This window comes from Macaca nemestrina, chromosome 4 (genome assembly GCF_043159975.1).
Source record: "Macaca nemestrina isolate mMacNem1 chromosome 4, mMacNem.hap1, whole genome shotgun sequence".
NCBI lineage: Eukaryota > Metazoa > Chordata > Mammalia > Primates > Cercopithecidae > Macaca > Macaca nemestrina.
Window position 1 is genome coordinate 59,028,161 of NC_092128.1, and position 239,540 is coordinate 59,267,700.

The following is a 239,540-nucleotide window of genomic DNA, read 5'->3' on the forward strand; positions in this document are numbered from 1 at the left end:
AGTATTTTGGGAATAAAATAAAGCATGCATTATATATAGATTTATAACTTATGATGGCCAATAAATTACTAGTTATTTTCACTTGACAACTTCAAAGTAAGCAAAAACTTAAAAAAAATGAAATGCATTTATAACAGTAGGTACATCTGATGAAATTCAAAAAGAATCTCTAGTAAAAGTGAATGGAAAATACTACCAAAAAATCTATATATCACTATAAATTCAATGGTATAAATATATAGACCTTGATATGTACCCATCTTTTTCTCTCTTATGTGTACCTATCTAATACTTGATCCTGGAATGTCATAAAGGAAGATATTTTGAAGGGATTCTAGACGTGACAGTCCTTTGAAAATACTATTTTGACTTTCCTGATATAGAAATTAGTAAACTGTCAGAAAGACTTAACCCGAAAAAAAAACAAACAAACCAAAAACAAAAGTAATTGCCTAGAAGAAAACAATTGTTTTATACAAATAGATCCTGACTTACATGGAATCATACCATACTTATTCAAAGTATTCTTAGACATTGTTTAGCTTTCCACTTTGATAAATCTGGTATGTATCTGTTGAAATGATTTTATATTTTCTCCTTTAATAATTTTGTGGTTTATTACTTTGTTGATGCTTTTGCATCCCTAGGAAAGGCCTGAAGAGTTATGATGTATTATCTATTTCATACAGAGTTGCTTCAATCTCATATTTTATTTTATATGAATGGTTAAGAAAGCAGATAAAAGTCCATGAGCACATGACTTGGCTAGTTATGGGCAACTTTTCAAATTTGCAAAAAATTACTGAGTAATTTTCAAATCTTATTCTCTTACAGAGGTATATGCACCTTGGTTATTTTTAGCAACTTTTTCTTTTATTTGTTTGTTGTTGTTGTTTGTTTGTTTTGTTTTAGTATTCCTAATTGGTAGTTTGAGATTAAGTGTTATTTGTTTAAAGGTTTTGCATCTATATTAGTCTATAATTTCCATTCTTTCATTTGTTCTCACTGAATTTGAGTACGACCAGTATGATAGTACCATAAGCAACATTACTGAGTATTCTTTCTTTTCTCTTTTCTATAATAGTTTAAATTATATTTGCTTTGATTGTTTGGTAGAGCAACCAAATGAATCCCATTTGAGCCTCAGTTTTCACTGTAGGAAAATATTTAACCACTACTTTGATTACTTTAATGGTTATAGAACTATTCATATGAGGTCTTACTATGTTGCCCAGCCTGGTCTCAAACCTCTGGGCTCAGCCTTTTTACAAAAAATTTTTAAGGGTTTTTTTTTTTCCTGGAAACAGGTGTCTTGCTATGTTGCCCAGGCTGATCTTGAATTCCTAGCCTCACAAAATCCTTGTGTTTCAGCCTCCCAAATTGCTGGGATTATAGGTGTGATTCACTGCACCTGGCTGAATTTTTCTATTTCTTAAATTTGGTCTGATAGGTTTTATTTTCTTAGGAATTTGCCCATTTCCCCCAAAATGTTCAAATTTATGGGCATATAATAATTTATATTATTCCATAATTATCCTTACAATATTTGACTGCAGTTCTAGCTTTCTTTGTATTACCAATATTATTTGTGCCTTTGTTATTTCTTGTTCGATTTCACTAGAAATCTGTCAGGTGTATTAGTGTGTTTAAAGAACCAACCAACATTTGGTTTTTTTATTCTCTCTATTGAAGTTTTGCTTTCTATTTTATTAGTTGTTACTCTTTTTTTTTTTAATTCATTCTACTTTTTTGAATTTTTCTGTTATTTTTGGTTTTCCCCTTAACTTCTTTCATTTTTTTTTTCTAATTTAAGATTCAAAACTATAGATGTTATCTGTAGTCTTTGGATTACTTAGAAACCTATTTCTTAATTTCCACAGATATAAGAATTCTCTATTGCTATGTTTACATTTTTGATTTATGATTTACCTGCACTTCTAGCCAGAGAACATATTCCATATGAATTCCGTTTTTTAAATTTGTTGTGACTTGTTACATGGTCCAGCATATGGTCGGTTTTTATATGCATCTCACGTATGTTTGAGAAGAATGTGCTCTGCATCTCATCAATGCAATAAGTTGTATATATTTATCGGATCAAGAATGTCAATTTTGCTTTTGAGAATTTTCTTATATTTACAGACTTATCTTGGTTTTTGGTTCTATTGAGAGGTATATTAAAGTCCACATTATAATTGAGGATTTTCAAATTGTTCTTGTAGGTTTGTCAGCTTTTGCTCATTATACCTGAGGCCCTCTTACTAGAAGTACACACATTTATATGCAGATTAAAAATTGTGATTTTTTTATTTCTTTAACTATGTTATTAGTTAAAGAGATTAACTAAATTAACTCACCCTGTTTATTTGAAGTAATGCTTTTTTCCTTAAGAATAATTCTCTATGATATCAAAATTGACATAAAAATTGATATGAGAAGTTATGCCAGCTTTTGTTTAGTAAAAATATGTCTGATATACTTTTTCATTATTTACTTTCAATATTTATTTATTTTTATGTTTTAACTGTGTCCCTTGCAATTAGCATGGAAGTTTTAAAACTATTTTTAATTCCTTCTAACAAGTTTGCATTAACTGAAGTATTTAATCCATTTGTGTTTCTTGTAATGACTTATATATGAATTTTTATCTAAAATTTTTTATTTTGTGCTTTTTTATTATCCTGCATTTATTTTCTCTTTTTCTTTATATCTGTTGGGTTCTCTCTTTCCTATTTTATATCATTTTTTCCCCCACCATTCAGTTTTTTCCTTTGACAAGATTGGAAGATTCATATAGTAGTATAATTTTTCAGCAGTTCCTTGGATAATAACAAATTCAATTATTGCCAAGATATAGAGTTAATGTCTATACCCTCCTCTTGAGTAACACAGTAACAATACTTTAATTGCATTCATCCACTTCCATCTTATTTATATATATATATATATATATATATATATATTCTACTTTATTAAATATTCACACGGAATGGCTATTTTTGTTTTTTAAAATGTTTTTAAACTGTATTTTGTCAATTTAACCACTGGCTTTTCACTTTATTTTTCTTTTCTTCCCTTCATATCAGACCTTTCTTTTAGTAATTTCTCTTCTATTTGAAAAACATCATTTTATATTTGTCCTTAATAAAAGTCTGCAGTAGTAAGTCTTTTGAATTTTTGCTTTATTTGTTTTGCTCTGAAGATATTTTTATTTGACCTTTGTCTTTGAAAGTTATTTCATTGGATATAGTATTCTAAATTGACAGGCTTTTTTTTCTTTTTTACAATTTTAAAATATATCATTCCATTCTCTTGCTTTTGTGTTGCTGTTGTCTACTGTATACACATTTATTCTTTTAAAATACTCTGTCTTTTATTTGGGTTGTTTTGTTTTGTTTTTGAGATGGAGTCTCACTCTGTTGCTCAGGCTGGAGTGCAGTTGCACAATCCTACACCTACGCCTCCTAGGTTTAAGTGATTCTCCTGCCTCAACCTCCTGAGTAGCTGTGATTACGGGCATGTGCCACCATGCCCGGCTAATTTTTGTATTTTTAGTAGAGATGGAGTTTTGCCATGTTGGCCAGGCCGGTCTTGAATTCCTGACCTCAAGTGATCCTCCTGCCTCAGCTTCCCAACATGCTGGGATTACAGGTATGAGCCACTGTGCCTGGCCTTGGAATATTTTTAAAACTCCATTTGTCTTTCACATTTTTTTCATTTGAGTTGATACATCACAATGTAATTTCTGTGTATGTTTATTGAAACATTCAGGACTATCCTTGTTATATTTATATGTCAAACTGATTGGATTAAGGTATGCCCAGATAGTTGCTAAACATTATTTCTGGGTCTTTCTGGAAGAAATTAGGACATGAGTCAGTAAACTGAGTAAAGAAGATCAACCCTTACCTAAGAAGGCAGGCATCAACCAATCCATTGAGGTTCTGAATAGAACAAAAAGACAGAGGAAGGGCAAATTACTGCTTTCTTCTTGAATTGAACGTCCATGTTCTCCTGTCCTTAGACATCAGAGCTCCTGATTTTGGGGACTTCAGACTCTGGAACTTATGGCAATATCCTGCTCCCGACCCGGCAATCCCCCACTGCATTGGACATGCACTGAATTACGCCACCAGCTTTTCTGGTTCTCCGGCTTGCAGATGGCTTATTGTGGGACTTCAACCTCAATAATCACGTGAACCAATTTCCATAATAAACATCTTTTCTCTATCTTTCCTTCCTTCCTTCCTTCCTTCCTTCCTTCCTTCCTTCCTTCCTTCCTTCCTTCCTTCCTTTTTTTTCTCTAGAACATTGGTTCTGTTAGCCTGAAAAATCTTGACTAATCAAAAGACTTTTTAGTCTAGATTGGTAGTTTTATAGACTGAAAAATGTGGCCCTTGACCCTAATTCCGCCTCTCGCTTACTATTTCTTTCCTTTGTTTCTGACTCTCTGATTAGATATATATGTTTGGCCTTGTAGTGAATTTCTTAAAGTTTTTTTTTTTTATTATGTATTTTCCATCTCATTAATTTCAATATACCTTGTTATCTTCCATATATCTTAATTTATTGCATATACAATTATGTCTCTTTTTGTGGAAATTTAGCATATTTCTTCTCATCATTATCCAGTTGCTAAATCTCATCTAATTTGCTGTTTAAACCATTCAATATTTTAAAAATATTATTTTTAAAAGGTACAATTAACATACAGTAAAATTTACCCTTTTTGTGTAGTTTCATGAGATTTTAAAAAATGCATATAAACACAACCACCACATTAATCAAAATTTAAACAGCTCTATCATGAAAAAAAAGCTCTCATGACTTTTTGTGGATACTATTACCCATTCCCCACCCACTGACAACCATATAAATGAAATTATACAGTATTGTTTATTGATTTTTTCAATTCACATGTATTCATAGAGATACATTTGATTTTTTCACTTTATTAAAATATAATTGAACTTTTAGTTTTTTACTACATGAACATATTTAAGCTTTACTTTTGTCCTCAGGTATATTACACATATTTACTTTATTGTCTATCCATAATAATTTCATTATTTGGAGATTTCGTGAGTCTAATTTGTCTCTATTATTTCTACATATTCTTGTTTATGGTGTCTCGACATATTGTATGTTCAGTTTTACTATGCAATATTCATTTTCCTTGGAATTATATCTAATGAAACTGTTTGAGGCCTGAGACAGAAGGTGACACACTAAAGAGAATCTACATTTGCTTCTGCATATTTTTGGATTGAGATTTTCTTGAACTTCTCATTTCTTGGTAATTGGGTTGCAATATTGTATGGAGGTCGGCTGTGATTCCAAATTTTTAGTGATTATTATTTTCTCTTTTCTGTTAAGCAACAATATATAAAATGGCTGGCATAACGTCATTCTCCAGTTCGGAGAGCATGAGTTCATATATAATTCACTCTTACACTAGTTATATAGTCTTTTGAGTACAGAAATTGGCCTTCACCAAAGAGAGGTCTGATTTTGCATTAGACTTTTTAAGGTAGGAGCGGGTCACACCAGATGTTAAGGATGGGGTGAACCATACCCCATAGTCCTAGGATGTGGGCTGGCTATGACAGAAATACCAATAATGTGACTTAAAACTGGGCCATGTGTTATCATTGCAGTATCCCGGTCACGTGGTATCAGTTGACCTGAAAGCTAAGATCAGCCACACGGGCAATTAATCAGTGCTTCATACCTATGTAATGGGGCCCAAATAAAAGCTTTGAATATGGAAGCTGCAACGCATTGTTTTGTGTTCTCACTCCACAGAGACAGGACAGGAAAAACTCCATGTTTGGAACCCTATGAAAGTCTTCCTTTGCCAAATTTTAATCTGTATCTTTTCTCTGTAATAAACTCTAACTGTGAGTATAATAGCTTCTAGTGTGTTCTATGAATTCTAGCAAATTATCAAGACTGAGGGTGGTTTTGTAATCCCCTGACATTGCAGTTGATATTAGAAAGGGCTAGTCATCTGTGTAGGACTGTGTGCTCAAACCCAGGCAGGGCCCTAGGTTTATTGGATGGCTGCTGTATTGCAAGGCTCTCCGCTTTGGCCGTACACTGGGTTTAGACCATTTTTACCTTCTCCCAGCAGGTTTGTGTACCAAACCTTTTGCCTTTGGCAAATGCACCAGGGATGACAGGCTGCTCCAGTGCTCTGCTTTTCTCATGCCTGCCTTCACCTGGTCTCTGCCTGAATGAAGGTATATTATGTTTTTGATGGCTTAATGATGCTTATTAGAAGTTTTTGTTTGATTGATTTTACTCTTCCTTAGTCCAAATATCTAACCAACCACATTACTACAAAGAGATGCATATTTCATTTAAAATGTTAAAACGTTTTGTTTGAGGAACTTGTAGAATAAGCAGAAATTAATAATCAGCAAACAGCTGAAAATATAAGAAAATGTGCAACTGCAGGTGAAGAAAAATTTTAGGAATGGCAATATAGAATGCAAGTGGATTTTAGAAGTATATAGGCAGTTATGAAATGAAATGAGAAAGCATAAATATTTGGTACAAGAAAAAAGAGTATTTAAGGAAAAAATGCCCCAAGCAATGGGGAGGACCAATATTTATGATGCAATGAAAGTCAGAGAGTTTAAAGGAAAACAAAAAATGGAGCATAGCAAGAAAGCCAAGAAAAGATAAAATTAATTGATAGAATTCATAGAAATATCTCAAATAGTAATCTGAGCTGTCCTGTAGTTATGGAGATTTTCAGTTCCATATAAGAAAATTGTTTTTAAAGAAAGGTTAAATTTATCCTCCATACATATGTAAAAGAGTAGATCAATAATTAGAATGATTGATGGAATATTTAAATCATAGTTCCACAAGCATCTGGACTCAGTAGTAAACTATTGAGATTGGCATTATAAAGGGGTTAATTTATAACGGCGAAAATATAATCTATGACATACACGGCATGACTACATAGAGACACTTAACAGTATGATGCTGAATTGGTTTTCTCACGTTGCTAGAGCACCAGGTAAGAAAATGGGATTGATTTCTATAACATCATGTCTAGTTCTGAAATTTACCTCTCTGTTTATATAGAATACAACTTTTCATGAATTTCAAACAAAAATACAAAACAGCCATATCTCCTGTGCATACATAAAAAGAAACCATGTAAAAAGTAAAGGTACTTTTAAACAGATCTTCCTGTTTTAAAATAATTATCCTTTACTTGCTGAAGTCTAATTCACATACATGTAAGCCAAACCTATGTTTTGGCTTGATTTTTATATTGAAAGGCAAAAGGCAATTTTCAATAGTTCAGTGTGTATTCATCTGTTTACCTGGGGCTTAGGGATCATGTAAGACATGAGACACAGTCACCACCGTATTTTGTATTGTTGTTGACTTTTTTTTTCTTTGCTTTTTCCTGCTTTGGATGCACAGAAGCTTATGACAAGAATATGTCTAAGTCAATATGCTGAATATTGGCCTTTAACTTGTGCCAGCTTTTTGTCTGTCTTCATGACTTTCAGTTACACTGACTGTACAGTTTGGACTTGCATTCTCATAATTGATTTGAGGATGAAATTAATTGTTATGAAACTTTTGGCTTGAGTATTGCCATCCTAAACTAGATGCATTTTACTGATCACAATTTGTCATCTAACACACTCTTTTTGTTTTAAGTGAGGTACAGTCATTTTATTTTTTCCATCATAAATGGCCATGATATAAAGTGTATTCTACTTTGGAGAGAATGATTGAAGCTATCTCCATACATAAAGCACTTTGGCTGAAAGGTGTTGTATTCCTGAAATAGGTTTTCATTATTTATTGACTCACTACCCTATAATAATTTTTCTGAAGCACTTTTGATCTGTTTTCTAAATATTGTGTTTTCATTTTGAAAGTATTTAGCATGCTGGAAAACTTTCCACTTAAAAAATTATCATAATGGTTCTTCAAAAAGGGTTTTGTTTAAGTAGCCGGTAGTGAAACCTATTCTCTGGACTCAGGCAAACATTTGAGAACAAGTCATAGCTGTGAGCATTGTCAAAATGGTTAATAACGCCAACATCTTATACGCTAAGGGAAATGAGTGGTGACAAATTTGGGAGAAAAAAAGGCAAGAGCATTATCATTCTGAAATGTAACCTTTTGCTTTAAAATGTCAAGGATAGGATGTCAAAAACAGCTTTTTACATCATCAGGAAGAGTAGGTTCATTTAAAAATCCTGTTAATGCTAGCTAAGTACATGAAGTTCAATAAATCTCTGCTGAATATATCGGCCTATGAACAATTTAGTTTGTGATAAGTCAGTCCTAGAACAGTATTTTGCACATAATAGGCACTACTAAATATTTGTGTTATGATTGGAGGAATTAAAAAACTAATCATCTACCCCATAGTCACTATTTTCAGGGTTGAACTTCCTGGATCATGTGTAAGTCCTTGAGGCCTTGGTTCTGACCTTCAATCCTCATCTGGTTCAGAGCCCTGCTAGCTGCAAAGCATACACATTTTAAGAAGGTGGAGATTTTAAGAACAGTTCAGACTTGGCTATTCAGCTTGTTCCTGCCATTCGGGTTTTTTTGTTTTGTTTTGTTATTTAGTTTTACATTTATTTATTCAAATGTCAGCTTCTTTGAGCTGACTTCCCTGACTGCTCTGAGGTAGCCAATGATATTTCAGCACTTTATCATATGTATTTTTATTTCCTTAGGGTTTAGTGTCAACTGAAAATTGTCATGCTCATTTATTTGTCTGCTTTTGTATGGTCTCTCTTCCCCATGAGAGTGTAAGTTTGCCTATCTTATCATTAACTCTCCAGAAGTGCGTTGGCGTATTGTAGGCAATGAATCAATATATATTAAATATCTGCCTAAGTCTTTAAAATGTGTGATCACCTCTGAAGTTGCCGGGAAAATGTAAGTCATTTCTCCAGGGAAGGCACCGATTGGTATTCCTTTTTCTTCTATACAATTTGTAACTCTTGTGAGGGAGGTTCTGACAACAAAGGTAATGACATTTATTTGTTTATGTGTTTCGGTATTCCTCATGTTAATTCTAGCAATTTACTGTAGGGAGATACTACTTGTGGACTCTATTTAAAGTGTCTTTGAGGAGTATCTAAGATTGTATCAGTTAGCGATGAGGTGGGGCTGCCCTCCCAGGCCAGAGACATGACACGCAGTTTAAATATGGAAAATATTTTGGGGTCAAAAATAATTGGTTCATTAATATGACAGTAGCAATGAGTTTAGAAATGGGGGAAATTATTTTTGACAACTATAAGTTGTGACTTAGAAAACTAGAAACAGACTACTCAATATAAAGAGAAGCTGAATAATTAAGGATAAATACAATTGGGCATTTAATAAGTATTTGTCAGAATGAATGGACACTGAACTATTCCTTTTAAAAATAGCATTTCTATGTTATTCCATGTTCAAAACACTTACCACTTGAACATAGCATCACTGAGACAGACTTGCTGATTTAATTCACTCTTTAAAAATGTACTTTATATACATTTCTGTGTGATTTGTAAGAAGTATTCATCAGATTTATACTACTGCGGAGAAATATTAAATAATGATCGATCTTGAGTGAAATATTGAGAGGCCAATATTCCAAGTGTTATTGCCTTTGCTAATAATAAATGGGGTTAGAGAAGACAAACTGATTAGATGAGAGTTTACTGACATTTTAAAAAATCATTTAAATTATGTGGTGGTAATAAAGCTCTATTTTGTGTTGGCTAATGGCATATACAATAAACTGCCTAAGATGATTTTGGGTTGGTTGTAATGTAGGGTGAGTGAGATTAATATGTTTTAAAATGACAAGTCATGGGTCATAAAAATCCCCTTGAGTTTTAACAGATTTGTTTCTTGTTAATAAATTCATATAATTGCATTTAAAAGGTTAATGGGGAGAATAATCTCACACGAGGGAGAAATTGTTAGGCTCCCAGAACATTTTCCTTGGGATCATAGTAAGTGACCTTTTTCTGAAGGTTCCACCAAAGCTATTAAAAACAAGTCAACTGTAGAGAGTGATTATCTTTTAAATTAGCCACTGATTACTAGCTAGTTTCAGGAAATGTCAGTTTTAGGAAAATAAATAGTAATTTGTTTCAATGTCTCCTAGATTTTTAGGTATGTAAATGGCCTAGGGCTGTGAATATCAGCAATGTAGAACTTCTTACATACTCTACTTATTCCTCAAGAGACTGGACTCAGTTCTCAGTTTGGAAATAAGGTCATTTTTGAAATGTCATTTCTGAACAAATAGCTTATAGTGAATACTTAAAATTACGATTACTGTACTTTTTGCCCTTTTAGTCATATGTGAAGAAATAAAATTAAAATCTTCAAAAATAAAAGTATTTTTGATGATAGAAATATGAAGAGTATTAAATAGTATAACAATATTTATGGTAATAAACAATAGCTCCAAAAATAGTAAAGCAGTACAATATTGTTTCCAACATGTTTAATGCCTCTGTTGGCCAGGTTCATCCATACATAATCTCTTAATAATAATCTTGTAAGATAATTACCCCAATTATTGGAGTAGGAATTCTAATGACAAAGATATGCAATAGCTTGTCTTTTGTTTCACAGTTCAGATGTAGCAGAGCTAGATTTTTGCCCCAGATCTCTCTCTATGCTGAGAATCTTATTTATAAAGACCGTAGTACATTCATTGACGATGAGCCTTAGTTTGTCATCTATAAAATGTTGATAGTATCTACTTCCTAAAATATTTATACTAATGAAATAACTCAAATGTATATAAATTACTAGCACAGTGTTTTCCCATAGAAAGTGTTAAATAGATATTAGTTATCTTTACTATTATTATAATTATGATAATTTTCTAATGTTTTATTTTGAAATGATCAGCTACTTAGGTTTCAAGGCTATCTCTATTTAACTTTTGCACCACTCCTTTTGAGGGGCAACTTGCTGTTATTTATTTGAAAATAAAAACTTGCCTAAATAGAGAAAAAGTATTAGAGCGTTGGTGCTTCATGTTTTGTTTCTTGAGAAGTTTATATTTTCATGAAGTATATTGTAAGTTAATATATTTTTGTTGGTTTCACATTAAATATGGATTATAATTAGAGATTACTATAGGCCCAATGTTTGCCTTAAGAATATATGACATTTAGCCACAGGAAGCAATAACCAGTTCAGGTGCAAAACAGAAACTAGGAAGAGATGACACTCATCATTTTAAACAATTTTACTATCTCAGTAGGCTCTTGCTTGTTACTGACAAAATCTGTTCCACATGGTTTCATTTTCCTTATTTTTCCCCCACTTCTTTAATATGTACTTTCTGTTTACAGACACACTTGCAAATTTACATAATTGGTCTTTGCTTATATAAAACAAGTCAGAGTTTATAACATAGGGAAGTTATTGTGTGATTTTTATATGGTCAATAAAATTCTTTGATTTACAAAGATTAATTTAAGATATTTTGGAAACTGAGAGCTCCACTAGTTTGTTTACATAATTCAACTTATGTAACACTTTAACACTGAACTATCAATCAAGCCAAGGCATAGTTATATAATCAAAATGGAAAAATAAAAGTAAAATTGTTTAATAGATTTTCTAGGAAAGTTCAGTGTACCATTAATAATGTAAATGGCACATAATTGGACTCAAGTTACTTAAAACACCAGTTCTGCTACTAATTGACTGTTCTACTTAAGAAAATCATTTAACTTCAGCTTTCTCATCTACACCATGAAGTAGTTGAATTAAATGTGTGGTATCTAAACTATGAAGAAGCCCTAATATGCTTTCCAGAATTATTCAGATACCTTCCAAAGGTGCTGAGTGATGTCAAATTTGGGGATTTCCAACCATTCTTGTTAAATTCATTTAATGCAGTTCTGCTCTCATCTGATTTACTGGTGCTCTCAGAACAGTTTCATTTGTTAAGAAAGGCTTACATTGCTAGTAACATTTGAAAAAACAACTTGATTCCTAAGGTCATTTCTAACACTAAGTTTTATTTTCCATTATTCCAAATGGGAGGACTGAATCTAAAGTGCATATTAACTTTGGAAAAGTGCTTTTCGCTTTCAGAAAAGGAATATATTAGGAACATAAAATTTATATAACTATTTTGCAAAGTAGTTGTGAACACTAAAGGATTTTGAGGATCAGAAAAAACTGCCTTTTTGCAATTGTTCCTTCATACATACAGTATGCTTTTTCCTGGCCCTGCTTCTACCATTTGTCCACCACTGTATCAACTCATTTTCACTTACATTATGTCTCCAATATTTAGCAATTGAAAGTAAAAGAGAAAGAAAAGGAAATTAGGAAGTGACAGTGAGGTGCTAATTTGAAAGTCACAGAAATACACTGTGTGGCATTGTATGAAATTTTGAAGTTAACTATATTATTTAGCTAATATTTCTTTGTCTGCAGTGTGGCTAGGTAAAGACACTTTTAGATATTCAGTATCATTGATGAAAGACTTTAATTTTATATGATTTCAATGCACAATAATGCTACACTGAGGAATGAACATAATGCACACACTGTGAGACTTAAGAAAATTGCTTAGATATAAGGTGGAGTTTTAGATTAGAGCTCCTAGATTCCTAATAATTCCTAGACATTTTTTTCCTGAGATTCTGTATGTATTGTTACAAGACTAGCTAATGTTTATTCTTTCATTTACAGTAGCCATTTATATTTTCTATTTAGATATTATAGCCTAGTATTGGCCTATTTCTTTATTTCCTTAATTTAATTTATTTAGTTATCTATTTTGTTTTTTAAAACATTGTTTTTCTGCTATTGCTCATTTATCTAGCAACATTGTATATGTGTGTGTGCATGTAAAATAATGCACTGTTATAGAGTCATTTCCTGGAACCAAACCTGTCATTATAAAACATGTAATCTATCACTGCTAATGTTGATTTTATTTCCTTCACCAATTCTTGCTCTATCTATATATCTTGAGAATTTACTATACGATTTTGAAAATTTAATAAGAATTACTATATCTCTGCTGCATTTGGGGGAAATGTGGGTGCCAGGAGTAGTGTTTTCATCTCCCTGTATTTCCACATCCTGACTGGTGAGGCATAGTAACTCATTGTGGTTTTGATTTGCATTTCTCTAATGATTAGTGATGTGGAACAATTCTTCATATGCTTCTTGGCAATGTGTTTGTCTTCTTTTGAGAAGGGTTTGTTCATGTCCTTTGCCTTTTTTTTTTTTTTTTTTTTTTTGACGGAATCTCGCTCTGTCACCCAGGCTGCAGTGCAGTGGTACACTGCAACCTCTGCCTCCCGGGTTCAAGGGATTCTCTTGCCTCAGCATCTGGAGTAGCTGAGACTACAGGCGTGTGCCACCATGCCAGGCAAATTTTTGTATTTTTAGTAGAGACTGGGTTTCACCATGTTGGCCAGGCTGGTCTCGAACTTGTGACCTCAGGTGATCCATCTGCCTCGGCCTCTCAAAGTGCTGGGATTACAGGTGTGAGCCACTGTGCCCAGCCTCCCATTTTTTAATGTTTTGTTTTGTTTTTTGCTTGTTGATTTGTTTAAATCCTTATAGATTCTGGATGTTAGACCTTTGTTGAATTCAGTTTGGAAATATTTTTCTGTAATTTTTCAGGTTATTTGTTCACTCTGATGATAGTTTATTTTGCTGTGCAGAAGCTCTTTAGTTTCATTAAGCCCTTCTTGTCTGTTTTTGGTTTTGTTGCAATTCCTTTTGGAGTCTTTATCATGAAATTTCTTCCAGGGCCTATGTCCAGATGGTATTTCCTAGGTTTTCTTCTGGGGTTTTATAGTTTTAGGTTTTACATTTAAGTCTTTAATTCATCTGGAGTCTATTTTTGTATGTGGTGAAAGGTATGGGTACAGTTTCATTCTTCTGCACACCATTAGCCAGTTATCCCAGCACAGTTTATTGAACAGAAAGTCCTTTCCCCACTGCTTATTTTTGTCAGCTGTGTCAAAGATCAAATGCTTGTAGGTGTGCAGCTTTACTTCTGGGTTCTCTAAATTGTTTAATTGGTCTATGTGTTTGTTTTTGTACCAATGCCATAATGTTTTGGTTACTGTAGTCTGTATAGTTTGAAGTCAGGTAGTATGATGCCTCTGGCTTTGTTCTTCTTGCTTAGGATTGTGTTGGCTATTCAGTCTCTTTCTTCAGTTCCATATGAATTTTAGAATAGTTTTTTAATAATTATGTGAAAATGATTTTGGTAGTTTGATAGAAGTAGCATCGAATCTGTAAATTGCTTTGGGTAGTATGGCCATTTTAACAATTTTGATTCTTCTTATCCATGAGCATGGAATGTTTTTCCATATGTTGGTGTTGTCTCTGATTTCTTTTAGCAGCGTTTTGTAGTTCTCCTTGTACAGATCTTTTAGCTCCTTAGTTAGCTTTATTTCTAGAAGTTTTCCTTTTTTGGTGGCTACTGTGAATGGGATTGCTCCTTGATTTGGCTCTCAGCTGGACATTATTGGTGTGTAGAAATGCTACTGATTTTTTTCCATTTATTTTCTATTTCGAAGCTTTGTTTAAGTGGTTTATCAGATATAGGACTCTTTTTTCAGAGAGAGAGGGAGAGAGAGAGACTATGGGACTTTTTAGATATAAAATCATATGGTCTATGAAGAGAGAGAGTTTTACTTCCTCTTGTCCTATTTCGATGCCTTTTATTTCTTTCTCTTACCTGATTGCTCTTGTTAGAACTATTGTATTATACTGTGTTGAATAGGTGTTGCCATAGCGGGCATCCTGTCTTATTTGAGTTCTCAAGGGGGAATGATGTTAGCTATGAGTTTGTCATAGACGGCTCTTATTTTCAGTTATGTTCCTTCGATGCCTAGTTTGTTGAGGATTTTTAACATGAAAGGATGCTGAATTTTATTGAAAGCTTTTTCTATGTCTATTGAGATCATCATGTGTTTTTTGTTTTTAGTTCTCTTCATGTAATGAATAACAATTATTTGTTTGAGTATTTGAACCAACCTTTCATCCCAGGAATAAAGCCTACTTCAACCTGGTGGATTAGCTTTTTGATGTGCTACTGGGTTTCACTCGCTAGTATTTTGTTGAGAATGTTCACATCTGTGGTCATCAGGGATATTGACCTGAAACTTTCTTTTTTTGTTTTTTTTTTTGTTTTGTTTTTTGTCCTTCAGGTTTTGGTATCAGAATGATCTTGGCCTCATATAATGAGTTAAGGAGGAGTCTCTCCTCAATTTTTTGAAATATTTTCAGTAAAATTGGAACTAGCTCTTCTTTATACGTCTGGTAGAATTTGGCTGTTAATCTATCTGGTCCCAGGGCTTTTTCTGGTTGATGGGATTTTTATTATTGATTTGATTTCCATACTCGTTATTAGTCTCTTTAGGGTTTAATTTTATTCCTGGTTAACTCTTAGGAGGTTGTATATTTCTAGAAACTTATCAATTTCTTGTAGGTTTTTTACATTGGGTGCATAGAGGTGTACATAATAGTCTCTGAGGAATTTTCTGTATTTTTGAGGGGTTGGTAGTAATGTTCTTTTTGTCATTTTTGATTGCGTTTATTTGAATCTGCTCTTTTTTTTTTCCTTTATTACTTTAGCTAGCATTCTATTAATCTTATTCTTCAAAAGACAAAGTTTTGGTTTTGTTGATCCTTTGGATGGCTTTTTGTGTCTCCATTTTATTAAATTCAGCTGATTTTGGTTATTTTCTTCTGCTAGCTCTAGGATTTTTTTGGTTTTGTTGTTGTTGTTGTTGTTTTGTTTTCTTTTTTTTTCTGTTTCCTCTGGGTGTGATTTTAAGTTGTCAGTTTAAGATGTTTCTAACTTTCTGATGTAAGCATTTCACACTATAAACTTTCCTCTTACTGCTTTAGCTGTGCCCCAAAGACTCTGGTATGCTGTTTCTTTGTTCTAATAAGTTACAAAGTATTTCTTAGTTTCCGCCATAATTTTACTGTTTACCTAAAAGTCATTCAGTAGCAGGTTAGTTTTCAGGTAATTGTATGTTTTTGAGAGATCTTCTTAGTATTGACTACTATTTTTATTGTGCTGTGGTCTGTGAGTGTGGTTGGTATGATTTTGGATTTTTTAAATTTTTTGAGAATTGCTTTATGGCCAAGTGTGTGATCAATTTTAGCGTATGTGCCACATGCTGTTGAGAAGATCGAATATTCTTTTACTGTTCATTGGAGTGTTCTTTAGATGTCTGCTAGGTCAATTTAGTCAAATGTCAAATTAGATCCTGAACATCTTTGTTAGTTTTCTGTCTCAATGATCTGTCTAATAGTGTCAGTGGGGTGTCGAAGTTTCCTATTACTGTTCTGTGCTTATCTAAGTCCCTTCATAGGTCTCTAAGAACCTGTTTTATGAATCTGGGTGCTCTAGTGTTAAGGTCATATACAATTAAGATAGTTAAATCTTCCTGTTGAATTGAACATTTTATTACCATGTGGTACCCTTTCTTGTCCTCCATGATCATTGTTGGTTTAAAGTTTGTTTTGTCTGAAAGTAGAATAGTAACTACTGCTTTTTGTTTGTTTGTTTGTTTGTTTGACATTTGCTTGGTAGATTTTTCTCCATCTCTTTACTTTTATCCTATGGGTGTCATTGCATGTGAGATAAGTCTCTTGAAGATAGCATAAAATTGCTTCTTGCTTCTTCATCCAACTTGCTACTCTATGTCTTGTGGGGTGTTTAGCCTGTCTGCGTTCAAAGTTAATATAGATATGCACATATTTGATCTTGTCATTGTGTTGTTATGTAGACTTGATTACGTAGTTGCTTTGTACTGTGAATGGTCTATGTACTTAAGTGTGCTTTTGTGGTGGCTGGTAACAATCTTTCATTTCCATGTTTTGGACTTGCTTAAAGACCTCTTATAAGGCAGGTACGATGGTAATGAATCCCCTTAACATTTGCTTATCTGAAAAGGATTTTATTTCTCCTTCACTTATGAAGCTTAGTTTGAATGGATATGAAATTCTTATTTAGAATTTATTTTCTTTAATAATGCTAAATATAGGCCCTCAATCTCTTCTGGCTGGTGGAGTTTCTGCTGAAAGGTCCACTGTTAGCCTGATGGGGTTCTTTTGTAGGTGACCCACCCTTTCTCTCTAGCTGCCATTAATGTTTTTTACTTTTGCATTGACCATAAAGAGTCTGATGATTATGTGTCTTGAGCATAGTCATCTTGCATAGTATCTTGTGGAGTTCTCTGAATTTCCTAAGTTTGAATGTTGAAGCAACCTTCAACACCCAGAGGAAATAGGAAAAAAAAAAAAAAAAAAAAAGAAGCAACCTTCTCTCCAGTCTCCAGTGAGATTAGGGAAATTTTATTGGTCAATATCCTCAAAAAGTTTTTCCAAGTCGTTGGCTCTCTTTCCCCCATTTTCAGGGACACCAATAAATCATAGGTTTGGTCTCTTAATAAAATCCCGTAATTTTCAGAAGTTTTGTTCAATTCTTTTTTATTTATTTTTGTCTGATTGATTTGAAAAACTGGTCTTTGAGCTTTGAGATTCTTTCATCAGATTGGTTAATTCTGCTGTAAATACTTCCATTGGTAATTCTTATAGTGAGCTTTCAATCTCTATTAGATTACTTTGCTTCTTTCTTAAAATAGCTATTTTGAGTTTCATCTCTTGTATCATTTTACTGGATTTTCTAGATTCTTGGAGTGGTTTCAACTTTCTCCTGAATTTTGATGATCTTCGTTGCCATCTAGATTCTGAATTTTAAGTATGTAATTTCAGCCATTTCACCTGGTTAAGAACGATTCCTGGGGAGCTAGGTAGTTTTCTGGAGGTAAGAAGACATCCGGGCTTTTGAGTTGCCAGAGTTCTTGCACTGATTCTTTTTTATCTGCGTGATTTTCCTTTAATCTTTGAAGTTAATGTCCTTCTGATGGGGCTTTTTTAAAAAATATATTCTTGATGTCCTTGAGGGTTTGTGGTTTAAGTCAGTCAACTGACTTTGTTTCTGGACAATTTCAGGGGCTGGGGCTCAGGTCAGCACTCCTGGGCTATATGTTCTAACCTGGGGGGTTGGAATCAGGCCCACAGCTTTTTTCTCTGGTCCCTTGAGGTTAGGCACCTGCTGCACTGGAGGAGTCAAGGTGCTCCCAGTCTTCTGGAAACAACACATCAAGGGCGGGGGAGGTACCGGCAAAAGCACTTTGTTGGGTGGTGGCAGTAGGGTCTGCACTTACATGCACTTGCAATGGCAGCTGGTGGCCAGAGGGTCTATGCACGTGGATACACTGGTGAAGGCAGGGCTTGGGGGTGAGGTACACACATGCACTGGTGACAGTGAAGCAGGAGGTCTGTCCACACATGCACAACAGGTGAGTGTGTGGTGGTCAAGTGTTGGGGGGAGGCTGCTGGGGAGTGCATGTCAGTGGGGGCCCATTTGCTGAAGTTTTCTGACAGGTGGGGTCTACCAGCTAAGAAGCTATAATGGCAACTTCTGGAAAGCACCCTGACTGAGGATCCAAGGCAGCACTGCAAACAGGTATGACCAGGAAGGAGACCCGGAAGAGGCCAGCAGATATGGGAGTGCTGAAATCAGATTGACCCTCTCCCATGAGCAAGACAGTCCTGCTCTAACCTGGTAAGACAGTCAACAAGGGCCAAAGACACCTAGAGGAACATGACACACCTTGGGATGAGCGTCCCTGGCTGTGCTCCACTGCTGCTATTCCCACACCAAATCTTCTAGGCTCCTCACAGGCTGGAGTCTTGTCCCTACCACTTCTCCAAGCAGCTTTCCCTGTCAGCTCAAATGTCAATGGGATCATGGGGTCTCCTTCAGCCAGGATTCCAGAGGTCTGTGATGAGAGTGGGCCACTCATCACCTATTTAGCTCCTCCCTTCACCAGGAGCCACTGGGGGCTGCAAACAAGCCCTGGTGCTTGGCAGCCCCATGCACGGTTCCCAGATTCCTCCCCCTTCAGCCCAGTGTCTTCATCCTCCCTCTGTATACTCTCAATCCTCTCCTTCTGCAGATCTGCTCAGAGTTTGCAGGTCTTCTTCATCAGGATATATTGTTGTAAATGTACTGGACTTTAAAAAAGAAAGAAAATATATTGGACATCCAGACAAAAAAAAAAACAAACTGCAAAAAACGGTACAAATTGTAATCAGACCTTTTCAAAGCAACATGCTACGTTAGACAAAAATAGGACATTATTTAAGATACTCAGGAAAAGAAAAACGTGAATTGGGGATCATATGTTCAACCTCAAACACTTCAAACATAGAGGCCTCAGGCAACCTTTCAGAATATGCCATCTTCTATAGCTATTTTCTACAACTTTGTTCCTATTCATGAGTCATCTAATAATGAGTTTAGGCAACCTAAATGATTGAAGAGCCATAAGTAAATGAACCAGTGTTGATATGGAATATATTTACCTGTATATCAAAATTAAATAATGGATTATAAGAAAGTAAGTGTTGAATGGAATGGCTATACATTCTCATCATGTACGTTGTACAATTATTAACCTTTGAGGGAGAATGAGGAAATTATATGAAAAATAAGATGCTCAATAACTGACTGTCAGATATTATTTTGGATAAGATATTGCTTTAATTCAGATAATGATATGAGGGTGTCAAAGGATATAAAATGTTAGCATCTAATTTAAATATTTCTCATGGCACAAAGTATCAAATAAAATCAAAGGACAAATGAGTGTGAGGGAATAAGGGTAGTACTTAAAGGCACTGTATGTAGGTAAAAATTAGTATAGAATATATAAATAGCACTTTATGTATAATATATAGTTATATTTTAAAATTCAAAAGATAAACTTTTTTTTTCAAAAGATTACTAATAGTTTAAAGGTGTAAATAAACTGGAGGGAACACCATTTGAATCTAGACTTCTTTGAATATACTCTGGTAGATGTTAATTTGGATCTATTAAAATTATAAAAGTATAAAACAATATTGTTAAAAATGTCTCCCCAAAATTGAAAGTATAATGGAACAGATTAGGCTAAAAATGTATATAGTTAGTTTCATTTCTATGCAGAATGCAACTAATCTAAGGATATTAAAATGTAGTCCTGGACTACACATCTCTTGTGGGAAATGTATAAAGGAAAAAAATTAAGAATTGAACTCTTCATAAGCATATTAATGGTGATATGGGTAGTGTTATTCTGAGACTCTTTTGTATGCAGATTAGAAGATAAAGTGAGTTAGTAAATTTTGGTGTCACAAAACTGTAGAATTTTTGGCCGGGAGAAAAAGAGATACAGGTGTAAGATCAATGAAGTTGAATAAAACACTGTTAACTTGAATTTGAATTATAAGTATCAGTATAAACTCATATACTTTATAAATAACACGATATACATATTCTAGCTGTCTTCACTTCAGAAGCCAGAGAATAATAATGAACCCCATAACAATGAGCACTTTTGTCACTCAGACTATGGTCTCTAAATACATTTTCACACAAACAAACTTAAAAATAACTTTTTAAATTATTTAAAAAATAGTTGATCCAGGTCAAAGCAGGAAAGATACTACATGAGCCTGGAGTATACTGTTAGGCTATGAATAAATGCATCTATCAAAGGCTACTGGTGTCATGCTAAAAGGGCACAGAAGCCAAAGTTGTTCCCAATGGTCAAAAATGGGGTTATTGATTGTCAACATAAACAATACTGCAATGGATTGAAAAACATCAACCATGTTTAAATCCATGAATGCATAATAAAACCTTTATTGTACAAAATTCTCATCTTTGAATGATAAGAAGCAATTGACTCACAATAAACAGAGAGAAAACACCATTCATTGTGTTTTCTATGCCGTTTGCACTGCAGTTAACCAAAGAGGTGATAAAGTTTCTTCTTATAGAAGTATCCAAATAAAAATTAAGAAGAAATATTAGAATTATATCATCACTTTGCAATCTCTAATTAATTAGTGGACCCAGGAAATTATCATCAATGACTGATAATAGCACAAACAACAGAGGAAAGCAGGCAGTATATCCCTTCTAATGGGAATGACCATGACCAACTATGAAATAACCTTTCAAAGCAAAACACACAGAAAACTAAATCTTATCCTGGCTTCATAGCAACTACAGAAAATATGGGAGGCAGAAGAATGTATTAAGTAACACCACAGTAATGTAGTGAGCAAAATCTGTGGCTAACTACAGTATTTCTTCAATAAAAGATTGCCAGAAAAATAATATAATGGAAGGTGAAACTCTAGTAAAAGAAACTTACGAGATATATTAACTAAGTGTAATTCACAGATCTTTCTAGAATTGCAAATGGCAGACAAACAAGCAAAAGTTATGAAAGTTAGGAAATATAAACCCTGGATATTTGATGATAATGTGAACTTACTATTAATTTTCAGGTGTTGGTGGTGCTGTGTGTAGAAAACAAGGCATTATGTTTTAGAGATTTACACTGAAATATTTATTCATGAAAGGGTGTAATATTTTCAATTTGCTTTAAAATAATCAGAGGTATGAGAAAGTGAGTTGTGTACAGATAAAACCAGATGGCTCAAAAGTTGATAATTGCTGACACTGGAGAGTGGAGAAATAGAACGTCACTCTACTTCTAGAACGTCACTCTACCTCTATTGCTACATTTGTGTATTTGGAGGTTTTCTGTAAGAACATTTTTAAAAGATACTATTTGGAAAGAGTTTAGTTAATTCATTGCAAAAATTTTCATTATATAGCCAGGAGCAATTACTGACCCACTTATGCTTCAGTGAGCAGACTTGTTCCACAAAGTATTATGATACCTTATATGGCATTTTTTTCAGCCAAGTTATATTGTCTCTTGTGCTTCCACTGTCAACTCATAGATATGTACACAAAAAGATTTTAGGTAAAAGTTACCAGAATTACTGGTTGCCATCACCCCTACCCATTCCCCACCTAGACACGTAGACAGTAAGTAATGTAACAAATGGCTTATCAGTTTGGTTATGGCTTACCTATACATTAAAAACACAGTGTTCATAGTGTAAAACTACTCCTGGTACACTGTTAGACTCTGTTGTATTCTTAGACACTTAGAATTACTGTATAGTACACCTTCACTTGTGCCTCTGAAACATGAATTTTAAGTTTATTATGGCTCTGGTATAGAATATGATGCTCCTACTTGTACAATCACTAAATCAGTCTTCTATGAATTCAGAAATCTTGGGAAATTGAAACAATTTTGCCTTTACTTGTTAGCATTGCTTCGCTTCCTTTTCATTTTGCAACTGCTGTATTGTATGTCACTGTCTAATAGATGACCAGATGGTGCTATTTGAAAGCTTCAATTTGTCCTAAATTTAAATTCCAATGAAAAGAACATCAGGAAAATTCACATTAGTAAAAGTTATGTTTTCAAACCTTGCTGCTGCTACATTTAATTCATAATTATTTATAAATTCTCTTTATTATTTTAAAACGAATTGAGAGAAATCTTCTTCAGTGAATGCGTTTTCACTGTAAATTGGAACTAACGTGCAATAATATATTCTTATTCATTTAAAGAGAGTGATGCCTTTAAGTCATTAATTATAAATTAAGTTATTTTTGGATATTGATACTATGGTATTTGTAGGTTGAAATATTCATTAGTATAAAACTTAGGCTATTTTAATGTGTCCACACTGAGTTGAAGACATATTTTACTTGAATACTTGGGCACAAGGAAACAGACTGTCATCTCATCTGCCATTGTTACACCAGTGCATCTTCCTCAGCTCACACCTGTGGTTTTGTATCTCCCTCTAGACCTGCTGGCAGAAAAGGAGAAATGCTGTGCATGATTTATGGATAGGTCAGTTTGGTATATAAACTGAAGTCCTAAGTGGACTGCTACTACTATTGCAGGGTTAGTGCTGAAAGACGGTGAGGAGGGAAAATTATCCCAGTGAATAGAAGTTACGAGTTGTATGTGGTCATCCACTTTATTAGAAAAGTGGCCTGAGTTTAGAATTTAAAACATCTCATGGGAAATGTGTAAGGCCTTGGTTGATTGTTCATGGGCCTGGAAAGAGAAAGTTTGAAAGATTAGAGACAAGAAGCTCTAGGTAATAAGCTATAAATGAACTGATAAGACTGGAATGTGAAGCTCTGTGTATTATATACTAGGGCCTCCTATGTTGCATTGTCTATGTAAGAAGAACTCAACAATCAAATAGAAAGTGATTTGGCTACTAGTTCTTAGCCTGCCTCTGCTATCAGTCACTCAAATGCTGCCATGATGGACTTGTGACCAGAACAGTCATAGTAGCAGGAAATGGCCCAACATAATGGGTTTTCACTCACCAATCCTAATTTAACTACTTTTGCTACCAAATTTCTGACATGCCAGCAACAGAGATCAAAGTTGAAGCCATAATTCAGCACTGTCTCCCAAGACTCGAGAGCCATTTTGTGGCAAATTGGTCTCATTAAACCACTTCCACTCTGGAGGGGGTAGCAGTTCAGTTTGACTTGAATGAAAACATATTACTGTTATGAATGTATCTTTTCTGTCTGCAGGGAAGACAAGTTCATAATGGTAATGTGTTTTGATTCAAGTCAAATCACTATTCCAGGGCTAATAGAGTATTTGAGTCATCAGTATAGAATCCTATCTATTATCATATCACACAAAGAAGACACTTTACAGTAAAAGACAAGCAACCCTGGGCATCTGACTCTTGGCTACACTCATCCTATTTTATATATGAGGAAACAAAGTGTAGAAGTTGGAGTATTCCCTCTTAGCTTTACTTGCAATGACCCATGTGGGCACAAATGTGCTTTCCATCACCACAACTCTGAGCTGTAATGTTTATATGCATACAGAATACTAGGGAAAGAATATTTCTACCAGGGGACACTGCAAGAATCTCACTAAACTTAAAGCTGTAGTTGCCATTTGGTCAACAAGAAGCTAACGGAGTGGACTAATTATTCTGGCCAAGGCAAATAACACTAACCATCAGGACGAAGCAAGGCTGCTGTGATAAAGCAGGGGTAGGATGAAACGTTCATAGTATGCAGTCAAGCTACTGTGGCATCATTCGGTATTGTCCTGGCCAGTTTAGATATTAATTTACCAATGCATCAGTCACAGCCTGAGAAAGACAAAGTACCAGGACTCAGAGCCCTCAGGAATAAGGGCATGGATTACCCATCATGTACGTAACCTAGGCCAGCAGAAGTGCTAATAAAGAAGAGAATCTCCTACAGCCATAGCACCCTGAACACACCAAATCTCATTTGATCTCAGAAGCTAAGCAGGGGTGGGCCTAGTTAGTACTTGGATGGGAGAAGAGAATCCTGACTGGGCAGAAGAGACATAATGAGCACGTAAGGTGCAAGAGGCATTCTGCAATGGATGCTGTGTTGTCTGGCTCAGATCTTATTTCAGGATGGAGACACTCATTACCCCAATCTCTGGGAGTACTGGCAGTTGACGTCACAGCTATATCCTTCCCAGATAATTGCTCTCAGACAAGGAGCTCTTTTTTTAATCTAGAACATCTCTGACCGGCCAGGTTCAGAGCTACCACTGAGGCTCCGCTAAAGTCTCCTTTGTAACTGTAGCACAGTTCATCTTCTCTCTTTGCCCAACTCTCCTTCTTTCACTTCTTTGTGGGGAGTATTTTCCAGTAAGAAGCTTGCATGCAAATCTTTAGCTTGGAGTCTATTTTCTAAAAAATAAACTTACTGCATCAGGCTTAAACTATAAATTGGTTTTGATTTATTGGTTTAAAACAACTTAAAAATATTATTCTATTACAAGTCTTATTTTACACAGAGAGCTTCACAGTGTGTAACAGGAAGATACTGTGATTTTGTAACCTAATGTGTTTAACATTGACCTTTGAATGCAAGTGTGTGTGTGTGCGTGTGTGTGTGTGTGTAAATTAGCTTCCCATGCTCAGTAATTCAGCTAAGAAATTACAGGGAAATTGCAGTAGGTGTTTGTATGAACTCCAGAGGATTATATATTTTGCCTCAGAAGATGACTAAAGGACACTGAAGATAATTGCAAAGCACCAAACGGCCATAAATCAGACATAAAAATAACATGGTATAAAAAATTACTTTATTTACAGTGAGTCCCCCAGATGTTAAAGAAAAGCTATTTACATAGCATGAACTGCAATTGTTCAATTTTCTATCTTTAAGGTACTTGACATTTTACTTTAAAAAAGCCAAATTCTGATTATGCTCCATTCTGTTATCACTTGATTCATTCATCCAATACTCATTACATGGTGAATATTCTTCATGATTTGAGGCATGATGCCTCATGTGAATCTCCAAAATGTAAATCTTTCTTTAAAATACACGAGAACTTGTAACTGAAAGTGTAGTCTGTGCATCTGCATTAACAGCAGCACTTAGTAGCTTGCAGACATGTAAAATTCCCACTGTAGACCTCTGAAAACAGAATGTGCATTTTAGCAAGACTACCGCAAAAGATTATATACACATTAAAATTTGTTTGAGAATTCCTGCATTAGAGAAGAATTAATTCTAGAGCTTTATCAGAACAAAGTTTTCTAATTTCACTTGGAAAACAAATTTTACTTGACTGAAATCAGAGATTCTATTGTGAAAATCCAGGCTGATCACCAGCTAGGACATCTGCATGGCTACTTATTCTTGAAGGCTTAGGGGAAACATTACTTCGACAGGGAGGTGTGCACTTTTCCCTAAACAAAAATGAGGTCTCTTCTCTCTGCACTGGATATTTCTAATGACTCCATATTTTCCTTAACAAAGAACATAGCACACAAGAAAAGGTGTCTGTCTTTCCTGTATAATGGGCAGGTTTTGAATCCTGGGCCCAGAAGGATTGTCTGGTAAGTTCCCCTTTTTATTTGCACCTGCATGTCTGCGGCAGTAGCTGTGGTGGTACTAACTTGTGCCCTTTTCTCTGGCCATAGATGATTGGTCGAATGGTAAGCATCTTACTCAAATAGAGTCATAAGGTCTCTTCTCTGGGAATTTTCACCCTTGGAAATTGTGAAACTGTGTAGGTGCCTGGACTATCACATATAAACTGGCGAGCTGTATGTGGTAGCTGTTTTCTGCTACAAGATCTAAGGAACGGAAGTTGGTTTGCAATAGAAGATTAATAATACAACAGGTACTCACAAAGAGGAGAAGAAGTGAGGAAAATGGAAAATAATTTGAGTTTTTCTAATATCAGTGTAGGCTTTAGTTTCATTCTAAGGTTGCATCCTTTTCCTGAAACCTATGCAGAATCCCATTTTATTACCAAATTTTTCTTTCTCTTGAGTAGAAATTGGGTTTCTACCATTTGCAACCAAAACATTATTAATATACCTTGGAATATTGTAAGCTTTGTGGAAGTAAAATCCATTTTATGTGATTTGGGTTGCAATGAAAACATTATTAATATATCTTGCAACCAAAACATTATTAATATACCTTGGAATATTGTGAGCTTTGTGAAAGTAAAATCCATTTTATATGATTTGGGTTGCAATGACCCTTCTCTTTCTGCCAGATCGTATTGGACACATTACCCAGAGCTTGGATAGAGCATTCATTTTATACTGGACACAGTAGCACATTCAAGAGAAAAGCACCACTGCCATTTCAATATATACTAGAAAGGTATTTTTAAAATTTACATCTTATTCCTGATATAAATATTTGACATACAAGGAACAGAAAGAAATAATACCTGATTTAATGATTCTATCTAAAACCTTCAGTAAGCAAAATAAATTGCTATGAAGCATTAGAAGTATTTCCAGTAAATTCAGGACCATTTAAGAAAGTACCACAAAATAGAAGGATATAAGATTAAATAAATATATAAAACCCCCAAATTCTCCTATAAAAATAATTAATTTTAAAAATGCAAAAAGCAAAATCCCTTTAAGACAGCAACAAAAATCAATAAAGTATCTATGCATGTACTAAAACAGAAATGGACAAGACATATGTTGAGAAAACTGCAAAAGATACAATAAAGAAAAATAAATCTAGCCCATATTCATAAATAATAAACATGGTACACATTTAGTTTTCAAATCAACATATGTATGTACTACAATTTTAATCAAAGTTGTTCTGAAGATCCTTTATGGGACTTGCCAAGTTGATTCTATAATTAGTATGTCAACTTAGCAAAACCAACTTTGGAAATGAAGAAAGATGGGGACTTACTCTATCAAATGCTAAAATATCTTATAAATTTAGATGATTTAAAAAATCAAGTTTGAATTTTTCAAATACTGAAACCAGATCTCTGTCTCATATCTTTCAAAACTATAACTTCCACATTTACTGAATATTAAGGAAAAATATTGGCAGAATACAATAAAAAATGTTTATGATTTTAAGGCAGGGAAGGCCATCTTATGCTCCAAAAATGAAGCAAGATCTCTGAAATAAAATATTTTAATTGACAAAAGGAAACTTCTGGATGGTAAATAACATTATCAGCAAATTTAACAACACAAAAACCCTTAAAATGATTAACATTATGCCCCCAAAGCCCACAAAAAGAAAAAATTGCAAAAAGCTCCACACCCAACACATGAAGTACAAACTAGAAACTCAAGTATTATTAATCTTCCTAATACAGGGAAACAAAAACAACCATAATAAAGCACTAATTTTTATAATAACTAGCATATGTAAAGGTTTGGTGAAATTGATACCTTCTATATATTCCTATGGGTGTGCAAAAGCCGTTTTGGAGGAAAATGAGACGGAATATTATTACATTTTGTTTCCAAAAGCCCAGTGGAAAAATAAAAACACGGACACTAGGCTTCTATTAATAGGGAAAGTGGGCAATTGCTGAAGCTAATTCACTCAAGCCAGTGATAACAAGCTAATTCACGAAATAGCCAAAATGCAAAAGTCACTTCATAGAAAAATCGATTTGGCAAATTTAAATTAAAAATTGTATGTTTAAAGTTTACGATAATTTAAATTGCATGAAAAATCTTCAACAAATACTTTGTTTTGGATAGTTGACACATTTTTATTTTTATTTTATTGACAGAATTATAAGGAATGTCCATTTGTGCTTTAGCAACTTGAAGCTTCAGTGGAAAGAATCAGAACAGAAGCTTCAGTGGAAAGAATCAGAACACAGAGAAAACTTGGTGCTAGGACAAAAATGAAGGAAAGAATCAGCCCAGGATGGTGATACCAGGGTTACAGGTGAGCGAGGGGCACAAAGAAGGGAAGCCAGAAGGGCACATATTTAGAACATGATCACCACCTTCTGAAAAGTGAAATATTTTTCATTTCTAAACGACTCAACTTAAATTTTGCAGAAATCTGCAAAAGCTGACAAAATTATCTTACGTCCTCAAATTTGTGTTAAGTACTATAAGTAATTTTTAAATTATTAAATTTTATTTCATTGGAAATTGACAAATTATAACTGCATAAAGAATTATTGTATGATCCAGCAATTCCACAGTTGAGTGTACATTCAAAGGACATAAAATCATTATATAAAGCGGTATCTGCACCCCCATGTTCATTAAAGCATTGTTCAAAATACTTGAGTTGTGGAATCAGCCTGTATCTGTCAACAGATGAAAGAAAATGTGCTATCTATACACAATGAAATACTATTTAGCTTTTAAAAGAAGGAAATAAAGTCATTGTTACAACATAAATAGTTAAAATGCAAAACGTAAATATTGCAAAATGTTTATTTGGCAAATTGATAATTTGGCAAAATGCCTTTAGTGAATTAGCTTTGGTAAAATGGCCAAACAGATTGTGGCATAGTCAATGAAATAATGCATTATAGTTTAAAAGAATGAGGTAGCTCACACAATGTGATATGATACTTTATTTATTAAGTAAAAACCACACAAAACAAAAAGGCACATTTCTTTAGGTACAAAGAGTTAGGACATACTTTCAAATAATAATAGGCTGTCTTTGAGAGAGGAGAGACTTTTGCCCCAAATCTTTTAAGTAAAATTTAATATCTTATTCAGATGATTTAAATTAAATTTACATTTATATGTAGCAGGAAATTTAATTTATATCTTCCCCTTATCTTGGGATTTTTGCCAAAGGTCCCACGCTAAGGACCATGACTGCTGAGACCCCAAACATTCTAGAGTAAGGTGACAGACCACAGCACTGACTCAGTGGTAACATAACAGAACTTGTGGACTTTGGCTCATACTCAGCTGCATGCTGTGCCGAGTTGAAAAAAATCAAGGAAGCATTTAGGAGGGCAAGGTCAATAAGTAGACATTGACTTTTTGGCCCAAAACTGGGCCAAAAGAGTGTTGGACACCCTCCCACTTCTTCTCTGGGAAACTGCCAAGTGCTTTCCCTGCACATAAATTAAGCCAGGTAGGGGTGATGTGCCTTGGAATCTTCTGCTGCCTCAGGAGTATGATGGTCCAGAGAATTTGAGAATGTGAACAGTGTCCTTTGGTCTTGCGGAAGTACCAATTACTACTGTGCTTGACTGAAGAACCAATACAAGTTTTCGAGGGATGCTGCTGTTTAAGCAGAATAATGACCTCCCCCCTGAAAAATGTCTATGTTGTAATCCTCAGACCTTAAATGACAAAAGGAAAATTAAAGATATGATTAAGTTAAGAATCTTGAATGGTTAGATTGTCCTGGAATAATCATAAGGGTCTTTATAAGAGAGAGACAGGAGTATTAGAATGAGAGAAGTAAATACGACATTGGAAGCAAAGGTTGGAGTGATGTGCTTTGGAGATGGAGGAAAGGTCCACAGACCAGGGGTGCAGGCCACCTTTTGGGGCTGGAAAAGAAAACGGATTTTCCACGAGAGACTCCAGAACGAGTGTAGCCCTATTAACATCCCAATTTCAGTCCCATAAAATTAATTCTGAATGTCTGACTTCCAGAACTCTAAGATAAGTAATTTATTCTATTTTAAGCAAAAAAAAAAAAAAAAAAGAATGTGTAGTAATTTATCATAGCAACAACAACAGGAATACAGCTACTGACCTCAAGTGACAATCAGTGTTGAATAAGTCACGTATTTGTTCTTCCATCCTTCCTCCCTGTGTCATCTGATCCTGGATGCAATAGAAACAAAAGCAGGGCAAAAGACAGGGGGGAAAAGTAAAATGACCAAAACAACAAAGAAAATAAAGAAGAAAAGGGCCAAAAAGGAAGAAAACAGATGACACCCATTTCCCACTTCAGATTCTCCAGTCTGTGTCAGTCTTGAGTTGAGGAAAAGCAGATAACTTTTGAATTAAGATACAGAACATTTGATTTATATCAACCTGGAATTTTCTAGACCTAAAAAATAAATATTCTTTTAATGCCTGAAAATGACCATAAAGCTGTGAGTTTAAGATATTTTCCTTAAGAATTGGGAAATAAGAGCAGGTTGGAAGAGAAAAGGTGAGAGATAAAGATAGTTATTCCCTGATTTTTCCTAGAATAGCAAGTCCCTTCAATATTACATACACAACACTCCATCCTCCTAAAAACATATAGTCTGTTGGGGAATGACTTTGGAGATAAGGGATAAAAGATTTTCTCATTTTACTTTATAGAAGCATCTGTTTTCAAAACAGCTAAAATATATGTTCTACTTTTAGAAATTCCAATATTCAAAGAAATATCTATCTAACTTATTTAGTTATAGATGTAGGTATTGGTGACATGAAGAGGCTTTGTTTTCCATTTCAATCGCCATGAGACAGAGCAACCCACACATCTAGATGAGGTGAGAAGTGAGAAAGATCAATAATTCAGTTAAGCAGGAAATGAGTGATTTAGTTTTTTAAAAGATTGTAGCATCCCTTATATGTACCTGGTAATATTGGTGTGGGTATCAGTGGAAGTGACATGTTTCCCATCACTCCCAGATTTCAGATGGAAAAGGGGTGTGTGTGTGTGTGTGTGTGTTTGTGTGTGTGTGCAGTCATTTTATTCTCTTTCTCTCATGTTCCTTTGGACTTCTTCAGAATGTGCCAGATGTCCACAGATTATTCAGTTATCTAAATGATTAAATTGTGTAGTATAGACTACCAGAGAATAAGACAATTGTAGTAAATCATTAGTTCTATGGTGTCACCAGTAATTGCAAAAGAAGGAGACAGTGGAGATACGCAGAGGCTGCACATAAGAAGGAAACTTCTGCAGACAGGGGACTAGTATTTGCAAAGATATGGAGGTGGAATGATATAGCTGACAATGTGATGTGTGCTCATTGTAAGGTGAAGAAAGCAGTTGGGCTAACTCCTTAATGCTACCCTCCACACCACAGGATAAATGTTCTCTTCCAGATAAGTCATTAAGTTAACATGAATACTTTGTATCCATCTTTGCATTCACATTCAAGTTTATAGACTTCACACTTGGTTTGTTTGCTTTCACAAAAGATAAATTTCTCATGTTTGAAAAATTCTAAGTTACTGAGCTGGGACACTCATATATCCTCATAATGTTACTTGTTCCAGAAACTATTATTTGTGGTCACTGCCTGATTTCTGTGTTTCTTGGCTGTTACAGAGAGGCTGAAATTCCAACCATCATTCTGTTAGAACTGCTTAGTAATGCTTGGGTTGAATAGGCTACATTGGAAGCTTAGCTCAATGCCTATGTGCTGGTGTGAAATGTGTTGCTTCTGTGATATGCCTGGTATCTGCCAGCTAAAAGAACAGAAGACCTTCAGGGAACTAGAGATTCTGAGAGCAAGGTGAGAGGATTATGCATGAAGACACTGGGCTGTCATCCATGCTGCGGGTGGGTGAGAATTCTCTCCACATTATTATAAAATATAGCAACGGTAAATATAGAACAAGTTGTCATCTTACAAAATAAGTTTTTGCTACAAATTTTCCCCCAAGTTTTTTGCTATTTGGAGGCCTTGCATGACTTGCTTCTCTTCTAGCTGCTTTGGGCCCTAGAGTCTACATTTCATCCTCAGTGTCATGGTCTCTGCCACTTAGAGGCAGTTCATTTTCACAATTTAGTGACGTGTCTGTCAAAAGTAATGAACTAAATTGTTCAGCAGTTAATTTATATTAATTTTGAGAAATGTATTTCAGTTTTTGATTATGTTAATAAGACTTTTACTTTGAGGGTAGAATATCCTAGCAAATGAAAAAGATGTTACAATCTTTAGCCAAAAACAAACCACATATTTTGCAAAGGAACAGAAAGGATTTTGAAAGAGCCCCAGCTTCTAAAAATCTTTTTCGTTGAAATTATCTTAAATGTGGCCCATACTTTAATGGGCATTATATGGCAACATTGCTCCCAGATAATGGCCATTCCTAAATATCATGACATTAAAGCATAGAATAAAGAATGTTCTGTGACAACTTTACAATGTATTGCATACACAAATTGAGGTAATGATAGTTAGGTGTTTTGTGCTAATGGACTCATTATATTGATCCATGGTAAGACACAGATGCCAGCTCTCCCTTTGCTCAGTATTATAAACTACAACTGTAATTGTTAACGAAAGAATATATGGAAAGAGAAAGTTGGTGAGAACCTTGTTTACTTCCTATGTCAATATTTTCATTCCAATATACTCAACTGTGTCATAAAAATTCAACATCAGAATAGGTGTGTTGTTGTGATTTTAAATATGAGAGACTCAGTTCAAATTCAGGCTTGACTTGTAAACTTTCAGACCCTCAATTTCCTCACTGACACAAATTAAGATTACAGTATTCATCTTTCTGTTCCTATCTTTCTGCATTACTGTTAGAAAAACATATTTACATGACTTTGAAATGACATCAGCAAGGGACAAAGTGGCAAAGTAGGAAGTAGCAGTATCCATCCCCCCAACCCCCTCAAAAAAAGCAAAAACAACAACAACAAAAAAAAAAACCAAAAAGCACCACAAATTAAAACCAAACAAAACAACAACAAATGGATAATATACCCACAGAAAGAAATACTGGTGAGATCAGCATACTTGAAATGACAGTAAATGTCTAAGGACAAGGAAGAAAGGCGGAGGCTCTAGGTATCAGCCATGTGGCAGGAACCACTGTGGTTTCCAGTGGCCAGCTCTATTGAGAACACTGGTTCCTTTTGTAACTGAGGTAACAAACATCCATTTCCACCAGGGAACTCTAGAGAGGTTCACAACATTAATCCCATAAAGAGCAGCCATTGTTGAGCTGCTTTGGGAAAAGAAATGCCACCTCTCCAAATATTCTGTATGCCCCAACTCCAAAGCTATGGTTATATCCAAAGTGCCCATACTCCAGCCCTGGGCTCTGTGGTTGCACTGTAACTGCTTACATCTCAGAAGCTGCAGCACTGTCATAGAAAACTAGTTTGCATTCCAAATCCCAGAGCCAAAAATCTCTCTGAGCATGCCTGCATTCTGGACACCAGCTCAGCTGCCATAGAGAGCTTGGGATGAGACCAGGCTCAGAGGCCAAGCCCAGGACCATTGTAACTTTGCACACAACCATGTTCCTATAATAGACTCCCTGAATACTTCACAAGCATCCGTCCCTTGCATACTGTTACCAATGCAGCAGAAAGGTGCTAGTACTCCAGACACCGGTGCCATTACTGTCTGAGATCCCAGAGCTATCATCTCTCCATGTGTGTTCATGCTTTAGGCTTCAGCTCGGTGACAACTCAATGAGTGCCACTCATCAGATACCAGTGCCACTACTATGGTGAACAAGCTCACAAGTTGGACCTACTGCCAAGAGGGATCCCCTAAGCCACAAATTCCGCTTTGGAAGAAAAAGAGACCTTATCTGCCATCACTAGAGACCCCAGTAATATCATCACCACTGTGGATATCCACAGCATTAGCTACTGAGGATCCTTGTAATTTTTGTCAACATTGACCTCAGCTGACAGAGCTACACTACAAAGCTATATCCTCACTGGTGCCAGAACTTCAGCACCTCACCCAGCAAGCACTATCATACTCCACCAAAGAAGAAGGTCTTTCCACACTAAAACTAGTCAGTAAAGTCTGGAAAAGGTGACTGCTCCGCCAAAATGCATAGACATCAATGTAAGGCAACAAAAAACATGAAAAACAAACGAGACGTATTACTACCAAAATAACAAAATATTTTTTCAGTAGCTAACTCCGAAGATATGGCGATATATGAACTACCTGAAAAAAGAATGCAAAATAATTGTTTTAAGCACTATCAATAAAGCATACAGAAACAATTCAGTGGAATTAGGAAAACAATACATGAAAAAAATGAAAAATTTAAGAGAGAGATTAAGATTACTTTTAAAAGACCAGGACTTTAGAAGCTGAAAAATAAATTGAATAAAATGAAAGATGCAATAGAGAGTGTCAACAGCATAATTGATAAAACAGAGAAAAGAATCTGTGAACCTAAGACAGGTTATTTGAAAATTTATAGTCAGAGGAGAAAAGAAGGATAAAAAGAAATGAAAGTTTGTGTGATTTATGAGACACCAATAAAAAAATAAAAATTCTAATTTTAGCAGTCAAGGAGAAGAGAGAGAGAAAGAGGTAGAAAACTTTTTTAAAGAAATAAAAGCAGAAAACTTTTCAAATCTGGGGAAAGATAACCATCCAGGTACCAGAAAGTCAAAATTCTCCAATCAGATTCAATATGAACAACACTCTCCAAGACATATTATAATCAGACTGCAAAAATCAAAGGCAAACAGAAGATCCTGAAAGCAACAAGAGAAAAGAAGCCAATCATATAAAGGAGTTTTATTAAGGCTAGCATGGATCTCTCAGCTGAAACCTTACAGATCAAGAATAGTGGAATAATATATTGAAAAGACTGAAGGAAAAATACTGCCAATCAAGATTACTGTGCCCAGCAAAGTTGTCCTGGAGACATGAAAGAGAGATAAAGTCTTTCACAGATGAACATAAGCTGAGAACATTCATCACCACCAAATTTGTCTTACAAAAAATTGCTAAAAGTCCTTCAAGCTTGAAAGAAAAGGACACTAACGAGTAACACAAAAACAAATGAAAGTAAAACTCACTGGTAAAAGAAAGTACATAGTCAAATTCAGAATAGTACTGTAATGGTGGTGTGAAAACCACTTATATTTTTAGTATAAAGGTTAAAAGACAAAACTATTACAAATAATAGTAGCTATGATAATTTGTTAAGGATACATAAGGTAAAAGGATATAAATTGTGACCTCAAAAACACAAATGCTTGGCAGGGGTGTAAGTTAAAGTATAATGATTATTATGTGATCATATTTAAATTATTAGCAGATTATAACTATAGGATATTTTATGTAAGCTTCCTGGTAACCACAAAAGAAAGTCTATAGAAGATGTAAAAAAGATAAAAAGTAATGAATCAAATATATCTGTAGATAAAATCGTCTATTTCAAAAGCAGACAACATGAATAGATAAAGGAACAAAGGTTCAACAAAGCAACCAGAAAACTAGAAAACAATTAATCGAATGGAAGCATTCAGTCCTTACCTATTAATAATTATTTTGAATACAAATGGGCTTACATTCTCCAATGAAAAGATTGATTGGCAGAATATATTTTTTAAAAATAAATCCAACTATATATTGCCTAAAATATATTACTTATTAATACTTAGATAATACTTATATTGCCTAAAATAGGCAATACATAGCTGGATTTATTTTTAAAAATCTTTTCTGCCACTCGATCTTTCTATTGGAGAATTTAAGTCCACTTATATTTGAGATAATTATTAATAGGTAAGGACTGAATAATTCCATTACATTGTTTTCTGGTTTTTACATATATGATTTTACATATATATATATATGTAACTGAGGTAACAAACGTCCATTTCCACCAGGAAACTCTAGAGAGGAAGACTTGGGTACACAACACTAACCCCATATATATATATATGTGGGGTTATATATAAATATAAATATACACACACATATATTTATTTACTCATATATATAAATACTGCACAATAAATATATACATAAATACTCCACAATAAAACTGTTAGAACTTAGAAAACAAATTCAGTAAATTTCCATGATACAAAAATCAGCATATGAAAACCAGTAGTTTCTATATGGTAACAATGATCTATCTGAAAAATGAAATCAAGAAAACAATCCTATTTACAACAAATCTTTTTTTTTTTTTTTTTTTTTTTTTTTTTGAGACAGAGTCTCGCTCTGTCACCCAGGCTGGAGTGCAGTGACGCGATCTCCACTCACTGCAAGCTCCGCCTCCCGGGTTTACGCCATTCTCTTGCCTCAGCCTCCCGAGTAGCTGGGACTACAGGCGCCCGCCACAGCGTCCGGCTAATTTTTTGTATTTTTAGTAGAGACGGGGTTTCACCATGTTCGCCAGGATGGTCTCGATCTCCTGACCTCGTGATCCGCCCGCCTCGGCCTCCCAAAGTGCTGGGATTACAAGCATGAGCCACCGCACCCGGCCTACAACAAATCAAAAAAAAACTACTTAGGAATAAATTTAACCAAGAAGTTGATAGATCTGTACACTGAAGGAGGTAATAGAACTATACACTGAAAAGTATTAAAATACTAATGAAAGAATTTGATGACACAAACAAATGGGATATTTGTTCATGAATTGGAAGAATATTGTTAAAATGTCCATATTTTGCAAATCAGTTTTCAGATTCAGTGCAATCCTTATCACAAGTCCAATGAAATGTTTTCACAGAAATAGAAAAATATATTCTAAAAATAATATGGAACCGCAAAAGACCCTGAATTCCCAAAGCAATCTCCAACAAAAAGAGTAAAGCCAGAGTCATCACACCATGGGATTTGAAACCCAGTGCAAGTCCATAGTAATCAAAATAGCATGGTACCAGCATAAAAACAGACACATAGACCAACAGAACAGAATAGACAGCCCTTAAATAAATAAATACACACATTTATAGTCAACTGATTTTCCACAAAGATACCAAAAACACACAATGGGAAAGAGAGTCCCTTTAAGAAATGGTACTCAGAAAACTGTATGTCCAGATGCAGAAGAATGAAATTATACCCTTATCTCATAGAATATACAAAAAAAATCTCAAAATGGATTAAAGACTTAAATGTAAGACATTAAATTATAAAACTACTAAAAGAAAACATAAAAATCTTCATGGCATTGGTCTGGGCAAAGGTTTTTTTGGATATGACTCCAAAACCTAGGCAACAGAGGCAAAAACAGACAAATAGGATTACAACAAATTTAAAAAGCTTATGGACAAAGGAAACAATAAACAGAGTAGAAAGATAACCTATGGAATGGCATAATATATTTGAAAAGCATACATCTAATGAATGTTATTATGCATAATACATAAGGTGCTCAAAACAATTCCATAGCAATAAACAAGTAAGCTGATTAAAAAATGGGCAAAAAACCTGAATAGACATTTCCTGAAGACATACAAATGGCCAACAAGCATATGAAAAGAATGCTCAACATCAGTAATTAGGGAAATGCAAAATAGCACAATTAAAGACACAATAAAATATCTCACACCTGTCAGAATGTTAAAAGAGGAAAGATAACCAGTGTTGGCGAGATTATGGAAAAAAGGGAATCCTTGTACACTCTTGCAGGGAATATGAATTAGTATAACTGTTGTGGAAAACAGTATGAAATTTACTAAAACCTTAAAAATAGACCTATCATATGATCTAGCATTCCCAATGCTGAGTATATATTCTGAGTATAGAAATCAGTATGTCAAAGAGATATCTGCACTGTCATGTTCATTGCAACATTATTCACAAGAGCCAACATATAGGATCAATCTAAATGTCAACAATAGAATACTATTCAGTCATAAAAAAGAAACAAATCATGTTATTTGTGACAACATGGGTTCTGGAAGATATTATGTCAACTGAAATAAGTCAGACACTGAAAGACAACTACTACGTAATGTCACTTATATATGCAATCTTAAAAAGTAGAGCTCCTAGAAACAGAGAGTAAAATGGCAGTTACCAGAGACTGTGAATTTTGGGATGAGAGATTTTGGTCAAAGAACACAAAATTTTAGTTAGAAGCAATAATTTCAGGAAATCTATTGTACATTAGAGTGACTGTAGTTAATAACAACATATTATATACTTGAAAATTGTTAAGAAAGTGGATTTTAAATGATTTCACCACAAAAAATAAGTATGATAGTTAATATGTTAAACAGCTTGATTTAGCCATTTTTCAATATATACATGTATCAAAACCTCATATTGTATATCATAAATATATGTACAATTTTTGTCATTAAGAAAAATAAACCAATACATAAAATAAAATGAAGAATTTAGCATAGTGTTGGGAATATAATCACTATGCAATAATGATTGTTATTATTAGTAGTATCATTATTATTATCAGTATGCCAGTGGGGTTTAGACATTCATGCTGTATATTATTTTTCAACAGAAGCTTTTCCATGTATAGGTTACTATTGCTACATAACAAATCATTCCAAAGTTGAGCAGGTTAAAACACCAGTTATTTCTTATTGGTCATATATCGCATATAGGCTAAGATTTGGCTGATTTAGTCTGGCCCTGTCTGGTGGCTTTGTTTCTTATTGCCCATCTTTGGCTCCCCACTCCTCCTCCTTAGACTAGTGGGCTCTGCAAAGCACATTGTTGTCATGCTGAAGGAAGACTTGCAAAAAGGGCACTGAAGTCACACTATGCCTTCTGAAACCAAGGTTCAGAATTGGCACGATGTCACTTTTGCTATTGGTCAAAGTAAGCAACATGACAAACCCAACATCAAGGAGCAGTAAAGAAGACTACAAACAAATAAGGCCTTGTCAGGGTCAAGAGAGGGAAGATGATAAGAATTGGGGCCAAAAATTCAATCACCTCAGCATGTACTCTTCAAGAAAACATTCAGCAAACAACAAAACAAACAACTAGGATGAAAGTGCTTTTTTCTGTAAGTCATATTGAATTTTCTAAGGAGTCCAATGGACACAGGCCCAGAGTCATGTAGGGCTGTCTGACTTTGCCTGAAAGGAAGGACCTAAGCTTTGGTATTTACCCATGTTCCTCGCCTATAGACTTTGTTCATCCAGTTGTGATATGTAATAGGAAATACATCAGCATTTATTCAGATTACTAAGCCTCCGGAAATAAAAGAGCCCTCTTCTAAAACTATTTCTTGTCATTTTATTCATAGGTATTAGTTCCTGTCTCTTTCTTCATGCCACTATTCATCTACTTATCACAATGTTCTAGCTGTTTTTTGTCTGTTTTATTCTCTATTTACTGGTTTATTGATTACTTCATTCAGCAACAATTTATTGGATGTCTATTCCATAAGAACTTGTCTTATGCACAGTGAATAGACCCCAGCTCTCCTGAAGCTTGTGTTTTAGCAGGGAGTATAGACATTAAAAAAATTAAACCTTACATGAATATGTACTGAACTATGTTTGAGGTAAATGCTGTAACTAAAACTGAAAGAGGGCAATGACAGTGTCTAGCAGAAGGAAATGAACTAGTCTGGGAATTTTCAAAACCCTGTGGCAGGACTGATATTTGAATGAAGCTTTAAAACACTGTTCTCTCTAACAGAAATATAATTTGAACCACAAATAAAATTTTAAATCTTTAGTAGCTACATTACATAAAGAAGAAACAGCTGAAATTGATATTAGCAATATATTTTACTTAATGCAATACATCAAAAGTCTTATCATTTCAATATGCAATTGTTAGTGAATGGAAAGTCTTGACTGTGCCTTGTTCAGCTCCTTGGTATGTCGAAAAGTGAACTGAATGAAACACACAAAGGAACAAAAGAAGACAGAAGCAACGAAAGTGCAGATTTATTGAAGCTAAAGTACACTCCACAGAGTGGGAGCGGGCTTGAGCAAACAGCTCAAGAGCCCTGATGACAGTGTTCTTTGGGGTTTGTATTAAGCTAAAAGAATTTGGTAACACCCCTAAGTACCCTTTAGACTCCAATGGGTTACACCCTATGAAGTACTGGCCCACAACTAATTAGTGGCTGAAGTGGAGATTTGGCCTGCAGCCAAGCAGAGGCTGAAGTGGAAACTTGTTATCACAGGAGTGAGGATGTGGCCTGTATGCTGCTTAATCTTGCCTAGAACTGGATGCACCTGCTGTTTGTTTTGCTTACATTTTAAACCTTGGTTGTCCTAATTTCCTATTCTCCTGTCTCACAATCATATAGAAATTAGTGATGAACTATTTTACATTCTTTGTGTATGTGTGCATGTGTGTATTATAACCACTTTATTGTAGTGTGATTGGCATACAAAAAGCTGTACATGTTTAATGTACACAAAGTGATGTGTTTGGAGATAACTATACATATATGAACCATCACCACAGTCAATGCTGTAAGTGTATCCATTACCTCCAAAAGGTTTCTCCCATCCCCTTTGGGTTTTTTGCTGTTATAGCTCTGTTTTGGCTTTTCCTTTGGTGGTAAGAGTACTTAACAGAATATCTACTATTTTACATTTTCATTACTAAGTATTTGAAATCCAGTGTATAGTTCAGTGTATCTATGTAACACATCTCAATTCTAACCAGCCACATTTCAAGTCCCCAATAGCCATATGGCTAGTGGCTTCCATATCAGCCAATGTAGCTTTAAAGAACTAACCAGGCAAACTAGGGAAGAGAAATTTTACAGACAGAGAGAAGATTCCAGTAAGTGCAAAGTATCAAGGTGAAGTAGAGAAACTTAAATAGCCTGTCTTGCCGAGAGCACGGGTTTCACGTAAAGTAGCATAATACAGAGCTAAAATCACATGGAATTTTAGAGTTCATGTTAATGCCACATGTTGTGTTCTTTATTCTATGTGTTATGGGAAGTAATTTAAAAATTTAAGTAGAGTATACAGGTACTGATTCAGATTTCACAGGATTGCCCTTGCTGCTGTGGGAAGAATGGATTTTAGGGGCAAGAGTGGATATGAAGGAGAACACCCAGGAATTATAGTTAGCACTTGCCATCCTCTAGGCAAGAGCAGGTGATAACAAGGACTATGGAATGCAGTGAAGAGATTCAAGATGTTTAGTAGATAAAATCAATTAGAGTGTTTCTTAACCTTTAGAGACAGGGTCTGGCTCCGTTGCCTCGCTGGAGTGCAGTGGATAATAATGGCTCACTGTACCTTGAACTCCTGGCTTAAGCAATCCTTTCACTTCAGCTTTCCAAACTGCTGGGATTACAGATGTGAACCATCACACCTAGCCAGGCTTTTCCTTTTCTATTTGAGAAGGGAATTACCTAGAAGAGAGGTAAAAGCTATTTGCATTTGCTTTGTTTCCAGCTTTCCCAGAGAGGTGAATGTTACGCAAAAAGTCTGAGGGACAAAATTGGTCAATTCAGAGTTAGACAAGAACCAATTAAATTATTTAGTTGGATAACTAGAGATATATTTTGAGGACTGGATATATAGTAGTTGAGCTGAAATGAGTGATCTGGTCTGGTCTTTGAATTTCAGAGTGGACACCATTGATCCTTGCAGATTGTCAGGTTTCAGGGTTCAGTTGCCTGACATGTAACTGTCACTAAATAAATGTTTCTTGAATGTGCTTTGTTATGACCCCCTATCTTCTCATGATGAGGTGGTAGCTAAGACTGACAATCCAGGCAAATAGACCTTCAGCAGTATTCAATTTGTGCACCTATAATGTTTTCCCCCATTTTCACACTGATCCTTGCCTTAATTAATGATTGCAAGGCCTGGGTGTGGCCCATGCACAAGCATCCTTGAGTCCAAACATGGGTTAGTGAATTCATATGGTTATTTCTCATTATTAAAGTCATAAGCAAATTTAACAAATCACTTTGAACCTAAAAGGTAAAACGTTCAGATGAATATGACTAAAATGTAGTTATAAATTATATTATATAAATAAGAGAACAAAATCCATTGCAATTAATTCTATCAGTAAAATTGGATCAATACAAGGTTTTCATACAATGCTTTCATGGCTTTTATCTTGGTGACACACTTACATCTAGGATTTTGGAAAGAAAAGCCTGTTTAGACTTGACTTTTCCATCCTTCTGAATTTTTTTATGCCAGTCACAGCCACAGTTCCTTTCTTTTGCATGTAGCAATAATAAAATATGACATCTTAAATATTCAGAAAAACCTACAAAGTTTCAAACTTTCAAAGCTGTCTAGAGCACCTGTACATCACAGTGATATGAAAATCATCCCTCCTCAACTGTAATTGTATTTTAATGTAAAATAATATCAGTGACTTAAATATGCCTAAATTTAGGAACTAATAAACCAACATTATTTTAAAGTGTCTATCATGCTGCACCTTGTACAATTCTAGAAGTGTTGAGAAATTAAATCCTTACCCTCAATAAACTGACACTATGGCTGAGAAAGCAAAGTGAATTAAGAGAGAAACATTCATGACAACGTATGTACTATTAGCCAGGGAAATTGAGTAGCTTTGTATTTACTGAATAGGGAAAAGATTGAATGGGGATGTTTGGCTTGTTTTCTTTGACTGAAATAAGGAGTAAGTTAGATAGGTGAAAGAGGGCAGAATTTTCCTCTTTGAGTGTTTTTACCATAAGTATGGTGGAGCCACAATGAAGAGCATTCTGTATTGGATAGGTGGTTCATAACAAGTCTGCTAAGAGATTGGTTACAACAGTACTCTTAGAAACTGTGTTGGTCCATTTTGCATTGCTCTAAAAAATGCCTGAGATTGGGTAATTTATGAAGAAAAAAGGCTTACTTGGCTCATGGTTCTGCAAGTTGTACAGCAAGCATGGCACCACCATCTGCTCAGTTTCTGGTGAGGGTCTCAGGAAGCTTACATTTATGGTGGGAGGTGGGAGGTGGAAGATAAAGGGGACAGCCCACATATCACATGGAGAGAGGAGGAGCAAGAGAGAGAAGGAAGAAGTCCCAGACTGTTTTAACCAACCAGATCTCTCAATGAACTGAGCAAGAAATCACTCATCACCAAAGGGATGGCGCTAAGCCATTCATGAGGGATCCACTCCCATGATAGAATGCCTCCCACTATGGTCTACCTCCAACATTAGGGATCACATTTCATCATGAGATAGAGAGGGAACACACATCCAAACCATATCAGAGACAATTAATAACATTGTATTAAGTGAATAAACTATAAAATGTGACAGTAATTTATATTTTTGTCACATTTTGATACTAGTTACTTTTACTTACCTATAGAGTCATTTTGTAATTAAGGACAAATATGTGAAAAGCACTCTGCTAAGTGTTGTGGCAAAAAGAAAGTGATAAAAAATAATTCCTATCCTCAAATCATTCCCTTCCAGTATCATTTTCTTATTTGGGACCATCGTCATTTTTCATTTGGACTTGCAAACCGAACTCCCTAATCTCTCTCCCCATTCAATAAATCATCCACAGGCTGTCAAGGACAGTTTTCTTAAGTACAAATCTAATCAAGTTACTGTTCTGCTTAAAATTCTTCAATGAATTTGTGGTGTATGTTGCATAAAGTCTTGGTTCTTTAATATGACATAGACATTTCTTAACAGTTTGTTTATATTGAAGCTGCACAAGACTATTTAATGTTTCCCAAGTCTACCTTGTTCTTTCATGGCTCTGGTTCAAGGATAGTGCCTTCAGCATATTTTCACTGTTATATACCATTTTGATAAGGTTTGGCTCTGTGTCCCCACCCAAATCTCATCTTGAATTGTGCTGTCTTAATTCCCATTTGTTGTGGGAGGGACCCAATGGGAGATAATTGAATCATGGGGGTGGTTTCTCACATACTGTTCTCATGGTAGTGAATACATCTCACAGGATCTGATGGTTTTGCAAGGTGAAACCCCTTTCACTTGGCTCTCATTCTTTCTCTTGCTGCTGCCATGTAAGAAGTTCCTTTCACCTTCTGCCATGATTGTGAGGCCTCCCTAGCCATGTGAGACTGTAAGTCCATTAAACGTCTTCCTTTGTAAAATGCCCAGTCTTGGGGATGTCTTTATCAGCAGTGTGAAAATGGATTAATGCAGTAAACCGGTATTAGTAGAGTGAGGTGCTCCTGAAAAGATACCCAAAAATGTGGAAGCAACTTTAAAACTGGGTAACAGGCAGAGGTTGGAAGAATTTGGAGGGCTCAGAAGAAGACAGGCAATTGTGGGACACTTTGGAACTTCCTAGAGATGTGTTGAATGGCTTTGCCCAAAATGCTGATCATGGTATGAGCAATAAAGTCCAGGTTGAGGTGCTTTCAGATAGAAATGAGGAACTTGTTGGGAACTGAAGCAAAGGTGACTCTTGTTATGTTTTAGCAAACAGACTAGCGGCATTATGCTCCTGCCCTAGAGATTTGTGGAACTTTCAACTTGAGAGAGATGATTTAGGGGCTCTGGCCGAAGAAATTTCTAAGCAGCAAAGCATTGAATAAGTGACTTGGGTGCTGTTAAAGACATTCATTCAAAGACATTCATTCAGTTTTATAAGGGAAGGAGAGCATACAAGTTTGGAAAATTTGCAGCCTGACAGTGCAATAGAAAAGAAAATCCCATTTTCTGAGGAGAAAGTCAAGCTGGCTGCAGAAATTTGCATAAGTAATGATGAGCTGAATGTTAATCCCAAAGACAATGGGGAAAATGTCTCCAGGGCATGTCAGAGGTCTTCACAGCAGCCCCTCCCATTACAGGCTGAGAGACCTAGAAGGAAAAAGTGGTTTCATGGGCCAGGACCAGGGTTCCTGGGCTGTGTGCAGCCTAGGCTTCAGAGGGTGCAAGCCCCAAGCCTTGGCAGCTTCCACGAGGTGTTGAGCCTGTGAATGCACAGAAGTCAAAAACTAAGGTTTGGGAACCTCTGCCTAGATTTCAGAGCATATATGGAAACACCTGGATGCCCAGGCAGAAGTTTGCTATGGGGGGAGCCCTCATGGAGAACCTCTGCTAGGGCAGTGCAGAAGGAAAATACAGGGTCAGAGCCCCCACACAGAGTCCCTACTGGGGCACTACTTAATGGAGCTTTGAGAAGAGGGCCACCATCCTCCATACCCCAGAATGGTAGATCCATTGACAGCTTGCAGCATTTCCCTGGAAAAGCCACAGACACTCAATGCCAGCCCGTGAAACCAGCCAAGAAGAAGGTTGTACCCTGCAAAGCCACAGAGGTGGAGTGTCCAAGACCATGGGAACCAACCTCTTGCATCAGTATGACCTGGATGTGAGACACAGAGTCAAAGGAGATCATTTTGGAGCTTTAAGTTGTGACTACCCCACTGGATTTTGAATTTGCATGGGACTTGTAGCCCCTGTGTTTTGGCCAATTTATCCCATTTGGAATGGTTGTATTTACCCAATGCCTATATCCTCATAGTATCTAGGAAGTAACTAACTTGCTTTTGATTTTACAGGCTCACAGGCAGAAATAACTTGGCCTTTCTCAGATGAGACTTTGGACTGTGGACTTTAGAGATAATGCTGAAATGAGTTGACTTTGAGCTGTTGGGATGGCATGATTGGTTTTGAAATGTGATGACATGAGATTTTGGGAGGAGCCAGCTAGCGCTGATATGGTTTGACTCTGTGTACCCACCCAAATCTCATCTTGAATTGTACTCCCATAATTCCCATGTATTATGTGAGGGACGCAGTAAGAGATTATTATTTTAAAATAATTTAAATAAAATAAATTAAATTTTAAATTTTAACTCACCTCCTTGTTTATTCCCTTTTGTTTTGGAGATGATGCTTGGACTGAAGTGTCATAGGTTTAGATTTCAGACTGTGATTGCTAGTGTGGAGATGCAGGGTGTGATATATGATGGTATAGGGCTTCAACTATTGAACTGAGAATTTAGTAGCAATGTAGAGCTGATAAAGGTTAGATTTTCATTTTATGTTGTTTATTTCTAGTAATTTGCTTAAAAGAGTGTCTCAAGGCTATAGTATCAATTGCACCAATGTTAGATTGCTGGTGCCTCCTACAACATTTAGGAATGTATTGCAGTAATACAGATATAACATGATTATATCCTGTATTTGGGTAGGCTTAGAAAGAAAAGGTGAAAACAATCGTATTTATGGTAATTTATCTTTAAATCTAAACATAGAGAGTGCACAAATAAAATTATTCAAATTTTTTTTAAAAACCCAACAATTATAATAAAAATATAGTAATGTATGATTGTCCTATGGTAATAGTGTGATCTGAATGCCTCTACAAAAATTGGTTAAACTTCCAGAGATGACTGATTCCTGATGTATTGACCAGAGGTTCAAAACATAACAAATATTCCTCTGTGAAATTCTCTCTTGTTGTGAAAATCTAATAAAATTGATAGAACAAAGTTGTTTACTACTGAGCAAGTGATGCATAATATTTCCATTCTTCAAGAAACTAAAAATTCAGAAAGAACACACATCTAAGGAACATTCTCTCTACACATATGCCATTTTATTAATTAGTGGTCAGAGCACTATGGGACACTGAAAAATATAGTTATGTATGCTACATTGTTCTGGTATAGTTTTGCTAATAGCTGGGTAACTACATAAAATGGAAGTAGACAAATGGGAATACTTCCCACTAATTTTTAAGGATTGGGGCTTCATAATAGTTCAACTAAGTAAAAATTTAAAGAGGATTAAGTATGATTTTTATACAGCAAGAAAGAGGCAGTTTTTTGCTTTTCTCAGATAGTGTCATTGTAGTTGTCTGCAGCTTAAATTTGGAAGTAAAGCAATCACTGTGTGTTCCTAATCTTCTGGTTTCCTGCCCCCTTCCCCCAGTTGCCAGTATTTCTCAAATACATAATCCTATCCCCTAGCTAAGCATCAGTCTTTTCGATTTTATTTGTGAGTCTCTGGGAACCAGTACCTTGGCTTTATGATCCCGTGTTTTTGACATAGAAGCTTCAGGTGAGGAGAGAGGTTTATAGAGCAGGAGATAGTTTGAGGGTATAAAGATAAAGATGTGAAGAAAGAAATGGTAGATATGAGGAAGTATTTGATAAAAAAAACATTCACACATGAACTGTCAAGGGGGCTATGACAAGTTTATCTGTAATTGGCTTAGAGGCATCTCTTGAGAGTTCTTTTTTTCTTGATAACCTTTACTTCCTTTGACAAAAGTCCCATTATTACATTATGAAGTGCTGGTACTCCATCATATAAATGATGAACAGACAAAGTGGAAGGAAAATTTTTAGTGAATGACTCAGTATTCCATCAATCTCTATTAATATAGTGTCTACTACCTGAATAGATAGCAATGTCAAACCTGTCCTTGTTGTCACAAGTTTGTTATGGTGCCAGCCACTTTGTAAATCATGAGCACAGGGTCATCAAATGAAGGCTTATGTTCTCTGGCTGAAGAGTTGTGTAGTCATACTATTTATCATAAAGATCCATTTATTATTTCACTTTCAAAAATAAAATATAATCTGAAAATTTGATTTTTCTTTTCATGTAGTCTATCTTAAAAGAAAAATACCTGAAATAATAGAGATTTCTCAATTATTAAGAATTTATATGAAATTATTAATCTGACACATTTTACTCATATACATTTGATTTAATTTGCATTTATATTTTAATTCAGTGAAGAGAATGGTTTGCATACACAATACCCATCTCCATTAAATGAGTCTTTTATTAAATACTGTGTAAAACAATCCTTAATTAATGCTTACTATGTGCTGCACTGTGCAAAAATTAACTGTAATTATTGCGCTCCATTTTACAATTTAAGTAGGAACAGATTTCCATTTCAAATACTCAGCTTTCACACACAGGTGAATAGATGGCATACAGCAGATTTTACTGCTCATCAAAACTTGATAATCTTGTCAGCTGTGAGATCTTTTTGTATTGACATTTTGTTTCTGCAAAACGTTTTTCTGAATGGGAGTGAATTTCTATTTCCTGTTTGGGGGTTACTCACTACTTATGGTGGTGGGGAGCTCAAAATTGACAATAAGAATTCTACTACATAAATCAGATGATAATATAAATATCTTGTTTAATGTTCTGAATGTTTGCAATCAAAATTTTACATAATCTTTAACTGAATAGCTGTAGAGGGAAGCAGGAAAACTCAATTATGTGTGTAACAGAGTATAAAATGGAGCTATATATTGGAAGGATCGCTAGATGGGTTAAGAAAATCAAGTCTTTCTATCTTCTACAGGAACAGGAATTTTAGCTAGGCACATGGACATCAAGTTGAAGATTACTTTCTTGGACACTCTCATAGTTAGATGTGACCATGTGATTAGTTTCTGGCCAATCAGATGTGAAAGGAAGCAATATACGCTATTTCAGAGTTATGTAGTTTAAGAGAAAAGGGGCAGGTTCTTCCTGTTCTTTCCCTATTGTAATTTTGTTGGAATATGGATTTAATGGTGTGAGTTAGAACAGCCATGTCAGACATGAGATAAGACCTGCATGAGGAAGCTGGCAAAGCCATAAACTGGCAGGGCCCTGGATTACTTGATGTCATGAAACAGATTGCCTCCACTTGGAAAGGGTTATATATTTACCTTTTGCCTGAGCCACTGCTATTTTTTCAATTTATGTAACAGTCACACCACACCCTAAATAATACAACATCTAAATCATTTCAAGAAAATATCCAAATCTTAGTGAAAGAAAGATTTTTTGGGACCTAATTAGCCAAAGGAACTGTCTGACTTGAACATATTAATAGTAGATCAACACCATCCAACAGAACATTCTGAGATGATATAAATGTTTTCCATTATCCAATTCAGTAGCTATTAGGCACATATAGATACTGGGCATGTATATATGATAAGTTATGTTGGACTCTGCTATTGAGTTTTCCAAATTGTGCAAATTTGCCTCCCCATTTGCAGTTTACGGAATTTCCATTGTTCCTCCTGCACTCCAATTCTTAGTACTTTTAATTTTAGCCACTTTGGTAAGTGTGTTGTTTTATTTTAGTTTTAGCTTGTGAATTTCCCTTATCACTAATAGTCTCAGCATATTTTCTTATGTTTAAGTGGCTGTTTAGGTGTCTTTTTTTAAATTGCTTGTTAACACGTCTGTTCATTTTTCTATTGTTTTTCTTTTTCTCATTCCTTTATAGAATTAAAAAATGAATTCTGAATATAATTCCTTTTGTCATTTATATGTGTTACAAATTTACTGTTCTAGTCCAGGACTTTTCTGTTTGGTCTCTTGATGGTGTCTTAATAAACAGAAATTGTTAATTTTATTGTATTCTAATTTATAAATTTCCCCTTTATTCATGTGTCTTGCATTCTATTTAAGCAGACTGACCTTAACTTCAGCCCATAAATAAAGTCTCCTGTATTATCTTCTAGTAACTTTTGTTCGGTCTATCATAATTAGATTGAAATAATACAGATGTTACTTTTATGTATATGGTAAAAGATAGCATTCAAATATTGTTTTCTCATATGTATATCTAGTCAACCCTAGCACCGGGTATTAAAAAGACTGCTTCTACAAATTTGCTCTGCAGTGCCATCTTGTTGAAACTCTAGAGTTCATAATATGCCTGAGTCTAGACTCTTTTCTATCATTGTCTATTTTTACTGAGTTTTGTCTTCATGCTCTATCGGTAATTAAGAGCAATACTAAAATCTCTCAGTATCTTTATAGACTTACCTGCTTTGTCTTATACTTTTGTTAATTCTTGGAATTCTCATATTTCCTATATATGTCTACCTTATATTGTTAACTCTTGTAATTGTTTCTTCCCTACAGCTACCATATCATAGGCCAGCTTTTAAAAAGTTAGATGTGTATGTCGTATGTTCAGTTACTAATGTGTTAGATGTATTTTCTAACATTTACAATTTCAGTTTTGTTATTGTTCATAACTTAAAATCCTTTTTTCATATTATTATAACCTTTAGCCCACTTACATTTAATAAATAAATAACATTTAATTTATAACTACCACATTACAAAGGGCTATTTGACTCATCTGCCTGTGATACTTTACTTTCTATTTTCTTGACTTATTTTTATTTAAGTGTTTTAAAAATTGTTGTAATTACCTTAATTTGAAAGTTATGCATTCTTTTCCTATTCATTATTTACCATAGTGATTACTGCATGTCTCCTTAATTCATCAAATATAATGCTAAATTGTGATTTTGATATGTGTCCAGACCTTACATCATTTCAATTCTATCTTCTCTTCTTCTAACTTACATGCCATTGTTGTCACAAACGCTAATTTTCTCTTTTAAATATCCAAATCATTTTTTGCAGTAAACAGCCACTATTCTTTTAGATTTTTCCAACATATTTATCCTTTTCTTTAGTATTTAATTCCTTTTTTCTCTGAGATTTGATGTGGAATCGTTTTTCTTCTGATTCTAGAATACAGATTAGTCTATGTCTCTTTGTTTATATATATATAAACATATAAGTATAAAAAAATATATATATATAAATATATAGTACACACACATATAACTTTTAAATCTTACATCAAGTCCAGGCACCATCTAGACACTAGAAATACAACAGTGAATAAAACAAACAAAATTGCCATCTACATAAAGTTTACATTCTAATCAAGGGACACATATACATAAGTGAAATATAAAGTATATCTTATGAAATGTATCAGATAAGGCAGTAGGGAATATTCATGAGGAGGGGTTGGGTGTTCTGATCTATAGACTTTGAAAGCATAACATAGCCTAAGCATATTAAATACAAGGAAATCCATACTAGATATGTCATTGTGAAACCAGATTATCAATGGCAAATCTAATAACTCTTTGTTAAGAAGATTTTAAGAAATGTACTTCAGGAATCAAGAAACGCAAAAAACAACGGTAAACAAAGAAATATGTAAGCACTTAAGTTAAATATAAATAAGAGTGCTCTATCAAAAACAACTTTAAAAATCTACTTTGTGGAGTTAGAAAGGCCAACCCTGAAAAACAGTATTTATATATTAAGGCAGTGGTGATGACTTAAAATCTTATAAGACTATGACACTCTTATTTGGAAGAAGATATAAAATATTAATTTTGCACGTTGTAAAATTCCATAGGAAATTACGAAGTGTAAACAAAAGGATAGAGAAATAGAATTTGTAACATTAAAACATGTGGTTTCAAAATATGTAATAATGTAACAAAGAAACAATTTATAATCAAGAATAAGAGAAAAAAGAAGGGCAGAATTATAGAAAGTAGAAAGCTAAAAAATTCATGATACTATTTTAAATTTACAAGCAGCAAACAAAAATTATATCAATTACAGGTTTGGGAGAAGACAATGAATTAAATTTGGGGGGCAGGAATATACAGACAATTACAACAATATGGGTAATATTCTATTTCTTATATTTGATTGTGATTGATTGGAGGTTATTTTGTTATTTTTCCATATTTCCATATTTATACACCAAAATATAATATTTTAGAAATTTTAAAATTATATGAAGTGGCAATGTCTATGATTCAAATTAGAAAAAAATACAACTTGTATGTTTTCTCGTTTTTTCCTCCTCACGTGTATTTAACATGAAAATTCCACTCACTGACATTTTAACTTGCGGTACCTGTATTCACATTTTTTGAAGGTACAGATCATTTCCTTGTACTTTCTTTCTTATTTTGTCTGGCTCTGCCTGAAATGAACAGCCGGCATTTAAATCGATGGCAAATGTGCTTCACTCTACAAAGGCAAAAGCTATCAGTCTTCATGATATCCAATAGCCTCTACTGTCCTGTCTTCTGTCTTTTCCAAGTGGACATCAGTTAACCAAGACACAGATATACAGTAAAGTTATTGATAATATTTGTCATCAACTCAATTTATAATTTCAAATAAACTGAGTATATCTTAAAAACTAAGCATCAATTTAAATAAATCAGATTTGCCTGTGAGCATATAAAATAAAGCAAAGATTGACACATTAAATTCTGCACTACTGAGCCATTACAATGCTGTCTGGATGTACTATTCTTCTAAACTGAACAACTCAGGTCATACTCTTTAGTCCACCAAATTCGTTGTTAAAGATATTTTATTTTTAGTTCAAAAACCTGGAAATGGAAGCATATTTTTGCCTGAGGAAAATTTAATATTTAAACATATTCAGCTTGACTAAAATCCACATGCAACTGAGAGTTTACTCTTTAAAAAGTCATAGGTTTCCATGTAGAATTTTGGTAAGATGCCGTGGTTAGCAAACTTTTTTTTTTTTTTTTTTAGATGGAGTCTTACTCTGTCACCCAGCTGGAGTGCAGTGGCGTGATCTCGGCTCACTGCAACATCTGTTTCCTGGGTTGAAGCGATTCTCCTGCCTCAGCCTTCCAAGTAGCTGGGATCACAGGCACGCACACCCACGCCCAGCTAATTTTTGTGTTTTTAGTAGAGATGGGGTTTTGCCATGTTGGGCAGGCTGGTCTCAAACTCCTGACCTCAGGTGATCCAACCACCTCGTCCTCCCAAAGTGCTGGGATTACAGGCGTGAGTCACCATGCCCAACCAGCAAACTTTTCTTACATATGAAAAAACTACCGATTCACTTCTGGGCTTTCAGTGACAAGGAACACTGAACAGTTTAAGATGGTTTAATAAAGGTTCAAAACCAGATGCAAATATGATGAATTCACTCAGTGAGCTTTTTGGAAATATGCCAATCTTAACTCCAATAGGACACCAAGTTTGAATTAATTATTTTAGCTTGAATAAAGTTGTTATGCAAAGATAAGTATCACACTAGCTTGAAAGATTGCTCCTTATAATTATTTCTGTATATCGGGTTCCTTTTTATTATAATGAAATATTTTAAGCACACTAAAAGTGGAATACTATATGGATTCCCAAGTGCTTATCCTTTAGTTTAAGCAATACAACCTTATAAAATAACTAAAACCTCCTTTATAATATTTCTCAATTCCACACTCTCTCCTTTACTCCCTAGAGGTGTAAATCCCAGATTTCATGGTTATCACTGTAGTGCATATCAAATATTTTTATTAAATATGTTTACACCTCAAAATAATTTCATTTTGTATGTTATTAAATTTTATATGAAAGTGTGATTCTGTGTCGAATTTTTATCCCAGTGTATTTTTAAGATTTATTTAGTTGATAAAATTTTCTCTAGTTCATTTATTTTCATTATACATTCATTATTTACTTGATAGCTATTTTATATTTTCTCAATGTTATAAAAAATAAACAATAAACATGCTTGCACATGTCTTCTTAATATTTAAAAATTGAAACAGAATGGAATGGAATAAGAGAGAAAAGACAATGTCTGAATGTATCACACATAGTAAGGGTATTGCTTCACGGATCTTTTTTTTCCTTAAAAAAAAGTATGTTTGTATGAGATTGTACTATAAAAATTATTATTTTTTTTACTGGGAATGGTGGTTAATTTTTTTAAGTACTGCTTTAAAATATGTAACTAGAAATTGAATTCCTTGATAGTATGGTACAGCCATCTTAAAAGGATATTTCCACTTTCCTGTCTAGAATGTTGGTGCCAACTAAATCTCAAAAGCAGTGAGGGTGAATTCTTGCTTCTGTATAGCTTCACCAATGCTTCTGAGACACTGATTGTTTCTCATAGTTTTAACTTGCATTGCCCTCACTGGCAATGAAGTAGATTATCTGTTTTTCTTATTGGTCATTTTATTTCCCTTTTCAGTGAACTCCCTATTTATAGTCTTTGCCACTATCTCCTATTTTCTTAACTATTTGCTGTCTGTCTGATTTTTGTATTGTGAGAGACCTTTATCATCTCAGATCTGTGTCCCTTTGATGGCCACCTTATTCAAACCTTTTTTTTTTTTATATAGTCTGTGGTTTACCTTTTAAATCATTTTGTGATACACAGAGATTTATTTTTCAGTGTGCTTGAATAGAGTGTTACCATTTTGATTTTTATTTTTAAAATACATTATTAAAAATTATTGATTATCTTGCAGTCATGAAGTTACTATTTTCTGTTTTGTTCCAAAGTATTTTAATTGCTCACATTTAGTATTTTAATGCCAATAACATTTATTGTTAGTATAAAATGGAAATCAAATTTATTTTTTATCTTTGAATGAAAGTTTATCTTAGAACCATTTATTAGATAGGTCATTTTCCCCAATTATATTATTCCTAAAATAGAATTATATTATGAAAAATAATTACGAAAATTGCTGCATCATTAATTGCAGTCTTCTGACCTTGCTCTTGGATAATTCTTTGCTATTTTTTGAATGGTTGCTTTTTCATATAATTTTAAGAATTGGCTTGTCTATGTAAAAAACTCCTTTGATTAATTTTATCTGAATTGCTTTGAATGTACAGACTTATTTTGATGTGATTAATGTCATATATAATAATTTTTATTGATATATAACAGTTATAAATATATTTTGGAGTACAGGTGATATTTTGATAACTGGATATGTGTAATGATCAAATCAGTGTAATTGGGATATCCATCAACTCTACCATTTATCTTTTCTTTGTGTTGGGAACATTGCAATTGTTCTTTTCTAGCCATTTTGAAATATACAACAAATTATTACTAACCATAATTTCCCTACTTTACTCTTGAATGCTAGAATTTATTTTTTCTATCTAACTGTATATTTGTATGCCTTAACCAACTTCTCTTTATCCTCCTTCCCTTCCACTCTTCCCAAATTCTGGCATCCATCACCATATACTCTAGCTCCATTTGATCCACTTTCTTAGCTCACAGCTGAGTGAGAACATGTGCTACTTACCTACCCATGCCTGGCTTCTTTTGCTTAACATGATGACCTCCAGTTTCATCCATGTTGCTGCAAGTGGCAGGATTCCTTTTTTTTTTTTTTTAACAGCTGAATCATATTCCGTTGTGTAATAACATTTTTATTTGAGAGTAGTTTTGGATTTACTGAAAATTTCGAAGACAATACAGATAATTCCATTTATTTGTGATATAGTTTGGCTGGGTCCCCTCCCAGATTTTTTCTTGAATTGTAACTCCCACAATTTCCACGTGTTGTGGGAGGAAGGCAGTGGAAGGGAACTGGATTACGGGGCGAGTCTTTCCTGCGCTGTTCTCGTGATGGTGAGTAAATCTCACGAGATCCGATGGTTTTAAAAGGAGGCGTTCCGCAGCAAACGCTCTTTGTTTGCCTGCCGCCATCCACATAGGAACTCCGCTTTGCTTTCTGCCATGATTATGAGGCCTCCACAGCCAGGTGGAACTGTAAGTCCAATAAATCTCTCTATTTTGTAAATTACCAGTCTCGGGTATGTCTTTATCAGCAGCGTGAAAATGGAAGAATACAATTTAACATCCAGTTTCCCCTGTTATTAACAGTTTACATTAGTATGGTACATTTATCAAAAATAATGAACCAATATTGACACATTATCTACTGTAATTAATGTTTTATTCAGATTGCCTTAGTTTTTGCCTAATCTCCTTTGTTTTTTATTCTAGCATCTCGTTTAGGATTAGTGTTCTATTTATTAGTCATATCTCCTTAGTCTCTTCTTGGTATAACTTTTTCTCAGACTTTCCTTGTTGAAGTTTTTAGAGCTTTGAGGAGAATTGGTATTTGTTAGAATGGGTATTTTGTAAAATGTCTTTCATTTGAGATTCGTCGGATGTTTTACTCAGGCATAGACTAGAGGAGTGAGTTTTGGAGCAGAAGACCACAGAGCTAAAGCTAAGGCTAAAGCCATTCTTATTACATCATGCCAATACTCCGTGTTATCAACCTCCTGACTTATTTTTGACCTAATCTCCTCACTGAAGTAGTTTCTGTCAGATTTTTTTTTTTTTTTTCATGGCAGAGTTACTCTTCCTCCCGACCCACCTTGCGTACTGTATTCTTTAAAAAGAAGTCGCTCTGTGCAGCCCAAATTAAGGAAAGGGTAGTAAGGACAGAAAATCTACTTAATTTATTTGACATTTTTCTGCGTTGAAGACTTTTCTGTTCTGCTTCATTCATTTACTTATTCATTTATTTATGTCAGTATGGAATCATGGATATTCATTTTATATTTTTGATTATAATTAATCACTACTTTATCTTCTTGCTGAAATGTTTTTCAATTTTAGCCATTAGAAGCTTTTTTCCATTGGCTCTTTTTTTTCTTTGACATACCCCATCATTCTGTGTGTGTGTGTGTGTGTGTGTGTGTGTGTGTGTGGTGTGGGAAGAAGGGTGATTACTTTCTTACTTTATGACACTACACAGTGCTGTAGGCTCCTCAAGTATATTACCTGCCCTAGTCCTAGAACCAGCTTTTTTCCCAAGGAGTCCTGGTTCTTTTCATTGGATGATGTGTTCGATGTGCTTAGTGTAACTGAAGTCTTTGCTTCTCGGCCCTCCACTGGCAGAACAAGGAAATACCTGTATATATACTTACCTGTGTTACCTATCTATAAATATTTATCTATTTAGTCATCTGTATCTATATAAATATAAGCCTGAGTTTCTGTTGATCCCTTCAATGCTAATCCATGCCACGTGGGTCATTCAAGCTGCTTCTCCTTTCTTATCTGTAAACTCCCATGACACCAATGAGAAACCTAGCTGTTATCATTAACCACCCATTATTTGTTTAATTACACTATATATGTATAGTATATAATTATTAATTAGAATTATTAGAATTATTAAGTGAACCCCACGGGACACAACTGTATCAACTAGTGTGCAGTGTTTATATACTGCTACTTTTACCTTTTTTCTTAAAGACTTCACTCATTTTCAAAATTACTTAAGTCAGTGCCTTTTTCCCCCATCCCCTTCAGTGAGGTTGTTTCATACATTTGTAATACATTTAAATTCTCTTGTAATAGTCTACATTCCATTTTAGGTTATCCCCATATCTTAAATGCTTGTTTAAAACGTTGCATGAATTGAAGTTCACTCTTTGTTATGGGAATGGGTTTTGACAAATGCAAAATGTCACTTAGCATTACGTTTCAGTATCGTAGATACCATAGCATTTCTGTCATTACAATACTGTACAGAAGTTTCACCACTTGAACAATTCTCCCATATTTCATCAATTCACACAGAAAACCACAAACATGTATAAACACATACACACACACACACACATCCCTGGTAAATACTGGTATCATTCCTTTTATCACGAATAGTATCCCATTGTAAAAATGTAAAACATTTTGTTTATATATTCTACTATTTAAAGGATATCTGGGCTGCTCCATTTTTTCATGATTATGAATAAAGCTTCTATAAAAACTCATATGCAGATTTTTGCATGGAGATGTTTTAAATCGGTTGGATAAATACCGAGGAGTGAAATTGCTGAATTGCATATTAATACTCTTCAGCTTTGCAAGAAAGTGCTATACTCTCTTCCAAAGTGTCTGTACCATTTTGCATTCTCATCAGCAAAAATGAATGTTCCTCTTGCTATGCATCCTTACTAGCAATTGATATTGTCAGGTTTCTATGGATGTATGTCATTCTAATAGGTGTGTAGTGGTATCACATTGCCATTTTGATTTGTATTTCCCTAATTACAAATGATGTTGAGCACATTTTCATATGCTTATTTGTCTATTGTATATCTTCTTTGGTGAGGTATCTTTTATCTTTCAGATATTTTGCTTATTTTTCAGTTGGGTTGTTTTCTTACGGTTGAGTTTCAAGATCTTTTGTATATTTCGGATACACGACCTGTATAAAAAGATACGTGGTTTGCAAATGTTTTGCTCAGAGTCTGATTTGACTTTTTATTCTTAAATAACTCATTTTAATTTTAAAATTCATTTTAAGGTATTAATAAGATAAATGTGATATCTGCTTTTTATGCTATTGACTATTGTGCTCTCCATTTTGGCAAAGTGATGTTATTATTGGCAATGCATGCTAATACAGGGACAGTTGCTGTAATTTTTAAGTATCTTCCAGGTCTCTGGAAGACCTTTAATCAACTTAGTCTAGTATAATAGTAGCTAGCATTGGAAAACCTTAATAACAACCGTAAGTTCAAGCAATGTTTTCAGGACTTTTTTGTTTGTGCTAAGCACTTAGGATATATCAGTGATCAAAATAACATGGATATCATTCTCATAAAGTAGCAATGGAATAGGGAAGAAAGATAGAGAATAAGCAGTCACAGTGTGAACTAATGCAGATGCTCAGAGAAGATGAGAGGCGGCTTTTATTTACCCCACACTGTAGCTGTCAGCATCCAATGAAGTAAATAGAAACAAGAGGTAAAGAAAGATCTGAGAAGCAAAATGAAAAACTAAGTCCACCTAGAGCTTAGGAAGACCAAGAGGGATAAAAGGACAAGGGACGAAGTAGTGTTATTGGTTTATAGTCACCTGGGGAAAGCTTGATCTGTAATGGAACAGTTTGGTGGCAGCTGGAACTGTAGAAGAGATGCAGGTGCACACCAGTGATGTCACTAGAGGCAGGGAGAGAGAGGAGGAAGAAATACTCTAGCTTCTCTCTTCTTCCAGGCTCCAGTCTTCCGTGAGACATTTCTGCTAGTTGATCCCTGCCAAAGCCAGCAGACACAGTAGCTTAAGAGTGTATAGGGGTGAGCCTCCCTGAAATGCAAAGTGGAGCAGAAGCAGGGAGAATGAATGGGTCAAGGGTTTACCCCCATACTTAGTATTGTACAACTTAGATTTTAAAGAAGTGCAATGTTTAGTGATGACCAGTAGAAAAATAAAATTCTATAAACTTACCATTCTAATTTTATCCCTCCTCCATTATTTTCTCCTACATTCCCAAACTCTACTGGCCAACTAAACTCTCTTCTAGCATAATGGCAAGAGAGAGAATGACCAGTGGTTATTTAACAGTTACTATTTGTCAGGCATTGGGTAAGATGCTTTATATGAACCAACACAGTTACTCTGTGGAGTAACCTTAGATCTGAGTAAGTTGGTTTAGTTACATGCCAAGGTTTCATAGATGGTACGTGAAAAAGTTGAGCACAAACTGAATGTGTCCTATTTCAGAGCCCAGGCTTCACATGATACCTGCACACCCTATATGATTCAGGAAGCGTGAGATTTAACCATTACTTCAAAGTCATACAAAATATACTCAAATTCTAATAATGTCATTTAAAAACAGAGAGAGAGACCAGGCACGGTGGCTAATGCCTATAATCCCAGCACTTTGGGAGGCTGAGGCAGGAAGATCAGGAGATCGAGGTCAGGAGATGGAGACCATCCTGGCTAACACGGTGAAACCCCGTCTCTACTGAAAATACAAAAAATTAGCCAGGTATGGTGGCATATGCCTGTAGTCCCAGCTACTGGGGAGGCTGAGGCAGGAAAATCGCTTGAACCCAGGAGCTGGAGGTTGCAGTGAGTCAAGATCATGCCACTGCACTCCAGCCTGGGCAACTAAGCGATAATTGGTATCAAAAATGAAAGAAATAGAAAGTACAGTGTAGAGCATCTGATTAAAATAAGTACATGTACCCTAGAACTTAAAGTATAATAATAATAAAAAATTTTTAAAAAAGTACATTCAAAAATTCAAACAATATTTTTGGAAGTATTTACGTTACTGCAGCCAGGGCCATTTTTATTACCAGGTGCAGAGATCCTCATAGACTTGTTACGGACAGAAAATGTCCTTGAACCACAGACACCATGGGAGTGATACATTCTCTCTGTCTTTTTTTTCTGGACATCATGGTTTGACTTTAATTGTATTCTGGTTTGTGTGTATCTTCTCAATTGGCTTCTCCTACTGCCTCATAATTCCTAGACCTTATAAATGTGCTGTGACATCTCTTCCTTTTTATTTTCTGGCAAACTCAGCACATGTTCCTGAGATAGATATATTGTTATATCTTCACAGTTTTTCTAGGCCTTGGGTCCCTGGCCAATCTAGAAATTGACTGCATATGTTTCCTTTGCCCATTTCTGATCCCATAATCTCTGGAAAGATTTAGGGAGAAGTTAGAGATATAAGAGCCTGTGATAGAAAATATTTCTGCTGCCTCTTCATCAGTCAGGGTAGAACAGAACCTATTAGAAGTAGGGCAGTTCTTGAGACAACTTTAAGTAATATATGTTCAGCTTTTGCCAAGAAATTGTTCTGTTCCCTAAATGCAATGATATTTGAAACTGGAAGCCATTTCAAATATATACCATATTTTGTATTATTGTATTTCAAACATATACCATATCATTGTGTATACCATATTTTGTATTATTCCCAATGGTATTCTTCACTGGGAACATATTTCCCCGACACTTTCAGTATCTAGAGCTGTACTCCTTGCATCCCTTGGTTCACGGCCCCTTTCTCCATCTTCAGAGCCAGGAGCGTGGCATCTTAAAGTCTCTCTCCGCTTCTGTTATCACGTGGTCTGTTCTTCATTCTGTAGTTTAATCTGGCTTTGCTTCCCTCTTCTAAGGACACTTCTGATTGCATTTAGAGCCCTCCTACATTATCCGGGATAATCTCACCATCTCCATATCCTTATTTTAATCAAATCTGGAAAGTTTTATTTTTTTTTTTTCCCCGTAGAAGGTAACATTCACATGTCCGGGGATTAGGAGCTTGATATCCTTGGGGGCCATTATACAACCTGCAATGACTTTTGTTTTTGTGGGGGAGGTGGACAGAGCTTCACTCTTGTTGCCCAGGCTAGAGTGCAGGAGCGAGATCTGAGCTCTCTGAAACCTCCGCTTCCCAGGTTCAAGCGATTCTTCTGCCTCAGCCTCCCGAGTAGCTGGGATTATAGGCTTGCACCACCACTCCGGCTAATTTTGTATTTTTAGTAGAGATGGGGTTTCTCCATATTGGTCAGACTGGTCTCGAACTCCCAACCTCAGGTGATCTGCCCGCCTTAGCCTCCCAAAGTGCTGGGATTACAGGCATGAGTCAGCACGCCTGGCCCCTACCGTGAGTTTTGTGCCTCTGTGTGTGTGTGTGTGTGTGTGTGTGTGTGTGAGAGAGAGAGAGAGAGAGAGAGAGACTGTGGATTGTGAACTATATATTAAATGCAATGACAATAATACAAAATATGGTATATATTAAAAAGAGAGAGGCTGGGCGTGGTGGCTCATGCCGTAATGCCACCACTTTGGGAGGCTGGGGCAGATGGATCACCTGAGGTCAGGAGTTTGAGACCAGCCTGGCCAACATGGTGAAACTACATCTCTACTAAAAGTACAAAAATTAGCCAGGCATACTGGCGCATGTCTGTAATCCCAGCTACTCGGGAGACTGAGGAAGAATCACTTGAACCTGAGAGTCGGAGGCTGCAGTGAGCTGAGATTGTACCACTTTACTCCATCCTGGGCGCGAGACTCTGTCTCAAAAGTAAATAGAGAGCGAGAGAGAGAGAGAAAGAGAGAGAGAAAGAGCTACAGAGAGAACATCTTTTTGGTTTTTGGAAAATATGAAAGGTTTGTTCTTTTCTTTCAAATTGGATTAAGACCTTATAAAAGTTTCATATTGAACAAAAATCCCTGATGTATAATTAAGGACTTGTCTTAGTCCATTTTGTGTTACCATAACAGAATATCACAGACTGGGTAATTGAGAAAGAATACACACACACACACACACACACACACACACACATATATTACAGTGTTAGAGGCTACAGTTTTAGAGGCTAGTCAGGGAGCTGGCATCTGGTGAAGGTCTTGCAAACCAGGTGGATATCATTCCAAGTTCCTAACTCGAATTAAGTTGATAAAACTCTAGCTTTGGGTTAGGCTTTGAGCTAAGAGGTTTTGATGACGACTGCATTGCTTTGGGTGCACAATGGAGTTCTTCCTTCTATACTCTTTGCTTCATCTCCAGAATTCAGAATCTGTTACTCATTCCAGGAAGACTGTCTACAGTCTGAAAAACATTTGCTGTGGAATGAAACATCTATTACATTTTCATTTCTATTTCATCAAATTATTTTTCCCTCAGCAACTGGGCAACATCCTCAGCATGTGTGACCACTGGTTTAAGACAAATTACTGCAAGTGGTCACCTACTGGAAAACTGAAGGTTACCATGAAAGATGAGTGGGAAAGCTTGTGTATGGCATAATGTTAATTTATTTTATACATCACAGGATTCAGCTTCTGAGCAGTAATAGATTTTATTACTCTTATTTAGAAGCTGAAAGAAAAAAGCCGATGATGCCTACTAGTATTTTGTACTTTTTTTATATGTTGTAAAAGCTGTGAATCTAAATTACATATAATGATACTAATAATGTGTTGTCCATCATGAATATAGTTACACACCTGACTTTCAAAGTTGTTTTAGTAATCTAGATGGTGACTTTGCACTAACTTTGTACTATCTCTGGCCCAATAACGAATTCGCTTTGTGAACAATGGAGCATAGTTGTGGCATGGTGAATTAAGATTTTGCTACAGCCTGTCACTGATGCAAGAGCAAAGTTAGAGGTCACAAATGGAAATTGATAAAAATATATGATTTTAATAACACAAAATTACAGCAAATGAAGCAAATTAATCACAGATGCAGAGGCAAAATCATGATACAGTGATTCCCATTATTCCTAGAGGACATTCAGAAATAATAGAAATTGTTGTTTTCCTTGTTTTTTTTTTTTGATAGATGTTGTTAATAATAATCGCTGCAATATTCAAACTTTTTTGACTGTAACAGCAAGGATTAACCCTGAGATGTTAAAATATAGGGATACTCAAGGCATAAATTAAAGTTTAAAAATGGAAATACTTTTATGAAAGAGTTGTTCAACAATTTTGACTACATAAACTAGAGCATTACAGAGTAATATATGGAATTTTTTAAAATAGTAAATTAAGCAAACTGAAATACTCCATTATGAAAGCCTTGCTGGAAAAAACAAATAGTGGTGTTTGACTTGAATTTCAACTTTTTTCCAGTGGAATAAAATAGATTGTTCAGGAGGTTTTTTTTTTAATGGAAAAGATAATTACATCTTAAAAGTAAGAGAACATGTTTGCAACTCAAAAGACCTAAGGCAGTTGAAAAAGTAGAAGCTTAAATCTGACAAAATGGAAGATTAAGTAGAAGTTTAGAATGAAAGACGTACTTCTGTTTTCATTACAGTTATTTTTCTTACTTTATGGTACCCAGACTTAATTGATACAAATGCCAGGTTTTGTTTGTTTGTTTGCTTTCCCTTCAACATACATAATATATGGCTATCACTGGGTGAAGAGTTTTATTGTTCTCTTTGTTGTACTATCATGCCCAGTGTAGCTTTACTTTACTCAGAGAAACCTCAACTGATTTTTCAGGAATGCTTAGTCAGTGATAATATCACACGAAATTTTAATTCACTTTTGAAAACTTTCTCAAATGTTCTCATGACATTTTCCCTAGTCATTTTTGGTGATTGTAGAAGAATGACCGCAAGTCAGTTCTTACAGTAGTGCCCGTTAGCATCTTCTGCTTTTGTGGATCTCAGCATAATTATGACAAACTATGTTATTACAGATTTGTAACATGACTGTCATTTAGCAAGCCACAGGGAGGAAACTTAAAATACATTTTTATAAAATATATTGAACTAAATTTTTTTGGTTGATATTACACATAGGGTAATAGCACAAATTTTTATTGGTAAAATAGTCATGCAGGTATCACTTTTGCAATTACTACTGTATGTGTTTTCTTCTACATAGGAGACAGATAATTGCCGAAGTGAACTAGAAGTCTTGCTTTCATGACATCTTCATTATTTGGGCTTTATATTTAACTATCCAAGAGACATCTTGAATTAGTAAATCGTACATTATTTCAGAGTAAAAGTTCTCATTCTTTAAGATAACTGTATATTCACTTTTTTGTTCCATCAACACTGATTTGCAATAAATACAAAAATGCAATAGTTCTATGTATCTACAGGATGTTTCAGGAGACATAGAGACCACAAATGTTCTGTGAGAGAAACATACAGGACTCTCACCTAGTCATCCTTAGAGTGCTGGTTATAGTCAGCCTCTGTGGTATAGGATTATTGAGACATTCTGACCCTCAAAGCTCATTTAGGCCATATTTTCCAGCATAAACATGCAATCTAGAAACCACATACAAAATGCATTTTATTTAGTTGATTCACAAATAATATATAATTTTCTGTTCTTCTCACCTGACTCGTATGCAAGTTTAAAAATGGAAATACATGTATGCATGTACAGTTTTGAAGCAAATTGGCTATTAACAAATTGGAGTAATAAACCTTGTATAGTCAACAGTGTAGGGATGGGATATTTCTAGACACTGATGGCTATGTGAGACTATTTCTTCAGGTATTTTACATTGGCGATTACAGTAATAATAATAATAATAATGTAATAATAACAGTGATGTTTACTACTTTGTTGAGTGTACTCTGCAAAGGATGGCATGATATACACTTTTCCAAGAATTATCTTCTTGAATCACCAGGAGACAGGTAGTGCTTTCTCTACTCTACAAATAGAAAATGAAACACAGACAGCTTAAGTGAATTTCCCTATGCTAACCAGCCAGAAAGTAGCACAGGTAAACCTTGAATCCTGAATCTGGATTCAGACAATGGACTGCAACTGGAGTATACTGAATGACAGTACTGTCATTTTTTTTTTTTTCAGGTTACACTGCCATGTTTTCAAAGAATTGCTAATGTGTTTTAGATAGTTTTTAAAGTGCAAAATACAAAATATGTCACATTTGCTGGCTAAGTGGACTGTCAGTCATAAGTGGACTTTGCAAGTACTGATAAGGAATGAGATTGCAGAGGCAATAAATGCAAATCCCATGGACATCACACAGGATACGGTATGCAGTTGCATTTCCTTCTGCTGCTTTTTAAAGATTATTTTATGGTACCAAATACTGCAGAGATAATGAAGTCAAGATATGAAGACTGGCTGACTTCCTGGCAGATTTATCCTAAAGAAAAATTGAAACTGAGATGACAGTTGATGAAATATGCAATGTGTGATATATCGGTCTTACTCTAAATTCTAGAATTACTTTTTACATTTATTTTGTCAGCATTCAGAGCTCTCAACAAACTCAAAACTTAACCCAGGACTCTTAAAAAATAACAGAGATGAAATATAAGAGTACACACACGTGCTATCATGGGAACATCACAGCAAAGCTTCTGCATAGACATTAGAAGTAGAACACCCACCCAAAAGGCTCAAGCTGGTAGTAAGATAACAGCTTAGAGGCTTCTCTCTTATTTAACACACTGGGCTCCCAGTTTGTCCCTCCATTTCCTTTAAGTGAACTGATATGGTTTGGCTGTGTCCCCACTCAAATCTCACCTTGAACTGTAATAATTCCATGTGTCAAGGGCAGGTGGAGATAATTGAATCATGGAGGTGGTTTCCTCCATACTGTTCTCATGATAGTGAGTAAGTCTCATGAGATCTAATGGTTTTATAACTGGATGTTCCCCCGCACAAGCTCTCTTGCCTGCCACCATGTAACATATGACTTTGCTCCTCATTCGCCTTCCACCATGATTGTGAGGCCTCCCCAGCCATGTGGAACTGTGAGTCAATTAAACGTCTTTCCTTTATAAATTACCCAGTCTCGGGTATGTCCTTATTAGCAGTGTGAGAACGCTGACTAATACATGGATCACCGAGGCATTTGCCTGGGAGCTTAAAGTGTCTCACAGCCTATTCTCTTACATAGACTACTAGTTGCCACACTTGCACACACACACACACACACTCACTCTCACACTCTCTCTCTCTCTTTCTCTCTCTCTCGCTTCTTTTTTTTTTTTTTTTTTTTGAGACGGAGTCTCGCTCTGCCGCCCAGGCTGGAGTGCAGTGGCCAGATCTCGGCTCACTGCAAGCTCCGCCTCCCGAGTTCACGCCATTCTCCTGCCTCAGCCTCCCGAGTAGCTGGGACTACAGGCGCCTGCCACCTTGCCCGGCTAGTTTTTGTATTTTTTTTTAGTAGAGACGGGGTTTCACCGTATTAGCCAGGATGGTCTTGATCTCCTGACCTCGTGATCCACCCGCCTCGGCCTCCCAAAGTGCTGGGATTACAGGCTTGAGCCACCGCGCCCGGCCTCTCACTTCTTGACTCTTCATTCTTGCCTCATGTTACTCAGGGACAGTGGGCTGCCCTCCCAGCTCGTTGCACCCTGCCTGAAATCTGTAAGTAAAAATCTTTGAACCTGTTTCCTATTGTGGTGCTATATAACCAGTTTGTGTCTTCCCTCTGAAGAATCTGAGGCCAAGTTTTCCCTAGAATGCCAGAGAGAATGCAAGGTTCAGAGACAAGGTGATGGTTATGGCATAAAGCGGGCAGAGGTTAGACAATAGCCACAAGACAATACAGTTGTCTTCCAATATAAACTGTTTTCCTGTTGAGAGCCACCTGGTCATGGTCAGACAATTAGATGTCAGTCTGTCCAGCAGGTAAAAGAAGTATCCTGGGGAAGGCACACTGTATCCACCTATGTCCCACTCTTCTTGCTAGCCACTCAGGTGCTGGAACTTCAGTTAAGGTGGGAGCTCTTGAAACACACTATCAGTACATTTCTCAAGTACAGTAGCTAAAACGTAGGGAATTGGGGCTGTGTTTCTGTTTTTCTCATCTACTTTCTCTTCTTCTACATCTTTTTATCTTTTTTCAACTGTACTATTCTATTTTTCTTTATTCCTCTATTTACGTTCTTTTCCTTGGCTGCTAGAGCATAGATTGCAGATACTGAGAACTAAATTTTGATGCATTTGAGAGACATACAGGAGCAACTGAAATAGTTCCAGCTAGAGTTTAAATCAGAAAGAAAGAAGGTGTCTTAATAGTTTTGAAGGATCCTTTGTGGCTCTTTGAACTTGAGAAAGACCTATCAAATTAGCAGAATACAGGAAGGAAGGAGTATCAAAATTTTAATCTTGGGTGTTCCATTTAATAGCCATGTATCTTTCTCATGGACTGTTTCCTCAATACTCCATAGCAATGTCATAATTACTAAATTGAGTGATGTGTATCAATTGTCTGATTCAGTTCATGCTTCTTTAAAAACAAATCATATTTCGCCTTCCCTTACCATTAAAACAAATCCAGAAGTTAGCAAGTTGGGAGGTTTAAATTTAAGTAGGTCTAGTCATCTGTAATTGTTGTTATGAGAAGAAAATGTATGTTTCTTAAGTCACTTATACATGTTTTAATAATTAGGTTTATACATCCCTCAATTGATTTCTGTTATTTTTGTTTTGTAAGGAAGAGAGTCTTTCCAAAGGAGTTTCAAAATCTAGTTTCATTGCAGAATGGGGCAATTTTCACCACTTGTTGGATCCCATGCAGTCTTGTGGCTTGGGTTATATTAATCTTTCCTTACCAGCAGGGATTTTCCCACCAGAACAGTGCATGGTTTATTTCCCAGTATAAGGACTGGTTGATAATGTTTCTAGCCGCAACCAGAGCTGGAAATTTGGGCAGCAAAGTGTTTTATACACTTAGCCTATCCCAGTCAAGCAAGTGTGGTTAGTTACTTTTCTATATCTGAAATATCTTCTATTAAGCTAAAGTATTTCTAAATATTCTACAAATATGACTAACATGTCTTGCATATTGCATACTTTTCAGACTTAGTAAACAACAGATACATAAAATTAAAACCTTTCGAATAACTCTAGTCATACAGTATTACAATAAATCATCCAATAGCTATTGAGGAATATTGTATTGTTGTGTTAGAGTTTACATATTGGTATGGTTTGCTTCTGTGTCCCCATCCAAATCTCATCTCGAATTGTAAACCCCATAATACACATATTTTGAGGGACAGAATTGGTGGAAGGTGATTGGATCATGGGAACAGTTTCCCCCATGCTGTTCTTGTGATAGTGAGTGAATTCTTATGAAATCTGATGGCTTTATAAGCGTTCAACAGTTCCTCCTTCATGTGATCTCTCTCAATTTCCATTAGAAAGGCCATGCCTGCTTCCCTTTCTACAATGATTGTAAGTTTCCTGAGGCCTCTCCAGCCATGCAGAACTGTAAATCAATTAAATCTCTTTTTAAAATAAATTACCCAGTCTCAGACAGTTCTTTATAGCAGCATGAGAACAAACTGATATACATATCAACTTTAAATAATCACTAACCTCATCCCTGTAAGCTACAGTTCCATCTGCCATTGTTTGTTGCTATCTACGTATTTTAATTTATAGTTTTAATGGAATGAAATTAAAAAGTAGAATATTATTGAGACATTAAAATGGTTGTAATGGCCAATAAGTAATGGCATGGAAAATATCTTTGATTTAAAGTGGTAACCTAGAAAGAATGCATTTTTATAAATGTACAGCATTTACTATGAAAGATGTATACACAGGTAAAAACTCAGAATTTTAAAATGCTAATATAAGTTTTTAATGCGTGGAAATTTAATCTACTGGTACTATTCAGAATATATTTAGCATTTTCTTGTTTACTTTGTTTCAAAAATAGAATATACCAAATTTGAGGAATTTCTTACATTTCTGTGTATTTGATCTGAAAATAGTGAATTTTGCTTGTAGACGTGTCTATAAATTAGGGCATAGGCTTTGAATGAGAGCCCAAAGGATTTCCATTGAGGTGGGTGCATGGATTTAAGGTAATATATTTTAAGTCCAGAATTTTTGTTGTCAGAACATTTTAAATTTATATTTGGTTACCAAGCTGGAGTCTGGATAACTGAACTTTTAGGCAAATTGCATTCAATTTCTGTTCTTAGATGTTTCTTAACATGATGATTAGAATAACAGTAATATAAAAATAAGATGCATTAGGAAGTAATGACACAAATTCACTTGGGCTTATTAGGAGGGTCTCTCAGTACATGATTTTCCATTTATGTTTCCAAATAAAGTCATATCTGAGGCTCTGTGGGTCAGGATTCCAGTATATCTTCTTTGGGGACACAATTAAATCGATAATACTTTAGAAAGTAAGTGGAAATTTTAAAAATATTTATATTTTGTTTACTGCAAAATCGAGATGAACCAAAAATGAAGTGAGAGTTTCAACACGTATGGTTTAGATTATAGCAGACAACACTACCACCACCCTCATAAAGAAGTACCTTCCAGTGCTAATAATATAATGATGGAGGAAGTGGGGAACTACGTTCAAGGAAAAACAACACATTGTAGGAAGATCTGAGACAAGTGTAAAACGGTTTAGACCATAGGCAAAGAATGAAGACAGGAGGGGAAGAACTTTGTATGCCGCAAAGTATTAGACAGCCTGTGGGCATAAGATCATCTAGCCCATTGTTGTTCTAGTACTTTTCTGTGTGATATTGGAATTTTCTAGTTTTGTCAGCACTGTTTCCAGGAGACAGAAAAGTGGCCAAAACTCATTTTTCTGATGACTATGTAAGTTGTCTTGGGATCAGTGTGGTTGTAAACTTTGGCTTGGACTGGTCTTCCTGGCATTAATATTTCCGGTTTGCCAGGGTTTTCTAGGCCTATCCAAAGGGCATTAAGAGTATTCACTAGAACTATGATTCAGTAAACACAGTTCAGCGGAACTTCAATTGGTGTATCAGATAAAAATAAATTAAGATTTATAAAGATGTAAATATTTTTAACGTTTTTTATATAACATCTTATATTTCAACACTGGAGACACTGATTATGTTTATGAAGACTTTTTTTATTGTACTTTAAGTTTTAGGGTACATGTGCACAACGTGCAGGTTTGTTACATATGTATACATGTGCCATGTTGGTGTGCTGCACCCATTAACTAATCATTTACATTAGGTATATCTCCTAATGCTATCCCACCCCCCTCCCCCCCCACCCCCCAGACAGGCCCCTGTGTGTGATGTTCCTCTTTCTGTGTCCTAGTGTTCTCATTGTTCAGTTCCCACCTATGAGTGAGAACATGTGGTGTTCGGTTTTCTGTCCTTGCGATAGTTTGCTGAGAATGATGGTTTCCAGCTGCATCCATGTCCATACAAAGGACATGTACTCATCATTTTTTATGGCTGCCTAATATTCCATGGTGTATATGTGCCACATTTGCTTGATCCAGTCTGTCAGTGATGGACATTTGTGTTGGTTCCAAGTCTTTGCTACTGTGAGTAGTGCCACAATAAACATACACATGCACATGTCTTTATAGCAGCATGATTTATAATCCTTTGGGTGTATGCCCAGTAATGGGATGGCTGGGTCAAATGGTATTTCTACTTCTAGATCCTTGAGGAATCGCCACACTGTCTTCCAGAATGTTTGAACTAGTTTACAGTCCCACCAACAGTGTAAAAGTGTTCCTATTTCTCCACATCCTCTCCATCACCTGTTGTTTCCTGACTTTTCAATGATCACCATTCTAACTAGCATGAGATGGTATCTCTTTGCAGTTTTGATTTGCATTTCTCTAATAACCAGTGGTGATGAGCATTTTTTCATGTGTCTGTTGGCTGTATAAATGTCTTCTTTTGAGAAGTGTCTCTTCATATCCTTCGCCCATTGTTTGATGGGGTTGTTTGTATTTTTCTTGTAAGTTTTTGTTTGAGTTCTTTGTAGATTCTGGATATTAGCCCTTTGTCAGATGAGTAAATTGCAAACATTTTCTCCCATTCTGTAGGTTGCCTGTTGACTCTGATGGTAGTTTCTTTTGCTGTGCAGAAGTTCTTTAGTTTAATTAGATCCCATTTGTCAATTTTGGCTTTCATTGTCATTGCTTTTGGTGTCTTAGATGTGAAGTCCTTGCCCATGCCTATGTCCTGAATGGTATTGTCTAGGTTTTCTTCTAGGGTTTTTATGGTTTTAGGTCTAACATTTAAGTCTTTAATCCATCTTGAATTAATTTTTGTATAAGGTGTAGGAAAGGGATTCAGTTTCAGCTTTCTACATATGGCTAGCCAGTTTTCCCAGCAACATTTATTAAGTAGGGAATCCTTTCCCCATTTCTTGTTTTTGTCAGGTTTGTCAAAGATCAGATGGTTGTAGATGTGTGGCATTATTTCTGAGGGCTCTATTCTGTTCCATTGGTCTATATCTCTGTTTTGGTGCCAGTACCATGCTGTTTTGGTTACTGTAGCCTTGTAGTATAGTTTCAAGTCAGGTAGCCTGATGCTTCCAGCTTTGTTCTTTTGGCTTAGGATTGTCTTGGCAATGCGGGCTCTTTTTTGGTTCCATATGAACTTTAAAGTAGTTTTTTCCAATTCCATGAAGTCATTGGTAGCTTAGTGGGGATGGCATTGAATCTATAAATTACCTTGGGCAGTATGGCCATTTTCACGATACTGATTCTTCCTATCCATGGGCATGGAATGTTCTTCCCTTTGTTTGTGTCCTCTTTTATTTCGTTGGGCAGTGATTTGTAGTTCTCCTTGAAGAGGTCCTTCACGTCCCTTGTAAGTTGTATGCCTAGGTATTTTATTCTCTTTGTAGCAATTATGAATGGTAGTTCACTCATGATTTGGCTCTGTGTTTGTCTGTTATTGGTGTATAGGAATGCTTGTGATTTTTGCACATTGATTTTGTTTCCTGAGACTTCGCTGAAGTTGCTTATCGCTTAAGGAGATTTTTGGGCTGAGATGATGGGATTGTCTAAATATACAATCATGTCATCTATAAACAGGGACAATTTGACTCCCTCTTTTCCTAATTGAATACCCTTTGTTTCTTTCTCCTGCCTGATTTCCCTGGCCAGAACTTCCAACACTATGTTGAATAGGAGTGTTGAGAGAGGGCATCTCTGTCTTTTGCCAGTTTTCAAAGGGAATGCTTCCAGTTTTTGCCCATTCAGTATGATATTGGCTGTGGGTTTGTCATAAATAGCTCTTATTATTTTGAGATACATCCCATCAATACCTCATTTATTGAGAGTTTTTAGCATGAAGGGCTGTTGAATTTTATCAAAGACCTTTTCTGTATCTATTGAGATAATAATGTGGGTTTTGTCTTTGGTTCTGTTTATATGCTGGATTACGTTTATTGATTTGTGTATGTTGAACCAGCCGCGGCTCTGAAATTGAGGCAATAGCCTACCAACCAAAAAGAGTCCAGAACCAGACGGAGTCACAGCCAAATTCTACCAGAGGTACAAGGAGGAGCTAGTACCATTCCTTCTGAAACTATTCCAATCAATAGAACAAGAGGGAATCCTCCCTAACCCATTTTATGAGGCCAGCATCATCCTGATATGAAAGCCTGGCAGAGACACAACAAAAAAAAAGAGAATTTTAGACCAATATCCCTGATGAACATCAATGCAAAAGTCCTCAATAAAATACTGGCACACCAAATCCAACAGCACATCAAAAAGCTTATCCACCACGATCAAGTGGGCTTCATCCCTGGGATGCAAGGCTGGTTCAACATATGAAGACTTTAATCTGACTAAGAAGCATAAAAGTATCTGGTAGAATAATCGAATGTCACAGGCTAAATAAAAAGGTGCAAATACATCAGTAGGAAACTTCTTATAAATTTTATTTAATGTTTTATAGATGATCAACTCCTAAGCTCTAATATTTTTGCCTATATTATTGAGAAGTAAAAACATGGTAGTCTGCCATTCTAGAAAGAGTTTTAACATATAATGTGTGAATAATGTGGATATTATTAAACACAGAATTTTATAAGAAAATATTTATGTACCAAACTTAAAAGGTTATATAGCATTTTTACCTTAAAATAATGATTGCCACCTCTTTTTGTAGATCTTTCCTTTCTCTTCTGTCATCCCACAAACATATATTCTTAGTATTAACAGTTAAAGACACTGAATCAAAAATGTTTATTTTTTTCCAGCTTTTTTTTTTGAGAGAGAGAATTGCTCTGTCTCTCAGGGTAAAGTCTGGTGGTGTAACCAGAGCTCACCATAACCCTAAACTCCTGGAGTCAAGAGATCCTCCTGCCTCAGCCTCCCGAGCAGCTAGGACTACAGGAATGTGCCACCGTGCCTGGCTAATTTTAAAAATGTTTTGCGGAGACAGAGTCTTGCTGTGTTGCCCAGGTTGTTCTCAAACTCCTTGGGTCAAGCAGTCTTCTCACCTCAGCCTCCTGAATTGCTGGGATTACAAGTGCGAGCCACTGTGGATGGCCCTTTCCAGCTTTACTGAGGTATAATTGGTATATGAAAACTGCATATAACTAATGTATACAATTTGGTGAGTTTGGACACATATATATGTACAGTCGTGTTACAGTCACAATAGTTGAGGTAATAAACATACTTATTACCTCCAAAAGTTTCCTTTTATTCCTTTTTTGTGTTTTTTGGTGGTTGTTTTTTGTTTTGTGGCAAGAACATTTAGCATGAGATCTACCCTCTTAAAAAAACACTTTTTTTCAGTACTAGTTCAATTTATATAATACCTGATTAATAAGTATAGGCACTATGTGATACAGTAGGTCTCTGGAATTTTCTCTTGTATAGTGTGTCATTACACCAATTGAGCAACTCCCCGTATTTCCACCTAACGCCATCTCCTAGTGTCCACCATTCTGTTGTCTAACTTCTGTGTATTTGGCTAGATGCCTCATGTATCTATTTGGCTATTTGGCTAGATGCCTCATGCCTCAACATATTTTAATGAAGCCCTATGAATTATGAAAATAGCCTTCTAATAATACTAATAATATACCTGAATAAGACCTTGTAACTTGTTGCTTGCTAAACAACTTGTTTTCAGACGCTTCACAATTGATATTTGATATAGGTGAAGCAGGAATCATCTTGAGAAAATAGCACTGAGCAGTAATGCCCTGAAACACAGCATTTGTTGTCTCCAAGCCACTGTTAAACTCAGGACTGGAATAGAGAAAAACCCAGTGTATCATGAAAACTGAGGTTTAGTTCTATGTAATTTTCAGCCTGCTTTTGAGTTTATTTTGTTTCAGCTGAGCTTTCTGGCCCTCAGATCTGCCCCTGACCTTTACCACCTCCTCATCATCCACTCTAGTCTGCACCCTCTTGACCGCGTCTGAGGCTGCTTTGGGGCTGGATGTCTGCTTCAGGGTTAGGAAATGGACACATCTACAGAATCTCTCATGACAACACACTCAGCCTGACCAAGTAATTTTCTGGGCAATTTTATACTTTTATAAGCATGAAAGATGTTTTGATTCCAAAACATTCTGTCCTGTTCTCTAATCATTTTAGTCTTTTAAAGCTTATTGTCTTGGAATAGTTACAATGTTTTACTCATCAATTTCTTTGTAGTCCAACAATTTATAACAATATTTCTAAATTTCCAGAACAATGCTATTGCATTCTTTCTTTTCTGCAGTTCCTCATCATTGTCATAGAGCCTGTGTTAGGGAATTTAGTCAGAGACTGTCACATGGGATTTACTTTAGAATCACCTGGGAAACTTTCAAAAATTCCAGAGGCCTGGTATCACTCCCAGAAATATGATGTAATTGGTCAGCACGGACTTAGACATCAATAATTTTTAAAGATCCCAGGTGATTCTACCATGCAGACAGAGATGAGAAACACAGAATTAGATCATTTCCAGGAGCCACAGAAAAAATGTAAACTCTTCTTCCATTCTTTATCCTTTCAACAAGTTATATTACTAAAAATTGACAAACCAAACTTACTATGAATGTATACTTACAGAGTTGTGGCTCCTGATTCTATTTAAGGTATTTAACATTAAAAGCAGTTAGAATATGGAATTTTTTCCACTTGACTATGCTAAAGAAATATTGGTGAGAAATGTTTTGGCTCATTTTTTGTTCTTTCTACATTTTATTTTGTAAAAATTTAAGTATTTAGTCATGCTATTCAGTCCTTTACCCATTTTAAGTCTTTTAGTAAGATTTTATAACTTTACACATACAGATACTACATATTATGTATTAGGTTTATTTTAACATTTAACAGAGATTTGTGACTATTATGAGTATGAATATGTAATAAATTATTACAAATTCTAATCAGTTACACTGATGTAATATAGTTATTTTCAAGTGTTGATCTTGTACCCAGTTATCTTCTGCAATAATCTATACTTTCAGTGAGCTCTAGTTTATATCTTGTAAGATAATATTATAAAATGACAACTTTGTAACCCTTCCAGTCACTGATTTCCGATATTTAGATCTCCTTTTAATTTTAATTTTTATTTTTCTTCAAAACTGTCTGAGACTTGAAGTATATTTTAAATAAGTATGGTGATAATGAATGGAGAGGTTATTGTTTGTAACTATTCATCTGTTCCCTCTTTTATTTTATTTTATTTATTTACTTGTAATTTCTTTTGTTTTGTTTTGTTTTGTTTGAGACAAGGTCTCACTCTTTTGCCCAGACTAGAGTGTGGTGATGCAGTCATGGCTTAATGCAACCTCCACTTCCTGTGCTTAACTGCTCCTCCCAAGCATGCCCCATCACACTTGGCTAACTCTTTTTTTTTTTTTGGAAAGATGGGGTTTTGCCACATTGCTTAGGTTGGTCTCCAATTCCTGAGCCTGAACTCAAGCAATCCGCCCACCTCGGCCTCCCGAAGTGTTGAGATTATAGGCATGAGCCACTGAGCCTTGCGTTTCCTCTTTTAATCAATGACTTGATTTTTGAAATGAGCAATTCAAAATTCTCCAAATATCTCATCTACATTAAGGGCAGCTGACCTAAACTCCACTTTGAAGTTTTAAATTTTATTGTTCAAGAGTAATAATGACTGGATCAATGATACAGGCCTCAGCCAATCATCATACGGCATTACCCTTAGGCAAAATGAAGGATATAAATTGAATATATGAACTAAGATGAGGCTAAGAGACATGGACAATGACTTGCTGGAGGATTTTTGGAAATGAAGTTTCTTCTCTCTTAAAAGAAATCCACCAAAAGAGATAAGTTTCCTTCTTCCTGATGTGGGACTCAGATGTCTGACATTATACTATAACCACTTCTCCATCATGAAAAAAAATTGAGGCTGGCAGTGAAGCAAGCACAGAGTGAATTTGAATAAATTATATTGGACAGAATTACCAAAAAACAGAGATAGGGTGACTAGATTAAGTCAATCTTGAAGGCTGAGTTATATCTGGTCTTCTAGATTTGTGAGCCAAAAATTTTTCTTAACATATGAGAAAGTTTATAAAGTAGAATGTCAATGACAATGGAAGGTAAAAAGCCTAAAGTAATGGTCTTGCTTGTAGAAAAAATCTAGGCATTGGTAAGGTTTAGAAATTTATAAAGGACATCAAATAGGGGAATTGGTCTTAAGAATTTAGATATAATCACTCAAATAAAAAATTGCCTCACAATTCCAACTTTCAAGTTATCAGAAAAGCAATAATAACAAAAAGGTAACTAATGAAAGGCAGGGAGGGAGGGGGAAATAAACAGTAACAATATGCAGTAATAGAAAAATGCAAATTAACCTTCTTTCGCACGTTTGTAAAAATAAATTAGCTTAAAACTCAGTGGCTTGAACAGAGTCTGAAGAACTGAAAATATATCTACTACTACTTTGTAAAAATACAAAAGTTGTTTCTGGAGTAATTTTTCTTGAGATAGTGAGGGTTTATTGCTTGGCTTTCTTGCATGATGTATTAGTTTCATACTCACATTTTCATGCATACTTATCTAGTTACAATATATAATAACAAGAAATGCTATTTTTCATTTTGAGATGGGCATATTTTTAACTGTGTACTTTTTAGAGAAAAACCATTATTTTTTTCATACATTTTCATAGTCATTTCACACTCAATAACGAAAAGAAGTAAATAAAACACTTAACATTTTAAAGTACTTTTCGTATTATTCTGTGTCATTAGAAATGAAAAAAAGTCTTTTCCATTACACTGATCTTCATCTTCCTGTTCTGTATTCTGCTATGAGTGCTCTGTTTTTCAATAAAGTGCATGTGTTAAACAACAAATAAATGTTCCCCTGCCTTGTTATAGATTATATTACAGTTTAAATGTGTTACATGTTTAATATTTTATGTTTATTATATGTAATATATGATCTATTTAGACATATACTACACATATAATAATGATATTATGTGACTAAATAGAAAAGCAAATTGTATCATTCTTACTTAGGAATCTAAACATGCTGTCCTGGGAATGTCTTTTCAGAGTAGGTGACATTAGAGCAGAGAATTTAATGTATTGAGGACATGGGCAAGACTACCATCAATATATATGCTTAATTTGGTGCAAAGTCTCCCTTACTATAATTCAAGCTCTGCGAGGTCAGATTATATTTATCTTTTATGCTACTCAGTAGTCAGTGCCTAGCAAAGTGATTGGCTCTTTGTAAGTACCTATGATGGCTAATTTTATGCATAACTTGACCAGTCTAAGAAATGTCCAGGTAGCTGGCAAAACATCATTTCTGAATGTGTCTGTGAAGTGTTTCCAGAAATGATTAGCACGTTAAAAAATTTTCACTTTTATTTTAAATCCAGAGGGTACATGTGCAGGTCTATTACATGGGTATATTGCATGATGCTGAGGTTTGGAGTACAGATCCTGCCACCCAGGTAGTGAACATAGTATCCAATAGGTAGCATTTCAATCAACACACCTTCCTCCCCTCCCACCTCTAGTAGTCCAGAGTGTCTATTGTTCTCATCTTTATGTCCATGAGTACCTAATGTTTAGCTCCCACTTATAAGTGAAAATATATGATATTTCCTTTTCTGTTTCTGTATTAATTCACTTAGGATTGTGGCCTCTACCTGCATCTGTGTTGCTGCAAAAGATGTTGTGTCATTCTTTTTTATGACTGCATAATATTCCATGTTGTATATGTACCACATTTTCTTTATCTAATCTAGTGCTGATGGGCACCTAGGTTATGTCATGTCTTTGCCATTGTGAATAGTGCTGCAATGAACATTATGAGTGCCTGTGTCTTTATGGTGGAACTATTTATTTTCTTTTGGGTATAACCTAGTAATGGAATTGCTGGGTTCAATGGTAGCTCTGTTTTCTTTTAAGTTCTTTGAGAAATCTCCAAACTGCTTTCCACAGTTGTTGAACTAATTTACATTCCAACCAACTGTGTATAAATGTTGCCTTTTCTCTGCAGCTTCACCAGCATCTGCTGCTATTGGAGTTTGTAATAGCCATTCTGACTATGTGAGATGGTATGTCATTGTGGTTTTTATTTATGTTTTTCTGATGATTAGTGATGATGAGCATTTTTTCATTGGTTTGCTGGCCACTAGTATGTCATCTGTATTAGTCCATTCTCACACTGCTAATGAAGACATACCTGAGACTGGGTAATATATTAAAAAAAAAAAACAAAAAAAGAGATTTAATTGATGCACAGTTCCTCACATTGAGGCTTCACAATCATGGAGGAAGGTGAAGGAGGAGCAAAGCTGTGCCTTATCTGGTGGCAGGCAAGAGAGTATGCGCACTGGAACTCTCCTGTATAAAACCATCAGATCTTGTGAGACTTACTCACTACCCTGAGAACAGCATGGAAGAAAACCTGCTCCCACTATTCAGTTACCTCCCACTGCATGCCTCCCATATCACATGGGGATTGCTACAATTTATGGTGAGATTTGGGTGGCAATACAGAGCCAAACCATATCGTCTTCTCTCAATGTATAGAAATCAATAAATGTGATACACCACATAAACGGAATTAACAACAAAACAAATATGATCATTTCAATAGACCCGAGAAAAGCTCCTGATAAAATCCAACATGTCTTCATGATGAAAACCCTTAACAGATTAGAGGCATTGGAGGAACATACCTCAAAATAATGAGCCATCTGTGACAAATCCACAGCCAACATCATACTGAAGAGGCAAAGCTGGAACAATTCCCCTTGAGAACTGTAATAAGACAAGGATGCCCATTCTCATCACTCCTATTCAACATAGTATTGGAAGTCATAGCCAGAGCAATCAGGCAAGAGAAAAAAAATAAAAGACAACCAAACAGGAAAAGAAGTTATCAAACTATCTTCACTGACAATGTGATTATATAGCTGGAAAACCCTAAGACTTTGCCAAGAGACTCCTATAACTAATAAATGATTTTGTGAAGTTTCACAAAACAAAATCAATGTACAAAAGTCAGTCGCACTTCTGCAAGCAAATAGCGTTGAAGCTGAGAGCCAAATCAAGGACATAACTCCTTTTACAGTAGCCACATAAAAAACTGAAATATGTATGAATACAGCTAACCAAGGAGGGGAAATATCTCTTTGAAGAGAACTACAAAACACTGCTGAAATAAATCAGAAATGAGACAAGTAAATAAAAAAACAATCCATGTTCATGGATTGGAAAAACTAATGTTGTCACTGCCCAAAGCAACTTACAGATTCAGTGCTATTCCTATCAAACTACCAATATCATTATTGACAAAATTAGAAAAACTATTCTAAAATTAACAGGGAACCAAAAAAGGGCCCAAATAGCTAAAGCAATCCTCAGCAGAAAGAACAAAGCCAGAGACATCACATTACCTACCTCAAAGTTACTTTAAGGATGCAGTAACCAAATCAGCATGACACTTTGACCAACAGAACAGACACTTTGACCAACGGAACAGAATAGAGAACCCAGAAATAAAGGCCCATACCTACATCCATCTGACCATCAATAAAGCCAACGGTACCAAGCAATGGGGAAAGGACTTTCTATCTAATAAATGGTGCTGAGATAACTGGCTAACCACATGCAGAAGAATGAACTGGGCCCCTTTCTTACACCATATACAAAAATTAACTCAATGTTGATTAATGATTTAAGTGTAACATCTCAAACTATAAAAATCCTAGAAGAAAACCTAGGAAATACCCTTTTTGACATCAGCTGTGGCAAATAATTTTTGGCTAAGTCCCCTAAAGCAATTGCAATAAAAGCAAAATGGACAAGTGGGAATTTAATTAAATGAAAGACCTTCTGCACAGCAAAAGAAGCTATCAGCAGAGTAAACAGACAACCTACAGAAAATACTTGCAAACTATGCATTCAACAAATGTCTGATGTCCAGAATCTATAAAAAACTTAATAAGTAAAAGACAAATAACCCCATTAAAAAATGGGCAAAGGACATGCACAGACACTTCTCAAAGGATTAGCATTTGAATCAGTAGACTGAGTAGAGAAGATCTGCCCTCACCAGCATGGGTGGGCATCGTCCAGTCTGTAGAGGGACTCAGTAGAACAGAAAGGAAGATGAAGGGCACGTTCTCTCTTTGTCTTCTTGACTGGGACATCCGTCTTCTCCTCCCCTTAGACACTGGAGCTCTTTTTCTTGGGCCTTCAGACTAAAATTTACACCAGTGACTGTCCCCCTCAGGTTTCTCGCCTTGGACTGAATTATACCACCAATTTGCCTTGGGTCTCCAGTAAGAAAGTGCTATCCAAATGGCATAAAACGGGACTTCTCAGACTTCATAATCATGCAAGCCAATTATCATAAATTTTCATATATATATTCTGTTAGTGCTGTTGCTCTGGAGAACCCTGACTAATATGGCACTCCATAAATATATGTCAAATAAGTGAATGAATACCTGAAATAAATATAGTCTGGGTCTATCCTCAGTATAATTACAATATTCCATTTGGTCCAGATATGTAGATTTCTTTACAACAACAAAAAATGAAATGTTGAAAATGAACATTAACAATTTAGATGGTATTTCTTGGAGAAATTCTGAAGAATTCTATGCACAGAAATAATAAAGACTTACAGATATCACCGCAAATGATATCGCCACCTCTCTGACTCTGGAAGTGATCCCAGAGAGTGTGCTCTCCTCTGTGGCCTCCATAATACTCTATGGACTTGGAAGCCCCTATTGTGGCATGAATATGACAGTTACGGCCAAGGGATGCTTAGGGTTTGATTCAAGACTGTTAAGAGCAAGGAAGAAATGATAAAGTGTTGCTGTCTGTCTACCATGTCCCAGGGCAGCATAAGTGACACTAGAGAATGGAGAAAGTGAAATAATTATTACCCATAAAAACGTAGTCTTTCTTAGTTTGGAGAGAAACTTATAATTCTAATAAGATTTCCAGTAGAACAGTCATATTGCCAATTCCCAGTTTCTACTTTTTCTAAGAGGAATGAGGCTACAAGAGCCACACATAGGTAGAACAAAGCATCCTGAATTGTATTCTGTTAGCCTTTCCTAAACTTGATTATTTGTTTTTCTATGTTTACTCGTCATTTGTGACAAGTAAAAGTCAGCTTTTGCATGGTATCTAAATAACAACCCAATTCCTCACCCATCATATATGTTAGAATCCAGTTTCTCACAAAGGGAATTGGTCTGTGTGTTATTGAATCACTGTGTCTGTGGGGAAAAGGAGTGGTCAGAACTTCCTGATTCTCCACTTTTCTGATATCCAGCATTATTTTTTAAATAATACCAATAATGTCACTCATTATGTGACCCTGTAATGTGAGAAGCATACACTTATTTTCACACAGGACTGTTGTGGCTGTGAATTAATATTCTCTGTTTGTAAACAACAGAAGTGAACTCTTACTAATCACCAGGAAAAACAAGAACAAAGTAGCCCTTCAGATTTAGATTTTTTGAACTAGTAAACAATCTTTTTAAGTCACAGTCATTGTGGGAGAATCATTAGCTCCAATTGTGGTGCTTTGCACAAGATCCAAATTGAAGGGGAACTTCACTTTCTAGCTTAGGTTATTTTTCCTTCTTAATTGATAGTCTTACAAATTCTTAATTGACAGTTTTACTAAGACTGCTTATAATGGAAGAGGTAATTCTAAAAGAAAAAGAGAGTACTTTTAGCAAGAGAAGGAGAAACGCTTTGTGGGCAAAAATATTGGATTCCCACTAAAAATCTTATATGATCTTTTTTAAGTTTTCAAATGGTGATATCTTCACTTGATTGTTTCCAAACTTGTTCACCTTTCTTACTCCAAAATCTTTGGTGCATTTCAGTAGCTAATAGAATACATTTAAAGTTTATTAGCATTATATTTGAGGATTTTGTTAATCTGAATTCAACTTGTACTTTCCGCCTCTTATCTCTTTCCAGTTTGACTTCCCTCTTCACCAATGCACTCCTACCACTATCCATCCTGGTCACATAGGCTTATTCCAAATTTTCCAAATGTATAAGTCACTCGTAGAACTTTATACACGCTTGCCATTTGCTTGGAATGCATTTACATCTCTCTGTCTCTTTCTCTCTGTGTCTGTCTCTCTCTCTTTCTCTCTCTCTGTCTCTCTCTCTTTCTCTTCCACCCACTATCTCCTCACCCCAACAACTCGCCCAACTCAGACAGTTTAGAAGATTATCACTTCAAGGAAGAAGGAACCTAGAGAAGTAAAGTTATCTGACAAACACTCCAACATAGATGCTTAAGGGCCCACCACAACATTCTGTGTAAGCTTTGTCCAGCTTGTGTGCTATCATCTTCAGTAATGGAAAATTTACTGCTTCTTGATGTAGCCCATTTGACATTGTGATAAAGTTGACTCTTGGAAACCTCTGAATAGACAAGGCTGGAAAAACACAACTCATTCTATAAGGTCTACCTCATGTGTTAAGTCTTCTATGAAACCTATTCTGATATCCAGAATAAAAGTAGTCACCCATATGTGCTCCCAAAGTTCTAATATTATTATAGTATACTACTATAATATATAATATATAATATATATTCTGTATATAATATATATTATATACATATATAAATATAATATATAGCATTATGTATATAATATATATTATATATACATGTATAATATATATATTTATATATTTTTTTGAGATGGAATCTCTGTCTGCTGCCAGGCTGGAGTGCAGTGGCATGATCTCGGCTCACTGCAACCTCTGAATCCCTGGTTCAGGCAATTCTTCTGCCTCAGCCACCTGAGTAGCTGAGATTACAGGCATGCACCACCACATCCGGCTAATTTTTGTATTTTTAGTAGAGACGGAGTTTCACCATGTTGACCAGGATGGTCTCGATCTCCTGACCTCGTGATGAGCCTGCCTCAGCCTCCCAAAGTGCTGGAATTACAGGCGTGAGCCGTTGCACCCAGCCTTATATTATTATATTATACTAATGTCCATTAGTATTTATTCATACTAATAATATTCCACATATTAACATCTATTACAATTACTTTTGCTTGCCTTTACTTCCAAGTTTGATTTTGATTTTCTTATAGATAGGTACTATGTATATAATATATATTTTGATTTTCTAGTGCAAACCAGTGGAACCAATCCCGCCCAACCCTGGATACCAAGGGATGATTGTAAACTATCTGATTCATTTCCCTATTAGAGGAGAACGATAATCTTTTTGACTAATGATGTTTTCTCCTAAGAGCTTCTTAGAGTTTGAGGTTATACAAAGTCAGGAGTACTAACATCACTGATGTAGTGCCTTAGTTATTTGCAAGACATCATTCAGAAACAGTGCTAAAATATATATATGTATTTTAGATTTTTAATGTTAACATTTTTCATTCACTGATGTATAGTAACAAAAATAGAGTATACTTGTCTGCTTAAATATAGGCCTTTTACACTGCATTACTCTAAAATTCAAATTCCTTTCCTTGACCAGTACTCCTATTTCTTCTGTCTTGTTCCAACTTATTTCTATTACTACTTTTTCAACATGCATCTAGTAAATCAAATAGTGGTAGAGATTGTGGATGACATTTTAAAAAGGCAAAGGAAAACTTACTAATTAACAATAATTGTCATAATTTTATAATCAACAACTACCTTTCATATTTTCTTTGAAAAAAGTGAAATGTAAAAGTGTTCTCACAGAATCAAGTAGACAAGTAAAACGTTATTGGAGGGGACATTTGGGAGTACACAGGATAGTTTAAGAAAACTTGAAAATTGTGAAAAACAAAAGTATAGCAGGAAATAGGGGCTCCTAAACCCACCTATCCCTGTGAAATGAAATGCTTGCCTTAACTTTTTTCTCAGATTAAACAGCCCTCAAATAGACTTCCTTTAAAACCGTCTTTCTCCAGGATCACTACTTACCTACCCTATCTGTGACTAACTGGAAGGGTTGTTTATTTCCCCTGTTCCTACTACTCAGCAACAAACACAGACTATTCAACTACAAAACATAAGCTCATAAATAATGTAAGGATATAGCTACACATTAAGAAGATTGATTTTCCCAGGGGACATTAAGAAAACAGCTTATTAGTACATAGTCCCGACTCATTTGTATGTATTTATTTATCTCTATTTTTATAATAAGAATAATAAATCTTCAAGGTGAACAAAGTCAAACAGTACAAATATATCACAGAGTAAACATTCATTAATATTGATAATGATCTCTGAAAATTGCATTCTATTTTATCTTAATGATAACTTAGAATCTTTGAGAAAAGTTTATGCCCTTTGTAATAAGGCAGATAAATATACAGCAAATACATGCTCTTTAATAAATATGTACTAATACCTGGAAAAGTTACGTGTGTGTGTCTGTGTGTAAATTTGTTTCCTGAAATTGCCAGATAAATGAGTCATTCATTAATCAGGAAATATAGTCAAATAATCAAGAATGTGTATTTTTACATGAATTTACCATATGAAGATAATACCCAATCTTGATGAGGAAAATATGAAATAGGCATATTCATATTTTTTAAAAATGAGAATGTGTAAGGGTGACCTAGAAAATATACTATAGTAATTTGTCCTAAGAAAATAATTTATCTTAAATTTATCCCGAGAAAATGCTCAAACACTTATGTATAACCATTTCATTTAGTATTATTTTTACTAGCAAAAATTTGAAACTTGCTAAACTTCAAAAGTGGGCATTGATCAAAAACTATAGCTAATTCATTTAATAAACTACAGATTCATTAAAAATTATAACGCCTTAAGTTTATAATGGAAAATATTAAATTAAAAAAAACTACTTTTATAGTTTGTTTATTTCACTATTTTTCTGAATTTGCTAATTTTTATTTACAAATCATATATCAAAATGAACCGTTATCAAATAAAAATATCGATAATGTTTATGGCATGTACAGTTCCCCAGCATCTTGCCCATTCCCTTGAGTACTGTATTGAACTTATGTTGTAATAGCAAAGAGAGCACACTGGTATCTACAAAACAGAAATATAAAAGATTTTTGTAACTTGTATGCAAGGTTTAGTAGATTGGGCTCCCACAGGGAAGAAATCCAGGAGGCACCATTCCTATTGTAGTCAATGTGAAAAATTCCCATTGAGTTTAGACAGTACGCAATCTGCATGGCTAGATGAGGAAGCCTTGGTAGGAGGCAAAGGAATGATGAAAAAGAGAAGGATCCAGGGGATTTCTTGCTATCAGTAACAGAAGGGATGGTTGTTATTCCAAGTCAGAATTCAGTAAATGGCCTGGAGGCCATAAAAAAGGTTTTTCTGGAACACAGTCATACTCACTTGTTTTACTATTATCTATTGCTGATTTTATGCTATAACAAAAGAGCTGAGTATTTGTGAGGATATAGTCCACAAAGATGAAAATCTTTACTATACTACTATATACAGGAAAGGTTTGCCAACACCTGCTGAAGTACACTGCAATCGTGAAAAAAATCAAGTAATAAAACCAAACAAGTAAATAAAAAACCTCAGAGGGTATAGTGGGTATTACTGTTGTCCATAAATATTTCCGATTCTCTTTTCCTTTCAGGCATATAGGAGTATTGCTCTTTTTTGACTCCCTGAACTTTAAGCAATCCCATAGGTCTTCCTTTGGCAATAAAATGTGAGCAGAGGTACCATGAATCACTTCCTTATTGAAGTACTAAAGTGAATATGTGTGACTTTTCATGCTGTGCCTTATCTTGCTGCTGTGGTTATCGAAGCTCTGATGATATGGAGGTGTAACCTGGGATACTGACCTCCATCATGTAGTTCAGTTGTCCTGGAGAATTGCCTAAACCCAGCAGAAATTGTGTGAAAGAGAAATAAATCTTCAATAAGTATTGAGATTTGGGGGCTGTTTATTACCATAATATTTTCCTAACCTATCATGACTGACAAAGAGAACAACTTTTTTTTTTTTTAATAATGTGTTGGTAGTCAGTAGATTCACAGTGAAAAACAATATAGCAAGTTAAAAAATAACAGAAAGCCATTTTTTCAACTGCCTGGAGAGCATGAACACGATAGGTATAGGATTCCTCAAAAGACGTATTTATGACTGCTGTCTTAAATCGAATTTTAATAACTAGGAAAGCATATATATTCTTACTAATATGCCCATATCTACATATTTTAATTGGTAAATCACTATAGAATTCAAACAGTTTGTCAAAGAATTATAGTCATAAGAAGAACATTTTAATTAAATTAATAGAATAAGAAATAAAAATTGATGTAATGCAATGTTAATTATCAGGAATATATTACGACATTAGTTTTAAAAAGTCTTACATTTCATAAACCTATGATTTTATTTTTAAGCGTTACCATCTGTGGTACAGTGAAATAGCAAATTGACTGGAGCCAGTAGTCCATTATTTTAACAATTGTACAGATACGAATATAACATAATATGTTTGCCTTTTTAATTGTAGCACAAAAGAACATGGGCTTTAAAACTGAAGCTTGAATTTGATGGAACCTCTTGTTTTCAAAGGAAAATTAAAAACTAAAATACCTAGATTTTGTTTCCGTCCTGAATTTGCTGGTGTCAAAGCTGGGTTAAACAAAGCTCACAAGCTTGGTCTTTTCATGGCAGTCATGAATTTTCCATGAGGTTGAAATTGAGATAGCATGAAAGATTTCTCCATTGTGTCACACTGAATGTTTGAATTTGGTTTGGTCAGCATTCTCCAGCACATAATCTTTTTATTCTCCCCAAAACCCTAAAGCGCCATTTATGAATCTGGCAAATTTCTTAACCATTTACATTTGAGATTCATAGTTTATTATATCAACTAAGTTTCTAGACTCTCTTGGATAAATCAAAGTAGTAAGCTTTGAAAAATTGAAAAAAAAAAAGGCTTATCTGACACTTGATAAGTCTTGAGGAAATTCTGCTATTCTATTTATCCCTGTTAAAAACGAAGAAAATGGTATGCTTTCCAGTTAGAAATTATTAAAAGTCTAACTTATGTTTTTAAAATATCATAAAGAAGAAATTGTTATATATGTATACATAAACAGATACACATAACCTACAGATGATAATTGGGAATTATTTTATAATGAGTTTATACTAATTATATCTTAAAGAAAAATAGATAAGGAAAATAAATTTGGGCAGAACACACTTCAAAAGAAATAACTTAATCATAACATTTCAATTATATCTTCATTATTATTCTCCCTGAACTGTTGTGGCACATATTTTTTAAATTGAGTCACAAAGGATTTTTTTTTCAGACATAAATTGGTAAAACTTTTTGGAGCATGAAAGAAAAGATCAAACGGGCCAATTGGGAACAAAACATAGTGATCAGAATTCAAGATAAGCCACAACACATAATAATCCTAATTACCAATCTTTAATTAAACTACAGGGAGAATTTATGTCCCAAATAAACTCTTTCCACAGCTTTTTCTGACTTCAAGATTGAATGTTTCGATGTGTATAAATAACAACCAAAGAGGAAGCTTATTATTTAGTGTCTTATTATGTATAGAAATCTAAAGTCAGAAATAACATATGTTAAATACAAAGTTCAAAACAAAATATGATCTTCAGAGGTGTTGTTGCAAAATATTTGAAATTAACAAGCTTATTAATTCTGACAAAATTGACAAATTTATGAATGCCCAACTGATGAATTAAAGAACAGAGAATATCGGCATTGCGTTCAATGAATTAATTTAGAAATAATCTACTGCTGCAAAGTAGATTTTCTCTGGGGGAAAAAACAAAAAAGCCAAATGAGTTTTATGTGGTTGGGTATGGTATTAATGTGAGTTAGCCTCTACTTCCAAGAGTAGACCTACTCAAAGTGTACTGAATAAATTTCATGTTTCCCGTTGTCCTGGCTGTTGGACTGAGTTTTGCTTTTTTCTGACCCCAGTTTTGCTCTCTTCTTGGAGAGCCTTAGTCAAGGAGGTAATTGCATTGAGTGTGATTTTACCCAGTAAGGAAGCTCTAATGTTAATTTCCACGTGTGTTAAATCTAATCAACATCGCACAGTGTTATAGTTCACCCAGTAACTGAACGTTTCTTCTAAAAATTTTTTTTTGGTATGGGTCTAATTATTTATTGCGCTTCTTAGTTTTAGATTTTTTTTCCTTTGCTTGATTTTTTTCAGAAATTTCTAGAGATGTAACGTACTGTGGTGTAATATCTGACATTTGTTTGCTAGAATCTTACCTTCACTCTCACAGATGGACCCCCCTGTGGCTATGTTTACACACTATGATCCTAGATATTTTTCCTAGTGTTGGAATGTTGGTCTGAGATATGGAAATGGTGAGTAGCATTAGTAGGTTAGCCTTAGCAATAGTTGAGCTTTTAAGGTGGGGTAGTTAAACCCTGTCATTGAGACTAAGAGTTTTTCTTTGTAGAAAACTTGCAAGGAAATTTTCTCTTGGATTGGATTCTGTGAGACAAGATAGCCCAATGTTTCATATGAAATAGTTTTTATTTGTTGTTTACTTGTTGTGCTTAAGTCAATCTACATTGGTGTCTATTCTCTCAAAAATTCTAATACCCAAATAATACCAAAGCATTGGCATTGGCAATCCAGCATAACTATAATCAGTGTTGACACTGTCTTTCATCACTTCAGAACATAGTTTACTGTTAAACATGAGATACAGTGTCTTATCTGAGGAAGATATATATATTGCTTTTGATGACTTTGAACAGAGCCTTCTTACCAATGCCCCAAACTATCAAGCTATTTTAAGTAATGCAGTCTTGAGTGAACAACACATATTTTAATGAAAATTTTACAAGTAACATATGTAAATTCTAGTAACAGTTAATGACTTTCCTTGTTATTGTGATGACATTGTTCTCTATGTGATTGTAGGAAATTGGCTAAAACTGTGTGACAGCTGCTAGTGAACTCATTCAGACTGACAATATGCTTAAGTAGCTGTCTCTTTTAGCATAGAGAAAGTATCTGGAAAAGCAATCTTTCATTTTAATTCTGAGAACTTGGTGATTTTGTATGTCCTGATTTTTTAAAAATTAGATTCAAACCAGGTTACTGTATGTCATTCTTCCTTGTTACTTATTTACAAGAATAACAAAGAACCGAACCTTGATCTCCTAAAAATCATTAACTCATAGGATACAACAGTCTTGAAAATGACAGTTTAAGAGGAATAAGGCCTATGATGAGTGAATTCTGGGAGCATAAAGTGCTTTAAAACCGAAATATAGATTCAGTATGACAAAATTGACCTCCAGTAAAAGAAAAGTAAAATCTGCTTCTGGTCCTGAAATGCATTATACATTTTCTCCAATGAGAGTTGTTACTCTTTATTATTAGGAAACTTCTGCATTTTTTTTCCTTTCCCCAAACCTTAATAAGATCATGTTAAATATTGTGATTATTTATATAAATATTGCTTTTAAGGATGCCATGAACTCTTTTGAAATAAGATTGCGCAGTTCAGAAGCTCAAAGCAGCCACTGTTCATTCTAGTTTCATGTCTCTTTTTTGTTCCTCCTTAGAATATCCATTGGTGGTCCCCACTGTCCTGAGGGAGAGAGCTCTTAGAGACCAGCAACCACTTCTCATTTACCTTGTTAATGGTTATTTGAGTATACTTCCCAATGAATATTTCTTAATGATGAATAAAAAATTAGAAATTATTTATTTGATTGTGGGAGGGAGATATTTTTGGCATGTTGCCATGAGGAGAGACACATTAATATTAATGAATGTCCACACAAGCCTTTTCTATCTAAGTTTTAAACACATGAAAAAAACCTTCAAACAAGACTCTGTCTCAGACTTTAAGAGAATTACCAGAAAATAAGAAGACCAACACAAAGAAGGCAATTCAAAGAAAAAATGAATACGGAAAAATGAAGAGGAGTGGATCCAGTTTCTTTAAGTTTTTGGTTTTCAAAGTTACTTCATAGAGGGAATGAGGCACAATCACAGGTTTCAACAGCTCAAGCCAAATATAAGCACTTTAATAAATTATTTCCTCTATATTATGTTGGACTGAATATGCATTATATACAGATTACTTTTAGTGAGTCTAATGACTTTTGTGAAAAGATATAAGTAAGATAAATATTGTATAACAATGGAAAAAAATAATTCTTGGGGAAAATTAATGAGGATAATGTAAAGGTGATAAAAACAGTGATAATCCTCATTATATAGTCTTTGGAAACTATCTTTCACATACATGGAGGGTTCTATTAAAATAAGACCTGAATATTAAAACTGATAATAGAAATGTGTCTGAACTTGGAAGGTAATAAAGCACCATTTTTAAAGACAACTTTTGGAGGTTGGACAAAATGAAGACAACTCAAGGAAATACCGTTACTCTTATTACAACTGCTACTAAATGTTTTATAGCAAATAAATCAAGAAAACAATAATTCTATAAATGTGTTGAGGAACATATAGGAAGAGATAAATGTAGATATTAGCTCAATAAAGACAACTTCAGCAGAGGAACAGCGATAACAAAACACAGAGAGTTTTAAATAAAATGAAGCATTGCTTGCCAAGGCTGCTGAAAAACAATATCTGATAGGAGCGTATGTATGAGTATGTTATTGGTAAGGAAATTATATGTAAAAATATGTGTAAATATACATATACACATTCAAGGATATAATTGTAATATACAAACACATATATAACACAATTGTAAAATAGATACACATATATATTACAATTGTATCCTGTGCCTTAGATAGCAGTGGTAAAAGGATCACCAGATTACATGATTACATATCCACTGGAAAATTGTTTTTCCATAAATACCTTCTTAAACTTTTGGTCTCCAGTTGAATATGTTCTAAAGGAGACCTTATACTCCATACTATAATGACATTTTGACATGAAGAAGCAAAGAAGTCGTACCTTTCTTTGTTAACAACCATTATATCTAATTATTTTTCTAGTATTCATATCATTGCTAATTTATAACCATTAATACCAATGTGAATAACAATATAATTAAATGAAAACACTTTGAATTTCAATCATGTGATGTTTGAAAATATTCCATATTCAAAATGTTATTGACAGCATTTTATTGGCTATTTTCTAGACAGATCATTCATTGAGAAGTGCAGAAAAAAAAGGAAAGCTACACAATTTACCCAAGAGGTATTTATAATCATTGGGTAACATCAAAATTGGCAATTATGTAAATTGGAAACTATGGTTTTTATTCAGTGGAGCTGTATTAAATCTTCATTGGTACAGGAGAAAAGTGAGAGTTTAATATTATACATTCTTTCAAATTCAATTTATGATTACATAAATGTGCTTTTCCACATTAACTTTCTCATAAAGAGCACAATTTTCCCTTTGAGGAAAAAAAGTATTTCAGTGAACAAATTCAAGAGGCCTTTATATCTGGCTTCAATTATGGGAAAATAAATCTAGAAGTACTGACTGCGTTGATTAAATTCTTATAACTTACAAGATTAGAGCAAGAGTCTTTGAAAATAAAAAGCCTTGATTGATAATAATGTTGAAAATATTATTGTTAAAAACAAGGTCATCCATACGTATGATTAAAGGTAGAAAGATTAAAGAAAGAAAGTTTGAAATTCAACTCCAATTTCTCAGTGAAGTGTGATAGCCAGAGAGTTTGTTCATAATATTTGAAAGTAGATTTTTAAAAATTTAGACTTGATACATAATCTAAAACAAAATATTCTCAATCTTATGCTTAACCTCATGCCATAAAGTGAAAATGGTGCTTTGAACTACCCTGGATAAATTTTAGAATCATTTTATTGAATAAATTACTGGAATAGAAAATGTCCTATATTTACTACTGCTTGCTTTTTGACTGCACCCTGCCCCATTCCACTGTTGATATTCACGCATGCATTCATTCATTCATTCATTCATGTATTCATCCTTGTGCCTAATTTTCCCAAAGAATAAAAATTTTGCAAAATTCGCGTTGTCTGGTTTTTACTCCATGTATGTTCACTTTCTGGATATTTTCCTGGTTTTATATTTGGTGTTGATAGTCATTTGTACACACAAAAAATATTAATTCCTAACTCTTTTCATGTTTTTACCTATGATTTCCTAGCTTTCATCTAAGACTCTTGCCAATATTCCTATGATTTATCATGTAGTGTATGCTGGTTAGTGTTTAAAAACTGAGTCTCTAGAAGGAAAACAAAAAGAAACTCCCTTATTTGCAGCATTTGCTTTTTTTATGGTAGGATAGTCTCACCATGGATGATGCAACTCACTCATAAAACTCCTGAAAATATACAAGCAACTCTATTGAGGTGGTACTAGCTAGTTCCAGCACACCACTCTAAGTACACTAATTTTAAAGAGAAAACATATTTTTTTTGAGAATTTTCCAAGAAACTTCAAAAAGTTAAGAACACTTTCTGGCTCCAGAATGCAGAAAGCCTGTGAAGGGTGTCCCTTTAACCGTTACAGCAAAAAGGAATGAGATAAACTTCAGATTCGTAATTTTTTTCAAACCCAACTAAACCTACGTTTGCAGAGCCACCAACTGGCCCACAATATAAGGAGAGACAGGAGTCTGAAGAAAGAAAGGACAAGTGTTCACTCTTCTACTTGAGGGTAACACAGATGGACTCAGGTACAAAGAGCACTGCTAGAGTGTGTGATGAATTTTTAGAGGCTGAATGTGGGATGGAGAGTGTAGAGCCTGTGAGGACCCCTAAAACTGGGGAAATCCCCGCACAATGGCGGACTTTCTGTTTGTAAACTCTTACGGGAACTCACAGAAAAGAATGGGAAGATTCCTAAGAAAATGTTTTTGGTGGTACAGACTTGAAAAGGGGAACATCAGTGGTGTGGGAATGTCAAAAAACTTTATCTGGACCCTTCTCCCCTGTCTACCATATGAAATAAATGCCTTAATCTTTGAAGTGGAGGGCATAACACTGCCACCTTAGGAAAACAGGTATAAACTAATTGCTGCTGGAGGAAGGAAACAGGAGGGAAAATAAATACCCCTGGAAGAAGAGCAGGAGCAGGAATATGCACTGAGCCCAACAGATGAAGTCTGGGAACAGAGAGAACTGTGAATGCTACATCCCCAAGACGAGCACATCACATCTGCCTAGGATCAGCCTTAGGCAGGCAGCCCAGTTAGCATTTGCCAGTACTGTCGAGAGGTGTGGGAGGTAATGGTGCAAACAGGTGAGTAAAATCATTGTCAAAATTTTTTTGAGAATAAAAGCAGGAAAGAGTAAATGTTCTAAAGGTCTCGTATCATTGGGATGTCAGTGGCAGCAGTGGTAAAATAGATCTATTTGGTCTAGAAAAAATTCAAATAAAAATGAAAAGGAAGTATGAAGATCAATAATATAAGTATTAGCAATATAAAATATAATAAGAATTATATAATAAATAGAATATAAATATAAAATGTAAATCATGTATATTAGTCAAATCCCTGAATGAGAATGACCTGAAGTCTTACATAACAAGACACTATCAGATTAAGAATATAAATCAGCCATAGTCTTTCAATAAGTAATACAGCTAAGTCAGAATGAGAGTTTAAGAATTAAAAAATGGGGCCTGAGATGCTGACTTACACTTGTAATCCCAGCACTTTGGGAGGCTGAGACAGATTGCTTGAGCCCGGGAGTTCAAGACCAGCCAGGGCAACATAGCAAGACCCCTTTTCTACAAAAATATACAAAAATTAGCCAGGCATGGTAGTGAATGCCTATAATCCCAGCTACTTATGAGGCTGAGATGAGAAGTTAATGCTACAGGAAGCCATGTTTGTGCCACTGCCCTCCAGCCTGGGTGACAGAGCAAGACCCTGTCTCCAAAAAAAAAAAAAAAAAAAAAAGAATTAGTATGCCTAAAACTATATCAGACAAATGACAACAGAAACAAAACATGGTTAACATTAAAAATGAAGAAATTTAAGATTCAAATCTAAATCAAACTAAAGCAAGTCTCAATTTATAAAAGTATTGCATTAGTCTGTTTTTAAACTGCTATAAAGAATACCTGAGACTGGATAATTTATAAATAAAAGAGGTTTAATTAACTCACAGTTCCACATGGCTAGGGAGGCCTCAGGAAACTTACAATTGTGACAGAAGGGGAAGCAAGGCACATTTTACATAGTGGCAGGTGAGAGAGAGAGAGGACGGGGGAACTGCCACACACTTTTAAAGCATCAGAACTCGTGAGAACTCACTCACTATTATGAGAATAGCGTGAGAGAAACTGTCCTCATGATCTAATCACCTCTCACCAGGTCCTTCCGTTGACACATGGGGATTACAATCTGAGATGAGATTTGGATGTGGACACAGGGCTAAACCATAATATTCTGCCCGTGGTCCCTCCCAACTCTCATGTCTTTTCTACATTTCAAAACCAATCATGCCTTCCCAACAGTCTCCCGAAGTCTTATTTCTGCATTAACTCGAAAGTTCACAGTCCAAAGTCTCATCTGAGACCAGGCAAGTCCCTTATTCCTAGAAGCCTGTAAAATCAAAAGCAAGTTAGTTACTTCCATGATGCAGTGGAGGTATAGGCATTGGTAAATATTCCCATTCCAAATGGGAGAAATTGGCCAAAACAAAAGGGGCCACAGGCCCTATGCAAGTCCAAACCCAGCAGAGCATACATTAAATCTTAAAACTCCAGAATGATCTCCTTTAACTCCATTTCTCACACCCAAGGCACACTGATGGAAGGAATGGTCTCCCGCAGCCTTGGGCAGCTCCACTTCTGTGGCTTTACAGGGTACAGCCCCTGTGACTGCTTTCACAGGCTGGCATTGAATATCTACAGCTTTACCAGGTACATGGTGCAAGCTGTCGGTGGATCTAACATTCTGGGGCCTGAAGGACAGTGGCCATCTTTTCACAGCTCCACTAGGCAGTGCCCCAGAGGGGACTCTGTGGGGGGGGCTCTAAGCCCACATTTCCTTCCACACTGCCCTAGCAGAGGTTCTCCATTGGGGTTCTACTGCTGCAGCAGACTTCTGCCTGGACACCCAGGTGTTTCCCCACATCCTCTGAAATCTAGGCAGAGGCTCCCAAAATTCAACTCTTGTCTTCTATGCAGCTGCAGGAACAACACCTCATGGAATTCACCAAGGCTTGGGGCTTTCACCCTTTGGAGCAACAGCCCAAGCTGTTCCTTGGCCCCTTTTAGCCTTGGCTGGAGCTGGAGCAGCTGGGACACAGGGCACCAAGTCCCAAGTCTACACAGAGCAGCAGGGCCCTGGGCCTGGACCATGAAACCCTTTTCCCTCCTAGGCCTCTGGGCCTGTGATGGGAAGGACTGCCATCAAGATCTCTGACATTCCCTGGAGACATTTTCCCATTGTCTTAGTGATTAACATTCAGCTTCTCGTTACTTACTCGAATTTCTGCAGCTGGCTTGACTTCTCCTCAGAAAATGGGTTTTTCTTTTCTGCCACATGGTCAGCCTGCAAATTTTCTCCACTTTTTTGCTCTGTCACCTCTTGAATGCTTGGCTGCTAAGAAATTTCTTCTGCCACATACCCTAAATCATCTCTCTCAAGTTCAAGGTTCCATAGATCTCTAGGGCAGGGACAAAATGCCATCAGTCTCTTTGCTAAAGCATAGCAAGAGTGACCTTGCTCCAGTTCCCAATGAGTTTCTCATCTCCATGTGAGATCACCCTAGCCTGTACTTAATTGTCTATATCACTATCAGCATTTTGCTCAAAACCACTTAACAAGTCTCTAGGAAGTTCTAAACTTTCCCACATCTTCTTCTGAGCCCTCCAAACTGTTCCAACCTCAGCCCATTACACAGTTCCAAAGTTGCTTCCACATTGTCAAGTATCTTTAGAGCAGTGCCTCAAACTCCTGGTACCAATTTCCTGTATTAGTCTGTTTTTTTGTTTGTTTTTGTTTGCTTGTGTGAGACAGTGTGTCGATATATCACCCAGGCTGGAGTGCAGTGGCAGGAACATGGCTCTTGATCCTCCTACTTCAAGGTCTGGTGTGGCTGGGACCACAGGCACACGCCACCATTCCTGACTGACTTTTTTTCATTTTTTTTAGAGATGGGGTCTCACTTTATTGCCCAGGCTGGTCTGAAACGGTAGGGCTCAAGCCATACTCCAGCCTCAGCCTCCCAAAGTGCTGGGATTATGGGTGTGCACCACTTGAAACTATTGTTTTTCTTTTTTAGAAGCCTCAGTTTTTGCTCCTAATGCCTTCAACTGATTGAATGAGGTCCACTCACACTACAAAGGGTAATCTATTTATTTATTTATTTATTTTTACTCTATGGGAAATGTATAGCCTTCATTAAAAAAATTCATAGTACTTTCAAAAATGCAAAAACAAGAAAAGAGAAGAATTTAACAAAGATTATATGTGGTTAATAAAATAGAAAATGGAAAATTGTAGAAGCATAAGTGGATTCAAACATGGTTTCTTTGACTAATAATGCCAACAATATTCTTGACATTTTGATTCTGTAAATTAAAAAGAACAAAACTATACAAGATTTGGAATGACAAATAATAATCACAGGGAAAATTGGATAAAAGAATTATAAAATATTTCGAATAACAGTTAAATGACTTCACTCCAAAAGAAATGACACTATCTCTGATGCATATTTTAAAACTTTTATAACCATAATAACAAAATCTAAAAAGAAAACATGAATAGAAAAGCATAAGACAAATTATATTTTTAATATACAAATATTAAATAATTATATAGATTAAATATTAGTAAATTGGATAAATAAAATTCAGCATTGGATTACAAAAATAGACTACAACAAAACTGTTATTTTATATCAGAAAACTTGTCAATAAAACATTGAAAAAAATAAATATGTCTACCTTAGAGTAATACAAATAGTTTCTCAAGGCTATTTATGTTTATTCTGTGATGCTGAGTCTTCTCATTCTCCTAGATGAAATGCATAGACATTCTCATGACTTTTCAGGTCACTGAAGGTAATTAATATTCAGTACCCTTAAGTCCAGTCCAATGAAGTAATAAAAAGTTTAAATGTCATCAACTTCTTCCTCATCTCTCTTCTTTCCCATTTCTGGACCACTGCAAGATGGTCAACTGGTATTGAAAGAAGTGTGAGTGCATGGCTGCTTCTCCTTCCCCTATCATTTACTTTTTCCATTGCCCAAAGAAAGGATAATGGAATTAACAGTTTCTTTTCTTTACTGGACAAGAGGAGGTGGAGGGAGAGTAGGAAAGAGTCAGTAAGGATTTTACCTGACTAGTGCTATTGTCAGGTGGCAAAGCCATCCCCAGGTTTGGAAGCTGTTTAAGCTCTAATACTCTCTGGCCTTCTTTCATCTGGTTCAGCTCTAATCCATAGAAAATACTTACGAATCCTTTGTGCTCAAACTTAGGATATAAAAACCATCCAAAGCACCACTTCTGCTTTTCTCTATATTGAGAGTATATTTGAAACCAGTGCCCCTCAACTCCTTTATATTTCTCAGACATAAATAGAAGACAAAAGAAGCTACCCCAGTGATCCCACTGAAGCCCCTTTCCATGATCAGAGGTGATTTTGGGAGCCATACGCCCTCTCCCTTGGAGGCAGCACCGATTTTCCCTAAGGAACCACTTTAACCTCCCACAACCCAATAACTTTATGGGCCGTAAGTGGTTGTTAAAAATATTGAAAAATGGATTTTCATTTCCTTATGTAAATAGGTGATGTTAGTCTCACAATTCATTTTGCAATGTGAAAGCTGTTGTTTTGCAGACTTAGCAAAATCAGAGACAAAAATAGTTACACTTTTAACCTTATAAATCTAATAATAAACGCAGAAATAGAATTGTGAAAATGGTTCATTTATAGCAGCAATTTTAAAAGCTATAAAAATAATTTAAACAGACAAGAAGTAAGGAATAGAACAAAACACTCCAGATTTTTAACATGGGTTACTTGGTTAGAGAGGATGTGTGGAGAAATAAGTAAGTGGTGGAAGAAAGGGTATGCGAGAGACAAAAGAAAAACAAAGAGATAAATCAACAGAAAAAGATTGCTCCAAAAACAACAAAAACAACAAAATAATCTTCCATACAAAATTATATATTTGTGTGTGCATTTAAAAAAAAACAAGTTAATTAGAATTCTATGTACTGACCTGTAGGGTTTTTCTTGACATATTATTCAGTGAAAAAAATAAGTTGTTGGGTAGTATTTATATTATGATTCTATTTAGTAAACACACAAGGCTTAAAGATTTATATAAATACTTAAATGCAATATATATATATATAAAAATAAGATTTTAATACATTATATAACATACAATCGTTTGGAGTTGTTTGTATAAGTGAAGAGAAAGTTGCACAATGACCCCTGAGTTTATTAACATGGTTATTCTTTACAAGTGTAATTGGCAGGAGGCTGTTTACCTTTCTCTTTATACAACATTGCATTGTTAAATTTAATGCATACATTGTTTTATTTTTAATTTTTATCTTTTAATTTTGAAATAAATTCAAACTAGAAGAACATTTGCAAGAATGATACAAAGAACTCTGATCCATTATTTACCCAATTTGTCAAATATTTGTATTTAACCTTATTTGTTTTTTCTTTCTGGCTCTTGTTCTCATGCTCTTCTTGCTCTTTTCCCCTCTCTCCAGACATACACAAACATGCACACACGTATGCACACACACACACACACACACACACATACTGCTATTATTCTTTTTCTGGATCATTAGGGAGTAAGTTGGAGTCATCATGCCTCTATTTCCTAAATAACTTACTATTTTTTCTCTAAAAAGTAACATTTTCTTATATACCATGGTAAAATTATTAAAGTGTGAACAATTTAAGCACAATGTTACACTATTATGTATTTCATTGTCAAAAAATAAAAATTTTAAATTATCCAACAGTCTTTTAAAACTATTTTAATTTTGTGAGGTTCAGGATTCACTCCAGGGTCATCGTATGGAGTTTTTATGTCTCTTTCAGTCTCTCTTGTTCTAAAAAAGTCCTTAGCGCTTCTTTGTCTTTCTTCCCATTGACATTTTGACAAGTTATTTTGTTAAAAGTCCCTCAATTTTAATCTGTCTCATGTCTTCTCATGATTACATTTAGCTTATACAGTTTTGACAGAAACATTAAAAATGGTGTTTTATTCTTCTCGTTGCTTCATATTAGGATGCACATCAGGTCAGTTTGCCCCTGTGATGGAAACCCCCAAGAGAACCTCAGACATTTCCTTGAAAAATTCAAGAGACAAAGCATACAGTGATACAGTTAAAATTTATTACAGCAATGTAGTACAGACAAATGGTCGAATCAGAAGGGAAAAAGACAGTCAGAATGTGGAGGAATTCACATGAAGCCTGTCTTCCTTATGCTCTCTGCCTCCCACGTGGGGTCACCCAGAGTGCACTTTTCCTCAGCAACAAAAATGTAGTGTAGGGGAGAAAAAAAATTACATAATATTTTTTCCTCACCTTTTGAAAGTGCATAGCTGAGGCCCCATAACAGAAGATGAATTAACAAAAGAGAAGCATACAAATTTATTTAATATAAGTTTTACATGGTATTGCAGTCTCCAGAAATGAAGACCCCCAAGAAACAGAAGAATCTGTGTATTTTTATGGACAGTCGTAGAGAAGTATTATTGGAGGACAAAAGGGTATGATCTCTGGTAATAAACTAGGAGGAACTTAGCAAGGCGGACTTGTTCAAATGCTTCTTGGCATCCCTGCGTAACATTCCTTCCATCTGGGCAGGGGAGGATACCTGTCACGTGAAGGTCTTCAGAAGAGGAGGGAGGGTTGAAGGTTAAAGAATGACCTAGGTTTTATGGCCTACTTCAAAGAAGAAGGGAAAGGAGAAGGTGAGGGGACGTCCTGCTTCTGCTGTTTTCTCAAAGGCCGAGCTGCCATGTTTTGGTGTAGCATGTCCTGAACCCCATCTGCAGCAACATATGTGCAATACTTATGCCTAGGGGAGCCCATTAGAGACTAAGCAGCTAAGATTTTTGTTTTTAATTTAAGTAGCTAAGATTTTTATCTTTTTGTTCATAAACTTTTAATTTGTGAATGTGATAATTAGTATATTTTAATATTATAAAAAAGAAAAAAATCTTACTTTTTATTTAAGATTTTATTTATTTATTTTTAGTCACCCTCTGCCTAACATGTACACAAATTCTAGACTCTGAAGATAAAAGCAGGTGTTTAACATAACCATATTGTTTGCACGTGCAGTCTATGCACAGTGAACCCCACCCTTATTATCAGTTAACTGTTGCCCAGGGAACATTTATAGAGCCAAGTTCCCAGATGCCGGTGACTAACCTTGCAAGAAGCCTCTGTAAGAATAGCAGTCTCAGGCCATTATGTTAATTCCTTTCAGTACAGACCCAGTATTAATGATTTGAACTTTGGTCACTTGGTAAAGTGGATCTCCCAGGTTTCTCCATTACGATGAGACTCTTTCCTTGTCAACTGATAAGTAATTTGTGGAGAATACGGTGAGACAATGAAAATATCCTATTCTCTAAAAATCTTTACCTACTGACTTTAGAGTCTTGTGATTTTCTTACACCTTCATTGTGTCTATATGTATACTGGTTGACATTCTATTCTAAAGAAGAGCTTTTCCTTCATCCTCATATTTTAATTATACATTGATTTATTTGTGTTATTAGGGAGTCATGAATTTTTACATATTTTAGGATATGATTTACTGATTTCCACATATAATTTTATGAGAAATATTAATCCATAGTTTATTTTCTCGTAAAGATTTTCTCTGCTTTTGGCTTCCTAAAAACAGCTGGAAAATATTCCTTCCTCTTCTTTTATCTACATGATTTTATGTGAAGTTGATACTATTTCTTCTATAAACATTTGGTTGAATTAACTAGTGTGAAGCCACAAGGGCTTTTAATTACAAATTTATGTTCATTAATAGGCAGAGTACCATTCAGAGTATCTCTTCCTTCTTGAGTGAGCTTTAATAGTTGGACTCTTTCAAGGACTTTTTTTTTGTATAATCTGTCATCACATTTGTTGGTATAAAATTTTAAAAAGATTTTATTATCATCTTTATCATCTCTTTAGTGTCTGTAAAGTAGTATGCATTTTGTTCCTTTTTATTACCTTATTGCAGTGGTTAGTATCTCTGCCACAAATTTGAATACAAACGGTAGTAATAAGCAATAAGCATGCTTGTCTTAAACACCAGACTTTTGGTGGAGTTTAAAGGCAAACGTTAGGGCTCCTTTCTCTATCTCTTTCTCCTTTCCAAAATTTCTTCATTCACTTTTCAGTTGTTTGGCATCCTATAACTTTATCCTCTAATGCCTCAAGTCAGTAAAATTGCGGATTTCTGTTTGAATTTCAGCTATCTTCATCTTTTGAACTGGTAAGTGTCTTCAGGAAAAAAATTTACATAAGCACAAATTTCACTTAATGGAGTTTTTATCTATTTTATGCTGCTGTTTCTGCCTATTTTTAGTCACTCACCAGTGCTTCCAATAGTTGTTTATAGATATTTTGAATAAAATGTATAATTGTTATCTGTGGGAGTATATGCATTCATTACCAAAAATGGAACTGCAAATATTACTTTTAAAATATAGAATATATCACATTAAAAAAGGAAAATATAAAATTACATTTTATTGTATATTATGCTACTTAGTGCTGTAGCAGATTATGAGTTTAACTACTTAAAGTAAATACTTGGAAAGTTTTAAGTTTATGAATGTGATAATTAGTAGATATATTTTAATATTGTGAAAAAGAAGAAAATTAATTCAGATGCATTAATGTCTTCCTTTGTTTAAACAGTATAGTTGACTCTGAAAGGCAAGAAAAGACCATAAAATCAACCCAAATACAATGTACGCTAGATGTCATTGTACTTTGTCCCAAATATTGTTCTTTTGCATATAAAGTTACAAAAGATATTACTCTTTGTGAGGAAAATGTCAATCTTAAGAGAAAGATGAGCTCCCCAGCATTAGCTGAAATTTTAATATGAAAATAAATATGCTTGGTAAGGTTTCTTTATTTTTTTCACAAACTAAATTTTTGTTAGAGACAGATGTTTCCTAAGTAACTACGATTTCCAAGTGCTGAACTGTAACTAATTTATTTCACTTACTTAATAATAAATGGTTCCTTTGAGGGTTTTTATTTCTACTATTCAGATAGTAAACCAAAGGCACAGTGATAACAGTTTTCCCCAGTGGGAAGACAAAAGAGCAATCACAATACTTTATTCAGTGAGAACTCAATGGTATTCTTACTAGTGCCTGTTTGCAAATTGCATATGACCATTCTGTGTTATCTTTCAGCAGCTGGTAATTTAAATTTCTTAAGTATTTTCTAGGTGAACATAATCTTGGTGAAATCAAGGTCTAATAATAAGTACAGAACCTCCGAGATAATGTAAGGATTTATGAAAATTTTAAAAAGGACTTTTTTCTCCCAGAACCTGCAATGAAATAACTTGTTTGCCTTGATATCTATGGATATCTCAGTTGTTCACAGTGACTGGTCAGAGCAAATTTTTCAGCTCAAATGTTCCAGCAAAACCAATTAGTTCTATAGTTTTCTTTTATATCTATAAACTCTGTGTGTCTATATTCAGAACTTATTACAAGTTTCACAACCAGAGCTAAACTAAGTCATTATTTTAAAGCAGAATCCTGTAATAGCTCAGGTAAATATTATTATTTCTAGGTATTACCTCCCTTGAAGAAGCATACTTAACAAATTATCCTCTGAATACAAAGTATTTCACATAACCCAACTGACTGTAGTACAACTATGAGTACTCTCTTAATTCTAACATTATTATTAATCTGTTTTATTTTTCACATATGTGAATAAGACAAAGCTTGAAATCTTATTTATACTCATTGTAACAAGTTTTTTTCTGTGTGTTTTCTGTTTTTTTTTTTTAACTCAGCAAACTCCTAGTGATAATCAGAGTCTTTCTTAGAAATTAAGAGTAATAAGAACAAGGCCTTGGCAAAAAGATAAGTTTCCAATTATAAAAATTGTCTAGTACTGTGCTTAGAACATAGTAAGGGCTTTAAAATATACTGGGTGAATGTATAAGATGATATATTAGCTAACAAATGAGATCTTTGGGTTCAAGCAGGCTTAGATTTTAATAACAGTTATATTTAGTTACTAGTAGTTTAACATTGAAGAATATTGCAAATTTCCTCTAAGCCTAGATTTCTGAATCTGTGAAAGACAATAAGAACTCATTTCATAACACTGTATTATATTTAAATGAGATAATAATAATCAGGTACAGTCCTTGGTGCTTAGAAAATACTGATTTCTTTTATTTGTCTTGATGCTTGCGTTCTGGGTTTGTGTGTGTGTGTGTGTGTGTGTGTGTGTGTGTGTGTGTGTGTGATACCAGTGGTAAAAATTATGTACTTGTGATTCTTATGTTCCCAATAAAGAAACATGTAAATATCATAAATGAACTGTTTGTAGGGAATATATTGCAAAAATATATCCATAAAAATTCAAATTAATTTAGACAAAGTCATTTTCATACACACTAGGAAAATTGGAATAAATAACATATAAATAAGTTTCATATTTTGATATGTAATCATTTTATCAGGTAGATTCATGGAAAAGGTATTCAGTAAAAATTCTAATCCAGGCTGGGCAAGGTAACTCATATCTGTAATCCCAACACTTCAGGAGGCCAAGGTAGGAGGACTGCTTGAGGCCAGGAGTTCGACATCTGCCTGAGCAACATAGTGAGACCTCATCTCTACAGTTTTTTTTTTTTTTTTTTTTTTTTAAAGCCTAGCTGCTCGAGAGGCTGAGAAGGAAGGATCACTTGAGCCAAGAAATTTGAGGTTTCAGTGAACTATGCTCATGCCACTTCACTTCAGCCTGGGCAATGGAGCATGACCTTCTCAAAACAAAAAATCTAAATTTCGTTTTATTCATCCTTGTGTTATCATATCATAGATATGTTTCATATATGTATACACACACGAAGAAACTTTGAGGGAAATGAGAGAATATATGTATTTATTAACATTGTCATAATTAGAAGGATGAAGTCTGATAATCTGGAATAGGCTAGATACTCTTTATTATTCAGATAAGTCTCTGAAATTATTATTGTCCTGCTTAGTGTCTAAATATTACTGCATTGAAAAATAAAATTCTAAAAATCAATGCCAACAAGATTAACTGAAAAGATTTCTATATTTCCCCAGATCTACATGATAACAATTCCAAAGAGTAGTTGTGTTAAAGGAAGTTTCCTTAGAATACAGGAAACATCTTACTGACTCAAGTTTATTGTCCTTGAAGGCCAGGATTTTCTCTGCAGTAAAGAGTATTTTGGGAAGAGGGTAATGTTGCAAGATTGCAAAAAAGAAATCTTTAGTGATCATCCCATCATAGAAACATCAATTTGAACAACTATACACGCACAAAAATCTTCAAAAAGGTAAACAAGTGCAAGACTACGGTACCTGGTTATGCATAATAATAAAAAAAGATGCATGGGAGAGGATAGGAGAGCAGTTTTACATTACACACATCATCCTCCCAACCACAGGTAGCACCACACTGAGAGATACGCTTTCTGCTTGGGGGAAGGAGAGGCAAGTAAGCAGAGGACTTTTTCTTGGACCCTAAAACCAGGCCTGCCACAGAAAAACACATCATCAGGCAGACTCCAGTGGCCCCTGATTCTAGGCAAGTACCTGTGGAATGACCTCCAGACTTGCCCCAGTGCCAGGGGCTACCCATAGCTCTTGAAAGGCAGACACTATCTGGAGGTGACATCACTACCTACTGACTACAGCAGTGTTCGGCTCTGGACGAATCTCAATGGACAGTAGGCCTCAGAAGCCAGGAGTCTTTGGACTTGCTCAAGTACTGTGCCAGCCTCAGTGGCCACAAGGCTTCCAATCCTACCCCCAGCAGACATAGTGGTCTCAGGCTTAGGGTTCCCCCACTACTGCAATGGCTAAGCTGTCCTTGGCATAGGGACCATACCAGATGGCCTGCCAAGAACCTCTGGACAAGCTTAGTGTTAAAAGGTGCTCCCAGACAAAGCCAGTCAACAAAAACAGGAATAAGTACTACTTTTTCAAATGCGCAGACATCTGTGCATGGCCACAAAGATCAAGATCAAACAGGGAAAGATGACAGCACCAGAGACAAAATTCCAGTGACTGAGCCAATAGAGATGGAGATGCATGAAAGCCTGACAAAAATAACTGTTTTATAGAAGCTAAGAAATTTCCATAAAATACAGAGAAACAATTCAAACAAATAAGGAAAACAATAAGTGACTATAATGAGAAATACAAGGGAAGATTGAAATATTTTTTTAAAGCAAAAATCTTAGAGCTGAAAAATACAATGAGCAAAATGAAAAAGATACAATAGAGAACATCAACAGCACTTGATCAAACAGAAGAAGGAATCTGAAAACTCAAAGACAGGTTATTTGAAAATATACAGTTAGATTTTTTTAAAAGAAAAAAGTAATGAGAAAGAATAAAGCAGACATGCAGGATTTATGTGACAGAATCAAAAGAGCAATTTTTCTGAGTTATTGAAATTCAAGAGAGAGAAGAAAGATAAAGGCATAGAAACCTTATTTAAAGAAATAATAGGAAACTTTTCAAAACTGAAGAAAGATATAAATATCCAGGCACAGGAACGTTAGAGGTTTTCAGTCAAATTCAATCTAAATAACACTGCCCCAAGACATATTATAATAAAACTGTCAAAAATCAAAACAAAGAATCATGAAAGCAGAAAGAGAGAAGAAGCAAATAGCATATAAGGCAGTTTCAATACAACTACAAGCAGACTTCTTTATAGAAATCCTACAAGCCAGGAGATAATGGAGTGATATATACAACGTACTGAAAAATAAGGTGCCAATCAAGACTGTGGTATCTAGGAAAGCTTTCCTTCAGAAATGAAGCAGAGACAAAGACTTTCCCAGACAAACAAAATCTGAGGGAGTTCATCATCTCACCTGTCTTATAAGAAATGCTAATGAAAAATCACTTTACCAAAAAGGAAGAGGAAAATAACAAAGGCGCTACTGAGCAACTAGTAAGCAATTAACAAAAAGGCAGTAGTAAGTCCCTGCCTATCAATAATAACATTGAATATCGAGGGATTAAATTCTTCAAACCAAAAATATAGCCTGGCTGAAGAGATTGAAAACGAGAACCAACTATATGTTGCCTACAAGAGACTCACTTTATTTGTAATAGCATACGGACGTTGAAAGTGAAGGTGCTGAAAAAAATACACTCCATGTAAGTAGAAACCAAAAGGGAACAATGTTTATATCAGATAAACAAAACTTTATGTCCAAACTGTAAAAAGAAACAAATAAGTTTATTATATAATAAAGGAGTCAACACAGCAAGAGGATATAACAGTGGTAAGTATATACATGTATGTGTATATATATGTATACACATGTATGTGTATATATGTATAAAGTATCTTTTCTCACTACAAGAATTTGAAAGCAGAAATCTATACAGAAGGAATTCTGGAAAATGTACAAACACATAGAAATTAATGAATTGCTCTTAAAACACAAATGAGTCAAAGAAGAAATTAAAGGGGAAATGTAAAAATAAATGGAGACAAATGAACCTAGAAACATAACATACCCAAACCTATGTAACACAGCAAAATCAGCTCCAAGAGGAAAGCTTACAGCAATAAATACCTATATCAGAAGAGAAAAAAGTTCTCAAAGAAACAATTTAACATTTAACCTCAAGGAACTAAAAGAAAAAAAAAGAACAAACTAAGCCAAAAATTAATAGAAGGAAACCAATAATATAGGGTCAGAGCAGAATGTAAAAAAGTTGATCCCATATAAATAAAGAGTAAAATGGTTGTTGGTAGATGCTGGGGCATTTTGCAAGTGAGGGCTTGGGAAGATGTTGGTCAAAGGATACAAATTACAGTGAGATGAAAGGAATAAAGACATCTGTTGTACAGCATGGTTACTGTAGTTAGTGATAATATATTTTATTGTTAAAAAATACTAACAGAGTAAGTGTTCTCACCACAAAAATATGATTACTATATGAGGTAATGCATATATAATTAGGTAGATTTAACCAATTCATAATGTATATACTCTTCAAAACATCCCGTTGTTCATGATAAATACTTGCAATTTTATCTGACAACTTAAATAACAAAGCAATCAACAAAGTAAACAGGCATCCTATAGAATGGGAGAAAATATTTGCAAACTATGCATTTGACAAAGGTCTAGTATCCAGAATTTAAAAAAACTTAAAGAAATTGACAAGCAAAAAGCAAACAATCCCATTACAAAGCAGGCAAAGGACATGAAGAGACACTTCTCAAAAGAAAACATACGTGCAGCCAAAAAAAATGACTAAATGCTCAATATTACTAATCATTAGAGATATGCAAATCAAAACCACAATGAGATGCCATCAAAGAAATACCATAAAATATGAGTGAGATACCAATAAGAGGCTTTATTCCAGAGATATACACTCTCTGCCTTCACATACCATACCACCAGTTAGAATGGCTGTTATTAAAAAGTAAAAAAAAAAAAAAAAAAAAGATACTGGTGAGGTTGATGAGAAAAGGGAGCACTTAGACTCTGTTAGAGGGAATGTAAATTAGTTCAGCCATTGTAGAAAGCAGTATGGTGATTTGTCAAAGAACTTAAAACGGAATTACCATTCAACCCAGCAGTCTCATTATTGGGTATACTCAAAGGAATATGAATCATTCTACCATAAAGATACATGCACATATATGTTAATCACTATCCACCATATCAAAGACATGGAATCTATCTAAATGCCCATCAATAGTAGACTGGTTAAAGAAACTAGTACATATACATCATGGAATATTATGCAGCTATCAAAAGAATGAGATCATGTCTTCGCAGCAAGATGGATGGAGCTGGAGGCCTTTATACTAAGCAAATTAGTACAAGAACAGAAAACCAAATACCACATGTTCTCACTTACAAGTGGAAGCAAAACATTGAGTGCACATGAATACAAAGAAGGGAACAACAGATAGCAGGCCTACTTGAGGGTGGAGAGTGGCAGAGGGGAGAGGATCACAAAGCTACCAATCAGGTATTATGCTTATTACCTGAGTGATGAAATAATCTGTACGTCAACCCCTCGTGACGTACAATTTACCTATACAAAAAACCTGCACATGTACCCCCGAATCTAGAATAAAAGTTAAAACGAAAGAAATTTGAAGGAAAAATAAGTATTTGAAAAAATTTATCTAAAAACTATAGGTTTGCAAAACCTTCACTCTTTAATTATTCTTTGTGTTCCATAGATTAAATACCCATGACTTTTTTCTGATGTACTTTTGAATCATATGAAGAACATTACAGGATTATGTATTCAGAAATATGTTCATCAATTTCATACTTACTAAAAGGAAGACAGAAAACATACCAATGAGATATTTTCATAGGATTTAAAAAACATTCATGGAATAAAGATGAAATAAGAAATAATTTAAATTTCAGTTTAAAACTAAAAAAATTAAAATCTCTGTGTGGCCTGAAAATATATTTTAGTTTGTATATTTCTTTTCATTCTCTGATAGAGTTCAGGACATACTACTCCAAAATATGGCATTTTGGCATTTGAGGAAGCAGCAGCGGAAGTTTATTCTCACTTTCTTCTCACTGCTCTCCTGTAAAGCAGGCTATAAGAGAATTATCTGAATCTGAAGTAGATCATAGAACCTTTATTCCAGAGGTGTCCACCTTCTACCCACACATAAAAAATGTATGAAGAAACAGGCTAGCCAAATTCCCCTCAGTTTATTACCATATCCTCTTCTTTTCCAATCACACTTCTGCATTACAGTCCATAAAAATATTCAGGTTTCCCTCTTTCTCACCATCTTGATTTGTGAAGGCTCTCATGTCATGTAAATCTTGTGTTAAATACATCTGTATTCTTTTCACTTGTTAATCTGTTTTTTGACACAGATTCATGCCTTGAGCATGAATTTGTGATGGGTAAAAGATCTTTTTTCTCCTACATTTCAAAAATACATAAAAAATCAAACTGCAGGTCTTTGAGGAGCATCTTGTAGAACTGTAGGCACAAGGGCACTGGTGCCTAGAAAGATTTCAAGCGTGTGATTCTAGCCATTTCTATATTCAGTGTATGTTATATGGTAAAACTGTAGAATCTCTGTTTTTCTCTTTTGACTTATTCTTTCCTTCTTCCACAGTTTGCTGAATGTGCATTCCATGTATTGAGCAGCTCTCATGATCGAATTATCCTTGCTCCCATCTCCCACTATTTCTACCTGTTCTAGAGGAATATGTCCCTGTGGATACACAAGTGAGGCCAATTACTTCTTGAGTTGCTCTACTCACTTCTGATATAATTTATGAATATGTTGCTCTCTATACTATAATTCCTACATAAAGTCAAGAATAGTAATATAATGAAAGCATCTGAAATTATCTGAAGTGCATACTTAATTCTCCTACCATTTATGCATTAATTAAAATAGCATTTTTGCATATCATCAAGTTTATTTTAATATAGACATTTATCTCACATGCAACCTAAAGAATCTTAAAAATTCCATTTTATTCGCTGTATAAATATGGTGATATTTTATTCATTCAGCACTGTTAAGCATAGATAAATCCATATAAGGAAATTTTCAAACAACTGAATCTTACCCTCTGTTAAGCACAGACTTTCAGTACTTTGTCATTTTAAGTCTTTGCTTCTTAGAATGTCCCTTTTTTTTTTTTTTTTGGTGGAGCAGGGTGCTTTCTTCAGACTTCTTGACTGGATTATGAATATTTGAAGTTCCATATACTAACTTTAAGTGAGATTTTTCTAAAATTTATCTGAATTATCAAAAATCATCAATCTTATAGACAGCCTTTTTGACCTGATAGATTTATCTTACCCTCAAACATATTATTTTAATATCTCTTCTTACCTACATGACTCAAATTATTAAATTAAGAAATCCAATCTTAAACCAAAATAAATATGCATCACCCACCAAAAGTAATTCTAATAAATTGTACACTGTTTTAAAAAAAAAGGTTAAGAATTTAAGACAAAAGATAATTCAGCTCTATTAGTTTATTTTTTAAATTTTCTTATTTTAATTTTCTCTCTCTGTCTTTTTACATTTTTTTTCTCTATTTTTACATAGGATCTGAATGCGTGATCAGTGCATTGTTTTTAGGCAGTTGTTGTGATACATTAATATGGACCTTTACTGAATTATAATAAATATTTCATCCAAACTCCAAGGGATTCAAACACTTTGCAGCTATAATACTAATGTTGGTAAAAACAAAAAATTGATTTATTAGTCATTTATGTTGGTTTGCTTGGTGTTGACCTATTTGTTTCAATATAATAAGAGATGAACAAAGTCATTCCACAAATACCCAAAAGTAAAAAATAAAATAAAATATGATCTAAACCATTTTCAATAAAATACAAACTTTAATTTCTGTTGGACAATGTGAAATGATTTTTAATTGGGGAGAGAACCATTTAACAAAATACAGAAGACTTACTAGGGAGATTTCTAAATGTAATGAACCCTGTGTCAGACACCTCTGGGATTTTTACCTCTCATCATAACTCAACATGGCTGTGAACACCTTCAAGACAGAAACTATGTCTTATTCATAAGCTTATTCTCAGCATAATTTTTATATTAATTATAACAAATTAGAAAAAATATTATTAATTACTGTAGGTGCTTTATACATGTTGAATTAACATACCCAGAAATATCACTGTGGTCCGCTATCTCAATTTAAAAGGTGTAATTCATTATCCAGAATAATTCTTCAGCTTAAAATTAAAGGTGACTGAATGTGGTAGCTAAGTTGACATTTCCTCATGAATATTGTCTGCCATGAAGAAATCAAAATTTTAATGAAGAAAGGACAAAAATAAATTGCTCATCGAGAGAAATAAGATTGGAGCTTAATGGTTTACAGGAAAATGGCCCTGGAGAATGGAAAAATGTGAATTTTAAGAGAACCAGAGGCAGAATGAGAGACTATCCCTGAAAGGCCAGAAGAGGTAGATGTAGAACAAGAACATAACTTTTAAATGGTAAATGGTGATATTACTGCCAATAAGTATGTAAGTTTATAATGTAAACAGATTTAAAAAGAATTCACATTTATTATCATGTAAATTCCTAGGTGAGAAAATGTTCCCAAATGTATTATATAAAAACAAAACAATGTAATTGTAAAAGTCCTTGATGCCAATTTCAGAGATAAATTGTCATACTGTGTCTTCATCTCTCACCTGGCATTTTTTATGTTTCTATGCAAAGAATATTTAATGTTTCTTGAAGGTGTTATTTATAAAATTGATAATCACATCTCAGAATTAGGAGTAATCTTATTTTTTTAAAAAATATCATTTAATTAATCAGCACTACCATCTGAATGTCTGCTGGATACTTAATCCTGTGTAATCAAGAGTTCCAAGTGATGGTACCTGACTTTGGTCAACTTATTTTTCTTATGATTCTTGATAGAGTTATCTTTAACTTAAATATTTCTGGCTATTAACAGTTAACCTAGTAAATCAGTCTGGATCCCAATAAGATGGTATGTTCAAATAGAACTCGAAGAAGGCTTATTTAAAAGAACTAACTACAAAAGTAAGAGTAAGGGAATCAGCAGTTACCTGCAGCATAACAGTTCTTACAACTGTTCTCTAGGCCGGAAAGAATAGAGAAGGAAGGTGTCTGAAAAGCTTACAGAGGGAGAGTTGTGTAAAGCTGGCCATTTTGAAAGAGGTAGTGACATTTGACTAAGGGACTTGGCCAGCTCAATGTGACTTTGAGCAGCAGAAATCAGGGAAACAAATGTTTTCACCTCTTTCTCCTCTCTACCTGGTATCTTCTGTGTAGATTGGCTGAAACCAATGGAAAGCAGATTTCTTATTTTTCAGCCTCTTGGTGTAGAAAGCAGAATAGAGAAGAGTAAAGAGCACAGAGTACAGCTAACCCATTTTGCCCCTTACCATCTACTCATGTCCTTTGCCTGCTTGAGACAACTTCCCTTTCATAGCAGATGCACAAAATATCATCAGCTCATCAGCCTCACTATAATTGTGGATCTTGGAATAACTCTGGTCGTATTCCCACCTGAAACTTTAAGTTTCATTGGTCCTTTTTGTAAGGTGGGGAGGGAAAGAAGAGAAGTGCTTTGAAAACATTAAATATAGCCACTATAGTCTCTACATGTTTTCCTGTTCACAAGGTTCAATAAAATATTCATAAAATAATGATGAAATAAGAAATGTTGTATATTTTAAGTAAACACTGTTTCTTCCACGTTGCCTTTTTTTGCCAGAGGGATTTTTTTGCTAGTGAGATGGACACAATTTTTTTTTCCTTATGGGGTAACCCAAACTTTCTTCATTCCTGCAGAATCCAAGTCTTGGGAGCCAGTCTGTGTCAGTTTTCCACTGACAAGGACTTTTGCAAAAGTAAATACTGAGAGATTCCCCTGGTAACTACGATATATCACACCCTCCTAGTTTAACCACTTTCCTTCTCAAACTGTTATTTCATAGACATTCTGAAAGCAAACTGATCAGGGAGCAGATACATCTCCCTATCCGTTAGAAACCAGATTTTGTTGATTTGGAATATTACTCTTCCACTAGGACTGGTCCAGGTCCACCAGTTGTGGGAAGATGAAGAAATTTTTTTTCAATTACATATTAAGTTCAATAACAAGAGCACTCACATCACCATCTTGACTTCTATACCCTACTCATGGAGGGAGTGGCAATATATATTGGTTGCAGCTTCAAAGGATGTACCAAATCTGGCAAATTTATGCCCAAACTCATGGTGTATTGTCTCCCAGCTGAGATCATACATGAGTAGACTATTTCATTGCTCTATCGAGATGGCTGCTTCTACATGATAACTAATGAAGAAAGACAAGTTTCTGTAGATGTGAAATTACTACTACACTTACTTTGCCATGAACTGCATCTCCAGATGAAATACAGTATTGTGTAAAATATCCAGGATAAGCATTTTGTCAAGTGACTAATGGTGGTTCTTGCATAAGTCTTTTTTGTAGGAAAGGCTAATCTATACCTATGCTCTTGTATTTTCTTGATAGGACAAAATATTCTTCCATCTATGGAAGGGATATAGTGAAATGAGTGGACCCCCAGGTTGGTTCACCTAGGAGATGATATAGTTCGGGAGATGAACACTGGCCTCTGGCGTTACCGTTTGGACACAGCAGTAAAGGTAGCTGGATAAATAATTGTTTTAATTATCAATTGCTGTGTAACAAGTTACACCCAAAGTTTAGTGGCTACAACAACAATAAACACTTCATATCTCTTTCTATTTTTGTGGTTTCGAAATTCTGTCTCAGGGTCTCTAATGGAGTTGTCATCAAATGTTGGCCATCACTACAATCACCTAAAGGTTTGTTTGGAGATAGAGAATCCACTCCCAAGGTGACTTAGTCACATAGCTGTTGGCAGGAGCCTCATTTCTCCATGATTTTAGGGTGAGTTTAGAGTTGCTTTTAATTTAGGACTAGTTTAGCCTGACTAGAAAGACAGACCTTCTGTAGTCTGTACTGAATTTCCATGATGTCCAATGTTGTCTCTTTATTCTGGCTGTTCAGAATCTCAAGGTCTGTTAGCCCTGTGTATGATCAGGAATTTATTCAGTGTGTAGCCTCCTGGTAGTTTTTTACTCAGCATAGCGGAGAATCATTATACATGTGTCTTTTGTTGTTCATCAAGGGGAATCCCATGCAGGTTTCTGCAGCTCTTTTTTCATGTGACTCCTTCTTTGCTGATGTTATACACCAAAAATGTCATCTGCTGCAGTCTCCCTGCACTCTAATCTTTGATACCTCAACCAGCAAGAGATGTACATGTTCCTCTTGGGTTTCTCCCAATCCCCAGCCCATTCTACTATCCAAAAAGTTTCTCAGAAAACTAAGGCAAAGGGAAGAATAATTTCATTAGGTTTTTTTTTCTTTCAAGGATTGGAGTCCTGGATTACCCTTTTCCAGTGTCTATAGTATGGTTTAATATATTTTGCCATTTTTATTTGTTTATGTCAGCTGGCACATTTGATACTAGAAATTCCATCATTATCAAAATGGAATTAGAGATCTCATAGCCTTGTCGAAAAAGTTAGCACAGTTTTCCTCTTTTTCTTACTAGCAGAAATTTTTATTTTCTTTGAGATGTAATTGTTCCTATGGTATCTTTAAAATTCTAAAATACATTTTTTTCAAGGTAGTACATTCAAAGCATTTTATTTTTTATTTATTTTTAAAAAAATTATTCTATTTTACCTTGAGTCACTTTCAATTATTTCATTTTCTCAGAAATTATTGCATATGTTTGATGTTTTATTCAAATTTGTATGATTTTGAATAATATCCTTTGGTTTTTGTTAAAATTGTTTCTTTGCAGTTTAGTATACACTATTTCTACTTTTGTGTATTGGCATTTTCTTATTTTTGTTAATTTGATTGACACCACTTAGCAGGGTGTCTCAAATTTCACTAAGGAAATTGAAGTTTTTCACTTTTTAAACTGTCTTTGTAGGTTAGCATCTGTAAATTTCTCCATTTGCCTATATTATTACTATATTTGTTCTTTTTCTGTGTGATTATTTGATTGTTGGTTTTATATTTCCTTGTACTAAATTCTGAGTAAATTATTTTTGTTCTCTTTTTAACTATGGAACTTTCTTCCTGTCTAAAGATTCTGTCTATATTTTGGGCAAATATTTATTGATAATACCAATTTTTTTAATTTTGTATTACTAAATATTTTATTATTATTTATTATTATTTTTCTTTAAGACAGGGTCTTGCTCTGTCACCCAGGCTACCGTATAGTGACAAGAGTATGGTTCACTGCAGCCTTGACCTCATGGGCTCAAGCAATCCTCCTGCCTCAGCCTCACAAGTAACAAGGACTACAGGCACACGCCACCACGCCAACCTAATAATTTTTTAATTTTTTCTGTTTATATGGAGTTTCCCTATATTGCCTAGGCTGATCTCAAACTCCAGGGCTCAAGCGATTCACCTACCTTGGCCTCCCAAAATGCTGGGATCACAGGTGTGAGCCACGGTGCCTGGCCTGTTTTAATTTCTGCTTTATCTTTTTGGTGGGAGAGTGTCTGCTTTCTTGGGGTTTATTATCTTTCTATTCTACATTCATTAAGTGGTTAAATTGTTCATTTATATTTATTATTTTTTAAAGATATTTATTATTTATTTCTCTTTTCACCTGTATCTTTCAAGTTTTTATATACACTGACTTTAGTATTCATTTCTATGCTCTTATGTAGCTAACATTATGTTTCTTTCCATTTGGCAAAGCAGTGATATTCAGGTTGACCCAAGTAACTTTTCAGGAAACCACTGTGTAGACTCATCATGGTTTTCTAGAATCAATCCTAAAAAAAAGTCCTAGATTATCCTTAGTTTAATTACTTTGCAGGCAAATATTGATCTCAGATATCATTTGAAGTTCTATTTTTTATTCTTAATGTTAAGAAAATATCAGACTTAGACACTAGGCTGTCTTAATGTTATTCCAATTTAATATTTTTGCTTATGTCAGTCTTCACATCTATGGGGTTCCTAAATATCCCTTTATTTCTTTCATTATTGCCTCATCTCCATTTTCTCTGTTTGCTTTTTCTACAAAAAAAAGTTAATTGGTTCACTTGATCTTGTCATTCATCCTTTAATTGTTCAATATTTTTTTCTATTTATCCCTTTCCTCCTATTTCTTAAAATTTCTTCAGTTTGTCTCCTACTTTATTACACTTTACTAAGTATCTGATGCTCTATTCACTGCACATACATTGAAGATATTAGTATTATTCATTTTATCATCATCTCTTTCATTTGAAAGCCATGTAAATATATGTCTATTTCACCTCACATTGTTCCTTATCATTTCCTAATAGCTTGATTTCATCCAGTTTACTACCCTCTTGATGCACATTGAGAATGCAGACAAAAGATATTGTAACCTTTTTGTTTTTACAAAACAGATTTTATATTAAAAGGACCAAAGGGAAACATACAGATTAAACTAACATTTGTCATGTTTACAAATAAATATTATATAAATGTTTATTCTGATTTATTTAGTACTTGTGAGAAAATATTAATTTCCTCTTCAGGAAATTTGCAAATAAAAAGAGATTTGTGTCATAAAATATGGTTAGTGGTCAAAGTACAGTTATGAGTTTTAGAATAAATACAAAATAGTTCCACTTTCTATAATTGCTGTAAAATCCTCATCAAAATTCTTTAATTTTTCCAAACAGAAACTATTGCAGGAAACATTCAGAAGAACTTAATACTTTGATGAAAAAGTTATTTTCAGCACTATATTATATTATTTTGTTTCAGAATTTTAGCAGACCATTACAATGATTTTTATCTGATTACTACCATGGGTATTTTTCAGAAACTACCAGCTGAGGACATTTTTCTTGAGAGTGGCATTTACTGGAAGTAATTTGTAATTCAAAACGCTTATAAATGTGGTAGAAACTTTTCAGTTCCTAATTATAGTGGAATATCATAAAAGGCTGTTTCCAATAGCTTACATACTTCCTTTTACCTAAAATACTATAAATACTAATATATCTATTATTTAATTCTTATTTAGATATTACAATGTATCAGGCACTATTCAAAGAGTTTATACCTATTAGTTTATTTGATATTCTAACAGCCATATGAAGTGGTTACTATTAGTTTTCCTATTTTATAGATGAGGAATTTATAATTCCAGACAGATTAACTTGACAAAGTTCACATAGCTATGAAACTGATGTTCATATATAGAAAAGTATTTTAATTTGATCTTATTCCTTTCACCCTGCTAAATTCTGTTATTATTTCTAATAATTTATCCATAAATTTAACTGAATTTCCTATGTATACAATGAATCATACCATGTGAGAAAAGAACAACTTACTTCCTGTATTTGATTGAAAAATAAAAATTGTGTATCTTTATTGTGTACAATACATTGCTTTGAAACATGTATATATTATGGAATGGCTAGGTTGAGCTAATTAGCATATGCATTACCTTATTTACTTACCTTTTATTTTTGGTGAGAACACTTAAAATCTACTCAGGAATTTTAAAGAATATAATACATTTTATTTAACTTGATTCACCATATTGGAAAGTAGATCTCTTGAATTTACTCCTCCTAACTCATATTTTGTATCCTTTGACTAACATCTCCCTGCCTCCCTCACCATCACTAGTTCCTGGTAACCACCCTTCTCTCCATATCTATGAGTTCAATTCTTTTCATTTCCACATATAAGTGAAATTATATGGTGCTACTCTTTCTATGCCCGGCTTATTTCACTTTACATAATGTCCTCCAGGTTCATTCATGTTGTCACAAACGGCAGGATTTCCTTCTTTTTATAGTTGAATAATATTCTATTGTTTGTATATATTCCACATTTTCTTTATCCATTTATGTGTTGTTGGATACTTGATTTTCTTTCCTATCTTGTGTATTATAAACAGTGTTGAAATGAACACAAGACTGCAGATATTTCTTTGATATACTGATGTAATTTCCTTTAAACATCTAACCAGTAGTGGGATTGCTGGATCATATGGCAGTTATTTTTTTATTATTTGAGAAATCTTTATACAGTTTGCATAGTGGCTGTACTAATTTAAATGTTCTATCATTTTAAAATCTTATGTCTTTATACAGCCTTATAACGATAATTCTTTGAATTTATTGATAATTGATTTATGAGCTTAAATTGTGATCGTTTTTGTAAATGTGTGAGAGCAACTTATATTGTTTAATTGTGGGGCAGAAATCTTCATCTTTCCATTATATTGTGCTTATTATTTGTGATGTTCTCCTAACACCTCAGAAAAAAATTGACCTTTGTGTGTTTTTTTTTCTTTTCAAATCTCATACCTTATGTTTTCTACATAATAGAAATTCACTGGCATTTATTGATAATTGATTCACTGCCTATAATGTGCTTATTTAAAAACTGTTTTATATTTGGTTGAGAACAAATTGTATTCTCTTGTTTGGGGACAGAATTCCAGATCATACTACTAGGCCATGCTTGTTAACTATGTTGTTCATGTATTTTCTATCTTTACCAATTTTTTAACTGTTTTATTTATCAAGTTAAAAACATGAATTGAAATATTCTACTGTAGGAATAGATGTATAAAGTTTCTCCCTATTGTTTTATCAATATGTCTATTAATGTATTTTGAGGCTAGTTTATTAATATATGCTTGTTTTCTTCATGAGCATTTTGCGGGAAATTATCTAGTCGTTAGGATTCTTTTTGTCTTAAAGTTTATTCTCTCTTAAAAGACATATTTTTGCTGGGTAAAAACGTTTTGATTTCTAATCATTTTCTTATAATACTGTAGAGATATTATTTTAGTCTTTTGGTTTCATTTATTGCTGTGAGACGTCTTCCCTTTGTGTAATTTATGTTACTTTAAAATGATTGGTTTTTACACTCTAGTTTTTTTTTCTTTTCCTTCTTAATTTTTTTAATTTTGGTGCACTGCAACTGCCATATCATGTGTCTAAGTATGTAATATTTACTGCGCATATTAGCTTCTTATATCTGTGGATTCAAGTTTGGCATTACTTCTGAAATGTTGTCAGTCATTTTTCTTTAAATATTCCCTCCTCTTCATTTCCACTGTATTTTCCACTAAACTCGACTTGCATTATTTTATCTTCAATATTTTTAAACTTCTCATTTATATTTGTCTTCTGGCTTATCTATACTGCATATTTCTTCCAATTTTCTTTTCTTTTTTTTTCAGGCTTAATTCACTTGATTTTTCTTGTATAAAAACCGTATGTTGTAGCCACAGCTGGAGCCTGGGTCCGCTGCACAGAGACTGTGGTGTGGGTCTTGACAAGGTGGTCAGTGAATTCCTGATAGGGAGACTTGGTAAACACAGTCTGCTTCCAGAGGTCAGGGGTCAGGTAGCTGTAGGTCTTAGAGATGGCATCAAAGGTGGCCTTGGTGAAGTTGCCCAGGGTGGCAGTGCAGCCCGGGCTGAGGTGTAGCAGTCATCGATACCAGCCGTCATGAGCAGCTTCTTGGGCACAGGCGCTGAGACGATGCCAGTGCCCCTGGGTGCAGGGATGAGGCGCACCAACACAGAGCCACAGAGGCCTGTCACCTTGCAAGGGACGGTGTGGGGCTTACCAATCTTGTTCCCCTAGTAACCTCTGTGCACGGGGACGATGGAGAGTTTGGCCAGGATGATGGCCCCACGGATGACGGTGGCCACCTCCTTGGAGCACGTAACACCCAGGCCAACGTGGCCATTGTAGTCCCCAGTAGCAACAAACGCCTTGAACCTGGTGCGCTGGCCAGCACGGGTCTGCTTCTGCACTGGCATAATCTTCAAAACCTCGTCTTTGAGAGAGGCCCCCAAGAAAAAGTCAATGATCTCAGATTCCTTAATGGGCAGGGAGAAGAGGTAGATCTCCTGCAGGGACTTGATCTTCATGTCCTTGACCAAGCAGCCCAGCTTGGTGACGAGCATCCACTCCTTATCCTCGGCCTTGCCTCCGCGAGCTCTGCGGTCCCGGCCCTGTCCACGGCCGACCCCGGCCCCGGATGCCACTGCTGAAACCTCCGTGGAAGCCATCACGGTTCCCCATCCCAGGGCCACCAGGGCCTCCGGGCCCCCCCGCTGCACTGCACCGGCGTCATCCGCCATTTGCTGTTTTCTCAGAGAAGAAGCTTCCTCCAATTTTCAAATATCTGTTCAGCGTGGTGTGTGTTTTTGTTTTTTGTTTTTGAGACAGAGCCTTGCTCTGTCACCCAAGCTGGAGTGCCGTGGTGCAATCTTGGCTCAATGCAGCCTCCGCCTGCTGGGTTCAAGAGATTCTCGTACCTCAGCCTCCAGAGTAGCTGGAACTACAGGCACCTGCCTCCATGCCTGGCTAATTTTTGTAGTTTTAGTGGAGACGGGGTTTCACTATGTTGGCCAGGCTGGTCTCAAACTCCTAACCTCAATTGATCTACCCACATCAGCCTTCAGGATTTTGAATTTTTTTTTCCACACATGAAATATTTTCAGTTAAAGTTAAAATTATTATTTTCTTAGTAATTACATTTTTTTTTCATATTTTACTGAACATCCCTAATAGCCTCTATTAACAGCTTAGTGTTTTATTCCGTCCTCTTATTTTAGGGCTTGGCAAACTTTTCCATAAGTATCCAGATGTTAAATATTTTCAGGCCATGGACCATACAGTCTTTGTTATAAACACAACTATAGTAATGCAGAAACAAATGGAGTGGCTGTATTTCAATAAAATTTTATTTACAAAAACATGTGGCTGGAGTATGGACTATAGTTTGCCAACCCCTGTCTATTTGTTTATACATTATATATATAGCTATTTTATTTCTATGGATGGATGGATGGATGGATAGAGCTGATAGATGATGGAAAGAGAAAGAGAGATTCAGGAACTACAAAGAACACCACTAAGATATTTCACAAGAAGATCTTAATGAAAACTCCAAGGTCAAAATTAAGGAAAAAATGTTAAATGCAGCTAGAAAAAAAGGCCAGGTTGCCTACACAGGGAAGCCTATCAGACTAACAGTGGACCTCTCAGCAGAAACCCTACAAGCCAGGAGAGAGTGGAGGCCAATATTCAACATTCTCAAAAAAAGAATTTTCAACACAGAATTTCATATCCAGCCAAACTAAGCTTCATAAATGAAGGAGAAATAAAATTCTTTCCAGACAAGCAAATGGTGAGGGATTTCATCACCACCAGGCCTGCCTTGAAAGAGCTCTTGAAGGAAGCATTAAATATGAGAAGGAAAACCCAATACCAGCCCCTGCAAAAACACACCAAAATAAAAACACCAATGACACTATGAAGAAACTGCATCAACTAGTGTGCAAAGTAATCATATTGCATTATGATGACAGGATCAAATTCACACATAACAATATGAACCTTAATTTTAAATGGGCTAAATGCCCTCATTAAAAGACACAGATGAAGAGTCAAGACCCATTGGTGTGCTATATTCAGGAGTCTCATTTCATGTGCAAAGACACACATAAGCTCAAAATAAAAGGATGGAGGAAAATTTACCAAGCAAATGGAAAACAAAAGAAAAAAATGCAGAGGTTGCAATCCTAGCCTCTGACAAAACAGACTTTAAACCAACAAAGATGAAAAAAGACAAAGAAAGGCATTACATAATGGTAAGGAGATCAATTCAACCAGAAGAGTTAACTATTCTAAATATATATGTACCAAATGCAGGAGCACCCAGGTTTATAAAACAACTTCTGGGAGACCAACAAAGAGACTTAGACGCCCACCCAATAATACTGGGAGACTTTAACACCACACTGTCAATATTACACAGATCGGTGAGAGAGAAAATTAACAAGGCTATTCAGGACTTAAGCTAATCTCTGAATCAAGTGGATCTACTAGATATTGACAGAACTCTCCACCCTAAATCAACAGAATATACATTCTTCTCAATTCCACATGGCACTTATTCTAAAATCTACCACATAATTGGAAGTAAAACACTCCTCAGCAAACGCAAAAGAACTGAAATCATAACAGTCTCTCAGACCACAGTGAAATCAAATTATAACTCGAGTTTAAGAAAGTCACTCAAAACCACACATCTACATGGAAATTGAACAACCTGTTCTTGAGTGACTCCTGGGTAAATGAAATTAAGGCAGAAATAAAGCTTTGAAATCAATGAAAACAAAGAGACAACATACCAGAATCTCTGGGACACAGTTAAAACAGTGTTTAGAGGGAAATTTATAGCACTAAATGCCCACATCAGAGAGCTGGAAAGATCTCAAATCAATACCCTAATAACATCACAATTAAAAGAGCTAGAGAAGCAAGAGCAAACAAATCCAAAAGCTAGCAAAAGACAAGAAATAACTAAGATCAGAGCAGAACTGAAGGAGATAGAGACATGAAAAATGCTTCAAGAAAATCAATGAATCCAGGAGCTAGGCTTTTCTTTTCTTTTCTTTTTTTTTTTTTTGAAAAAAAAAAAATAACAGAATAGATAGACCACTAGCTAGAATAATAAAGAAGAAAAAAGAGAAGCATCAAATAGACACAATAAAAAGGGATAAAGGGGATATCACCGCTAACTCCACAGAAATACAAACTACCATGAGAGAATACTATAAACACCTCTATACAAATAAACTGGAAAATCTAGAAGAAATGGATAAATTGCTGCACACATACACCCTCCCAAGACTAAACAAGGAAGAAGTCAAATCCCTGAATGGACCAATAACAAGTTCTGAAATTGAGGCAGCAATTAATATACCACCTACGAAAAAAATCTCAGAATCAGATGGATTCACAGTTGAATTCTACCAGAGACACAAAAAGGAGCTGGTACCATTCCTTTTGAAACTATTCCAAACAATTGAAAAGAACGGACTCCTCCCTAACTCATTTTATGAGGCCAGCATCATCCTGATACCAAAACCTGGCAGAGACACAACAAAAAAAGAAAACTTCAGGCCAATATCCCTGATGAATATTGATGCAAAAAACCTCAATAAAATACTGGCAAACCGAATCCAGCAGCATTTCTAAAAGCTTATCCACCACAATCAGATTATTTTGTCCCATGGGGTGCTCACTTGATGTGGTGTTCTTCCCCTTCCCCTCGGAATGGGGCTTCCTGAGAACCAAACTCTAGTGATTGTTTTTGCTCTTCTGGATCTAGCTACTGGGCTTCGGGCTGGTGCTGGGGAGGGGAGTATCTGCAAAGAGTCCTGTGATGTTATCTGTCTTCAGTTCTTGCAGCCATGGACACCAGCATTTGCTCCGGTGGAGGTCGTAGGAGAGTGAATTGGACTCTGTGAAAGTCCTTGGTGGTGTTTTTGTTTAGTGCACTGGTTTTGTGTTGGTAGGCCTCCAGCCAGGGAGTGGAGGTTTCAAGAGTCCATCAGCTGCAGTCTTATAAGGAGGTTGCAAACTTGCCCTAGGGACACCTGGTTATGTACTCAGGTTTCTCAGGTGGTGGGCAGGGCCATAGAACTCCCAAGAGATTATGACCTGTGTCTTTGGCTACCAGGGTGGGTAAAGAAAGACCACCAGGTGGGGTCAGGGATAGACATCTGGTATATTCAGAAGCATTTTATTCTTTTTGATGCTCTTTTAAATGGAATTGCTTTCTTAATTTCACTTTGGACCACTAGTATATAAAAATAAAATTAATTTTTCTATATTGATCTTGTACCCCACAACTTTGCTAAATCTATATTAGTTCTAATAGTATTTTAGTGGATGCCTAGAATTCTTCATATATAAGTTCATGTTATTTGCAAATAAAGATAATTTTTTTTTCTTTCCAATCTTGATGTCTTCAGGATAATTTTGATGATGGAGAAGAACCAGGTACTGTCAGCTAGCTGAAAGCACACAGCAAAAGACATAAATTGATGGTTGAAGTTCTGATTAAATGAATATCAGATATGTGCACTGCAAATTCTGTTTGAAGCAAAGTTGCTGACCTTTTACCTAGGGTTCCTTAAACTCCCCCTGTTTAGAAATGTCATTAATCTAAGAGTTTGAAAAGAGACTGAACGAACCTTCAGTGGAAGCAGATCAAATTAGAAGGTTATAGGTTCACAGGGGCATTGAACTTACAGGACCATAATATATATTTTACTGGCATGGCGAGAAGATTAAAATAGATGGCATCATAGTATCATGCCGTATTGACAGCATGTACATATATGTGAGCATATAAGGATAATTAATTTTATAAAAAGTCATCAAAATTAGGATGACAAGCAACCATGACCAAAAAAATCATACAAGCTTTCCTTTTTTTTGCCAGATACTGTTGCTCAAAATCAGTTTCAGCAATGTATATATATCATAGTTTAAGTATAATGTAAATAACTACCATACATATAAAACCCATATTGCAATAGAGGTTCTAAGACATTACCCAAGAAATTGTAAAACTAACTTTTATGGTTGTCCTTTTTAGACAGACCTTTCAAGAATATCCTGTAAGTATAACATACTACTTTTTTTGCCAATAATTTCCAGTAATTTCTCTTCACTTTTACCTTTGGAGGCAGTATGAGGAAATATTTGAAGTTATACTACCACAAGGTGCCCTACGAATTATTTTTTTCTCTAGGTACTTCTTGGCAGCTATCTGCATGACATGTGATACGCTCTAATCCTAGGGTTTGATAAGTCCATTTCATGGTTATAACATAAAGCTTTCTTGAAATTGTATAAGGAGAAATGAATAAAACTCACCCAGAAGATAAATGTAGAAGTTTTGGTGGGGAATCTACATTTTCCTGTTGCTAATAGTTTTAATTTACCAGACTGACTTGCTTTTAAATTACAAAATTTTTAAAGTTTCATCCAAATCATCGAAATAGGACTGAATCCTAAACTTAAAAGAAGTTCAACTTTACATTATATTAGTCTTCCCCCAACCCCAGTCTAAAAAAGAATAGACTGCATTTAATATTAATAAAGAAAAAAATGCCTTCTATTTGCATATCACATGTTTAAAGCACTCTTCATACATTATCTTGATCTACTCAAAATTCTTGCACCTTAAATTAGTGGCAATTAATAATTTTTAATAGGTCCTAAATTCCTCAAAGCCTAGTAGTGTGTTTTTAATTTGCTTTTCTTTTCTTTTGAAGTTGTGTCTTTAAAAAATTATACTTCAATGTTTCATGAAATGTGTGGCAAAACATTATTACAGCATCCCTTACTGTACGTTCATATCTATCCATTTGACTAAGCATAGAGGTATCAATGTGTTAGATGATTATAACGTTTCTTCTTACTTGCTTATAAGACTCATCTCAGATTTATCCATTCTACATTAAGTAGGTTTTAATTAAGCTACTATGAATTTAAAGTTTAATTAGCTAGTGCTTCCGGTAAAAAATATAGCTGAGAAAAAGTCGTATAGCTGCTGATAGCTTGTTGCCAGCTTGGCAGCTCATGACTGCACTGTGGTGTGCTGGGCATCAACAATTTCAGAGAATGTTAGCATCAGATGAGATCACTCTGTCACCAGAATTGGACAAGACAATGCACTACAAATGGAAACATCACAGTGACAAATATCCTTCTCTCCTGGCAAATATGAATGACTACTGCTTCTTCTCCAGTGACAATTCCAGCCCAACTTAGCGTCTCCCACCGCCTAGACAAATTAATAGGATACTCAAATACAAATTGGTTCTACTACCTGATAGTACCTAATTCCAAACAAACCAATAGTTCCTTAAACTTTCCCTCAAATTACCCAGAATAAGATTGAATTTATAATAATCCTATCATAAGTCTCTTACTTCCTTCTCCACAATTTCTGTGGTGCATGATTTTCTTTACTGTAGCAAATTAATATACATAAATGTGTTTGACTATAATCAGTATGTTTCTGGCGGTCTTTAGGTAGTGGGATTCATATGTGCAAATATACACATACTTGGTCATGTGAATTTAGAGCTACATGCAATGACAGAGGGAGATACAGATACAGACAGAAAAAAACATATGCCAGTTTCCTGGAAAGAACTTATCAAATATTTAAGAAGTGCTAGATGAACAGCTGGACACTTGCACAAAATTAATGAAGAATAGCAATTTTCTGGCCAACACATTATAATATAACTAGGATTGGGTGATCCTGCTTGGTTTGAAAGAGACGGCAAAGCAAAGAACCCTATACGAGCTTTGAATTTTAAGAAAGTGAACGTCTATTCCAGGAAAGCATTACTCTTTAAATGCTACAAAATCTTGGAAAAGCACAAACAATTGTCAATCCCCACCACTCTGGTGTTTTATGAAGAGCTGATCCTGAGCCACTGGAGGCTCCCCTGGAAGTTTCTTCTTCACTTCTTATTCAGGTCTGTTAAAATTTTGCTGTTTTCAAACATGATGTTTCTTTGTTCCTAATGTTCCTGTGTAACTATAGTCTTTCGGGCACACAATGAGGAAATTGGCCTTCAGACCTTATTTTAACACTCAATATTTGTAGCCACTGTGCTCAAATAGTCTTTTCAGTCAGGTCTCATTTCTCATTAGTTCCAGGATAAGCCAAGGATTTCAGTCCAATTTGCTGTGAGCCGTGGTACCATTTTGAATTCTTCTCAGACCCTTTCTGCTTCCATCAGTTTGGTTTGTCACACTGACATCTGGTGGACGAGACGTTTGGTCCCAAACACTTCATCACGAGACTTCATTTCAAATCACTCACTGCTGTAGATCAAACAAATGGTTGCCAATAAAGTGTTTGGCTATTTGAACTCTTGTTTTTGTTTTTTTCTTGTTCTCCACCGCTTCACCAATCTCAACTAGTTTTCTTCAGCCTCCCAGGAGCTCTCAAATTTTCTCAAGACAGGAGTCACAAGAACAAATGCAGATTTATATGTCAGTAGTGATCAACCAACTTAGATTGTGCCTGTATGTAGGTATTAATTTTAATCCTTGATTAATTTTACTGGTTCAGCTAATCTAGATGGATTTTATGAACAGATACAGTCTTAAGTAGAGGCAAATCCAATATTTTTCTTTAAACTGTGAAGACAATTGAAACTGTTACAGGAATGGAGGTCATCTACTAATAGAAAGCTGTGAAATATACTTGTAGCACAGATTTTGTTTTTGAGTCCGCCTACATTTGTAGCAAAGATTTCAAAGGCATTCACTTTTTTTCTTCACAAATTAAATGGGCAACCCATTCTTGATTAATTAAATAATACATCGTAAATGAAAAGATTTAAATGATTTTTACATTATGAAGGATTCTGAATTAGTATTTATCTTTATAATTATCTGTCATGTTAAAGATTTAGGCATCAGTAAATGAAGCCCCGTAAGATGTGTACATGGAATGCTGACAGTGAAAAGTCTAGTGAAACGGTAGCTTCTCTAGGAAATGCATTGAATTTGATTCTATCAGAAATAATGTATCCTATAAGATTTATAATTATTAGATAAACCATTTAAAAGTAGATACCTTCATTGTTTGCTAGTATGCAGTAAAAATGGGAAAATACAAAACAAACAGCATAGTCAATAGTTTTTTAATGAAATAAAAGTTAAATAGAATCAGTTCTTGTGAAATAGAGAAAACTTAATTTTAGATATTCCCGTGACAGTAAAGATGGTATAACAATAAGCCAACTAAAGAGCTTCTGCACAGCAAAAGAAACTACCATCAGAGTGAACAGGCAACCTACAGAATGGGAGAAAATTTTTGCAATCTACTCATCTGACAAAGGGCTAATATCCAGAACCTACAAAGAACTCCAACAAATTTACAAGAAAAAAACAAACAACCCCATCAAAAAGTGGGCAAAGGATATGAACAGACATTTCTCAAAAGAAGACATTCATACAGCCAACAGACACATGAAAAAATGCTCATCATCACTGGCCATCAGAGAAATGCAAATCAAAACCACAATGAGATACCATCTCACACCAGTTAGAATGGCAATCATTAAAAAGTCAGGAAACAACAGGTGCTGGAGAGGATGTGGAGAAATAGGAACACTTTTACACTGTTGGTGGGATTGTAAACTAGTTCAACCATTATGGAAAACAGTATGGCGATTCCTCAGGGATCTAGAACTAGATGTACCATATGACCCAGCCATCCCATTACTGGGTATATACCCAAAGGATTACAAATCATGCTGCTATAAAGACACATGCACACGTATGTTTATTGCGGCACTATTCACAATAGCAAAGACTTGGAATCAACCCAAATGTCCATCAGTGACAGACTGGATTAAGAAAATGTGGCACATATACACCATGGAATACTATGCAGCCATAAAAAAGGATGAGTTTGTGTCCTTTGTAGGGACATGGATGCAGCTGGAAACCATCATTCTTAGCAAACTGTCACAAGAACAGAAAACCAAACACCGCATGTTCTCACTCATAGATGGGAACTGAACAATGAGATCACTTGGACTTGGGAAGGGGAACATCACACACTGGGGCCTATCATGGGGAGGGGGGAGGGGGGAGGGATTGCATTGGGAGTTATACCTGATGTAAATGACGAGTTGATGGGTGCTGACAAGTTGATGGGTGCAGCACAGCAACATGGCACAAGTATACATATGTAACAAACCTGCACATTATGCACATGTACCCTAGAACTTAAAGTATAATAATAATAAATAATAAATAAATAAATAAATAAAAATAAAAGAGCACTGAATGAGAAAAAAAAATAAATAACTGATGTTTACCACACTACTTATCCACAATGTCTACAAACACTCCCTAAGCTTCAAAAATGCAAAATAAAAAATTTACTTTGAATTGCAAAAAAAAAAAAAAAAAAAAAAACAATAAGCCAGAGGCATGAGACACTTTCTAGTTGATTTTAAATACTGCAGTTTTATTTTCTCAATCTACACTTTTAAGTAATACTACACAGAGAATGTAGTGGGCTCATTAACTACAGTAAATGTAAAACAGAAACATACTACTGAAATAGGCATTTTTTAAAAATCATCTTCCTAGTCAGGATAAATTTACTCTCTGCATCTCAAATTCTTATATGTACTGCAGACATACTAAGATTAGGAACGTATTAATAACAAAAGTAAACAGTAAGAGTGACACCTTTTATCTAATGAGTGCTTTGTGCCTTCAATTCTATCTTGCTAGGGCATCAAACCAGAGAGAGAAAAAAGACACCTGTTTTTTTTAGACAAAACTAAACAAAATTTCTCTGAGGTCAGGAGAAATAAGGGTGACCAGTCAAGAACTATCACCACCAATTTTTCCTTAGATAAGGGGATTCATCCTTCTGTTGTAACTTCATCTACACCATGGAATACAGTGCAGTCATAAAAAAGAATGAGTTCATATCCTTTGCAGGGACATGGATGAAGCTGGAAGCCATCATTCTCAGCAAACTAACACAGGAGCAGAAAACCAAACACTGCATGTTCGTACTCATAAGTGGGAGCTGAGCAATAAGAACACATGGACACGGAGCGGAACATCACACACCGGGGCCTGTCGCGAGGTGGCAGGGGGAGAGCATTAGGAGAAATACCTAATGCATGTGGGGCTTAAAACCTAGATGACCGATTGATAGGCATGTTTATAGATAGCAAATTGGAGAATAAAAAGCACAATGGATTTTTCTCTGGAGCAAATCGTCCTGCTACACAATGGTGGTTAAAATTGATACCATTCTTGGAAAGTAATCTCCTCAAATGTCTCTGTTAAAGACCCCAAGCAAATGCTGGCAATTAAATGAACAATTTTATAATTTTGTTCTAGAGTACAAATTAAAGTTTAAATGTAGTGTGCATCAATACATTTATTTAGAAAAAACTAGTTTTAATGTGAGTCAAGGTTGAGCTCCTATTTGAGAAGTTTTCCTAGTATAGTCAACAAAAGAGTTTTGATTAAATTATAATATTTTGGTAAACACTCATAGCCATTTAACATTTTTATTCTGATTGCATAAAATGAGTGTTGCAATAAAACCAGTTTGACACTTGTTTCATTGTCTCATGTTTATGATATTTGTAAGATATTTCAATAAATTTATATATATAAGAATATTTATATACTATGTGTACAAATAAGAAAAATATGAAAGCTCAGAACAAAAAGGAGATTAAATTATCCACTAAATTCTTGCTGGGTATGCAATCTTCCTGAAAATTATTACCTTGAGTCCTTTCTGCCTATTATATTCCTTGAAAACCCATCACCCAGGGTTTCTTAGCTAATTAAAGGTACAAAATAATTACCGATACCAATCATCTTTGTTCTACATAAATGTCTTTTGTCTTAATCTTAGCTCCTGGGGTTTACTGACCAGTGTAGTTGCTTTGTTTGCAACTTTTAAACGCCGGCATATTTAAAACTGATTCAGGAAGCATGTTTTAAAAAGCAGATTTCTAGGCACCACACTTAGAGATTCTAATACATTATGTCTGTTGAGGCCCTAGGAATCTGCATTTTAATTTGTATCTGCAGCTGATTGTGAGGTAGGCTCACAAGCAAAACTTAAAGAATCCTGTGGATACTTCATAAGAATGATAAAGAGCTGGGCAAATGAAGTAAGTTAAATAGTGTATTGTTTCATGCCCCAGTAGTTTCCGAAATTTTATAGTAGAGTTTTGTTCTTCAACAGGACCTTCGCAGTTAATATAAATTTGAAAGTTGAGAGCACCTACAATTCATGAGCAAAAAAGGGAGACCATACACCTTTTCTTCTTGGTTCACTGTTAATTTGATCAGAGAGACTTAGAGGGATGTCAAATGGCCAAAGGTTTAATAGCAATCATTGGCTTCTGATTGGCATGTTGGAACTGGTACCGTATGCCAGTAATCTTAGTTGAGTGAGCACTTTCCCAGACAGATCTCTTTGCCACTTTAGGCCATTAGTATCTGTGCACAGCCAGATCAGGAATTGCACATATAGCAGATTGGAACTGTGATAGGAAGTGACTGAAGTCACCCAGTAGGATACTAGAGGCATTAATAAATACTGTTGGCAGATCAAACTTGATATGCTAAAATTTGCTATTTCAGAACATTTTGAGGTTAAAAGAAAAATTAAAAAGCCACATCTTTGAAGGCAACTGAGTTTATGATTAAGTTATGATTTAAATTGATTGTGTGTGTGTGTTTTCTGTTACTAGCACTCTGACCAAGTCTGAATTCACCAATAAAAAAGGGATAATGATGCCTATTGTGTAAGACTGCTGTGAAGATTAAAAGAGGCCAAAAACTTAAAAATGCTTTGCAGAGTCCCAGGGAAAAAATGTGTACAAATGTATATGTATTTTTCTTACTCGTTCCAGTTTGTTTGTTATGAATACATTTTGAATCTCTTTCCTCAATTTCAGCTGATGTGTCTAAATCTCCTTTTTACTTTTATTGAAAAAAGATTATCAGTAGTTTTAAAAAAGTGTTAGGGAATAATCAGGATATAAAAGAAAATTGAATTGTAGCCTGTTGTAGACAGGAGGATTTTTGATACTTGTTTTCTGTCATATAAACAGCATTTATTTTCCCTTTGACAACTTTTGAAGAAAATATTCAAATAAACCCAGATATCTTTTATAACTATTGAGTGCTGTTAATTTTACTTGGATATTAGAAATAAATTTATACTATTTTATTTGAAAATCATAACATACACTTAAATATAATTTTACAGGTTTTTACTGAGAAACACATATTTACATTTTATTATGAAAATAGGATGTATAAGAAAGAAAATAAGTAACTTTCCAAATATACTTGTTTTCTATAAGATGAAGCCAACTTTCTCACTAATCATTTTTTATTTTAGATTTTTCGCTTACAACTTTCCTTGGTTTAAAATGACTTAGATCTCATTTTTTTAAAGACACAAATATGCTTTATGTAGGTGATGTTATAATATTTGCACAGAACCATTTAACAACCGCAATAAAGAATGATACAAAAAGTTTAGATTAAAGAAAGTTTAGATTAAAAATTAAATTCTTGGTAAAAGAATTCCGTAATAAGAAGTTGAATGTTGGCCGGGCGCGGTGGCTCACGCCTGTAATCCCAGCACTTTGGGAGGCCGAGACGGGCAGATCACGAGGTCAGCAGATCGAGACCATCCTGGCTAACACGGGGAAACCCCGTCTCTACTAAAAAAATACAAAAAAATTAGCCGGGCGAGGTGGCGGGCGCCTGTAGTCCCAGCTACTAAGGAGGCTGAGGCAGGAGAATGGCGTGAACCCGGGAGGCGGAGCTGATAGCCGAGATGGCGCCACTGCACTCCAGCCTGGGTGACAAAAAGAGACTCCGTGCCAAAAAAAGAAAAAAAAAAATTGAATGTTTATACAAATCTTACCCTAAGAACAACATTTGAAAGGTCGTCAGTTTATCTTAAATTGTTTTCAAGTGGATTTGGTTACTAACGTGAAAGAAAAGGCTTTCATCTGAAGACAGTTTCAGTTTCTGAAGTTGTCCCATACAATTGACTTCTCTACATTGTTGTCGTGATTAATTTCTAATATAGTCTTAATATTAGGTTGGTGCAAAAGTAATTGTGGTTTTTGCCATTTACAATGAAGACTTCAAAAATCATCCGATACGATGAAATATAAAACCCTTCAGGTATTAATACACAAGTATAATTATGAACTATCTTGGGGGTCTGAAATTACATTTTAACTCTTTGATGTAATTTAAATGCTCCCAACTTAAAGTACCTTTTAAAATTAAAACATTTGTTAGAATATTCTAAAATCAAGATCTATAATGACAAGAGCCAAACTACATGATTATTAAGACCTACAGTGTTTCATTGTAGAAATAAGGGAAAACTGCCTGGTGAATCTGCAGTTCACCTACCAGCTTTTGTACTAATTAGGAAATTAAACGCAGGGCTTGCCAGCAGTGTTGCTTCGTTGAAAACAAAATATGAAAAAAAAGTGCATATATGATAAACTTGGGTAGACCCAAGTTTGAGTAGAAAGCATTGTCTAAATAGTCACTGCTTTTCATCAGATAGGGATGCATTTATTATATTTGTATTCTCTACTCTCTAAATTTGAAAAATATTCCTAGTGAAGAGATTAACTTTAAAAACGTGACTAAGAATGATGTTCGTATTTTTTTTTCTTCTCAATTCATGTTGCCAGCTTCTAAAATGTCTAGGTACAATTAGGTTATTTATAAGAAGTGATGTATCCTTAGACCATGTTATGAATTATACTTATGTATAGAGAGAGAGTTGACCAAAAATGGCAGAAGGTTAGAATAATAAGTATAAATTTTGAAATATTTCATCATTAAATATTTTCTTTGAGTACCACGGTCTTTTTTTTTCTTCACTTCTTTTAGTCTGGAAATTGATAATTTCTTTTAAAACAAGTGTGGCTGTATGTAATATAATACTATAGTTCAACTATTTATAAATTTTTATCATGTGTTCCTTTCCAAAATGCATGCATGTAAGATTACAAATGTACATATTCTCAGCCAATTCTGCTATTTCCTACAAAATATTTATGAAAGACTTATTGGCAAATGTAAACTATAGTGTAGCTCACCTAATGTACAAAATGTAATACTTGTCTAAAAAATATTTTTAAAATAAAAATTTTGCTATTCTTTCATGAACTGAAATGTAATGTTATAAAATACTTGTATATGTTAACTATTAGAAAAGTATAGAATAAAGTTTGAAGAATGCAGGCGTTATTGAAAATAGTCAAATTTTCAATAAGCTTCCAAGAATATTGCAGATATCTACATTTTCTTCATTTTAAGAACAAGAATCTCATTTAACTTAGTTGAATGAACATAAGGCCTCGGGGATATCATTTCAGTGTCACTTCATATCAAACCAATACATTAAAACCAGTGTTCCAAATATTCTAACCTATTCAAGCAAAAAACATTCACCAAAGTAAAATGCAATGTAAAAGGCACTATAGAGTAGTTTCAAAGTAACAACTGTCCTATGGTTAGTCACATGAATATTTAGAATAAAGGAAAAAGTAATGAAATGGAAACGTAGAGAAAGAGAACTCTGAATATGCTTAAATGTGTACAAATAACAGTCAATTTGCAAATAACACAAACTCATATATCAGTCAACAACAAGGAGTTTTGGTTGATAAAAAAAGAAGGAGTCCTAATATAAAATTAATTTCCTCTGTTTCTTTTTCTTTTGTTTTGTTTTAAATTTGTTCCCTAGATCTGTTTTGTGGGAAAGGAAAGGAGTGACTCTACTGAACGTCTGTAATACCCAGCTGCACGTTGGCATTTGGGTAAGATTTGATTGATGGCGTACTTGAATGTAGATTTACAAATGTGGCCCAAGGCCAGTTTTCCCTTATTTCTACAATGAAGCACTGTAAGTCTTAATATTAAGTGTTTACTGGAAAGGAGAATAAGAAAGCAGTTTCTAGCAACACGCAGAGAATGAAAACAGGTAAATTAATCAGTATTACTACCTACCCATAGGTCCCACAGCTTATCATAGATATTCCAACCATGAAATGCTAGCTACTCAATAGTACAGAAAAATTGCCTTAAAATAGCCTGCCAGTGCTATTACCCTAGTGCTGTCAATTGGATACTCTCAAAACTTATGTTTTGTCTACTAATCCTTTTGTGGGGTTTTTTGTATGTTTATTTGTTTTACATTTGGGTTCTCTCTTTGTTAAAATTCAAAAGGTATAACATGGTTTGATTAGAGGCTTCTAAAACAGCACATCGAAAACCTTATGGTCTGGAAACTATTTATGGTCTTGAGAATTGTTACAGAGTAATAAACACATTTTTTTACCTTTGCCTAAAATTTGTATATCTGTCTATACAAAAAAGAAAATCTTGTAATTCTACTTTCAAACCTATTAAATTAATGGGAGAGATTGCAACTAATATTTAGTACTTTTCCACAAAAGTTTGAAAGGATGGCTAAACTTTACCATGAGGTAAATAACAACACATCACAGTTGAAATTGACAGATGTGGAAAGGTGAAGTTCATGTTATTAATTTCCTGGAATCACTTAAACTTTCAGAAATATGCCTTTACTTCCGTCAGTGAAAGACTTTCCCATCTATGAATCAAAATCTGATATTTTTAAAAGATCAGCTTACCAGAACTATTATTTATTTAACAAGAGAAAAAGATATTCCTAATGTGAAACTATGCTTAAGTTTAAAATGGCCCAAACTCTTCATCATGTTTTGATTTGTATCCCGATGATGTCAAGAATACCTCTTAGCCCTTATAAAGATATTACTCATGTTTTTTCTCCTTTGTGTTCCCCATGGAAGTTTACTTTATTGGACATACTATGCTCTTCTTATTTCTAGCTTACCTTGCTTTTTTAAAACACTATTTGATAATATAAATAGTAATAATAATATGACTACATATTAGCATAGCCCTTTTAAATTAGCAAAGCTTTCTTGTAGACGTAATTTAAAATTATAATCACATAAATTGTATAAAATATGTAGAATAGGAGTGTATATTCAAAAGCTCCATAAATGGATCAAATTTATTAGCTAGATAATAGATAAGAAAGAGCTGGAGTTGGAACTCTGAAAGCCTAACTCCAAACCTAGAGATTCTTCCTGGTTGACTCACCACGACTGGCTTCCAAAGCATGCTTCATATACCTTTTCTATTCACTTATGTAAGTATCTCATAATGTTACTGAATATAAATTAGAAAGTATATCATCAAATGTGATCAGAGACTCTACGTGATCAAAATATGGATGAAATTAGAGAGAATCTCTCTAAAACATTTTTGTCCAGAAACATAAATATCCATAAACTGCTAAAACTTTGAACGTAATTTTTATTGTTGTTATTTAAGATTATTTGATTCCTTATTTCAAATTCTAACTGACAACACAAATAACCTTTAAACCTTTAAGGGAAAGAAGTTAAATTCTAACACTTAGGAAAAAATAAAGGTGAAATGTAAAATTCCAGTATGCTCTAAAATAAAAAAATACTAAACAAACAAACAAAAAGCAAATATGCACTTACAAATACAGAAGAGCATTTAATAAAATCTATTTATGAGATTCTCCACAAACATACAGAGTTAATGTAAATAACTGATGCTAACACGTAGTGTTGATCCCAACACTATGGTTATTGGTAGTTCAATAAACATTGATTTTTGGAGGAAATAATCACAAATTAAGGTGAATAATATAAAGTGGAATAAATAACTAATATTTGCTGAATTTGTTTTTGTGAGGTTATTCTAATTCTCATACAGGAAAACAAAAATATATCCAGAATAATGTCATTATATAGACCTTTAATAAGAAACAAGAAATCTGTTTAATAGTAAAAATAAATGTATGTGTTAAGGTAAAAAAAAGTTTGGATGCTGAGATAGAATACTTTCCACTTTTGTGGTTGACAAATGCCAGGATTATTTTATAGCAATTACATTTTGTAGGTCCATTGCTTTCACATTTCAGTTGTCATGATAATGTTAATTGTATAACATCCATCATAAATTTAAAAGGGCAAACAATGTTCCATTTGAAAAAGACTTTGATAATTTATAGGAAAAAAAAAAAACCTTGAAGTCTATACAAGACTTATACAGAATTCTTAACCCTTTTAATCACAAAAGCATTTTTTTCATTCCCTCAGCCAGAGACAATGACAACAGAATTTTAAATCATTTTCATCTAGGCTTTCAAAAATTTGAGAGCCATGCAGTTTTATTTTTAAAACACTGGTAAGTAATTATACATGACTCTGATGCTATACATTTGCAATATTAACCCTTGATGGGTTTTTAAATAATCTATACATGGGCTGTTCACTCCTGAGCAACCTTTTATGTCCTCATTCAGAAATGCTTCCAAAAGTTGGAGTTTGAATTGTAGCCTTTGTCGTAGTCAGTAAAATCAGGCAGGGAACGGTGGCTCACGCCCGTAATCCCAACACTTTGGGAGGCCGAGGCTGGTGGATCCCCTGAGGTCAGGTGTACGAGACCAGCCTGGCCAACATGGTGAAACCCCGTCTCTACTAAAAATACAAAAATTAGCCAGGCATGGTGGGGCATGTCTGTAATCCCAGCTACTTGGGAGGCTGAGACGGGAGAATTGCTTGAACCCAGTAGGCAGAGTTTGCAGTGAGACGAGATCACGCCACTGCAATCCAGCCTGGGTGACAGGGCAAGACTCTGTCTCAAAACAAAGCAAAACAAAACAAAATCAATAAAATTGTGTAGGAAAAACTTGCTTTCACCTTGTTTTTCCTCTACTCTCACATCACAGTAATGATCACACAGAAGACTTCTGTGACCAAATGAATGAGGGTTTTTTCCCCACATACCAAGCAGCAGACACCAACTGGTTGTCGTCTAATTCAGTTCCGACACTCTCTACCTAGAGATAGTGTCAGATCCCACAGGTTGAGGGCTCAGTCTCCAAGACTGCTCCCTCACACACACCCAGTTGCAAGTCTGGGCCTACAGAAGTTCTGATCAATCAGCTTTAAGTTGGGGTTCCCATGAACCAAATCAAAGTTGGGTTTGATTAATTTGCTGGAGAGGTTCAAAGAACTCAGGGAAACACGTTTACCAGTTTATTATAAAGGTTACTGCAATTGACACAGATGAAGAGACACATAGGGCAAGGTATTGGGAAAGGGGCAATTTCCCAAGTTCCAGGGAGGAACTTTCGCGCCCTCCCTGGCTGTGCCACCCTCCAGGAACCTCCACGTGGTCAACTCCCGAAGCTCATTGAACCCTACCTCTTGGGTTTTTATGGAAGCTTCATGACATCCACATTCCTTCCCCCAGTGTATAGGGTGGAACTCTCTCATGGGAGGGTCCTAAGACCCACAGTGAGAAAGGTGGAGAAACATTAGAGTGAAAGGAGGGGAGGAGAAGGTCAGAGGCCTGCCTTGAGGTCTAACATAGCCAACGCTGTAACAAAAAGCTATAACAATGCCTATGGGAGTTACAAGCCAGGAACCATGGATGAAAACCAGTATATATCATAACACTACAAAAAAAAAAAAAAGGAAATTTATCAGTTAACGATATTACTGGGCCTGGTGGCTTACACCTGTAATCTCAGGGCTTTGGGAGGCAGAAATGGGAGGATTGCTTGAGGCCAGAAGTTTGAGATCAGTCTGGGCAACATAGTGAGATCCCATCTTTACAAAAAATAAAATAAATTAGCCAGGTGCACTAGTGGTGCCTCGTGCCTGTAGTCCCAGCTACTTGAGAAGCTGAGGTGTGAGAATTGCTGGAGTCCAGGAGTTCCAGGCTGCAGTGAGCTGTGATCATGCCACTGCACTGTAGCCCAAGTGACAGAACAAGAACCGGTCTTAAAACAAAAGCAATTAAAAAAATACATTATTTCATAATAACATTTTTTTCTTGTCATTCTACTAAAAGTGTTAAGATCTATTATCAGATAGGATAATAATGAGTCGTTAATGCATGTTTGCAATGGAGTAATTTATATTTGCAAAGCTTCAGAATCTAAAGTCAAAGGAAGGGGAGGAGAAGCAAAAGAAAGAGGAGGTGGAATAATAGGAAAAGAAGGAGGGGGGAGAATAACATTTCGATTGCCTATGGCATTAATACATTCATTTATAAAGTAAGTATGAAGTATGTTTAAATATTGTCAAGAATTAAACTAATGCACAATATATTATTTCATAATAATTATTAAATTAATCCAAATTTGTATAAATAAGGATTTAAATTATCATTAAATTAACCAGTTGTTTAAATTTGCTTTACTTTTACTCTCAAATGGCAAAGAAAATTTTTCTCTTATTAGTAACTTATGGAAGCAAAAGGGTAAAAAACGGGTTTGAAAATATTACTCTAAACAATAGTGGCCGGGCGCGGTGGCTCACGCCTGTAATCCCAGCACTTTGGGCGGCCGAGGCGGGCGGATCACAAGGTCAGGAGATCGAGACCACGGTGAAACCCCGTCTCTACTAAAAAAATACAAAAAAATTAGCCGGGCGCGGTTGTGGGCGCCTGTAGTCCCAGCTACTCGGGAGGCTGAGGCAGGAGAATGGCGTGAACCCGGGAGGCGGAGCTTGCAGTGAGCCGAGATCGCGCCACTGCACTCCAGCCTGGGCGACAGAGCGAGACTCCGTCTCAAAAAAAAAAAAAAAACAATAGTAAGTTATTTTTCATCAACATTTGGTTGAATGATCTAAGTCCTTTTGGACTGTCGAACTATCAGCCCTGATGGAATAGTGCATCCATTTTCAATGATGAACAATGGATTTTTACAGTTCAGGGCTTTGGCTCCTTTCCATGAAGTATAGAAAACGCGTTGCAGAAAATAATGCTGTAAAACAAAACCAGCCAGGAGTCAGAGTCAGGAGATTCTTTTACTTTTTTTTTTTTTTTTCATAGATGTCTTGGATATTTGGGTCATGTTCTAAACTTAGCTCAGAGATGTAATACTGTCTAGTAGGGGGCTCAATTTTCAGTCTGTGTGTAGGAGATTTCTAAAGATTTACATTCTAAATTCTTAAATCAATTAAAGTCCTAATGTGTATTCTCTAGCTGCAGAGCCTTCATCCCATTCTAACACAAGAAGCATAACTCTACAACCTTTGTAGTATTTAGCTTGTATCATTTGCAAGAGAAACTGGGCATTGTCTTACAGAGCTGGTACTCAGGATCGTAACATGATTTTTCTTCTTTTTTCTCCATGGAAATGTCTACCCCATGGTGTTTAAACATGACATTGTGAAGAATAATCAGTAGAGACTTTAGCTGAGCCAGGCAGTTACTGTTTTCTTTTGAAATAGATGATCAATAACATTCTCCCCTCTTGTATTTTGTTTCCCTCTTTTTTAAAGGGAATCAGAAACTTAACTACTTCTAAATATAACAATATAAATTTAAAAAGGAACTATACTGTTAGGTACCAAGAAATGTGTAAATTTTGTGTTTTCTTCAATTATGATTGTCTCAGAAATGTACCCTGCATACCAATAATGGGTTGAAAGCTACTGCAGCATGATATCCATGTTGCAATTGGCCAGCATCATCTTTGTTCACTATTTTTGAAGTTTTCTGAGACAAAATTTTGCTTACCTTCTTCCCATCCTCTTTGCCTCTCTCTTACCTCTTGCATTCGATGTTTCCCTTTCATCTCTCTTCTTTCTGTATTTAATTGGTCATTTAAAAGTCCTGTTCTCCTTTTCTTAGTAGATCTCATCTTTCAGGAGTCCCCTGAATCCACACATGGCAAATGTTTCAAATTTATACATTTTAATAGTCACTTGGGTGCTATATGAAGGAGTGGGAAAGATAGCAGACACTTTCTCTGGCCTTTTCCTTGCTCCTCATTTTGGCCAGATCACCATCAGCAACTCTGATTAAGCTGTTCTCCTTTAGCACTGAATTTAATTATTTTCTAAAATCCAAAGACTTTGCAGAAAAGTGTTCTTTTCCTATCATATCTCTATAACATTTTTCATCCTCTGATGATTCTGAATCATTTCTAACTAGTGGCATCTTTGCTATGATTGTAACTCATAAACAGCATCTGAGTTATGCAACATGGCTTAGGTAGAGAAAGTGGCAAATATTTTTTGGCTCTAACCAAATTTCCTATTTCTGTTTTCATAGTCTACATACAGAAAGAAAACAAAGCCCTGAGCAAGAAACCTGCTATGTGGGTGTCAGTACCTTGAAAGCCAGGATGGGTACAAGCTGTTCAGAGGCTTTAAGCCTATCAATTAATGTCTTCCCCAAAGCTATGGTCAACCACACTCTGCAGAAGTATGCTAAATAGGCATTGTGCAAGTATTGCTCATTCACAGGCAAAAAATTTTCCTTTCTGTTCTTGTGCAGTCTTACATGAATAAGGAGTTGGAAACAGCTTCCTGTGCTACATGAAACAGAACTCCTGGGTTAAAATTAGTCCCAGCAATGCCCGTAATTAGCGATATAATATGACATGTGTTGCTTACCCTCTCTGGCCCTCGCTTTTCTCATTTTGAAGGTTGTTCTTGACCAAAAATATATGGCATTAAAGTTTTAGCAAACGAAAGCCATTTCTCTTTCTTCCATGACTGAATCTGAAATGAGCTGGGACTGATAGAAAATTTTGTCTGTGTTAAGAAATCACACGGTTACTTAACTACCACCACCACCTCACCCCTCCAATCAACCACCACCAAAACTGATTTACTTATTTATGTATGTATTTATGGAGATGGAGTTTCACCTGTCACGCAAGCTAGAGTGCAGTGGCGCAGTCATGGCTGACTGCGACCCCGACCTCCCAGACTCAAGTGATTGTCTCACCTCAGCCTCCTGAGTACCTGAGACTACAGGCACGTGCCACTACATCTGGCTAATTTTTTTAAAATGTTTTTTGTAGAGACAGGGTTTCGCCACAGTACCCAGGCTGGTCTCAAATTCCTGGGCTCAAGCCATCCTCCCACCTCAGCCTCCCAAAGTGCTGAGATTACAGGTGCGAGCCATTGGGCTATAAAACCTGGCTTGTAAGAGTGATTTCCATCTCACTTTGGAACATTTGGTTTCTGATCACAACTGGTTGGATCATGGATGGCTGTTGAATCCAAGAGCAGACAAGCAAAATCATGGGTCATGGCCCAAATGGCCTGGATAGAAAGGAAAAATTATATGACTTGATTTTTGTCTAGAAATATAGAAGAGCATGGAACAGTTTGAAACTGCTGAAGCTGAAATGATATGAGAGGAGGACATGGGGCGACTAGGCCAAATTTATTAAGAAACCTCAAATATGAATAAGATTAGAAAGTAGTAACTCTCATAGATAACCCTATGAGATAGGGAGAAAAATGGAAAGTCCAATGTAAGACAAACATATAGTAGTAAAGGAGAGTTAGAAAAAAAGTCACACTGAGGACACGTGCTAGAATAAATCTCCAGGGGCCCCTCCTGGGTTCCTTCTTAGCGTACCTCTTCTTGTGTGCTGGTTGTTACTAATTTTCTGAGTTTGATTTAGGGGAGCTTTCTATACTAAATTTCATATTGCTTGAGGCTTCCAAATAAAGTTAAAGTCTTTCCACCCAACCAACTTATAGTAAAAGAATCGTTCTATGATTTTTAAACTCCAAACTCCATATTCCCATATGGTATTTTCATTTTATTAATTCCAAGATGTTTATAATTGAAAGAGTATTTAGAAGATATTTTGAAACAGAAAATTTTGCGCGAGTATTACCTACTCTGGAACTTTGCTTCTCATATCCTCAATAACAGCACCAACTTGACAAGAAATCCCGTTCAAAATGCTACTCACCCACCAAAGAAGATGACATTTATATTATGTGTACTAGAGTTTTATTGGTTTGATTAATACATCTCCATGTCCTACCATTAATACAAACATAAACATGCAGTCCTATTAAACTTCATCTTCGTGATTAAGATATTACATATTAAATAAAAATATTTTCCATTTTTACCATCCCTAATTTAAAATTAAATTCATCCAGATGAGAATATGTCAAAGAAAGATCATAAGACTTTTGCTAAGAAACATATTTTAAATGTCACCCCTAAAAGTTACATTTCATTCTTAAAAAAAGGAAACCATGCTTTCTATATCACACTGCATTGGGGCATTCACGATTAATGAAGACATTTGACAACCGATGTTGAATTTATTTTTTGTTTTAGAAAAAGAGTAACATATGCAAGATAATATGAGCAATGGAATAGAAACAGAGTAGAAACAGAAGCCTGTTTGATTCAAATGAGGAAAAATATATCGACACTGACTTTATATATACAAAGAAATAAAGAGCAGAGATTACAGCAGGGTTCAGCATTTGCTTGGAGAAAACTCTTAATCTTGTGTAGTCTCTACCATACTCCTTGCCCCTAGCCAAAATAAACAGAATCTGCATTTTGTTAAGCAAACATAGGTTCAGTATAATTCCTAGTTTTCACTTGACCTCTTGTTTCTATATTTTTCTTCCTAAAGAGAAATTGGAAGCTGCTACTAAGCCCAGACAGAAACCGTGTCTGGGAAACATCAGGAACAGCTCTGATCCATGCTTTGAAGTAGATAAGGTGGCTTTCAATAGCCCTCATTTCCCTTTTTGTCCTCATCTTCCTATCCTGGTATTGCTGCCTCTCAGGTTTCTGACCAAAATGTCATCCTAATCCTTTCTTCTTGTTATTGTTGTTACAATCTTTTCTTCTTCACCCTTTTCCCCAGCACTTAGATATGTGGTTGCCAAACTTTATCCTAATGAAGTAACCTCTGCTATGTAGAATCAGTTCCTAAAGTGTCAATTAATTGGCCAGATAAATGAATACAAGCTAATACTCTCTTAGATGATCATAGTGTATTGAAAAAAAAAAAATCTTCATCTGTATGGTCAGATCTGTATGTGACTCTATTATAAGAGATTTTGATAAGCCTTAATTCAAACAGAATTTTCAGGGTTTATATTCTGTTTATATGTTGGGTCAAATGGTAGATAGGTTTTAAGTCCTTTGAGAAATCTCCAAGCTGTTTCCCACAGTGGCCGAGCTAATTTACATTCCCACCAACAGCATATAAGCGTTCCCTTTTCTCAGCAGACTCTCTGACCTCTGTTGTTTTTTGACTTTTTAATAATAGCCACTCTGACTGGTGTAAGATGTTTTGATTTGCATTTCTCTGATTATTGATGATGATGCTGTAAAAAGCAATACTTACCATCCCCCAAATAATCTATTGTCTGAGTTTTAAAGTTTACGATACAGATGGTATCATATACCTTAGACAATCATATTAATAAGCCTTGCCATCAGATCTATTTCTCAAAAAAAGATTTTTTCTTCCAACTCTTATTTTAGATACAGAGAGTACATGCGCAGGTTTGTTACATGGGTATATTGCACTCAGGTAGTAAGTATGGTCCCCAGTAGGTAGTTTTTCAACCCACGCTCTCCACCATAGTCCATAGTATCTGTTGTTTCCATGTTTATGTTCATGTGTGCTCAATGTTTAGCTCCCACTTATAAATGAGAACACGTAGTATTTGGTTTCCTGTTCCTGCATTAATGCATTTAGGATAATGGCCTCCAATTGCATCCATGTTGCTACAAAATACATGATTTTGTTATTTTTGATGGCTGTGTAGTATTTCATGGTGTATATATACCATATACCATTGGGTACTTTATCCAGTCCACCACTGATAGGCACCTCCGCTAATTAAATGTCTTTGCTATTGTGAATAGTGCAGTGATGGACACACAAATGCATGTGTCTTTTTGTTAAAATCGTGTATTTTCCTTTGTGTATTCCAGTAATGGAATTGCTGAGTCAAATGGTAGCCATCTTTTAAGTTCTTTGAGAAATCTCCAAACTGCTTTCCACAGTGGCTGAACTCATTTACATTACCACCACCATCTCACTGGTGTGAGATGGTATCATATTGTAGTTTTAATTTGCATTTCTCTGAAGATTAGTGATGATGAACATTGTTCATATATTAATATTGATTGGCTAGCTGTTTGTATGTCTTCTTCTGAGAAGTGTCTGTTCATATCCTTTATCTATTTTTAAATAGAGTTTTTTGTTTTTTGCTTGTTGATTTGTTTAAATACTTTATAGGTGCTAGATATTAGACCATCATTGGATGCACAGTTTGCAAATATTTTCCCCATTTTATAGGTTGTCTGTTTACTCTGTTAATGGTTTCTTTTACTATGCAGAAGCTTTTTAGTTTAATTAGGTCTCACTTGTCAATTTTTGGTTATTTTGCAATTGCTTTGGGTACTTCTTCAAAAATTCTTTTCTAAGACTGATGTAGAGAAGAGTGTTTCCTTGATTTTCTTCTAGGATTTATCTACTATAAGGTCTTACATATAAATCCATAATCCATCTTGAGTTAATTTTTTATGTGGTAAAAGTTAAGGGTCCAGTTTTATTCTGTTACATATGGCTAGGCAACAATCCCAGCACCATTTACTAAATAAAGAGTCATTCCCCATTGCTTGTTTTTGTCAGCTTTGTCAAAGATCAGATAGTTGTAAGTGTGTGGGTTTATTTCTGGGTTCTCTAATCTGTTCCATTGGTCTATGTTCCATTGGTCTGTGTGTCTCTTTTTTGCCATGCTGTTTTGATTACCATAGCTTTATAATGTAGTTTAAAGTTGGGTAGTGTGATGCCTCTTGCTTTGTTCTTTTTACTTAGCATTGCTTTAGCTATTTGGGCTCTTTTTTGGTTTCATATGAATTCTGGAATAGTTTTGTTTTGTTTTGTTTTCTAATTTTGTGAAGAATGACCTTGGTAGTTTCAAAAGAATAGCAATGAATCTGTAAATTGCCTTGAGTAGTATGGTTATTGTAATGATATTGATTCTTCGAATCCATGAGCTTAGAATGTTTTTCCATTTATTTTTGTTATCTCTGATTCCTTTCGGCAGTGTTTTGTAGTTCTCCTTGTAGAAATGTCAAAATTTCTATGCTCTGTTGTGTATTACAGGAAGGACAGTCACTAAACTCCACATTCTCTGGGATCCATGCGAATGAGTCTCCACTAGGGTTCGGTCAATGACAGACATTTTCAGGAGGTGAGAGAGTGAGAGAAAGGGTCAGTCAAGGATATATTCCTCTCCCTCTTTTCTGTCTAAAATGGTGTCTTTGGCAAAAGCTGTGCTTCTTCCCAGCCTCTATCTCCCTCTAGAAAAGCCCACCCTGATTTCAGCTTCTCCTCGGTTATTATGATCTCTGAATTCTGGTGACACTACTTCTTCCCTTTGGCACTCAGTCCTAAGGGTTGTAGTAGTTTTGCTTCTTAATCTCTAGGTAATCTTACAGATTTCCTGTTTCATGTTTCAGCTTTTTCATTGCTTATATTAAATCCAAAAACCAGTTCCTTGTATTAAATCCCTGCTGTTTACAATCTAAGAGTGGTTTTTACAGTTGTGTTCTTCACTGGTGTGAAGTCCTAGAGATGACAATATTTGTATTTATGTGCTTTCCTAGTAACTATTTATTCCATACATTGGCATTGGCTTTTAAATTTTTCAAATGAATATGAGAAAGGCAAAGATGATGAGACTTCAATTGGTGGTTATTCTTCCAAATTGTTTATCTGAAAACAGCTATATTGGAAGATCTACTAAATACCCATTTTTATGTCAGTCTGAAAAAAAAAAATGAATCCTTTGAGAGAAATAGTAATGTTTTTGTTTTTGACACCAACTTATTCCTTATTGTAAATAATGATCAGATGTGTAAAAATTAGTAAACAGCTAATGGAGCAATTATATTATTGGATGTCTATTTCCTCAGGGGTTGGCCTGATACTATTTAATCGAACAATCATTTATTGAACTAGTCTGTGCCAAATATTGTGATAAGCCTAGGCATATAAAAAAATGAATGAGGCATAAAACCTGTCCAATGGAAGTTCAATCTATTAGAAGTGACAGATAAACAAGTAAATTTTTTTTTTTTTTTTTTTTTTTTTTTGAGACAGAGTCTCGCTCTGTAGCCCGGGCTGGAGTGCAGTGGCCGGATCTCAGCTCACTGCAAGCTCCGCCTCCCAGGTTTACGCCATTCTCCTGCCTCAGCCTCCCGAGTAGCTGGGACTACAGGCGCCCGCCACCTCGCCCGGCTAGTTTTTTGTATTTTTTAGTAGAGACGGGGTTTCACGGTGTTCGCCAGGATGGTCTCGATCTCCTGACCTCGTGATCCACCCGTCTCGGCCTCCCAAAGTGCTGGGATTACAGGCTTGAGCCACCGCGCCCGGCCAACAAGTAAATTTTTAATACTGAGTAATAATGACAGGATGGGAAAATATACAAGGTGTGGGAAATGTAATAGGTTCAGAGGGATTGAGCAGGAAATGTTTCCTGAACTAACGTTTAAGTAATATTTTCAAGAATTGATATCAGTCCAAGCCAGGCACTGTGTTAGAGAACTAAGTGAGAGGAAAATAGTGAAAGGGTTTGTGTGTCATTAAATGAGTCTGGGATTCAATATTTTCTGAATAGTTAAAGGTTATAAGTATGAGATAAACATTCAGACACATGCTTTTGAGTTACATTATGAAAGAAACATGAAGAAAGAAAGGCTGGCTAAGAAATTGATGTGACTTAAACATATATCTCTGGACTTGACAGTAATGAGCAAATGAACCAAGGCCACAGGGATGGAAATTGGGTGGGAATGATGTGTTCAAGAGATATTTAGAAGGTAGAGTTGCATGCCATTATGACTGTTTCAGTGTGTACTGTATTAGAGAATGAGGAATACTGCTTAGATGATACTAATTTATTCAGGTATTTCATAATCCAACACTAGATATTATTCTTGAATTGGAAAACAAATGGGAATTAAAAGTCTGTAATAAGTTCAACATGGCTGAATTTTTTCCAGCTTTGGCAAATTGTTAATTGAGGCAGCAAAATGAATTGATTAAGAGGAGGAATTCTGAAGCCAGAATTTCTGGCTTTGAACTCACGGTCTGCCAGAAAATATTAATAGCTGTTTGTTGAATAAATGAATTAATAGATCAATAAATAAATACTAAATAAAATAGACAAAAAAATGGGAAGAAAGACAAGTACTTAGAAACATACAGGTATTTGATAGCTAATATTTCTACAACTCGCTTTCTTTATCTGTGGAATGGGATATGGAATAGAAACTACTTGTCACGGTTAATAATTGTCTTAGTCTGCTCATGCTGTCATAACAAAACACTGCAGACTGGCTGCCTTAAACAACAGAGATTTATTTTCTCTTGGTTCTGGAGGCTGGAAAGTTGAAGATCACAGTTCAGGCAGGGTTCAGTTTCTGGTGAGAACCCTCTTCCTGGCTTGCAGATGGTGACTTCTCACTGCGTCCTCACATGGCCTTGCGTGCACACAGAGTGAGATGAGAGAGACAGAGAGAGAGACAGAGAAAGCTCTTGTGTATTGTTTTGTAAGTAAATGAATTCTGTCAGATCAGGGTCCCACTTCACTCATTTAACCTTAATTATTTCCTTACTCCAAATATGGCCACCGTGGAGGTTGGGGTGGCCATATATGATGTATGAATTTTGGGGGAATACATAGATTCAGTCCATAACAATAATATATCTTAAGAAATTGGAACAGAGTCTAATAGGATATTATTATCATTTTTGTACCTAGAGTATTTCTACTAGAATATACCTATGGAATGTCATTTCCAAAACGATAAGGATTTGTGTCCATTTTATTTATTTATTTATTTATTTATTTAATTTTTTTTTTTTTTTTTTTTGAGACAGAGTCTCGCTCTGTCGCCCGGGCTGGAGTGCAGTGGTCGGATCTCAGCTCACTGCAAGCTCCGCCTCCCGGGTTCACTCCATTCTCCTGCCTCAGCCTCCCGAGTAGCTGGAACTACAGGCGCCCGCCACCTCGCCCGGCTAATTTTTTTGTAGTTTTAGTAGAGACGGGGTTTCACCGTGTTAGCCAGGATGGTCTCGATCTCCCGACCTCGTGATCCGCCCATCTCGGCCTCCCAAAGTGCTGGGATTACAGGCCTGAGCCACCGCGCCCGGCCGTGTCCATTTTATTAATAACGGAATCCAAAGTTCCTGGAACAATGCTTGGCAAATAGCAGGTACTCAGTAAGTATTCACTGAATGAATAAGAGACTACATCTAACAGGCACATACAATTGTTGTTATTCCTTTTACAAGCAGATAGTGCTTAGTATGTGACATACATTATTCTAAGTACTTCACATAACTCAATACATTTAATCCCTGTCATAACTTCATGGGATAGTCTAATTGCTTCCTTTTCACAAATGAGAACTCTGAGGCAATAAGGGGTATCACTGCTTGTCAAAGATTACATAGGAAATAAATGGCAAAGGTAGTGTATGAACCCAGACGCTATGGCTCTAGAGTTGCATGCTATTATCGATGACACTACAGAGTTGGCTCTAGGGTCCACAGACATGGCTCGTAATGACAGTTCCCAAGGAAAGGGTCTCTTTTTTTATTTAGGCAGAGTATCTTAATTGATACGTGTTCACTGAAGGATCAAGTAAATTCAAAATGACAGCAAGCCTTTAATGATCTCTGCAGCTGGAATATTCATTTCATAACTTGAGAAAAATAGCTGTGCTGGTTGCAGCTGAGATTCAGAAGATAGCAAATATCTCAGCATCCTGCTATTGCCAGTCTCACAAAGCTTTGGGCCTAAATCGAAGTTGATATAATATTCCTTGTTTTAATTATTTTGCATCTATGCTACATTTTACTTTTGCATTTTTTTTTCTATCATACACCTTATTTCTCCTGATCTTTGTAACCTCTATGTTTTGTACCATATTCTGCTATGTTTGTTATTTCATCTTCTTACACGCTATCCTTTCTGTTCATTCACTTTTTTCTTCCACAATAAGACTTCATTCTTTGCTGTTAAGACTCACATTCTTTATGGCTTCTTGCAGTTGTTTTTGTTATTTTCTTCATTTGTTTTTCTGTTTTTTTCTTGGCCTTGCATGATAGACAGAGATTATTTGTCAGCCGTTTGTGGTTTCTTAACATTGCCAACAGGTTGACAGTTTCCCCAGTTCTTTCCCTATGAGGTTTCTGAATCATCTTTTAAAGTAGTTCTCTGTACCAGAAAACCAGAATATCAAAATGCTGAGCCACAATTTACATGAAACATACACTTTGCTTTGATTGTCTTTTTCTGAGACAAAAACGTACCATCCCTGTGTTCCTACAGTACCAACTTTCAGAACTGAAATTTTCTGCCAGTAAGTTAGGTCCTCTGGTCTAGATGATAAAAGCAGACTGATATTATAAGAAAACCATTTCAAAGTACATATGTTTTTAATTTGATCACCCAGAAGGTATTCTGCACCCCTTTTCTCTTGGCATACTGCTATGGATTAATGAAATTTCCTTAATATTCCCTATTGATGAATCGGAGTGCTTTCATACAAATAAATTATTTTATTCCCTAAAGTAAATTTATCCTTCTAAAGATTAAGAAGGATTAAGCTTTGAGTTTATAATATCTTGGTATCTGTATATGCATCCATTAAAAAAACAGACTGACCCTCACACACGCACACATATTTATGTGTATATATGCATAAATATGTTTGGCAGGTATATAATAATTGATGTATTTTATATATTATAAATATTATTTAATATGTTACATAAATATTTTATCTTTCAAACTTCTCCCTAAAGCATTAACATGTACATTCTCCAACATATGTGAATTTCTACAGCTATTGCATTGAAAAACAAGAACATCAGTCTAGCCATATTTTATCAAAATTGCCTCAAAATGCATTTTTTGTCTCATAATCCTTATCTTACGATGAAGAAAGACTAAACTTGTAAAAACCCCACCTGCATGGATTTTTTTTTCCTAGGATGGAAAACATAAGGGAGAAAGAAAGCAACTCATATCTTATCCATTATGATTAACAGCCCATGCTAATGACATTCATTAAGCTAAATGAGCAGGAGAATGAGGACTCAAGCTTACTAATTGAGGCAGATTTATTTTTAGGATGAAATTCTCCCAAAATACATTTTCTTTTTTAAAACATTGAGTGTCATTTCAAGGCATATAATTTAAACAACTGATTATGGATGGGATACGCTTTAGCCCTTTTGGAAGTATAAAATTATACAACCACCAAAATCATCATTATCACTTTTATAGCTTTATTATGACTATTATTTATTACATGAGTGGATAAAATATAAAAAAGAAAGAAAAAATGATCTTCATTAAAGTTAATGACTCATCTTTGCAATTTTGTTATTGAGTTAACTATTTAAGATCTCTTCTGCCCTAGATCTTCTGCTGAGTGAGAGTATTAGTCACATCTATTAAACACATACCCACAAAAATAATAGCACCTTAGGAGAAGAGGCTTGGAAACATGTTTTACATATGCTCATCTATACTGTGCTTTAAATTAAATATATATATATGTATACACGCACATATGAACGTACATATATGTAGCATATATGAAAATTAGGAAGCCTGTCACAAATAACATAGGTTTTAATACATTTTGTATGCAGAAGATTCCACATATTGAAAGTATTTTTATAATAAATATGTATGCTTCTTAATACATTACTGAAAGCTCAATAGACTTGTCATGAAAAGATCTGAATTTAACTTATACTTCATCCAGTATTAGCTTTGTATTATGGGAGAGTCTCTAAAATAGAGATAATAAATATGAGCTCAAATAATAACTTTCAAAATTTTTTTCTCACTACAACAAAGTAATTTGTTTTGAGCAAATCCTCTGACAAAAAATTATGAAAGATGGACAAAATATATAAAAAAACTATTTGAAAGCATTGGAGATAAACCACCTGAGGCAGGATGTGAGGATCTATGATCCTTGAGAGAATGGAAGAGCATAAGATGAGTTCCACATTCATTCATCTTTTCCCTTGAAGACATTTTTTCAATTCACTGCATCATAGAGCAGAACCCAAGCAGAACCCAGCATCTCATTGGCTGAAAGCCAGTGACTGGAATTTAAAATTGCCAAATTGGATAAGACTCATGAAGCAAAAATCTTTGAAATGAGGAAACTACTATAATGAGGGGAAAAAAATTTACAGGGAAATTCCTTTCTAGTTATTGGTTAATTACCCATCCTTGCATATGAAAAATGAAACTAAAAAAAGAATGACAAAAGGAACAAAGGAAGATGGAAGGAAGGAAGGGAGGGAGGGAGGGAGGGAGGGGAGGAAGAAAAGAAGGAAGGAAGGAAAAAAGGAAGGAAGGAAAAATGTAGGAAGACAGGCAGGCAGGCAGGAAGGAAGGAAGAACAAAAGACTAGAAATGAATATTTGCTGAAAGGAAACAACTAAACAGAAATTTTGTCAATTATATAATATCGGGGAGGCAGATGTTGAAGATCAAGCCCCGGAATGGTGCAAACATTTTCTCAAATACTCCAGGTCTTTTGTTAAGACCCCAGAAAAACCACAACCTAGAACTAAGACCACCTCCTGGGTATAAGGAACATGGTTAAGAGTAAGGACTACCATCTGAAAGTAACAGTGAAAGTGATATAGAATAGTTCTACAGAGCTTGAAATCAGCACACAACAAAATCAAGGGAAGTACTAATACAGTATTTGCTGTCAAAGAAAATCTAACCCTCCTTGGAGAAAAATGACATATTCCAGAGTTGTTATAATTTTTCATCCAAAGTGTCGAGAATTCAGTCAAAAATTACCAGGTATATCAAAACATAGGACAAAATGACCAAAAATGAAAACAAACAAAGGCAGATAATAGAAGACCTAGAGTTGGTATTAGAATTGTCATACAAGGGCTTGAATATAACTGTGTGATTAATATATTCAAGAAAGTAAAGAAAAGGATGTTGGGTTTTAACAGAAACATGAAATTACACACACACACACACACACACACACACACACACAGAGAGAGAGAGAGAGAGAGAGAGAGAGACTCAATTCAGAATTAAGTAGCAAAATGCACATTATTTTCATATACCCTTGGATCATTTGCCAAAGTAAACTATGTAACTGACATTAAAGCAAGTCTAAACAAAGTTTAAAAACTAAAAATAGTCAAAGTACATTATCTAAACACAATGGAATTTAAATAAAAATCAGTTTCGCAGGCCGGGCTTGGTGGCTCACACCTCTAATCCTAGCACTTTGAGAGGCTAGGGTGGGAGGATCACTTGATCCCAATCTCTCTTTTGTGAGACCCTGTCTCTACAAAAGTAAACAATAAATAAAATAAATAAATTTCAGAAAGATAATTATAAAACTCCTCAAATGTTGGAAAATATCTATTTCTTATACATTTCATTACCCCAAAAAAATTAAACCTAGAAAAAAATTAAGTAATTCCCGAATATCTTTTATCTGGATTCACCAATTTTTAACATTTTGCTCTACCTGTGTCATTATTCCTCTACATCTCATACTTTTTCTGAACAAAATTGGAAATGAAATTGCATACATCATGCCCCATTTCCCACTTGAAAGTCAGTGTTAGTACTCTAAGACTAAGGAGATGCTCTTATATAACCATTGTAAAATAACCAAATTCATGTAATGTAACATTAGTATAATATTTTATTTATGTTTCACATTCCAATTTCTTCAACTGTCCTAATAATAACCTCTCTAGCCATTTTTCTCATTACTTAAACATATCCAGGATTATGTATGCATTTACTTGACGTATCTCTTAAATTGTCTTTTAAAGATTATATCTAGAACATGTTTTAGCGTTTCTTTAACTTACAGTGCATTTACTTTTTTCAGTTTTTAAGAACATAAGTTTGTTATCTTAGTTGAATTTCCTTCAAATAGGTTTTGTTGGTGTTTTCTTATGTCTAGATTCAGGTTAGGCTTTTATTATGGGGTGGAAATCTACGTAAGTAATGCTGTGTCCTTCTTAGGATGTAATATTCAGAGACACATGATGTTTCTTCCCTGTTGGTGACCATGGCAATTTTTATTATTTGGTTTAGATGTTGTCTGGTTTATTGACTATATAGTTATTATTTTTCTTTTAATATTTAATTTTTAGAGAAATAATTTGAGGAAATGTAATTATTATCTTCCTCATCAAAATTTTTACCTCTAAAGTTAACAGCTGTTGTTTCTTGCCTACAAAACTTTTACTATAAAGGTACAAAATGATATTTTTTTTACCCTATCATCCCTTTTATGTTTATAGGTGAGAATTATACTGTAAAAAAATATTTTTTATATTTTTATTCATCATTTACATATTTTTATTGATAATATGAAATCATGGATTTTTACTTCATTCCGTGGATAATAATCCATAACTGTTCTTATTTAATTAGATACTCAAGTTGTTCCAGGTTTGGCCAAAGAGAGCCCGCTTTGGTCTCATCCCTGTGTATTTTTAGTATGCTCATATTTTGGCACACTAACATTTCTTTGTGTTCACTTCCCAATTTGCTGGCACCAAAAATGATTCGGGTTCCTCCTAACCATTTTTACTCTAGCACTAGAATGAGCTATTTCTCCAGGAATCTCTAATGTCTTGTAGTGAGGAATGACATTTATAAAGAAAGATCCAGATACCTGCATGCTAAATGTGCTTATTGCTAATGGAATATTCATTGCTTCGAGGCCCTTTCAAGGACACAGTTGGCTGGAGTTGGGCAGGGGAGTGGGGAGGCAGAGATAGATGAATAGATACTCAAAAAGTTCATTTTGCCTTTCCCAATTCATATTTGTATGTTTCCCTTTCCACAGTGAGAAAACTGAATCCCAATAATATCATTATATTTAATCATTTCCACTATAATTACTATACATATAATAATCACAATTGTTAAACCTTTAAAAAATTAAAACAAATCTATTAAGATAAGTTTCAGGTATGTTTGGAGTTCTTTTTTTTATTTTGTCCAAAGGATATATAGTCAAACAACTGCATTTCAACCTCAATTGGATTAGTGGTTTTTATTTTTATTTGTTATTTTAGTGAAGGTTTTCTTTTTAAATTAGATATATAATTGGCTCTTTTTTCTTTTTGCATTGTTTATTTTTGAATATGTACAGTATTAATATGATTTAAAACTGTAATAAATGTTATACTCAGTGAAATGTTACTTTATTATTTTTTTACCCCTTTCTCAACTCACACTTGTATATAAACTAATATCATTATTCTTTTATATATTCTTGCTGTATTCCTTACTGTAAAATTAGTAAATATTTGAATGTTTTCTTATTTTCCCTTAAGATTTATATGGAAATAGCATACTATATATACTCTGGCTATTTGCTTTTTTAAGAAATTTAGCAATATATTCTACACATTTATCCATATCAATTTATATATTGTTGTATTATTTTAACCAGCTTCATAGTCTTTCATTGTGTGTATACACAATAGTTAATTCCACCAATTTGCTATGTTGGTTATTTACATAGTTCCCAACATTTTGCAATTACAAATAATGCTACAATGAACGATCATGTATATGTGTACTTTTTGTATTCTTAAAATGCTTTCATGGTAAATTCATAGATGTAAGATGACTGTGTCAAAGGACAAACGCATAGGCATTTCTGCTAAATATTGCCAAATTCCCTTCCAAAGAGGTTGTGCTATGTTGTGTCCCCTCCCCACAAATAACAGTTTCTCCACAGCCTCTTTAGTAAAGTGTATTGTCAAGTTTCTAAGTTTTTGCCATTTATATGTGAGAAATGGTATATAAACACAGTTTTAATTTACATAATTCTTTTTATACATGAAGTTAAATATATCTTAATGTATTTATGGCTATCTTTATTTTTGTGACTTGTTTGCTTATTTTTGTTCCACTTTTCAAAAAATTTTAGGAAATTCTATAATTTGAAAAAGTTCTATTTGTATTTAGGATATGACTCTGTACAAGGAATATATTTTGTCAATATTTTCTTCAACTTTGGTATCAATTTTTTTTACTTTGCTTATGGTGATTTTTGTTGTTGTTTTTGTTTGGTTTTGTTTACATACAAAACTCTTAAAATTATTTTTGAGTACAACATGTCGTCAATCATTTTTTAAATTGCACCAGATTTTGTGCTCTACCTAGAAAGAATTCCTCTACAATCCGGGTTATAGAGGATTTCCCCCAATTTTTTCTGCTACTACTTGCATAATTTCAAATATTAAATTTAGATTTACAATTTTTATAGTTAATTCTCTGTAAGATGTTTTGTATGAATTTGTCTTGATTTAGGAAAACAAAAACAAAACATAAACAATTTGATGGTGTTTCCATTATCAGATTCCAAAAATATAATGAGCATATTCCAACAATGATTCAAGGATAATAACCAATTACTTTTGTTTATGAAATATTGCTGTCTCATTTATACTTGAATTAATTGTTGAAAACATGGACTGATTTCAGTCAGATGCAATTCTTACACTTACCAATAATTGTTAAAATATTGAAATCAAATACTAATGAAAAGGTAAAATAGCTCATTGAAAACTGTAAAAGAAACAGAATATACATTCTTCTCAGCACCACATCGTACTTACTCCACATTGACCACATAATTGGAAGTAAAGCACTCCTCAGCAAATGTACAAGAACAGAAATTATAACAAACTGTCTCTCAGACCACAGTGCAATCAAACTAGAACTCAGGACTAAGAAACTCAATCAAAACCGCTCAACTACATGGAAACTGAACAACCTGCTCCTGAATGACTACTGGGTACATAACGAAATGAAGGCAGAAATAAAGATGTTCTTTGAAACCAATGAGAACAAAGATACAACATACCAGAATCTCTGGGACACATTTAAAGCAATGTGTAGAGGGAAATTTATAGCACTAAATGCCCACAAGAGAAAGCAGGAGAGATCTAAAATTGACACTCTAACATCGCAATTAAAAGAACTAGAGAAGCAAGAGCAAACACATTCGAAAGCTAGCTGAAGGCAAGAAATAACTAAGATCAGAGCAGAACTGAAGGAGATAGAGACACAAAAAACCCTCCAAAAAATCAATGAATCCAGGAGTTGGTTTTTTGAAAAGATCAACAAAATTGACAGACCACTAGCAAGACTAATAAAGAAGAAAAGAGAGAAGAATCAAATCGACGCAATTAAAAATGATAAAGGGGATATCACCACCGACCCCACAGAAATACAAACTACCATCAAAGAATACTATAAACACCTCTACGCAAATAAACTGGAAAATCTAGAAGAAATGGATAATTTCCTGGACACTTACACTCTTCCAAGACTAAACCAGGAACAAGTTGAATCCCTGAATAGACCAATAGCAGGCTCTGAAATTGAGGCAATAATTAATAGCCTACCAACCAAAAAAAGTCCAGGACCAGATGGATTCACAGGTGAATTCTACCAGAGGTACAAGGAGGAGTTGGTACCATTCCTTCTGAAACTATTCCAATCAATAGAAAAAAGGGAATCCTCCCTAACTCATTTTATGAGGCCAACATCATCCTGATACCAAAGCCTGGCAGAGACACAACAAAAAAAAGAGAATTTTAGACCAATATTCCTGATGAACATCGATGCAAAAATCCTCAATAAAATACTGGCAAACCGGATTCAGCAACACATCAAAAAGCTTATCCACCATGATCAAGTGGGCTTCATCCCTGGGATGCAAGGCTGGTTCAACATTCGCAAATCAATAAACATAATCCAGCATATAAACAGAACCAAAGACAAGAACCACGTGATTATCTCAATAGATGCAGAAAAGGCTTCTGACAAAATTCAACAGCCCTTCATGCTAAAAACGCTCAATAAATTCGGTATTGATGGAACGTACCTCAAAATAATAAGAGCTATTTATGACAAACCCACAGCCAATATCATACTGAATGGGCAAAAACTGGAAAAATTCCCTTTGAAAACTGGCACAAGACAGGGATGCCCTCTCTCACCACTCCTATTCAACATAGTGTTGGAAGTTCTGGCTAGGGCAATCAGGCAAGAGAAAGAAATCAAGGGTATTCAGTTAGGAAAAGAAGAAGTCAAATTGTCCCTGTTTGCAGATGACATGATTGTATATTTAGAAAACCCCATTGTCTCAGCCCAAAATCTCCTTAAGCTGATAAGAAACTTCAGCAAAGTCTCAGGATACAAAATTAATGTGCAAAAATCACAAGCATTCTTATACACCAGTAACAGACAAACAGAGAGCCAAATCAGGAATGAACTTCCATTCACAATTGCTCCAAAGAGAATGGAATACCTAGGAATCCAACTTACAAGGGATGTAAAGGACCTCTTCAAGGAGAACTACAAACCACTGCTCAATGAAATAAAAGAGGACACAAACAAATAGAAGAACATACCATGCTCATGGATAGGAAGAATCAATATCGTGAAAATGGCCATACTGCCCAAGGTAATTTATAGATTTAATGCCATCCCCATCAAGCTACCAATGAGTTTCTTCACAGAATTGGAAAAAACTGCTTTAAAGTTCATATGGAACCAAAAAAGAGCCCGCATCTCCAAGACAATCCTAAGTCAAAAGAACAAAGCTGGAGGCATCACGCTACCTGACTTCAAACTATACTACAAGGCTACAGTAACCAAAACAGCATGGTACTGGTACCAAAACAGAGATATAGACCAATGGAACAGAACAGAGTCCTCAGAAATAATACCACACATCTACAGCCATCTGATCTTTGACAAACCTGAGAGAAACAAGAAATGGGGAAAGGATTCCCTATTTAATAAATGGTGCTGGGAAAATTGGCTAGCCATAAGTAGAAAGCTGAAACTGGATCCTTTCCTTACTCCTTATATGAAAATTAATTCAAGATAGATTAGAGACTTAAATGTTAGACCTAATACCATAAAAATCCTAGAGGAAAACCTAGGTAGTACCATTCAGGACATAGGCATGGGCAAAGACTTCATGTCTAAAACACCAAAAGCAATGGCAGCAAAAGCCAAAATTGACAAATGGGATCTCATTAAACTAAAGAGCTTCTGCACAGCAAAAGAAACTACCATCAGAGTGAACAGGCAACCTACAGAATGGGAAAAAATTTTTGCAATCTACTCATCTGACAAAGGGCTAATATCCAGAACCTACAAAGAACTCAAACAAATTTACAAGAAAAAAACAAACAACCCCATCAAAAAGTGGGCAAAGGATATGAACAGACATTTCTCAAAAGAAGACATTCATACAGCCAACAGACACATGAAAAAATGCTCATCATCACTGGCCATCAGAGAAATGCAAATCAAAACCACAATGAGATACCATCTCACACCAGTTAGAATGGCGATCATTAAAAAGTCAGGAAACAACAGGTGCTGGAGAGGATGTGGAGAAATAGGAACACTTTTACACTGTTGGTGGGATTGTAAACTAGTTCAACCATTATGGAAAACAGTATGGCGATTCCTCAAGGATCTAGAACTAGATGTACCATATGACCCAGCCATCCCATTACTGGGTATATACCCAAAGGATTATAAATTATGCTGCTATAAAGACACATGCACACGTATGTTTATTGCAGCACTATTCACAATAGCAAAGACTTGGAATCAACCCAAATGTCCATCAGTGACAGACTGGATTAAGAAAATGTGGCACATATACACCATGGAATACTATGCAGCCATAAAAAAGGATGAATTTGTGTCCTTTGTAGGGACATGGATGCAGCTGGAAACCATCATTCTTAGCAAACTATCACAAGAACAGAAAACCAAACACCGCATGTTCTCACTCATAGGTGGGAACTGAACAATGAGATCACTTGGACTCAGGAAGGGGAACATCACACACCGGGGCCTATCATGGGGAGGGGGGAGGGGGGAGGGATTGCATTGGGATTTATACCTGATGTAAATGACGAGTTGATGGGTGCAGCACAGCAACATGGCACAAGTATACATATGTAACAAACCTGCACGTTATGCACATGTACCCTACAACTTAAAGTATAATAATAATAAATAAATTAAAAAAAAAAGAAAACTGTAAAAGAGAGATGTGAATTCAGAGACCTCAGTCTCCTTGAAGGAGTGTTCATAAAGTGCCAACTAATTGAACACATTTAATTCCTATTTCTACTTTCTCACAACCTGGAAAAGAAAAGCTTCTGTTGAGCCTATAATTTTATTTTTTAATTGCTATTTACACTCAATATTTTAATACTGTTTTATTTCAAGTGAAACATTCAAATTGTCATATTATTTTCTTAATTGCTTTCTTTGTAATTGGTGTTAATTTTATTTTAACCTATTCTGTCTCTTGTTTGACAGTCTAAAATGGCATGTTTGTATAATGCCAGATTTTCATAAAGCCTGGGAATATTTTTATATATATCACTTAAAAATAATAAAAATATGTATTAGTGCCCCTGTAATATAGTGACAAAAAAATGAAAATAAAGACAAAATACCTGGGGTTCTAATATGAATATCTGTCATGTCTAGTTTTATGACTGTGATGAAGACACCAGTTTCTTAATTCATAGTTTTATCATCTCTAAAATGATAGAATTTTATTTAATCAGTGATTTGCAATCATTATTTACCCAGCATTTTTCTTAAGTATCTAACCGTCAACTGATGAATGACAAGGTTCATAAATTTGGAAAGGAGAGCTTTATTTGTCATAAAGCATTGCAGCCTGAATAATGACCATTGTAACAGGCTGGGAAATGTCGCCTCTGGCCAGAAGACTGAAGGGGCAAACGGGAGACATTTATGTTGAGCAAGCTGGCTGAATATACATATTTAATAAGCTGTAGGAACCGTCATGAATATTCATAAAAGGAGAAACATGTGCATACTCAATTGAGTTCCATGCCCCTTCATGGATTCCATGTTCAAAAAATGGCAGAGTTAGTATGATCTGAGGGTAGAGTTTTTGGCCTCTGACATTAAAAGGTGAAGCAGAGGACATGAAAACCTTTAGTGTGTGTTACTGGGCTGGCCAGAACCACTCTTTGGTCAGTGGTCTTATAAGGCAAAAAAGGAGGGTTGGCATCTGGGGTTGGTTGATATCAGAGATAGAGTCTTTTACAAGGACTGGTTTCTGTTTAGCCCTTAGGGAAGAAAACCCAATGGCAGTTAGTGAGAAAGGGAACATTATGAGGTATGTCTAACCTCTCATCTCATCATTGCCAGTAACTGTTTTCAAGGTTACTCTGGGGACCCCTTGGCCAAGATGGGATCTATTCAGTCAGTTGAGGGCTTGGGATTTCATGTTTATTTCTCATACCCAAATAATTTGTTGCAGGTCGTATTACATGTTGGATTTATTGTCACCTTGAAAAAAGGGGACATTTCTACATTTCTCATTTAACGAGCAGTTCAATTTAATTAAATTGATTTTATAAATGTGTCAAGCATATGTGTTTTGTTTGGGGACCAAAATTTCTTAAAATATACATTGAAATATAATTATATGTCAAGCTCAGGATGCTCCTTTTTGCAGTAAGGCCATATCTCCAATCAGAAACTTCCCTAACACAAGAACAATCAGTTTTGTGCTCTCCGAATCTCCCCAAATTACTCATATATATATAATGTGGAAAGGGAGCGGTTTCTTCTCCTGGAGCACAAGCCAATCTCACCTTAAGGTTGATGAGAATTAAGGGAGAAAAATGTATTGATTAGCCTCCATTTGCACGTTTCCTCATGAAAGAATTTTTTATGCCTGCATTGTGTGCATTTTTAGGTGCTCGTACCTTAATTTGGCTTAACACTTCCCCAGGTAAGTATTCTCGACACTGCAGACTAGATTGAGTCAACCAATGTTATGATCTTAGAGAATCCTGTACTTTTCCTTTGCAGTACTTGTTAGAATTTATAAATTTATGATTGAATGTTTGTAAACTACTTGATAAAGTCTGTCTTCTTTACTCAGTTATAAAATCTGAACGGCAACACCATGTCTAATTTGTCTAAAATGTTGGATACTGGCATTGTCTCCTGCTTGTAAGTACATGTTGATACATGAGGATATAGAGCAACAGGAAGTCTTCATGCATTGTTGGTACAAGTGTAAAACTATGCAGTCACTCTGGAAAGCAGTTTTCAAAGTTTCTCATAGTTAAAAGTGAAAAGCTCTATTATAAATGAATATGCATAGCTGCTTTATTTGTATAGCTATAGTCCAAAAATAACCACAATGTCTTTCAACTGGGTGAATAAACTATGATACATCTATAGAGCAGAATACTGTTCACAACAAAAGGAAATGAACTTTTGATCCATGTGGCAACTTGACCTGATCTCAAAAACATGCAGTTGATTGAAACAAGCAAACAAACAAAAAGTAGGCCCAAAAAGAAAAAAAAAAAAAAAAAAACTACTTAAAAGTGGTTACATACTATAAGATTACCTTAATATTATCTTCTTAAAGTGACAAAACTAGGGATAGACAACAAATAAGTGGTTCCCAGGGCATAGGGTTGGAGAAACACGTTATTAAGAGACAACAAACATAGTTTTATAGTGTTAGAATAGTCTCATGTCCTGATTGTAGTGATGTTTAATTGATACATGTAATAATATGTTATAGAAATATATACCACAAGAAAGAGTGTATATAAAATCCAAATAATGTCTGTATTTGAAGAAATTAATTAATGTTAATTTTCTATTTATGGCAAGGGATTATGGATTATGAAAACAGATATTTTCATTGTGAAAAGCTGGGTTAAGAGGAAGAGAAACTTTTCTATTTTAAAAACATCCTAAAATTTAATTCATTTCAAAACAAAACATGTGTTAAGTGAGTTGATAAATGAACAGAGCAACATCCCTCACATTGTCTCAACTAGGGTGTACTCATGCAAATTGGAATCGGATGGTGTATTAGTCTATTTTCACACTGCCATACAACCCAAGACTGGGTAATTTATAAAGGAAAGAGGCTTAATTGACTCTCAATTCTGTGTGGCTGGAGATGCCTCAGGAAGTGTACAATCATGGTGGATGGCAAAGGGGAAGCAAGCTTGGACTTCACATGGCAGCAAGAGAGAGAAGAGTAAGGAGTGAAGGCATAAGAACCCCTGGTAAAACTATCAGGTCTTATGAGAACTCACTCACTGTCATGAGAACAGCATGGGGGAAACCACCCCCTTGATCCAATCATCTCTTACCAGGTATCTCCCTAAACATGTGGGGATTATGGTGACTACAATTCAAGATGATATTTGGGTGGGGACACAAAGCCTAACCATATCAGATGGACAGTCTGGAAATACAGTCTTAAGTGCGTATATTTCTTCAGCTTATTTAAAATAAAAGCAATTGTTTTATTTCTAATTATTCTCATTTGTTTGCCTAATGTTAGGCTAGTGCCAACTCTAGACCAAACCCTTTGGCTTCTTGTTCCATTTTTGTTACTGTGCAATCAAATGTTAGTATCCAGTCATGGACTGTTTACTTCAGGTTCGTTTTGATTCCTAGAAAAGCAATATATTTTCACATCTGAATTGGAGTTATTTCTAACCTTTGGTCTGAAACTATTCTCCCTATAGCCACTAAACAAAATTCAGCTAAAATTAGTGGAAATTTTATTAAAATACTTTACTCAGTTTTGAGCACATGACACCACGTTTAGCTGTGAGTTGATGCTTTGGTTTCTGTCATCTCATAGAGTGTTATTTCAAAGAATTTCACTTTTCAATCAAGGATACTTTCTGAAAGCTCAGAAACTCCAAAATTTAACAGTACCATTTAGGTGTACCCTAAACTGACCTTTCTTATAATAAATTATAAGTTGATACTGTCTTCAAAAGGAATGTATGACAAGGCAAAACTTGAGTTATTCAAGGAAAAAGAGAAAGTCATTTTTCTTTTGTCTTTGCTTCGTTTTGCTACAAGTGAATTTCGGAATTATACCAGAGAAAAATCCCTAAAATTATTCCCTAAATCTGACACAGATTTTTTTTTTTTTACAAATGTACTCCTCATATCAAATCTTTGTATAAGACCTGAAACAGCACCAATAAATTAATACCATTTCAATTTCAATAAAAAATTTTATTGTTTCATTTCAGAAAATCCCCTATAATATCCTCTTGTGTTATGATTTTAATTATGTGTCCTGTAAAGTGGCACATTCTACATGCACAGTGTTATTATTCCTGAATTCTTCATATCTCTGAGCAAGCAGTTCTATGAAGGAAATGAAAGCTAGAACAGAAATCAAGATATAACGGAGTACCACAGACTGGGTAATTTTTTAAAAAGTAGAATGTATTAGTTTACAGTTCGAGAGGTTGGCAAGTCTATGACCAAGGTGCCAGCATGTGTTCTCAGGGCCTTCTTGCTGTGTTATCTGATGACAGAAGGTGGAAGGGCATGCAAGAGCTACAGAGAGAAGGGAGAGAGAGATGAGAAGAGACCTGGATTTGTCTGTTTAAAAGAACCCCACTTCTATGATAACAAATGCACTCCTGTAATATTAGCATTAATCTATTTATTAGACCAGAGTCCTCATGGTCTGGTAATTTCTCATTAAGCCCCACCTCCTCACACTATCAAACTGGGGATGAATTTTCCAACACATGCTTTTTTGGGGGGGAGGGGCACATTTAAATCATAGCATTCCATCCACAGCTACCCAATTCGTGTCTTTTTGTATGCAAAATATATTAATTCCATTCTAATAGCCCCAAAATCTTAACTTGTTTCAGGACCTTAACAAATTCCAGAACTAATTCAAAAGTCCAGAGTCTTATCATCAGATATGGATGAGACTCAGGCAAGATTTATCCTGAGGTAAATTCCCCTCCTGCTGTGAGGCTGTGAAATTAAGTAAGCTACCCACTTCCAAAATTCAGTGGTGGAACATGCATAGGATAAATAGTTCCATTCCAAAAGGGAGGAGTAGGGAAGAAGAAAGGATTTAACAGCTTCCAAGTAAGTCCAAAAGGCAACATGATCAACAATATTAAATCTTAATGCTCCAGAATAATATTTGACTCCGTGTGTCACCTTCAGAATACACTGGGATAGAGTTTGGAACCCCACAGCCTCAGGCAGCTCCACTCCCATGGTTTTGCTGAAGTCATCTCACACAGCAACTCCCACAGTTCGGAGTCTTGTACCTGCAGCACTTCTGGGCTGAGGCTACATGCTAATGACTCTACAGTACTAGGGTCTCAGGGGTGCTCCACCATCAAGGTCTCATTAGGTATCGTCTTACTGGGGACTCTTCCTCACTCCTGCAGCAGGTATCTACAGCTTCCTTTAAAATCTTGCTGGAGACAACTACACCTCCACAGCTCCTGCACTCTGCACATCTGCACAGTTAGCACTACAGGGTTGATTTATATCAAGATTTATAGCCTGTACTTTCCAGAGTAGTAGCTGTAATGGTGGCTGGAAGCATACCTAGGCCCGCATAGCTAGAAATGAAGAGGCCAAGGATTCCTGTGCTAAAATGCAGGGAGAAGAAACTTGAGGCATCACAGAGCAGTGAATGCTGAGGTCTAGTGGATGCCTCTCTAGAAACGTTGTCCTCAAAGTCCTAGATTGGAGGGGCAGCCTTGAAGATTTCTGAAATGCCTTTGGGGTCATTCTTCCATTGTCCTGAAGGATTTCACCTGGCTTCCTTCTATCCATGCCAATCTTATCAAACAGTTGCTTGGCTACATCCTTGCACACTTTTTCATTCTTTACATGGCCAGGCTGTGAATTCTTCAAATCTTTGCATTCTGCTTCACTTTTAATTATAAATTCCATCTTTAAATCATTTTCTGCTCTCTCACTTTAGTGTATGCAATTAAAAGAAACCCCTCATCTACAAATGTTAGCCTGGTGTGGTGGCACACACCTGTAGTCCCAGCTACTCGGGAAGCTGCTGCAGGAGAATCGCTTGAACCCAGGAGGTAGAGGTTGCAGTAAGCCTAGATCACGCCATTGCACTCCAGCCTGGCAACAGAGCAAGACACTGTCTCAAAAAAAAAAAAAAAAAAAAGAAAGCCCCCCCCCCCAAAAAAAAAAACACACAAGAAACCCCTCAGCTTCTTCAATATTTTGCTTAGGAATTTATTCTGGCCATGCACGGTGTCTTACGCCTGTAATACCAGCACTTTGGGAGGCCAAGGCAGGCGGATCACAAGGTCAGGAGATGAAGACCATCCTGGCCAACATGGTAAACCCCGTCTCTACTAAAATATACATATATACACACACGCACACACACACACATATGTATACACACACACACACACACACAAATTAGCTGGGCACGTCAGCTCATGCCTGTAATCCCAGCTACTCGGGAGGCTGAGGCAGGAGAATCGCTTGAACCAGGGAGTCAGAGGTTGTAGTGAGCTGAGATCATGCCACTGCACTCCAACCTGGCAACAGAGCTGTACTCCATCTTAAAAAAAAAAAAAAAGAAAAGAAAAGAAATGTATTCTGCCAGATATCCTAGTTCATTGCTCTTAAAATGTGTCTTCCATAAAGCCCTAATACATAAATAAAATTCTGCCAAGTTCTTCACACCATTATAACATGGATAGCCTTTAACTCTTGTTTCCAACAAAATATTTCTCATTTTCATCTGGGACCTCATAAGAATGGCCTTTACTTACCATATTTTTACTAACATTTTGTTTCTGACTACTTACATCATCTCAAAGAAAGTGCATACTTTCTCTGCAGTTCTCATCTGAGCCCTCTCCAGAATTTCCATCAATACAGATGTTTTTCTAGTCTGCTTCTCCAAACTCTTTCAGTCTCTGCCATTACTCAGTTCCAAAGCTACTTCCACCTTTTTAGATATTTGTTACAGCAACACCCCACATTACTGGTACCAGCTTTCTGTGCTGCTATAACAGAATATCACAGACTAGGTAATTTACGCAGAACAGAAATTTATCGGCTCATGGTTCTGAAAGCTGGAATATCCATGATCAACGTGTAAGCATCTGGTGAGAGCCTTCTTGCTATGTCATCCATGCAGAAAGGAGAACAGCAAGCAAGGGAGAGAGTATAAGAAAGCCAAACTTGCTCTTTTATAAAGAGCCCACTCCCACAATTAACAAGCCAACTCCTGAAATTATGACATTAATCCAGTAAGGGCATAACCTTCCTTGCCTATTCACCTCTCCTTAGGCTGCAACTCCCAACACTGCTGCATTAGGGATTAAGTTTCCAACACATACTTTTTGGGAGACTCATTCACATCATAGCAATTATTTTCCATTGTTGTGGGAAGTTAGGGACCCTGAACGGAGGGACCAGCTGGAGCCGCGGCAGAGGAACATAAATTGTGAAGATTTCATGGGTATTTATCAGTTCCCAAAATTAATACTTTTATAATTTCTTATGCCTGTCTTTACTTTAATCTCTTAATCCTGTTATCTTCATAAACTGAGAATGTATGTTACCTCAGGACCACTATTGCACAAATTGATGATAAAACTTGTGTGTTTGAACAATATGAAATCAGTGCACTTTGAAAAAGAACAAAATAACAGTGATATTCAGGGAACAAGGGAAGACAACCATAAGGTCTGACTGCCTGTGGGGTCGAGCAGAATAGAGCCATAGTTTTCTTCTTGCAGAAAGCCTATAAATGGACGTGTAAGTAGGGAAGATATCACTGAATTCTTTTCCTAGCAAGGAATATTAATAATTAAGACCCTGGGAAAGTAATGCATTCCTGGGAGAGGTCTGTAAATGACTGCTTTGGGAGTGTGTGTCTTATGCGATTGAGAGAAGGACTGAAATACGCCCTGGTCTCCTGCAGTACCCTCAGGCTTACTAGGGTGGGGAAAAACTTCACCCTGGTAAATTCGAGGTCAGACTGGTTCTCTGCCCTCGAATTCTGTTGTCTGTTGTTTAGGATGTTTATCAAGACAATATGTGCACAGCTGAACATAGACCCTCATCAGTAATTCTAATTTTGCCCTTTGCCTTGTGATCTTTGCTTTTGCCCTTGTCTTGTTTCCTCAGAAGCATGTGATCTTTGTTCTCCTTTTTGCCCTTTGAAGCATGTGATCTTGTGACCTACTCCCTGTTCGTACACTCCCTCCCCTTTTGAAGTCCTTAATAAAAACCTGCTGGTTTTGCAGCTCAGGTGGGCATCACGGTCCTACCGATATGTGATGTCATCCCCGGAGGCTCAGCTGTAGGATTCCTCTCTTTGTACTTTCTCTTTATTTCTCAGCCAGCTAACACTTAGGGAAAATAGAAAGAACTTACATTGAAATATTGGGGGTGGGTACCCGCAATATTCCATTACCTTTGTTCACTCATTTATTTGTTCACTTCAGTAGTCCCTGAGTGCTTATTATGTGTCTTGTCCTCTCTGAGACACTGGTAATACAACAGAGAATAAGATGAATGAAGTCCACTTTCTCATAATGTTTGAATTCCAGTACTCACCTGTTTTGTTTCTAGCTGGGCTGGAATTTTGCATTTTAATCTTACCTTCCGTATTTATTATCAAAACTTTCTCTGTAGAAGCATATCTTTGCATGCATGGAATTTAAAGATTACTGGTAAAGGAATTTGCCTTATTGGGAATGTGCTTTTTTCAGCATTAGAAATTTGGCAGTATATATTGGCATTAAGGTGCCAGAAATGTAGACTAATTTTCCAAGAGACTAAAGACTCTTAAAATAGATCTTTATGTAATAATTAAAATTAATTAGAGAGGTATTGTCACTAAGTACACAATATTTTTTAAACCTAAGTAGGTGGTTAAAACCAGAAATGCGTTCTTTTAAAAGTGAATAGTAACTGAGATTCTATGAAGATTTTAACAATAAACTATTGCTTGTGTGTCTATGTATAAACATTATTTAATAAACATTCTTGTTGCTATATTTCAAACACACATCTCTGTGACTACTGTGCTGTTGGGGGGGGATCCAAAGTTAATAATTTTAAGACAAAATATTGTACTTTTATCTAGTTAAATTTGTAGTGATCATCTCCCTTGAAATTTCCTCAGTTCATGTCTTGGTTTTGGATTCTACTTAGTGTATTGAATGTCCAAAGGTTAGAAAGTCATTTTAAAATACCTATTTCTGTGCTGAGGCACAGAAAGTATTTCCGAGTAACACATGGGGAAGCCTAGATCTGTGAAGAATGAGGCTCAAGATTAGTCACAGAATAAGAATTATTCTTTAATCCCCCAAAGAAAGTTGAGTAACATTGATAAAATATCATGGGAACTTTGCATTTCCAGTGCCTCTTTGCCACTTTGAACTTTATAGAATAAAATGTTTTAACTTTCCATAGCTTTCATGTTTAAGCCTAATTGAAAAAAAATTCAGAGGGATCAAAAATGTAATTCATTAACTGTGCTCTAGGGTGCTAGCTTCAACTCCCTGTGAATGTGAAGTGTTCTTACAGTCTACTCTTAAGCTAATCCTGGACACTATCCTGCTTTAGGCAAGTCATCTTCCTACATGGCAATAGTGATAGAGTAAGATGCCAGAGCACATCCACGGTTCTTTGATTTCCTTCTTCTCTATCATCAAATATTTACAGCACGTCTAGAATACTTCCACTCCATACAAAAATCTCCACGAGAACATCTCTAAAAAAATAATCACACACAGCCCCTGAAGAAATTCACTTGTTATGAGTTCAGAAAAGAGATGCAACCTATTACAGTTATAATAATAATTTTAATTATAAACATGTTCTTTATATTTTGAAAAGTGGCAATTCTATCATTGATGTTACTGTTTTAATGCTGACTTCTAAAATAACTCCCAGTAAATCTATGTTCTCTTACACATGAAACCCTTTCAAACATTTGGATATAGTTGTTATTAACTTTCTAAGTAATTTGTTCTCTGGGCGAGAGGGCTTAAGAGCAGGGGCTCTGGTGACAGACAACCAAGTATGAATTCTGTCTCCAGACCTTATTAGCTATGTGATCTTGGGCAAGAAACTCTGTGCACTTCAATTTTCTCATACATAAAATAGGATATTATATCTACCTAAATGAACTGTCATGGGATTAATTTAACTCACATACATATGCATACATACATACAACTAGTCTTCAAAAAGTGTATCCACATAGTACATACTTAATAATTGTTAGTTATTATTAATAGTAATATTATTTTAGAAACATACTTCTATTAATTCAGAGAGTTGTCCTATATGTTTTGCTAGCCACATCATACTGTCTCATGTTATATCTGTGGTTAACCATATGAAGTTGAGGGCCAAGCAAAATCTTGTTTGATCTGTGCAGTTAAATTTGGGACTCTGAATTCATGACTTTGTATTATTTTTATTTAATCATCTTATTTTAAACTCAATAGCCTTTTAGTATTATCTTTTTAAATATGATTTGATTTTTATTTCTGTCTTTTAAAATTATTTCTTAGCCTTTTAGTGATGTCTGTTTAAATCTCATTCTAGGTTTCAATTGGTTCCACATTACTTTGTCTGAGGTATGTTTAATAAACAGATTATGTTTTATTTTCCTTATTTTAGGGCAAAGATCAGTAAATATGGCCAAGGAGAGTGAGAGAGTAAATATTTCAAACTCTTTGGGCCATATAGCCTCTGTTGCATCTTCTTAAATCTGCCGCTGTAGAGGTGAGGGAATTGTGGACTCTATGTAAATGTTTGAGTATGTCTGGGTTACATCAAAATCTACAAAGACAGCCGGGATCTGATTTGGTCCCTGAATCGTGGTTCGCCGCACCTGTTCTAGAGTCCTCCTTATACCAAGCTGACCATGTAGAAAGTACTGCCAAAGGAAGGTGGTACATCAGCTAATTCCAGTAGCTATCACTTAAATTGCAAAGATCTGGACACACATCATTTAGTTAATTTCTGTTCATAGTAAAAGAGATTAAATTCTGACCTCTCAAGCAGAGGAAATAACAAATAGAAAAGTTTATGTCTTGTGAATTAGGAAATTTAAATGAGCCAGAAATAGCTTAAGAGAGTTATCTGAAATTGATGTGTAAAAAACTACATAGGGAATTTAAAAATGACAGTTGTCAGGGTAAACTAAACCATGAATTCTAATTTGCGTTTTTAGCAATCAGATTTAGAAACACATATGTGTGTATGACCTGTGTTTCTAGAAAGGGAAGGAAGCAGAAATCTCCTTATTCTATGAAAATGTTTTTGCAGTCATTTATTCATTAGTTTCTACACTAAGTAGATGTAAAAGGTAACTAAATCCTAAATACAGGTATTGAAGAGAACAGTGTTTGTTAGATTCCCTAATCTAAAGGTTGTAAACCACTAAAAAGTCTGTAAATTATTCTGTTTCCTTTTCTTCTTTCTGTCACAGCAGTGTTCTACCAAAATACATGCTACAAAAATGTGTTGCTTATTTTTTGACCTATAAAAAGGAAAAAATGAACAATTTTGATTCTTTTAACCCGCATTTCAAATTATATGGAGGTCTATAAAAATAAATATTTTGTACATTCCAGTAAATTTTAGTTTCAAGTTTCTGTAAGAGCATGTCGCAAATCTCATTTAGCTATTAAGAAAGTACTTCTGCTTTCTCTTTCAGATTGTGTAGTATTCTCCTCTATCAAAATATGTGTATGGGCTTAAAAGTACTTCTAGAGACGTATTAATGAGTAGAAAAAAATTACTTCCTATTTAGAGCTATAAAATTGAGTGATTATTTCTCTATTTTGTAGTATGCAGTTGTAATTATCTTATAACTTTGAAAACATTTTATGCACACCACCCTCTAAAGGATGCCCATGTGCTGGAAATCCATGAACCTGTAAATACGTTAACTTACATGACCAAAAAAAAAAAAAAAAAAAAAAGACTTTACAGATGTTAGTATTTAAATTAAGGGTCTTAAAATGAGGAGATTATCCTGGATTATCAAGAGGGGCCCTAAATGTGATCCTCAAATGCGTATTTGCAAGAGAGAGGTGGGAGAGATTTCCCTATACAGACACAAGAGGAGAAAACAGTGCCTCCATGGAAGCAGCAATTAGGGTGATGCGCCACATTCAAAAGATGTGGAAAAGATGAGAAATACCTTCTTCCCTAGAACCTCCAGAGGGAGCTTGAATCTGCCAATACCTTCATTTCAGTCCAATGACACTGATTTTGGACGCCTGGCCTCCAGAATAAATTATTGTTATTTTATGCTACCAAATTAATGACAATTTGTTATAGCAACCACATAAAACTAATATAAGGAGTCATTGAGTTTACATTCATATTGAACACTGTATAATTGGTCTAGATGGCATAAAAGGAATCTAAAAATATGTTTACTATCTTTGATATATTTAGAATCTTATACAATACACAGAGGTATTATTGGGCAGGTGATATGGTTTGGCTTTGTGTCCCCAACCAAATCTCATGTCGGATTGTAATCTTCAATGTTGGTTGGAAGAGGGTCCTTTTAGGACGTGATTGGATCATGGAAGTGAACTTGCTGTTCCTGTGATAGTGAGTGAGTCCTCATGAAATCTGGTTGTTTAAAAGTGCGTACCACCTCCCCCTTTACTTGCCCATGCTCTCTCTCTCTCTCACTCTCTCGCTCTCTCTCTCCTCCTCCTGCTCTAGCCTTGTAGGATGTCCTGGCTTCTCCTTCACCTTCCAACATAATTGTAAGTTTCCTGAGGCCTCCTCAGCCATGCTTCCTGTACAGCCTGTGGAACCATAAACTAATTATTTTTTCATAAATTACCCAGCCTCAGGTGGTTATTTATAGAATGCAAGAATGGACCAATATAGAAAATTGGTACCACAGAAGTGGAGCATTGATATAAATAAACCTGAAAATATGGAAGCAGCTTTGGGATTGGGTAATAGGCAGAGGTTGAAACAGTTTGGAGGGCTCAGAAGAAGACAAGATATGGGAAAATTTGGAACTACCTAGAGACTTGTTGTTTGTGACCCAAATGCTGATAGTGATGTGCACAATAAAATCCAGGCTGAAATGATCCCAGATGGAGATGACAAGCTTATTGCGAACTGTAATAAAAGTTACTCTTACTGTGCTTTAGCAAAGAGACTGGCAGCGTGGTGCCCCTGCCTGTTACTGTTGGCAAATATCTGAGTCTCATGGCACCAAATATGTTAACAATGGAAGGTATCAGAATTACCAGTGACTAATCTGTGCAGGTGGGCAGCAACCTTAATTCTAGCACCCTCAGAATAAAAAATTTGACTGAGAGGCATAAGGCAGAAAAAGAGACTGAAGCAAGTTTCAGAGCAGGAGTGGATGTTTATTTAAAAAGAAAGGGAAGCGTACTTGAAGAGACCCAAGTGGGCACATGAAGGTCAAGTGCAGTGTTTAACTGTGATTCTAGGACTTCATAGGCCAGCCCCCTTCCAGCATCTTGCATCCCTTTCCCATAATTCTTCCCTTAGGATGGGTTGTCCACATGTGCAGTGTCCTGGTGGGCAGCACTTGGAAGGGGAGCACATGTAGTGTGTTTAGAAAGTGTTTCACATGCCCATCTGAGACTTTTCTTCCTTTTTCTGTTGGACTGCCCCTGGAAGGTCGTACTCTACCATTTGTCACTTAATGCACATGCCCAGGAGGTTGCTTCTACCTGGCATCTGCATTCAATTAACACTTTAGTGCAACAGGTGTGGACCATCAGGAAATGGCTCTCCCTGGTGCTGGCTGCCAATTCATCACTTTTAGAGAGGCAATGTTATAATTGCTGAACCATCACCCTATTGTGGGATCTGGCCAGCAGCCAACAATGCAGCGGGGCTCTTTCTTTGTTCCCAGGTGGATCGGCAGGTCAAGAAATAATATACACACACAAGATAGTGAAAGCTGGGTCCAGTGGGGGTCACCGCCTTCTAGTTCCGCGGTGCTGCCAATGCACTGAATATGTCAGCATTTATCATTAAATTTAGTGAGGGCAGGCGTAGGTTAGTGAGGGATTTAGGGTCATTTGATTATGAGGCGAGATGGTCACATGGGGATGAAGTAATTCTTTAACATAACATCTGTATGCAGAAGTACAGTATACAGAGATAAGAATTTACAATATAGAGTGTGCATCAGTAATTTCTAAAAGAGTCTTAAAACAGAAACACAGTCTTTCCATAACCTATGATTAGCCAGATATTAATCAGCAGTAACAGTTGCAGCAAAAGCTGGTTACAGACAATCCATAGAAACAGGATGTGAAGCTAGACAACCGGTTATACCAGAAATTCTCAGAAGGGAGTATGCCTTAACCCTAAAGAGGCCTAGAAGAGCCATGGAAAGATGAGGGCATTTATAGCCCTATCTTACCGATATGGACAGGTGCCCCTCATGCATCCATTTATAGGTTCTCCACAATGGTCGCATTCCATTCCCAGAGCTATGAACATGTGCTTTTCTGGGATAGGAATCTTGGTGATGTGAAACCTCCCTGACTGCACGTCCATTCATAGGCTCTCTGCAGGGGGAAGCACATCACGTGCTGTTGGCTCATTCTGGCAGTCCAGTCTGGCATTGTCTTTACACAATCCTGCATGCAATTTTGTGTTTATAATAATCAGGAGCATTTCATCTTTTATTCCATAGCAATAGTTTCAGGGGATCTCCCTACATCACCTAACATTCCTAGTGGGTGGGGGAGAGTCAACTCTTGCCCTGCACAGGACTGTCTTCTTGTAACATGCCCTAGAGATCTGTGGAAATTTGAACTTGAGATAAATAATTTAGGGTATGTAGCAGAAGAAATGTCTAAGCCGTAAAGCATTCAAGAAGTGACCCAGCTGCTGCTTGTGTTTGTGAGTGAAGAGATGATCTGAAACTGGAACTTAGAAGGGAAAGCTGAGCAAAAAAGTTTCGAAAATTTGCAGCCTGGCCATGTGGTAGAAAAGAAAAACTCATTTTCTGGGCAGTCAAACTGGCTGCAGAAATTTGCATTAAGTGAAAAGGAGCCTAATGTTAACAGCCTAGACAATGGGAAAAATGTCTCCAAGGCACTTTAGGCACCTTCGTGGCAGCCCATCCTATCACAGGCCTGGAGGCCTAGGAGGGAAGAATGGCTTTGTGAACTGGGCCCAGGCCCCATTGCCCTGCACAACCTTGGGATTCTGCTCCCTGCATCTCAGCCACTCCAGCTCCAGTCATGGGTAAAAGGGCCCCATATATGTCTCAGGCCATTGCAAGCAGCAAGCCTTGGTGGCTTCCATGTGGTGTTAAGCATGTGGGTGCAAAGAGGGCAAAAGCCGAGGCTTGAGAACTTCTCTGGATTTCAGAGGATGTATGAAAATGTCTGGATATACAGGCAGAAGTCCGTTGCAGTGGCAGGGCCTTCATGAAGAACCTCTAACAGGGCAGTACAGAAGGGAAATGTGGGGTTGGTGCCCCTACACAGAGTCTCTACTAGGACACAGCCTAGTGGAACTGTGAGAAGAGGTCTACTGTCCTCCAGACTCTAGAATGGTAGGTATAATGACACCTTGCACCATGCGCCTGGAAAAGCCACAGGCAATCAATGCCAGCCAGTGAAGGCAGCTGAGGGGCCTGTACCCTGCAGATCCACAGTGGCAGAGCTGGCCAAGGCCTTGGGAGCCCACCCCTTACATCAGTGTGGCCTGGATGTGAGACATGGAGTCCAAGGAGATTATTTTGGAACATTAAGATTTAATGATGGCCTTGCTGGGCTTCAGGCTCATATAGTCCCTATAGTACCTTTGTTTTAGACAATTTCTCACTTTTGGAAAACGGACATTTACCCAATGCCTGTACTTTCATTGTATCTTGGAAGTAACTAACTTGTTTTTTATTTTACAGGCTCATAGGTGGATGGGATTTTCCTTCTCTCAGATGAGGCTTTCAACTTGCACTTTTCAGTTAATGCTGAAATGAGTTAAGACTTTGGGGGGCTGTTGAGAAGGCATTATTTTGTTTTGAAATGTGAGCAGTACATGAGATTTGGCAGGGACCAATGGCAGAATAATATGGTTTGGCTCTGTGTCCCCACCCAAATCTCATCTCGAATTATAATCCTCAGTGTTGGAGGAAGGGTCTGGTGGGAGATGACCGGATCATGGGAGCAGACTTCCCTTGCTGTTCTTGTAATTGTGAGTGAGTTCTGACAAGATCTAGTTGTTTAAAAGTGTGTAGAACCTCCTCCTTCTCCCTCTCTCTCTTCCTCCTGGTCCAGCTATGTAGGATGTACCAGCTTCCACCACCCTTCACCTTCCACCATGATTGTAAGTTTCCTGGAAGGCCCCACACCAGCCATGCTTCCTGTACAGCCTGTGGCACTGTCAGCCAATTTGAGCCAATTAAACCTCTTTTCTTTATAAATTACCCAGTCTCAGGTAGTTCTTTATAGCAATGTGAGAATGGTCTAATACAGCAGGATAATCCTCCACGGGCCCTGAGCATCTCGTAAATTCTTCCTTGGTATTTCAAAAATTCAAGGTCTTGAAAACTCTTTACTCAGGTTGTTTCTTAGGGTAACCTTAAAGAATTTGGTAATATTTCCTTGTCTTGAAACCTCAAAAGACGGGATAATGTCTCCTTCCAGGAAAAAAGGTAGGAATGCTATAAAAGAAGCAGATTCCCCAAGCGCAGTGCTCTTCGGCTGCAATGCCAATCCACTGTTTTTGCAGTAATCACTTGAGGCCCTTTGTGTCACCCCGTGGGACTTGCAGATTTAGAACTAAAATAACAATGATGCACATACTGTCTTCTATGCTTTTAGTAATAAACCTTTTGTCTCTGACCCAGAAGACTTTTGTCTTCTGACAGCATCCGTGAAGAGTGACAGACAGATTTAATAGCTTATATGGAAGTGTGTTGAGATTCCCCAAGACCATTCCCATATTTAGAGACTTGCTAGAAGGACTTACAGGACTCAGAATAAAGCTGTACTCATGGCTAAGGTGTATTGTACTGAAAGAATGCACAAAGAGATTGGTAGAGAAAAGAGAGGCAAATTCTGGAGAAATTCATGCACATGCATTCTTATGCTCTCCCCCTTGTGAAGGGGCACATTTAAGCATGTGCCTTCATCTAGCAATTAAAATGCAGAAGCATAAGTACAGTGTTCCTGCCTAAGGAAGCCCATTGGCAACTCAGCCCCTATGGTTTCTGTTGGATGGTGGTCATATAGGCACATACTAGGCAAATACCAAAATTACAGACTCCCAGAAGAAAAGCAAATATTCATAAATCATAACGTTTGTAAAAACAGCCTAGGCACAGAGAGCTACTCTTATCAGAAAGTGGATAAGACAAGTGCCAAATTCCCAGATGCCAGCCAAAGGTCCACCTTACAGTAGGCCCTTCTAAAGATAGCTGCCTGTAGCCTACTATATTAGTTCTTTTCTACATAGGAGCATAAAAAAAAAAAAAAAAAAAAAAAAACTTACCTGATGAGAAGATTACCTATGAAACAAATAATATTGCATGATAACATATGTTAAACTTCCAAGCAATGCACAAATTACCATTGCCAAAAGCATACAGATAAAAATATAGATATGATCAAGGAGATGTTTTTCATGCATGATCTAGAATTTGAGTTGGACTTTGAAAGACAGGAACAGAGAGGTAGGAGGTACAAAAGCTAGAATCCTTTTTATTTGATACAATAACAAAAATTAGTTTTGAAGTAAATTTGTGTTACCTCTATAATAAAAATTAGTCAATGAAAATATTGCCATTGAGAGAAAAAATTTGTCTTATATAGATCACAGATTAGATGAACTCTAAATCAGAATGACTCCGAGAGTTACGGCATTTTTCCAAGGTAGAAGAAGAAACTTGTTTAGGAAACATAATGTCCTGTCTGAAACATTTGCAGTAACTAAGGCATTTGATGACTAAAAAAAGTTATAATGGTTTTAATCCACTTTCAAAAGAAAATGCTGAATATAGGCTATAAAAAGAAAAAAATCAACTCTTAGACAGGAATATTCAAATTTCTATTTAAATTCCAGCTGAGATACTAAAACGGTAAAGTCAGAAAAATGTATCATTAAACTTAAGTATATTTTAACTTTCCTATCACTTGATAGGAACTGAAATCAGTTAATATAAACCAGTTATAATTTGCACAGAGTTTTAGAAATACCTAGGCAAAAGAATATAGGGAGATGGCGACACTGCTGTTGTTGATATTATTATTATTAGTCATTGTAGTATTTAGTTTAAATTACACACACTGATTCAGACAAATATTTATGTGTTTTTCTCAATACACATTTTGAAGGCTTATGATGTGTTAAGCATTGTGTCAAGAAATAAAGGCCAAAGTAAAAACACATCCTCTTCCTTAAAGGAGTGCACACTATCACAGGCTTATGTAACACAATATGATAAACGCTATTTTAAAAGTGGGATTCAGCCTACTATAGGAGAACTTAGACAACATGTTTCCACATCTGGAAATGTAAACCACCAACTACATATGTACGAAACATCATATGTACATTCATTGTTAAGCTTTAACCGCAACTAGTTTGAGTCTCTCTGTTTCTATTTTCCTTTAGAACTCCTGACTGATACAGTACTATTAGCTTAAATATGTTCATGTAGTAACATATCTGAAGGATAAGAAACCAGATATACACACACAAAAGCAAATGCAATAGAGCATTTATAAAACATTGCTTACTATGGTTAAAGCAATACATTTTCATGAATTTGTTGTCGTGATGTTCCATAAAATTATTGAGTAACTTGAAACAACGTTCTCAATATAATAATAACTAAAAGAGCAAATTATAAAACAAGAGGCACACCATCATTCCACTTTGTGTAAAATAAAAAAGTAAGAATAAGGATTAGATAAAATTTATATTATTTGTAGATAAAAAAGTGAAAATATATGCCTCACATTAGAGATAGAGATTACCTGTCTGTGGGTTTTTTGTGACTTTTATTTCTTGTGTTTACATTTTAAAATTTTCTATAGTATACAATATTATATAACCAGAATATAAACATTAAGCTCTAAAATTATGTACTAAAATATAATCAGTTATCTCTGGAGTAAAAGAGCCATCGTCACGTATATATCATTCATGGGAAACAGAAAAAAATACAGGTAATGAAATCATAACACAAAATATTACACTAGACACTGGAGGAGAACAAGTATAAACAATATACTGTGTATAATGGAAAAAAAATGTATAGAGAAAAATGCAAATTTTACATATTGGTTAGAAATCAGTAATTATTTTAATGGTTTTGGGGGTAATTTTCTAAATCTTTTGGCAGAAAATAGCTTAAAATATTCAGGCACATATAATACTTTTCTAATAAAATATATCATAAGTAGTAAATGGTATAAAAAATGTCAAAATGATTTTAGTAGTACAAATTACTGTAAGTGCATTATGTTAATTAAAATTACCCTAAAGTTCTCAAACTGATCATCCAAATGTGTTTTTTAATTATTTTACCACTTTAAAGTTATATTGACACATAGTAATTGTACATATTTATTGCATATAGTGTGATGTTCCAATGCATGTATACGTTCATAATGATCAACTCAGGGTAATTACAACATCCATCATTTTAAACATTTATCATTTCTTTTGGGTGATAATATTTAAAATCTTCTCTTCTGGCTATGTTGAAATATACACTACATTGTTATTTACCATAGCCATTGTATTGTATGATAGAACACCAGAACTTACTCTTCCTGTCTCATTAACTTTGTACCCATGTTGACCACCTTCTCCTAGTATTCCCTCCTCCCTATCCTCCCCAGTCCCTGGTAATCACTATTCTACTCTCTACTTCTATGAAATCAACTTTTTTAGATTCTTCATAAGAGCGAGATCATTCAGCCTTTGTTTTTATATGCTTTGTTTATTTCACTAAACATAATGTCTCCAAATGTGTTTTTAATATCTCTAATATATGTAAGAATTTTGAGTAGTTATCACAAGTGTCAAATCAGCAGAATTTTTCATACTATAATTACACAGTAATTAAAGGCAGGTTATAGATGGCTCAGGAGATTATTGAAAATGGGAACCAGATCCTAGTTCAATGAAAAATGAATGGGAAAGGTGGAAGAAGAAACAAGAAAATGTAGACCACTCAAGTTTGCATGATAATTAAAGAGAAATAAGATTGTAACTACAGGAGGCATAAGAGCAATGTACAGTTGTCCTGGTTAGTCCTATGACATGTGAGCACATTTCATGACTGGGGAGAAGAAGAAAGATATGAGTGAAGGGATGACTCATGAGAGAGATGCAGTCAAGAGAACTGATAAATAAGGCAGCTTGAAGCAGGAAGATACAATTAAATAGGTTTGTAGGTGTGTGGGGAGGGGTTAGGAATAAGGAAATAATGCCTTCCTGGCAGGGGTGTATGGGAACCAAGGATACCTGGAAAGTAGCTAGAGAGTGAGCCCTGGCTAGTTCAGTATGAAGGAGAGGCAAAGAGGGAATTGATAATACGAATGACTGAAGTGATTAATGATGTTCTGTAACTCCTAATAACTTTCTCTTCCACATTCATTCTAAAAGAACATTTTGTACACATGAAATTTGCATTTTCTCTACTTGGTGAGCAGTTATGACTACCTATCTTCCAACATTAATATTGAATCATTTTCAAATGTTCGTATTAGAGTTCTTATATTAAAAAATAAAATCTCAATTTTTTTTTCTTGCCCAACAAATTAGAAACCCTATGTTCAGCTTCTCTGTGTAAATTTACCACTTTGGATTTAGTCTATTTTGTGTACTAAAATGTAGCGAGTTTTTATTCTCTGAACCATTCAGCCTTTATTTCTAATCTCTTTTTTCCCTTATGTTAGACATATTAAATGTTCTTCTTCCATAAGAATGATACAATAGTCTTTTCCCTGTATTATAAAAGTCCTACACTTATCTCTCTGATTTTATATATATTCTCTGCTTTTACATATATAATGTATATTTATATTTTACATATATTAACATACATATATATGTATGTTATACATAACAAGCACGGTTGTTTTTATTAGCAAGTCAGATCAAATCACTTTTCTGATCAGTGCCCTCCAATGGCTTCTCATCTCACTCAGAATGAGAAGCAGTTGGATCATGGGACCAATATGATCTGAATCTTGGCTCATTCCCTTCCACTCTCTAGCCCTTTCTTTCTCTCTAGCACCACTGGAACTGTGGGATATTTTAGGCACTCCCCCTCTTGCTCCACTATTCCCTTTCCCTGGAAAGTTCTTACCCCCAGTGTCTGAATCTAAGAGTATGTTCAAATACCATCATCGGGGAAGGCCCTCTGGGCCAAGATTTCTAGAACAGTAGCACCTCTCATTCTGTCTTCTAACCCTGCTTTTTCTTTCTTCTCAAAAACCAACCTATTCCATGTTTGTTATTGTGCCTCCCTCCATTAGAATTTAAGCTTGATAAGAGCAAGGTTTTTGTGTTTGTTTCCTTCTTTACTTCTAGTGCCTGGAGGAATGACTGGCACATGATAGGCATTGGTATACATTGAAAGAATGAATAAAGGAATAAGGAATGAATTAGTGTGATCAAAATTAATCTTTCAAAATGTCCTGTAACTTCCTTCTTTAGTAAACCCCGTTTGACACTTTCCTTTCTTTTTCTTCCATTTTTTTCACCATTATACACATTATGCTCCCTTTTGCTCTCCTATCTCTTCTGGAATTTGTGTTCATTTATATTTGATTCTCTGTCTCTTGTTTTAACTCTGCAGACAGAGTTAACTCCTCTAAGCATACTGAAAGATTCAGAAATAAACAGTTATCTGTCTTGTAGGAAAGTATTAAAACCTAACAACATCTTGAAGTGTTTCTGAGTTTCAAATGATAGATAATCTGTCTTGAACATCAGTGAATGATGAATAAGCTGTTGACTAACTTGGGAGCATGAAATGAGATGTCATTTGCCATGAATTGTTGGTAATACTGCATTCATTTTCCATGGTTCTGTTTTACCTAGCTGATAGCCAGCTAGTATGTCAACTTTTCTGTAAATGATTAAAATGTAATTTAAATAATTTATCTCAGACTTCAGAGAAATAATTTTTAGTTACTGCTACATTTGCCTTAACTTCAGTTAAAAATATTTGATACTCTGGTTATTGATATCTATGGATTTTGTTTGATAGTTTGTTACAGAATTTTAGAATAATAAAACATGTTTGAAAAGGCACTGCAATCATGAAAGAAGAGCAAGTGACACTTATAATGCCATCATTTTCTACAGGTATTAAAAATCCCAGTGCTGATTACAGTGTGCAAATTCTAAAAAGATTTAACGTCATAGTAGAAGACATAGAAGATAGCATATAGATGGATTTTATTTAATATAACATCAGTCACAATCTGAAAAGGCTAATACTATATGATTCAAACTATATGACATTCTAGAAAACGCAAAACTATGGAGACAGTAAAAAGATCTGTGCTTTTCAGGGGTGTCAGGGAAAGGGATGAATAGGAGGAGCATAGAGGAGTTTTAGGGTATGAAGAATGTTGTATATGATATTATAGTGGTGAATAAGTGTCATTATACATTTGTCCAAACACATGTAATGTACAGCACCAATAATGAACCTTGATGTACACTCTGGAACTTGGGTAATAATGTTGCATCAGTGTGGGTTCATCCAGTGTGGTGAATGTACCACTGTGATGTGGGATGTTGATAGAGGAGAAAGTGTGAGTATGTGGGGGTGGTGAGTATGAGAGAACTCTGCTTTATGCTAAGTTTTGTTATGAACCTAAAAATAGTCTTTAAAAAATAAAGTGTGCATTTTTGAAAAACTATTAAAAGGGGAAAATCAATCCAATTTAAACATCCTCTACTAGGGATTAAGACACATGAGATAATATATTTCTTCCTATCAATAACACTTCTTCATTTAGATAGTTACAATCTCCTTGATTCATAGAGCATATTCATAGATCAGGCAATTGTACTACACTATATTTCTAATTATTGAATTGCTTTGTGAATAGGAGTTTTTTGTATTTCTTTCTTGCATTGGGTTGTTAAAAATGAAAATGGGGCCAGTGAAGTTACTGTTTGGAGACGATAAGCGAGTGCTTAGCTGCCATACTTGTTATTGCTTTGGTTGAAAGTAGTTTTCCTGACAATTTATTTGTACAAGCTCTTTTCTTTTTGACTCTTTACTTCTGAATATTGCCTATTGGATAGTATTTGATTTTGTGCACCATTAACATGAGCCAGCTCTGCTTTATTCTCGTGTCTCAGTTCAGAAGACACTAACCTGGTTCAAACCCACTGGTCACCACCAATATGACTCAGAAGGAAAGGCAATTGGAACATCACCAAAAACCTCTAATCACCTCACCAATATCTAATTAGGTAATGCAGAATTGGTAATTTTTAAGGCAATATTATACTGACGAATGTTACACAAGTCTGTGAATAATTCCCGAAAGAAACGTGCATGTCTTTGGTCATAAATGTTTCTGGTCCATGAGTATTTAAAGATTACTGGGTGAATTCTATCATTGGAAAATAAAACAACAACAAAAAAGTTCAAATCTTAAAGTGTAAATTTTAGGTTACACAGATAATCCATAAAAAACAGTAAAGATAGGAAAAATGTATACAATTGTGATTTAATTCCCTTACATCTATCTGGATAAGGCCTTGTTGTACTTCCCGGACACTGTACTGTGTTAGGTGTGATCCTACATTAGTCTTCAAAATTAAAATATAAGTGTTAAGAATAATAAAAAACACAACTTACTCAAATCAGTATTATGATAAGAACAGTGAAAAAAATAAGATGTTAGGCCAGATGCGGAGGCTTACGGCTGTAATACCAGCACTTTGGGAGGCCAAGGCAGGTTTATCACCTGAGGTCAGGAGTTCGAGACCATCCTGACCAACATGGCAAAATCCTGTCTCTACTAAAAATACGAAAATTAGCCAGGTGTGGTGGCACATGCCTGTAATCACAGCTACGAATGAGCCTGAGGAAGGAGAATTGCTTGAACTTGGGAGGCACAGGTTGCAGTGAGCTATGATTGTGCCATTACACTCCAGCCTGGGCAACAGTGAGACTCTGTCCGAAAGAAAGAAAAAAGAAAAGAAAAGAAAAGAATAGAAAGAGGGAAGGAGGGAATGAAACAGAGAGAGAGAAAGAGAAAGAAAGAGCGAAAGAAAGAGAAAGAAAGGAAGGAAGGAAGAAAAGATGTTGGAGAAGAAGCACAAAGATTCTAAATATTGTTTTAAAAACTGAAGTTGAGAATGGATTTATAATACCTACGTGTATGAAGTAATATTGTTAAGGAAAAGCTGAGTTCTTCACCATCATGGAATGAGGGAAAATATATGTAAGCTATTCCTGGCACTACTTCAAATTTATATGTGAATGAAGGCTGTAAAACTTTGCGGGAATTCCCAAAGTTTGAGGCTCAAGAGAAGAAGGAAAGAAATAGTGTTGAGCACTTCACCCTTGACCAGCTTCATGTGCTAATCATGAGCTAGAATTGTACAAGTTCCAAGTTATGCGACAGATATTATTGCAGATTTTAATTATTACATATAAGGAGGTGGAGATAATACTCCAGGCAGGTCATGCAAGAAAGACTAAATAGAGGGCTATTATACTCCGTAACAAAATATAGGCAAATGAAAATGTTTATGAGATGTAGCTCAGTCAAATTCAATTTAACTTTACCCTTTCATGGTTGCCCACAGTTTCATCCTTACTAAAACTCATCCTTACTAAAAGATATTTGCCCTGAGGATCTCAGTTCACTGATGACCCCTCCAAGCCATATCACACCTCAGAATTTATATTGATTTCCAAACTAACATTGTGCTATCAACTTCGCAAACAGAAAAACAAATAGATCCATCTTTTTTTCAATGATCCTCTCAAATCCAGAAAACATACTTATTAATTACTCTCTAACATTTCTGATAAATATTCTTTATCTCTCTTTTCACTGGCACTAACCTTTCTTGCTTTGCATCAGGATTCCTGCATTAGTCTTCAAATCAGCTTCTTTATTTCCAGGTTTTGCAGCTGAATCTGTCTATTGGGCATTGTTATTTAAAGTTTAGTCTGGGAATTAGCAGTAATGGTATTATCTGGGAATTCATTTTCATAAGGTGAAATCTCAGGCTTTACTGGAGAATTGAATCAGCATATGCGTTTTAGCAGGATCCCCAAGCAATGAGTGTGAACATTAAAGTCTGAGAAACTCTGCTCAGTGTGACCATGTTACTTCTCTATTCATAAGGGCTTCAAAAACACACTTCAATATTATTAAATGATAACATTGCTTAAATTTGAAAGTATTACACTCTCCCCTCAAAATTTAGTTACCACTAATCACCCATACTATACCTTTTTTTCCCTATCCCCTAAATCACTATGCACATTTTAGTTCCTGTGACTGGCTAACATGGTTTACTTGCTAAAAATGCCCTCTACTTACTTGTTTGTTTACACAAACCTAATCCATTCTGAAAGACTAATTCAAGATCCAACTTCTTAAAACATTTTTATAGTACCTATTATAATAATAGCAGCAAAAATAATTTTATTAAGAGTGTCTAAAAAACTATTTTGTGTTATTTTTGTTTTTCTTAATTTGCCAGCCCATTTCTAATTAGATATCAAGTCTTTTATTAGCTTGTGTTCTGGCATCTAGAAGAGATCTTGCACACCACTGGGGCCAAATAATTTCTAGAAATAAGTCTTTATAGATGTCCTTAAAATTAAATATGAGATTTATTTTACTTTATAACATTTATGCATACAACAAAATTGTACACAATTTTACAGATGATGGTTACACACATTTTATTTTTTATTTATTATTATTTTTTTTTTTGAGACGGAGTCTCACTCTGTCGCCCGGGCTGGAGTACAGTGGCCGGATCTCAGCTCACTGCAAGCTCCGCCTCCCGGGTTTACGTCATTCTCCTGCCTCAGCCTCCCGAGTAGCTGGGACTATAGGCGCCCGCCACCTCGCCCGGCTAGTTTTGTTTTTTTTTTTTTTGTATTTTTTTTAGTAGAGACGGGGTTTCACTGTGTTAGCCAGGATGGTCTCGATCTCCTGGCCTCGTGATCCGCCCGTCTCGGCCTCCCAAAGTGCTGGGATTACAGGCTTGAGCCACCGCGCCCGGCCTACACACATTTTAAATCAGAATTTCCTGCCTTTTTTTTCAGCGTCTTCTGCTAAGAGATATTTCACTTGGTGTAAATGAAATATATACTTGTATAAATATAAGAAAATATTTCACTTGATGTAAATGTCTAAACATTTAAATGGGCATTTATGTAGCATTAACTTCCATTGCCTACATTTAAAATAATGCTGTCTAATAAAATTGATGTTTGGATACATTGCAATATTTAAAAATGCTATATTTAATAACTCTACAGAGAAATATATCTACATAAGCAGCTGTTTTGTAGAAATTAGCTTTATAACTAATGCTCCATATTGTTAACATATATCATTGATCATAATGATTCAATAATTCATATTAGTCACAAGCAAATTACATAATTAGTACTTGAAACGAAAACCTCCTATGAATAAAAAATAAAATTCACCCTCGTTTTTTTTTTTTTTTTTTTTTTTTTGTTTTTTGTTTTTTTTTTTTTTGAGACGGAGTCTTGCTCTGTCGCCGGGCTGGAGTGCAGTGGCCGGACCTCAGCTCACTGCAAGCTCCGCCTCCCGGGTTCCCGCCATTCTCCTCCCTCAGCCTCCCGAGTAGCTGGGACCACAGGCGCCCGCCACCTCGCCCGGCTAGTTTTTTGTATTTTTAGTAGAGACGGGGTTTCACCGTATTAGCCAGGATGGTCTCGATCTCCTGACCTCGTGATCCGCCCGTCTCAGCCTCCCAAAGTGCTGGGATTACAGGCTTGAGCCACCGTGCCCGGCCTCACCCTCGTTTTTAACATCAGGAGGAAACAACAAAAATTAATATATTTTTCCCACAAAAGGATTCTGCATTGTAATTTTTTTATGTTTCAAATAATTATCTAGCCAAATATTATAAAGCAATCTATAACTTTTTAATTATTTTGAAAATAACTATATATCCTAACATGTCTCTTTTGATACTTTCTATGTGTGATGCACTCCTGTGTTAAGTGTTAATTTTGTATTGTAAGGAGATGACAATAGGAAGTGTACAAAATAAAATATCACTGTGTATCCCTTATAATTTAAAAAGCCCTTGTTATGGAGTGTTCATGTCTTAGAATTCCCTTTTGTCTTTAATGAATCCAGAATTTCCTTTACTACAAATTCTATTTTATGCGTGCTCTTTGCTCTTCTTTCCCAAGCTATTTGAGGTTAGTTAAGTGCATGTCATATTAATTTACCTGAAAATGTGACTTTCTGAAGACACCCAAAGGAATATGGACATAACTCTGGATTGGAAAAATGGCTAGTTATGAGTCATCCAGTGAGGCACTGCCTGGAAGCTGTTGAGAGTTGATCATGCAATCCAGTAAAAGATTGAGTTAAATCTATCATCCTGTAACTGGTCCTTGAATTTACGTCCTAAGTGTACATTAGATAAAACTATATCAACATTTCTCAACTTTCTTTTTTGTCCCCGAAGATCACTACCAGTCAAATTCTAGGAGAATGTCCTCTAGTTCCTAGGCATTATGGGGTGAGAAGACTGACGTTAAGGTGGATATCAGATGCCCAACATATGATACTTTTCTTAAAAGATTTTTTTTTTTCGTTGAGAGGGTAACAAAAAACTGCAGGACATGATGGGTTCCATTTTAAATGAAGATTAGTAGTAGTCACTCAGCACTGATTAAAGAAACACCATTTCTGCCTGAGTCTCCAGGGAACCTTTCGTGAAGAAGTTGACATTTGACCTAAACTTTAAAGGAAAGATTTTCAACATTCACATGAGTATGGGATAAAAGTCATTCAAAAGAAGGAGAGAGAAAATAAGAAGAAATTTGAAGAAAGAAACAGTATAGGGTACCGCCACATATGCAGAAGAGAGAGTAACCATTCTCTAATATATAACCACCTGAGGCTTGGAGGAGGCAAAAATGAGTTGGAACTACAGCATGTAGGGACTTCAAGTGAGTTTAAGGTTTATGGTGTAGATCATGAAAAGCATAAAAATGATTTCTAAATATATTTTCACAGTAATGTTACAATTTGCTCTTTCCTTTTTTATTTTAATAATAAAATATATTTTGAATCAGAGTTTCAAAAAATGTAAAATATTGGAGCTTGAAAGGATTTTATAAATCATTTTGACAAAATAATCATTTTATACTTAGGCAAACTGGGTTCCAAAGACCTTGAATGACATATTCAAGGTCCAAGAATTCTACCTGATCATTGTAATGCAATCACATATAGTTATAACTCTTATAGTTATTCTGGTTGTGTCCATAATCCCAAATCTAGAATGCAATCAATCTCTAGTGAGAAGAGAGTACAGTCTGATTTGGGTGATCAGTTTGTTTCAAAAGATCGATTTAAACCCTTATGACTGTTCCCTTACATGTAATTATATTTCACTTAAAGTTAGTTACAGACGGAATTGCCAGGAATTTTAAAAAGTGTAAATAAACATCATCATCATCTCCTTGGTTTAGTGTTCCTTCCATGTACTGCTATCATGCAGTATAACATTTAGCCTTCCTACTCTTTTTTTCCAACAAATTTCTGAAAACGAAACAAAATAAAACTATGAACTCTTTGTTCTTTCCTGGACATGACTAAACAGAGCTCCGAAAGAAGGGAAGACCTTGACCTTGAACCTATCAGCTTTTCTGGCGAGATAGTTTCAGATATATATGACTCATTTCCTACAGATTTAGACTATGTGTGTGTGTGCGTACAAGATTAGAAGGGGAAAAAAACTTAAAGATAAGAGTCGCACATCACCTTGATTTCTGTCCGCCTCAGAGAACTACGGTCAAACTCATATGACATAGATCTTTTGTGGATTTCTGGCATGCTGGTTGTGATGTTACAGTACTTAAATTTCTTCTGCCAGAATATGTGATGTCTTTTTAAATATATAACCACATTTAGCTGTTTTTTTTTTAAATTCCATGTATTTCCCAGCAAAATTAAGTATAACTTTTTGACTGCCTGCCTCTAACAAAGAGACATCAGCTACTTCATCTGGCCTGCAGCAATCAGGGAAATATAGATTCAAGTTGCCAGGGATGGCCAGTCCAACATCCTAATGTAGTTACTGGAATCCCATGCCTACCTAACTTGGGCAGTAACTTTAACGTAGAAGGAGCCAGAATTGAGAAGTCACATTGATTGAAGTTCTTTGAATGGACCAAATTACATAGCTGGAGAGAAAGTTCATTACACCATTGTTCTATGGTCATAATGTCTCAGAAACATACTTCTTTTCTTTTTTATTTTACTTCTTCTGCATTACTCAGTCCCAGGCAGACTTTCCTATGGTCTCCTAGGGTTTGGACAATAGACATGTTTAAGTCTGGTTTGATATTTTACTAAGGCTATAACCCTTACTTACTACTAATGTGGGGAGGTTCTGTCTGAGACTCTGGATATTGGGCAGAACCTGAGTTTTGACCCCCTCCAGTACAGCAGATGAACCAAAATGTAAGTGTAATATATTGGCCAATACCTTCAAAATTTTTTTGTTCCAAGAGTGTACTTTCCTCTGTTACCAACTTTTAAACAAAAAATGGCCTGAAAGCTCAGCACTGTAGTGTATTTTTAAATTCTACAATGTAATTAATGTCATTTCAAAATATTTATTATTTTTAGAGAATGAGTTAATGTGGAGAGTCCTTCAGAAACAGAAAAAGTCCTTTAGATAAAGAAAAGTAAGTTAATGTGAAGAAGATTTTAAACTGCCATAGAGAAACATGGCATTGAGGGAGTAGTTTGGGTTAATAATGACTGTACAGTTCATCTGCCCCATGTGACTCTTCTTCTCCCACATACAGTGATATTTGTGAGACTATGCAGAAGGCAGATGGGTGATTTTATTCAGATTTTTCCAGAATTTGTGCATTTAAAACATATCATAATAAGGGGGTTTAAGAGATTGCAAAGAGAATGATTGAAATGATAGAGCATGGAATCTAAGTGAACAGGGAATAAACTAAGGACAGGGAAAAGGGAGGAAGAGAAAGAAGAGAGGTCAGTAAACTGGAGGTCCTGATGTGAATCACAGCAACTCATTGCCTAAATAATTAAATAGGAAAGCAAGAAACAGGAGATGGTGGTCAGAGATTTGGAGTGATACAGGATTTCAGGGTAACTTCTTAGGGCCTTACTGTAAAGTGAATCAGGAAAATGGACTCGAATTGAAGATCACTGTTGATCGTGAAGTCAAAGCTAGTTTTCTATGTGGAATTTGAAATCAACTAGATTGAGAATAGGAGTCGAAGCAAATAGGAAAACTTTGAACTTGATATCAGTATATTCAGTGAATTAAGGTGAAAAGTATATAAATTGTACAATAGTAAATGGCAAAAATTAGAAGGGGAGAGTGTTCCAAACATAGAGGAGTAGAGGTTTTTGCAAAACAGGAATAGACATGTCCTGGATATAGCAATGGGATCCAGAAAGATTCTTGCCTCCCATTATATGAGCTTTAAGAGCATAATTAACTTCTACTAATTTAATCCTTTCTTTCCTTCTTTATTTTTCTCTTTTTTTAGAGTCTCATTCTATTACCTAGGCTACATGACCTCGGCTCACTTCAGCATCAACCTCCCTGGCTCAAGGCATCCTTATGCCTCAGTATCCCAAGTAGCTGGAGCTACAGGTGTGCACCACCATGCCTGGCTAATTTTTGTATTTTTTGTAGAGATGGGGTTTTGCCATGTTGTGCAGGCTGGTCTTGAACTTCTAAGCTCAAACCATCCACCTTCAACCTCCCAAACTACTGGGATTGCAGGCGTGAGCCACCATGTCTGGCCAATTTAATCCTTTCATTATACAAGACTATCAGAGAGTTGTGTGTTTGGACCACATTGCTTTCCCCATTGTCTTCTATATAATGTTAGAGAACCAAAGAACCAAGCACAAGGTTGACCCAGTAACTGTGGACTGGGCATTAGAAAAGAGAAATGATTGTGGGTATATTTTAATAAGACAGAGACAACAGAATATAGCAATTAGGAGTGTTATACCTTGGACGAGTTTTGAAAGAAAATTGTGTGGATTTGCATTGCCTGTGGGTGGAATTGTGTCCCTCTAAAAGAGATATATTTAAGTCCTAACCTCACTACTTCAGATTGTTACCTTATTTGGAAATAAAGTCATTGCAGATGTGATTAGTTAAGATAAGGTTACATGGTAGTAGAGTGGTCCTCTAAACTGATGATGTTGATGTTGTGAATACGTGTGTGCAATACGTGATGTTATACAACTCTTGTGACAATCAAGTTCTGATGGGGATGTGAAGTAACTGGAACTTTCCTACATTACTCGTGAACATGCAAAATGATACAGCCACTAAGGAAAACCATGTATTAGTTTCTAATAAGTTAAACATACACATACCGTATTACCTAGATTTTCACATAAGCCTAATAAAATTTGGATATTTATATAAGTTTTCTTCATAAAAATCTGCAAACAACCATGTTTCTCAACTGGGTCAAAACCACAGTTCTTTTGTTCTTACTCTTCTTTTACTACTTAGTAATAAAAAGAAGAAACTGTTGATGCACTCAGCAACATGAATAAACCTCAAATGCATTATGCATGATGAACAAAGGCAAACTCAAAATGCTATATATTGCATATCTCATTTATATGGCACTCTGGAAAAGGCAAGATTATAGGAATGGAGATTATATCCTTGATTGTCAAGTGTTATGGGTGAGGGGGAGAATTTGCCTTCAAAAATCTGGCATGAGGGATTCAAGTGTGTGTGGAGGGGGTGTGATTGGAACTCTTTGGTGGTTTGATTGTAGAAGTGATTACAAAACTATTTTATATTGCCAAAATTCACTCTAGAAGAAGCAGGTATCACTGAAAATTTTAAAATATGTTTGAAACACTTTTAAATGCCTAATATCAATATACTATAGTAAATAATCAAAAGGCATATTCTAGTTTCTAGGGATGCTGCAACGAAATATCACAAATGTAATAGCTTAAAACAATACAGTTTTATTCTCTCATAATTTTAAAGGTTAAAAAGTCCAAAATAAAGGTGTTGGTTGGATTGCTTTCTTCCAAAGATTCTAGGGGAGAATTCATTCCAGGCTTCTCTCCTAGCCCACAGGCAATCCTTGGCAATCCTTGACTTGTAAATGAATCATCCAGTCTCTACTTCCATCTTCCTATGGCCTTCCCTTCTGCATTTCTTTGTACCTTTTTTTTCTTTTGTAAGGACACCTGTCAATGGACTTAGGACCCATACTAATTCAGGATTATCTAATCTCAATATCCACACCTTAATTACTTCTGCAAAGAAACCTACTCCAAATAAGGTTACATTTTGAGGTTTTTAGCAAACATATTCTCTGAAGGAACAAAATTCAAACCACTTAAGTCATCATAGAAATCTTTAATAAATGTATTTATATATTGATATAAGAACACTGATTAGCACATTCTTTCACTCATGTTTGTATTCTGACAATATTTTGCCTAATATATTTATTAGGATCACAGGCCAAAAATGATCATAAAATGCTATTATGTCTATAACCCCATTGCCATAATTTTAGAGTATTTTAGAGTATTTTTTCCATGAGTAAATTGAATAACCTTATAAATTATAAACCACATGAATAACTTATTTTAATGAGATACAAAGCACATTCAAATTTATGTGAGAAAAAGTCATGCGTTGACCCAATTAGCTGGTGAATCAAATACTGTCTTTAAAGTATTTAAGAAATTTTCAAAGTGTGAAAATTAACATTGCTGAACCAGAAACTTAGAATGATGTAGCTGGAATGAACTAGAACACAATGTCAAGATCTAGTATTAAATTATGTCCAACAACATTAAGAAACCAATGAGAAGAAACTGTGGAAAGAAAATAATGAATAGGCTTTTAACTAAAATCTTTTTCACATTTTAAGTTCAGGGGTGCATGTGCAGCTTTGTTATATAGGTAATCTTGTGTCATGGGCATTAGTCATACAGATTATTTCATCACTCAGGTAATAACCCTAGTACCCATTTGTTATTTTTCCTGATCCTTTCCCTCCTCTCACTCTGCACCCTCAATAGAATGCAGTGTGTGCTATTTCCCTCTGTGTGTTCATGTGTTCTCTCATCATTTAACTCCCATTTATGAATGAGAACATGCAGTATTTGGTTTTCTCTTTCTGTGTTAGTTTGCTAAGAATAATGGTTTTCAGTTCCATCCATGTCCCTGCAAAGGACATGATCTCATTCATTTTTATGGCTGTGTAGTATTTCATGGTGTATATATACCACGTTTTTTTATCCACTCTATCATTGATAGACATTTAGGTTGATTCCATGTCTTTTTTATTGTAAATAGTGTGGCAATGAATGTACCCAGGCATGTGTCTTCATAATAGAATAATTAATATTCTTTTGGGTATATGCCCAGTAATGGGATTGCTGGTTCAAATGGTATTTCTGTCATCAGATCTTTGAGGAATTGCCACATTGTCCTCCACAATCGTTGGACTAATTTACACTCCCACCAACAGTGTATAAACATTTTATCCACAACTTTGCCAGCATCTGTTATTTTCTGATCAAAGCCAAATTAGAAACAAACTACCATTCCCAACTTCCACAAAATGAATAAAATGTCTAGGAATACAGCTGAATACAGAAGTGAAAGATCTCTACAAGGAGAGCTACAAAACACTGCTCAGAGAGACCAGAGATGACACAAACAAATGGCAAAACATCCTATGCTCATGAATAGGAAGAATCAATTCATTAAAATGGCCATACTGCCTAAAGCAATTTTTAGATTCAGTGCTATGCCTATTAAACTACAAATGGAATTCTTCACAGAACTAGACAAAAACTATTTTAAAATTCATATGGAACCAAAGAAAAAGCCCAAATAGCCAAGGCAATCCTAAGCAAAAAGAACAAAACTGGAGGAATCACGCTACCCAACCTCAAAGTATACTACAGGGCTACAGTAACCAAAACAGCATGGTACTGGTACAAAAACAGACATATAGACCAATTAAACAGAATAGAGAACCCAGAAATAGTACTGCACATCTATAGCTATCTGATCTTCAACAAACCTGACAAAAACATGGAATGAGGAAAGAACTCCCTATTCAATACATGGTGCTGGGATAACTGGCTAGCCATATGCAGAAGATTGAAACTGGACCACTTCCTTTCACCATATACAAAAATTAACTCCAGATGGATTAAAGATTTAAATGTAGATTCCAAGACTATAAAAACACTGGAAGAAAACCTGGGCAATACCACTCAGGACACAGGCATGGGCAAAGATTTCATGATGAAGACACCAAAAGCAACTGCAACAAAAGCAAAAATTGGCAAATGGGATCAAATTAAAGAGCTTCTGCACAGCAAGAGAAACTATCAACAGCGTAAGCAGACAGCCTACAGAGAGAAAATTTTTGCAAACTATGCATCTGACAAAAGTCTAATAGCCACCACCTATAAGGAACCTAAACAAATTTACAAGAAAAAACCACAACCCCATAAAAGAGTGGGCAAAAGACATAAACAGACACTTGTCAAAAGAAGACATACATGCAGCTAACGAGTATGTGGAAAAAGCTGAACATGACTGATCATTATAGAAACGCTAATCAAAACCGCAATGAGATACCATCTCACATCTGTCAGAATGGCTATTACTAAAAAGTCAAAACATAACAGATGGTGGTGAGGTTGTGGATAAAAGCAATGCTTATACACTGTTGCTGCCAGTGTAAATTAGTCCAACTGTTGTAGAAGACAGTGTGGTAATTGTTCAGAGACCTAAAGACAGAAATAATATTTGACCCAGCAATCTGATTACTGGGTATATGCCCAAAGAAATATAAATTATTCTATTATGAAGACACATGCATGTGTTATGTTCATTGCAACACTGTTTGCAATAGCAAAGACATGGAATCAACCTAAATGTCCATCAATTATAGACTGGTTAGAAATATGTGGTACATATACACCTTGAAATATTACAGAACCATAAAAATGAACAAGATTATGCCCTTTGCAGGGACATGGATGGAGCTGAAGGCCATTATCTTTAGCAAACTAACACAGGAACATAAAAGCAAACACTGCATGTTCTCACTTATAAGTGGGAGCTAAATGATGAGAACACATAGATCCACAGGGGGGATCAATGTACACTGGGGTCTATCAGAGGGTGTAGGGAGGGAGGAGGGAGAGGATCAGGGAAAATAACTAACGGGTACTAGACTTAATACCTGAGTGATGAAATAATCTGTACAACAAACCCTCATGACATAAGTTTACTTATGTAACAAACCTGCACATGTATCCCTGATCTTAAAATATAAAGAGAAGAAAATGAGATAATAACCAAGGATTTTTCAGAAATTATAAAAACACATAAACCCCCAAATATAGGAAATAAATGTGTCCCATCAAAACTATCTTTATAAAAAGAAAAATGAAGTAAAACATTTTACAGCAACAAAATGTGTGATAGCTCAGCATCATTAGACTCTCATTGAAGTAACTTCAAAATATGAACTTCAAGGGGAAAGAAAATGACCACAGAAGGAAAGTATGGGGTGCAAGATAAAACGACTATGAAAGAAAACATGAAGAATCAAAGGAACCCAAAGTGAACCTAAACAATGATTTATACTGTTTTAATTTCTGTTACATAGACAGTCCAAGAAATTCTGGTTGATTTAAACCAATAAGTTAAGAAAAAAAACACAAAATAAATACAAGCTTCTTGAGACAAAAACAGGTAATTACAACAGTGCGAGATTCATACTAACATCAGATTTTTCATTAATAGCTTTGGATGCCAGAAAAGTATCAAACAGTGGTTCCAAAGTTATGAGGGAAAATGGCTTTGAATGGATGCTGTCTCTAGACAAATCTTAAATCAAGTGTGAAGGTAGAATAATGACTTTTTTTAATTCAAGGACTTAGAAAAGATTCATCACATAACTGCTACATTAAAAGTACATTATTGTGTCATTTTAAAAAGTGAGAGAGGCAGAAATGAGAAACTCCAGGAAAATTAAAAACTACACAAAAAATTTATTTTCTAATTGTGAAGCAAACTAATATGTGGGCACAATTTTAAACCAACTGATAGACTGATAAAAAATAATATTTAATTATGTATTAATGTGGACTGTATTATACTTTGAGTGATTCAGAGGTCATGATATTGAAACACTATAAAAGAAAATATTATTGTGAAATATAACTTGGACTTGCAGTTAATGTCTCTGCAAAATAATAATAAAAATAAAGTTCATTAGTTTTCCACTTTTAGCTCATCCTGCAAAGCAGACTTACTTATGATCACAGAGCAATTGTAAATTTTATTAATTTTGACCATGTCATTCTGAAGTGCTGAGGATAGAAAAGTTATAATAAGGAAAATAAAATAAAAAGATTAGGAGTAAGATATGATATAGAAGGGGATTTGGTGATTATAATTGATAAATGAATATATAAGTACATTAAACAAAGATATACAACTAAGCAATAATTTAAGTAATGATAAAAATATTTGATGAAGACAATGATGAGAAGTGGAGAACTGCCTGCATGATCAAAATTTGCAGCTTCCGCAGTGCACAGTTAATAGGTAACACAGTCTATAAATCAAGAATTGGAGAACATGTATGAAGATAATGTAAAAAAAAGAAATAATTACTAGATTATGTTTCTTTATATTGGGCTAGGTATGAAGTGGTGCCAAAGGTGCAAAGATGATCATTTTTATGATGTTATCTGTATTATACGAATCTGTAAGATATTATTTTGATTAAGGTGCTTAAAACTTATATGGAAATTCATACCAGTAACATTATTTTTTTAAATAAGGTTTCTCCATCATGTGATAAGCATTTAAACATTCAAAACTGAGGACAGTGAGGAATTTGTTTTACTTGTTTCAAGTTTATATTATTCTTCAAGAGAAATGCGACAAATAAATGTAAATAATCCATGTAGGTTCAAAATTTTTCAAATGTATTTCAATACATATTATTGTATATTTGTTTTCGATCTTATTTAAATAACTTTTTAAAAAGGAGTGAAGAAAAAACTCTGCACTCTTTTTATATATTTTCCAGTTTTAATATTTTTCATACGTTTCTTTCATTTTTTTTCAAATTATTGTACAAAGTTCATATGTAAATCTCTAAAATGGAAAGAAAGAAAATCCAAATTCTCTTCATTATGAAGTATGGAATGTAAAAAAACAGAACACTGAGATTATGATAATTGTCCTACCAAATATATATTTATATTATTATTCCTTAACTTCTTATGCATTTTTCCATATAAATATGAAATATGAAAAATAGGTACACAGAAGCTCTAAGATCCACTCATTGTGAACTCTGCATAATTTTGGAAATAATGTCTTTAAAGTCTTTTTTCTGGTTAGCTTTCAAATGCTATTTTAAAAGTTGCAAGGCATGAAGAACCAGATGCATACCTTCCCTTCACATGGATTTTCAATTTAATACCTCATAGTTGTTTCTTGTTTCTGGGATGCTAATATGGTCTATTTTGTGTCAATGCACAATTTGTACAATGTTTCTTTTTCACTATCTCTTTCTTTGGTGATATGGTTAGTCATTTTATTCTAAAAAATTTTTAAAATATTTAGTTACTATTTCTAATGTACACCATGATCATCATTAATTTGCTAAGAATCAAAAGCAGAATATATTAGGAAAACTGAATTAGCATGTTTAATTTTAATGTGCCTCCAAACACTTTTTTTGTTACAGTATACTAAGCTTATGGAGTAAGTGCTCCAACTGACAGATTATTATTGAGAACGATGTAAAGGAAAGCCTGTTTTTATTAATACCTTTTCACAAATACCAGCCTCAAGATATTAGAATAAAATGCAATGTGTGAGTTTAAGTGTTGAATAATATGCTAGATTGTTGGTAAAGGAATATGCTTAACAAAGTATTTCCCCTTTGAAATATTATTATTTTTCCCCCAGGAAACCAGCTGGAGAGTAAAGCAATATTCTTTTTTACCAAATTACAGAATTAATTTATGTCCTGTGGGCAAAGGTAAACACACAGTAATCACAGCTCAGAATCTTCTCATTCAAGAAATGCCCATCAAGCACCCTAATGATGTCTTGTTTATGTTGATGATTTATTGTTTTCTTGAAATACATCTGAAATATTTTACAATTCAGCTGATTCTGGCAGTTTCCAAGCATTTTCCCAGTCTCAGAAAGGGGTACTTGCCCTGCCCTCTGCAGAGCTGGCTGACAAAGGCGGTGTCCTGACCTTTGGCCAGGAGCTTGTCTCTAGCATGGTGTTGGCATTTCTGACTTGCGCGGGAGTACTGAGCACTGCAACCTCAAAAGCATATTAGACTGCAAAAGCTCCATTCAAGTGAATGCTATTCTAGCATTAAAAAAAAAAATACACACTATTTTTTAAACTAAAATTTGGAAGAAAAACGTGTATGTTCAGCAAAATACACATAATAGGCTACAATGCAAATGATATATATATAAAAGAATAAAAGCTTTTAAACTGAAGGTTTATAAATATAAACAATAAATAAAAAATTTATAAGGAAAACTTTTTTTCTTTCTTTTTGAGAAGGAGTCTCTCTCTGTTGCCCAGGGTGGAATACAATGTTGCTATCTTTACTCACTGCAACCTCCGCCTCCCAGGTTCAAGCGATTCTCTTCCCTCAGCCTCCTTAGTAGCTGGGATTACAGGCACCCGTCACCTCACCTTGCTAATTTTTGTATTTTTAAGACAGGATTTCACCATGTTGGCCAGGCTGATCTTGAATTCCTGACCTCAGGTGATCCGCCCACCTTGGCCTCCCAAAGTGTTGGGATTACAGGCGTGAGCCACCATGCTCAGCCAAGGAAAACATTTTAATTAATAAAGAGATATATAAATCTGTGGAAGCATTGCCTGAAATTTCTGGATTAATAAGCTTGAAATGTTAGGCATTTAATTAAAATAAATGTTCTGTTTATCCACAGTATCTAAGTCCCCATCTCTTTGTCTGGCTGTTAATGCTCTCATGACTGTTGATGAAAATCAAAATATTCTGTAGAAGTAAAAAACATTTACAGGTATTAGATTTTAAACAAATTATTTTGGATATAATGTCATGGAAAAATTATTTTAAATATTTTTCTTCTAAAATATTACATTACATCTAGAACCTTAACATAAAGAGAAAAAAAACAGAATAACAATTGGTAATGTTTGAAGCAATAATTAGCTCAAAAGATTTCAATATAAATATCTTCATTATAATCTCCCAAAAAAACCATCATCTTGCCGGGCGTGGTGGCTCACGCCTGTAATCCCAGCACTTTGGGAGGCCGAGGCGGGCGGATCACAAGGTCAAAAGATCGAGACCATCCTGGCTAACACGGTGAAACCCCATCTCTATAAAGATACAAAAAATTAGCCGGGCATGGTGGCGGGCGCCTGCAGTCCCAGCTTCTCGGGAGGCTGAGGCAGGAGAATGGCATGAACCCGGGAGAGGGAGCTTGCAGTGAGCCGAGATCGCGCCACTGCACTCCAGCCTGGTCAACAGAGTGAAACTCTGTCTCAAAAAAAAAAAAAAAAGAGAAAAAGAAAAAAAAGAAAGACAATAAAATATCCTTAATTTAAAAAACATCATCGTTTCAAACTATTTTCAGAAATGAACTAGGAGTTCAATATACAACAATATTTCTTCCATTACTACACAATATAAACATGAATAGGAAAATGTGACTTCATGCTTTGGTATATCACACTCATGATGCTCAGGGTTCATCAACAAAGATAAAGCAATACATTTACTATACATAAAAGTTTCAATACCACTTTAATTTTCCAGAGTAGGTAAAATATTGTAGCTAATATCCATAATTTTGAAAGCCAGTCTTTGAAGCATATTTTATTATCAGAAGTATTTGAACAGCTTCTCTCCTATTAAATAAAAGACTGACTAGAAATTTGTATTTATTAACTAAAAGACTCATAACTATGTGGTTAGAATTTCATTCAAGCACTAAATTTCAAAAAAGTTAACCTTGATATTAATTAATAGATCTAGCTTTTTTATTAAATTAAGTAAATGAAAGAACAGAAATACAAGATAACTTTTCAAAGTTACAATGTTTCACATGGAAACCAAATTTATAGTATGCATGTTGCCTAACTATGGCTATCTTGGTCATCAGCCATTCTGTGTGGCTTCATGGTATTAGCATTCTCACTGGTCCTATTTCAAAATTAATTGCCCGAAACACTCAGCTGTCAGTATTATCCAACAAGTAGACCTTCAATGTTAAAAATATAAGCTAATAAAGATGATCTTACCCTTAGTTTTAAAAATAAGAGAATAAAAGATAAATAAATTTGTCAATAGAAAGCATTAAAGAGTTTACCCTGTAACTTACCCATTCTTGCTTCTCAAAATAAAGAAAAAAAATATTTTAGCTTCTGGGTTAAAGTTGTGAACATATATCCTATGAGATTTTCTCTTTTGCAAGAATAAAATAATTTATTCAGAAGCACAGAAAATATTTTGTAATTGAAAGAAGATATCTTATTGATTCAGTTCTTAGTTTTTGGGACTAGAAGTGTATGTATTATCAATAACAAATTGTTTAAAAGATAATTTACGGACATCAGTGTTAAGTGATGAGAAATTCTGTTTGTACATGTTATCAGTGATGCAAAATTTGATTCTTGAGAGCTATGTGTTCAGTCTGCCTCTCTTTGCTTATCTCTAAGACAACTTATATTGTGCCATCTGGAAGGAAGACAAGCAAAACCACAATAAAATCCAGTTCAAAACTGTATTTTCGATTGGAAAAAAAATCAATGTCTCTTTGGGATTTTTTGAGATTTTACCTACCTCTGCTCTTTTCATTCACTGACATAATTTTTTGGATTTCTGGATGCCGAATTTTTGAAATCTTGTTTTTGATATGTGTCTAATTTCTCAGATAATCTTTTTACACAATAACACGTGTTTTGGAATCTATCCAGGAGAAATATTTCTGTCTTCTGAGAAAAGGATTACATTGTTCTACCCTAAGGAGTTCCTCTTCAAGTATGGCAAAATAATCTCCTAACAATTGAATCATCTCAAAAACGACGATACAATCTGGATACAATTTTTAAAAACTTGAAAGGTTAAAAAAACTGTAATATTTTTGTGGGATTGGGGGCATTGGTTAAAACTCTGAAGATGGTTATAGCAAGGATTGTTTCTCATTTTTAAGATTTAAGTTTGAAGACTGACCACAGTCCCAGTGTGGCCCAGGGAAGTTTAAACTGTGGTAGAAACCCACATTCTTTCTAACCTAGAGAATCAGAACACAGAGCCTGGGGCAATCATGCTCTAAAAATGAAGAGGGAATTCTGGGAAAAGAAAGCATGGAAGAAATCATCAAGTTATGTATAAAAACTCTGTCCAAATCCGTGGCTAACCACTGAATTATGCAAGCATGGGGAAAACTCAAAGCAGCTGGCAGCTAAAGCTAAATGGAAAAAACTGAGAGTTGAGTTACTGCCTTAAACACACAAGAAAAATGTTGAGGCTTGAGGATAAGCAAGGTAGTTTTTGGTTTTCTAAAAAAAATTAAACATCCTTTATAGGAATATAACAAAATGTACAGCCTCAACAATATAACTGTAACAATATCCCGGATACAATGGAAAATTACTCAAATAAAAAGAACCAAGAAAATATGACTTTCTTAAAGGAAAATAAAATAAGCAGAGGCTAGACTCAAGATGATCCAGATGTTAGGTTGTCAAACACAAACTTCTTGTTTCCAGATTTATTGAGATATAATTGACCAATAAATTCTGTATATATTTAAGGTATAAAATGTGAAAAAATTTAATATGTGTGCTTTGTAAAACTGATTACCACAATCAAGTTAATTCATTCATCACCTCATATAGTTACCATTTGTGTGTGTGTATATGTGTGTGTGTGTGTGTGTGTGTGTGTTGAGAACACGCAAGATCTACTCTTAGAAAATTTCAAATATACTGTACAGTATTAATTAATGTCATAATGCTCTACATTAGATCACCAGAATTTACTCATCTTGTAACTGAAATCTTGTACCCCTTGACCAACGTCTTCCAATTTCCCTCACCTTCCAGCCCTGGCAACCATTATTCTCCTCTTTGATTCTTTGAGTTTGACATTTTCAGATTCCATATAGAAGTGAAGTCATAGAGTATTTGTTTTTCTGTATCTGGCTTATTTCACTTAGCATAATGCCTCCCAGGTTTACCTTTGTTGTTGCAAACATCAGGATTTTCTTCTTTTTTATGGATGTGTTGCATTTCATTACACACACACACACCATAATTTTTTATTCAGTCTCCCGACAAGGAACACTTAGGTTGAGTGCCTATCTGGGCTATTGTGAATAATTCCATATGGACATGGGAATCTAAAGATATCTATATCTTTTAGACGTATTGATTCTATATCCTTTGGATAAATACTCAATAGTGGGGTTGCTGAATCATACGGCAGCTCTATTTTTAATTTTCCGAGATTTGTTTCCATAATAGTCATACCAATTTATATTTCACCAAAAGTGTACAAGGGTTTCCTTTTCTCCACACCCTTTCCAACACTTCTATTCTCTTTTCTTTTTGATAATAGCCATTCTAACAGATGTGGACTGACACCTCACTGTGGTTTTGATACGCATTTCCTTGATTATTAGTGATAATGAGCAGCTTCACTATACCTGTTGGCCACCTGTATGCCCTCTTCTGAAAAATGTCTATTTAGATCTCCTGCCATTCTTCAATTGGATTATTTAGCTTTTGCTATTGAGTTTAAGGAGTTCTTTATATATTTTAGATATTAATCCCCTTTTGGATATTTGGTTTGTAATTTTTGTGTTCCCATTACATATGTTGTCCTTTCATTTTGTTGTTTCCTTTGCTGTGTAGAATATTTTTAGTTTTATGTAATCCCATTTGTTTACTTTTGCTTTTGCTGCCTGTGCTTTTGGCGTCATATCTAAAAAGTCATTGCCAAGACCAATGTCAAAGAGTTTTCCCATGTTTTCTTCTTGGAGTTTTAAATTTTCCATCTTACATTAAAGTCTTTAATCCATTGTGAATTAATTTCGACGTATGGTGTAAGATAAGGGTTCCATTTCAGTCTTTCACATGTGGATATCCAGTTATCTCAACACTATTTATTCAAGTGACTACACTTTCCCCATTTTGTATGTTTGGTAGCCTTTTCAAAGATTGGTTGATGTGTTAGTTTATTTCTGGGTTTTCTATTCTATTTCATTGGTCTATGTATCCGTGTTTATACAAGTTTTATCCTATTTTGATTACTGTAACTTTATCATATTGTTTGAAATCGTTAAGTGTGATTCTTCCAGCTTGATTCTTCTCAAGATTGCTTGGCTATTTGGGGTCTTTTGTGGTTCCATATTAATTTTAGGATTGTATTTTTGTGTGTGCGTGAAAAACTTTATTGAAGTTTTTATTTGTATTACATTGAATCTGTAGGTCACTTTGAGTAATATAGGTATTTTAAACAATATTAATTCTTCTAATATGTGAACATGAGATATTTTTCTATTTATTTGTGTTTTCAACTTTTTCTCATCTTTCACCTCTTCAGTTACATTTATTCCTCAGTATCATCTTTTTATGCCATTTTAAATGAAATTGTTTCCTGAATTTCTTTTTCCGATAGTTCATCATTAATGTATAGAAACACAACTGATTTTTCTATGATTTTAATGCTGCAACTTTGCTGAATCTGTTTATTGGCTCTAAGAGGTTTTGGTGGAGTCTATAGGAATTTTTTACATATAATAGCATGTCCCCTGCAAATAAGACAATTTAACTTTTTCCTCTCTGGTTAGAATAGCTTTAATTTCTTTTTCTAACCTAATTGCTCTTACTAGGACTTCCAGTACTGTGAGGAATAAAAGCAGTGACAGTGGGCACCTTTGTCTTATTCCTAGTCTTAGAGGATATGTTTTAGTTGTTTACTATTTAATATGTTAGCTGTGGTCTTGACACATATAGTCTTTATTATGCTGAGGCACATTCCTTTGATACCTAATGTGTTGAGAGTTTTTATCATGTCAGACAAGACCATAAAACAGCTTTTATAATGAGGTAAAGGAAAATACACTTGGAATGAAAGGACAAAAATTGAAAATCTCAGCAGAAAAATAGAAAATGCTAGATATACTAATTAAAAATCTTAAATAGAAAATAGAAAGTAAAGAAATTCAAAATAAAATATTTGAATTAAAATGTAAACTGATCAGATTAATAGTAGAAAGGAGCTGACAAAAAAATAATGAACTTGAAAATCATATAATGGAAATTATCCAAGCTAAGAGGCAGAGGAAAAAACAAACTAAAGAAAAAGCAAACAGAACTACAGAGAGTGTTAGATTTTATCAAATGGTTTAATTACATGTCAAACGTACATGTAATTAGTGTCCCAGAAGCAGAGGAGAGAATGTGTCAGTAAAAATATTTGAAGAATTAATGTTCAAATACTTTTCAAATTTTGTGAAATACATTGATTCAAAATGCAATATATTCAGTAAAACCAAAACGACACATACAATGAGTACACCTTACTTAGGCACATCATAGACAAATTACAGAAACCCAAAGAAAAGAAAAAAATATTGAAAGAAACCAGAGAATGATGGCACATTATATAAGTGAAACAATGTTCCAAATGATTGTGGTCTTCCATCAGGAACTATGAAGTCAGAAGAAGGGGAATAACATCATTAAAGTAATGAAGGAAATAAAACTAGCAACCTACAGTTCCATATACAGTGACAATATTCTTCAATAAAAAAGCAAAGTGGAGATATTTGCAGATAACAGAAAACTAAGAGAATTTGTCTTGATAAGACATGTATTGCAAAAAATGCTAATGGAAATTCTTCTGGGTGAAGGTGAGTGGTAGTAGAGGGAAACAGACATTCAAGAAGGGAATATAAAATGATACGTATTTGGAGATAGTCTATATTTTATTCTTCATTTCATTAAAATAGGCATGGCTATTTCAGTCAAAGACTATGATGCTTTCTTTCAGAGTGTATAATGTATATTGATATAATACATATGAAAATTCTAGCATAACAGATCTCAAGAGGTAAATGGACTTAGATGGTTGTAAGGTCTTTACATTTTACATTAATGTGTACGATATTAACCTTAAGTAATGTGAAAAGTTAAGGATACATGACATAACTTTAAATAAACCATTAAAATGCAAACAGTTATAGTTAGGAAGCCAATACATAAAAACCATTGAAACATCAGGAGATACCTGAGAACCCCACACAGTGCTACTGTGCACCTGGACTCAATCCTGGCCCCCAGAGCCTCTGGGGGAATGGGTGAGTTAAGGTGGCAAGGAACAACCTGGAACCAGAGGGTCTGGTGTGGCAGTGTCTGTAGTGGAGCACAGCCAGGGTCGGCCATTTCCCTAAGGTGGACTTGCTCCCTCAGCGGATTTTAGCCTTAGGGGAACCGTTGGTCCTGAATTAGGCAGGGTGGTCTTGCCCTTTAAATTAAATCCAGTAAAAAAACTGAGCAAAATATTTCAGCACATACCTCACAGAAAAGATTTTTGTGGCAGATAAGCATAGGAAAAGTTGTCAACATGGTTATTTATCTGAGAAAGTACTATTAAAACAAAGAAAAGTTACTGTTGTGTATCCATCGGAAGAGCTAAGAGTAATGGCTGAAAATTTTAAGTGTCCAGATGTGGCGCAACTGAAACTCTCATGCACTGCCTGTGGGAACGTGAAATGGTACAATTACTTTGGAAAACTCTTCGGATATTTCTTTAAAAATTCAATATATATCCACCAAGTAACCTAGTTATTCCACCACAGGTATTTACCTGAGATAATTGATAATATATATCCACACAGAGGATTTATATGCAGATATTCATAGAAGCTTTTTTCAAAGTAGCTCCAAAATTCAAATAACCCAAATATTCATCAACAAATGCATAGGTAAACAAAATATGGGTATCTTTACAACTGAACACTGCTCGACAATAAAAATGAATCCACACAATAACATAAGTGACTCTTTAAGCCATTGTGCTAAGAGGAGCCTTTTGCAAAGGGGTTTATATTGTTTGGTTGATTCTAATTCTGTTAAAATCTAGAAAATGCTAACTAATCTATAGTGAACAAAAATATATCAATGATTATCTGGGGCAGGGTTCAGAGGTATGAATGTGTTCCATAGACGCTTAAAGAAACTCTGAGAGGTGAGAAAAATGTGTGTTGATTTGAGCAGTGGTTTGGCCCTGGACCCATCTATCACAATGAATCAAATCACACACATTAGATGCATACAATTACTTGAATGTAAATATACCTCAGTAAAGTTGATAAAATTGTGAAACATTTAACACCATTGACTAATAATTCTGCCTGTAGAATTTTTATTTATGTTTTATTTTTAGAAAAAGATGTCCACCAATATATACTGTAATAGTAACCTCATAGAAAGATAATTGTTATCTGTATATGTACTTCAATTATGCATTACTTTTTCATGTCTAAAATCAGTAACATTTTGACGGTTTTTCTTTTCTGTTGTATTTTATTAAGTGTAAGGTCAATTAAGTAAATGCAGGACCAATTCTCCAGAGAAGTCTGAGAAAATTAAGTTTAAAACAATCCAAAAGTGATATATTTCATTTTTAGTGTGTATATTTAAGGTGTACAATGTAATGTTGTGATTTACATATACATAGTGAAATGATTACTGTAGCCAAGCAAAGGAACATATCCATCACAAAGTGGTATAATTTATAATGTCTCCCTCTCATTGCACTAAAAGGTGTTTCAATTGTTTGTAAATATATCTATCTTTGGATACCTAATGTCCACTGATGCAAGTTACGTAATGATTTTTATCTGTTTATTTTAATGTATTTGTATTTGATATTAACCTAAATAAATATTCATAGATAAAAAAAGAAACATTACTCAACTCCAGCACAGAAATACCAATGTTCTCAGTCATATACACAAAGATGAGTGATGGAAATCCAGCCTAATTCTCCTGTATCCTTGAATGTGAAGCCATTTTTTGGACTGCACCTTAAAAATCGGAAACATGTTAGTGTTCTTTCCCTGTTTCAAACCGTAATTTTTCATTTCTTATTAAAAGTCAGTAGTATATTTCCTTTTCTTTGATACAGTAAGTCTTTGAACTTCTCAGTAGAAAGAATATATATGCACTCTATTGGGTTAGAGGAAAGAATAATGCACCCACAATTTTCTGATCTGGGTTCATACCCCAGCCCTCAGTGATTGCAACTCTGAGAAAAGAACACATTATCTATCTCCCAGGATTATTTTCAGGAACCCTTCAGCAAAGCACTTTGTTTTTGAGCTAGATGTCTAGGGTTAAAACTTGTTTTCTCAGCTTAACATTGGTATGACCTAGGACAAATACTTAGTCTCTCTGTTGATTTTACTCATTAGTAAAATATGATTAATAATAGCTACTTCACAATATTAAGGTGAAAATCAGGGATGATATATTAATAGTTTGAAACATAAGTATAGCAGTAGAAACATAATAAGCATCTTTCTTTTTTATTTTTTTGAGATGGAGTCTCACTCTGTTGACAGGCTGGGGTACAATGGTGCGATCTTGGCTTACAGTAACCTCCACCTCCCAGGTTCAAGCCATTCTCCTGCCTCAGCCTCCTGAGTAGCTGGGACTATAGGCGCATGCTACCATGCCCAGCTAATTTTTTGTATTTTTAGTAGAGACGGGGTTTCTCCTTGTTGGTCAGGCTGGTCTTGAACTCCCGACCTCAAGTGATCCACCCATCTTGGCCTCCCAAAGTGCTGGGATTGCAGGCGTAAGCCACCGCACCTGACAATAAGCATCATATTTATAGCTATTAGAAGCTGTGAGTTAAGATAGTATCCTTTCCCAAATAAATATTAAATGACCAAGCAGACAGCCATAAAAGACAATTACAAATAACACAAGAAACCGAGGAGCAGTAAGGCTATAATCAAAAAGTCGAAAGATAAGTGTTGGCCAGGGCGTGCAGAAAAGGGAACACTTACACACTGTTGGGGGAAATACAAATTAGTACAGCCACTATGGAAAACAGTATGGAGTTCCTAAAAATATTTAAAAATAGATCCACCATATGATCCAGCAATCCCACTGCTGGGTATATATCCAAACGAAATTAAATCAGTATATTAAAGGGACATCTGCACTTCCATGTTTATTAAAGCATTATTCCCAATAGACAAGAAATTGAATTAACCTAAGTGTATATCAACATGAATGGATAAAGAAAATCTAGTATATAAATCTGGTTTTTCCTTAGCCACAAAAAAGAAGAAAATCCTGTTATTTGCAAAAGATAATATGTTAAGTAAAATAAGCAGGCACAGAAAGACAAATACCTCATGATCGCACTCGTGGAATTTTAAAAAGTTCATCTCATAAAAGTAAAGAGTAGCATGGTGGTTACCAGGGGTTGGGGTGGTGGTCGGGGCAGGAGGTGGCTGGGGAGACATTGGTCAAAGGATAGAAAATTTCAGTTAGATAAGAGGAATACGCTCAAGAGATATATTGTACAACCTGGTGGCTATAGTTAATAGCAATATATTATTTTATTGAAAAATGCTGAAAGAGTAGATCTCAAGTTTTCACCACAAAAATAACAACTAAGTAAGAATATATATGTTGATTAGCTTGATTTAGCCATTCCACAATATATGTATATATGTATGTACGTGTGTATATATATATACACACACACGTATATATAAAACAAAATATCATGTTGTACACAATAAATATATACAATTTTATCTGTCAACTTTTTTCTTTTTTCTTTTTGAGACGGAGTTTTGCTCTTGTTGCCCAGGCTGGAATGCAATGGTGCGATCTTGGCTTACTGCAATCTCCGCCTTCCAGGTTCAAGCAATTCTCCTACCTCAGCCTCCTGAGTAGCCGGGATTATAGGCGTGCACCACCATGCCTCGCTAATTTTGTATTTTTAGTAGAGAGGGGGTTTCTCCATGTTGGTCAGGCTGGTCTCGAACTGCTAACCTCAGGTGATCTGCCCACCTCAGCTTCCAAAGTGCTGGGATTACAGGCATGAGCCACAGAGCCCGGCCTGTCAATTTTTAAAAATTAAACTAAATTAACTATTTTTAAAAAAGAAGAAGAAAGAAACTAAGGAGCAGCATCTTCCAGTGATGTAGATTTTATTCCAGAAAGAAAACTATCCGAGCCTGCCGCTTCTACCACTGTCCATGAATATTGTCTGTAACTGTCAATCAGAATTCCTCTTTCTCTTATCAATTAACTCTTCTATGGACAAACTCATTGGCTTTTTAATTAAATTTTTAACTCTACCACCAATGTGCAAAAGAACAGAGGATTGAGTCAATGCAACATTTGCTGAAAGACAAGTTAAATTGATTTGCCTTAAGTAATTCCCTCTACATTTTTACTGGTCAATTGCTAAGCTCTAAAGCTATGAGGAAGAGGATAGATCTGCAGTTTGTGTGTCAGTATAACTGGTGTGCAAAACCTGTACTCCAACTTCTGCAACCTATAGTAAGTTCATCTAGTGTACTTGGACAGTATTTTTGTAGAATGTTCTTCTGACGTTACTGCTTCCTTTTCTTTGAAAGAAAATAAGGTGGTCCTGGAAAGTCTGGGGAAATTTTTATTTCTCTTTTCTTTACAGGTAGGTAAAATATTCTGTTTCTTGAGCTAGATGCTGGTTATACAAGTGGGCTCAGTTTGTTGAAATTCACTGAGCTTTAGATTTATGACATATTCAGGATTCTTTATTATATAATGCATCAATTAAAGGTAAACATACTGATAGTAATAAGAGTAGTAATGAAATCACATTTCTTAGCATTTTATGACATACAGATTAAATGACCTTCTCTGAGCAAGAAAGAGAGAATTGTAAAAAAGAAGGATGTTTATATGTCCTAAACAATAATTCACAGTTCGTGTCATGCAGTAAAGTAGTTCTGACATAAATAAATTTGGGAAATATTCCATATACTATCCTCCACCTTGAAATTCATCATTCACAGTAGCAAATAAAAAACTCTCAAATATTGTACAGTAAATGCATTTGTTGAACTTTATTTAATGCAGCCTTTACAAAATTCAGGTGTGTTCTATAGAACACTAATTCTCCTTCATTTTAATACATTATGTAGGAAGCAACAATTCTGTGGTCAAATAAGTCTGAGAATTAATGGGATATGATTTAAATAAAATTTAATAGTTTTCTTCACTACAGTAATTCTTGAACTTAAATTTGCTATCTTTTCCAGGATATTATATGTTTCTATATGAATGAGTATTGTATTAACTGTTTTAAAGACACATTCTTTTCCCTGTCATTACCTAAAATTAACTAGAATAATTAAATTACAAAATGAAGGTTCAGCAGCTAAGTTAAGCTATGCCATAGGGACAGATACTTCCTTGTACTTCTGGAGTTTCATTGCAGGCATTCGTAGCCATAAACATAGAAGACAAGGGTGGGTGTTTTGAAGTATGCAGCAGAACCTTTCAGGATAAGGGTTTCTTGGGAGACATTATTTTATGAGTATATGACCCTTCCCATGAAACAGCTCTAAAAATGGCATTTCCAGCATCTCTAGTATTCACCCAATCTCACAGGAGAGTCATATATCTAGTAGTCGCTGCATTCTACAAATCTGCAAAATAGTAACAGAGTCAGAATAGGACATAACTAAATAAATACAAACGCACTTGCTTAATTCAGTCGTTGCAGCAAGAAGTGTGATTAAACAATATATAAATGTGAGGGCTGATCTCTGAACAAGTATAGAGATTTCCCTACTATTAGTATACCAGAACAGACACTGCAAGTGGCCAGTTTATGTGAACTAGCATAAGATACATAAATATGCAACAGAGACAATGGGGAAAAAAGATGCTTATGATTAGAATAAAATCAGAGATACCAAAAGAGCCATTTCATAATAGAGGCTTGATGAAGACTTACCTTAGTACGTCGATATGGCAGTAAATAGAATATGATGATATATCAGTACATATAGTCAAACTAGTTTCAATATAGAGACTTTAATGTGGTTTCATTAATGCTATCTTTTGGAGAGTGACAAGTAGGAAGAGTTAAGTAACAAAGAAGCTACAGATCTTTTTACTTTGTTTTATAATTTTGAATATTTTACATAAATTATAAGAATAAATTTTTAAAAAACAAAATCATTCATCAATTTGGTGGCATAACATTTAAACAAAAATTTTTAACATGATTTTAAAACACAGGATTTTAACTGGCCTTGTTAGTAGTTTATGCCTAAAGGATAAAACTAGCATCACAGAAATTTGAAATTGAATTAGTCATTGTTAGTAAAAATAATGGTGTGAGTGAATATATATATTAAAGTAGAAAATATTGGCAACATTAAATATCGTAATCAATATTTGAAGAGTAAAAGAAAATAAACACAAACATAAAATATAAAAGCAAGATTGAATCCAGCAATCTTTATTTTAATTTAGAAATACCAGTAGATGGGAATTCGGCAAGATGGCCGAATAGGAACAGCTCCAGTCTCCAACTCCCAGCGCGAGCGACACAGAAGACCGGTGATTTCTGCATTTTCAACTGAGGTACTGGGTTCATCTCACTGGGGAGTGCCGGACGATCGGTGCTGGTCAGCTGCTGCAGCCCGACCAGCGAGAGCTGAAGCAGGGCGAGGCATTGCCTCACCTGGGAAGCGCAAGGGGGAAGGGAATCCCTTTTCCTAGCCAAGGGAACTGAGACACACAACACCTGGAAAATCGGGTAACTCCCACCCCAATACTGCGCTTTAAGCCAACAGGCACACCAGGAGATCATATCCCACACCTGGCCGGGAGGGTCCCACACCCACGGAGCCTCCCTCATTGCTAGCACAGCAGTCTGTGATCTACCGGCAAGGCAGCAGCGAGGCTGGGGGAGGGGCGCCCGCCATTGCTGAGGCTTAAGTAGGTAAACAAAGCTGCTGAGAAGCTCAAAGTGGGTGGAGCTCACAGCAGCTCAAGGAAACCTGCCTGTCTCTGTAGACTCCACCTCTAGGGACAGGGCAATAACAAACACAGCCGAAACCTCTGCAGACGCAAACGACTCTGTCTGACAGCTTTGAAGAGAGCAGTGGATCTCCCAACACGGAGGTTGAGATCTGAGAAGGGACAGACTCCCTGCTCAAGTGGGTCCCTGACCCCTGAGTAGCCTAACTGGGAGACATCCCCCACTAGGGGCAGTCTGACACCTCACACCTCACAGGGTGGAGTACACCCCTGAGAGGAAGCTTCCAAAGCAAGAATCAGACAGGTACACTCGCTGTTCAGAAATATTCTATCTTCTGCAGCCTCTGCTGCTGATACCCAGGCAAACAGGGTCTGGAGTGGACCTCAAGCAATCTCCAACAGACCTACAGCTGAGGGTCCTGACTGTTAGAAGGAAAACTATCAAACAGGAAGGACACCTACACCAAAACCCCATCAGTACATCACCATCATCAAAGACCAAAGATAAAACCACAAAGATGGGGAAAAAGCAGGGCAGAAAAGCTGGAAATTCAAAAAATAAGAGCGCATCTCCCCCAGCAAAGGAGCGCAGCTCATCGCCAGCAACGGATCAAAGCTGGACGGAGAATGACTTTGACGAGATGAGAGAAGAAGGCTTCAGTCCATCAAATTTCTCAGAGCTAAAGGAGGAATTACGTACCCAGCGCAAAGAAACTAAAAATCTTGAAAAAAAAGTGGAAGAATTGATGGCTAGAGTAATTAATGCAGAGAAGGTCATAAACGAAATGAAAGAGATGAAAACCATGACACGAGAAATACGTGACAAATGCACAAGCTTCAGTAACCGACTCGATCAACTGGAAGAAAGAGTATCTGCGATTGAGGATCAAATGAATGAAATGAAGCGAGAAGAGAAACCAAAAGAAAAAAGAAGAAAAAGAAATGAACAAAGCCTGCAAGAAGTATGGGATTATGTAAAAAGACCAAATCTACGTCTTATTGGGGTGCCTGAATGTGAGGGGGAAAATGGAACCAAGTTGGAAAACACTCTTCAGGATATCATCCAGGAGAACTTCCCCAACCTAGTAGGGCAGGCCAACATTCAAATCCAGGAAATACAGAGAACGCCACAAAGATACTCCTCGAGAAGAGCAACTCCAAGACACATAATTGCCAGATTCACCAAAGTTGAAATGAAGGAAAAAATCTTAAGGGCAGCCAGAGAGAAAGGTCGGGTTACCCACAAAGGGAAGCCCATCAGACTAACAGCAGATCTCTCGGCAGAAACTCTCCAAGCCAGAAGAGAGTGGGGGCCAATATTCAACATTCTTAAAGAAAAGAATTTTAAACCCAGAATTTCATATCCAGCCAAACTAAGTTTCATAAGTGAAGGAGAAATAAAATCCTTTACAGATAAGCAAATGCTCAGAGATTTTGTAACCACTAGGCCTGCCTTACAAGAGACCCTGAAGGAAGCACTAAACATGGAAAGGAACAACCGGTACCAGCCATTGCAAAAACATGCCAAAATGTAAAGACCATCGAGGCTAGGAAGAAACTGCATCAACTAACGAGCAAAATAACCAGTTAATATCATAATGGCAGGATCAAGTTCACACATAACAATCTTAACCTTAAATGTAAATGGACTAAATGCTCCAATTAAAAGACACAGACTGGCAAACTGGATAAAGAGTCAAGACCCATCAGTCTGCTGTATTCAGGAGACCCATCTCACACGCAGAGACATACATAGGCTCAAAATAAAGGGATGGAGGAAGATTTACCAAGCAAATGGAGAACAAAAAAAAGCGGGGGTTGCAATACTAGTCTCTGATAAAACAGACTTTAAACCATCAAAGATCAAAAGAGACAAAGAAGGCCATTACATAATGGTAAAGGGATCAATTCAACAGGAAGAGCTAACTATCCTAAATATATATGCACCCAATACAGGAGCACCCAGATTCATAAAGCAAGTCCTTAGAGACTTACAAAGAGACTTAGACTCCCATACAATAATAATGGGAGACTTCAACACTCCACTGTCAACATTAGACAGATCAACGAGACAGAAAGTTAACAAGGATATCCAGGAATTGAACTCATCTCTGCAGCAAGCACACCTAATAGACATCTATAGAACTCTCCACCCCAAATCAACAGAATATACATTCTTCTCAGCACCACATCGTACTTACTCCAAAATCGACCACGTAATTGGAAGTAAAGCACTCCTCAGCAAATGTACAAGAACAGAAATTATAACAAACTGTCTCTCAGACCACAGTGCAATCAAACTAGAACTCAGGACTAAGAAACTCACTCAAAACCGCTCAACTACATGGAAACTGAACAACCTGCTCCTGAATGACTACTGGGTACATAACGAAATGAAGGCAGAAATAAAGATGTTCTTTGAAACCAATGAGAACAAAGATACAACATACCAGAATCTCTGGGACACATTTAAAGCAGTGTGTAGAGGGAAATTTATAGCACTAAATGCCCACAAGAGAAAGCAGGAAAGATCTAAAATTGACACTCTAACATCACAATTAAAAGAACTAGAGAAGCAAGAGCAAACACATTCGAAAGCTAGCAGAAGGCTAGAAATAACTAAGATCAGAGCAGAACTGAAGGAGATAGAGACACAAAAAACTCTCCAAAAAATCAATGAATCCAGGAGTTGGTTTTTTGAAAAGATCAACAAAATTGACAGACCACTAGCAAGACTAATAAAGAAGAAAAGAGAGAAGAATCAAATTGACGCAATTAAAAATGATAAAGGGGATATCACCACCGACCCCACAGAAATACAAACTACCATCAGAGAATACTATAAACACCTCTACGCAAATAATCTGGAAAATCTAGAAGAAATGGATAATTTCCTGGACACTTACACTCTTCCAAGACTAAACCAGGAAGAAGTTGAATCCCTGAATAGACCAATAGCAGGCTCTGAAATTGAGGCAATAATTAATAGCCTACCAACCAAAAAATGTCCAGGACCAGATGGATTCACAGCTGAATTCTACCAGAGGTACAAGGAGGAGTTGGTACCATTCCTTCTGAAACTATTCCAATCAATAGAAAAAGAGGGAATCCTCCCTAACTCATTTTATGAGGCCAACATCATCCTGATACCAAAGCCTGGCAGAGACACAACAAAAAAAGAGAATTTTAGACCAATATCCCTGATGAACATCGATGCAAAAATCCTCAATAAAATACTGGCAAACCGGATTCAGCAACACATCAAAAAGCTTATCCACCATGATCAAGTGGGCTTCATCCCTGGGATGCAAGGCTGGTTCAACATTCGTAAATCAATAAACATAATCCAGCATATAAACAGAACCAAAGACAAGAACCACATGATTATCTCAATTGATGCAGAAAAGGCTTTTGACAAAGTTCAACAGCCCTTCATGCTAAAAACGCTCAATAAATTCGGTATTGATGGAACGTACCTCAAAATAATAACAGCTATTTATGACAAACCCACAGCCAATATCATACTGAATGGGCAAAAACTGGAAAAATTCCCTTTGAAAACTGGCACAAGACAGGGATGCCCTCTCTCACCACTCCTATTCAACATAGTGTTGGAAGTTCTGGCTAGGGCAATCAGGCAAGAGAAAGAAATCAAGGGTATTCAGTTAGGAAAAGAAGAAGTCAAACTGTCCCTGTTTGCAGATGACATGATTGTATATTTAGAAAACCCCATTGTCTCAGCCCAAAATCTCCTTAAGCTGATAAGCAACTTCAGCAAAGTCTCAGGATACAAAATTAATGTGCAAAAATCACAAGCATTCTTATACACCAGTAACAGACAAACAGAGAGCCAAATCAGAAATGAACTTCCATTCACAATTGCTTCAAAGAGAATCAAATACCTAGGAATCCAACTTACAAGGGATGTAAAGGACCTCTTCAAGGAGAACTACAAACCACTGCTCAGTGAAATCAAAGAGGACACAAACAAATGGAAGAACATACCATGCTCATGGATAGGAAGAATCAATATCGTGAAAATGGCCATACTGCCCAAGGTAATTTATAGATTCAATGCCATCCCCATCAAGCTACCAATGAGTTTCTTCACAGAATTGGAAAAAACGGCTTTAAAGTTCATATGGAACCAAAAAAGAGCCCGCATCTCCAAGACAATCCTAAGTCAAAAGAACAAAGCTGGAGGCATCACGCTACCTGACTTCAAACTATACTACAAGGCTACAGTAACCAAAACAGCATGGTACTGGTACCAAAACAGAGATATAGACCAATGGAACAGAACAGAGTCCTCAGAAATAATACCACACATCTACAGCCATCTGATCTTTGACAAACCTGAGAGAAACAAGAAATGGGGAAAGGATTCCCTATTTAATAAATGGTGCTGGGAAAATTGGCTAGCCATAAGTAGAAAGCTGAAACTGGATCCTTTCCTTACTCCTTATACAAAAATTAATTCAAGATGGATTAGAGACTTAAATGTTAGACCTAATACCATAAAAATCCTAGAGGAAAACCTAGGTAGTACCATTCAGGACATAGGCATGGGCAAAGACTTCATGTCTAAAACACCAAAAGCAACGGCAGCAAAAGCCAAAATTGACAAATGGGATCTCATTAAATTAAAGAGCTTCTGCACAGCAAAAGAAACTACCATCAGAGTGAACAGGCAACCTACAGAATGGGAGAAAATTTTTGCAATCTACTCATCTGACAAAGGGCTAATATCCAGAACCTACAAAGAACTCAAACAAATTTACAAGAAAAAAACAAACAACCCCATCAAAAAGTGGGCAAAGGATATGAACAGACATTTCTCAAAAGAAGACATTCATACAGCCAACAGACACATGAAAAAATGCTCATCATCACTGGCCATCAGAGAAATGCAAATCAAAACCACAATGAGATACCATCTCACACCAGTTAGAATGGCGATCATTAAAAAGTCAGGAAACAACAGGTGCTGGAGAGGATGTGGAGAAATAGGAACACTTTTACACTGTTGGTGGGATTGTAAACTAGTTCAACCATTATGGAAAACAGTATGGCGATTCCTCAAGGATCTAGAACTAGATGTACCATATGACCCAGCCATCCCATTACTGGGTATATACCCAAAGGATTATAAATTATGCTGCTATAAAGACACATGCACACGTATGTTTATTGCAGCACTATTCACAATAGCAAAGACTTGGAATCAACCCAAATGTCCATCAGTGACAGATTGGATTAAGAAAATGTGGCACATATACACCATGGAATACTATGCAGCCATCAAAAAGGATGAGTTTGCGTCCTTTGTAGGGACATGGATGCAGCTGGAAACCATCATTCTTAGCAAACTATCACAAGAACAGAAAACCAAACACCGCATGTTCTCACTCATAGGTGGGAACTGAACAATGAGATCACTTGGACTCAGGAAGGGGAACATCACACACCGGGGCTTATCATGGGGAGGGGGGAGGGGGGAGGGATTGCATTGGGAGTTATACCTGATGTAAACGATGAGTTGATGGGTGCAGCACACCAACATGGCACAAGTATACATATGTAACAAACCTGCACGTTATGCACATGTACCCTACAACTTAAAGTATAATAATAATAAATAAATTTAAAAAAATAAAAAAATAAAAAATAAAAAAAAAAAAGAAATACCAGTAGATACTCATGATTAATTTTTCTTTTAAAAAATCATGTTTCTTAGTTCTCTTCATTGAGAAGGCCTAAAAGCAATGTAATACAGAAGTAATCAGCTCTAAAACCAATATTTTGGTATTATTTTGGTATCTGCATACCATTCCTTACTAAAATAAACAGACTCTTTTGAGAAATAACTGTTTCCAGATCCGGAGGAAGGAAATATATAAAATGAGCATGAGGTATCTTGTCCAGAAAAGGAAAGAAGCTATCAAAGACTACTGAGATTATTTCAAAAGGACATAGAAACCAACTTGAAGCAGCTCTCAGCAGCCAAATATAAAACAATTAGGATATTAACAAGAATTATGATTGCAATGAAATGAAACATAAAATACAAAAAGATCCATAAGTTCATAATCAACTTTTAAAAATATGCATAGATCACCATTAGATAGCTTTTCCTGGAATAATCCCAGGTTATGATTGTTGTCTTAAGATGATTATTAATATAACTTCATTTTACTTGTAAGTGTCGCAGTTCAAAGGATGAGTTATATGATTACCCTACTATTATAGAGTGCTGATGTGATAACTCATTCTGCAAATTGGCAAATAAAATGAAAAAAGAAATTATAATACCTTATAAAACCATTTCAAGGTAGCCAAATACTTGATAAGGTTAATTTCTTCTATAGAAGAAGTTCAACTAATAAAGCAAAAATAATCATAGCACTATAAAATCATTATTTTATAAGTCCTAATTTAACAGTGGATCTGGATAACAGTTCACACTAGATGTTTTAAAAATACATGAAATGTTGCTACTAAGCCTTATAATGGGTAGATGGACTGACAACAACTGAAAACACTGATCTCTCTCAGGAAAACCAGACTATATGGGCTCTTCATGCAGTATTAGAGAAATCTACCATGCCACCTACAAATCATTCTTGCTAGAATTTGAATGCGACTATGCAAGTTTTAGATTCAATTACAAGAAATATAAAGACAAGAGAAGCATATTGAACAACAGCAATAAAATGCAATCTGCCAAATACAGATTGTGGGAATATGCTACAGGATGGTTAGCCCAATTCCTCAAGTAAACTATGGCTTGAACAAAAAGTGTCTCTATATGTGTTTGGGAACTGCTATACTGTTATAGACCAAAAAATATTTAAGAGTAGTCCCATAGACTACTCTTTTGGATAAACACAGAAATTGACTCTTCTAGTCTTAGAGCTTCAAATTTTTGTTTTATCTGAGTTCCTTCCTCAGGACAGGACATTCAGGCCTCTCAAAAAAGTATCAAAGAACTTCAACTCACTAGATCACCATAGCAGATGCCACCCCTCATTCATCATGATTGCTTCCTTGCTCCTCCCTAGTTCTTGTTTTCTTACATATTGTTACATTTCCTCCCTGCTATATAAACCCCTAGTTTTAGCCAGATAAACAGATTTGAGACTCAGTTCCCATCTCCTTGGCCATAGCAGCCAAAGAAAGTCTTCTTCCTTGGAAATACTTGTCCTCTCAGTCATTGGCTTTCTGTGTGGTGAACAGCAGGACCAAGGCCAGACCCCTGGGGTTTTAGTAACTAGAGAAATATCTGGAAAATACCAAATATTTAACTAAATAAAACATTTCTAAATCATTTCTGAGCCATAAAGATATCAAAGGGGAATGTGACAATTGATATACACTTTCTACACATAATTGAAAAAGCAAGAGATTGTGAAAATTTTATAATAATACATTTGACAAGGTAGATGAAATAGATGGATTACCTGAAAACTACAAAGTATCAAAGCTCAATCAAGAAGTAATAGATAACCTGAATAGTTCATATAACTATGAAGGAAACTACAAGTGTACTTAGAAACCTTTCCACAAAGACAATTTCAAGCTTAGATGGCTTCATTAGTGAATTTTCCTAAATATTTAAGAAAGGAGGTAATATCAGCCAGGGGTGGTGGCTCGCGCCTGTAATCCCGCACTTTGGGAGGCCTAGTCGGGCAGATCACAATGTCAGAAGATCGAGACCATCCTGGCTAACACGGTGAAAACCCGTCTCTACTAAAAAATACAAAAAACTAGCCGGGCGAGGTGGCGGCGCCTGTAGTCCCAGCTACTCGGGAGGCTGAGGCAGGAGAATGGCGTGAACCCGGGAGGCGGAGCTTGCAGTGAGCTGAGATCCGGCCACTGCAACTCCAGCTCGGGAGACAGAGGGAGACTCCGTCTCAAAAAAAAAAAAAAAAAAAAAAAAAAGAAAATATTAAAGGCAGCCAGAGATGTTTTTTCAAATGTAGTCACACAGAAGTACAAATATAATAATTTTATCAGACTTGTCTCAGAACACAAAGAAGCTAGAATACAAAAGAGAGACATTTTTAAAGTACTAAAAGAAAAAAAATCAACCTATACTTCTATGCCCAGGGGAAATATACTTCAAAAAAGAAAGAAGTATAAAGACTATCTTAGACAGACAAAATCTGAGGGCATTTGTTGGCAGCAGAATTAGTCTACACAAAATAGTAAACACAGTTCTTTAGGCAAAATAATTTTATATCAGAGAGAAACTTCAATTTATGTAAAAAAAAATTGAAGAGCCCAAAAAATGAAATAAAGAAAATATAATAAAATTGATTTGCAATTTTAATTGCCTTAAATAACTCAAAATATAAAACTATCAAAGTATTGTGCATATGTGAAACAAATGTATGTAACAATGGGACAGAAAATGGAAAAGAGGAATTGGGAGGAGACTGCTGAAAGTTCCTTGCAGTATATGTAAAGTGTTTATATTATTTCAATGCCGATTCTGATTTTTAAGAAAGATAGTAAGTCAATATAAATAAAATGAAATCATAAAAATGCTCAACATGAGAGGTCAGAAAAAAGTATAAAAAAGTATAAAACAATAAGCAGAACAAATATAAAACAGCTAAAAAGATTTTAATTCAACCGTATTAAATAAAATTTAAATTGAATCATACTGAATGTGAACAATCCAAGTATACCAGTTGAAAGACAGATACTGTAAGATTGAAGAATAATGGTACAACCAGTCATATGTTTTCTGGAAGAAATTAATTTTAAATATAAACACATAGGTTAATAATAAAAAAGCATAAAAATATATGCCATGTACAAAAGCTATACCTTGCAGCACACACTAACCAAAATACTGTTATTAGACAAAATATACCTAAACCAAAGAATATTATAATAAAGTGGAACATTACTTAAAGATAAAATTGCTCAATTTTCCAAGAAGAGATAAGTGTCAAACATATGTGCATCTAACAATCGAGCTTCAACATACATGAAGGGAAAACTCTTAGAACAGAAATAGTTAAATCCCCAAATACAGTTGAAGCCTTCAACATTCCTCAAGCAGTAATTGATATAACAACTAGTGAAAATATAGAATACCTGAAAACACTATCAACCAACTTGACCTAATTGCCATTTTTATAACATCCCACCCAACAACAGCTGAATACACTTTTTTTTCAAAGTGTATGTGGAACATTCACCATGATAGCCCATATTCTGGGCCATAACATAAACCTTAACAAATTTAAAAGAAGAGAAGTAATATAAAGTATGTTCATGATCTGCAATATAACAAAATTAAATTAGAAATCTGCAATGGAAAGATATCTAGAATATTCCCCAAAATATTTGGAAAATCAGCAACTCACTTTCAATAGCTCATTGGTCAATGAGGATGACTCAAGGTAAATTAAATAATATTTTAACCAAGTGAAAATAAATACCTCATAATATTTAGCAGAATATAGCTACAGAAGTGCTTAGAGAATGTTAAAAAACATGAAATGTTTATATTAGTAAAGAAGAAAAGTATTAAATAAATTATCTAAGCTGCTACTTTAAAGAAGTAGCAATAAAATAAGAATTAAATCTAGAGCAAGTAGAAGAAAAGAATTATAAAAAGAACAAAGTATCAAAACATCACATTGCACTATGTTATTTTTATAATTGCTTTCTTCTGCTTGCTCTAGATTCAACTCTTACTTCATTGTCAGTTTTTTAGAGCAGCAGCTTCTATTCTATACATTTAATACATAATGTAATACAATCATGATTTGTCAATTAAAATAATATTTAAAAAGGTAACCATGTGAGGTGATGGACGTGTTAATTAGCTTGATAGTGACAATCATTTTGCAATACATACATATATGAAAACATCACATTGTACACCTTTAATATACACAATTTTTATTTGTCAATTATACCTCAATAAGTATGAAAAAGTTTTTAAAAACAGAAAGAAATAAAATTGAAAACAAAACAATAGAGAAAATTAATGAAACGAAAGTTGATTCTTTAACAAATACAATAAAATTGATAGAAACTTTAGGCATTTTGATCTAGAATAAAAAGAGAACATATAGGTTACTAATATTGGGAAGAAAAGAAGGATATCACCATGGAACTTATAGATATTAAAGGAATAATCAGGTAATACTATGAATAACCAAAGACATTAAAAGGAATGAAAACTATAGAACCGTATCTCTCATGATCATATGCAAAGACATTCTCAGCTAAATATTAGCACGCTAAATTCAACAACATGTAAAGACTAAGTGAAGGTTATCTCAGGAATGCAAGGGTGGTTTAACATTTGATAATAAATCAATATAATTCACAATATTATCAGACTAAAAAAGAAAAACCACATTAACATCTTAACAAACGCAAAAATATTTATAAATCAACATTTATTTATGATTTTTATTATAAAAAACTATTAGAAAACTAAGGATAGAAGAACACTCCTTTGACTGAAAAAAGGGTGTCAAATATACAGATAACATCATACTTAATTGTAAGACACCTCATGCTTTCCCGCAACATTGTGGTGTAAAAAAGGCTTGGCTATTGTCTTACAACTGTTACTCAACATCATTCCAGAAGACCTATCCGTTGTGCAATAAGGAAAAATAAAAAGACATTTTGATTTAGATTAGAAAGAAATACAATTATCTCATTTGCAGATGACATGATTGTGTACATGGAAAAATCCCAAAAAAACTTAACAAAAATCTCCTAGAATGCATAAGTTCGTTCAGCAAGTTTGCTGGATATGTTAGTATATTAAAAATTGATTGTGTGTTTATACAGTCACTATGAACAGCTAGAAACTCAATTTTTAAAATTTGTCCATAAGCATGTGTACAGAACAGATGAAAATTCTTCTTAGGATATTCCTACATTAAGATATTTTTTTCTTTTTTAAAGTCAAATGGTATTCCATTGTGTATATCTATCCCATTTACTTTATCCATTTATCTGTTGATGGACACAAATTCCATATCTTGTCTATTGTAAATAATGCTTCAATAAACATTGAATTGCAGATATCTCCTTGACATACTAATTTTATTTCCTTTGATATATTCCCAGTAGTGAGATTGCTAGATCATATGGTAGTTCTGTTTTGAGGGGCCCTCATACTCTTTTTTCCATAATAGCTATACTAATTTATACACCCACCGATAGGGTGCAAGTGTTCCTTTTTCTCTATATGCTCCCCAACTCTTTTTATCTTTTGTCTTTTTGGTAGTAGACATTCTAACAAATGGGAGATGATATCTCATGGTTTTGAATTTTTTTTAATGGCAATGAAGAAACCAAAGTAAGTCACTGCTTGGAAGTTTGTCTAAGTCAAGGCCTTGTGTCTTATGAACTTAGCCTCCTTACCAGCTGCCCCACAGATACTTGGATCAAGGTAATATGTGGAAGGGTCAAAATGTTTCCAAAACACTTGTTCCTGAAAGGTTTTACCATCAGTTTTATTTTCAGATTGCATACTATTTGATCAGTAACTATATTTATATTCCTTCCTGTATATCTGAAATTGTCAAATGTTTGATTATGAAATTTCTATAGAGCTTACTTATTAAAAGTCCAATAAAAATAACCACTCATTTGGGAAATTTAATTTTATTCATGTTTTCAGGTTAAATGTGCCCACTGACAGGCCTTCTCCTGTCCTGGAAGAACTCTTAACCAATACAGCCACGGATAGGAATCCTAGCTCCACCAGGTACTTATTGTGTGACCAAGTCTTGACGTAACTTTACCTTAGTGAATTTTCCTTGTATGCTTCTTGTTGTTTCAAGAGGCAACTTAGCAGCAGTGTATCAAAATTAGGATATTAACATCTCTTGTAATTTTCCTATGTTGCCTAATTCCAACTAATGCCAATAATATTATAATTCCGGGATCAGAATAGACTATCATAAGCAGACTCACCAGTTTAGTACACAATTGTATTGTTCATTTATTGATGACTTACAGAATCCAATCCAACATTTATCTGATAGATAAATGAAAAAAGCAGTTTTATAGCAACACCTCACGTGTACCTTAACTTCTCAGAAAGTAATTTTCCTTCTTGATGTTTATTTCATTTTACCTGCAAATGTGTTATTTTTCTTTATTGTTTGGGTGTGCTTAAAAAACTTAAATTACATACAGTTGTCAGTTATATAACTGGCTAAAAAAGTGAAAAATTCAACGAATTCTTTTTTTCATGTCAGCAAATGGTATGATTTGTGTTTTATATTGAATTGTTGAAATTGATCTCTTTGACAGTAAAGCAAATGTTGCTATTGTTTTGACAGTATAAAGCAAAGCAATATGAAAGCTGAATATATTTAAAGAAACTATCTAAAAAATTGAATCGAAACCGAATGCATATTAAAAATGAATATTTCATAGGGAATTTTTGTATAATTATTTTCATCCAAGTTCTCTGAAATTTGTTATGAGATGGTACTTCTGAAAGTATATTACACCAAAAACCAATCTAAAATCAACTTTACACTGGATAAGTTAAATAAACTTATTTGAAGTGAAATCTCATTTCTAAATTCATACAAGATTTTTTGCTGTGCTTTGTTATTGTAGAACTTCTACATCATTTCTAGAAATCATAAATGTGCATGACACACATGTGCATATATTGCATATAATTTGTGGATCTCATATACATGAGATTTTCTTAGAGGCAGTCCTCAAATAGGAAAGTCATTTGTCACTGTGATGTGTTTGGTTTCTTCTATGTGTCTACTTAACAAATCTATAAGATAATTCACACACAGAAACACCCACACAAAGACATCCAATAAAAGTAACTCAGTAGGTAAGACAAACCAAGTGCATTTTTGAAGTTTTACACATGCACATATTTATACGTACATATATACACACATATGAACATTTATATATACACATAAGGAAAGTGTGAGGATTTGTTTTCTTTGCTAACAGTAGTTTATAGACTACATATCAAATACTAGAATCTGTGATAAGCATTCTATATTGTTTTTCCTTTAGTCCTAACACAAAAATCTCTTAGGTTGGTATTAAAAATAAGGGTACATGTAAAAGTACCCTTACTTTTACAGTGTGGTATTATAAATATTAACATATTCTCCATAATGTTCTACAGAGAGGAAACTGAAGTATAAAGGTTTAAGAAACTCATCTAAAGAACAGTACATGGTAGATCCAATATTTGATCACACTTTTGTTTCTTTATAAGATAAAAAATATAAGATACAGTCACCTGCCTGAATGCATATAACTGCTTTATAAATACTGTATTGACTTTTAATGTCTTGGAATTATATAGATGTTTTATATGTAAAAATGTTTAGAATGATGTTAGTAAAATGTTAGCTAATGAATCATTTTAGAGTCATGGCCTGAAATTTCATGGAAGAAATTATCCAAATACCCTCTTACACACTAGGTAACCCCAATAAATAGTGTCCAGTTGTAAGGTAATACCTAGAGAAAAGACAAAAGAGATCCAAAATCATTTAATAACGATAAATGTGAAGATGATCAGAGGTCTAATGTAGGTAAGATGTGTAAAATAAAGACATTTTAAATTAAAGGCTTAGAGTGCTTCTTATAATAGAGATTGAGAAATTGGCCAATAACCAACACTACCAAAGCCTCTGCAATTGTCTGGAGATAAACCTGGCATTTTGCTTAATTATCTCTGTAGTCAGGTGTGAGAAACACTGCCTCAAAATCTTAAATTCTCCTTCAGCAAATCAGCTAATGGGGGCTCTGAGTCTGGCCTCTCTCAATCTGTCTCAGAGATACTGAATCCTTCTCTTCCTAGTGATTGGGGACCTAGAAACTGTCATTATTAAAAAAAAAAAATCAATATAAAAAGATCTGACACTAGTTCCCTTCTTTTATGCACTAGTTGTCTGGCTGCACAAACCCATAAGCAGTATTTTATTCATAAAGTGGAGATTTCCAAGAGGGAAAAAACCAGATTTGACTACATAATTATACACGGTCTCTTTAAATAAACAGGTTTGACATTTGAGGCACTCATCAGAGGGAGCCTATTCTCCACGTGGCCTTTCTTAGTTTAAAGGATTACTTGTACCTTCAGAGGCAGGTAACCTGCTAAACACAAGTATCGTTTTGAAATAGTACAACATCAAGATCAATGCTCTTAACAACTGTGGCATACCTGTCCTCGGCTATGTTAGAAGTTCTAAAACTATTGTAAGGAAATATGTCATTTATCTTAAAATTGACACTAAAAATGAATTTCTTCCACCTTAGGGAAATTACTGACCTGTAAAAGTATCCTTACTTTTACAATGTGGTATTATAAATATTAATATATTCTCGTATAATATTCAATTAATTCAGTTTGGGGGGAAATGGGCTAGTCTTTAAACATAACATGTTTGAGCTCACATATTTAATTGACTTTCTCTTTCAAAATAATTTGTAGGCTAATAATAGAGGCTTCAAGAAAAAAAAAAAAAACTCAACGACCATATCTTTAAATTGAAAACTGAGAAAACGAATCCTTAGAATTTTGATAGGGGAAGATAAGTTCCACATTTATGAATATTTATTTAGCACTGACAAATAGCAAAATGATAACCTTATGTTGGAGGAGTATGTATATTTCTCCCAAATTAGCTATTTGTCTCACTAGTCACAGTTAGTTTAAAATGTCTTTTTAAAAGGCAATCAAGATGACACTTTATAAAAGTCAAGTCATTTACGTATTCTCTACCTTACTCATCTACAGAAAATTCATCTGATATTGCTGTCAGTTTTCTCTCCTCGACCTCTCCTTTCTCCTCTTCCGTATTTTGTGGTTTGGGGTCATTTCTGAGGACTAGCACTGCACCTTGTATGTAGTTTTATAGTGACAGTTTCTAGTATATTTTTTCATGTTCAGAAAGAAATGTTTTTGATAAGTAAATTTATTAAATATATTAGTTGTATTCTAAGGCTAAGAGATCTAAAAGGCAATCTGCTATGAAAGTATTGCCTGTCATTAATTCATTTGAAATCCAGAATGATTTTGAATTAGGAGACAGTAAGACCACAAAAAGAAAATTCTTTTTCTGTTGCACTTTTAAAGAATGGGAGGAGATAAGAAAAAGAAGTGATTTAAAATATCACCGTTTCTCTGCAGCAGAATGTTTTCAAAAACTTTCACAGACTTTTCTCCTTGTCTGATGAAAGCCTGCAATATGCTTCGTATTCCTTCACTCACTTCATATAAATGTGGACACTGAGACTCAGAAGTTACAACATAGAAGAACTGACATTTTAGTCCAGGTTATTTTAACTAAATATCTTTTTTTTTCACTCGGCTATGAGAGTGTCAACGTTTTGAAGATGACATCATCATGACTCTAAAGAAAGCACTTTCCTGTATCAGAAAAGTAAATGTAGTGTACACCATTACAAAAGATATTGTGTAAAGCATAGTCTTTTTCTGGTAGGTGAATATTTGCAGAACTCACTAGGAAGCAACTCTTTAAACTCAAACCCTAACTTGTAAGGAAGAATTATTTCTCTAGCAAACAAAAATCCTAACTTATAATCAAATTTAGAAATTACCAGGATATTGAAGTTTATCTTCAAAGGCCTGGACAAATCTGGACTCTTAGATTAAAAAAACATTGAAAGGGAAAACAAAATACATTTTTTGATCATCTAGATATCAGATAACATGATTATCTAAGATTGTGGACAATCCCGAATCAACTGACTACCATAAGCAAAATGCAACTAAATTCAGTATTTGATACCTGAAACCACAGAGACTTGGTTTACTAGGCAGTTGCTTTTGGTTGTGATTTTTATTTGTTTTAAAGTGAAATTCAGTCAGTATGTCTATAGAAAAACATCTGACTATGTCTGCATTCCTAGGTACTTGACAGGCATCTTCTATATTGCCTGATCCTCTTCCGTGTACCGGGTACGTACTTTAAACAAACTAAATGCCCCACTCAGGTGGCTATTACATGCTAGTGGTGGTGAAGTTAGAGGGAGACAGAATATTACAAAAATAAACATGGAACATTATGTTGTTTATAAGTGTAATTCTAAAGGAAAACAGACCAGTGGCCAGGCACAGTGGCTCACACCTGTAATCCCAGCACTTTGGAGGGCTGAAGTGGGTGGATCACTTGAGTCCAGGAGTTCAAGACCAGTCTGGGCAACATGGAGAAACGCTATCTCTACAAAAAAATGCAAAAATTAACTGGGAGTGGTGCAGCATGCCTGTAGTCCCAGCTACTCAGGAGGCAGAGGTGGAAGGATCACCTGAACCTGGGGAGGTCGAGGGGATGCAGTGAGCCGTGATCATGCCACTGCACTCCAGCCTGGGTGAAAGAGTGAGATCCTGTATCAATCAATAAATAAATACTAGATACACAGTATATAATATATACACACACATATGTACCATATTTTATATATATATATAGCATTTATGCTACATATTTTCTAAATTTTTAAAAAAGAAAAATAGAGCAGGATAAAGAGGTAGCCAAGAAAGTCCTCTCTTAAAAGGTAGCATTTTAACAAGGATTCAAATCAAGTGAGGGAGCAAAACACGAATATTCAGGGAGAAAGTACAAGAAGCTGAGAGGACACCGTGCAGTGGCCCTGTGGAAGGCAAGGTTCAAAATGAGAGATATAAGATAGATGACACCTCAAGTCCCCTTTCTTGCTCCAACATCAAAATGGGACTTAGGAATCAGGAGATCTGAAGGTAACAATATTTAGAACGGAAATATATTTTGTCCCCGCTGCGGATTCTGGCTTTTACAATAAGTCGAGTTTTTATAACTATTTTTTATTACAACTTGTGTGTAAGGTCTTTTTCTTTCAAATCTAGAAAACTGCCATAAAGATAATTAAAATTTCCTCAGAAATTATTTAATCACTCAACTGTAGCATAAATTGAATTCATTTTAAACTAATGGATTATAGAAATGATAGTAAAATTGTATAATGTTACAGATGACTGAAATGTTGGCTAAATTAATTTGCAGTGAAAGCTTTCCTTAAAACACAAGTGTTAAATAAATACTTTTTTGTTTGTAAGTCTCATTCAGAACAAGGAATGGACTCTGTATACTGTAGAGTGAGACATTCTCTTATGGTGTCCTATAATATGATTGAAGTGTTTTATTTTCAAATGGTTGCTATCTGCAAAACTCCTTATATTTTTGTCCTTACCTGTAAGTCAGTTAATTGCACCTACTTTGTAATTAATTTATACAAATGAAATCATGTTCTTAGATTATACTATAGGAACATATAACATTACTTTTACCCAATTACTTGGAGCTTTTTAGTAATCAGTCACTCATCTGCCTTTTCTTTCTTTCATGGCTAATTGGAGATAACTAATAGGTGTGTTTATTTCTCTCCGGGTAAATCTTTCCATGCATCCATCATGAAGGACATGAAAAATTGCATCTGTTTTAATTTCAAGATTGTTAATTTTCAGTTTAGAAAAGTAAAACTCAAAAAAATGAATTTCCTAACATTATACTTTATTTTTGGAGTTATCCAAAAGTGATTGGGAAAAAATAGCAGAAATATCAAGCATTAGTTTGATATTAGAAATTAGTTTTTATGATCAGTCTTAAAGATATTTCAGAACATATTAGAATATGATCTGATTATTCTTTCAGTTGTTTACAGAAAAATAAAACCACAGAATTATTCCTGTTACCTGGGTTGAAGATCCTAATAACTAAATAATTTGAAGAACCTAATGACTAAATAATTTGGATAAGGTATAATAATTTCAAATAAGTAGTACATGATGTTTTAATGTCTGGTTTCTCTATAAAGCATAAATAGATTTTAAATACCTTATATCTGTGTATTCCAGCTGATCAAAACAATATTAAGAATTCATCTTTATAAATGGGTGCTAATTGACAATGGAAATAATTTAGTAATAGACTATATAGGATGTTAATAATGAAGCCATATGTTTATGTCTGGATTTAGAAATTTTAAACAATTATTTACTATGTCATTTTTCCTTACCTTGGAGAACTTAAACTGTTGTTTCAGTTCTACAAATCAGCAAGATATTATTTATGGCAAGAAATATTCCATTGAAATATTGTGCTATAACATGGGAAAATGTAAATATTTTTCATGGTTTTGATCAATGTGAAATAAAATTTAATCCTGAAAAAAAGAAAAAATAGCAGAAAAATTGTAATTAATTTTTTTCTAAAACAGGTATAAAAATAATGAATTGTCAGTAAGATAAGATTTACTATAAAAAGTCTCCATGTTTATCACATTTATTTATTAACATATCCATGACAAAAAATAGATGACACAAATTTTATTTGTTCATTTATTTTACATTTTAAATTTGATGTTCACGACCTTTATCAACTGTAACCTCATCCCTCTGAAAGGGAAGATCATATAATGTTAAAAAATGAAAAGTCAGTAGAAGTTTTTCATACTGTCCAGAATAGGACTAATTTTGACTTTTTTTTTTTTTTTTTTTTTTTTTTTTTGAGGTAGGGTCCCACTCTGTCGCCCAGGCTGGAGTGCAGTGGCGTGATCTCGGCTCACTGCAAGCTCTGTATGTTGGTTAATTTTTTAAATAATTCTTCACTTAAGATTAATTCTTTTCTGTTAAAAAATTAATTTTGAATAAAAAAAGAATTATTATTCTCAGTACTGTTCATAAGGCTTTATATTCTTTTGTGGGAAAAATACTAGCTGGTAAATGAGGAAACATTACCATATGCATGTACTTCTAATAGAACACTTAGCACATTGTATGTAATGGGTTATTCTTCCTGTTATCTTCTTCCTTAGTCCTTGATGAGAATAGGACAAAAACTCTTTTCTTCTTTGCAGTCCCAAAGCCTAGTATAATGCCTAAAACAAAACAGTCTTGAGTTCAATACAATGCCAAGAACATAATAAGTTCTTCTATGTGTCCCTACTTAAATATTGATGTGGACAGCAGATAGGGAAATACTGTGTAGAAAAGGACAGTTCCCCAGCAAAGGCCACACCCTAAGGCCTGGAAACCCATGACTCTACGTGGGCACAGGCATTTTTGTTTTTGTATCCAAATTGTTGCCTTTTGGCCCACCAGTCCACCCCATCCTGTAACCATATAAATCCCAAGCCCCAGGCTCCAGAAGGAGACAAGCAGACAAACGGCAGAATTGGGTGGCAGAGGAGAGAAGAGAAGGAGCATCTGAATGGAGAGAGGAGTTACAATGGGATGACTGGAGAGATGGGCTGCTGGGTGGCCTGACTCCAGAGGAAGATCACCTTCCTACTCCATCCCTCTTCCAGCTCTGCGTCCATCTCACTGAGAGCCACCTTCACCACTCAATAAAACCCCCACATTCACTGCTCATGTCCGTGTGTGACCTGATTCTTCCTGGACACCAGACAAGGACTCAGGGACCAAGAGGGCACTGAGCTGGTTAACACTTAATCCATCTGCAGAGAGCAAAGCTAAAACAGCCCTTTAACACTGGGGCTTCAAGAGTTGCAGACAGCCACCCTTAGACTCTGCCATGGGGTTGGAGCCCAAAAGCACTGGCACCGGCTCCTGCACCTGCCCTTTGGCATGCTCCCCCTCCCATAAGGGGTTTGCGTGGTGGTGGCCAAACAGCCACACCCGTCACACATCCTGCAAGGGGAGGCCAGAGAACTCTCCTGTTTCATCTGGAGTCCCATCCAAGATACAAAGAAGGGTGAGTACAGGTGTGCAACTACTGGATCTGCCTCTTTTACAAGAACCTACAACCTCTCGCCTTCCTTCTCTGTTTCCCTTCACAGAGGGGGCAACTGAAGGTATCTTTTGTTGCTAAAAGGCTCCGAGACTGAACTCCAAAGGCCAAGACCCCCAGACTTCGCTGTGGTGGCTATGGTGTCTTCTTTCATGTTTTGAAATGACTCTTATCTCTTCCTTTATAATGTTAAGGGTTTTGCTACAGACGGCGGCAATGATATTAAAAAGAATCATTTGGCTCAGCCATCAGAGGTACAATTCAGAGCAATGTGGTTTTCATTTGTTCCTACAGGTGCCATCCCCACCCCCACCCCAACAGCTGCAGGGTCCAGCATGCCATGCTCCTTACCCACTCCCCTCATGGCTCAGATGCCTGGGTGTGTCTGCAGCATGCACAAGCCACACCAAATGGTCATGAGGAGTGGGAGAAAAACATGGCTGCTGCTAGGACCCCATGTGGCTGGCTGGCTGGTTCCTCCCACCAGCTGCACCTATTTGAGACTTAATCTGAGCCCTGAAATACCTTTTTGTCCCAAAGTTGATTCCAGGCTTCAGGCTGAAGCCCTAGAAAGGAAAACCAGATCTAAGGGATCCAAAGCCAGGCAACAGGCACAATGTAAATGGACAGGACCAATTCCTGCAAACTAAATCCCCACTTCGTGGAAGGAGGCCATGCTCCATGACATAAATGAGGCCCAGGGAACCTAAAGGTTGCCAACAGTAGGGGAGGCACAGGCATAGGTGAGGGTGAATAACTCCTCTTATCTAGGCTCCCCTGCTTCACAGGTACAGGTCACAATGGCACTTATGGGTGTCATCTGTCTAATGTCTCTGGAACTTGGGGATAAGAAGATGGAAGAGAAAGAGGGGAGGCTCACTTTCTCTCTCCCTCACACTCTGAGTTTTTGCTGCAAGAAGCGGGTGGCAGGGAAAGAGAGAAGAGAAGGAGCATCTGAATGCTGAGAGTAGTTTGGCTAGGGACAATCAGAGAGGAGATAGGCCACTGGATGGTTAAACTCTAGGGGAAGATCATCTTCCCACTCCATCCCTCTTCCAGCTCCCCATCCATCCCACTGAGAGCCACCTCCACCACTCAGTAAAATCCCTGCATTCACTCTTCAAGACCATGTGAGATCTGATTCTTTCTTGACATTGGACAAGGACCCAGGGACCAAGAGGAAACTGAGCTGGTTAACACTTAAGCCATCTGCAGACAGCAGAGCTAAAAGAGCACTGTAACACTGGGGCTTCGGGAGTCACAGGCATCCACCTCGAAATGCCACCATAGAACCAGAGCCCAGAAGGACTCGCCTTGGCTCGTGGGTGGGCCCATCTGCATGCTCTCCTTCCCATAAGGAGTTTGAGTGGTGGTGGAGGAACACAGAGCCACACTCCTGTTGCATGCCTTGCGATGAGGCACCAGGGAACTCTCGTGTTTCAATATCACCTTACTGGAACAGGCTTTTTTGATCAATCTGATCATTAAAATAGGAATTCCTCCCAGTTCTAAGTATATTCTTCTTCCTTAGTGTGTTTTTGCTTTTTTTTTTTCTATGTTGTTTCATTTTGCTTTTTGTTTTTGGCATGCTTTAGCATTCACTACCATCTGACATGCCATACGTGTTGTCTTTCCATGTTTATTGTTCAGGATGCTATAACAAAATGACATAAACTGGGTGGTTTATTAACAACAGAAATTCATTTCTCAAAATTCTGGAGTCAGGTAAGTCTGAGATCAAGGTGTTGACAGATTCAGTGTCTGGTGAGAGCCCACTTCCTTGTTCATATACAATCCTCTTCTCACTGTGTCCTCACATGGCAGAAGGGGCAAAGCAGCTTTTGGAACTCTTTTATAAGGGTACTAACATCCCAATCATAGGGGCTCTACTTCCCTGACCTAATTACCTCACAAGGACCCACCTCCTAATACCATCACTTTGGATGTTAGAATTTAAACAGGAATTTGGGGGAACACAAACATTCAGACCATTACATTTATGTCTAGTTTCCTCAAGATTTAGAATAATGTCTGGTACTTAACAGAGGCTCAATAAATAGTTGTGGAATTAATGAAGAAATGAATGAAGAAATAAGGAAGCAAAAGGAAATCCAGCTAATTTAAGAAACAATGTCATGTGAGAGATCTCTATGTGGCTTCTGATTTGTTTCTGATATTATAAGTTTTTGATATTCTTTCCTCTCCCCACTGCCCCCTAATCCTGATGTTTTCCTAATGTTGAAGTTCTTCACAGCCTCCGCTCAGAGAATCCTGTTGCAATTTCTAAAAGAGACTAAAATAAAAGATAGCTATTACTTCCTTCATGATATCAAATAACTAATTTAATCACTACAAAAGTCATTATAAATTATTACAAAATTTTAAGAGTATATCATGGCTTTGCAAGTTACAAATATATGCTAGTTTTGCCATACTTGAAACCACCACTGTCCAGTAGAACATTCTGCAATGATAGATATGTTTATATCCATGCTGTCCCACATGGCAGACACTAGACCCATGTAGCTATTGAGCTCTTGAAATAAGATAACTAGGTTTAAATTTTATTTAACTTTAATTTAAATTTAATGGCCACATGGGAATAGTGTCTATCACATTGAACAAACATAGCTCTAAACAATTATTTTCCTTTTCCATATTCAGAAATTATAAAAGAAATAATGCAACAAAAATAATGAAATGTACAGTTATGTAATAAATTTAACTATAACAATACTTTGTAGTAAAATTATTACAGAAAAATATCAGTTTCTTGCAACTTATTATGAGAAGTTTTGTTTATCTTGTTTTATTAAAATATAGAGTAAGATAGATAAATGTTACAGTAACAGCTGAAACATTTATCTGAAGGGTAGAATAATTCTATAATACATATACTTTATTACAGCAAGTTCGATTGATCCATTCTCTAAGATTTAGGATCAAAATACAAAATTAAATATGTGACCCTACTACAGTATTTTTAAAAATTATTTGCTAACAATATAAGATATTATGGATAAGCAAATGTCTTTGTTCTTTGAAATTGTTATGATTCCTTTTCTCCTTTGATTTTTAGTTGCACCTTGATTTAAGATGGAATCAGCATTGATCTGGCACGCTTCAGAGAGACTAAAAGGTTACTTTATACATAATGGTGGTTTATTTGTGACTGAAAAGATGTTTTATCAACTTTTTAAAATTGATTGACTAGAGTGATTCTGGAATGACAGTGTTTGGGGGATATTTGCATTATTATGGGGTATATGAAAATAGATATTGTAAAGAATAGATTGGCTTGACTCTTTTTAGTAATAAAAACTAAAACAATCACCAAAATAAAAACAGAAACAAACTATAACCTACAAGACTTTGATTCCTTAAAATGAATGAAAGATAGAAAGTAGAAACTTGCTTCCTGACTTGTACTGTGCTGGATCTAGCTCATTCAATAAATCCATTACAAGCAGGTGGTTCAAATTCCTAAATCAGACTCAAGTTTTTCAAAACTTCCCCTACACTGTCTTTCTTTATATCCAGCCTAATTCTGGAACCTAATAAATGCAAAATAACAACATAACATTTAAAAAATTAAGTAAGGGGAAAAGAGCGTAAGACTTTAAAATTGCAACAGATATAAAATTATTTCTAGAAAATATTTTGTAATCAAAGAAATGTTTTAGCAACTATACAAATATAACCAACAGGATAAGAGAAAAATAATATCTAAAAATTAGTCTTTTCTATAGACATCAACAATATTGTACTAGAAATGCACTGGAAAATAGCAATAACTACAAAACACAATCCTATCAAGAAATTTTAAATGTCTACTGAAGATCAAATGTAATAATTGAAAAGAAAGATTATGTTCTTAAATGGAAAGGCTCAATATAAAAATAGAGATGAGTTGTATTTCTATTAAAGTATAAAATCCATGTAATTCTATTCAAAAATGTAATGAGATCTACATGTATTTTTGTGTGTGCATATATAGACATGGTTTAAAACTAGATCTCCAGTTGTTTATTCTAACGTTCATGTGGAAAATTAATTTGTAAGAATAGCTAATGAGATTTTAGAAAAGGAAAACATGAGGAACTAACTCTACATCATTTTATTAAAAAAAAAAACTATACAATTACACAATGTGACATTTTGTGAGAAAAGGCAAAGATTAGTAAAGCTGAGGGAGTATGTATGTACACGTACACATATATATTCAGAATCCAGGATGATTTTTAAGTTGACAGAAAAAATGTATACAGTTAAATCAATATTATTTTGTTCATTGTCTATCAACTTGGAGAAAAATTAATGCTAGGCCTATACCATATAAAAATCTACATTCCAGATGTTTGAATCTGAAAATATTTTAAAAGCTAACTTAATCTTGATAATGTTTACATTATAAACACTTTTAAACTTGAAAATATGAACAAGTATTTATAATCTGAAGCAGGGAAGATTTTGCTAAATCAGAGAGTTTTGTAGATTATCTGAAAGAGAAAAGATTGATGCATTTAACTATGTAAACATTTTAAATTTTGTAAAAAAAAAAAAAAAAAGAAAAAACATTATAAAAGTTGAAAACTAACACTATTCACTGGGACTGAATATTACCAAGATGTATTAAGAAAGGAATATGAATAAGTAATTCATCAGAAGAAGAAATAATAAATTACAAGAAAGATTTGAAATTAATACTCATTATAATTGGTAAATAGGAAATTGTAAATTAAAACAGCACTTGAATAGGGAAAAGAGATTAGTAAAAGCCTACTAGCTAAAGATTTACTTTTTATAAAGTAGTTTTTCCATCTTTTAGCTTATTAGAAATATTCATTTTGGTTAGATGTTGTAACTTAAAATATTATAAAGATGAAAAAGTTAAAACAACTCCAATTTTCATCAGTAGGAGAATGCTGACAATATTTCTTATACTATTCTACTATGAGATACTTTTTAGGTTTTGAAGTTAACAACTCCATGGAAATATTTCTAAATGTAATATTAGATTAATAATGTAAATATTATAACAAACCTTATATTATGATTTTATTATTTTTAACATACCACATTTGCAAACCTCTTATTAATTCTCATTCTTTCTTGTGTTTTCTCTTGGGAAAGAGGTAGGAATGGACATGCTGGAGAAGTAGTGGAATATGACCATTACAATGTGACTTCAATGCTGTTCAATTTTGTTTTTTAGAACAATTTTTTTTTTAGACAAGGTCTTGCTATGTTGCCCAGGCTGGAGTGCAGTAATGCAATTATAACCCAGTGCAACCTCAACCTCCTGGGCTCAAGCAATCCCCTCACCTCAGCCTCCAAGCAGCTGGGGCCACAGGCATGCATGACCATGCCTGCCTAATTTTTAAATTTGTTTATAGAGATGGGGTACCACTATGTTGCCCAAGCTGGTCTCAAATTCCTGGGCTCAAGCAATCCTCCTGCCTCAGCCTCCCAAATACTACATGAGTTCTTTATATAAAGCTTGTTGTTCACAAATGCCTTCTAAAGTTTTAACAATTATTCACATTAAAATTTATAACATTATTCTTTCAATCTGGTACTTAATATATTTACGTAATTTCTCCCATTTAAAAGTCTTATCTCCTCAATTATGTTATAAAATTTTAACAAAAGAATTTATATCTTATCTTTCCTTAAATATCTCACGGTATCTTAACATAGTAAGTATTTATTAAACCATTATCATCTTGTAGAGTTATTTTATAATTTCTCTGTCTGTTTCCATGTCTTGTTTTGAACCATAGTGGTAGATTGAGATTCATAAAGAGTGGGACAAAAGAAGAGATAATTAATCAGAGATATCTGAAACATCTCTTTAATAATATCTAATAGAGGTGGCCCCAACTGGCATCTAGGTTTCATCTCTTTTTACACCTTTGTTACTTTTCTTCAAATTTGAATATCAATCAGTATTTATATGCAATATACTTCTTACTCTTTAATAAAGAACTGCTTTATTAATCCTGAAAAGATAACTCTCACAAGTGTAACCTTGTGTTTATCTCTCTGATATTCCATGTCCTTTCAACAGAAAAAAACTTTTTTGGTAATGGCCTGAAAATTACTTATCAACAGTGGGGAGAGTCCTGAGAGAAATACAGTTTTTAAGGAAGTCAATGTTGAGAAATAATCTTCTGTGAATGTCTCCCATTTCTATCCATCTTGCAAGTGGAGGCACTGACTATGTTATAACAGATTTGTATAGCAAACAGCTGTGGAAGATAAAGATAGTGGCTCCCTCTGGGGTAAAGGGCAGCTTTGTTTGCTGTTCAGAATAACAGAGATATCTCCCTCTGGGACAAAGTTCAGGGAAGTTTATTTTCCGTTATAAAAGATTTGAGTTTTTTAAGCCTAGGGTTCCTACTGCAAGTGCAGCATCCATCTGGGTCACTCCACTTCACCCTGGGGATATGAGGGGTAAGGAGAAACAGCATGTATGTGAAGCTTATTTTTTCTGCTATGCTGTGAATAATAAATTCCTTTTATTCTGACCCAGAGTCTCCAGTCTTCTACCATCAAACAGTAATAGTCTTTTTAGCTTACAAGTAGGGTGAAATCTCAAACTGTAGAGAGTTACATGCAACCTAATTTAGAGACAGTAATTGTTATAGAAGTAGTATACTGTAAGGGCAGTTACTGTTCTGTGATAGGGTTCCCAACCAACCAAAGTGATAGAGTCTCTGAGCTACTCTGAGCTACACCTGCTACGACACAGCTTCTCAAAGAAAGCCATTCTTCCTATCACTCAAATGATTCATTAAGTCATTTAGCATTTTTACCCTAAAAACTTTAAACAAAAACAGTATTTTCCCTATGAAGTAGAATTTTAGTATATTATCTAATGTTGGTACATGAGTACATTAGTATATTATCTAATGTTGGCAAAGCAAGATGGTAGAATAGGAACCTCCACTCATCACTCACTCTCAAGGACATCAAGTTAAACAACCATCTTCAGAGAAAAAGCACCTTCATAAGAGCCGAAAATCAGGTAAGCACTCACAGTATCAGGTTTTAATTTCATATCACTAAAAGAGGCCCTAAAGAGACAGAAAAAAAAATGGTCTTAATCTCTAGTGCCACCCTTCTCCACCCCTGGCAGCCACAATGTGTTGCAGAGAGCATCTCTGGGCACTGAAGGAGGGAGACAGCAATTGTGAGGCATTGAACGCAGTGCTGTCGTGTCAGAAAAGAGAGAAAAACTAGACCAAACTCAGCTGATGTTCACCCACCGAGGGAGCATTTAACCAACCATAGGCACAGGGGAATCACCAATTGCAACAGTTCAAACTTGAGTGCCAGCACACCTCACCACTGAGGGCCAAAGTGCTCTTAGTATCTAAGTAAACATGAAAGGCAGTCTAAGTCATAAGGAATGCAACTCTTAGATGAGTCCTAGAGCAGAACTAGGCCCAGGACAGTGAACTGGAGGGCGTGGAGTAGGGAGGCAGTATGTGACTTACTGAGACACCAGTGGGGCAGTCAAGGGAGTGCTGGCATCACCTCTCACCTGACCCCAGGCTGCACAGCTCATGGCTCCAAAATAGATCCCCTTCCTCTCACTTGAGGAGAGAGGGAAGAGTGGGAAGGACTTTGTCTTACATCTTAGATACCACCTCAGCCACTGCAGGATAGGGTACCAGTCAGAGTCGTGAGGCCACCAATCCAGGCCTTAGCTCCCAAGAAACATTTATAGACACACCCTGGGCCAGAAGGTAACCCACTGTCCTACAGGAAAGGCCTGGCAGCATTCATCACCTGCTAACTGAAGAGCTCTTGGGCCCTGAATAACCAGCAGCAATATCCAGGTACTACACTGTGGGGTTTGGGTGAGCATCTGAGATTTGCTAACTTCAGGTGAAACTTAGCATGTGACCAGCTGTGATGATTACGAGGCAAAATTCCTTATTCTTGAGAAAAGCAGGGGGAAAAGGAAAGGAGACTTTGTCTTGAATATTAAGTGCCAACATCACCACAGGTGGGTGGAGCACCAAGCAGGCCCTTAAGGTCCCCAGTTGATATGGCTTGGCTGTGTCCCCACCCAAATCTTGAATTGTAGCTCTTGTAATTCCTACATGTTGTGGGAGGGACCCAGTGGAGGTAGCTGAATCATAGTGTGGGTCTTTCCTATGCTCTTCTCATAGTTACAAATAAGTCTAATAAGATCTGATGGTTTTATAATGGGGAGTTTCCTTGCACACAGTCTGTTCCCTGTTGCCATGTAAGATGTGAGTTTACTCCTCCT

The 239,540-nt window shown here is 35.2% G+C and overlaps 1 long non-coding RNA gene and 1 pseudogene across 1 annotated transcript; one reads left to right on the plus strand and one right to left on the minus strand.

Annotated features, from left to right (window-relative positions):
* Window positions 1-55,157: 55,157 nt before the first annotated feature.
* On the plus strand, window positions 55,158-223,208 carry LOC105475383 (uncharacterized). The gene is made up of 3 exons (XR_983304.2): window positions 55,158-55,222; window positions 133,957-134,029; window positions 223,126-223,208. It is a non-coding gene; the product is annotated as an uncharacterized lncRNA (long non-coding RNA).
* Window positions 119,001-119,782, minus strand: LOC105475382 (small ribosomal subunit protein uS5 pseudogene; annotated as a pseudogene).
* Window positions 223,209-239,540: the final 16,332 nt, after the last annotated feature.